The sequence below is a fragment of the Equus przewalskii genome, chromosome 10 (assembly GCF_037783145.1).
Source record: "Equus przewalskii isolate Varuska chromosome 10, EquPr2, whole genome shotgun sequence".
NCBI classification, from domain to species: Eukaryota; Metazoa; Chordata; class Mammalia; order Perissodactyla; family Equidae; genus Equus; species Equus przewalskii.
This window is the reverse complement of record NC_091840.1, coordinates 45,038,080-45,265,908: the sequence shown is the minus strand read 5'-3', so window position 1 is coordinate 45,265,908 and position 227,829 is coordinate 45,038,080. Positions and strand designations below refer to the sequence as shown.

The window sequence follows — 227,829 nt, the reverse complement described above, 5'->3', positions numbered from 1 at the left end:
TCCAACGTCCTTTCCTCTCCCCTACAACGGCCTCCCCATTCCGAGGGGAAAGAAGGGAGGCTGCAAAAGCCTGTGCAGGGAACCCACGATAGGAGCCCTATCCCCAACCCTTACATGCCCAGGATCCTGCCTGGCTGCCTTCAGCCTGGGTCCAGAAGGCAGGGGGTGGGAGAGGAGAGTTGCTGAGGGACACAGCCTCTCCCAGCATCGTCCTTACCCTCCCCAAGGGTGATGGTTCTGGACACTGGTCTGGGGCTGCATGAACCAGAAGCCCTGTACCCTGAAGAGCAATGATCAGGCTGCCTCCCCACCTCCTGCCTTATTCCGCGCTGCCCTGGAAGCTGTGGGCTCTCAACTTTTCCCCACTCTGACACCACCATCAAAACAAAGACCTCACTCAGTTCCACAGCTCTTCCAAAGGATTTATTGGTCATATTTACATCTATTGCAAATAGCGAGGAGGCAGCAGGAGCCCAGCCTCAGACCTCATCTCTGCTCCAGAATGTGAGGACCCGGGACACCTGGGTCTTCCTGTCCCCTGGGTGAGACCTGAGATGGAGATGTGATTCTTCTCGCCCCTTCTCTCAGGGTCTTAGAACCCCATCCACCAGGGGTTCTGGGCCCAGGATCTACCTCCTCAGCTCAAGGCACAAACACTGTAGTTAGGGGTGGGAGGCAAGGATGGGGTCATTCCTGGCAGGCACCAGCTGGTCCAGTCCATCTTCCTTCCCTCCCCTGGCCCCGCCCTCTTTCTTCCCCTACTGGTCCCACTGGGCAGGGTCTGACTGGGTGGACACTTAAGCCACAGGCCCTTAACTCTTAGACCACAGCCAGCCCTCCTTAGAGGCTTGAGTCCAAGCACCATCAGTGTCCTGGACTGGGGCAGCTTCCCTGTCCTTGTGGGACAGGGGCAGAGAGACCCTAGCAAGGGGGGCTTTGGCTGGAGACTGGCTGGGCAGGGCCAGTCTCCCTAACCCTTCCAAGAGCTTCCCTCTCCCCACATTGACCCAAGGGCAGAGCATGGAGAAGAGAGGGCAGCAATGCTTTCCCACGCTCTCCCTCTTCCTGCTGGCTTGGAGCAACATCTCCCCAAGCCACGAAGGAGATCCCTTCCAGCAGACTTGGGGGCTCTGGGGGTTTAGGAGCCTGGACCCTGGAGGATGTCTGCCCACCCCCGCCTGGCTAGCCCCCGTCTCAGCCTATGCAAGGAGGCGGATGACCCCATTGTCTGAGCCCAGCAGGAGGTGGCGTTTGGTGGGCAGCAAGGCCAGGCTGGTGAGCGTGCCACGGAAGTTCTCAGAGCTGAGCTTGGTGGTGGCCTGGGAGGGCGGCTCAAGCAGGGAGCAGACACCGATCTTGTTGGCCACAGTGCCAGTGACCACCTCGCTGCCATACAGGTCGAAGGTATGGATAGGGTCGGAGGCTGACTTGTAGTGGTGTGTGGGCTTCTGCTCCAGCTCCTTCCAGACAGTCAAGGAATGGTCGGAGGAAGAGCTGACCAGGACGCTGCCCTCCACCGCCTGCCCGGGGAGAGGAGAGCCTTAGCAGGGCCTGGGCCCTCCCGTGTGTCCACCAAACCCCATGGTCTTCCCATTTCCTCCCACAACACCTCCTGGGAAGACAGGGCATCGTGAGTGGAGGACAGGCTGCCACCTTCCCACATTATATCAACGTGAGTTACGGCAACTCTATCACAGTGTCATTAACCTAGTCATCACTGCAACGTGGGCACTTACTATGTCCCGGCATTGTGTCATGCATGCCGTATGACCACGTTTCATCTGCATAATAACCTATGAGGCAAGTGCTGCCATTGTTCTCCCTTTACGGAGAAAAAACTAAAGCTCAGAAAAGTTAAGTAATCATACCAAGGTCACCGAGCCAGTAACTGGCAGTGCCAGGATTAACACCCAGGCTGACCCCAGAGCCCTCCTGATGCTTTCTTGGAAAGTCAGAATTTAGAGGCACCTGGAGCCCAGGGTCCCCTGGGGGTGTCCTAGAGGGAGCCAAGGGTAGCTTGCCCCCAGCAGTGGCAGTGCATGTCCCCTGGCCTCCATTTACGATGGGGATGCCTGGAAAAAATCCTCCCACAAGTAGCCCGGTTCCTCCCCTCCTGTACCTCCCTGAGCAGTTTCCTGAGGTCCCTGACTGAGAGGGGGCGGGGGCAGAAGCCCCACGCCCAGTCTACCCCTGCCCCCACCCGGACAGCCCAGCAGGGGGCATGGACTCTGCTCAGTGGTCTGGGGGCAGTAAACAGCCTCCCCGCTGAGCTTTATTTAACCTGAACTGGGTCACGGACAGGGCCCGACCCCTGATCCTCCAAGCAAGACAAATATGGACAAGGGTTACTCATTAGAACATCTCCAGGGAGCAACAGGGTCAGCTCGGCCCCTGGGTCCCGCCCCTGTGCCTGCCTCCTACAGAGGCCCCCCGCAGTGCAGCTGGCTCCTGCCCCTCCCTGCCCCTCAGTCCCTGGGTAGGTATAAGGGAGATCAGCTTGAACCTGTCCGGGTGGGCCCTAAGCAGAGGTTAGGGCCTGGAGCAGTCAGGAGGGGAACGGGACCTGGTCTGTTACCTTGATCTGCAGGATGTCCCCCTCATGGGCAGGCCAGCCACGCAGAACCAGGCCTGTACGGGTGTCCAGGAGCACCATGAAGCCTGAGGAGAAGCCAGCTACGACACTACGGCCACTGGGGCTAACGGCCAGGGAGCGGACAAGCCCAGGGTTCAGCCCGCCACCCAGGCGGAACTCATGCTGCAGGAAGAGGAGACGAGATGAGGCACCACCACCCATTCCAACCAGCTTCTCCCTAAGGTCCTGCTCACTCCCCAAGCCCACACAGCTTGAAGGCCTGAGCCTCCGTCCCCCATCAGGGGGAGGGCTCCCCACATCACAGGCCAGAGTCCCATCCCCCAGGATTTGCTGCTGTGGGTGACCCGCCTCCAAAGAGAAACTACGCCCTGGCCTTCTCTCTTCAGGGTCTCTCCTCCCTGCCAGGCACCCAGACCAGGGCTCAGGAGACTGGACGCCCCTGACCTGCAGGCCCGGCTTCCTGCAGTCCACAAAGCGCAGGGTCGAGTCTGAGCTGGCCATGGTGATGCTGGTGTGGGGGGCAGGCATGACAGCCACAGCGGTCAGGGGCACCCGGCTGTCTGCCGGCTCCACGGTGCGAAGGGTCTTCCCTGGGAAGGAACGACACAGTGGGTCTGAGGTCCTAGCAGCTGATGGAAGAGCCCTCACTCCTCCTATCCCCCTAATCTACCCCACACCTGCCTCCCATATCCCAGGGGATCTCAGAAAATGCTATAGATGTTTCTTGACCCTCCTACCTTCCTGCTTCCATGGCCAGGCCAAGCTCCCATCCCCAAAGCAACCTCCTGTCTTCATATAGCACCCCCTGACCTAAAGCTACCTCCCTCTGTATCCCTCAATGCCCACTCCATCCCCTCCCCCTTTTTAACCTTATTTCTCTCTACAATGATGCCAGAAAATAATCGAGCGTCTATTTACCAAACGTACTACATGCCACACGTTAAGCCAAACCTCCCTGCGCATTATCTTCCAAATCAGTTGTTCTGATTCCCATTTTACAGATGGGAAAATGGATGCTTCTGGCCGCAAAGTGACTTACTCAAGGTCACTCAGCAAGTAAACTGGCAGAGCTGATTCAACTCAGATCTAATGGATTCCAAGTCCTTTGCTCCTCTGTATGGCTTCATTGGGTCACTCTATGCCACATACCATTACACCCCAACCCTCCCACCCTTGGGCCGCATTCCTAGAGGCCTGGCAGGGTACAGGATGGCAGCAACAGAACAGGCCTCACCTGGGCCCGCTCACCTGTGAAGGGGTCCCAGACGTGCACAGCCCCATCACAGCTCACCACACACTGTGGGGCCTCAAGCTGGCCCACGAAGAAGACACTCTTGCGGTGTTGGGCGTAGATGAGGCGTGGGGCTGTCTCGCTGGTGCCGTCCCCAGAGTTGTAGAGCGGCCAGAGGCGCACAGTGCGGTCCTTGCTGCCACTCAGGAAGAAGTCCTCACTGCTCAGGGGCGCCACGCACTTAACAGCCCCCGAGTGGCCCGGGAAGCTCTGCAGGCGGATCTGGTGGAAGTGAAAGTGGGCGTCCTGCTGGCTCACGCCAATCTCATACTGCCAGTACGCCAGCCAGTTCCCGCTCAGCCCGTGGGCACTCCGCGGCAGCTCCCGCTTCAGCGCGTTGTCCTCATTCTCGCTGCCGAGGCCCCCGCTGCCCACCCCCGAGATGGGGCCCAGAGGGCCAGGGCTGTCAGGGTGAGAGTCGTCAGGGATCTGGATGCGGTTCCCGACCAGGACACTCCCAAAGGTCCCTGAGTGGCCATCATCCTGGGGACAGCCCCCACCCTGGGAGTCCCACCCAGGGCCGGTACTGGGCACAGTGGGCTCCACACTGGCAGGGCTGCGACTGTTTGGGCTGATGCTCTTCAAATACAGCCCTGCCAGCTCCCCCACCAGCTCGTGGTTGGGGATGATTTTCCGGATGATGTCACCTGCATGGGAGCAGAAGAAGTCCCAAGATTAGGGAAGATGGCAGGCAGCTGCCACCACCCACCCAAGGGTTTAGGAACCACAGAACACAGGGCAGGTACTGGCTGTGCAACTCTGAGCAAGTAACTCTTCATCTCTGAGCCTCAGTTTCTCCCCAGTAAAATGTGCATTAATTCATTATGTACATGTGAGCATCTTCTCTATGTGCTGGGTGCCATGCTGGGCATCAGAAATAGAAGGGTGAACGAGACAGCTCATGCTCTCCCTCTCAGAGCTCACATCTCAGTGGAGGGATAACACCACATCTGACCACAGGCCATTCATCCTATTTAGGAGATGACACACATCAATGCTCAGCACAGTGCCTGGTGTGGACAAGAAGCTCCATAAACGTGGGCCACTCGCTCCTCTTGACAGCTCCTAGAGATTCAGTACATCAGCCCGACTATCCTGCCTTCCACACGGACACACTAGGCCACACCTGTGCCTCCTTGCTGGCCAGTGCTCAGTCCCTGTTTACACGCTGGGACTCAGAGTCTGAGGCTGAATCCCTTTGCTCTGACCCAGAAAACTGTGCTTAACACCCACTACTGACTCTGGGGGCAGGGAGAGAGTGGGGCCCTCCCACATGAAGAACCATGGTCACAGAGGCTGTGTGAGGGAATGTGATGGGGCAGTACCCAACAGGCAGGAGAAGGGCACGTAGATTGTGTACGCCATCTCCAAGGTGAACACCTTCTGTAGCTCATCCAGCAGGGTGGGGTCCACCGGCCGCTGCTGCCCGTCAGAGAAGGCCACCTCTGGCAGCTGGCCCTCACTGCGGCTCACGGAATCCAGCTTCAGATCCTGCGGGCAGGAAGCCCAGGGAGTCAGCCGAGTCCACAGCCCCTGCCTAGCCCACCCCAGCCAGGTAGGTCTGCCCACCAGGTGCTGAAGCTCATGCAGCTGAGAGAAGACTTGAAAGAAGGTGGCAACGGGCTCGCTCAGGTGCTGCTGGACCATCTCCTGTCCAATACGCAGGCAGATGAGGGCGATGAGGCTGATGGTTTTCATACACAAAACAGTCCGGGCCTGGGCTCCACTTGGGAACCTGGAAACAGAGCTCGTGAGCTCCAGCCCCCCACTCTGCAGAACTTGCCCAGAATCTACCAGAAGCTGTAAATGAAAGGAACTACAGGACCAACTGGTCCAAAGCAGATGAGGAAACTGAGGCACAGAAAGGTGTGGCTTGCTCGGGGTCACACAGCCTGGATCAGAACCAGGACTCCTGACACCCAGTCCAGGGTCATGGGACTCTCCCACAAACTTCCCAACCCGCCCCCGTCCCCCCAGCCCCGACCCTTGTAGTTCCCTCAGCTGTGCTGCTCCCCGCCAAAGGGTGGGGCAGGGGCCTACCCCGTGACGAGGGAAGTAAGGAAGCTGAGCACGGGCAGCAAGACCTCGTGGCTGATACGGGGCAGGATGTCCATGAGGGTGGTGTCTGAGAGGTACACGATGATCTTCTGGGTCAGAGTCACCGCTGCCAGGAGCCCCGCCTCCTTACGGCTGTTCAGTCGACTAGGGCCTGAGGTGCTCCCAGGGGCCACCTAGGGCCACAGAGTAGATGAGGGCTCGGCTGCCCCACAGACTCCCTGGAACCTCCAGAGATCCCAGGTTGGCCCTCAGGCTCCTCAGCCTCCCAGCCCCCAGGGCTGCCAAGTCCGTGACTGACCAGGTAGCTGATGTAGGGCAGGTACTGGTAGGTGAGGACGGGCTCCCCATACAGATAGGCGATGTGGAGGAGGCAGCTGAGCACGGGCCCCGACACTATATCGCCCAGCACTGGTCTCTTCTGGTAGATGTTGCCGGCACTCAGTGGGGGGCTCTCGCCACTACTCATCGTGAACTGCTGCCGAGTAGGCCCTGCCAAGGAAGGGCCAGCAGCCTTGAGTAGCTAGCAGAGGGCAGGAGGGAGGTTGGCCTTCCAGGGACTGTGGTAGCAGCTCCTGCTCACTCTAGCCCCGGATCTGCCCCATGCTCTACCCAAGGAAGGGAGGGAGGAGCTTACAGACAGAGACCCAGGACCCGGCCAGGAGGTGGTCTGGGGTGGGAGTGGGAAGGATCTTCTAGAGGGGGCTAGGGATGGGTGGAGGGCCTGGGGGAGGCCCCGTCTCCGGCACCTTACCAACATAACATGATGTCAGCAGGCGGAGCAGATTTCGGGCCACATGGCGAGAGGCCACTGTGGGGCCGAGCTTGGCAGCCAGCCAGCGGACCATCTTGCAGGCTGTATCTGCAGGGTGGGGGCAGAGCCTGAGCTCACCAGATAACAGTGGCTCGCCACTCCTCCCACCCCACCCCACGGCACCCCACCTACCCAACTCTGGCTACCACTCTGCCAAGGAGAGCAGCCTAAGCCTGGTTGCCCCACACCTCCACCCTCCATTTAGCAGCAGCAGAGGCAGCCGGGGGACTCTGGCCATGGGGCCGCTCCAGGCTCCTCTCCTCAGGCGCAACTTGCAGGAAGATGACCCTTTCAGTGAATCTTCCCCAGCTCCTAAATGAGACCCTGGCCAGACTCTGGCTACCTCCCCCTCTGGCCTCTGCTCCCTCCACTCTCTCAGTCTAAATATGCTGGCCTTTCACTGATACTTTACTGGAACCATGACAGCCTCAGAGCCTCACACATGCTGTTCCCTCTTCCTGGAATGCTCATCCCACTGCAGACCCTGCCATTTTTGCCTCACTACCTCCTACTCATTGAACCTCAACTGGTCCTCCTTCCAAGGAAGCCTTCACTGACCCCTGAAAACTAGATCTCAGCCCCATGTTCTCTATGGCACTAATGTAACTCGAGCTCACATAAGATTGTCTACAGCATGGCATCTCCTCTGCTAGGTGTGAGCTCCAGGAGGGCAGGCCCACATCTGCAGTGCCTGGCGCAGAGGAGGTGCTCAGCAAATGTCCAGGGGAACCAGATGACTGTGTGAGCACCACTCCAGGCCTGAGAACTCACCAAGAAGGATCTGCTGTTCTTTGCCCTCCGACTGCTCGGTCAGCGGCTCCTCCGCTTCCTCCCCATCTGCCCCTCCGCCACCAGCCACAACCGTATCCATGGACAGCACCGGGTCAGGGAGAGTGAGCTCAGAGGCCCCGGTGACCTCATCTTGTTCCCCCTCCCCCTCCTCCTCCTCCAACACCACACAGCCTTCCTCCTCCTCCTCTTCCTCCTCTGAGCCCTCGCTTTGCTTCAAGTCCTGGCTGCTGTCGCCTGACTTGAGGCTGCTCTTGTCCACAGGGGCACTCCCCTCGTCAGCCCGCTCCTCGCCCAGCGAGGCCTCGCTGGTGCTGCTCTTGTCACTCAGCCGGCCCAGGCTCACAGCCTCAGCCTCCTGGGGCTGTGGGGACTCAGCCACATAGAGCCCGGCTTGGAAGTCCTCTGTCTCGGGGAGGTCAGCCTGGTCGTGGAAGCTGACGCCAGACGTGTAGTCTGGGAGCCCTAGGCCTGAGGAGGCAGCAGGCTCCCCATCCATCTGAATCTCTTCCCCAAAGGCACAGGAGCTGGCCCTGGCCCCTGGGAGCCCGCTTTCCTCATCTTCAGCAGCCCCTGCCAGGCCCTTGCTTTCCTCCTGGGAAGCCTCGACACCAGCCAGCACCTGCAGGACATGGGGCAGCAGGTGGACGAGAAAGGCCTGCAGGCCCAGCCGTACCATCAGCTGGGCCACAAAGCAGTCAGTGTACAGGTAGAAGCGGCCATGTAGCCGGCAGGGGCTCTCATAGGCACCAATGAGAGGTTTCAGTAGGTACTTATTAGCATTTTTGGGGCCCAGTGCTTTGGCAACAGGTTCAAATAGGTACCAGGCTGTATACACGGCCGTGTGCTCTTCGGACATGAGTGACAGCACGAAGGGCAGCAGGATCTCCAGGCCCTCAGGGGTGATGTCACTCAGCACTGCACCCAGTTGCTGCCATAGAGCAAAGACCAGCTCCCGTCCCTGGGCCTCATCCTCCACACACCTCGCCTGGTACAAAAGGATGAACTTGTGCAATGCTGGGAAATATGGAGGGAAGGGAACCACGGAGCTGAAGGGGCTGAGGAGCTGGGCCGGGCAGGGCGGGGGCAATCCCTGGGAGACGGGCCTGTACTCAAACAGTGGGTCCAGATTGCCCCTCCTTGCTACCACGGGGCCTTCAGACCCACTCAGCTGCAGAAGCATGTCCAGCACAGGCTGCAGAGACACAGGGACCTCCTTGGGATGCCGCGTGCAGAGTCCCCGAACAGTCTCGAAGCGTAGCCACAAAGGTGCATCAGGCTGCAGTGTTCGGACCCTGGTGGCAAACACCATCTCAGCCAAAAGGACCCCCAGCGCCTGCATGTCCCGATGGAAGAGGTCCCGCAGCTGCACAGGGAGCTGGACCTGCGGCTGCTCAGGCACCTCCAACCGGCCCCCTAGACCTTTGGTCAGGAAGTTGCCTAGCTTCTCCAGCTCCTCCAGAGCCTGCACAGGATTGAAGGCCTCTGGAAGAAGGATCTTCCCCTCCTCGCCTTCCCCAAGGTCTGCCCCAGCAGCTTTGTTTCTGCGGCCTGGTCGAGAGGCTGAGGCCACTGAGAAAGACAGGAGGCCTGGGGGCACTTGATTGGAGGAGGAGGAACCCAGCTGGTCACCTGCTTTCCCAACAAGGGAGATGGAATCCAGAGCTTCTGTGGCCTGCTCCAAGTCATCTTCTCCCACCACGGACCTGTCTCTGGCCCAGCCAGCCTCACAGGGAGTGGCCTCCAAAACCAGCCTGCCCACCCCATTTGTAAGCTGGCCTGGGAAGTCTTCCTGGCCTGTGCTCTCCTGGATGGTCTGGAACAACAGCCTGGGGATGAATGGAGGCTCAGGGGCAAGGACAGGAGCTCCAGCCAGGCGCTGGGGGTGTGGCTGATCGAAGAGCTGCACCACGCCATAGCTGGTCAGGTGAGTGTGGCCATCCACCAGGTGCAGGCACACATTCTTCTCCTTCACAGCCTCCTTGCCCTGGAGTTTATAGCCGAAGGTGAGGTCGATCCAGTGATGCAGGTCCTGGGACACCTCGGGGCTCTCCAGCAGCGCCCAGTGGGCAGCCACAAACTCCTGGCTGGAGCCACACCAGGCCGGCACATCCAGGTCAGGCATGTCAGGGTGGATGGAGGAGAAGATGGAGGGATCAGTGTAGAACTCGGGGATGCACTCATCTGGCGTCCAGTTCTGCATGCGTTCCATGCTGGCGGGATACTCATGGGGCTCCCACTGTGCCCGCACGTGTCCACAGAGCACTGCCCGGGGTGTGCGCCGAGCCTTGTACACATAGTATGTGATGTCGGAGAGCACGTCCGAGATGTGGTGAGGAACATGAGGTGGCTCCCCGCCACCCAGGCCACCTGCCACAAATGCCTGCCGCGTCATCTCATACGTGAAGTCCAGCTGCTTATCCCCCTTGTTGAGGCGGAACTTGGATTTCCGCAGGTCTCGGAAGCGCCCGTGGGGTGTGGTGAAGTCCACCACCCAGGGCAGCACAGGGTGGTAGTTGGGATCCCCCTGCCGCCGACCTGCCAAACGATTCAGCTGCATGAGGTAGTGGAAGTTGCTGATGCGGCCATGGACCCAGTCTAGCACAAGGCCCCTAAGTTCCTCCTGGCAGGTGGGACACCTAGGTCCCCCTCCTCCCTCCTCTCCAGGCTTAATGCCTGCCTTGTCCCTTGTTACAGGGGTCTCCCCCTTCTCATCCTCCTTGGGCCTCTCGTAAGCACTCAGGTCCAGCCGGAGCTCACTGCAAAGCTTCTCATCCACAGCAATGTGGTGCAAAGACAGGGCCCCGCAGGCCAGTCCCTGGCGGTGACAGGCATCCATGGCCCTCAGTACACGAAACAGAATGAAGAGCACCTTGGCTTGGCTGTTGGTCAGCTTGGCAGGGCTGAAGGTGACCACATCATGCAGGGAGAACTGCACATAAGGGTGCACCACGTATAGCATCTCTGGCGACTCCAACAGGGCCTCAGCTCGCAAAAGACTAGGACAGGCCGGGCTGCCCCTAGGAGGGCAGGGGCCGTCTCTGGCATACGATGGGCATTGGGTAGCTTCACCCACCGGCAGGAAGGAGCAACCATAGACCCTCTGCAGAGCCTGCCGCACTGAGTCCAGGGCAGGGACAGCTGAAGGAGCAGGACTATGACTATAGGGCTGTCCGTAAGTATGATATGCGTGGCGCCACAGGTTGCGATAATTCTGAGTAGCCACATCCCGCATGAAGCGAGTGAGGGTCTCAGGGCTGCAAGACCCCTCCTCAAAGGGCAGACCGCCGCCCAGCGGGTAGGACAGCCTCCGTTTCCGCAGCCCATGCACCTCCACGCGCGTCCAGCCGGGGGGCAGCCTCTGCACGGAGCGCTGCAGGAGAGTCCTGACTTCCGCTTCGCTCAGGCCCTCTGCTCGGGGGCAGGGGCCCGGGGGCAGCCGGCGCTCGCGGAGGCTAGCCAGCCAGCGCGCGGACACTAGGGCCACCACGTGGGTGCCCCCCAGGGCAGGAGCCAGCTGCCGGGCATCGATGTTCAGGTCCCTCTCCACGCTCTGGAGCAGCTCCTCCATGTCGGGGCTTGGGGGCGGGGACCAGCCCTCGGTCCCGGTGGTAAGAGCGACTTCCCGCCCCCTGCTCCCCAGGGCCATTCCCTTCTGGCCGCCTGGGGGCAGCGCGGGGCTGAGCCCGGCCACAGCCCTTCCCACGACGGTTTCCGGGGAGCCAGGCCGGGCGGGCAGGGATGGGCGAAGGACAGGGGCTGGGGCGGAGGCGGCGGGAGCGGGCCGGGCACAGAGGAGGAGACGGCGGGGACGCTCTTACCCCTCCACAGGGTCCTGCACTCGGGGCGCGGCGGGGCGGGGGCCGCGGGGCGCCAGCGCCGGGCTCCACCGTGACGGGTCAGCTGACACGGCTCACGTGATCGCCCCGACACGGAAACAACCGCACGTGGCTCAAATAGGCCGGCCAGACCCCGCCTCCCGCCGGCGCCATCGCGCGGCCGCCCGGGCGCCCTCCCTCCCAGAGCTCTGCTCTGGCCTGGTGGCGGCTTCGCTTCCTCCAGGGCTGGAAGGAGCTCCAGCCGGCCCCGCCGGTGCTGGAGAGCGGGATGCTGAACTGCCCACGAGATTTCCCCTCCCATCCCTGCTTCCCCCTGCACGCGCCAGAACGCGCATCTAGGGATGCTCTTCCCAGAGATCCCAGCCTTTAGCGGGCGGATCCTTACCCCCCAACCATCCTCCCTCCCCCCCCCGCCCCCCCGTTTTTACAGATAAGAAACCCCGAGGCAGAGCTGGGACGTTTAACATCAAGTCTCTTCAGCGCCTCCATGCTGCCTTCCAAAAGAAGGAGCTTTTAATTTTCCAAAACACTTCATCAGTAACGTTCCATTTGGCTCTTACAACACTTGGAGAGATAGGGAGGATGGTTGTTATTGTTTATATTCTACAGGTGATAACCAAGAGCCGCCACAGAGGCTTGTTCAAGTGGCAGAATGGACATTTAGAAGCTGGTGCAGACTTTCTGCCCCAGAGTCTTCCACACTGACAGCCCCCTTACCGCTTTTTTTTTTTTTTTTCATTCTGGGCAATCTGAGGGAGAGAAGTGGCCCAGGCCCAGAGGCCTGAAGTTCTTGGGAGGAAATGGTCCCCAAGACTTCCTGTTGAAGACCTGCCTCTGCGTGCCACAGAGCCTGCCTGCTGTGGTCAGAGCCTTGCAGATGCCACCGTGGCTGGGGGGAGGGTGCAGCACGGAATAGGGAGCGGAAACCAGAGAGCTGGCACCAGAACTACGTGCCTCCTTCAAGGGGTCTCATTTCTGACTCATTTGCAGGACAGATAGGCCATTGTCTGCAGTGAAACCACTGGCTCTGCGTCTCACTCCTAGAAGGAGAGTTTCCCTCATATAGGAGTTTGGTGTTGAAGTGTGGGGGTTCCATAAAGGCACTTAAGAAAAACTAAAGTCCAAATTAAAGAGGAGACAGGAATGGCTCAGCTATGAGCCGATTCCATCCGCATCCTCTTTCTTAAAGGGGCAGCAGAGGCCGGCCCCACGGTGTGGTGGTTAATTTCCCACACTCTGCTTTGGTGGCCTGGGTTCCCATGTTTGGATCCTGGGTGCAGACCTACACATTGTTCATCAAGCCATGCTGTCGCAGTGTCCCACATACAAAATAGAGGAAGACTGCCATAGATGTGAGCTCAGCAACAATCTTCCTCAAGCAAAAAGAGGAAGGTTGACAACAAACGTTAGCCCTGTTAGCTCAGGGCCAATCTTCCTCACCAAAAAAAAACCTGGGGGGGAGGGGAGCCAGGCAGCAGGAGCCCCTAATGTACTCGGTCACATGACCTTGGGCAGTAAGAACTTATAACCACCATTTGGTGCCATAGGAGCCAGGCACCATGCTAAGCACTTTCCCTACTTTGTATTGCTTAATCCTCACCACAACACTTTCTAAGAAGCTATTTTTATACCCATTTTAAGATGAGAAGGCTGACTCTCCTAGGTAACTTGCCCAAGGTCACACAGCTAAGAAGTGGTAGAGCCAGGATTCAAAGCCAGGCCTATCTCATTCTAAAACCAATGTTCTCTGTACTCCTTGGCCATGCATTATTTTTTTCACCTGGGAAATGAGGCGTTCCTTGACCATATCACATCCGCAGCTTTGAGTATCTGAGACCAAAGGACGAGTTTTGCTGGTCAGGAGATAGTGCCTGCTTCTTGGTACCAATAAAATTAGGTCCACCTGGTCTTTGCTCTGGTCTCAGTTTACCTAGACTGAGCAGGCACTACTTTTTCTTTCTATAAGTTTGTGTGTGTCCTGCCCTCTAGTGGTTTTGACTTGCAATGCAACAATGACCTTGAATGTAACTAACCTTACCTCTTAGAATTCTTTCCTTCCCTTGAATAGGGATGTCCTTGCAATGCTGGGCACTGGTGCACTAAGATTTCTGGGACACTGACACTTTCCCCAATCTGAGCCCTAAAACAGTGGTTTTCAAACTTTATGATGTACTTCTGATTCAGTAGTCTGGGGTGAGCCCCAGAATTCTGAATTTTTAACAGGCACCCCTGGTAATTCTGACACAGGCAATCTGCAGGCCACATCTTGAGACATAATGCTCTGTAACAGCACTATTCTCAAACTCCCCCTGAATCCCAACTCAAGCACCCTTGGGCTTTGGGGAATCGGGGACCAAATTAGCCACTCCTCTTCACCAACCTCAATATTGAGTTTCCTGGAGGTGATGGCTCAGATAGTCAGGGAGGGAGGCTGCAGCTGCCCCGGCAGTCAGCCCATGCTGAGTGAGGTTAGCTCTTGCTGATCTGGCCAGGAGAAAAGTGAAGGCAGCTATGGTTTAGTGCACTAACTGTGGGCCAGTGGGCCAGGTACTGAGCTAGGTGTTTTCAAACATAATCCTGTTTTCATCCCTACAATAGATCATGAATTTATTATTCACTCTATTTTGTAGATGAGGAAATTGAGGTTCAGAGATGTTAAGGATCTTCATCAAGCTCGCAGCTGGTAAGAGCTGGAATTTGAATCCAAGTTTGTCTATCTCAGTAGTTCTCAACTGCGGGCAATTTTGGCCCCCAGGGAACATTTGCTAATGTTGGGAGACACTTTGGGTTGTCACAACTGGTTGGGGGGGGGGGGCGGGTGTTGCTAATGGCATCTAGTGGGCCAGAGATGCTGTTAAACATGCTAATATGTACAAGACAGCCCCCAAAAGAAGAAATTATTCAGCCCCAAATGTCAATAGTGCTGAGATTGAGGAACCCTGAACTCACAGCCTGAGCTTTTGCCCTATAGGGTGGGAGGGTGAGGAGACAGAGAGTTAGCTGAACAAAATAGAGAAGGGCCTTGGGTGGGAAGGGGATGGGATTTCTCTGCTAAGGATAATGGAGAATGGGGGCAGCTGGTGAGATTTCTCTTTCTTCCAAGCTTGGCCAAGCCCTTGCTCAGTTTCTCCCGACCTTGCCAAGTTAGTCCTGGGACTTCACACTAAGCTTGTCCTGGAGTGACCCTGGCTCCCAGCTCAGGGCTTGGGTGAAATATTTACCTGAGTCTTCTGGCAGGACTTCCTAGCCAAAGCCCGTGGTTCCTGGGCCAGTGCGTTCCACCTGCAGCCCCTGGGAAGCTCCACATTAGCACTCTTGCTGTGGAGGTTGAGACCATAAAAACTGGAGCAGCCAAGGCCAGGTGGTGTCTAACGGCAGTTAGAAGTGGAGTGAATGGGCAAACCTGGGAGGATCCCCTTAGCAGGCCCCTGTCTGGGGAGGAAGAGGGCAACCTGAGCAGGGAGTAGGGGGCAGCTGGCCTGGGGAGCAGACCCCAAGGAGGCTTGCTTTCCATAGCCATTCTTCTCCTCAAGGTTTGGTCCACAGCTTCACTGGACATTCCCCAGTACCCATTCCTGGAGCACCCACACACCCAGCCAGCCACCATTCTGGGCCTCCCCAGTATTGGCCTCACTACTAGGAGGGTGGGTCTAAGCTGACTGAGCTGACAGGAAATACCTCTCATTCCAAGCTTAGAACCTCTGAAGATCTAACCAGCAGATGGAGGGGTGGGGGAGAGTCTTGCAGTAAGAGGTAGAGGAAAGAATATACAAGCTGGTCCCCCATATTTGGGGTTCCATCTCCTTCCTTCCCTCACCACCCGTGGGGGGTGGCGGTGGGGGGGGGGGGTGGATAAGGAGATGGAGGAGGGCAGACCAGGAGGAGGATGTGGTAACAGCTGATTCGTCCCCTGAGGTCACACTTTCCAACAATCAGCTGTTACTGGGGTGGAAGGCAGGAAGTTTCCTTAAAGGCACAATGTTCTGAACACAGGCTCAGAATTCTGGAGCTCCTAAGAACTATAGCAATCACTTGGTGGAGTCCGTATTTAATACAGAAGGAACTATCTCACACTCCAGGCTCATCCTTTGGGATTCGGTTACTCTCATCCTACTTGAGAGCTTATGGAAAACTCATGGATCCCTGTCCCCACGATTCTCTTGGGTGGTGGTGGGAGCGGGGTGCCAGCGATGAGTTGGGGTGGGTCCCAGACTTGCCCCTTTAAATAAGAGGTTCAGCAGCTTTTGCCAAGTCATTGGGTTCCTTTCAGTTTTTGCCCATCTCCCACCCATTTAGGCTCTGATTGGCCCCTGGGGAAGAAGCAGCCTCCTCATTGGTCTCCACCTTTGAAATCTCTTCCCTAAGTAGGCCCGAGTCAGTAAAAAGCTTCTGGAGGGTGGGACTGAATTGGGGATATTAGACAGAGGATGGGGTTGCTCACCAGTTGCACTTTGGGACGGCCCATCCCCTAGTTTCCGACCACAAGTCTTCCTTCTACCTTCAGGTGAGGACTATGCTATCAATCTTTTGTTAGGAAGCTGCTGCTTGAGACGCTCTGTCTCCCTGCGACTAGGACGAGACATCTTCTACAAGAAGTCTCCTGGTTAGGAAGCGCCCCCCCGGCCCCCCCCCAGGAGGGGTGGACTAGATCTCTCCAGTGAAAGCTGGGGCTAGCGAAGTGGGCAGTCCTCCCTCCCCCAAAAGCCCTCAGGAGTCCTCATCCAATGGAACAGTGCTGCCCTGGGGGCTGATTTCCACCTTCGGTTCTGCCACTCCTGCTGCTTCGTCTGCTCCATCTTTCCTTAGAGAGCTATCGCCTCCTGCAGAGGTCAGCGAATCCGTTTCGGGGTTGTCTAAAAGAAGCACTCACGGCTCCAGAAAGGAGGTGCTGTAGCCCTTTAAGGACTTCGTCGGGATGGATTCAGAGATGAGTTTAAAAATGCCAACTCACAGAGCGCGCTGGATTCTGGGAACGAGGTGTCAGACGGAGAACTACATTGACCAGTATGCACTGCAAACATACACGCCTTTACTTCCTTCTGCTCTTTAGGAGCCCTGTTTGACGTAGCGCTCGTCAAAGCAAGTGGCCTAGGCGGAAGGCTGAGCCACGCCCTTTCGCCTATTGGCCAGCTCGTGAGTTGGTGGGCGTGGCTTAGCGCAACTCCAGTAGGCAACGGGGTGGCCTCCTTGTCAATCAAAGCTAAGACGGCTGGAGAGGCGGGACCAAGGCGAAGGGCTGGCGCCCCCGAGTGGGTGTGGTCACGCTGCCCAGCAGTGGGCGGTGATTGGCCCTGGGCGGTGCAATCGCAGCTTGTGCGTCACGACGCCGCCAGCTGATCGGAGACTGGAGCCGGTGTGCTGGGCGCTGGGAAGACAGCGCCGCCGGCCGTGGGGAACGGACGCACTGATTTGCTCCCCTACCCTCAGCACCCCCACCCCCCAGCACCAGGTGGGTGTGAGCTGGGGTCCCGGCCTCACAGGAGGGAACCGTGCTAACGGGGTAATGGGGGAAAGTGGGGTCCTGGCGGCCACACCCTGCCCTTCCGGAGGAGGGGAGAGGGGGCGGCGGGGGCAGGGGCGCTCCGGGGGATAGGGGCCTAGACTGGCTGGAGTAGTGTGTCAGGAGGTTTAAAGGTAGAGTCCTGGACGGGAGTCGTGGCGGAAGGTCTTGCGGAGTAGCTGGGAGGAAGACGAGGGGCCGAAGGCTGGGGGCGGCTAACCTCGGCGCCCTCTGGTCCGAGGATACGGGAGCCGGCCTCCCAGCTTGGGGAGGATTTGAGCGGGGCGGGTAGCAGGGAGGGGCTTTGCCTCTACCGGCACTCACTGAGGCAGGGCCAGCTGAGCGCCCTGGCAGAGAAGGGGTCTCTGGGCGGGCTGGCCCCTCCTCTCGTTCCCTCCAGGGGATGTTATGTAAGGGGGGAGGGGAGAGGAATAGGGGGCGGCGGTGCGGGGGCCTTATGCAACCCAAAGGTTAGAGTTTCACCGCGGTTGGTGGAGGGAGCGGGCAAGAGGAGGGCCTGGAAACTCTAATCCCCCCTCCCCAGCCTAACTGGCCGTCTTGGGCCGAGAGAAGGTCACCTCTGCACCTCCCCCCAGCCTGTCCGGTTGTGGGGCCCCTAGCCCAGGCCTGGCCCTGACCGCCTGGGAAGCCGGCTGGCTGGGTGGGGCGCCTGGGTTAGTCATCACTGGGCTCCCTCTCTCCCCACCTCTCGGCCAACTCTTGGCCCCTCCCAGTGGCCTCTGGCTAGGCTATCTCCCCCACCTCCCTCTGGCCCTAGTTGCAGGCTCCAACTCATTTGGCCTGTCATCCTGGCTGTTAAGACTGGACTAGGAGCTGTCAGCATGCCAAAGGGTTGATGGAGCAGCTGGTCAGAGGGTCAGTGCCCTGGGCCTACCCCACCCTGCAGCCAAGGGCACCTGCTTGGCACAAACTCTTAGCAGCCGCTGAGACCTATGGGCTGAATAGAGCCGGCTCAGACAGAGGGGAGTGAGAAGGAGTTGCACTGGTCACCTGGGGGAAGAAAGATACCACAAAGTTTATGCCTCCCAAGAGGGTTTTGTAATTTGAAAACCTCCCACTCCCACCCTAATCTTTCTAACCCTCTGAGTATAGAAATCTCAAGGCGAGACCACCTTGGCCCCTCACACTGGCATGGGCCATGCCCTTGGACTGAGTGTCAGCACAGACCCGCCCTCCCCAGCTCACAGCCCTCAAGCCTGCCACGCCCCCAGCCCCCTCCCTGGGCCATGCTGCTGGGCCCGGCTTTTCCTGCTGATTCATGCGTTGGAACTGTGGGGGCGGGGCTTGGAACTTGGAACAAAGTTCAGACATGGAGGGGCCGGCAGACAGCCTGGAATTCATACCAGATGTACCCGGAATGCGCAAGCGGAATGCCTGGCATTTGAGAGTCCTGGGGAAGCTGCCCAACCACCCTGCCCATACCTCCCTCCCCTCCAACCTTTGGTCCCCTGTCCTCTCCTCACAGTCCCTGGAGCCTCTGCTGACCTTCCAAACTCTAGACCTCCTCCCTTCCTCACTCTTCCCCAGATGTAGGCCCCCAAAACTCTTCTTCCAGCTGAACTCCCTGGAAACGAGTCAGCTGGGCTGATCACTGAACTCATATTTCTGGACCTGAGGTACAACTTCTCACTTGGGACCTAAGCGACTGGTGGGATGTGTTCCAGGGTCCCAGGTCCTGCGCTCTCTGAATGCTGAGGAAGCTGCCCCTCCCTGCCCCCTGTGGGTAGCTGGGGAAAGGGGGGGGAGCACAGGCTTGGGTTTCTACAGCCTTCAGTTCTTAAAGAGGAGCAAAGAAGTATGTTTAGAGCTGCCTCTTGCTTCTCACTGAAGTTAACAGCTCCTGCAGGCTCAGGTTAGAGCCAAGAACCCCTCATTAGAAGGTGGAGTATCTGCTGGGACTGGACTTTGACAGCCAGTGGGACAGTATCCCTGTGACATGGCCCTGCTCAGATCTTTCCCATCTTTCTTCCCTTTCCCTCAGGAGCCTGTACCTCCCACATCCTCACCTGGCTGAGCCGCAGTAGTTCTTCAGTGGCAAGCTTTATGTCCTGACCCAGCTAAAGCTGCCAGTTGAAGAACTGTTGCCCTCTGCCCCTGGCTTCGAGGAGGAGGAAGAGGAGAAGGAGCTGCTTTCCCCCTCGTCTGGAAGGTGACAGAGCTGGGGCTGGGAAGGTCTGGACAGCGGGAGTGATGATACCTTTTGGCAAAGGGAACCCTGTTCAGTTGGAGAGCCTTCACCTAGATTGGCCCAGCAAGAGAGAAGCATTTCAGGTTAGAGACCGTGGCTGAATTGGGGAATAGATGGCTCTGACTACGTGAGGCTAGTTGATCTTTGTGTAACAATGGGAAGAAGTGGAGCAAAGAAATATCTTTCTTGATCCTCCTTCCTTGTCCCCAGTTCTTTCCTACTGGCCGTTCCAGGTGAGGTCCTAAAGTCAGTTTCCTCTTGAGGGAAAAGGTCATACTGAGACTCCCATCTGAGTATCCGTCCCCTTGCTCTTACCTTTCCCTGTATTTCCTGGGACTGGCCCAGACTCTGGATTCGGGGATACTTTCCTATATGTAGGACCCTAGACCTCCTGTCTCAGCTTCTCCACCTGTGAGATGGGGAATCACACAGTAGAGTGTGCATGAGGGAATCAGAAGCCCGCTTGTGCAGACAGAGCCTGGGCTCTCCTCCCCCTGTGGGTGGGAACAAAACAGCTTTTCACATAAGCTGTTGCCCCTCCTCCATCCATGACTGTAACCACAGGAGCTGTTGTGGGGTGGGGTGGAGGGAGGGGTAGGGTTAGATGAATGCAAGGGGCTAGTAGGAGTCGGTCTCCACACGGAGTTTCCACCATGCACAGGTGGCCTCAGGCTTCCCCTGCCACCCACAGCAGGAGTGCAGCCCGTGATGGGCCTCTAGCTGCCGCTGCTGTTTCTTCCCTCACTTTGCTTTTCGGGATAGTGTGTGAGATCAGCTCAGGCTTGTACAGGCAGGAAATTCTACCCTCCAGCAACCAGGAGAGAGAGGTTGTGGGATGCACCCCCTCTGGGGCGTCAGGCAGTGTAAACCTGCCACCCCCAGCTCCTGATCCAGTCTCACTCTTGGGCTCAGGTTCTGACGTGATTCAGCTTTGGCCTTGTCTCCCGGCCTGAACGTGGCCACCTTCAGGGGCTACAGAAAGCTGTTTGTTCTGCTTTGGGGCAGCAGGTGTGCAGGGAGCTGGGTCCTGTTCTCCATTTATGACAAACAGAGATTTAGGGGACAGGAGATCATTGACCCCATTATTCTGCAGCCTAAGCTGGGTGTATGTGGGACTGCAGTAGAGGAGGGTGGGCAGACGGAATCCACTCACAGGCTACAATGAAGATCACTCTGTCCCTGGACGTTGCTTCTGTCCTTTCTTCCCCTCCTTGCTTCACTGGCCACAGTGTCCCTCCCACCCTGGGTATGTGACTCTGCCGTCCTCTTCCATCATGGAGCAGAGATGAGGAGGAGCAGCCTGGAAACACAGAGACAGGCAGAAGACCAGTGAAGGACCAGGCCCAGAGAGCACAGGGCCCTGTCTGGGCACCCCACAGAGTGGGCCATAAAGGCCAGAAGGACCCCTGGAGGAGGGAGGACAGCCAGCCTCCATCAAGGACAAGCTTCCAGCCGTCTACTTCATTCGCCATTTCTCTCCAGTCTTTCCACCTCCCTCAGAGATGTAAGACCATATTAAAGTGTCCTGTGGCTTCATCCTCCTATTTCCACCTCTTCTCTGTAATTCTATCCTGCAATTTTTTATCTAAGTAGCCTCAAGGAGCAAGAGCCAACTGTGAAAGGACTCACACAGGAAACTCATAAACAAAATTTAAAAGGATAAAACCATGAAAAAAAATGTGTTTCATTAGTAAAGAAAGGCAAATATAACTGGAAGTATTTTTCCCTTAGCAAACTATAACAGAAAAAAATAAGACCCAGTATTGGCAAAGGAGTATTAAAATAATAACACTCCCATGCGTTGCATATGGGGGTACAAATTGGTGCAGCCTTCTGGATGTTGGTTTGGTAATATGTATTAAACACCCTAAAAGTTTCTATAGCCTTTGACCTAATAATTCTACATTTGGCATTTTATCCTAAGAAAATAATTAAAGATTAAGGTATAAGATGTTCATCCCAGCATTGCAATAGAGAAAAATATAAAGCAACGCTGTGACTGGGAATTCATTTCTTTCCTGCTGTAATGAAAATTTGCAATAGGGAATTGCTTAAGTAAATTATTGTATATCCATCCAGATGGTGGAGTACTGTGCAGCCATTAAAAGTTATGTAGAAAAACATTTGCCTGGAAAGAAAAATGCTTTTTGAATATTAAAAAGGTTATAAAAATAGTGTTATGTGATCTCAATTTTCATTTTTAAGATATGGGTGTATACTTCTATACATAAACAGATAAAAAAGACTGAGGACAAACCCCGAAACGTTAATAATAGTGGTTATTTTTGGATGGTGGAATAAAGTAATTGTAATTTTCCTCTTTGGTTTTTCTGTAATTTCCAGATTTTCGACATTACTGCATTTCTACAGTAAATGTGTATGGCTTTCATATAATAAAATTTAAAAGAATCAGTGTAATTTTTTTTTAAAAAGCCCATTTGGAGAGGTGGGTGTGGAAGAATGAGGGGATGCCCCAGCCCCTTGGACTTCATGGGGTTCTGGTGGAGAAAGGAGGTTGTGAGAATGTTTAGGGGAGCACCTAATGGTTTATCAAGTTCATTCTTTGGGAGTAGCTGGAATCCACCCTCTCAGTGTACAGGAAGCAGCTCTCTGAATTGCTGGCTGTCAGCCAGCTAAAGAGGTGTGGAGTAGAGTAAGACGGAAGGAAAACAGTAAAAACCTGTCACTCTTCAGGCGATGGGGGCTGGGGGAAGATATTCCTCACCATGCTGAAAGGTTCTAGAATCTTAACAGTCCTACTGCCGAAAACAGGATGGGTCTTTTTCTCTTTGATTCTGCCTAACCTTGAGGTGGCCTTGTGTGACCTCTCCTTGCCTTCTAAGATTGGCAGAGAGATTCTTCCATCCACCCAACAGGTACCAAGCCCTGGGGGAGGGGTGCTTTTCAAGACCATAGTGCTGAGAGGTTTCCTTTTGCCTCCCCTTCCTAATAATAAGGCTTCTCTGGAGGGCCCCCAAAAAAGGTTGGAGGAGGAGTCCCCAGAGGGTCGCTTCTCCATACTGGAAGCTGTTCTTTCTGAGAGGTACTGTGTAAGGAGGCAGGACTCGTGGAACTATAGGGTTGCTGGGATGCCTTAAAGTTCTGGAAACCCCGGGAGGTAGAAGGAGTGGTTCCAAGAAAATGAGGTGTCCCCTTCCCCACCACTGAGACGGGGGAGGGGTGCGGGGCGTTGCGGCGAGGTTTAAACAAGTGGGAGTGGGTTAGCGCTGGCCTCTAACTTCAGGGCTGTGAGGGTGGGGTGGGAGGAATGACCAGCAGGTGAGAGGTTAGAGTAGGGAAAGGGTGAAAGTTAGGGGGGCGGGGCCTCCGGGAGTGTCAGGTGAGATTAGAGACCTATTTCCGGAGCTCCGAGAGGTGTGGGACACATGGAGTTGGCGAAGACCCCTAATGACATCAACAAAGTTCCCCTGAGCTTCGTTGCAAAGCTTGGTCCTCGGGAGCCCCCAACCCGCCATTCCCCGCGAGGGCGGAACGCGACCGGTTGCCGTGGCTCCAGGGGCGGTGGCCCCATGGCTGCTCCAATCACCGCCCAGCTCAAGGATGGGGGCGTGGACGAGCCCTGGAAAAGTTATAGCCAATTCCAAAGGCGGGGCAGGCGGGGGAGCCCAGGGACCCCGCCCTGCCAAGAAAGCCAGTCCACAGTCCCCGCAGGGGGCGTTGGATGCGTCCGGGCCCTCAGCGCAAGGGCCCGAAGGACTGATCCGGACCTAGTCAGCCCGCCAGGCCATGGCGCCCTCAGGGCTCCTTGTGGCCGGCGCCTCCTTCGCCGCCTTCCGGGGGCTGCACTGGGGACTACGGCTGCTGCCCACGCGGAGATCTGCTGCTCAGGACTGTTGTAAGCGGCGGAGCATCTGTGTCTCCCTGGTGCACAGCCTGCTCACTGGGACCAGGCTGCTGCTCGGGTGGGGTGCAGGGCTTAGAGGTTCGGGAGGCAGCGGCGTGAGGGTAAGAGTGTAGGAGGCTGAGATTAGAAGACCCGCGGGCACCTTTAAAATTGATGTGAGACCTTGAGAGTCTGAGATGGGTGAAGGTGTGGATGGATGGGCCGGTGTGCGCAGAGGGAGAATGGGACCTGAGTCTGCACACGCTGACAATGGCCCCCCATCTCCTCCAGGCTGTCGCGTACCTTCAGATGGCCATCCACCTGATTCATGGCCACCCGCCCTGGTGCTGTGGCTGTATCTGTGGGTAAGTCTGCAGGGAAGGCTGGGGGGCAGCCTTCCAGCGGTAATTCCAGGCCCCCACTCTCCTCCCCTGTAGGAGTTAAATGTTTCTGGCAGTTTTACTGTGGGAAACTAAAGATTTGGAAAAAGGAAGGGATGGAGATTCCTCTCCTGGCTGTACACCAGCTTGACGGAAGTCTAATACCTCCCCAACCCCCTTTCCCACAGATTATTTCCTGGCCTATGGAGCTGACATGCTGTGGAACCCGATCTTGGGGCAGGCCTGGGACCTTCTCTGTCACCATTTGGTGGTGAGACTTGAGGAGAGGCAAGACGGAAGGAAGGCATACCCAGCTCAGGGTCCCCAATCTCTCTCCAGCTTTCCATCTTAATGACTTCCCAGAGTCTCTGATCCCCACTGGCGCTTTATCCTCCCAACCTTGAGCTGAACGAGGGGCAGGAATTTGACTGTTGGTCCCAGCTGGGAGTCTGAGCACTGCCTAAGACACTTGGATTCCCGCAGGTGTCCAGTTGATCAGAGAAATGTTGAATATGGAGGTTTTCTGAGAAGGGGGAGCCCCTGTGCGGGGATTGGGATGGGGCATGGAAAGCCCAGGGATGGAAGTTGATGGGTACTGTGCAGATGCTGCAGCCCCAGGGGTGATAGCCTCTGTGCCAAGGCTGCTTCCATCCTGTGGAAAGGTTTTAAGGCCATTCAGGCCCCCAAAATAAGGGTAAGCATAAAGATCAGGTGTTTAGGAGGGGTGCCACAAAATCCTTGGGGGTCTCTCTCTTAAGGACTAGGATATGGGGATGTGATGGGTGGCAGGTCATAGAACGTCCTCTGATCTCTGACACTGGCTTCCCAGGTAGTGAGCTGCCTCAGCACCACCAATCTGTCTGGCTACTACGTGGGCTTCTCTGTGGTGTCTCTGCTTCTAAAGCTGAACTCTGCCTGCCGGCACCTACGGAAGTTGCTATTGCTTTCTCACCAGGTCCCATCCCTGGCCTTTATCTTGGCCAGCTGGGCCACCAAAGCCCTTTTCCACCTGGTGCCATTGGGGTGCATGAGTCTGTGACTTATCCAGCAGCATCACTGGGTGCCAACTGCTCTGGTTGTCTTTGGTGGAACTGGGCTGGTCACTGTGGGTGCCATGATCATCACAGTGGGTATTTGCATTTTGGTCAGTGATGTCCTGCAGTCTCGGCCCCACCCACCCATCCCTGGGCACAAGGAAACCAGGGGCACCAGGACATGTTGTGATGGTGAGCCTGTCACCAAGGATGATTGCACTCTCAGCCTAAAAGACTAGAGAGAAGCCTCAGCCTCCTCTTCAGCCGGCCCTGGGGGAGGTATGACCAGGAAAAGGAGATGGTGGTTTTCAATGCACAGTCCCCCAGGAGGGTAAGGACTGGGATGGATTTTCAGTATCTCACTTCCCCTTCCAGCTAACTCACACCCCTCCCCCATTCCGAGGATCTAAGAAGAAATGCTGACGTTCCTGGATGGATGGACTGGGCTTTTGTTCTCTGAATTCCATCATCAAATGACCACCTTTTCCAGCAAACTAACTCAGGAGGTACAGCCAGTGCTACCAATAAAAGGTGGCAGGAGGCAGGAAGCCAGACAAAACTGTCAATGGAAACAGAAACCCTTGCTTTAGCACAGGGACAGGTGAAGATAGGTGAGGTCCTACTAGGATCAGGGAGATGTAGTATGGAGGGGATAGAGTCAGAGGGAAGACAGACCTCACCTGTGACCAAATTCTGGCAGTGGGAAGAGGGCATATCAGGTGCCATCTGTAGCCAGTAGGGATAGACATAATAGTTGCAAAGGATAGAGCATGGGTCTAGGTCTGTGTCTTAGGGCAGTACTGAAGTCCTGAGCTGTAGCAGGAACTCAAACGTCTGTTCAGGTTGCCCAGTGTAGGGTCTTCCCACACCCAAGCTTTCGTGGAAGAACGAGGGCAGAGGCAGAGGCAGATGAGGGAAGGCTTCCATTTGGCTGCAGAAGAATTAAGGAATATTTGACCCTTTTCTGGGATTCATTTGCAATCTCTCCTTTCTCCCCATCACTTCTGCGACAGCTTTTCCTGTTGTACCAGACCCCTCCTTTCTTCAGACAGAACGTCCAGGTTATGAGAAGTGTAGAGCAGATTAAGATTACTATTCGACTAAACAATGGACAGAAAGAGATAACCCTTAATCATCCACAGAAAAGATACATGTGCAAAAGCAAGAGACAGGGATATTAAAACAAAAAGTCCTGCCAAAAAGCTGCGCTACAGGAAGACAAAGGGGGCGATGAGACAGACAGACATAGATTAAGGGACGGAAAGAAAGAGAAGGATTCGTTGCATAGAAGAGACAGAGGTGAAGAGAGATGGAGGTCAAGATAGAGAATCCTTGGCAGAAATCTCGAGAAAGACTGTCGTAGATGCTGAGAGGAACCAAAACCATAGAACTGGTAAAACGGTCATAAAGAGGATAAGAAAAATAGAAATAGAGGCTGACAGGAAGGGACCCCAAGGGTGGAAGTCACCGATAGTCTAGACAGTGAAATAGAGTGAGTGACAGAGAGGAACAACCAGACTCAGGAGAGATGGAAGTGATAGTGGCAGGTGGAGAGATTAGCAGAGCGAGAGAAGAGAGGTGGAAATAGAGAGAGGGGGAGATTAGTCAGGGGAGATGAGAAGCAGAAGGTGGAGGAAGCTGTCAATGGAAAGATTCACTGACAGAAAAAGAAAGCAGGAGATATGCTGAGTTGGAGACAGGCAGAAAGACAAAGGACAAACAGCTACAGTGCAAAACACAAGACAGAGACTGACAAGAACTGATAGGCAGAAACTGGCAGGAAGATGAGGAAAAGTCAGAATCAGGGGTGTAACTGAGATAGAAGAATAGGCAGAGGGACTGGGGAGAACCACAGAGAGAAAAAGGCGGGGCAGGGTAGAATGATTAAATAGGCATCCAAAGGAAAGAACAAGGAAAAGGAGGGGACACAGACTTGAAGAGAGAAAGAAAGAAGTAATAAAGATAGGGAGAAAAAGAGAGAGGCATTGTGAGAGATCCCCATCACCGAGTCATTAAAACCAAGGGGCAAAGGGGAAAAATAACAGACAGGAGAAACTGAGACAGTTGGAAGTAAACACAGGCAGAAAATAAGAGCATAGGATTTAAATGTAATCGGACTAAAGCTGGAGAGGCAAAGGTATAGAAGTTGAGATGGAGAAACTAAGTAGAATTGTGTCAGAATTTGTCCTTAACAGAAGTAGTATCTTCAAAACTCAATTTGTCATCTTTTTTTTTTTTTTTTTTTTAGGAAGATTAGCCCTGAGCTAACTGCTGCCAATCCTCTTTTTGCTGAGGAAGACTGGCCCTGAGCTAACATCCATGCCCATCTTCCTCTACTTTGTATGTGGGATGCCTACCACAGCAAGATTAGCCTGGAGCTAACTGCTGCCAGTCCTCTTTTTGCTGAGGAAGACTGGCCCTGAGCTAACATCCATGCCCATCTTCCTCTACTTTATATATGGGACGCCTACCACAGCATGGCTTGCCAAGCGGTGTTGTGTCCGCACCCAGGATCCAAACCGGCGAACCCCAGGCTGCTGAAGCAGAATGTGCACACTTAACTGCTGCACCACCGGGCCGGCCTCTCAATTTGTCATCTTAACTGAATGCCTTGATTAACAAAAACATTGTCTTGAGTTTTCAAAGAAAAAGAAATGTGACACACCCATGGGAGGAATCTGTTCCCTAAGTATGTGTTGAGGTCAATATTGATTCGTTTCGAGCCCTACACCTTTTCTTTTGCCACTGTCAGAAATTCATGGTCCAGGCGAGTACTCCTCTTGGTAATACTTGATAGTATCTATGAGAGGTGCCCAAGAACTTGATTAGGGAAATATGGCTGTGTCTGTGGGTTAACTAGTAAAACCCATACAGGAAGGGTGAGATTAGCTACTAGCGTAGGTAGGACGTAAGCGAACACCTGAAGAGTTTGGGATCACACACAAATTTCCACATGGTGACCCAGTGAAACTTCAGCAGGGCAGGACTGGACTGTGATTATAAGTGAGTAAGTGGAATCTCATCAACTGGACCAGTTATAGATGGTGTGGACCAGATATAGATGATGCGAATCAAGGAGACATGGTCAACTGGGACCCTAGAAAAGAGAAGCTCAAAAGTACAGAGTCTGGCAGATGCTACATTTGGTACAATGAGTTGGTCTGGTCACCATGGTGGTGCCATATCAACCTCAATGTGACCTGGTAAAGTGGTCCTCAAGACTAACTCTATGCCTACCCAGCTACTGGCTGACAAATTATTTGTCTTCTGGCACAGGGGAACGGCTCGCCTGAGTCAGGGATATTGATATTTTATGGTCTCGGAACACTCTCCAGATCATAAATTAATAAATTGCTATGTAAATAATTGCATCAGGCTTTTGTGAGTGTGGTTACTTTCAGTCACTTTTCTTGACTCCAGTGGTGTCCTGATTTATAACACAATGCTAGATTGTGGAAACTTTGCCTTGGGAAGGTCTCCTCTTGGCACTAACTTTTTTGTTTCAATTATTTTATTGAGGTCATAATGGTTTGTAACATTGTGTAATTTCAGGTAGATATTATTTATCAGTTTCTGTATAGACTGCTTTGTGCTCACTACCAAATAGACAATTTTTATCCGTCACCGTATATATGTGCCCCATTACCCCTTTTGCCCACCCCCTGACACCCTTCCCCTCTTGTAACCAATAATCTGCTCTCTTTATCCATGTATTTGTTTATCTTCCACATATGAGTGAAATCATTTGGTGCTTGTCTTTTTCTGCCTGGCTTGTTTAGCTTAACATAGTACTCTCAAGGTCCATCCATGTTGTTGCAAATGGAGTGATTTTGTCCTTTTTTTATGGCTGATTGTATTCCATTGTTTATATACACCACATCTTCTTGATCCAGTCATCAGTTGCTGGGCACTGGTTGCTTCCATGTCTTGGCTGTTGTGAATAATGCTACAGTGAACATAGGGGTGCATAAGTCTCTTTGAATTGTTGGTTTCAAATTCTTTGGTTAAATACCCAGTAATGGGATAGCTGGATCATTTTGTATTTCTATTTTTAATTTTTTGAGGAATCTCCATACTGTTTTCCATAGTGGCTGCACCAGTTTGCATCCCCACCAGCAGTGGATGAGGGTTCCCTTTTCTCCACATCCTCTGCAACATTCGTTATTTTTTGTCTTGGTAAGTATAGCCATTCTAACAGGTGTAAGGTGATATCTCATTGTAGTTTTGATTTGCATTTCTCTAGTAATTAGTGATGTTGAACATCTTCTCATGTGCCTATTGGCCATCTGTATATCTTCTTTGGAAAAATGTTTGTTCAGATCTTCTGCCTATTTTTTGATCAGGTTGTCTGGTTTTTTGTTGTTGAGTTGTATGAGTTCTTTATATATTTTGGAAATTAACCCCTTGTCAGATATATGCTTTGCAAATATTGTCTCCCAGTTGATGGGTTGTCTTTTCGTTTTGTTCATGGTTTCCGTTTTGGAACTGACTTTTTAACCTACAAAGCCCTAAAGTGTCTTAAGATCCTCTACTGTCAAAAAGCAAACCCAATTTATTCAGTAGAAGGGACTTAGAGCGAGAGAATGGATTCAGACAATTTGGAGTGATTCTCAATGCCAAAGGTTGAAACCAAAAGAATCCTTTAGCCAAATTGGTCTTGAGTTAACAAGAAAATTAATTAAACAGAAATCTCTATAACTGAGTTGTCAGGGCTTTATTACATGCAGAATCTGGATTTGTCGGGCTAAAAATTTGAAGCTTTCAGTCTGCAAGAGATTGTGCAAGGGAAGTTATTCTTTAACAAGAAGCTCTTGTATTGAAAGAAAATGTTGGTTTAGAATCATTATCTTAAAGTCATAGCATCCCAGGCTGACCATTTGTTGTGTTCCTACCATGGCATCACCTTTTATACCTGATAGCACTTAATCCCACACAACAGAGCCTCATCCCATTTTCTAGATGAGAAAACCAAGGTAATTTACTTAGGGTTACCTAGCTAGTTAGTGACAGGGCCTGGACTCAAACCTGCATAGGTTTTTTCTATTATACCACCTGTGGCCAACGTCTGCTGGTTTTGCCTGCCTAGCTGTGTAGGGATTTTCCTTTGAAAACCACTCCTCTCTCACTCCCCATTCAATGAGCATGTGACCCAGGTCTAACCAATCAGAACACCATATCCTTTTTCCCTGAAATGAGTTCATGATGTAAGCAGAACCGAGGAACCTCAGCACCTTGAACTCTGAGTTCTGCTAGAACTTCTGGCTAAGATGCACTCAAAAGATGGAGAGAGATTTCTAGCATCTTTCAAGTAGCCAGATCAAGCTCTGTGTGAAGCCAGAACTCCCCCTGGACCATTCAGTTACATGAGCCAAAAAACTCCAGGATTCACTTAAGTGAGCTGAGTTTTTTCACTTGTAACAATGAGTCTTTATTAATACATTACCTTCAAGATTATCCAGGCTTATCATTTCATTTTGCAGAAAATTGAAGCCTAGAAAACTTAAGTGACTCATCCAAGAACACCCAGCTAGTTTGTGGCATGGCTAGAATTAGAACTGAGGTCTTTGATTTGGTTCCAGTCTCCTTCTTATACATTATTTTGCCTCTTTCTTTATAGAAAGGCTGAGGAGTGGAGAAGCTTCATGGTGCAAAGATAGGAGCCAGTTGACAACTGAAGATCAATCAAATCAGATAAATTGCTTCTGAAGTATTTATAAGTCAGGATGCTTCCGTTTAAAAGCCAGACTTCTATTCACCAAGTATTGATTGCTGCACTTTTCAAGAATGCAGGAACTGTGCAGGGCAGAAGTCTGTTTTAGCTTTCTCTTGCAGACATGGACACCACTTAACTTGGTGTTGTGAGCACATTCTTTCCCTGCCTCTAACCTTGTCAGGGACAAGCCTTTACTTGCCACATCTTCTGCAAGAACTGGACACAGAAGTGATTCTCAGACTGAGTGAGCTCCTTCAACCGAGATAAAGATGCAAGCCACATGGGCTTTAGCAGTAAAAGAATGGGAGCTCATTTGCGTAGCTCAGTATGAGGGTCCCTGGAGAGGACTCCCTGCCTACCACCACCCAACCTCCAAAAACCAGACTCTGGGGTGGTATCTGACATTCCAGGGATCGTAAATTATTTCTTTGGGTTGAGCTTTGCCCTCTCATTCTGGCCTGCCTGCCTGTGCCTTTGAAAGGACTCCTTCACCTCTCGGAATTTCACTGGTCGGCATTGCTGATCCCTGGTGCTGAGAGACTGAAACAGCCCCAGATCCCAGGTCAGGGCACCTCTAGAGGAGGCCAGAGAACCCTGAAGAAGGGTGCCACAAATTCCTGCTTCTGCACTGATCCAAAGCAACACTGCTCCTCCACTCCGCACAGCAGCTTGTCCAAACATAATTTTCTTCAAGCTCCTGCCCTTCCTTCCCTAACCTCAGCTTTATCATAAAATCCAAATGTTTCCACCCTGGCAGCAAGCAGGGAGGGGGCAGGGGGAATGGAGGACAGAGGGGGAGAGAAACAGAGGGGTGCAGCCTAGAGCAGCTGCAGCAGCATTTCCTTGACATAGATTGAATTTTAAAAATTCATATGAACTTTGCATTCTGCTTCAAAATCCATTCCTATCTGTTTTAATAAAAAATACCATTTGAAATAACTTAAAACTTATCATACTTGTTTTTACAAAATGTCAAGTGAAACTGTCAGTTTTACAATCCAGGAAGATGTGCCATTTTATTCTGCAGTTCCAACTATCACCGGCACACTTTACTTCTCTTTATTTCTCCTTTCAACAAGTATTTATAAAGGACCTACTAGGTGTGAAGCACTTAGATAGAATAGTGAGTAAACAAGCCACAGCCCTGGCTTCAGGGAGCCTGCAGTCAGGATTTTGTTAAAGTGGGAAACTGGGAAAATAGGGGTCATCGAAAGGAGGGAAACCAGAGATAAGGGATGTAGAAACAGGTCATCCAATGGCCCACAGCCTGAGAGTGAACAGATGACTGCAGAGGATGAGACTGTTGCCTTCTGACATCCAAAGTGTTGTCCAGAACCTGACTCAGGGTCTTCCCTCCCAAACCTGCATGCTGTCCAGCATTCTCTCAGTCTGTGCATAGCATTGCCATCAACTCACTGTGAGTCAGCAGCTTAGCAATCACCCTCAAGCCATGCTACCGCACCTCCCACTCCATACACACACATCTAATTAATTACGGAGTTCAGAATGGCTTTCACATCCGTCCATTCCTTTTCCATCTCAGCTGTCTCACGCTGGTCAGAGTTACTGTCATCTCTAGCCTGGGTGACGTGATGACAACCTCATAACTCTCCTCCCCTTAGCAGCCAATCTGTGATTGTTAAAACTGGAACCTGCTGCCATTCCCCTGCTTGATACTATCAAGTGGCCCCTCCTCCTTTTTAAGATAAAGGCATGGGGGCAGGCTCAGTGGCACAGTGGTTAAGTTCACACGTTCTGCTTGGGTGGCCTGGGGTTTCACTGGTCTGGATCCCAGGCGTGGACCTACGTGCTGCTCATCAAGCCATGCTGTGGCAGGCATCCAACATATAATGTAGAGGAAGATGGGCATGAATGTTAGCTCAGGGCCAGTCTTCCTCAGCAAAAAGAGGAGGATTGGCAGCAGATGTTAGCTCAGGGCTAATCTTCCTCAAAAAAAAAAAAAAAGATAAAGGCATGACCCATGCTATGGCCTGTAAGATTCTGCATGATCTCCCCTGGTCTACTCTCCAGACTCATAGTACTTTCTGCTATATTCTTTGTGTTACCTTCTGCAGTTTATTACATATGCCATGCTCCTTCCTTTCTCCAGACCTTGCACAAACAAAGTCCAATGCCTAGTAGACTTTCCATTCTCCCCTCCTCCTACTCCACTTGTATTATCTTATATAGTCTCACTTTTCAGTGCTCATTTTCAACATTTCTTTTTCCAAAGAAATTTCCATGTCTCCCTCCCCTATGATTAGGTCTAATCTCTCTGTACTTCTCATTAGAGTAATTTATTACAAGTTTAATTGAAGAACCAATTATGGGCATTTGAGGAAAGCCTCTAACATGAAATATATAGAAAAAGAAAAAAAAAAACAGGGAAAAACACAGAGAAAGCAAAGACTATGCATGGAAAATAAAGCTTCAGAAAAGCTCTTATTATTTTCCTCAGAGAGACAAAGGAATATATTGTAACTATGAAACAAGAACATACTACCAAAAAAGCATTCAGAGGGGCTGGCCCTGTGGCCGAGTGGTTAAGTCCATGTGCTCCGCTGCAGGCGGCCCAGTGTTTCGTTGGTTCGACTCCTGGGCACGGACATGGCACTGCTCATTAGACCACACTGAGGCAGCGTCCCACATGCCACAACTAGAAGGACCCACAACAAAGAATATACAACTATGTACTGGGGGGGCTTTGGGGAGAAAAAGGAAAAAAAAAAGCATTCAGAGAGAACTAAAAAGAGTACTTGGAAATTAAAAGTGTGATATTAGAAATGAAAAATTCATGGAAGAATTAAAAGATAAAATTGAGTGGGCTGGCCCTGTGGCCGAGTGTTTAAGTTCACGCGCTCTGCTGCAGGCGACCCAGTGTTTCATTGGTTCGAATCCTGGGCGCGGACATGGCACTGCTCATCAAACCACACTGAGGCGGCATCCCACATACCACAACTAGAAGGACCGACAACGAAGAATATACAGCTGTGTACTGGGGGGGCTTTGGGGGGAAAAGGAAAAAAATAAAAAAAATTTAAAAAAAAATAACGTTTAAAGATAAAATTGAGAAAATCTTTCAGAAAGGAGGTAGAATGAGAAGAGAAAAGATGAGACAATCACGGGACCAATCCAGGAGACCCAACATCAAAATAATGGGAGCCCCAGAAAGAGAGAACTGAGAAAAGAAAGAAAAAGAAAATCATCAATGAAATAATGAAAGAAAAATTCTCAAAATTAAAGAACATAAGTTGCCACATTGATGGGTCCATAGAATTCCCAGAACAGTGAAAGAAAATAGATTCACTTCAAGTAATGTTATAGTTAAATTTAAGAACAGTGAGAATAATGTTCTAGAGGGGAAGGAAAAGTTATACACAAACATCAGGAATCAAAATGACTTTGGACGTCTAAGCACCACGCTGGAAATGAAAACGCAATGGAGCAATGTCACCACAATTTTGAAGGAAAATTATTTCAAACTGGAATTTGATACCCAGCCAAACTATCAATCAAGTGTGAAGGTTGAAAAAGGTGTTATCAGGGCCGGCCGGTGGCACAGTGGTTAACTTCTCACGTTCTACTTCTCAGCGGCTGGGGATTTGCTGGTTCAGATCCCAGGTACGGACATGGCACCACTTGGCAAAAGCCATGCTGTGGTAGGCGTCCCACGTGTAAAGTAGAAGAAGATGGGCATGGATGTTAGCTCAGGGCCAGTCTTCCTCAGCAAACAGAGGAAGATTGGCAGTAGTTAGCTCAGGGCTAATCTTCCTCACAAAAAAAAAAGAAAAGAAAAAGAAAAAGGTCTTATCTGACAAGAAAATCTCAAAAAATTTATCTTCCATGCATCCTTCTTAGAAAGCTACTAGAAGATACACTCTACCAAAATGAGGGAGTTAACCAAGAAGAAGGAAGACACAGATATAGAAAACAGGAGATTCAACATAGAAGAGAAGAAAGGACTTCCCAGGACAATGGTAAAGGGTGATCCTAGGAAGAGAGCTCTCCAACAAGGAGAGAGTGAAACTGGTACATACTACAGCAGGTCGTGATGCTCTGGGAAAGACTTTTTTGGGGGGAAGGTGAAACTGGTAGACTAACCTTATATGCCTGAACATTTGAAGAGATTCAAAAACTAATGAAGAGCTGGGAGAGTAGTTGGCAAAGAGTCCATAGAAAACTAAGCAAATGTGACTATTAACTACAAGTGAAACAAATAGTTGTTTAGGAAAGGAAATGTAATCATAGTTTATTACATGAATGAGCTGCAGATCTGTGGGTACCATTTGTATAGAGAAGCATAATAAAGTTTTTTTGGCTGGTTGGTTTTGTTTTTTGTTTTTTTACATTTTAATCTCATATGAATTGCTGATGATAGATACACACATGGCAGCTGGAGGTGAGTGCACTCAAGAGGGGGATAAGAGAGGTAATAACTTAGGGACGAGGCTGAAAGGAGATGCATGTGTACTCCCTGAAGCCTGGATCCTTAGCAAGGGGGAGATGTATGCCAGGAGCTGGGGCCCAGCACAGCCTGTTGTACCTGAGGTTTCAGGAAATGAATTAGCGTCTCAGAGGCTGGACACTCAGTCCAATATTGCCGTGTCCTCCCACAGAGAGCTGGGGAGGGGATCCTGGACCCTCACTTCTAGAGCCAGGCTACAGGCTACGTGGATTTAAATCCCAGATCTGCTACTTATTAGCTATGTGGTCTTGGGCAAGTTGACCTCTGTGTGCCCTGGTATCCTCATCTGTGAAATGGAATAACAATAATAGGATTCTCATGAGAATTAAATGAATCAATACATCTAATGTGCTTAGAAAAGTGCCTGACACAGAGTAAATGCTATATAAGGGCTAGCTCTTGTTATTGCATGCACAATAATGTAAACATTGCTTATTAATCTCATCAAAATTATAATATAACCATATTGGGAGGCCGAGGTAGTGGAAAGGACATACATGTATATGGGAAGCTAGGGGGAGAGTTGGAGCTCCATTTTCTATAGTGGAAGGTAAGTAGATAATGGCTAAAAGTAAAACCTCAAGAACTAGCAAGGCAAGCTTATTACTTGCAGATATGGAAATAAATGCCAAAATAATCAGCTAAAATGGTGAAAGTGGTTTCTTTTGGGGAGGAAGAAATGGTCAGATGGAACATAGGTAGCTGTTCTTTGTAACATATCTTTTTAACAAACTCTATGAGACTATATAACTTTCTAAAAACTAAAACTAAAACTATTAATTGTAAAACTAGTTATTTAATGCCCATCTCCCCATCTAGAAAGCAAGCTTCCGGCAGGCATAGCCTTGGTCTGGTCTGCTCTCCTCTGTATCCTGGCACCCTCGCAAGGCCAGCACCTGCAGGTGTGCATTAAGCCTTTGTAGAAGGAAATCTTTAAGGGCATGTGTGCTTTGGAAAGACTTCCTGCATTGAATAGGAGTTTCGACAAGATAATTTCTGATGCCCCTGCCAGTTCTGTAATTCTAATCTACCTTCCTTCTCATCTCAATTTCTCTTAACCCTCTTGCTCCAGTCCAAATTCTTGTCTTTCTTTAATGCCCAAATTTTCAAATGAATGGTCAATTCCCATTGCCTCCATTGTTTTATGAATTTCCTTGGCAACTGGGAACTTTCCTCTCCCATTATTTTTCTGAAACTGCTCTCCTAGGTCAGGGAATTCTTTCTCATCAAGCTCATGTCCTTTCTCTGTAGTCCTCTACCTCTTGCGTCATCTAACGTGAGAGAGGGCTTCCTTTCCTTGAAGTTCTTCTTTCCTGTGAGTCTCTCCCAACCTTTCCAGCTGTTCCTTCCCCGGCTTTTTCTGGCCTTCTCCTCTCCCAGCCTTCCTCATCTGCTTTTCTGTTATTCTTCCTTCCGTGAACTGACTCTTCCTCATGGCTCTAGTGTCAACTTTGGTCTGATGATTCAATCTCTCACCTTGGTTCCTAGACTGCCACTTGTGTATTTCTAGCCAGAGGACGCCTTCATTTGTATGACCCACAGTCACTTCCAAGTCCAACTTTAAACTCCCCAAAGAACAAGGAGACTGGTTTGTCTGCAATGAATGATCCATAATAATAGCAGTTAATATTTTCTGTTTGGATCTGTTCCTGGCTTGGTCACCTTCCTACTCAACTAAGCTTCATCAGATTAACTCAGACTGACTGTGTTTGACCTATAAAGAGACTTTAAATAAGAGAAGTTCTTAATTCTTTAAGTCTTAGTTTCTTCATTTGTAAATTATTTCATTTGCACAAGTGTTTTCCAGCTTTAAAAGAAAAAGCTTGGAATTCACTGTCAAATTGGTCAAATCATTGGCAAAAGTCTTGGTATTTAAGACCAGCTTTAATTTGGCCCAAATTTTCCCGTCCAACATCATCTATGCTTCTTAGCATGAACATAGAAGATGATGTAGCAGTATGATTAAGAACTTGAGCTCCAGAGCCATTATTTACTGTCTCCATTATTTACTGTCTGTGGGGACCTAAGCAAGTGGCCCAGCTTCTCTCAGCTTCAGTTTCCTCATCTATGAAACAAGGATAATAATAACACCTACCTCATTGGATTATTGTGACAATGAAATGAACTAATGTATGTAAGGTTGTTAGAGAGAACCTGACACATAGTTCATGTAATTAATCGTGTGACCCAAGGCGGGTTACTCAACCTTTCTGGGCCTGGGTTTCTCATCAGTAAAATGGGGATAATAATACCTATTTTGTAAAGGTGTTTTGAGGATTAAATTGGTTTATTTATTTATTAACTTTTTATTTTGAAATAATTTTAGGCTCACATGGAAGTTGCAAAACTGACAGAAAGCGTAAAGATAAACAAATAGATCAATGGGATAGAATTGAGAGTCCAGAAACAAACAAATGGTCAATTGATTTTGACAAAGGGGCCAAAATGATTCAAAGGGGAAAGAATAGTCTTTTAAACAAATGGTGCTGGGACAACTGGATATCCATATGCAAAAGAATTAATTTGGACCCCCATCTCAGGCCAAACACAAAAATTAACTCAATGTGAGTCATAGACCTACATGTAAAAGCTAAAACTATAAAACTCTTAGAAGAAAACATAGGAGCATATCTTTGTGACTTGGGTTAGGCAATGATTTCTAAGATTTGACACCAAATCATAAGCAATAGAAAAGAAGATTTGATAAGTTGGGCTTAATTAAAAACTTTTGTGCTTCAAACAACACCATCAAGAAAGTGAAAAGGGGGGCTGGCCCCATGGCCGAGTGGTTGGGTTCGAGAGCTCTGCTTCTGGCCCAGTGTTTCACCAGTTTGGATCCTGGGCTTGGACATGGCACCGCTCATCAAGCCATGCTGAGGCGGCATCCCACATGCCACAACTGGAAGGACCCACAATTAAAAATATACAACTGCGTGAGGCCGGCCCGGTGGCACAGCGGTTAAGTTTGCAAATTGTACTTCTCAGCAGCCCCTTGTTCGCTGGTGGATCCTGGGTGCGGACATGGCACTGCTTGGTAAAAGCCACGCTGTGGTAGGTGTCCCACAGATAAAGTAGAGGAAGATGGGCACAGATGTTAGCTCAGGGCCAGTCTTCCTCAGCAAAAAGAGGAGGATTTGGCAGTAGTTAGCTCAGGGCTAATCTTCCTAGAAAAAAACGCAACTGTGTACCGGGGGCTTTGGGAAGAAAAAGGAAAAATAAAATCTTTGGGGAAAAAAAAAAAAAGAAAGTGAAAGGGTAACTCAAAGAATAGGAGAAAAATTTTGGGTATCTTACATATGACAGGGAACTTGTATCTAGAATATGTAAAGAACTCCTACAACTCAATAATAAAAAGCCCGATGTTAAAATAGACAAAGGATCTGAAAAGATATTTCTCCAAAGAAGATATATATGTAGGTAGATAGATAATAAATATATGTAATATACATATATTACAATAAGGGTGAACCTCAAAAACATTATGCTAAGTAAAAGAAGTCAGTCACAAAAGACCACTATTCTATGATACTGTTTATATGAAATGTCCAGATCAGGCAAATCTATAGAGGCAGAAAGTAGATTAGTGGTTGCCTAGGGCTGAGTACTAAGAGGTGGGAGGAAATGGGGAGTGAGAACTAATGGGTACAAATTTTCTTTTGGGGATAATGAGAATGTTCTGCAACTAGATAGTGATGATAATTGCACAACTCTGTAAATATACTAAAAATCATTGGATTGTATTCTTTAAACAGGTGAACTTGATGAAATGCAAATTACATCTCAATGATGCTGTTTAGAAAATAGTACAGAGAGTTCCTGTGTACCCTTCACCCACTTCAAAATTTCTTAAATAACAATACCAGGAAAATAAAAACCAGAAAATTGACATCAGTACAATACTATTAACGAAACTATAGACAATATTAGGATTTTACCAGAGTTTAGAACAATGTCTGGCATGTAAGGAATCTTGCACGGGTAGTAAGGACTTCACTGCAATGACAGTGATGAACAAAATGATGTACATAATAATATGATGCTATACTTTCTACTGCAGCCAGGTTGATCTGCTGCTGTTTCAGAGCATGCCATGCTCTTCCTCTTTCTAAACTCTAACTTAGCAGTTTCCACCACCTGGGATTCTTTTTTCCTTCCTCTTTCTTTACTCCATCAAATCCTTCACATCCACCCATCTCCATCAAATCTTTAAAAGGCAAAAGATTTATTCCATCTCAAGAGAAACAGAGGCATCATCAAATCTTTAATAATGCTCCTCTCGGGCAAGCCCTGGTGGCCTAGTGGTTAAGTTCAGTGCCCTCTGCTTCAGGGTCCAGATTCGGTTCCCAGGCGCTGAACTACTCCACTCTGCTAGCTGCTATGCTGTGCTTGCAGCCCACATACTTAAAAAATAGAGGAAGATTCGCAAGCTTGTTAGCTCAGGGTGAATCTTCCTCAGGAAAAATAATAATAATAATAATAGTAATGCTCTTCACCCTTCCTTATTTTATTTTTGTGAGGTTTTTTTTTGCTTTTGAGGAAGATTAGCCCCGAGCTAACATCAGCCACGAATCCTCCTCTTTTTGCTAAGGAAGGCTGGCCCTGAGCTAACAATTCATGCCCATCCTCTGTTTTATATGTGAGATGCCTGCCACAGCATGGCTTGATGAGTGGCACATAGGTCCACACCTGGGATCCGGACCAGTGAGAGCCCAGGCCACCCAAGCAGAGCCAGCGAACCTGACCGCTATGCCAGCAGGCCAGCCCCATTACCCTTCTTTAAACTGTATGAACCTCCATACCAAGCCAGCACTTGCGTGCACTCTCCTTCACATTTTTCTCTAATTATTTCACCTTTGAGTCCTAAATTCCCAACTAAATTGAGAGGCTATATGTGTTACAATTCCTCTGCATCTTCCACAATAAACTTGGTGTGAATTCAAAAAAATTTATTGCTAAATCAGATTCAAAGTTATTACCAAAGGATGGAGCAAGAGGGATCGGAAGTGAAACAAGAACAGGAGATGGACAGCAATTTAGGTAGCAAGACAGGCAGAGCCTGAGGGAGTCAAAAAGCATTTCTAGGGTGTCCACTATACACTCCATAGTGTAATCACTGTCAGCTAGAGAAAAGAGGAATGGAGGGGGAGTGGGGAAAAGACACCCAACAATGTTGTTCCACAAGGCCTCTTTTATTTTTCTGGGTTCACTGACGAACTCTTCCTTGACTTCATAGGTAGGGTTAAATGCCCTGCCCCTGAACTCCGGTACAGGGAGTTCACACCGCATTGTAAGAACCTAGTTCTTGTCTGCCTTCCCGCTACCCTGTGGGCTCCGTAAGGCTGGCTTTTTCCCTGCTGTATTCCCAATCCCTGATACATAGCGGGCATACCTCATGCTCAACAAACGTTGGCTGAATGGATGAACGAATGTATGAACAAAGGACTAATTGACTCGGAGTTAGTATTGCACCTCAAGTATACCCTTATGAGACTAGACACAGAATAATATGCAAATTTTGACAAATTTATTAGAAATCTAGAAGCCTGGATATCTCGCCGTCCCCCGCCAGACGTGCTTAAGACTGGTAGTCCTGCTAGAAACCGCAGACACAGCCTCGGAAAGGCGGAAGGCGGGGCCTGCGCCTCCTCCGACCACACCCCCTCGCGTTCAAATCCTTCCGCCTATAGACCCGCCCTTTCGGCCCGACGTGCAACTCTAACTGGTCAGCTCTTCAATCCATCTGAGCGTTTCGACGTCTATTGGATCAACTGCTGAAGTAGGGTTGCGCACTTCCCGGCGCTGGGAACGCAGAGCGGACGTAGGCTTGCCGCCATTGCGTCGCGGAAAAGCGGCCGTCTGTGCGAGGGGCTGTAGGGGTGCGTGACGGGCTTTAAGGGCCGGGCTGCGGGAGGCGGGGTGGGGTCGAGCCGAGCGGCCGGAGGGATTGGGCAGGGTCGGGCTGGGCGAACTCTGAGCGAGGCGGGGCTGCGGGCCGGGTGTCTCGACGCGTTCCTGCTGCACCCCTTGTGGGCCCGGGCCCTGTGGCTCGTTAATTTTTTTCTTCCGCCGCCCCGCAGATTCTCCGGGCATGGCCGGAGTATTTCCGTACCGAGGGCCGGGTAACCCGGTTCCCGGCCCTCTAGCCCCGCTGCCGGACTACATGTCGGAGGAGAAGCTGCAGGAGAAAGGTGAAGAACGCGTGGGGGCCCTGGGCTTGTGGGGGCGGGTATGCGCGTGCGCGCGGCGGGTTTGAGGCCCTTCTCTCTGTTTTGGCAAGTGTCAAAACAATAGGTGTCAATTCTATTAGCCCTACTTATTTTTCCATCTAATCGAGTCTTGAAAAGCGTCTGTTATTTGCAGGCACTGATCCAAGCAGTAGGGATGCAATAGCGATGAAGACGAAACTCCTGCCCTTATAGGGTGTAAATTAACAAGGAGGGAGATAGACAATAAAAACTTTAAAAGAATTTGTAACAGAGACGTCAGCCGGTGATAAATGTGATGAAAGAAAAAATAAAGCAGAGTGAGATGACAAGAGAATTGGCAGGCAGCTCTCCAGCTGTATGCGCACGCCTCCCTCGTCCAGACAGGAGCTTACCTGAGGACACGAGGTGGGAGTGACTAGGCTAAGGGTGTGCAGTCCTTTAAACTGAGGTGTCTTTGTAGCCCGAAAATGGCAGCAATTGCAAGCCAAGCGCTATGCAGAAAAGCGGAAGTTTGGATTTGTGGATGCTCAGAAGGAAGACATGCCCCCGGAACATGTCAGGAAGATCATTCGAGACCACGGAGACATGACCAACAGGAAGTTTCGCCATGACAAAAGGGTCTACTTGGGGTAAGGAACATCGTGGAATTACTTCATTTGGAGCTTGGCCCCTTTCCCTTCTCCCTGTCCCATAGGTTGCAATCCTGGGTAGCTGCTTTGTCATTTTGGGACAGGAATCCTCTGTGACAGCCCATCTTGGTGGTTATAAAAGAAGGGAGAAAACCACAAGAGTTCTGTGACAATTTCCAGATCTTCCAGTTAGGCTTTTTAAAAAAAATTTTAATTAATTAATTAATTTATATTTTGGGTGAGGAAGAGTGGTCCTGAGGTAAGATCTGTGCCAGTCTTCCTGTATTTTGTATGTGGGATGCCACCACAGCATCGTTTGATGAGCGTTTTGTAGGTCCATGCCCGGGATCCGAACCTATGAACCCCGGGCCGCTGAAGCGAAGTGCACGAACATAACCACTACATCACTGGGCCAGCCCCCAGTTAGGCTCTTTATTGCCCTGATTTTTCTTCTTGGTCTGGGGACTGGAGGTCTAATTTGTCCCACTGATGCTGTGATAAGATGTTCCTATCTTTGAGTGAGGTGGAGCCCAGAGCAGGACACTTGATGCGTTCTTGTTGCCTGTAATCCTCAATCACCAGAATTCTGAGGTTCTGGATGTTTAACTCCCGAGGCTTCTCTACTCTTGCTTTCCTGTGGCCCCAAGCTGAGTGAGTACAGGTACAAATGCCTTACCAAATCCCTTTTCTATTTGGACACAAAAATGTTAGCCACTTAGTGAGCTGGTCTAAGACAGACATGGAAGTTTTGTTTATTTCCAAAAAAAAAGAAAATTATTTTTTCAAGAAATGTGCTAGGTGCTAGGGATATAGCAGTGAACAGGGAGTAATGGCTTTTGTGGAGCTTACAGTCTAGTGGCATGACAGACGTGAGACAAATGGTTACAATAAAGTATGGCGAACATTTTATTACTATTATTTATGGGAGGGTACAGAGAGAATAGAATGTGTGACAGCCTGAAAGCTGTCTTTGGAGGGACAGCTGTTGATTTAGAGGGACTGAAACCCAGTATTTTGGGACTGAAGTTTAAGAACAAGAGTGGCACAATTGGAGAGAGGGAGGCAGAGTTTCTGGTCCTGGAGAGCCTGTCTGTGTTTTGGAGTTTCGACTGGAGGCAGGGTTTTTTGTGGAAAGTGGTACTGTGATACCGTGTGGCTTCTCTGCACAGTACCAGTAGCAGAACATCTTGTCATTTCTAATCATCTCTCTTCCTAATGTTGCAGCGCCCTGAAGTACATGCCTCACGCAGTCCTCAAGCTCCTGGAGAACATGCCTATGCCTTGGGAACAGATTCGGGATGTGCCTGTGCTGTACCACATCACTGGAGCTATTTCCTTTGTCAATGAGATTCCCTGGGTCATTGAGCCTGTCTACATCTCCCAGTGGGGGTGAGATAGGGCTGGAATATGGTGTGTGGTGGTGGTGGTGGTTGTGGAGCATTGGGTGGAAACTGTTGTGTGACATTGTTCGCTTCCAGGTCAATGTGGATTATGATGCGTCGAGAAAAAAGAGACAGGAGGCATTTCAAGAGGATGCGTTTCCCCCCTTTTGATGATGAGGAGCCACCTTTGGACTATGCTGACAACATCCTAGATGTTGAGCCACTGGAGGCCATTCAGCTAGAACTGGACCCTGAGGAGGATGCGCCCGTGTTGGACTGGTTTTATGACCACCAGCCATTGAGGGACAGCCGGAAGTAAGTGATGGTTGGAGTTACCACTCCTGTGGGAAATCCACAAGGAGTCCTGGGAGAACAATAGGTAGTATGGCTTGGCTAGCTGATAGACCTATCTGATATGGGCACTTCTTTTTTTTCTAGGTATGTGAATGGTTCCACTTACCAGCGCTGGCAGTTCACACTGCCTATGATGTCCACTCTCTACCGCCTGGCCAATCAGCTCCTGACAGACTTGGTAGATGACAATTACTTCTATTTGTTTGATCTGAAGGCCTTTTTTACTTCTAAGGCGCTCAACATGGCCATTCCTGGAGGCCCCAAATTTGAACCTCTTGTTCGAGATATCAATCTTCAGTAAGTAGAAGGGAATAGAGATTTTAGGCATCTTGACTTGGATAAAATCTAATCTTGATCCTTAAGAGCTCATTGTATGGGGCTGGCCCCGTGGCCGAGTGGTTAAGTTCGTGCACGCCGCTGCAGGCGGCCCAGTGTTTCGTTGGTTCAAATCCTGTGCATGGACATGGCACTGCTCATAAAGCCACGCTGAGGCAACATCCCACATGCCACAACTAGAAGGACCCACAACGAAGAATGTACAACTATCTACTGGGGGGCTTTGGGGAGAAAAAGGAAAAAAATAAAATCTTTTTAAAAAAAAAGCTCATTGTAGCTTCTACAGTTTCCAACTAGTCTGCTTATCCTTGATTTTGTGCCCTAGGGATGAAGACTGGAATGAGTTCAATGATATTAACAAGATCATCATCCGGCAGCCTATCCGCACTGAATACAAGATTGCTTTTCCTTACTTGTACAACAACCTTCCACATCATGTCCACCTCACCTGGTGAGAAAACTAGAACACAGCTGGGGTAAAGGAGAAGGCTGGTGGCATTTAGATTGGGCCTGGGCAGGAGCGCCTTGGCTGACTCTTCTTTCCTTTTAGGTACCACACACCTAATGTTGTGTTTATCAAAACGGAGGATCCTGATTTGCCAGCTTTCTACTTTGATCCTTTGATCAACCCAATTTCCCATAGGCACTCCGTTAAGGTGAGAGGAAGGGACATTTGACCTCAGCTCTTCCAAGAAGAAATTTCCTCATCATGGCTGAAGTGTTATTAGATAAAAATGCAGCTAGAGGGAGATGTGTTTTCTGTCCAGTTAAGTGTTCCCCTTGAGCTACAAGCTAATTTGAGAGACACTTGGCTCAAACCGAGTTATTGGTGTAATCTTGGTTTCTGTGATAATCTGTCTGGGCTGTATCATTACTCCTCTGAGTCTCTCTGTATAGTCTATTCTGATTTGTTTCCATTGTGTTCTTTTTTTCTTTAATTCCTTTTATTGAGGTATAATTCACATATCATACAATTCAACCATTTAAAGTGTACAGTTTAGGGACCGGCCCCGTGACCAAGTGGTTAAGTTTGCACGCTCTGCTTCTCCAGCCCAGGGTTTCGCTGGTTCGGATCCTGGGTGTGGATATGGCACTACTCGTCAGGCCATGCTGAGGCAGCATCCCACATGCCACAACTAGAAGGACCCACAACTAAAATATACAACTATATACTGGAGGGATTGGGGGAGAAGAGGCAATTAAAAAAAAAAAAAAGATGGGCAACACTTGTTAGCTCAGGTGCCAATGTTTAAAAAAATAAATAAAATAAAATAAAAAAATTAAAGTGTACAGTTCAGTGCAACTGTCACCACATACAATTTTAGAACATTTTCATCACCCTGAAAAGAAATCCCATATCCATTAGCAGTCACTCTCCATTTCCCCTGAACCTCCCTTACCTAGGCAACTATTAATCTGTAGTCACAAGTCGCTTAATGATGGGGACACATTCTGAGAAGTGCATTGCTAGGCCATTTCGTTGTTGTATGACCATTCCAGAGTGTACTTACACAAAACTAGGTAGTATAGCCTAGTACACGCATAGGCTATGTGGTACTAATTTTATGGGACCACTGTTGTATATGCCATCCATTGCTGACTGAAATGTTATGTAGCATGTGACTGTACTTTCTATCTATAGATTTGCCTTTTCTGGACATTTCACATAAATGGAATCATATAGTATGTGGTCTTTTGTGACTGGCTTCTTAACACTTAGAATGTTTTTGATACTCACCCATGTTCCATAGTGTGCTTAACATGAATAGCTTTCCTTTCTCAAGCCCAGTTTTTGGAGCTTGGGCAGGAAGTGATTGCAGTGTTTACCTCTTATGGTATTGGAGCTCCTTTGGGAGGGCTTTGATGGAGAGCCAGTTGGGGTGTGAGGAACGATGCTTGCTTTCCTAGTTGGCCCTGGCTTGTTCTCTGCTCCCTTGGCCCCCTTTGCCCTGGCCCTTTAGGCCTTCTTTTGTCAGGCAGCCCAGTTTCCATGGCAGATGTAGCCACTGTGCTTGGCCCCAGAGAGTTTCCCTTTCATCCCAAGTGTGCTCAGTTCAGTGGGAGCTGAACCCTTGGGGGGTTCTCCTTTCAGAGCCAGGAACCATTGCCGGATGATGATGAGGAGTTTGAGCTTCCAGAATTTGTGGAGCCTTTCCTGAAGGACACACCCCTCTACACAGACAATACAGCCAATGGCATTGCCCTGCTGTGGGCCCCACGGCCCTTCAACCTCCGCTCTGGTCGCACCCGTCGGGCCCTGGACATCCCCCTTGTCAAGAACTGGTGAGGCTTCTATCTGGGGGGATGTGTAGTGGGTGTGTAGGAGAAAAGACTCCAACTGGGTGGGGATGCAGCCTTTACCAGCGTGGCTGGAAGGAGAGATGGGCCAAGATGGTGCACTCGTTTTCTCAGGTATCGGGAGCATTGTCCTGCTGGGCAGCCCGTGAAAGTGAGAGTCTCCTACCAGAAGCTGCTTAAGTACTATGTGCTGAATGCCCTGAAGCACCGGCCCCCTAAAGCCCAAAAGAAGAGGTAAGGTGCCTGAGTGCGCCTGCTCAGACTTCTGTTGCAAGCATAATCAGGAGGTTAACTCTCCCTCTCCTTCCCACCCCAGGTATCTGTTCCGCTCCTTCAAAGCCACCAAATTCTTTCAGTCCACGAAGCTGGACTGGGTGGAGGTGGGGTTGCAGGTTTGCCGCCAGGGCTACAACATGCTCAACCTTCTCATTCATCGTAAAAACCTCAACTATCTGCACCTGGATTACAACTTCAACCTCAAACCTGTCAAGACGCTCACCACCAAGGTGCCTGCATTGGACCTTGAGTCTCTTGGGCTTGAGGGATGGACTGGTTTTGCTCTGGCCCCTGAGGAGGGCATACATCCAGTTGGGACCATTGCTGATTAATGTTTTTTTCTATTCTTGGCATCTTTCCCAGGAAAGAAAGAAATCTCGTTTTGGGAATGCTTTCCACCTGTGTCGAGAAGTTTTGCGTTTAACTAAGCTGGTGGTGGACAGTCACGTGCAGTATCGATTGGGCAATGTGGATGCTTTCCAGGTGAGGCTAGATAGGCCCAATCCCTTTCCCAGGTCGGGAAGCCGGGGCTGATCACGGAGCTGGCCCTAGCTTAAAGCCTGATGGGGCAATTGTGTTGCAGCTGGCGGATGGGTTGCAGTACATCTTTGCCCATGTGGGGCAGCTGACGGGCATGTACCGGTACAAATACAAGCTGATGCGGCAGATTCGCATGTGCAAGGACCTGAAGCATCTCATCTATTACCGCTTCAACACGGTGGGACCCTGCCCTCATACACTAACTTTCTCAGATGCATTGTGATTTTTAGATTTGGTCAGGGCTCTTTCCAGGAACCTGTTTGGAGAGAGGCTCTGAGTGTGTCATTATTGCCCCGAGTTTGTGAATCTCAGCACTTGCCCCAAAAGCCCGCCTTTAGGTCTAAAAAGGGAATCTCAGTTACTGGTTTCTACCTAAAAATTTCTCACTCCATTTTAGTTGTTGAGGTCCCAGAGTTTTTCCATTTTTTCTGCTTCACTGCCGTACACGTGCTCCTCCTTTGCACAATTTTCTATTGTTGTCTAAATGAATTGCTAATTTGTATTTTTGACTTCTGCTTGGGATCATAGGGTCCTGTAGGGAAGGGTCCTGGCTGTGGCTTCTGGGCTGCTGGCTGGCGAGTCTGGCTCTTTTTCATGCGTGGTATCACCCCTTTGCTGGAACGATGGCTGGGCAACCTCCTGGCCCGGCAGTTTGAAGGTGAGTAGTTTTTTCTGTGTCCAGTTTCTCCCATTATCGCTTCAAGGATAGATCATGTGTGTTCTCATTCTGTCCCCTGCCCTTGGTGAGACTGTAAAGATCCCTTCCTGTTGGATTTTCTCTCCGTCCCATTCTCCAATGAGTCTGACCTGGTATTCTGTTTCTTGGGCTTCTCTCTGAGGCCTTGAGGCAATCATGCATTTGCAGGATGGAAATTTCTCAGAAGCATAGCTGTAAATATCTGTAGTAGCTTGTCTTTTTGCACCTGCTGGGCACATGGATGCTTTGTTTATACTTACTGAACTGATTTTGTTGTAACCATGGTTGGTGCGGAAGAAGGTAGAGACTTATTAAAAGCAACAAATGTTGCTTTTATCACTTTCACTTCTAGGCCGACATTCTAAGGGGGTGGCAAAGACTGTAACAAAGCAACGAGTGGAATCTCATTTTGACCTTGAGCTTCGGGCAGCTGTCATGCATGACATTCTGGACATGATGCCTGAGGGGATCAAACAGAACAAGGCCCGGACAATCCTGCAGCACCTCAGTGAAGCCTGGCGCTGCTGGAAGGCCAACATTCCCTGGAAGGTGGGTGTCTCCTCAACTCCGAGGAGACATGGACATCATCTTCCTTGGGTTAGGATTATCACCCCCAGACTCTCTTGGGGGAGCCGTGTGGCTCTCATCACCTTCTCATTGTGCCTTGTTCACATTCAGGTCCCTGGGCTGCCAACACCCATAGAGAATATGATCCTTCGATATGTGAAGGCCAAGGCTGACTGGTGGACCAATACTGCACATTACAACCGAGAACGGATCCGCCGTGGGGCCACTGTGGATAAGACTGTTTGCAAAAAGAACCTGGGCCGCCTCACCCGGCTTTACCTGAAGGCAGAACAAGAGCGGCAGCACAACTACTTGAAGGTTGGGCAGAGTAGGCTGGGCTGGGTGCTGGGGCGTGGGCAGGAGGGTGGACTGCAGAGTTGGAACCATACCTTGTCCTGGAGGGATTAGGCTACAGTAGGAAGCTAATTATCATGTCCACTTTGCAGGATGGGCCTTACATCACAGCAGAGGAAGCAGTGGCAGTGTATACTACCACTGTGCATTGGTTGGAAAGCCGTAGGTTCTCACCCATTCCATTCCCCCCGCTTTCATACAAGCATGACACCAAGTTGCTCATCTTGGCCTTGGAGCGGCTCAAGGAAGCTTACAGGTGAGGAGTGGAGTAGATACGTTCCTGTGGGAAGGTGATGGGTCAGAATGGCATCAAAGTCAGAGTCTAAAGAAAGTAGGTTTAGAGGCCGGCCCCAAGGCTGAGTGGTTAAATTTGTGCACACCGCTTCAGTGGCCTAGGGTTTCACCGGTTTGAATCCTGGGTGCAGACATGGCACCGCTCATCAAGCCCTGCTGAGGCGGCATCCCACATGCCACAACTAGAAGGACCCACAACTAAAAATATACAACTATGCACCGGGGGGCTTTGGGCAGAAAAAGGAAAAATAAAATAAAATTTTAAAAAGTAGGTTTGGCCTCAGTTCTTTCTGGGTTTGACTTCCTCTTGGTTTTCCCATTCACCTTTCCTGTCGTTTTGTCAGTGTGAAGTCTCGGTTAAACCAGTCTCAGAGGGAGGAGCTGGGTCTGATTGAGCAAGCCTACGACAATCCCCACGAGGCATTGTCCCGCATCAAGCGTCACCTTCTCACGCAGAGAGCCTTTAAAGAAGTGAGTGAGAATAGCATAAAGCAAAGTTTTTTTGGCCGTGCTATTTGTTCATGGCACCTAGGGTGGCAGGTTGCCTCAGGTGATTGCTGGATTGGTGTGAGCCATCTTCCCTGTCCCACAGGTGGGCATTGAGTTCATGGATCTCTATAGCCACTTGGTGCCAGTGTATGATGTGGAGCCACTGGAGAAGATAACTGACGCCTATCTGGACCAGTACCTGTGGTATGAAGCTGACAAACGCCGTCTTTTCCCACCCTGGATCAAGCCTGCTGACACAGAACCACCACCTCTTCTTGTTTACAAGTGGTGCCAAGGTAAAACTTTCCTGGGATTGCCCCTTGAGGAAGGGAGGTGAATTGAATTCAAGATTCTCATCCGCGCAGCATAATTAGTTTACTCTCTTACCACGTGGTGCCAGGGAAATAGTGTTGATGTTAAATTGAGCAAAGCTGACACCCCTAGCGATCCAGATGAGTGAACGGAGTGGTCGTGGGATATGATGGGGTAGTGGACTATGATAGCTACCATAGGCACTAGTCACAAGAGAGAATTTCTAACCTGCTGGAGACCTGTCTTACCTTCTCCTCAGGCATCAATAATCTGCAGGACGTGTGGGAGACAAGTGAGGGCGAGTGCAACGTCATGCTAGAATCACGCTTTGAGAAGATGTATGAAAAGATCGACTTGACCCTGCTTAATAGGCTGCTGCGACTCATTGTGGACCACAACATAGCTGACTACATGACAGCCAAGAACAACGTCGTCATCAACTATAAGGTGTGTCTTGGAGGCAGGGTAGCAAGGAATCAGGGGCAAACTGTCTGGCACACTAAGTTAAGATTTGTTGAGGGGAAGATAGAAGAGAAGGGGCCTTGGAGAAGCCCGGGACATGGCCATGGGTTAAGAGTTGTTAAGAGTTATGTTTTTCTTTCTAGGACATGAACCATACGAATTCATATGGGATCATCAGAGGCCTGCAGTTTGCCTCGTTCATTGTGCAGTACTATGGCCTGGTGATGGATTTGCTTGTGTTGGGATTGCATCGGGCCAGTGAGATGGCTGGACCCCCTCAGATGCCAAATGACTTTCTCAGTTTCCAGGACATAGCCACCGAGGCTGCCCACCCCATCCGTCTCTTCTGCAGATACATTGATCGCATTCATATTTTCTTCAGGTGAGGGCTTGCCAAGACTCTTACCCTGCAAGGCTTTGAGGCATACGCCTGCCTCTGGAAGTGGCTATTGTATCTTAGTGGACTTCGTGCTAGGTTGGGCTCTAAAATGGAATGAAGTCCCCTGAGTGGGTTGGGGGTTGGAGATTGGCTCCATCAGTGAGCTGTAGGTCTCATGAGGTTCCAGTGTATTTGGGCCTCAGCAATACACCTTGCCTGGTCTAGGTTCACAGCAGATGAGGCTCGGGACCTGATCCAGCGTTACCTGACAGAGCACCCTGACCCCAACAATGAAAACATCGTTGGCTATAATAACAAGAAGTGCTGGCCCCGGGATGCCCGCATGCGCCTCATGAAGCATGATGTCAACTTGTGAGTCTAATTTGGGGCTGTAGGAGCTGCAAGGAGCCTGAGGGACCCAGAGAGCAATTAGAGGGGATTTATGAGGTTGGACCTGGGTGGGAGGAATGAACTCTGTAGGGATATCATCGGTTGGGCCTTTGAAGGAAAGTTCCTTCCAGGAGACTGATGTGACCATATGTTCTTTGTGGGCAGGGGTCGGGCAGTGTTCTGGGACATCAAGAACCGTCTGCCACGGTCAGTGACTACCGTTCAGTGGGAGAACAGCTTCGTGTCAGTGTACAGTAAGGACAACCCCAACCTGCTGTTCAACATGTGTGGCTTTGAGTGTCGCATCCTACCTAAATGCCGCACCAGCTATGAGGAGTTCACCCACAAAGATGGGGTCTGGAACCTACAGAATGAGGTACATCTTGGGAAGGGGTTAGGAGTGGAATGGTCACCCCTGTACCTCCAGGGTAAATGGGGATGAGGAATATTGGCACATCTTTTCATTATCAGTCAGTTGAGCCTTGTTGGATGGGTAGGGCTTAGTGGTTGGCTTAGAGTTGGTCTTTGCTCTTGTGGCAGTTCCAAAGACAAGTTAACCTTGACCTTGTGGTTTAGGTTACCAAGGAGCGGACAGCTCAGTGTTTCCTGCGTGTGGATGATGAGTCAATGCAGCGCTTCCACAACCGTGTGCGTCAAATTCTGATGGCCTCTGGCTCCACCACCTTCACCAAGGTATATAAGGCAGGCAGCCCCAGCTTTCCTCATGTCCTCCGCCCATCTCACATCCCTTGTTACTCTTCCCTGCTTTGTTCTTTCTTCCCAACTTTGCCTCAGTTTACCAGTCTCTGTGATTTTTTTTTTTTAAAGATTTTATTTTTTTTTCTTTTTCTCCCCAAAGCCCCCCGCTACATAGTTGTATATTCTTCGTTGTGGGTCCTTCTAGTTGTGGCATGTGAGACGCTGCCTCAGTGTGGTCTGATGAGCAGTGCCATGTCCGCGCCCAGAATTCGAACCAACGAAACACTGGGCCGCCTGCAGCCGAGTGCGCGAACTTAACCACTCGGCCACGGGGCCAGCCCCCCAGTCTCTGTGATTTTTGATATAGCAGGCTATACCAAAAATTTGAGTCTCAAATCAACACACAATTATTTTCTGAGAATTCTCTATGGGAATTCTGCAGCCTACTTCTATGTAGTTGTCATGACTCTAAGGCAAGAGTAGAAGTTGGATTCTTTAATTTGAACAAAAATCACCATTTTTGCCTCTTCCCAGGGGCTTGTTATCCAAGTCATGTAGCTCATCTTTTTTTTAAAGATTTGCACCTGAGCTAACATCTGTCACCAGTCTTCTTTTTTTTCTCCTTCTGCCCAAAGCCCCCCAGTACATCGTTGTATATTCTAGTTGTAAGTCCTTCTGGTGTGCTATGTGGGACACCGCCTCAGCATGGCTTGATGAGTGGTGCTAGGTCTGTGCCCAGGATCCAAACCCTGGGCTACTGAAGCAGAACGTGAGAACTTAACCACTCGGCCACAGGGCCAGCCCCTGTAGCTCGTCTTTTAACCAGTTACGTAGTAGGCATCTTAAAAAGCAAGGAGCCCGGTGGTGTAGGGGTTGAGTTCACGTGCTCAGATCCTTCATGTGGACCTAGCACTGCTCATCAAGCCGTGCTGTGGCAGCGCCCCACATACAAAATAGAGGAAGTTTGGCACAGGGGTTAGCTCAAGGCTGATCTTTCTCACCAAAAAAAAACAAGTATAACTAGTTATCTCAGTGTTCGTTTTCCTTTCAGTTGCTTCCAAAGGCCCAGCTGAAGGCGACTAGAATTGAGGAAGTAGTCTGAGGATTAGTTAACTGTGTATACTTTAGTTTTTGCAAGGTTTAAGAAGTCACCTTGCTTTTTCTGTTGTCTTTCAGTGCCACCATATGGTGCACATGAACGTCCTGGCTGACGCTCTCAAGAGCATCAGTAATGCCTAAAAGAGAAGGAAACGTCAGATTCTTAATAGGCTGTGCTCCAAAGTCGTTGTCCAGTTGCTAACATCCAGTGATAGTGAGGCAAAGTTATACTGGTGAATTTGAAATCATTGATCATCAGAGTCGGGAAAACTGAATTTCACAGGCAGGTTAAACAATTGTGGTGTGATCAGCCCCAGATTTGATGTGCAACTCAGGTTTAGAATAATGGCAGAATAATCTCCTGCCCCTCAGTTTGGTTTCATTGTACTGACAACTTCAGTTGGTATCAGGGACCATGAAGAAGCAAGACAGAAAACAGAGGGAAAATCCCGGGATTTTTCTAGGAGTCTAATACATACCTAGAAATATAATGTGGAACTGGATTTAAAAAACAAGAAAAGGTCGTCTCATCTTGGTTCCCTTTAGAATAACTCATAGCTGTAGCATTTTTCTTTTATTCTGATCTTCACATCCCTTTAAATATACAGCATATAAAATGTGTTTTAAATTTTTTAGTAATGCTTCTGTTAAGAATGTATTTTCTTAATATTCCATATCTAAAATCTCTCATGATACATTCTTTTGGAGTATAGTGCAAGGAAGACTTTTTTTTTTGAAGATTTATTCCTTCCAAGGGTCTGATATTAAGAATTTTGTATCTCGTTCATTCCACTGATGTTTGTTGATAATTACTGTGTTCAAGGCATTATGCACACACTACATGTAAGATAGAGTCTGTCTTCATTGAGCTCACCTACTTAGTTGGAGAGACAGATGCATAGTCAAGAGAACTGTGATAGGACGTGGTGTTTATACAGCTGTTGTATTATTTGGGAAACTGAGAACACTCGAGTTAATGACTCTAGCCCAGTCTGGGAGAAGGAGAGGAAAGGCGTCTTGAAAGAAGTAACAAGTGATGAGGGAGGGCGTTCCTTCCGCCAGGGGTTAAGGAGAGGTGACTAGCGTGGTATATGTGGAGTATAGAAAGTTCAGTTTACTGGAGTAAAGTTGTGGAGGGGGACTCCTAGGAGATGGAGGCTGATAGATAAGCAAGAGCCAGATCACAGAGGGCTTTGCACGCCTCGCCTCAGTAAGAATCCTGTGAGGGTCATAAGCACGGGAATGACTTTCTCAGATTTCTGGGTTGGGTGGTTCACTCTTGCAGCTGTGGGGGACGATGGATTTAGAGGGGTAGGATGGGAGATGAGGTTTGGGGACTACTGAAGTGCAGATAAAAGTGAGGAGAGCAGGGGGCTGGCCCCGTGGCCGAGTGGTTAAGTCTGCGCGCTCCGCTGCAGGCAGCCCAGTGTTTCGTCAGTTCGAATCCTGGGCGCGGACATGGCGCTGCTCATCGGACCACGCTGAGGCAGCGTCCCACATGCCACAACTAGAAGGACCCACAATGAAGAATACACAACTATGTACTGGGGGGCTTTGGGGAGAAAAAGGAAAAAATAAAATCTTTAAAAAAAAAAAAAAAAAAAAAAAAGTGAGGAGAGCAGTGAAAGTAGAGATAAAGAGAGGAAGAGATAAGATAAGTAGTTAGCAGGTAAAATCATAGCTGCATTTTGGTGGGATGCCAGAGGGAAACGAAGTCATCAAAATATTCAGCTTTTGGCATGGGTGACTAAGTGGATGTTGGTCCCACCAACTGGAAGGCTGCAGGAAAAAGAGCAAGTTTAGGAAGGAACATAAACAAAATTAGTTTAGGATGTAGAAAGTTTGAGGTTCCTGAGAACATCCAGATGGAGGTGTCCAGCAGGCATTTATTAATGTCATATTTCTTCTAGTCCAAGATAAATATATACCTGTGTGTTTGTGTTTTTCCCTCTTCGTGGTGCCTCTTAAATTGGTGGCCTCTTAGATTTGATGAAAAATAGTATGAGATTGAAGATCCAGGGAGAGAAATGCCATGAGAAAGAAAGAGCAGTCAGGGGTAACTGAGGTTCCTATCGCATGTCCAGGTGGAGATACTTTACAGTCTGAAACTTGGAGATGTCTGGATTGAACATGTAGATTTAGGAATGTCTCAGCATAAAGGAGATGGTTGAAAGCTTGAGTGAGCAAGATTATCCAGGGAAAGTGTAAGGAGTGAGGAGAGCAGAGCCATAGGGAACACCGATTAGCAGTGTGGCCAGACTGGGAGGATACCGGGTCGTGGGTGCCAAGGCTGTCAGCAATTGGGGCGGGCACTTAACAGTGTCAGTTGCCTAAGAGCATTTCAGTTAGATAAGGCCTGAAAAGTATCCATTGGATTTGACAGCCAGGACGTCATTGGTGACCTTAGCAAGAGCTGTTTCAGAAATAGTGGGGATAGAAGCCAGATTGCGGTGGGTGAGGCTTTATGGGAAGTGAGGGAGTGGAGACAGCAAGGGCTGTTTATTTGCCAGAGCTGGAGTAAGAGGAGGAAGGACATTAGATGCCACCTAGAGGAAGATGTAAGTCAAGGCAGGTATTTTTTTAACGGGAGTGACTTGAGTATGTTTACATTAAGAAGGAGCCAGTCGAGGTTCAGAGTGCAACAGAGAAGTGTGATGAGTGATGGAGGAGTTGAGTAGGGGTAAAGGGCAAGCAGAGGGAAACATCCTCTGAACCTGATAGAAAAGAGGTCTGCATAGATGTGACTGAAGATAAGTTTAGTGGGGAGGTAGAACAAATCTTGAATTTTTCAGCTTTGCCTGGGCTAGGGTGAGGGGCATGGGGTGCTGGACTTGAGCACAGTGGTGAGGGTATGACAGGAGTGTTGAAGAAACTGTGCCGAGGGCCCGGAAGGGTTTCGAGAAAATGCAGATAACTGTGAGAAGATGTGAATTCCTCCTAAGTACTCAGCATGGAGAAAGTCAATAGAGTGTGGTGGTGATTTAGTTTTGGGGTTTTGCCACAGGGCTGTTGTGGCATGGATTGGATGCACCGGAAATGGGTGCTGGCCTCTATTGGACTCCTGGATTATGGGAGGGGAGAGAAGGAAGAGACCAGTGGCCTAGGGGAAGAAATGTTGGGATCAAGGGAATAGATATGTAAGAGGTAAGAGCCTGAGTGATGGAGGAATGTCAGAGGTTAGGGAGACGGTTGACAACAGTGGTTAGAATAACGGGTTCTGGAGTCAAATTGAGTTCAGATCATAGTTCTACCACATTACTAGTTGGACCTTGGGCAAGTCATCCACTCTGGGCCACAGTTCCCTCATCCACAAAATGGGAAGACTAATATATTACCTAGCTCAGAGGGCTTTAGTGAGAATTAAATAATGCATATAATAAGCTATATTATTTGATAAATTGCTAAGTAAATGTTTGCTCTCATTGATGAGAGGAATCAGAGATTATGTTCAGATAGTAGAATATTGTTTCCTGAGGTGCATTACGGTAAAGCAGTTCTTGTATTAAACGTTCCTGGTCTTCCGAGGTTGATAATAGACAGGAAATCTCCAGAAGGGCTAGAGGTGCCTGGGCCTTCTGGCCTTCTTCTTGTCCTCTCACGTTCTCCTTCCCCCTTGGGCTCTCTCGTAGTCATTGCTGCCACTGCCACTTGAGGTGCTGCCACTGTTCCTGCATTAGGTATATGCAGTACTAGCCCAAGCGTGGAGCCAGGACCCTTCTCTTCAGTCCTGGTAGCAGCTATGGAATAAGGCTAGAACGTTTAAACACGGCTAGATAAGGGCCAGGAATAACAGGAGGAAAACAGAGGTGCACATAGTTAGATAACCTGACTTAGAAGGTCCAGCCAACTTGCCTTGGCTTGTGAAGGACCATGAGGCTGCCTTTCTGCTTAGTTCCCTGCCTCCCCACAACCAGTCCTCTCACCAGAGACTGCTTCAAGCATGTCTAGATGACTTGAAGTCTAAAGCTGAGAAAGAGAGAGAGACCTCGAGAGAACATCTTTGCCTAGCAATAGATCTCTACTCTTTTCTGTTTTCGTTTTTATTTTACATTATTTATTTATTTTTAAAGATTTGATTTTTTTAGAGCAATTTAAGGTTTATAATAAAATTGAGAGAGGAAAACAAGAGATTTCCCATGTACTCCCTGCCCCCACACATGCATAACTTCCCCATTATCAACATCACTCACCTGAGTCGTAAATTTTTTTTTTACCAAGGATGAACATACATTGACACATCAGAATCATCCAAAGTCCATAATTTACCTTAGGGTTCACTCTTGGTGTATATTCTACGCATTTGGACAAATGTATTGTGACATATATTCATCATTATAATACCATACACAGTATTTTCGCTGTCCTAAAAATCCTGTTCTCTGCGTGTTCATCTCTCCCCTGCCACATACATTTACACTTTTCTTTTCTTTTTTTCTTTCTTTCTTTTTTTTTTTTTGGTGAGGAAGATTGGCCCTGAGCTAACATCTCTGCCAATCTTCATCTGTTTTATGTGGAATATGGCTTGATGAGCAGTGCTACGTCCATGCCTGGGATCCAAACCAGCAAACCCTGAGCTGCCGAAGCAGAGCTTGCAAACTTAACCACTATGCCACTGGGCTGGCCCCACATTTATTTTTAAATGGGAAAAAACTTTGTCTAATGTACCATAGTTCAAAATGATAAAGTAAAAGTTCCCATTAATTTTTCTACCAATTTCCTTTTCACAAAAAGAAATTAAATACTAACAAAACAAAGAAAATACTCTGAATTCCATCATCCTAACATCAGTTTTTATTTTTCCACATTCTCTTCCAAGTCGGTCATGTCATGTGATGGGCAAGTTATATAAATTGAATTTGTTTCTTTTATGAAGACTTAAAAGCATAACGTGTGTAAAGTTCTTACCATGGTACCTAGTACATGTAGACACTCATTAAATGTTATTTGCCTTCCTCCGTCCCCTCATCCCCAGGAACTTGTGCTATTCTTAAATATGGGACTCCTTGGGAATTCACATTACCCCCCTCTGGGAATAAAGCACTGGTAACTGCAGCAGAACTGGATGTTCTGTGACACAAAGGATACAGCTGGAGAGTCCAAGGACCAAATACAGTCAGAGAACTTAGCCTCAGAGTTGTCCTGCTGGAGTCTCTTTGCCTTTACCCCTAAATCTAGCCCATTCTGGCCCCTGGCCCTCATTTCTATAGTTCTTTTGGCTATGTTGTCTCATCCTGAGTGTAAGCTAGATGCTCACTCTAGCTTTTGTGATTTGATTAGGCCATTAACTCACGCCACAGTCCCTTCATCCTGCCTGTCTGAATACTACTATTTGCTCAAGACAAGTTTCTTTTCTTTTTTTTTTTTTCGCTGAGGAAGATTTGCCCTGAGCTAACATCTGTTGCCAATCTTTTAGCTGCTTTGGCCTCCCGAACTCTAGTCTCTTCAATTCACTGAGGCTATTGGGTGCTGTTTCTGTTACCCCTCAATGTATGCAGCTTGGAAACTGCCACCAGGCAGTCAGCTGGGGCAGTTGTACGGCTCACTTCATTTGTTTCCCTTTTCTCAAGAGTCATAATCTGTGCTGCCTGTTTGTCAGTTGTCTGAAAATACTGTTTGATATGTCTCATTTAGTTTTCTCGTGGTTTATAGTGGGAAGGCAATTTCTCTGGCCCCATTAGTTTTTATTCCCCCCCATTAGTTTTTCCTCCCAGTTAATTTTTAATAGTTTTTCTCATCTTCCTTTTCCACCCACCCCAGGATTACTTACTGAATTTGATACCGGCAACCACTAATCCACTTTCTGTCTCTGTGGATTTGCCTCTTCTGGACATTTCATATAAATGGAGTCACACTATGTGTACCCTTTTTTTGTCTGGCTTCTTTCACTTAGCATGTTTTCAAGGTTCATCCATGTTGTAGTATGTATTGGTATTTCAGCCGTTTTTGTGGCTGAATAATATTTCATTATATAGATACACCACATTTTGTTTATCCATTTGTCAGTTGATGGACATTTGAGTTTGTTCATTTTGCTGCTATTATTTGTATACTCATAATGCTATTATTTGGCTATTGTGAACATTTGTATACACGTTTCTGTGTGGACATGTGTTTTCATTTTCTTGGGTATATATCTTGGAGTAGAATTACTAGGTCATATGGTAACTCTGTTTAACCTTTTAAGGAACTACCAGACTGTTTTTTAAAAGGGCCATTCACATTCCCACCAGCAGTATATGAGAGTTCATTTTTTCCACATCCTCACCAACACTTGTCACTGTCTGTCTTTTAATTATATCCTGTGTAGTGGGTATGAAGTGGTATCCCGTTGTGGTTTTGATTTATACCTTCCTAATGATGTTGAGTTCAAATCTTTTTGAGAACTAGGGACAGGGTAACTAACTAGATCAAGTAGTCGCCAGCGTGTCCTCCACCCGCCAGTGGCTCCTCTGTAATTTACTTCTTTCCCACTGTATTCAGATTGTGAATAAGTGGAACACCGCTCTCATTGGTCTTATGACGTACTTTCGAGAGGCTGTGGTGAACACCCAGGAACTCCTGGACTTGCTGGTGAAGTGTGAGAACAAGATCCAGACACGTATCAAGATTGGCCTCAACTCCAAGATGCCGAGTCGGTTCCCTCCTGTTGTGTTCTACACTCCTAAGGAGTTGGGGGGACTCGGCATGCTCTCAATGGGCCATGTGCTCATCCCTCAGTCTGACCTCAGGTAGGACTTGCCTGAAAATGTTGCTAGACCCTGAGGGAAGGGAATGTTTCTTTACTTCTAAGTTTATTTGTTTTTTCCCCTAATCTTGGTTGTGCCCCAAAACAGGTGGTCCAAGCAGACAGATGTAGGTATTACACACTTTCGTTCTGGAATGAGCCATGAAGAAGACCAGCTGATTCCCAACTTGTACCGCTATATACAACCATGGGAGAGTGAGTTCATTGATTCTCAGCGGGTCTGGGCCGAGTATGCACTTAAGAGACAAGAGGCCATTGCTCAGAACAGGTAGGCATCAGTAGTCCTGTTGGGGGTGACCTTTGAGGCCTGCATGGAGGGCAGGGGAAGAGCGTGCCATATTGTTATGGAAACAAGGAAGGAGGTTCTACATCTGACCTGGTTATCCTTGACCAGGGAGGAATGCTGAGCTCTTCATATGAGCACATGTTTGACTTTGATCTTTTTATCTTTGGCAGACGATTGACCTTAGAAGATCTAGAAGATTCATGGGATCGTGGCATTCCTCGAATTAATACTCTCTTCCAGAAGGACCGACACACCCTGGCTTATGATAAGGGCTGGCGTGTTCGGACTGACTTTAAGCAGTACCAGGTACATGGAGGGGATAATGGAGAGATTTTCCCTGAATTAGGAGAATGGTCATGCTGGCACCTTGGGCAGTAGGCACTCAGAAGGTGACTGTACCTACCTCACCATCTAGGTTTTGAAGCAGAACCCTTTCTGGTGGACACACCAGCGGCATGATGGGAAGCTCTGGAACCTGAACAACTACCGTACAGACATGATCCAGGCCCTGGGTGGTGTAGAAGGCATCCTGGAGCACACGCTCTTCAAGGGCACTTACTTCCCTACCTGGGAGGGGCTTTTCTGGTGAGGATTCTCCTCTCCCCTATCTTAACCTTCCGAGCTCCTCTCTTTTGTGCCTTTATGGTCTATTATGTTTCCTAGACAGTCACCCCCAGAGGGTCACTAGTGCTCTGAGAGATGGCAGGACATCACTTTACGTGGTCTCTTCTGCTTCCCAGGGAGAAGGCCAGTGGTTTTGAGGAGTCTATGAAGTGGAAGAAGCTAACTAATGCTCAGCGATCAGGATTGAACCAGATTCCCAATCGTAGATTCACCCTCTGGTGGTCCCCAACCATCAACCGAGCCAACGTGAGTGTCACTGGTAGACATAGGAGATGGGGAAATGAAAACAGATCTTTCTCCTTCCTTAATTATGCCCTGAGAACCAAAGTCTCTTGATCTCTAATGTCACTGTCTTTTTCCTGTCAGGTATACGTAGGCTTTCAGGTGCAGCTGGACCTGACAGGTATCTTCATGCATGGCAAGATCCCCACCCTGAAGATCTCTCTCATCCAGATCTTCCGAGCTCACTTGTGGCAGAAGATCCACGAGAGCATCGTTATGGACTTGTGTCAGGTAGGCTAGAATTGAGGGGAGAGGATGCCACAAAAAGCCAAGTCGGCTTGCTCAGAAAGTCCACCCTGGAGGCTCTAGAGGATGAGACCACGTTACCTTAAGTTCTATAAGCCCTAAGTGGGCTTCCTTAACTACTCATAACCTTTCCACCTTTGCCTCCAGGTGTTTGATCAGGAACTGGATGCACTGGAAATTGAGACAGTGCAAAAGGAGACAATCCACCCCCGAAAGTCCTATAAGATGAACTCCTCCTGTGCAGATATCCTGCTCTTTGCCTCCTACAAGTGGAATGTTTCCCGGCCATCATTGCTGGCAGACTCCAAGTAAGTGCCTTAGGACCCAGCCCTAGTCATCCAGGAAGCTTAGTTTACTGCTTTTCTAGCAGTACTAATTTAGGAATCGTCTTGCCTGCCTTTCTTTCTAACTTGGAGCCCGTGCTACGCCTGGATCCTAGCTATACTGCCAGCGAGGTCTGCTGATTCTTTGGGGGTCTTACTGATCTGGAACAGGCAGAAGGGTTGGTTTTGAGATTTAGATGTAGTGATTGAGAATTCTTGTGGTTCTGGGGACATTGGTTGTGCTGGTGACTTCCTGGAGCCTGGACTGCTGACTCCTTTCCACCCTCAGGGATGTGATGGACAGCACCACCACTCAGAAGTATTGGATTGACATCCAGTTGCGCTGGGGGGACTATGATTCCCATGACATTGAGCGCTACGCCCGGGCCAAGTTCCTGGACTACACTACAGACAACATGAGTATCTACCCTTCACCCACAGGTGTGCTCATTGCCATTGACCTGGCCTATAACCTACACAGGTATGTTGGGGCTCAGAAGCATGTATTTTCCATCAGCCTCATAGTTGAATGTACATGTTTTTTAGTTTGCCCAGGTGAGATGAGGTTTGGACCTTTCCTCCTCTGGGTCAGTGACTCTTCTCTGCCTTCATGTACATGAGCAGCACTTGTCAGTCTGGCCAACAGTCTTTTCTTCCTCTCTAGTGTTGCACTTTGCCTCGTTCCTTTATTCCTGGGGCTGCCAGCCTGCCCTTAACTTTTCTTGCCTCTTCCCCCCTCACAGTGCCTATGGAAACTGGTTCCCAGGCAGCAAGCCTCTCATACAGCAGGCCATGGCCAAGATCATGAAGGCAAACCCTGCCTTGTATGTGTTACGTGAACGGATCCGCAAGGGCCTGCAGCTCTATTCATCTGAGCCCACTGAGCCCTATCTGTCCTCTCAGAACTATGGTGAGCTCTTCTCCAACCAGATTATCTGGTTCGTGGACGACACTAATGTCTACAGAGTGACTATCCACAAGGTGAGAGTTAGAGTTAGGGGCGGGGGACTCTGTTTCCCTACGGAAGGGTAATAGGGCAAGTGTGTACATACTGGGATGAAGGCAGGATGGTTGTGTCTAGGCCATGCTAACTGATGTAATTATTCTTTAGACTTTTGAAGGGAACTTGACAACCAAGCCCATCAATGGGGCCATCTTCATCTTCAACCCACGCACAGGACAGCTGTTCCTCAAGATAATCCACACATCTGTGTGGGCTGGACAGAAGCGTTTGGGGCAGGTGAGCAAGTTAAAGGATAGAGAAGCTGTAGAACTTTGCTGCCTCTTATTCTTTGGTATGTGGGAGAGTATGGCTGTGGGTGTGAGAGAGAGAATCTCCTGTTTCTCACTTTGAAAGATTGAGAACATCGTATTTGAACTTTTTGCCTGAATTACTTAAGAGGGAAGTATTTTCCTATAGGAAGTCCAAGAGTGTGTGAGGTCCTTCATTACCTACCAGCTGGTCTTTCTGCTTCCTGAGTCTTCCATCTCTATCCTATCTGGAAGAAGGCTAGCAAAAATCATTTTTCTAAAAGGAACAAGCATTCTTAAAATGTTGCTTGCACCAGTTCTGCTCTCTGCCTCAGAGCCTTGGTAGCCTCTCCCTTCTTGCTAAATGAGCTCTTCTTTGGTTTCCTGGATACTTGCTATTAGGCTGGGCTGTCACCTGCCCAGCCACAGTTTCTCTTCCTTTGTAGCGTGTTTCTTCTTGAATCAGTCCAGGATCCTAGTGTCCTAAAACCCGGATGCTCATCTCCATCTCTGTAGCTTTGCTTGTATATCTTTCTACAATGAACTCTCTTATTTCCTCTGTAAATCGCAGTCTTACTCATCTCTTAAGACCTGTTTCTTTGTACAGCTTTTTATGACCTTTAGCCTTAATTTCTTTTGTCCCTTACATGGTGTAGGATGTAATCAAATACTGGCTTGTGGTATTACCTTGTATGAGTTTTGTCCAGCCAGCTAGGTTGAAAACCCCTTTTGGGCAAGGCTATTTGGCACTTTTTCTGTCCTTCTGAAGTACCTAACATTCAATAGCAGTGCTCAATGGAAACATAGTTTATTTCCAGACTAGGATCTTCTGTTTTAGTTGACCTGGGAGAGTGGAAACTCAATGTCCATTTTTTTCTCTCTTGCTTTTTAGTTGGCTAAGTGGAAGACAGCTGAGGAGGTGGCTGCCCTGATCCGATCTCTGCCTGTGGAGGAGCAGCCCAAGCAGATTATTGTCACCAGGAAGGGCATGCTGGATCCATTGGAGGTGAGAGGTGGATGAGGTAGAAGAAAGGAGGGCTGAGATCGATGGGTTCTGTTTCTAATCTTGAACTTGATTTTCTGCCAGGTGCACTTGCTGGACTTCCCCAATATCGTGATCAAAGGATCAGAGCTCCAACTGCCTTTCCAGGCTTGCCTCAAGGTGGAAAAGTTTGGGGATCTCATCCTTAAAGCCACTGAGCCCCAGATGGTTCTCTTTAACCTCTATGATGACTGGCTCAAGACTATTTCATCTTACACGGTATGAAGCCACCTCATGAAGAGGGTTACTCTAAGAGGAGTGGGTTTGGGGCCACGAGAAGATCCTGTGCCTTAGCTTTTCCCACAGGCTCCTTATGGGGCCTTTTTACATGTTCAACCTGTGAATGGGACAGTGACTGTGCTCTGCATATCGAGTTGACTCATGGTGTGGGTATAGAGTTTGAAATCAATTCCTGGGTTCCCTGAAAGGGTAGGATCATGGGCGGGAAGAACATCAAGTGGCTGACTTCCCTCTCCACTGCCACATCTCTTCCCAGGCTTTCTCCCGCCTTATCCTGATTCTGCGTGCCCTGCATGTGAACAATGACCGGGCAAAGGTGATCCTGAAGCCAGACAAGACTACTATTACAGAACCACACCACATCTGGCCCACTCTGACTGACGAGGAGTGGATCAAGGTGGAGGTGCAGCTCAAGGATCTTATCTTGGCTGACTACGGCAAGAAAAACAAGTGAGCAGGGTTGGTGGGGAGACAGATGGAAGGTCCAGAAAAGGTGAAATGAGGGGCTCAGTGTATGGTTTCTGGATTTTTTGAAACATTTAGGCTCAGAAGTTTCTCAAGAAATTGTCCTGGAGATGCCTGTAGAAGAGAGGCGGGCAGTGTGTTCAGATAGTGTGGGAAGTGTCTGTGTTTTGGGGCTTCAGTCTGACTCTTGGTCATTGTTTCTCGGCGGAGCCACTGTTGCCATATTGAGCAGGGCATTTCTTTACTGTCCACACATTACAGGTCTGGTCATCCCAGGCCCCCAGGTACCACTGCTAATAGCACACACACAGCTTCTTTCCTTCTTTTCCCTGCTATTGTGGCAACAATGCCACATTCTGGCAATAATGCTACAAAAATGTCCATAGATTTCCAGATACCCCCTAGGGTGACTGACAGTACCAGTATTAGCTCTGGCTGAGAACGTGTTCTAGGGTTTCTGTTTTTGAGAATTGTCCTGTGCCAGGGCACTTTTTGTCAAGGAAAAGTGCAAGGTATGGATGTTGAGCAGGTTTGAGCATGGCTGAAAGTGCACAAGCACACAGACATCCTGGGATGTGACGAATCTTATTAGTATACCTCCAGTTCACACTTTTGCAAGCGTCACTTGAGATTATCTGGGTTAGGAGTATGGGCTCCCCTGTCCCACCAAGTTACACTCTTGCCATTGAGGCATGTGACCAAGGGGAAGGGATCCTTGTGTGACCCACACTGTCCCCACAGTGTGAATGTGGCATCACTGACACAATCAGAAATTCGAGACATCATCCTGGGTATGGAGATCTCAGCACCGTCACAGCAGCGGCAGCAGATAGCTGAGATTGAGAAGCAGACCAAGGAGCAGTCACAGCTGACTGCAACACAGACTCGCACTGTCAACAAGCATGGTGACGAAATCATCACCTCTACCACCAGCAACTATGAGACCCAGACTTTCTCATCTAAGACCGAATGGAGGGTCAGGTATTGTAAGGGGCGGGAGGGGTAGGAATGGAAAGGCCTACTGGTGCTACCTAAGATTCTTGGATGGAAAAGTGCTGACGTTCCCTACGTGTTCTTAGGGCCATCTCTGCCGCCAACCTGCACCTAAGGACCAATCACATCTATGTTTCATCTGATGACATCAAGGAGACTGGTTATACCTATATCCTTCCCAAGAATGTCCTTAAGAAATTCATCTGCATATCTGATCTTCGGGCCCAAGTGAGTGTGCTCAACTAGGCCACAGTGTGTCCCCAACATTTATGTGCCTAAAACTCACCTGAGAATTCCTGAAACTTGGGGTGCTTGTTTTTAAGATTCGTGGATGAGTAAATACACAAGGATAGCCAAAACAACAAGGAGGGGTTTGGCCCCCACCAGATATTAAAATATTACAAAGCTATGGCAGTCAAGAGAATGATGTCTCATTGGCCCAGAAGTTATTTGAAGAGAATAGCGTATAGTCAGAAACAGCTTCATGTGTGTATGGTGTTGTGTATCACATCTGTGCGGTTAAGGATGCTTTATGATACTGAAACAGGAAAAGGAAACTAGATCCTGCCTATCACACCACTTAACAAAAATAGACTCCAGGTGGAGTAAAGATCTGAATGTAAAGTACCAAACTGTACGGTATTGGAAGAATATTTATTACCTGAATATTGGGATAGCCTTCTAAACGAGACACAAAAGACCAAACCATTATCAAAGTTACTAACTCGTGTGTGACAATAAAAACAGGAAGAGTTGCATAACTGTTAAGACACAATGGATTAGGATCTAAAATAGGGAATTTTCAGAAGTTGATTTTAAAAAAGATACTGTAGAAGAATGGGCAAAGAATACAAAGATATTTCAGAAAGGAACTATAGATGACAAATAGAATATGAAAGATGCTCAACTTTAGTAGTAATCAGGGAAGTTCATAATTTATAAACCATCAATTTGGGGCCTCAGGTTGGTGAATTTGAAAGGATTGTTAATATGTGATGTGGGCAAGTTTGTAGGAACGTGGGTTGGTCCTCTTTGTTGATGGCGATGTAAAATTTAAAATACCACCTAGTGCTGGTTTTAAAAATGTGTTCGGCTTGTGAAAATTCACGAGTTGTGTGCTTGTGTGCTCATTTGTTTATGGACACTGTACTTAAATAATTTACTGGGGAATGTGTGAGCAGTGCAGACTGCTGGACCCCGCTCAAGAGATTCTGATGTAAGTCTGAGATGAGATTCACGTCTAACATTTTGAACAAGCCCTCTGGGTGATTCTGATGCAGATCTGAGCACACTTAGAGAAATTGTCCTTGTTCCTGGAGAAGGGAATGAAACGCAGGGCTGACAGCCCAGAGTGTGGGCTGGTACTAAGAATCTCTTTGGTTCTTGACTCTCTTTTCTCCAGATTGCAGGATACCTGTATGGAGTGAGCCCACCGGATAACCCCCAGGTGAAGGAGATCCGCTGCATTGTGATGGTGCCACAGTGGGGCACTCACCAGACCGTGCACCTGCCTGGCCAGCTGCCCCAGCATGAGTACCTCAAGGTCAGTGGGGGTGTGGGAGAATGGAGGCTTTCTGCTCTGCTGTCAGGGTGGTGGAGGGAAAGCTGGCATGTTACTCTCACGGGTGGGATTCCTATCTGCAGATGGGGCTGTAAATAGCTTTTCACTGCTCTTTGCCTATAGGAGATGGAACCCTTAGGTTGGATCCACACTCAGCCCAATGAGTCCCCCCAGCTATCACCCCAGGATGTGACCACCCATGCCAAGATCATGGCTGACAACCCATCTTGGGATGGCGAAAAGACCATTATCATCACCTGCAGGTGGGCTTGGGCCCTCTTAGGAGGAAGTATGGTGGGGAGGCATTGCAGGCCAGGGCCCAAAATGGTGGCCTGAGCTCCGACTCTGTCCTCATCTCTCTTCCAGCTTCACACCAGGCTCCTGCACACTGACAGCCTACAAGCTGACCCCCAGTGGCTATGAATGGGGCCGCCAGAACACAGACAAGGGCAACAACCCCAAGGGCTACCTACCCTCGCACTACGAGAGAGTCCAGATGCTGTTGTCAGATCGTTTCCTCGGCTTCTTTATGGTCCCTGCCCAGTCCTCGTGGAACTACAACTTTATGGGTAGGTGGGGGAGCACAGGGAAGTGGGGATGGGGTTAGGCCATCGCCCTTAGCACCTGAGGCCCGACTCTAGTTTGGAAGATGGCGCAGGGGCCTGGGCTGGGTGAGGCAGGTGGACTTTGTTAACACTGGACATTTCCTTCTACCCCAAGGTGTCCGGCATGACCCCAACATGAAGTACGAGCTGCAGCTGGCAAATCCCAAAGAGTTCTACCATGAGGTGCACAGACCCTCCCACTTCCTCAACTTTGCCCTCCTGCAGGAGGGTGAGGTCTACTCTGCCGACCGAGAGGACCTCTATGCCTAGTTGTTTCCTCACTTCCTCCTGCTTCAGACTCCGCAAAGGCTGGAGCCTTTTGCCCTCCCAAGAAAAGCTGGTGACATTCAGCAGCTTGGCCCCTTTTCCTTCTATTTTGTGTTTGTTGTGTTGTTGATCTCCTGATGGCTTGCAGTCCTGAACAAAGTGTAATAATAAATTTTGTACAAATGGGAGTGTTTGAGGGTTTTTTCCCCTTGTGCTCAGATTATGGTTGAAGGGATGGCAGGAGGCCGGACTTGTTTACAGCAAGGTACTGGGGTCAGCCTCAAAAGGACACAAGGCTTCCCAGGAGCTGTGAGGCTAAACACCCCCTAGACTCAGGCAACTGCTGGTGGGGTCATGGCGGTTGGGCATTCACACTCCTGCTTCCTTGGCCACATTGGCCATTTTCCCTCCAAAATACTTGGAAACCATCACCCTTCTTCAACATCCCTTGGAGCAGTCCTTGCCGTTTTCTGAGTCTGGAACCTCATGGCTTGTTTTCTGCAGCTGTGGTGCCCAGCCCAGCTCCTTAAGCTTTGTGTCACTCCTGGTTGGGGAAACAGGCACAGCGGGACAGTTGGCAGTCACTGGCCTCAGCCTCTTGCCTGGAGCTCTTGGCAGCCAAGTCGGGCCCCATGATTCCAGGCAGGGGTGGAGCCTGGATCGGGCTCTGAGGAGGGCTTGACCCAAGTGACCAGTGGGAGCCCTAGACCTCAGTTCTTGGACGCCTGGCTGGAAGTTGGCTGTCCTGCTTCCTGTGACCTTGGGGGCCTGAACAGGGCAGGGCCCAGGGTGCCCAGGCCACTGTCTCCTTCCCCACGCCTTTTCCCTTGATCGCTCCGCCCTGTCGCTTCTACCTCCGCCCTCTACGGCTCTAAACTGCTTCCTGGGCCGGAACTGTGGCTTTTTCCTGCCCCATTGGGGCTGGGGGCTGTCGCAGCTGTTGACAGTCAGAGGACATGGAGCCCAGGAGGGCGACGCCTGGGGCGCACGTCTGGGGGCCTCAAGTGACTGCGGGGTCGGGGACGACCGCGGAGCTCGTGTACCATCTAGCGGGGGCCCTGGGCACCGAGCTGCAGGAGCTGGCGCGCCGCTTCGGGCCGGAGGCGGCGGCCGGGCTCGTGCCGCTCGTGGTGCGGGCGCTGGAGCTCCTGGAAAAGGCGGCCGTGGGGCCCACCCCGGACTCGGTGAGTCACACTGCCCCCTCCCTCGCCACCGCGGGGTCGGCGGGGCGCAACCCTGAGAGCCCAGCCTCGCCAGCTGCAGGTGGCGGCGCAGCAGGCCGAAGTGGAGCTGCGGCGGCTGCGGGAGGAGAACGAGCGCCTCCGCAGAGAGCTGCGCTCGGGACCGCAGGGTGAGCGCGGGCCCGGCCAGAGGGGCGGGGCGGGCGCCGGCTCGGGGCCTCCCTCCCGCGGGCCGCCGCTAAGAACGCCCCTTCCTTAGAGAACCGAGCTCTGCTGCGGCAGCTCAAGGAGGTGACCGACCGACAGCGGGACGAACTCCGGGCGCACAACCGCGACCTCCAGCAGCGTAGCCAGGAGACCGAAGCGGTCCGGGCGGGGCGGGGCGATGGGCGCGGGGCGGGGCGGGGCTCTCTGCGCCGGGCGCCGCGCCCACCAGCCCCCTCTCTCTGCTCCGCCCCCAGTTGCAGGAGCAGCTGCAGCGCCTCCTGCTGGTGAACGCAGAGTTGCGGCAGAAGCTGGCAGCGGTGCAAACCCAGCTGCGCGCCGCGCGGGACCGCGAGAGCCAGCTCGAGCCGCGGCGCGAAGGGGCCGTGGAGCTGGCTCAGGGGCCGGCGCGGGACCAGGCCGAGCCGGCGACTGCTGGCGCAGGAGCCCCCGGGACCCCTGGGGACCCGGCAAGTGCCCGATGATGTCAGGAACCCATCCCAGGACTCACAGCTTGTAGCACTTGGTGGGCACTCGGGAAAGGTTTGCCGTGCCGCGTAGCAGGTCCACCGGGAAGTTGGAAGGTGGCGCACAGTGTGCACCCCGAGCCTGCCTCTGCCCCAACTCTTGGCCCCCACAGAGCACTGGTCTGTCATCTATTGTAGCGCCCTTGCCTCCCAAGTCTCCCTGCTGGTCGCTTCCTCTCGCGTTTCTGTGATGCCTGGGGATAGGGGAGGGCCCGCTGAGGCTCACCTCTGACCCAGCCTGTCCTTCCGCAGGCGGATGCCCCGCAGCAGCCAGGGCGCCCCTCCCAGGTGGGACAGTGCAACTTCAGTCGAGAGGAGCTTGAGCAGATCCTTCAGGAGCGTAATGAGCTCAAAGCCAACGTGTTCCTGCTAAAGGAGGAGCTGGCCTACTTCCAGCGGTGAGGGCGCCGGGCAGGGCCTGGGACGCTGAGGGGGCTCCACTTACACCTGTTCCAGGGCCTCAGGTCCCCCGCCTCATTCTTTGGTTCATTGATGTATCCACAGCGCCATGTGCTGGGCCCTGTCCTGGGCACTGGAAGGACGTGAATCACAGCCCCTGCCCTCTTGGAACTTCATCCAAATGGGGGAGGGGCAGTGCAAAGGGTCACAGCCGCTGCAACAGCAGTCAAGGAAGTGTCGCTAGGAGGGATGACACCTAAGCTAAGGGCTGAGGGATGATAGCAAGACAGAGTGTTTCAAAAACGGGGAACAACTTGCACAGGTGCTTGGGTGAGATCTACTGTCGGCATCCCCACCGCTTTTTCCTTGCCCCTCCCCTTCTTCTCTAGGGAGCTGCTTGCAGACCACCGGGTCCCTGGGCTTCTCCTAGAAGCCATGAAGGTGGCTGTCAAAAAGCAGCGGAAGAAGATCAAAGCCAAGATGTTAGGGACCCCAGAGGAAGCGGAAAGCAGGTAAGTCCCTTTCTCCATTCCCACTGAGCCAGCCCTCCCTCCTTTGTTCTGCTGAGCCTGATGACCCAACTTGCTTATGCTCTACCCAGCCTAGCCACCTCCTGAGCTGCTCACCCCGCCTCATCCTCTTCTCAGTCTGTCTCAGACTGATCCTGTCACCCCAGTCTAGTGACCCCTTGAGCCTGTCACCTAGCCTAGTCACTCTTGAACCTGCTAACCTGGCTGGGTTATCCCCTGAGCTTACTGTCTAGCCTATCCTACAGAGCCAGCCACTCCAGCCTGGTTACCTCCTGAGCGTGCTGCCCAGACTGTCCTGCTGAGCCTGCCACTCCAGCCTGGTGACCCCCTGAGCCTGCTGTCCAGCCTGCCCTGTTGAGCCTACCATTCTGGCTTGGTCACCCCTTGGGCCTGCTTCTCTAGTCTGGTCACTCCCTGAGCCTGATATCGAACCTGAAGTGAGTTCGCTCACCCATTGTGCAGCAAGCCAATCTCTGACACCAGGTGTGGTGGAAGAAAGTAGGAATTTTATTTTTGCACAGCGCTGAGCAAGGAGAGAGGGCAGCTGACGCTGAAATCCCAAACTCCCCGAAAAGCTAACAGGAAGGGTTTTTATATGGGGTTTTAGGTAGGGGAGGCAGAGCATATGGCCTTGCTGGTCTGAGCTTTCCCACCAGCCTGTGTTTGGCCTTGAGACTACTTGCAGAGAGGAGGGAGACCATGACCTTGCTGGTCAGCAGCTTTCCCACCAGACTGTATCTCCTTGGCAGGGAGGAGATAGTGAATGCAGGTGCTTGTCCTTGGTGGTGTCTGTCTCCATGGAGGATAGTGGATTCTGGAACCAGGAAGCCAGGGAGTAAGCAGGGAATGAGTGTTTTGGTTTTAACCCCATATATGCTGGATTTAATGTAGGGAAACTGATATCAGGGTCGGTATTAATTCCCTCCTATTTTATGTTCATCCCTCAATCTTGAGGGGTTTGGGGTGGTGACCAATCTAGCTACTTCCTGCCGAAATGGGGCATAGGTTGTTTCATCTCATTGAACCAGTCTTTTAATAAGGCGGTGATGCTGGTGGGCTCTCGAAGGCCTGTATCATGTAAGTAAGTAACCAGGTATTTAATAAGAAGTTTTTCTAGAGAAACAAAAAGAGAAAAACAAGGTTAATCGTTGGAGAAAATTATAAACCAGTTTCGGAGCCCAGGGGGCAGCCAATCAAGATTCCTAGAAGTCAGGGTCAAAGCATCTTTTGCAGTTTGAAATGTCTCTGATGGTGTCATTGGGCACTCAGGTAACTTCTTGAGTGGCTTATATAGCAGTAGACATGAATCTCTCTTAAGTTTATATTAGGTCCTCCAGCTTCAGTTTGCAAGGCTTCAAGAAAAAGGGCAGATTTAGTTTTCAATGACTCCAAATGACAATGATGGGGAAAAAAACCCTGAAAATGTTCGTTTAGAGGTTTTTAGCCAGATGTTTCAGGAGACTAAAAGGATTTAGGATACAGTCCAGTTAACAGATGTAACAAAAATCTGAAAGACAATTGACAGAACCAAAATCCAATATCCACAAATGTTATTATAGTTTCTTTTTTTTTTTTTTTTAAAGATTGGCACCTGAGCTAACAACTGTTGCCAATCTTTTTTTTTTTTTTTTTCTGCTTTATCTTCCCAACCCCCCTGTACATAGTTGTATATCTTAGTTGCAGGTCCTTCTAGTTGTGGGATGTGGGACGCCACCTCAACGTGGCCTGATGAGCGGTGCCATGTCCGCGCCCAGGATCCGAACCCTGGGCCGCTGCAGCGGAGCGCACAAACTTAACCACTCGGCCATGGAGCCAGCCCCTATAGTTTCTATTGAAACATATTCTTTCTTTCTAAAATCACCCTCAGTTTCACTAGACATAGCCAAATTAAGACTAACTGGTTTGCAAAATGTCTAGTTTTAATAAATTTGGCATAATTATTTATATAAGTACAGCAAGAGTAGTAATTGATCATATAGGCTCTTTTAAATCTGCTTTGCTGGAACCTTATAAGGAATCTTGGGTTGAACTTTAAAGGCCTCTCAAGGAAAGCCAAGCAAAGGACCTGTCATCAGATTCTGCCTGCAGTACCTACAGATTTGGGTGAACCCCTCTCTTCATGAGGTTCCCCAAAATATTGAGGTTCCTTGTGTCTGCCAGAGGGAGTGACATTCTTTGCTCAACCTTACTAGGTCACTGAACCCATAAGTAAGGTACCAGGCCAATATTTCCAAATGGCTTTATTCCAGGATGTCAACCTTCATTCCTCAAAAGCTGTCTTGTTATATTTAAGCCCGTATGTTTTTTCAAATATGATGTTCCAGTCAAAGCCTCAGTAATATAACCAGTGTTTCCAACTGTGTCCTGTTATAAGAAGAACAGATTCTTATTGGACTTATGCAAACAATCACATTGCCATGAGAATAAGAATACTTACTCATCAGGAGTTTTTACGTTTTGGAGGGCTCAGATAGGGAGAAAAAGATAAATGTTTCAATTTTGTTTACAAATTGCTATAAGTCATATTTCCTTAAGAGAATAGAGAAAAAGGTTTTCTTAAATCTGAAAAAAGCAAAACATCAAAAATCAGCAATATCTCAATCAAAAAGCTATAAAAATTATAATCCTCCCTATTGGTTTATTCAGTCCTGTGTAATTGGTTCTTGATCTTAATCTCATTGGCAGTTTGTGAGGTCATCAGTTTCTCTTTCAGTTCTGTAATTTTTACCCAGTTTAGCTTTATAATCTCAAAGTTTATTGGAAACCTGTATTCTAGAGTGTCAGAGTCCTTTCCATGACTTTCTCTGAAGATGAAACATATTTGCAAAAATATCAAAGTAAAACAGCAACTGTCTGCAAATAACGAAACATTCAAAAATGTAACTGACAAAGGCATTTGACCATCTCTGTGATATACAACATTTTGAGATAATAACCAGAATTATGGCTGACAATCAGAACAGATCAGATAATTTTTTAAATATTTATATCAATAACACTCATTTATATAATACCATTTAAGAAAGTTTATCATTACTTATTTGACAACGCTTCTTATGTAACAATATACAAAATATTAGTTTAGCATTTTTCTTATAGGAAGAGAGCAAATTTCTCTGAGAAGTCCCAGCAGCCCTCTGAAAATCCCCAGAGAAACTTTCCCTCTTCTTCCAGGCCAAAAGAAAGCGTTTACTCAGAACTTGAATATGTGTGTGTGGCGGGGGGAAGCTTGTCAAAAATATTAAAAGCTTTAAAACATTTGTTCAGATAGGAAACCAGGTTCACTGTGAAACCATGTTCAGATATCTATTTGAAGTGACAACAGAAACAGTCAAGGGGAAACAGAGTTAAAATAGTGGAAAAAACCACCTTTTTATAATCTTTTTATCAAAAGCAGATTAAAAGTTTAGGAAAATTATCTTTTAAGAAAGAGGAAACCAAGTTTTAATTTTGTACCAGTTTACTTTTGACATATAAGTTCATTTACTTAATTGGATTTACTTTAATCCTGGCCAACTTGACCATACATAAAACTCTTTAGGGCTTTACTTTTACAAACCTTTGGTTACTTTTTTTACATTTAGAATTTGTCCCAGTATTTTAGGACAAATTTATCTTTCTCAACTCAAGAAAGAAAAATATTTCTATTCTTTATTTTTTTTACTGAAAACATATATTTTACTTTCCTTGTATACAAACCTTTTAGAAATATATGTTTTCTCATAGAAAATTTCTCAGCATACATAAAACATGTTTATCAATAAAGCTAAGCACTTTTCAGTTTCTTTGATATAAGAAACCAAAGGCAGGGCTGGCCCAGTGGCACAGCGGTTAAGTTCGCACTTTCTGCTTCTTGGGGGCCCAGGGTTTGCCAGTTCGGATCCCGGGTGCGGACATGGCACCACTTGGCAAAAGCCATGCTGTGGTAGGCATCCCATATGTAAAGTAGAGGAAGATGGGCACAGACGTTAGCTCAGGGCGAGTCTTCCTCAGCAAAAAGAGGAGGATTGGCAGCAGTTAGCTCAGGGCTGGTCTTCCTCAAAAAAAAAAAAAGAAACCAAAGGCAGATAAATATATGCCTAGTAGTTAACCTTTAATATTGTATCTTATGTGGAAATGACCTAGATACCAAATAAACTGTTATTATTTAACTTAACTTAGTAAAGCTATAAAGTTTAAGTTTCCAAAAAAGATTTTGGAAGCTGTTTTTTAGGTATGCAGACTATAAAACATAATTATTGTACTTAAAACTCTTACCCAGTTTTAACAATTACTCTTTAAAACTTCATGTGACATTACAGCAATTTAACTATCATCCTCAGTTGTTTTAAGTACATACATCATAATACATATAATTATCATTAAAAAGTTTTTCCAAAAACTTTTATCCTTTTTACATTTATTTAGTTTACTTGTCTTTAGCAATTATATTTAGATCATCTACAAAAACCTTATGAAACATCAAACAAAATTAGCTATTATACTGAGTTATGAGTTTTGCTGATAAATTTTGTAGCAGAGATGACAGGAGCTCATTTGACCAGTAAACCCAGGCTGTGTGTCTGCATCATATCCAATGCTGATAACTTTGAGGACATGTTTATTTTATCAAACCAGCAAACTTAAACAGGGTTTCATTCATCAAAGATCATTTTATATCTTGTTAAATAACTTTGTCTCTTAGAAGTTTTTGCATATTCATTAAAGACTGCATTCCATTATGAGAGATTTTGAATCCTCTTCTGAAACAGGTTTTCAGAATGGCCATTACAATTCCAAATTATCTCAAAAGTTTGCTTATTTTTACTTGTTCCATTTTACATCAGGAATTTTGGGAGAGTTGAAGCTCAGCTCAGATTGATGGGAAGCTCAGCGAGAGAGGAGACAAAAGCAGCAGATTTGGGTTCAGCTGCTGGCATGTTGAATTATTTAATTATTTTTTCTTAAAGAGGCAGTAAAAGTATTTCTAATTTTATTTAGAAGCCTCAAAAGATTAAAACAGACTCCCCGTTGTTGCAGCTGGCTTTTCCAATTGCATATATCAGTTTGGGTGAACTCAAATTGGTCTGTTTAAGTATATCAATTTTTATAAAACTTTTATCTTAATTTTACTAACTGTTATACTTTAATTATAACCTACCCTAGAATTCCATTAACAAGTTTTGGTATTACAATATCGTGTAGGGGAGGCATTCCCAGTTAGACATAACATTTATTCCCAAAGAAAACATTCAGGCAAAGTTGACATAACCTCTTCATATAATATTAGCTTAAACACTTTAATCTTTATAGTCTTATTAACCTTAATAGCCTAACTGTTGCCCCAAACAATTGCTGGTCAGGTTTTTCACTTTGATTTTTGCCTCCTGACCTTTTAAGTTTTTCAAACGGGGGTAAATAGAACAGGTTTGTCTGATGTCCGTTAATGTTGGGGGGGTCCCTTCAGCCCATCCAACCTTAGGCAGTGTTTTATTAAAACCTTTGTTTTAACTTTATTCATGTCTGTTCCATTTATCCCATTTTTCTTTTTAATAACTAGCTAAAGATTTTTGTCCCATTGGGATGAGTCCTGTGACTCTTCCCTTTCTGATTTCTCTATGTTAACTTAATGCTTTTATTAGCATCTGTAAGACCATGAGAAGAAACTGAGACCCCAAGTTTGATTAAGTTCTTAAGACTAGTCATTATAGTTTCCTTTTAATTTGGTCTTTTCATAGGTACCAATAAAACAGCTGTTTATCATGAGAGCTCTCTAAAAAGTTTCCCAACTTAAGGATCCATTGTTTGGCCTTTCTTTTTTTCTCCAGAGTCTAAAGAATATTGTGGCCGCGTGGTGTTACAAAAGAAAATCATCCCTCTTCAGACATTGGCTTATAGCTATAGGCCGACTATCAGCCAAGGTTTTTCCCTAGGGGCTCTTAGGTGGAATAGAGGCAGCACCTCCCATGTTAACACTTTTAAAAGGACAGACAAACAGACAACAACAACAAATACCAAACAAGCACGCTTTCCCAAAACCACTCGGGCACAAAACCACTCGGAAGCCAAAATGAAGACCAAAACCAAAAACCAAAGTGCTTCCAGTCCCAGCTTAGTCCGTGTCCTGCACTCGGGGGCGCCCAACAAATGAAGATTCGCCATGCAGAGTCTTCCCAGATGAGCAAGGACAAGGGAACTTGGTTGTGCACACCCGGGGGACTTACCAAAATCTGGCGAGGGCTTGGAGACTTCAAGACAGACGGAGCCCAGAGGGCTGCCAAAGTACCCATTATTTCCGGCCGGTCCTGTTGGAAAAGGTTAACACAAAGACAAAGACAAAAACTACGAGCTACTTACAAGAGACGTCTTCCTAAGTCCTAAACCTAGTTTCTTCCACCACCAAAGCAAAAGTGCTGTGGGCCAACGATGTCGGGTCAGCAGCCAGTCGCTTGGGGCTGTCCCTGCGACAAGGGGCTCAGGCAGCTGCAGGACAGCTTCCAAGAGAGACCTTTATCCAGAGGCCAGTGTGCCACAGGCAAGACGTCCATCTGGGACATTGTCCCATCTGGGTCTCCAAATTGATACCGAACCTGAAGTGAGTTCGCTCACCCGTTGCACAGCAAGCCAATCTCTGACACCAGGGGTAGTGGAAGAAAGTAGGAACTTTATTATTGCACAGCACTGAGCAAGGAGAGAGGGCAGCTAACGCTGAAATCCCAAACTCCCCAAAAAGCTAAAAGGAAGGGTTTTTATTTGGAGTTTTAGGTAGGGGAGGCAGAGCATATGACCTTTCTGGTCGGACCTTTCCCACCAGCCTATATTTGGCCTTGAGACTATTTGCAGAGAGGAGGGAGCCCCTGGCCTTGCTGGTCAGCTAGTGGGAACCAGCCTGTATCTCTTTGCGAGGAGGAGATAATGAGTACAGATGCTTGTCCTTGGTGGTGTCTGTCTCCATGGAGGATAGTGGATTTTGGAGCCAGGAAGCCAGGGAGTAAGCAGGGAATGAGTGTTTTGGTTTTAACCCCATATGTGCTGGGTTTAATGTAGGGAAACTGATATCAGGGTCAGTATCAAGCCTGCCATCCAGACTGCCCTGCTGAGCCTGCCACCCTTCTCTCTGGATCACACTGCTCCCACTAGCCATGCTTGCTATACATACTACTGAAGAAACCTGCTAACGCTGTTCCTCCACGTTCGTTTTTTGCTTCCTTGCCTTGGCTAGATCTGTTTGTTTTCGGAGAGGTAAGACTGTACAGTAGTTCCTCCTCATCTGCAGTTTTGCTTTCTGAGTTTTCAGTTACCCACAGTCAACTACAGTTCAAACATATTAAATAGAAAATTCCAGAAATAAACAATTCATAAGTTTTAAATTGCACGCTGTTCTGAGTAGCATCATGACATCTTGCGCTGTCTTGCTCTCTCTCCCACAGGACGTGAATCATGCCTTTGTTCAGTGTATCCATGCTGTACACGCTACCTGCCCTTTAGTCACTTAAGAGCCCTCTCTATTATCAGATTGACTGAGAGGTATCGCAGTGCTTGTGTTCAAGTCACCCTTATTTTACTTAATAACGGCCCCAAAGCGCAGGAGTAGTGATGCTGGCAATTCAGACATGCCAAAGAGAGGATGTAAAGTGCTTCCTTTAAGTGAAAAATCAAAAGTTCTTGACTTAATAAGGAAATAAAAAATCATATGCTAGGGTTGCTAAGATCTATGATAACTTTTATTACAGTATATTGTTATACCACCATGCATCGCTTAACGAGGGGATATCCTCTGAGAAATGTGTTGTTAGGCGATTTTATCATTGTGCGAACATCATAGAGCATACTGAAGGGGAACAAAATTTGCCACCCCAAAATGTATCTCTTTGACATGAGAATTATTTTAGGCTGATTTTTTTTTTTTTTGAGAACTACTAGCCCTGAGCTAACTACTGCCAATCCTCCCCATTTTGCTGAGGAAGACTGGCCCTGAGCTAACATCCATGCCCATCTTCCTCTGCTTTACACGTGGAACCCCTACCACAGCATGGCTTTTTGCCAAGCGGTGCCATGTCTGCATCTGGGATCCGAACCAGCAAACCCCAGGCTGCCGAGAAGTGGAACATGTGAACTTAACCGATGCACCACCGGGCTGGCCCCTAGGCTGATTATTTTTAAGAAACAAAAGATTCAGAAAGTTTTTCTTGTTACCTCCCCCTTAACTGCCTAAAAGAATTTAGATTTAAAAACCTGTCCCAGGAAGCAGCTATCCCCTTAGCATAACATGAACGTGGTGGTAGACAGGGAGGAACCTAGAAAAGCCTGTTTGTTGGGCTCCCCTCCGTGTTCTTCTGTTTGTGTGTGGCCAAACACTTGTTTTCCAAGTATTTGCTCCTTTTCACCTACCTGTAAATTACCTCCTTCCCTTTGAAGTCCCGGACTCTCCCCACTCTCAGCATCTTCTTTTGTCTTTATCTAAGCATGGGATTAAGTGAGGGCTTCTGCCATTTTGTGGCGTTCCTCGGTTTTCCTGGGTTTCTCCCATGTATACATGTTTTAAACTTTTGTTTAATCTGTCTAACGTCAATTTAATTCTCAGATGAGCCAGAGGAACCTAGAAGAGTAGAGGAAAATTTCTTTCTCCCCTGCAGGACTTACACAAACCTAGATGGTATAGCCAACTGTGCAGCTAGGTTATATGGTACCAATCTTATGGGACCACTGTCATATATGCAGTCTGTCATTGACTGAAATGTCATTATGCAGCACATGACTGTAATTGTTCTATTTTATTGTTAGTTATTGTTGTTAATCTCTTAGTGTGCCTAATTTATAAATTAAACTTTATCATACATAGGTATGTATGTATAGGGAAAAACACTATCTATAGGATTCGGCCATATCTGCGGCTTCAGGCATCCACTGAGTCTTGGAACATATCCCCGCAGACAAGGGGGCCTAATGTAGCTGCAGCCTTGTCAGGGGACTGCTATCTGTCAGATTACAAAATCGAAGCCTCAAGATGGCCTTCATCTCCCCAGCGTCCCCTCTCCAGCCTTGGGGGCCTTGTAGTCACTCTGTCCTCCCCTGCCTGGTCCTGGGGGCTGTACAGAAGAATGAACACAGCTAGATTCCTGTGGTCCCTCAGGGCCTTGACAAATGACCCTTACATCTCCTTTCTCCTCTCCCCCTGCCTCAGTGACGACGAGGATGGCTCATGGCTCCTGCTCTCCAGCGATAAGGGAGACCACCCCCCACCCCCTGAATCCAGAATACAGAGTTTGTAAGTTGGGAGAGGAGGAAGGGCAAAAGTGGTGGGGTGAAGGAGGGGCCCCACCTTGGTTCTTTCCAGCATCCCCTTCCCGCTCCGCTGACACTCCCCCTGCTGTGCTGAGCTCTAGGCATGCCCTCTTCCTCCTGCTTCTCTGGCCCTGGCCCCTCATGCTGCCCTTTCTTCCTTTTGTATCCCCTTTTCCTCACCACCCCCGTCCTCAGCCCATATCCTTGACCTCTCTGGCATCCAGGCTCAAAGTACCTCTTGACTCTCCCCCCAGCTTTGGCCTGTGGTATCGGGGTGACACAGAGGCCCCTGAAGCCGAGACCAGCAGCAGCAGGGCTCCCAGTGAGCTTGGGGGAAAAGAGGAGGCCCCACAGCAACCCCACTTGGAGCCTGTGGACAGCCCTACAGCCCCCAACTCCTGACCGGGCCTGCTTTGCTCTCGAAGAACATCTTTGTCTGGAGATCTCAGCTGCCCCAGAGGCCTGACTTTGGTGTGGAGCTGTGGGAAGATGTGTGACCTCAAATGAAGATAGGGCTCCCTCCTTCCCAGACCTCCCCAGGCTCTTTTCCAATCATGGCCTGAGCTGGGGCATGATGGAGACTTCAGCCTACTTCCTTCCCTCTATCTCTGTGCCAAGCCTCCAGGGCCAGATCAAAGAACTTCCTCTCTGAGTCTCAGGTTCCCCATCCACGAAATGGAGAGCTGACTACCTACCTCCCAGGGGTTTGTGCGGATGGCCTACGCTAATGTAATAAAGCGACTGCCCATGATACCCAAAACTGCTCCCTGTCTGTCTGTCTGTCAGTGGTCAGCCCCTGCCCAGCTCTGCCAGGAGCGATGGCAGGCTGAGGTTTCCTCACAAGGTCTCCTTGGTTGTCACTGGGTGTGGAGGCTTCTCCCAGCTCAGGCCTCCCTTAGGGAGTGTGGCCTAATGGAAAGCCGTGGCTCCCCACCCCCCATCCCATCCCTTCGCCTGTCCCCAATACCTGGGAGATGCCAGGAGGCTTACAGCTTCAACTTCCTGCCCCCTCCAGACGGAGACCAGCCCCTTAAGCTCCCCCGCAGCCCTCACCACTGGTCTTCCTTTCCCTTTCGTTTTTTTCTGGAGTCTGGTCTTCCCAGCACCCGCCCGCCCTCTCAGGGAGGTGCCTCATGGCAGCCCGCCCCTCCGGCCTGGTTTCCTCAGGAAAAGCCTTGGGAGGAAGCAGGGAGGGGGTTGGGAGCTGTGGGGGCCAGACTAACATAGGCCCTCCCGCTGCACTGGCCGCCATGGGGCTGGGGCTGCTGCTCCCACTGCTGCTGCTCTGGACTCGGGGGACCCAGGGGTCTGAGCTGGACCCCAATGGGCAGCATGTCTGCATAGCCAGCAGGTGGGTCTTGTGGGAGTCTGATGGGGGAGTGGCTGAACTGGTGTTGAGGAAGTGGGGGGAAGGATGATGTGAGGGAAGAGGGCATGGGGCTGAGGAGAGGGGGGCTTGGGGACAGCCTGGAGGATGGTGGATAGTCAGGGAAGAGGCTGAGAAGGCCAGGAAAGGAGAGGGAAGGGATTGGGGACACTGGGGCTGTGACACTTGGCGAGGCCTGCCTGATGGGGCTGAGGCAGCCTCCCACATCTCAGCCAGAGACAGTGATCCACCCGCGGAGCCAGGCTGCCCACCGGCTGACCCCTCTCTGCCCCACAGCTCCTCTGCCAAGTTCCAGTGCTGCCCAGGCTGGAGGCAGAAAGATCAAGAATGCACCATCCGTGAGTAGACAGGATGGACCCCCACCCCCAGAGAAGGGAGGACATAGCCCAGTGACCCCTCCTTCCTACCCTGTTGGGGCCTGTTTCCCCTCCTGAACCCTAGAGCCGGAGTTCACCCTGTGACACTCCCTCAGCTCTGAGGGAGCTGGTTCTCGAGGGGCAGGGCAGCAGGAGCCAGTTAAAGGGGCAGAGTGTCCCCCGGTCGGGCCCCAGTCCTTCCGACCTGGGTGGGGTGTTTTTCAGCCATCTGCGAGGGGCAGGATGCCTGCCGGGAAGACGAGGTGTGCGTGAAACCAGGCCTTTGTCGATGCAAACCTGGATTCTTCGGGGCCCAGTGCAACTCTCGTGAGTGGTGGGTCTCGACTGGAGCATGAAGTTGCTGGGCAGAACTGGGGGAGCGGGGAGGCCAAGCAGGTAGAAAAGTAATCTTAGAACAGCAGGGCCAGAATCCTTCCAAGCTTCACTGAGGAAATTGAGGCCCAGAGACGGGAAATGACGCACTCCTGGGAGATGCCCTGAATCATCTGGGTTTTACTCACATCCACAAAGCCCTACCCATAGGTTGAGTTCTGGGCCCTCCACCTTCCTTTTCAACTTCTCAGAAAAGGTTCTGGTGATTCCCATTAATTGCAGAATGGATGCTTCTCATCTCCCCCACCTACACCTTGTCTGTGTGTGGAGGGTAGAGGCCCCTGGTTGGGCTGTCTGCCCTCTCTGGCAGAAAGAGGGCCATGGGAAACGAGCGGTGGGCAGGATAGGCAGAGGGCAGCCACCAGGCATCAGGGTTGAGAGGAGACACTGGGGACATGTGGCTTCTCCTGCACCTCGGATGGGGAGCGTCCAGGCCCATCTCCAGCCCAGTGGGGCAACCCAATGAGAGGGAGGAGGGGCCACGAATGAAGTCCCACCCAGTTCTGTGTAACGCTGGGCAAGCTCCTTTCCCACTCAGGATCTTTAAGTGTATTCTGGAATGTGAAGTGGGAGGCTGGGCCACTGCTAAGAGTTTTCGTAGTTCAGAGTCTGGGGCAGGAAGTGAGCTGTGCCCCAGGAGGATAGAGCCAAGTGTTGTAAGGGTCTGTCCCGGTTCTTGGAGGGCGGGCCTTCCTTGCGGAAGTGGGCGCGGGGCGGGGACCCGTGCCTAGCCCTGAGCATGCTGACGTCCTTTCGTCGCCCCCGCCCCCACCCCCTCAGGCTGCCCGGGCCAGTACTGGGGCCCCGACTGCCGTGAGAGCTGCGCCTGCCACCCGCACGGCCAGTGCGAGCCGGCCACGGGCGTGTGTCACTGCCAAGCCGACCGCTGGGGCGACCGCTGCGAGTTCGCGTGCACCTGCGGCCCACACGGGCGATGCGACCCCGTGACGGGCGCGTGCCGCTGCGAGCCCGGCTGGTGGTCACCCACGTGTCGCCGCCCGTGCCAGTGCAACCCGGCGGCGGCACGCTGCGATCAGGCCACCGGCTCCTGCCTGTGCGAGCCGGGCTGGTGGGGCCGCCGCTGCAGCTTCCGCTGCACCTGCCACGGCTCGCCGTGCGCGCAGGAGACGGGCCGCTGCGCCTGCCGGCCGGGCTGGTGGGGCCCCGACTGTCGGCACCGGTGCGAGTGCGCGCGCGGCCGCTGCAGCGCCGCCTCCGGCCAGTGCTCCTGCCCGCCCGGCTTCCGCGGCGCGCGCTGCGAGCTGCGCTGCCCGGCCGGCAGCTACGGGGCGCAGTGCCGCCACAGGTGAGCCGGGGCGCGGCCGGGCTGCGGGCCGAGGGGGCGCAGCGACGGGCGAGAGGGGGATGCAGGAGAGGGGCGGGGATGCGAAGGAGAAAAGGAGGAGGGGCGTACGAAGGAGGGGAAAGGAATGAGAGAGAAAGAGGATGAGCTGGGCAGGGGTGGGGGCCAGGGAGAAGGTTGCACGGTGCCCTCCACAAAAATATTCACGGATGAGATGAAAGGGGGAGGAAAACCCTCGATGCCCCTAGGTCCAGCCTCGCCCACCCCTTCCATCCGCTTACTGTTAACAAAAAATACTAGTACCTACTAGCAAGCCAGGCTTAGAAACACAGGAAGAATGAATCACGTGGCAGAATGACTGCAGGGTCCCTTCGAGACTCAGTGGCTTTCAAACTGTCCGGCTCCACCCACGTTAAGAAATATATCTCGCCTCACACACACACACACATACACATATATATGAAGTAAAAGCTTAACCAAACACTCCTTATCTTTACTACATATATATCTATATATTGTGTATATACTGTAATGTTTTTTTTCTTTTTCTTTTTTTTTGATGCTGGTCAGGATCTGATAAGTTGATTTCATGAACTCCCCTTCTCCCCCAACTAATAAGTCTCATCCAAGCATACGATCCCAGATAATTATCTGGAGGGAGAAACTTCAAGTAATTGTTAAGGATCAATGAGAAATTAAGATAAACCTTACTGGAAAAGTTAAGAGAGTAGATCCTAAGAGTTCTCATCACAGGGGAAGAAAAAACTTTTTTTTTCTTTATTGTATCTATGTGAGGTGATAGATGTTAACTTAACCTTTGTGGTAATCATTTCACAATATATGTAAATCAAGTCATTACGCTGCACACCTTAAACTTATACAGTGCTGTATGTCAATTATATTGCAACAAAACTGGAAAAAGATTTTAAAGATAAGCTTGAAATTATAGTGGTGACAACAGACATTATGTATGTATTTTTATTTGTATGCATTTTCCTGTACTGGGATAGAAGATAACCTCCTGAGGCCCATTCCTGCCAGACCTCAGGGAGGCATGGGCGGAAGGGAGGAAGGGGAGAGGGGGAGCAGGGGAGCGCTGGGCAGAAGGCAGGCTCAGGCTGGGCTGAGAGCTCCTGGTGACCCTAAGACCCAGGGAAGGATGGGTCTCAGAATGGGGGGAGTGGGGGTGGAAGGAGAGGGCTGGAATCCTACTAGAACCCCCAAAGATCATCTCTCCAACCTCTTCATGATACAACATGGGGAAACTGAGGCTCAAACCTGCCCAAGTGATCCAGCTGAGACCTGGATGCTCCCCATTGCCTCTGGAGGCTTGGGGGAGGGGCACTGTATCCATCCACCCCTCAGTGCTCCTGTGAACTCCTTCTCTTCCCAGCTGTGGCCACTGCAAGCAGAATGAGCCGTGCTCTGCGGACACAGGCAGCTGCGAGTCCTGCGAGCCGGGGTGGAACGGGACCCAGTGCCACCAGCCCTGCTCACCTGGCACCTTTGGTGAGAGCTGCAGGCAGCAATGCCCCCACTGCCGGCTTGGGGAGGCCTGTCAGCCAGACACTGGCCACTGTCAGCGCTGTGACCCTGGCTGGCTGGGGCCCAGGTGAGGGGACCAGCCTGCTCAGGGTGGTGTGCACCTTCCTTTGGGATCCTCACCCCAGCTGCTCCTTCCCCAACACACTCATGCACACAGCCCTCTGGGGCCTGCCTCCTGGTGAAGACAGAGGGGAGAGAGATGGGTGCTGATGAGGCCCTGGGCCGGTTCCCTTCCAGCTCCTTCACCACCCGGGCTTCCTGCTCTCTTCTCCCTCCAGGGATATGTAGTCTGTCACCTATGGGTTAGTTCCCAGGTTCAAGGCCCTGTTTGCACCCGAGCTTCACTGCTGAGGAGTGGACCGTTGGGTCCTTGAGTCCAGGAGCATGGGGGAAGACGGGTGGGACCCCTGTAGGGGCCAGGCCTGCCCTGTCCCTCCATGCCGAGTCTTGCCTCACCTCAGATGTGAAGACCCCTGCCCGAATGGCACTTTTGGGGAGGGCTGTGGCTCTACCTGCCCCACCTGTGATCAGGGGGCCTGCGATGCTGTGACTGGGGAATGTGTCTGCAACGCCGGCTACTGGGGGCCCAGGTGAGCACTGGGGCCCTGGCAGGGAGGCAGGGCCCTAGGTCAGGCCTCTGCAGTCTATTTCCTACACTTCCTTCTTGGGCTTCCCCACCTCCAGGATACCCACCCAGCATCCTCATAACTGTTGTGGGGTCTGTGTCTTCCAAAGGAAGGTCGGAGTGATGCGTAATCTAAAAGGCCTGGCTCCCTAACCAGGTGGGGGAGTTATTTAGGGGTCAGGTTCCAGACCCATTGTTGTTTCCCTAAGGTCTTCAGGTGGTAAAACATAATCAATGTCAATGACCCAATGCCAGGTTTTCCTCCTATATCACAGAATGTAGTATCAGATGGAAGAGATCTCATTTTATAGAGGAGACGACCGAGGCCCAGAGAGATAGGGCCAGGGCTGGGCCTCAGGCCTCCAGACCTGAGGATGTTTCTCTGGATGCCATTGGCATCTTGCTTATTTCACATTAGTGCTGGTAGGCAAGGGATGAGGAGCATGAGAGGTGGACTCTGCCCAAGGGTTACACCCTGGGGGGCTGTGGGCAAGGGGGCAGCTTGCGGGTGGTTTCTCTGGGAGACTGGCTTAGGGGCTGAGGGATTCTCCCAAATGCTGCCAGGGGTACGTAGAGTGTGGCTCCATAGGTCGGAGGAGGCTGCTTGGGCATCATCAGGGAAGTCTGTGTGGTGGGGGTGGGGAGCAGTGCCCAGAAATCTACCTTCCTCTGTCCCCTGCCCACCTCCGTCCCTCTCACCCAGCCTTCAGCCTGTCTCCTTACTGTCTCACAGCTGCAACACTTCGTGCCCATCTGGCTTTCATGGCAACAACTGCTCTATTCCCTGCGAATGCTCAGAGGGACCCTGCCACCCTGTCTCTGGGGCCTGCCAGCTGGGTAAGGTGGAAAGGAGGGTGCAGTGACCAGGGAAAGACTGGCCCTTTACATGGGCTCCAGGGGTTTGTCACTTACCAGGGAGCTGGGCCCGCTTCAGACATGCTCCGTACTCTTCAGATCTGTCTGGATGCCTTGGGGCCCCCTGAAGATGGGACAGAGCCCCTGCCCCATGAGAAACCAGGCTAGCACCCAGGAAATGAGCAGGCAGGGCTGGACACTGCAATGTACATCAGGCATGAGAATTGGCAAGAACTTCTGGAACAGGCCACAGACCATCAGGAGGGGACAGACCAGCATGGAGGCTGCCTGGAGGAGGGGACCTTCAGGTTTAGCAGAATCTACATCTCTCAGAAGAGGGGGAGGGACCCACAGGTGGAAGAGTCTGGAGAGGAAGCAACACAGAGCTAGAGATGAGGCATAATGGATGGAGACAGAAGACTCTGGATATTTGACCATCCCTTGCTTCCTGCAGGGTCTCGCAGTCAGGATGCTGCCCTCATCGCGGGCATCCTTGTGCCTCTGCTGCTGCTCCTCCTGGGCCTTGCCTGCTGCGCCTGCTGCTGCTGGGCCGCTCGGTTGGACCCCAAGGACAGGTGAACACTAGCCTGTCCCTCCCCCCGCCACAGCTCAGACCAGGGGGTGGAAGCAAGGTGGCATCTGGTTTCTTTACAGGGGTGGGGAAGGGCTGGCCTTATTACACACTTGGGTCAGAGGTAGTGAGGTAGGTGGCAGTGGCCGTAGCCTGCAGACACCAGGTCAGCCACCTGCCTTCTTCGGAAGCCTTCAGCGGGAGAGTTTCTGCGTCTCACGAGTGTGAGCAGGGGGCACCAGGCACCAGGCTGGTGAAACTCAAACCCACAGCAGCAGGCTGAGGGTTTCTTAAAGGGGAGCAGAGGAGGAGGGCAGGGAAGGCAGAAGCAGCCAGGTAGCTCTGGGCAGGGAGGGAAAGAGACCAGGCCTCGGATCCCCCAGAAGCAGAGTGACGTAAAAGTCTGAGAAGTAGTAGGACCGGCCTGGTGGTTTAGTGGTTAAGTTCATGCACTCTGCTTCAGCAGCCCAGGGTTCACTGGTTCAGATCTGGGTACAGACCTATGCACCACTCATTAAGCCATGCTGTGGTAGGCATCCCACATATAAAGTAGAGGAAGATGGGCACAGATGTTAGCTCAGGGCCACTCTTCCTCAGCGGAAAAAAAAAAAGTCTGAGCAGTGGTTTAGCAGAGAATGTGACTTTCCAAGAAAAGGAGAGAAGAGGAAGGATTTGGGTTTTGGGGGCCTGCTGCAGGGAACGGGGCTCACCCAGAGCTCTGTTCCTTCACAAAATCTCCTCACACTTCTTGGCTCCTTGGAGACCCACAGCAGCGTGGAGGTTTGGAGCAGGGAATGCGGGGACAGGAGGATCAGCATTCACAGAGGAGGACACTGAGGCCCGAGGTGACTCAGCTAGTCCCTGGCACGTGCAGAGCCCGTACCCTGTGTTCTGGACTCCTTGTCCGGTGCTCTCTTATTCGTGCACAATCCTTGTGCCATCCTCCTCCTCTGTGCTGTGGGGCAGCCACAGACCAGCAGACCCAGTGGCCCCTCCCCGGGGGCTTAGAGCCTGGGGGTGGGGAAGAAGCCCCTCACGTGAGGACCAGGACTGTGCAAAGGCTGTCAGATGAATGGTAATGAGTGAAGCCATCACTTCCAGCTTGAGAGGGGGGCCAAGGGCAGGCCTCCTGGAGGTGGTGCCACTTCCAGAGAGATATGTAAGCTGGGACGCAGCTAAGATGACCATAACACACAGCTGCATTCTGGGGAGCTTCACCCGGTGCCTGCACTGTGCTGGGTCCTGAAAAGAGCTCTGATGGAAGGGGGTGTTGTCCCCATTGTACTGATGAAGAGACTGAGGCCCAAGAGGTGAAGTCTGAGACAGAGTTGCTGCCCAAGTCTATTTGACTCTAGAGCCACCCTGCCTTCTCTGTCAGGCCCGAATCGCAGGCCTGAGATTTCAGTGCTTTGGAATTTACTCTGGAGTCATAGGGAACCATTGAACTAAACAAGGTCACCCTGGCACCCTGTCTCCCTCACACTAACCCCAGGACCAGGATGGTCCTGGCCCTCTTCTCCTGTGTCCACCCTGCCCCAACCAGGAGTCTCATGCACTGACCGCCCTCCTATGTCCTCAGGCCTGTGAGAGATGGAGCTGCTGTGTCCAGGATGAAGCTGCAGGTCTGGGGGGCACTGACCAGCCTGGGCTCTGCGCTGCCCTGTGGTTCCCTCAGCAGCCACAAGCTTCCCTGGGTAACAGGTGAGTGGGCGCTGAGGGTCAGGGCCTGGGATGGGACAAGGCTTTCCGTCGGGCTCTGTGCCTGACCTGGAGGCCCCTACAGTCTCGCACCACGACCCGGAGACGCCCTTCAACCACAGCTTCATTGAGCCGCCCTCTGCCGGCTGGGCCTCGGACGACTCCTTCTCTTCGGATCCCGAGTCTGGAGAGGAGGACGAGGGTCCTGCCTACTGTGTGCCACCCCAAGAAGGTAGCCCCCAAGAGCCCACTCGGCCCCTGAGCAGCCCTGCCCACCCAACCTCTTCTTTAGTCCTTTAGCAAACGTGTATCAAGCGCCCACTCTGTGCCAGTCACTGCTCCTGGCTGTGGGACACAGGAAAGAACAAGATAGATTCCTGCCCTCACCAGGCTTATGGTCTGGTGGGCAGTAGTCAGACACTTGCAGGACAGAGTGAGACATGCTTTGATGGGGGACATGCAAGTAGGGGCATCATCCAGCCATGTCAGGGGTGATGGGGTCAGGGAAGATGTCCCAGTGTTAGTGATATTGGGGTTGAGTCTGGCAAAATCAGTGGGAGTTAGCTGAGTGAGAGTTAGGGAGAGGCGGGAATGATGTTTCCAGAAGAGGGAACTGTGTACACAGAGGCCCAGAGGTGAGAGGGACATGGCTGTGGAGCATTGAAGGAGTTTTAGCTTGGTTAGTGTGACATTAGTTCATAGTAGGGGGAGTGGTGAGAAAAGAGTGGTGTCCACCAGAACAGCCCCTTCCCCAGCTTCTCTGCATCCTCCCCCTCTTCCTTGCCCATTTTTGAAGCCTCCCAGAAGATTCTGGGCTGGGTAAGTGGGGTGGAGTGGGGTGGCTAGCACAGCTCTGGCCAACCTCTTCTGTCTCCCCTGCCAGGGATGGTCCCTGTGGCCCAAGCAGAGCCGTCAGAGGTCAGCCTGGCTGGAGGTCCCTTCCCTCCCCCGGAGGATGCCTCCACGCCATTCGCCATCCCTCGCACTTCCAGCCTAGCACGGGCCAAGCGGCCGTCAGTCTCCTTTGCCGAAGGCACCAAGTTTGCACCGCAGAGTCGCAGAAGCTCAGGGGAGCTCTCCAGCCCACTCCGAAAGCCCAAGAGGCTCTCCCGGGGCGCCCAGCCAGGTCCTGAAGGCCAGGAGGCAGAGGAGCCCACAGGCCCAGAGCAAGCAGAAATGGACAAGGCCCTTCCTGGTGCTGCCAGCCCCAGGGATTCAACCACTGGCCGCCGCCGGCTCCCACTTGGTGGCCGGACAGTGGCTGAGCGTGTGGAAGCCATCGAGGGCAGTGTCCAGGAGAGCTCAGACTCTGTAACCACTATCTACATGCTGGCAGGGACACCCCGGGGATCTGAGGGCCCTGTCCGGTCTGTCCTCCGCCGTTTTGGTAGCTTCCAGAAAGGCCAGGCAGAGCCGAAGGTCAAGAGTGCCATCCCCAAGCCTCCACGGCGGGCCCTGAGTCGGAACAAGGGCAGCCCAGGGCCGGCCTCTAGCTCTGCCAATCAGAGCCCTGGCTCAGCCCCAAAGGAGGAGCTCAAGGGGACTTTGGAGTCTGTAGGAGCTGGGCCAGAGGAAGTGGGCAGGGACCTGGGGGATGGCATCAAGAACTCAGGGAGGGCCCAGGAGCCAGGCCCTGAGGGCGGCCCCCCAGAACAGGATCCCCAGAAGCTGGCTGAAGGGGAAGGGCAGGAGGAGCCCCAGTATGAGAATGTTGTAACCATCTCTGGGCCACCAGAGCCCTGAGGACCTTGAATTTGGGGACTGGGAAGAGTATGGTTGGGGGTGGGCATCAAACTGCCCCTGGATCAGACTGTGTTTTGTGCTGGACAAAGAGCCCAGGGCCAGGAAAGACATAGCAGAGCCTCTGCCCTTCCATGGGAAATGTGAGTTAGAGGCCAGCTGGCCCTGGGCCCTGGCAGTGCTCCGGGAGTGCTCTGGAAAGCCTGGGCAGAGACCCTGTGGGATGGGGTCAGGAAGGGGAAAGGATGGCTGCAGGGACTTTTTCTCTGTTGTCCTGGACTCTGTTTACCCCAGGAGGCTATTCTTTCCTTCATTTGCAAAACATTTTTCTGAAATGGGAAATAACCTAAATGTTTGATGATAAAAGATTGGTTAAAGAAATATTTCTTATGATAGCTTCCTAAACAACCACAAAAAATCATGTTGTGCAAGAATATTTAATATGGGAGATAGGGGAGAATGTTCACGCTATACTAGTAATTGTAAAAAGTAAGTTTTCTTATAAATTTCACTTCTTTTTGCCTCAGGATACATGTTGAGAATTTTTCCATTTTGTGTCTATTTTGTGATTGCTTTACAAACTGTTTTTTTAAAAAAGGATGTGTGTGCATTAAAAAGATTAAAAGAAAGGCATCATATGGCATTTTTCTTTGGGAGAGGAGATTGTGGCTGATATTTATTTTCTTAAACTTCTGTGTAATTTGCAAATTTTCTACAGTGAACATTCTTTTTACTTTTCTCCCTACATTGCATTTTTTAAAAAATTGTAAAAAGCAATGTTCTTTATTAAAAATAAAAAGTACTAAGATTGCAGACATGTTTAAAGTAAAAATGAGACTTTCCTTCTCTCCACAGGAGTCTGACAGACAAGGGAGGGGCTCGACTTACTTTTCACTGAATGCCTTTTGGTCTTGTTCTGATTTCTTTCCTCACATAGTTCTTGTATTACCTAGTCAGGAAATAAAGAGTGGCTTTCTCTTCTATCCCAGTGCTCAGAGAATTTCATGAACAGTATAGATGCTTCATTTCAGATGTTTTTCTGTGCATATGAAAACAAAAGAGCATACTATTCTACATTTTGCTTTTTCACTTAACAATATATCCTGGATCTCTTTCAATGTCAGTAACTATAAAGCTACCTCTTTTTGTTAAAAATGGCTGCATGGGATTCCATCATGAAGAAATACACAGGTTATTGAAACCATCCCCTACCTATGGGGATTGGGTTGTTTCTCGTTGTTTTGACACAATAAGTGATACAGAGTACAAACTTGTCCATATTTCTTTTTGCACTTGTGCAAGTTTTTCTGTAGAAGAGATTCCTACCAGTGGAATTGCTGGGTTATGGGGTAAGAACATTCAACACTTGTGTACTTACTCCAAACTGCCCTCCAAAAAAGGATTGTTTTCTATTCTCACAGATTATGGTGGCAACTATTTCTCCAATCGGAGAAGTTAAAAATGGCATCTCCTTATTTTAGCACAGGAAAAATAACTAAATAAAATAATAACGTGGTAAAGCTTCTTAAAAAGTTAAAATCTTTGTACAGATAAAAGTTTTTTGTTTTTGTTTTTTAACCATCCAAAATACTATCATTAAAAGTGAATTTCTATGATTATTCTAAGATTGAGCTTCTTTTCATATCTTTAATCATTATTTGTATTTTTCTTATAGATTATCTGGGTATACTCTTTCCAATTTTCAGTTGAGGTGTTCATCTTTTTCTCATTGATTTATAAGTGCCTTTATATATATCAAGGATATGAATTCTTTGCCCAGTTTGTGATGGGTCTTTAAATGCTGTTTATAGTTTCTTTCTTCTTTTTTTTTCTATATAGAAATTTAAAATTTTAATTTAGACAGTCTTTTTCTTTTTGACTTCTGGGTTCCTTCCATGTCATACTTGTGGAAAGGTCTTCTCTCCCCTAAAATCAGTGAAATAATCTTCTACATTTTCTTCTAGTACTTTAGTGGTTTTCTTTCTGTATGATTTGCCAACAGTGCTGGTGTTGGGGCTTTAACACTCCTGACAAAAGAAGCTGGAAAAAACAACAATAGAATTTCATTCAACTAGACTAGGATTCAAATCTCAGTTCTGACATTCTTGTTTTGTGACTTTGGAAATGTTACTTAAAGCCTCAGTTTTTTCCATCTGAAAAATGGGGATAATGGCCATCTCCCAGGGTTATTGTGGGGATTAAATGACACAAAGTATGTAAAACACCTAGTAGCTTTGTAGCTCTCAATAAGGGGTAATTATGACTGGCGTCCCATCATTCTTCCAGCTTTGACTCCTTTATCCGTAGAAGCCAATACCTTTCACTCCTTTTCATTTGTTCATGTTTTCATTCAACAGACTCATAGTGTGTCTGCTTTGTGTTCATTTCTGTATTAAGGAAGGGCTGGTTATACAAAGTTGAATAAGATATAGTTTGTGCCCCTAAAGAGTTCATAGTCAATGGGAAAAGGGAGAGACAAACAGATGAATAGATAATTATAAAAACAACGCAATCTGTGGACAAAGATAGTGGAGAGTATCGTGGGGAGTGGTAAGGGAAGGCTTCCTGGAGGAGGTGCTGTTCAAGAAGAGACTACGTTTCAGGGCCAGAGGTGAGAGAACAGCACGTGCAGTAACCACAAGCAATTCCAAGTAATTGGAGTGTCTAGGACCAGGCAGTTCAACTAGCCTCCAGGGAGAGGAAGACACTGGTGGGGAGAAGCCTGTGTGGGTCAGGTTGGAGAACTTGAACTTTTATCCTGCAGGACAAATGGAAGCGAGTTTCTGAAGGACTTTAGCAGATGTCAGATTTACCAAGGTCATATTTACATTTCCCGTAGCTCACTGGGATGGGGTGGGGTGGAGAGATGGATTCGTCGAGCTAAGATTGGAGGCTGGATGACCTGCAGTCCTAGGGACACAGATGGGCAAATTAGACAAATATTTAGGAGCTAGGGTTGCATTGGTGGGGTGGGGTGGGGTAAAAGAGAATAACAGCAGGTGCCCAACAAATATTTGTTGAAAGGATGGTTCACAGTATCTAACTTCTGTAGATAGTGGTGCTATTGTCTGAGACAGAATGGAAGGAACATTTTGAGGGGAGGAGAAAGTGAACTATTAAGAGATGTTTTCAAGGGGCCGGGCTTGTGGCACAGCAGTTAAGTTCTCACGTTCCACTTCGGCAGCCTGGGGTTGGCTGGTTGGGACCCCAGGTGCGGACCTAAGCAGCGCTTGTCAAGCCATGCTGTGGCAGCCGTCCCACATATAAAGTAGAGGAAGATGGGCACAGATGTTAGTTCACGGCCAGTCTTCCTCAGCAAGAAGAGGAGGATTGGCGGCAGATGTTAGCTCAGGGCTAATCTTCCTCAAAAAAAAAAAAGACGTTTTCAAAACAGTTTAGAGATGCATACAGAACAGCTGCCTAGAGGCAGCCCTCAGGCAGGTGGCTCTAGGAGGAAGAAGGGAAGGACTGAAGTTTGTCAAGTGGCAGTCACAACCTTGTGAGAGGGTGAGATTCTGCAAGGGCGTGGTAACTCGTTAGGTAACCAGCCAGGATCCCCCAAGCCTGCAGCGCCAGGAGCAGTCTGAGCGAGGTTGCCAGTGGCGGGTTCACGGCGGCAGGGGGCGCCCTCGCATTGGGGGACGTGGAGCATCCTCTGGCTCTGGGATGCTAAGCCAGCTCCCAGAGCGTGGCAGGGATACCAAGCTGAATCTGGGGGAGACCGAGGGTCTTCTGAGGTAGGGCTACTGCCTTTGTCGGGGAGACGCAGCTGGGCACTTGAACGTCTAGAGCCCGGCCTCCACTCCCTTGTCCTGGCGGTTCCTTGGGGCAGGTCCAGCTCGTTGATCAGACTGGGCGTCCGGAGCCCTCCTGATCCCACGCGCTCTCCCGGAGGCCTGACTTGTGCTCAGAGCTTGGCGCTGTCCCCAGCGCCACTCTGCAGAGAGGGCCCTTACCTAAAAAGAGACTTCCGGGGCGGCCCTTTCCTAAAGGAGGTGGAGGTGGCGCAGGACAGTGGGTACGGGTGGTCAACTAGGGCAGGGAGCATCAAGATGACCGGTCGCGGGGGGGGGGGGGGTGTCTCCGAGGGTACCAAAGAGAGCGGGAACGGGGAGAGGGCGTAAGAGTCTGGATGAAGCACCAGAAGAGACACTGTCCTAGGGGACAGAGAAGCCCCACACTCCCACCTGGGTATCCCCGAGGAACACCTTCCAGGGACCAGGCAGATGGCACCCAGGAGAGGGATGAGTGAATCAGGAGAGCAGGGAAGAGGCACACCACGCCTGGAGAGAGGTCCGGGGATCCAGGATGTGCAGACACCGCCTGGATGGGGGACAGTGAGGGGAGGAGAGCGAGGAATCAGAACACAAAGCCCGAAGCTGCCAGGCTGGCAGAACTGAGTGGGGAGGCGGCAGGAGCAGCAAGACCTACGCGGAGCCAGAACATCGGGGCGTGGTGCTCAGAGCAGAGGGGAAGCTGGGGACTATGTAGCGGGCCGTAGGAGAGCTGAGCGCGGAAGCCGAGCTGGGTGCGCAAGGAGGACAGGCATGCAACTGGGGAAGTCCGGGGGCGCCGAAACGCCAAGCCGGGTTCCAATCCAGGGGCAGGGCTTCGGGGTGAGGCTCCGGACAGGCGATGGAGCAATATACCCGGGGGTTCCCGCCCGGCCGCGACTCCAGTTTAAGGCGGCAGAGCAGAAGCACTGCCTGGCGGTGCCCCCGGCCCCCCCAGCTCCCTTGTTTGTCTCAAGTCCGGCCGGAACCGGCTTCGGCTCGCCGCCGGGCGGGCGGGTGGCTGCTGATTGGTCTACGCCTGTTTCCAGCCCCCACTCAGCCAATCAGTGCGCAGCAGTGTTTTCATCTTCGCGTCGGAATAAAAGGGCTGGAATAAAAAGGGGCAGAAAAGGCGCCGGCCGGGCCCGACACACATCAGTAGGAGCCAGGTGAGCCGGGTTCTGGGGGTCCGGGCTGTGGGCAAGGGTGCGGTGGGCAGAAGGCGCACGAGTAGGGACGTAGGGAGATGTGTGAATATGAGACTGGATGGATGAGGAGCCGCCAGAGAAGAGATGAGGAAGAGAGGAGGGAGGTAGAGGATGGAGGGAAGGGGGTCCACTTCCATGGAAACGGGCTAATTGCCGAGGAAACGGCCTGGGATGGGGGTCGCGCAAGCTGCTCGCGCCGCCGGTTTGAACCGGCTTCGCCTCTCCCATGCGGGGTTCGCGTGGCCGCAGCGCCTAGCGACCTAGACGGCGACCAATGGCGCCGCAGTTCCTGTGCCGCTGGGCCAATGAGCGAGCCGTGGGCGGGTCGTTCCGGAGCTCGGTGCGCTGATCTTGTGGTTGAAGGAACAGCTCCGGGAAAAGTCTCGAGAGCGGGTGGGAGGGTGCCTGTCAGGGTCCCCGAGAGTGGCAGCCCTCAGGTATGCCCATGCCTGGGTATCCGGACCTCAAGCCGCCTCCCCTGTCAGCCTCCAACCTATGTCAGTCTTGCTGGGAGCCAGGACTAATTCCACGTCCCTGAGTATGCGTTAGCTCCTTCTGCTTCTGTGCCTCAGTTTACCTCTGAGTGAGCTGAGGGAGAAGTCTCCCTGCCTGGCCGAGGCGGCTCTCCCGTAGCCGAGGGCAGACGTACGAGCCAGCCGCGGAGAGGTTGGCCCGGGGCCGGGGCCGGGCTGGGGCTTCCTTCTCTGCGCGCGCCTACAGTCCCGGCCGCGGAGGGGTGACGAGCTCCGCGCGCTGCGGCAGCGGCCGGGCTTGGCCGCACTGGCTGGGCAGGGCCGGGCGCTGACGCCGAGGTCTGTGCGCAGGTGGCTGCAGAGCCGAAGCCGGGCCGCCGCGCCGCGCCATGGCGCCCACCCTGGCCACTGCCCATCGGCGGCGCTGGTGGATGGCCTGCACGGCCGTGTTGGAAAACCTCCTCTTCTCGGCAGTCCTCCTGGGCTGGGGCTCGCTGCTCATCATGCTCAAGTCGGAAGGCTTTTACTCCCACCTGTGTACTGAGCCAGGTGAGACGGGCGCCTCGGGCTCGGGGTGGTTCCTGGAGTGGGGGCTTTGGGAGAGGGCAGGATGGCGGAGAAGACCTAGTCAGCAATGCCACCTCACGACCCGGCACCTCCCAGTTAGCAGAAGGCCCGTTTGATCGTCACCCGGCTCTGCTGGGTGCATATCCTTGTCCCGGTTTTGTGGATGAAGAAACTGAGGCTCAAACAGATCCTCTGATTTGTCCAAGGCCACCCAGCTGGGGACTGTGATAGATCTAGAAGCCCCGAGTCCAGGATGTTCTTTCCACCACCTGGGAACATTGCTGGGCTCCTCTCCTCCCGGTCCCTGGCACATCACTCGCCTCGCGGTAAACATGTTGCTGCCTGACTGTGAGAAAGAGGAACTCCTGACTTGGTGGCTGGGGTGCAGCAAGAGAGAGGAAGTGGTTTGGCCTCCACCCCATGCAAGGTTCATCTAGAATCGAGTTGTTTTTTTTAGTCAGGCCGTTATGGGGTCTCTTAAGGGCTTGTTGGATACAATTGCTTGTCTATTTTTGCTGCTTTATGATTTTCCAAAGGACATTTCCTCCCACAGGCTGTAAGAACATCTCGGTGGCCTTCTACCTCCCATGGCGGGGAGGAGAAGAGAGGCAAAGCAGGTATTTAGGGAAATGATACTAGGTCTGTCCTGTCCCTTTGCTGCACCATTGGTGTTGCTGAATACCAACTGAGGATGCTTGTCTACAAGAAATCTAACCCCCGCCCCTACCTTCACACACCCCCACTGCATTTGAGGATCCTAATTGCCGCAGGTCAGTGGGTGCAGCCTGACAGTGGGGTCCAAGTGGCTCACAACCTCTACTCTCCACCCACCCCCGCTTCCTGGGTAACCTTGATAGGAAACGTTTCCCTCTGCCCTCTCCCTGTGCCCAACAGTGGCTCCTAATAGTTGGACTCCGTAATGTCTCTCCCTGGTGCCTTTGTCAGCCAGCCCCTGCCCAGGTCCCCTTAGATGGAGCTAGCCCAAGTTTGACCCCTCAAATCGCACGACTGGCATGATTTTTCTTCCTAGAGTTCTAACTTTGGGGGAAGAGAAAGCTTTGGACCAGCTCATGCTGCCTGTAACCCCATGTAGAACCGTCCCTGTTTCCCTTCTCTGGTCATCTCAGGAGATTCCTGAGAGTTCCAGTCTCTAGGAGAGCTTTGCTGGAGAGGTTAAGGGCAGGAGAAAGGGAGGAGTTGCAGAGGCCGCCTGGGAGAGGGCAGAAAGTATATCATTTATAACCTTTAGCCTTTAGCCACTGAGAAATATTTCCTAATAGCTTAAGGGTTCTTGGCAGACCTTTCCTCACATCAGCAAGAAATCTTGGGAGATGGGAGAGTCGTTCAGACCTTGTTCCTTGAACAAGCTTTCTGCTTTGCCTAAGAGATGTTAGGAGATTAATGATTTTCTGGAAGGAACAGGTTAGAGGATTTGGCTCCTCCTCTCCCTCCCTCTCCCTTTTAGATCATGACCCTTTCTGCTTGCCTCCCTGATGGGCTCTCTCAGGCTGCACAGAGGGTTTAAAAAACGGGAAGAAACGTCATTATCCTCAGATGAAGCTTTTAGCATCTCATCCAGACTGGAGGACTGTCATATATCTATATCTATATCTATATATTTTTTTGGCCCCAGTGTGGTGTCAAAAGGCCAGATTCTAAGGCTTTTCCCCCGTTTGTCCACTGATTTATTTTATTTTATGACGTTGGCACCGTCACGCCTGGTCACTTCACTCCTGCCTCAGCCTTGCCTGCTTCCTTCATCTGAGTGGGCGGAGTCCCAGAGACTGTGCCGTCACAGTGCTGAGTTGGTGTTTAAACCTTTGAGAGGCTTGATGGTCCTTTCTATAAACCAAAGTGAAGGTGAAGGGTCAAGAGTGTGGGTTGAACATCAACTTCTTATCCCGTGTCTTTGCTCTTACCTCTAATTTTGGTTTTTCTGACTACCTAGGAAACCTGCTGACCCAGCATCCTCGCCAGGCAGGCCTGCTGGTTCCACGCAGCTTATCAGTCTGGCCTCCCCGTTCTTTGCTTCTTGGAGTCCGTGTAACCTGTTGCTTTTCAGGCCAGGAATCCCCCGGCCTTGTCTGACTGGGAGTGAGTGGAGGATTTAGGGTCAAGGCTTCTGCTTAGGCCTGCTATTTTCAAACTTGGTGGATGGCTGACTTGCAGAGAAGCAGTTGGGCCATTTATTGACTTTATTGAATTAGACTTGTAAAAAGCTGACCAGTCTATGTACGGCTGATTGAGATGCAAATTTGTCAGCTTTTTGTTGCTTTTCAGTCTCATGCTTTGGTTTGTTTGTTCCCTAAAGTAAATTTGCCTGAACCTGTTGAAAGGTTCTCAGAACTCTTTGTTGGGACTCCAGCCAGAATCCTGCCACAGACGTGGTGTTGGGTTCCAGCTTGGTGAGGTGGGAGAAGGAAAGAAAGCCCATGTCTCTCTTGCCCCTCAGCTCTTTTTGCCCTGCCCTCCAGACGGGCAGGACTTTGACAGGGCCAGGGCATTTGGGCTTTGCCTCTGCAGTCCCCCTGGTGTAGACAGAAGACCAGCTGGATTCCCGGCCTGGGAAGAACGGGGTTTTCCCAATACTGTGTCCTTTTGGCCTCTGGATGGCTGCTGTAACCACCCATGTCTGACCTCTTTCTTCATTTTCTCTGTCATTTGGTGGCCCACTTTGACAGGTCAGCTTACGGGGCTGGTGGTACCTGTGGATGTTTAATCTACTCTTTCATCTAACGTACGCCTTCAGTAAACGTTTATTTTTTATTTATTTTAAAGATTTTATTTTTCCTTTTTCTCCCCAAAGTCCCCCAGTACATAGTTGTATATTTTTTTAGTTGTGGGTTCTTCCAGTTGTGGCATGTGGGACGCCGACTCAGCATGGCGTGATGAGCGGTGCCGTGTCCGCGCCCAGGATCCGAACCGGCGAAACCCTAGGCCACCGAAGGGGAGCGTGTGAACTTAACCACTTGGCCACGGAGCCGGCCCAGTAAACGTTTATTGATGTGCTGTGCTGGGGGTATAGAGCAGTCTTGGCCCTCAGGGAGTCTGCAGTCTGCCAGCCTCAAACAAATCATCACACACAGACCTGTATAATTCCAAGTGGTGGTTGGGACTCCAACAGAGAGGCAGGTGCCAGAAGCAAGAGTGACAGTGGGGGTCTGGTTCATCTTGGGTGGGAGGGCTTCTTTGATGTTTAGGCAGAAGTGTCGAGGCTGAGGGGGGAGAGGAGAGGGCAAGAGGAGGAGAGACAGGACTGGCAAGGCAGGAGATGACTGGGGAGGTGGAAAGGGGCCGAGGCCTGCACGGCCTGGGAGGCCACTTGGGGAGACGGAGTTTTGTTCCAAAGGCAGGAAGAAGCAGTGGAGGCAGAGGGCGATGATCAGACTCACCTATTAAATTCTTAGGAATTGTTGAAAGCTTCCCACATGCTGGGCGTTAGGCAGGGTGGGGGCTATGAAGATGGGAGGTGTGGCCTCTGCCTGAGGAAGTCACAGTCCAGTCCGGCCATGGACACCAAGGCAGCCCCCAGTTCTGTGCTCTTGACCACTGCAGTCACTCTGTTTGTGGTGGCAGGGGAGCTGTACCCCTCACTGAAACAAAACAGGAGGCTGACCCCTGGGGCCCTGAGAGGGCAGAGGGGCTGCCATCACCCAGGGAAGCAGGGCCAGGGTTAGTCCCCACCAGGCTGGGCTGAGACTGCAGATGTGGACAGGAGACATTCCCAGCTGCTTGGAGGCCCTCCTTTTGTATGGTCTCCTCCCACACCTGAAGGCCAGTGATTGATAGCTTTTGAAACCCACCCTTTCACTTGATATTGCTTTTTATTGACTTTCATTGCTTTTTGACTTTTGCTTCATTTGACTTTTATTGCTTTTTATTGCTTTTTATATGACTTTTTACTTTTCCCCCTCAGTTTATTTTGCGTTAAGAGAAATAAAATTTTGTAACAACACGTAAGAAAGTCTAAAGGTTGGTGCCTACAGCCTCAGGATGTGTCACAGAGAGGAGCTGGCGCCCTCTGCCCTCCCCACCAACCCTGCCTTCCTCTTTCCCACTTCATGACCTAATTTCCCTTCCCAACATCCGCTGGCCCCATCTAGCTTCTTGGTGTTCCATTAAGGCCTTGTCCAGCTTGAGTTGGCTTTCAGGGACCTCATGAGAAGGTCTTAGGGGCAGTCCCATTCTCACTAGGTGACAGTAAGGACCACCTGGTGTTGCCCCCGACTCTGTGACAGCCTTGTAACATCTCCAGTCTCTCAGCATTTTCTTTATGACATGCCTCTAACCCAGGTGGTGCAGCGTCAGCACAGCCTGAAGCTTAGAAGTAGGAGCTTCAGGGTCCGACAGCCTGGATTCAAGTCCAGCTTCCCCATGTACCATCTATGAGACTCAGGCAGCGGCTTACCTGCTCTGAAACTCCTGGTATCCTGTGTGGAATATGGGGTGGGGTGGGAGGGCGCTAAGTGACACAGGGACAAATAGCATTGAACGCAGTGGCCATGCCACACAGGCACTCTGTGACCACAGCCAGGGGCTCGGTGCTGGCCTACCCAGGATGGCTGTCTGACTGCCTGTGTCCTGCCGCTTGTTTGCTCTGTGTCTGAGACTGACCTCTCCCTTACATCCCCCCTGCTGGACTGAGATGCTGCTTCCTGTTGCCGGATAGACTAAGGATTTGAGAGCGACAGGAGATCCTGGGGCAGGGACCATCAGCAGGGAGGTCCAGGGGCCTGGACCCGGGGAGGGGGGCTCAGTAAGCAGCTGGTCAGAGAAGGGGGCTGCTTAGGAATTTAGAGGGGCCTCCAGCCAAGGGCCCTCTGGCTCTCTCGAGCCAGTTATCACCGGACCGGTTACTCTGGAGGCTCCCCACTCCCTTTGTTTCCATGGGGTGGGGGGCCCCTCTTTGACCTAGGCATGTCAGGGGAGCCTGAGTGGGGTCACAGCACCCTCTTTTCTCCCCCGCTTTCTCTGTAAAGGTTTTGTGTGTGAGTCTTCTGTGAGTAGTGCCGAACAGTGCAGGCATTGTTTTGTTTTCCCTGCCCCTGGGTCTCCTCTGAAGCAGCCTGTTCTCGGCACACTCTGGCCACGCCAATTCCTTGCCTGTCTTCTTGGTTCACCTTCCCTGCCTGGGCTGGACTGGGCTGGGCCACTCTGGCAGCCCCCTGCGGAGGTGTCTGTTTAATAAACAGGTGCAGGGGAGGTGCAGAGCAAGCTGGGCTGGAGTGAGGGCTAGCTCCAGGCTGGGAGCAGAGGGGCACCCTGGGAGCTTGGCACTTCCTGGGTGCTTGTTTGTTTGTGTGTCTCTGGCTCACACTGGCCCAGGTGGGAGCAGAGGGAGAGGAACAGCCTGGGTGTGACTGTTTGGGCATCTGCTGGATCTGTGATTATTCGTGTGGGCTGTTTACTGCCAACAAAGCTGCTGGGCTCACTGAACGTTTAGTTCCCTCTGGGAGCTGGGGACACTCTTGTGTTGTTCCATGGACAGACAGGAGAGGCCACTGAGACTCCTCGCCCCCTGGCTCGTCTGTTGCTGGACATCACTGCCTGGAGGCAGGAGGGCACAGGGCCCTGTTGGCAGGGATTTGTTTAAGAAGAGAAGGCTGGTGGCCCAAAGTGTAAGGTCCCTGCTCCTGTGTGTAGTGGCTCTAGGATGAAAGACAGGAGGGAAAGATACCCTCCCCTCTACTCTGACCTCTCTTCTCGTGAGCCCCCCTGTCTAGTTCAGGGGTGACCAGATCTCTAAACAGTTCAAGATGTTTCTGCCCCCATCCCCACTTAGAGCAAATCAGGGAGACTGCCGTGGGTACATTGCCTTGGGATTTTATCTTCTCTCTCTCGGAGAGTAGAGTCGTGGATTTAGGGGTCCAGCTGTGGTTCCTCTCTGGGGAACCTGGGGGCAGGACACCCTGGTGCCTCTACTCGTAGTAGTGCTGCCTCAGCCCCTCCACTCTGTCCAGCTGGGGCTCCCTGCTTATAGCAGCAGACCCTGCAGCTCTCCAAGCCCTGAGTTGTTTTGTGTCCCCTAATGGCCCTATATGGCCACAGTCAGGTCTCAGAGGCCAGTGATCCTGGACCCCTGGGCTCCCTCTCTAACCCTCCTCTCTGTCGCACCTGTGCTGGTTGGCTCATATCTGCACACCACCCTGGAAATGGCTGTTGCTATGCAGAGACCCTGTCCTTCCACTTCACATCTAGTTCCTGTTGCTGCTGGTACAGCTGACACCTGAAACCAGTGCCAACCTGTGAAGCAACTCTGCCTTTCCAGAAACAGCCCCACAGCGGATGAGCAGTTCAGGCCTGCCGGCTCAGGCAGTCTGTGTGACATTCTGAGCTGGGTCCTGATGGGCTCAGATGACCCTGTTTGTCTTGCGTTTTCGCTGCCTGGGTGGTGGGGCTTCTTTTGGAAGACTGAGAGAAATCGCCGGGGTGGAGGTCGGGGTGGGAATCTGATTTGTTAGGTTTCGCTTCTGTGGCTTCAGGAGGTTAACATTGCTGGTATAATCTCCTTAAATCCTCTCTGTCTTCAGCTTGGTCCCGTATGTCCTATTTCCTTTCTTCTCTTTTGATCCTTTTGGCCATTGTGATTTGATTCTATTGTTTTTATTCATTCAGTAAACAACAAACATATGCCAGGATCTGGTTGAGGTGCTGGGGACACAGGTGACTAGAACATAGATGCTGCCCTTTAGGGCTCCCAGCCCCGACTAGACACGAATTCGTACCATCACACAGTGACGGACCTCTGCTCCCAGTTACTACATCTGGCTCTGCTGCCAGCCAGTTACAGCACTCACCCCATCCTGAGCCTCCAATACTAGTAATCATAATAATGGCAAAAACAATAACTCTCAGCTATTATTTATTAAGCACTTTTTATGCCTGTGTGAGTCCTAGAATGTTATCTACTTTTTCTTACTTATCTTCCCCAAAACTCTAGGAGGTAGATACTATTGTTATATTATCCCCATTTTACCAGTAAAGAAACTGAGATAGAGTGAGATTGTCACTTTTCCAAGGTTATATAAATAGGAAGTGGAGGAACCAAAATTGGAACCCAGAGGCTAGTTCCCACACCTCGCCCTCCGTCAACATGCCCCCAGCAGGGCTTCTTGGGCAGAAGTTGGCATATGACATGATTCACCCGAAGTGCATCCTTTTCTGTGACGTTGGGGGCAGCCCTGAGAGGCCCCGGCAGGCCTCTGCAGACCTCAGCTTTACAGCCCTGGCGCCAGAGGGCTGCAGTCCAGAGGCACGCGGTTATCTGAAGAGAGGTATTTCCTTGACTCTCCCGGTGTGACCTCGCATCTAATCAGAGGCCGCTCCTCTATCTGCAGGATTAGTCAGCATCTCTTAACTAGCAGTCCCAGAGAGGAGAGAGTTCCTCAGCCTCATTCCCAGCAGCCTGTCCCCCACCCTCCCGCCCTCAGCTGCTGCAGCCCTTTTTCCCATTGCTGTTGTCTTGGTGCCGGGTGGACTTTGGAGGGGCCGTTAAGGGCTGGGATTGCAGCACAGGCATGGCCACAGGTGACAGCCACATAATGACCCCAGCAAGAAAAATAAGAAAGGTGCATCTCAACAAGTGAAAGCAAAAAACTTTGGACTGTTAAGAAAAGAAACCCCTTTCCCAAGGGGTTCTGCAACACAGTATATGTGGTGGTTATGCTATGAAAATGTCAGGGGAGGAGGTGGCATGTGGAGGAGGTGTGTTTGAGAAGTCTGCTTGGCACTCATTCTTCTCCAAACTGGCCAAGGAGGACCAGGGCATTGCAGTGAGACCAGCGCCTTATCCTTCCCAGGTGGACTAGGGTTGGCCTCCTGTGTGCTGGCTGTAGCCTGTTTCTATGGACAGAGCTGCTGAGAAGGCTCTGGCCAGGCTGGGGCCCCACAGCCAAGGCTGGATTCTGAGGCCTACTGTTCTAGGGTACAGGGTACAGGTTACTCCAGAATGGGAATCCCAACCTGGGGCTCATGTGCTTTAAGGGATATGTGAAGCCCCTGAAATTGTGGGTAAGACTTTGTGCATTTTTTGGGACTCAGGAGCATAGCTTTCTTTATTGGGTTTGCCAAAGTGTCTGTAACTCCGAAAAATGTTAAGAACCTCTGCATTTTTGCTCCAGTTGGCTTGGGTCAGATAGACATCCAGGCCTGCTTTGGGGTAGCCTGAGTCCTCAAGGGGCCCAGAGCCAGGCCTACCATTCCCAGTGGGGCAACTCTGAATGTGCACCTACCTGTCTGATCTTTGGGAATCTCTGCTATGACCTTGTGATCAGAGTTCCCTCCCTCTACACACACAGAGAATGTCACCAACGGCACAGTCGGGGGCACAGCAGAGCTGGAGCACGAGGTGGTGAGCACGATGAATGGCTGGCTCAGCTGCAAGGCCCAGGACGAGATGCTCAACTTGGCCTTCACTGTGGGCTCCTTCCTGCTCAGTGCCATCACTCTGCCCCTGGGCATCGTCATGGACAAGTACGGCCCAAGGAAGCTCAGGCTGCTGGGCAGGTCAGTGTGGGGATAGGGGGCAGGCAGATGGACCCCTGGGCTGTATTCCCCACTCTAGGGAATCCTGGTACCTACTATCAGGTGCACTGTGGAGCTCCCTAAATGCCTGCCCAGACTTGAGATCCTACCCCATCTCCCACCAAATCAGTAGGTACTGTGATGCTTGCAGTGTGCCAATACTGCATAAAAAAAGGCACATGGGGGCCAGCCCTGTGGCAGAGTGGTTAAGTTTGCGCGCTCCGCTGCGGCGGCCCAGGGTTTCGCCAGTTCGGATCCTGGGTGCGGACATGGCACTGCTCATCAGGCCATGTTGAGGTGGCATCCCACATGCCACAACTAGAAGGACCTGCAACTAAGATATACAACTATATACGGGGAGGGGGTTGGGAACATAAAGCAGGGAAAAAAGAAAAAAAGACTGGCAATAGTTGTTAGCTCAGGTGCCAATCTTTAAAAAAAAATTTAAAAATTTAAAAAAGGGGCCAGCCCTGTGGCACAGCGGTTAAGTTTGCACGTTCTGCTTCTCAGCGGCACGGAGTTTGCCGGTTTGGATCCCAGGTGTGGACATTGCACTGCTTGGCAAAAGCCATGCTGTGATAGGCGTCCCACGTATAAAGTAGAGGAAGATGGGCATGGATGTTAGCTCAGGGCCAGTCTTCCTCAGCCAAAAGAGGAGGATTGGCAGTAGTTAGCTCAGGATTAATCTTCTTCAACAACAACAACAAAAAGGCACATGGCCCCAAGCCTGCCTGGGAGAGCCTGGAGTTGCTTATCATTAAATACATTGGTTTCCCCCACAGTCTTTGACCTTCCACCTCCATCAGAAAAAAATAATTTTGAACACATACTTCCAGTATAAGCACATGGAATTATCAATGATATATACATATGCCATTCTTAATGTTTTATATGCTTTATGATACATATACAAAAAATATAAATTAAAGTGACTGGGGCTAAAAATTATAAAATAGAAGTCCTAGTATTTCCCCTACCCCTGACCCCTTAGTGTATCATTTTGTGCAACCCTTGGGGTGTATGTCCCTAGTCTATAAAGCTCCAGTCTGCCAGACTTAGGGTCAGTCCATCAAGCAGCTGGCCCTCTCAGGCCAGTGTCCTCCCCAGGTCAGTCCCATTGGGCATGATCGTCTTGCAGGACAGTGGTTCGCAAAGAGTGAGACCTGTGACTTTGAGGGGAATGGGTGGGGGATCAGTTTCATTCATTCTTTGGAGCTTAAAAGCTGTGGTTCCCCAGGGCAGAGCCAAGTGGAGGGGATTTGGAGCTGCCACTTGTCTCCCCCATGCCCAGTGGGGTTCTGTCCATCCCCTGGCTGAGTGGGCACAGGAAATGGATTGTGCCTTCTCTCGCCTCAGCACCTTGGCCCTCTCCAGCCTGGGGATGGGAGGGGGCCGTGTGGTGTGGTGTTTCCATCTGGCTTCCGGGCTTGAGTTCCAGCTTAGCCACTTACTAGCTAGGACACCTTGGAGAAATTAGTTCTTTGTTTTTGTTTTGTTTTATTTTCCTTATCAGTAAAATGGGGTCAATTATACTCCTTAGAGTTATTGTTAAATTAATTGAAATAGTGTATGTAAATTTTCTGAAAGTATCTGCCACATAGTAAATATTCCCAAATAATAACAGCAGTATTAATAACAGCAATAATAATAAGTAAGGTACTACTTCTGCTTGTTTTTAGTGCCTGCTTTGCTGTCTCCTGCTTGCTGATTGCATATGGAGCAAGTAACCCAAAATGTGAGTATGCTTTTCCTCCACCCCTTTTTCAGGGACTGGGGAGAGAGTGCTCCCTAGAGGTGCTCGCAGGCCCGCCTGCTCAGAAAGCTGTGCCAGGCCTGGTGCTCACTGCTCGAGTTAGGCTTTTACCCAGTTCCTTATCTCAAATGGGTGGCTGAGGAAGACAGCAATTGCACCAGACAGACATCTGAGAGAAGCTCCCAGGGTATGCGAAAATCCCATCTCATCGCCAGCCAAGCCAGTCCCCAGTGGCCTCATTGATGCCAACTTGAGAGACGAGTTCTAAGAACCAGGCCAGCTGCAGGGGTGTGTGCGGAAGTTACGTCCCCTCAAGACAGCCCCGGCCAACACTTTATAGATGGCTTAGGAGCCACCTGGTCCCCATCCCCATTGAGGCGGAGCTGTTGCTTCACAAGGAGTCTCAGAACAAACACCGAAATAGGACTTGAGTTTCACCAAAATCTCAGCCAGCTCACCTACTGATTTGGGTTACCTGTATTTCTGGTTTTAGTGAAGCATCTCCTTTGGCCGCTTGCTTGCTGCTAAGGTTAGTGGAGAAAGGAGGATGGGGATGCACCTTTTGCAAGAGCCCAAGCTCTGTAAAATAGGCCAGAGAAGGGCGGTGAGGAGGAGGCTGTTCCAGCTCTGAGGGGTCCGGCACCAACCCCTGAGGGCTGGTCGTTCATTCAGCCTGCATTCGCTTCCTTGCCAGGCGCCGGGCCAGGCCCTGGCCTCCCTGAAGCTCAGCTGTGGTTGCTGCTTATGAGCTTATGTTTCCTTCCAGCTCTCTCTGTGCTCATCTTCATCTCCCTGGCTCTGAATGGCTTTGGTGGGATGTGCATGACTTTCACCTCATTAACTGTAAGTATCGATTTTTTTTTTTTTTAAGATTTTATTTTTCCTTTTTCTCCCCAAAGCCACCCGGTACATAGTTGTGTATTTTTAGTTGTGGGTCCTTCTAGTTGTTGCATGTGGGATGCCGCCTCAGCGTGGCTTGATGAGTGGTGCCATGTCCTCGCCCAGGATCCGAACTGGCGAAACCCTGGGCCACTGAAGCAGAGCACGTGAACTTAACCACTCAGCCCCGGGGCCAGCCCCAAAGTATGGATTTTTTTTAAGGAGCTCTCTAGTTCAGGAATCTATGTGTGAATTTGAAGCAGCTTTTATTGGCCTCCATTTCCTTGCCTTCCATCCACCTACATGTGTCTGGACATTCAAGCACTAGTGTGTTGCTGGTGGTGAAGTGGCAGCAAAGCCAATCGCAGCCTCCCAAGCTGGGGAGGTGCTGAAGGCAGCAGAGCACAGTTCTCGGAGCGGGCCCGGCCCCTGCCTGCTGACCTGGGTGCTGAGGAGGCCAGCTCTCCAGCTCTGTGTCCAGGGAGCACAGGAGCAGGGAGGAAGAAGCTGCCTCCCACTTTCTTTGCTCTTATTTTCCATGGCATCTCTGCCTAACATGCAACCTAAAAACAAGCCTCCGTTGGAATCGCCGCGGCCGCTAACTGTTGCCTTTGTCCAGAACTGAACTTGAAACCCAGGGGAGCACGTACGCTGCTCTCTTCTTGATTTTCTAAGTGCCAGGACACAGAGCCCTTCTGGGGAGGGAGATGCTTTCTCGAGAGGCTGAGCACCCCCTTGTCGGTAGCACCAGGAGCACCACAGGATGTGCTTCTGTTGAGGTGGGAGAGGCTGCGGGAAGGTCCAGGTAGAAAGAAAGAAAGTCGAAGAATGCCGTAAACGTCTCCCCCAGGGAAGAGGGGAGCTCTCTGCAGGCTGGCCCCTTAGGCAGGGGTGCCTTTCAGAGCTGGGAAAGAAGTGAGAATATTGGGCTCTTCAGAGAGATTTCTGTCCAACAAGCAAGTCTGGCCTGCCTCAGTTTCCCCATGAAAAAGCTTCTATGACAGAATACCTACCATCGCTGTTCACAGCGCACTCTGGTTTCTGGTTTTCCTTTCCACAAATGCATCAGGGGCCATGCTGTTGAGGGGCCCTTGTTTAGTCTGAGGCCCCTTGTTTAGTCTGAGGGAGCCCTGGGGCTGGCTGGTCTTGTAAGGAGCTTGAAGAGGTGCTGGCATCTCCTTGACCCCTTGCCTGCAGGCCGTGAGCCAGAGGCGAGGCCAGGCCTGGGGTCTCTTCTGTTCACCCCTCCTACACTTCACCTTGTTACCTTCGTCCTGGTGGGAAGGAGTAACTGTCTGGGTCTAGGTCCTTGGAGGTGGAGTTCAGTGGAGTCTGTGTTGGGTGAGAAAGTACAGCGTGGAGCTGTGCGTGCTTTGCTCGGTGGGTAGGCAACATGTACAAATCTGGGGACTCTGGTTGCCCTGCCCCTGGTGGTGTGAGAGAGATTTACTTTGTCTTTTGTGCGTTTTTATTTTTATTTTTTTAACCAGGTACATTTTTTAAGAAACGGGTATATCCCCCTCCCTCTCAAATTCCCAGAGGAAAACAAATGTCAAAACTGTAAGAAGTTCAAACTGTCGAAAGTACACAGATTCCTCTCAGTTGTGTCACTTGTGAGACAGACAGTAGTCATGATTCTGTCTGCTCTTTGATGGCATTAAAATGACCAACTCTTTCGTCAAAATGAAAAATAAAAACTTGGCATCACCTCCAGTATTTTAGTCTTTCTATGCCTGTGTAATGGCAGTTACGGATTTTGGGATGAAAGAAAGAGATGGTCCTTGAGCTTGAGAAATTTATGCTCTGAAATACAAAAAGATGCTTTATTATAATAAAGCATAAGACAAATGGGTGAAAACCACCATACTGTAAATCCCTTTTAGGAAAACCTTTAAAATGAACTCATCCAAGAAACCTTTAGACAAGGTTAGTAAACCCATAAGGATTCTTTTTCTTTTCTTTTTTTTTTTTAATGATTCTGCAACAAAAATGTTTTTATTTTAAGAAGTCAGTACTTTAGAAATATAAAGTATAGACTGTAAAGTCCTGTGTGTACCTTCGCCAGTTTAGAATATGTCTCTTCAGTATTTCTAAAAATCTGCATATACCAATGTTAATTCTTTTTTAAAGAAATACAGTTACAATTTGCATTTTTCACTTAACAATGTGTCTTTTACATCTTTTCCTACCAGTCCTTAGAAATCTACCTTATTTTAAACTCTAGAGATCCATCTCATTCTTAAACAGTTCCATGTTATTCAATAATATAGAAGTACCATAATCCATTTACCCAGTTTCCTACTAATGGACATTTGGGTTGGTTTCCAATTTTTCTGATTTACTGATGCTGCTGAGGTAAACATCCCTGTACATACATTTCTGTAAAATAAATTCCTGGAAGTGGAGTTGCTGGGCCACAGGATCCGCATGTTTTAAATTTTAATATAGGGGCCGGCCCGGTGGCACAGCGGTTAAGTTCGCACGTTCTGCTTCTCGGCAGCCCGGGATTCGCTGGTTCGGATCCCGGGTGTGGACATGGCACTGCTTAGCACACCATGCTATGGTAGGCGTCCCACGTATAGAAAGTAGAGGAAGATGGGCACGATGTTAGCTCAGGGCCAGGCTTCCTCCACCAAAAAAAAAAAAAAAAAAAAAAAGGAGGGCAGTAGTTAGCTCAGCGCTAATCTTCCTCAAAAAAAAAAAAAAATTTTTAATATAAACCATCAAATACTCTTCCCAAAATACTATCCTACCAGCATGTGTTAGAGTGCCTCCTTCTCCACACCCCCTCCACACCCTGTCATTAATCTTTTAAACATTAGTCAGTTAATCTGGTGGAAAATGATATACCACGATTTAAAAAACTTTTTCTTTAATTATTAATGAGACGGAGCATCTTTTCACCTCTTTTTTGTGGTCATTTGAGTTTTCTTTTGTGAACTGCTTCTTTGTGTCATTTGTCTATTTTTCTACACGCTTGTTTATCCTTTTTTTAGTGTTTTATAAGAGCTCTTTCATATGCAGAGAAAGCTTAGCTCTCTTTCTGAGTGAGCAAGCCATCATCTTACTGCAGGGTTTCCAGGCCTCTAGGTGGCCCGTGAATACGCTTCAGGAGAGCTGTGGGCCGCCTGCAGATCAGAGGCAAGCCAATTCGTGTGTGTGCTGCACAGGCACATTTTTCATGGGAGGGTCCTTTGCTTTCCTCAACCTCTAATAGGCCTGTGTGGAGGCCCCAGCGTTCCTGTTACAGCTTCTCACTCTCCCGGGGCGGGGGGGGGGGGGGGGGGTAAACGACTCTGTGGGCCAAATAGTGACCAGACAAGAAAACCATCTGATCGAGCACCTAAAGTGTTTGGTTAGCAGGGACCTGTTTAGTGGAGGCCAGTGGCTTGTCCTCTAAGGTCCCCAATCTTGGGTCTAGAGCAGGAGTTCACAAACTGCCGCCCCCAGTCCAAATCCAGACCACGCGGCTTTGTAAACAGGGTTTTATTGGAACACAGGCATGCCCACTTGTTTACCTGTTGCCCATGGCTGTCTTGTGCTGTAGGGCGGAATGAAGTAGTTGTGGCAGAGACCACATGGCCTGCAAAACCTAAAATATTTACTATCTGGCCCTTCACAGAGTTTGACAACCTTTGGTGTAGAGGCGCCAAGAGGCTGCTCAGTCACTGTTCCCCATGGAAAGGTAGAGGATGACCACCCTCTCGCCCCTACGCCCTGCTGACACCCCTTCTAGTTACCCAGGCCAGCTCTCTAAGCGCTGTTTTTTTTTTTAAGGTGTACTTTTTGGTGAGAAAGATTGGCCCTGAGCTAACATCTGTTGCCAGTCTTCCTCTTTTTTCTTTTTTTTCTCCCCAAAGCCCCAGCACATCGTTGTGTATCCTAGTAGTAAGTCATTCTAGTTCTTCTATGTGGGACACCGCCTCTGCATAGTTTTTTGAGTGGTGTTAGGTCCGCACTTAGGATCAGAACTGGCGAAACCCTGGGCCGCCAAAGAGGAGCATGTGAACTTAACCATTTGGCCACAGGGCCGGCCCCCTCCAACCACTTTTTTTTTTTTTTTTTTGAGGAAAATTAGCCCTGAGCTAACTACTGCCAATCCTCCTCTTTTTGCTGAGGAAGACTGGCCCTGAGCTAACATCCATGCCCATCTTCCTCTACTTTTATACGTGGGAAGCTTACCACAGCATGCCAAGCCGTGTCACGTCCACACCCGGGATCCAAACCGGCGAACCCTGGGCTGCCGAGAAGCGGAACGTGCGCACTTAACCGCTGCGCCACTGGGTGGGCCCCACCAACCACTTTTTAAGTCATCTTTCCTCCTCTACCCCGACCGTGGCCTGATGGATCCCTCGGACATTCCCCTGTCCCATGAGGCCTCTGATGAGGCTCCTATGGCTGCTCCTCTCCAGAGCCGCCCCTGAAAGGAGAGTGAGAAGCAGGTCAGCGAGGACAGGGCTGGAGCTCTTGGGCAATGTGCTGGGGCTGGCCGAGGCTTCTGCTGAGCAGAGCTGAATCTCATTCTGACGTAGCCCAGGCCGTTAAAAAGCAGAACTGTCAGGATCGGCTCCCAGAGACGCCGAGCTAGCAGCACAATGGCACTTTCTGTTCATGTCTCCCACCCGTGTTCTAATTTTGGGGACAAAGGAGTCTTCAGGGTCACCTTTTGGAGCTTCCTAAATCAAAGCTCCTGTACCCACTTTGGGGCCATGGATAATCACTCCATGATAGCCTGGGAATCTGGGGAGAATGTGTTGCCATGGAAACCTTAATTTGGGGCCTTTCTGAGTCCCAAGGGGTTTTATGTTGCATGGGCTGTGGTATAAATAAAGATGACCAGGGGCTGTGAGCTGTTACCCCCATTGGTGGAGAGGGGTCCCCACGTTGGCAAAATGCCTTTTCCCCTCAGGTCAGGACGAGACAGCCAATGGGGCTCCCTACAGAGCCTGAGAGGTCTGTCCTCATGGGGGATCCTTTCCTCCAGAGTGGAGGCTCAGAGGGGCTGGGGGACATCCCATGCCAGGTGGGCTGCCAGACACCCAGAACTGGCTTTCTCAGGCCTCTGCCACAGACAGTCTGGGCTGGGCGATGTGACATCCTCAGAGGAGGGTGCCAGGTGCCTCCACAGGTTTAGAGCACTCCTCGATGGGCTGAGCCTCAGCCTCCCCACTGGACATCTGGACAGCACACTTTGGTCTGTTTGCTCAATGCCTTGAGTTTGTACAACCCTTTAACTCGCTTCATCGGCTGGAGCGCAAACACCAGCCGGCGGCTGACACCGCATCTTTGGGCCGCCACCCTGCGCAATCCAGGACCGGGGTTGCTTAGAGATGGGGGCAGATGCCGCCAACATTGTGAACGTATCTTTTCCACTCCATTGCTCTGAGCCCTGTCAGTGTGGGCGGGATGGGGAGTTCTGAGCTGAAAAGTGATTACAAAATGTTGCCAGGCTCCTTAGTGAAAAATTTCTCTGTGGGCTGTTCCTATTTGATTCACCGCAGTCTGACTTTGAACCTGAGCAAGAGACAATCCCATGGGAGCTGGGATCTGAGTTTGAAGAGAACAGAATGGATATCCCTCTCGAGATACCTGAGTGAAGGGGGATTTGGGATTTAGCAGTGAAGCAGATTCCCCCAGTGGTGGGTGGGAGTTTGGCATTCCTGCCCAGCTTCTACAGCCAGGAGAGGGTCCCCACCTCCAGCAGCCCGACCAGCTCTCCGGGAGCCCAGGTGCCGGGTGAGCAGGACTCTTCCAAGTGCCCTGAGCCGCTTCTGCCTCTTGGGTTCTGTCCTTGGGTTTGGTGCCTCGAGAACCCAGAGCGGTCAGCTGATCGCCATTGGCCTTGGAAAAATCCACCCATCAGAGGGTTCCGCCTCATGAACTGCTCCAGCCTGTGACACGCTCAGTACGTTTGGGGTGGATGGAAAGTGTAGCGGGGCCATCGACAGGGCTGGACCTGTTGGGGGGTGGAGTCCCTCCTCCCCACCCCTTCCGCAGTGAAGCAGAAAGGTGACCACAAGGACCTTCTCCTGGCAATGAGTGCTTCAAGCCACCTGGTTGTTTGGGGTTAGGAAATAGCCCAGCTTTGCTGAGTCCGCATGTCCAGACTGGTACCTGGATCCTGGCCTGTACAGGTTGTACAGAGCTCTAGGTGTGTACTCCAGCTGCCTGAGGACAAGGCTTACCTCTGGGAAGGGGCTTTGGGGCATCTCCCCCAGGGCCAGGGATGTGCCCCCAGCTAGTGGGCCCGGGAGACGACGGATGTGGAAAGTCAGCGCCAGGGGGCTAAGCGGTGGCCCTTCTGTCCCTGTCTGCCAGCAACCCCAAGGCCTGTCTTGGGGTCCCCTGGTAGGGAGGCACCTTAGAGAGAGTCCTCCAAGGATCACAGCCCACCCTCACTGCCCCGGAGCCTCGGCCTCTGGGGATCTTGTCCAGTAGCCGGGCTCTGTGGCCAGAACTCTGGGGAGGGGCCGCCTGCAGCTGCTGTTTTCTCCTCTGGGAAGGTCACACGGCCGGGGCCTGTTTACAGTGCAGCCAAGGGGCCAAGAGAGTGAGTCACCACGGCATCCCCATGTGAGCCAGCCGGCATGGAGGCAGGTCTGCCCTGCGAGCCCACTCCAGCCCTAACCCTGCAGAGACAGCAAGGGTGGCCAGGAAGCACCGAGAGCCAGAGGAGGGGGCCTGCGCTCCCCACCAGGGAGTGCACTTGTGCATCCAGAGTCAGGAAGCTGCCTCTGCTGAGTGTGTTCCCTGGCATCTGTCATTGCAGTGCGGCTCCAGCTTCCTACTTGGCAGCGGAGCTGGTTCTTCCCCCTCGAGCCAGCCCTCGAGGCTGCACTAGGGCACTCTGCTCAGTACTCAGCCTCACTCCATCACCAGGGCTTCTGAGGAGCCATTATGTGCAGTTGAGGTCAGGCGGAGGCAGAGTGAGGGAGGGAGGGAGGAGGGAGGAGGGACGAGGGATGTGGAGAGCAGTGGGGAAGGAGACTCAGACCTGAAGATGAAACGGGAGAGTCTGCAGGCAAATGTAAGTCCACTCGATGGTGTGGCCCTCGACCCCGGGGAGGTGGGCCAAGGAAGGTCAAGGGGAGGGAAGGGGGCAAATAGGTGTAAGAGGAGCATCCGAGGGGATGTAAGAGATCTCTAGTGGGGAGAGCAGACGGAATGCTTGATAAGGAACACACAGAGGCATGAGAGGTGGGGGTAATTGCCTTGGGGCCCAAACTGAAGTGTGTACCCAACAGCCACACAATCTTTCCAAGAGCAGAGGAGCCCAGTGGCTGTGCACATAACCTTGACCTGCTTTGAATCCCAAATTTGACCCTTGCCAGCTTGGGGGAGACCCTTGAGTTTTCTCATCCTTAAAGATTTATACCCATTAAATGAGGGTAATAAATGACACGTGCCTTGTAAGGTTGTTTTGAGGGTTTTTAAGATAATACATAGAGTAGGTATTAAAAATAGTTGCTGTTATTATAATAATACTATTATGTAATACTATATTACATAATGGTATTATTATATTAATATAATTATGCTATATTATTATATATTATTACTTAATAATAAGGGAAAGCCTGTGATCAAGCTGTTCCTGGGCACAGCAAGTAGGGGAAATCTCTGGCAGGCATGACAGCTTTGAGAGGAAGGGAAGGAAGCAGCCTAAAGGATAAAACACAATTAGTATTAACATTTAAGAAATAATTAATGTCCACAGGGAAACCTCCTGTGCTAGCTATTCATTTGTGACCACACATTGACTTACTGCCAGGATGTTTATGCTTTGAGTTTCATTGGTCAAGGTCATCCTTGATGTTCTTTTCAGAGAAATTTCATCTAACACAAATGCTAGGTAGTTCCTGAAAGCTGAAACACACTTTGACTACCTATTTAAATACTACTATTGGTCAAAAAACGCCATGAACTAAGAAGGATAAAGTAGGAAAATGTACTTGTAGTATATGGACAAACCTTGACTATCTTTAATATATAAAGAGCCTATACAAAATCAATATCAAAAGATTAACATCCTCATAAGGGAAAAGGAGAAATGAAGAATATAAATGACTGATTTTAAAAATTGTAGAAAAATGTTCAAAGTCATTAGTAATCAAATAAATCTAAGTTTTTTTCAATTTATTTTTTTAATCATGGAAAGATTTAAATATGGTATTAGGGAAAATAGTCTAATGAACCCTATGTACCCATCTTGCAACTTCAACAATTATGAACTCATGACCAGTCTTGCTTCATTTCTACCTTCACCCACCAACCAGATTATTTTGAAGCAAATATCAGTGCTTGATTCATTTCATCCATATACACAAAGAAATGGATTTTAAAATAACAAGAATATTGGTGAAGTGGCAGATTTTTAAAATAATGATAGCACACAACGTTGAATTGGCTGCAGTGAACGAGACACTCTACTATGCTGCTGGGGGGAGTAGCAATTGGTGTGAATTTTCTGGAAGGCAGTTTGGCACAGAGTATCACAAAAACTTAAAAATGTGTATTCTCTTTTTCCTAATGATTCAACTTTTGGGAATTTACCTTAAGGAAATAATAGCTATGTGCACGTATGTTTATCTTTAAGAATGTTCATTGAGGGGCCGGCCCAGTGGCGCAGCAGTTAAGTTCGCACTTCTGCTTCAGCAGCCCGGGGTTTGCTGGTTCAGATCCCGGGTGCGGACATGGCACTGCTTGGCAAGCCATGCTGCGGTAGGCATCCCACATGTAAAGTAGAGGAAGATGGGCATGGAGGTTAGCTCAGGGCCAGTCTTCCTCAGCAAAAAAAGAGGAGGATTGGCAGTAGTTAGCTCAGGGCTAATCTTCCTCAAAAAAAAAAAAAAAAGAATGTTCATTGAAATGTTATTTAAGATAAAAATTAAAAGGACCTGAGGTCCAACATCAGAGAAATGGTTGTGTAAGTTATAGACCATCCAGATAAAGAAATAACAGGCAGTGGTTACAAATTATGTTAAAGATGAATACAAAATTAGAAAACATTTATAATATATCAAGTAAAAAAGAAAAGTTTATAAACAACATGTAGCATATGATCCCAGTTTTGTTAAAAAGTTACAGGTATTCATAGGAAAAAGATTAAAGGGAAATACATCAAAAGGGTAACATGACTGTATTGCAGTGATTTTTATTTTATTCTTTCTTCACGTGTTCTTTGTACCAAATTTGTGTGTGTGTAAGGAAGATTGGCCCAGAGCTAACATCTGTTGCCAATCTTCCTCTTTTTTTTTTTTGCTTGAGGAAGATTGTTGCTGAGCTAATCTTCCTCTGTACTAATGTTCTGTACCCATCTTCCTCTATTTTTTATGAGGGACACCACCACAGTATGGCTTGATGAGCGGTGTGCAGGTCTATGCCTGGGATCTGAACCCATGAACCTCAGGCTGCTGAAGTGGAAAGCGTGAACTTAACCCTTATGGCACCAGCCCAGCCCCCCCAATTTTTTCAATGGATATGCTTTGCTTTTCTAATCAGGAAAAATAATCATAATTTAAAATACAGGATGTAGGTGTTGGTGGGAGGGCTGGTTGGATGGTTTGCCTAGGAATGGGCCTGATGTGACCAAAATAACATGTTGGGATTGCTAAGAATGTTCCAGGCAGGGCAGCAGAGAGGGCAGTTGGAAGGCCACTGCCCTTGTCCAGGCATGAGGGCAAGGGCCTCCTCCATGGCAGATGGAAGGTCAGTCTCCTCTTCCAGCTCCCTCTTGCTTCCTGTCCTGGATCTAGTTCTGGGGAGAAGCCTCCGGAAGATCAGGTCAGGGTTGTGTGCGAACTCCAAAGGCCTGTTGTGTTGGCCTCTAGCCTGGGTTTAGTTAAAGCAAACTTGACCTTAAGGTAGGACAAGGGCTAGCTAGCAAGCTGGAGTATCCCCTAGCTCTGTCGGGAAGTTTGAGCCACTCTGTGCCCCGAGGTGACTGCAGCGACAGAAGTGTTCCCTAGTTTGGCTCTGTACCGAGTGACCTTCTCTCCACCAGGCTCTGGGCCTCCATCTGCTCTTCTCTTTGGGTTCTGAACCCTCTTTGACCCCTTTCTTCCTTTACCTGCCCTGGTTAGATGGCATCCCAGGCAGGAAGAGTTCTCTCCTTCCATACAAGCAGAGCTAATCTTTAGATTCTCCCTGGGGCGGATATGGCCCCAGAGATGCCTCCCCTGTGAGGCTGCCTTGCCCGGGCAGCCAGCGTGGAGCAGCCCGAATATGTGAGCTTGGGAACTGAGGCATGTGCTTTGAACCACAGCATTCCTGGGAGGCAGGTGTGCAAAGAGTAAGACTGGGCTCCTTTAGAGCTCACCTTGGTGTGCCTGGCACACATGAGCACATCACATTTCCTCTGGCTCCTGCTAGGGGGAATTTCCGTGTGCCCCTTGTGCCCTTCTGACCCTCCCTGAGAAGCCTGAGTGGACAGAGGGTCCCCTCTACGTAGAGGCTGAAAGAAGCGCCCTTTGTGTGCTGGGAATTCTTTGGGAAGCCTGGATGGCCACCCTGGCGCCATGCCATAAGATGGCTTAGCTGGCCATGCACTACAGGTTTATTCGTCTTCCTTTTTAATCCTGGGATCTCAAAACATCTTAAGTAACTTATTCATGGTTTTCAACAGTGATATTGAGACATAATTCACATACCATATAATACACCTAAAGTATACAATTCACTGGTTTTTGGTATATTCACAGTGTTGTGCAGTCATCACCATAATCAATTATATCACCCCAAATAGAAGCGCCATACCCATTAGCATTTCCTCCCTGTTTACTCCCAGCTTCCTCTTCCTCAGCCCTAGGCAACCACTAATCTATTCTCTGTCTCTACGGATTTGCCTATTCTGGACATTTCATGTAAATGGAATCATGCACTTTGTGGTTTTTTGCGACTGGTTTCCTTCACCTAACATGTTTTCAAGGTTCATCCATTTGTAGCATATATCAGTATTTCATTTCTTTCTATGGCTGAATGTTCCATTGCCACATTTTGTTTATCCATTCATTTATTAATAGACATTGAGGTTGTTTGCACCTTTTGGATATTATGAAGAATGCTGCTATAAACGTTGACTTACAAGTTTTTGTGTGGACATTGTTTTCATTTCTCTTGGGTGTACACCCAGGAGTGAAATTTCTGGGTCATATGGTACCTCTGTGTTTAACTGTTTGAGGAACTGCTCGACTGTTTCCCACGGTGGCCGCACCATTGTACGTCCCCACCAGCAGTGTGTGAGGGTTCCAATTCCTCTGCATCCTCACAACGTTTGTTATTATCTGATTTTATTTTTTATTATAGCCACCCTAGGGGGTATGAAGCAGTATCTCATTGTGGTTTTGATTTGCATTTCCCTATGATCAGTGATACTGAGTATCATTATTGAGTATTCTCATGTGCTTATTATTGAGTTATAGGAGTTCTTTCTGTGTTCTACATACATGTCCCTTATTAGATATATGATTTGCAAATATTTTCTCTCTTCTGTCTTTTCATTGTCTTTTCACTTTCTTGATGGTGTCCTTTAAAGCACAAACGTTTTTAATTTTTATCATGTCCCTTACTCGTTTTTAATTGTGGGGAACACAGGGAGAGCTGGTAAGGGGCAGGTGTGTAACCAAGTTCAGACTGCCTCCATTCAGCAACAGTGGATTGGTTGCAGGTAGCCATCACGTGTTTCATGTTTGATAAAACGCGAGAATGATTCCAGAGAAATCGGGGAGGGGAGCGTAGATTAGGTCTGTGTAAATGGTCTGAATGCAGTGAGACAGGTTAGCTGTCACAGAGTAATCCTCAACACCAGGGACACTGTGGGTGTGGATGGGAAAGCTTTACAACATGTGGTGCAATGTGGAGGTTAGTGGGAGAAGCTGTGGTTGGCTGCTTGGGAGGGTGTACTTTGCCCCGCTTCTGTGGATCCATGACTGTGTTACCGTATTTTATCGTGCCTGGATTTGGGTGGAATCGCTGAGGGATTTAGCTTCAAAGTCGTATTGGATGGGCCCAGAATGAGCTGCTGTGAAATGCCAAGAGTGGTCTCACTGGGAGGAGACCCTGAAGACTTTCTTGCCGTTTGCCTTCTCAGGTGCCCATCGCTGGGGCAAAACATCAGGTGGAAAGGGAAAGCCTTCCTTGCACTTAGAAATGCACAAGCAGGAATCCCCAAAAATGGGCAAAAGATCTGAACAGAGATTTCTCCAAAGAAGATATACGGATGGCCAACAGGCACATGAAAACATGTTCAACATCATTAGCTATCAGGGAAATGCAGATCAAAACTACAATGAGGTGTCACCTTACTCTGGTCAGAATGGCTATAATTAACAAGACAGGAAACAACAAGTGCTGGAGAGGATGTGGGGAGAAGGGAACGCTCGTACACTGCTGGTGGGAGTGCAAACTGTGCAGCCACTATGGAAAGCAGTATAGAGTATCCTCAGAAAATTAAGAATAGATCTACCATATGATCCAGCTATCCCACTGCTGGGTATTTACCCAAAGAACTTGAAAACATTAATGCATAAAAATACATGCACCCCTATGTTCATTGCAGCATTGTTCACAATAGCCAAGACTTGGAAGCAACCTAGGTGCCCATCAAGGGACGAATGGATAAAGAATATGTGGTATATACACAATGGAATACTACTCAGCCATCAGAAATGATGAAATCCGGCCATATGTGACAACATGGATGGACCTTGAGGGTATTATGCTAAGCGAAATAAGTCAGAGGGAAAAAGTCAAATACCATATGATCTCACTCACAAGTAGAAGATGAAAACAATGACAATCAAACACATAGCAACGGAGATTGGATTGGTGGTTACCAGAGGGGAAGCAGGGAGGAGGGAGGGTGAAAGGGATGATTAGGCATCTTTGGGTGGTGAATATGATGTAATCTACACAGAATTAGAAATATATTACCATGTACACCTGGAAGTTATATAATGTTATAATCCAATGTTACTGCAATAAAAAAATTAAATTGAAAAAGCAAAAAAGGGGCCAGCCCAGTGGCACAGTGGTTAAGTTCGCACGTTCCACTTTGGCGGCCCGGAGTTTACCCATTCGGATCTCGGCTGTGGACATGGCACCGCTTGGCAAGCCATGCTGTGGTAGGCGTCCCATGTGTAAAGTAGAGGAAGATGGGCATGGATGTTAGCTCAGGGCCAGTCTTCCTCAGCAAAAAGAAGAGGATTGGCAGCAGATGTTAGGGCTGATCTTCCTCAAACAAAACAAAACGTGGAAAAAAAAAAGGAAGAAAGAAATGCACAAGCAGGAATCCCAAGCTGGCTCCCCGTCAGCCCTAAAGGACTGTAGAATTCTGATTGGCACCTTCCAAAACCCTGCTCTCGCAGAACTGAAAGCAGCTTTTGATGACGTCTGGTCCTTCTGGGATGCTGATAGTTTTATTTATAAAATGACATTCTCATCCCCAAATAGAGTCTTATTTTTAACAGGCTTTCTCCCTTTGAGGGATGCCTGAGGCCCACAACTTTGCTCACTGGCATCTCGGTGTAACCCTGCAAAGACAGGAAGGCCCCTGGCCTGTGCTGGAGCAGAGAGCAGAGGGGACCCTTGCCATCCAGGAAGCCCGGCTGCTCCTTCTTTACATTAGTAGAGTCTGAGTTCTGTGTTACTCTCCTCCCCTCCCCTTGTCAACCTCAGTCCGGGAAGGAAAAACTTTCAATTAGCAGTGATCACCCCAGACCACACCCACTGTGAATTACACAGGGAGAAGAGCAGATAAGAAAGGGTACCTGAGGATGCCTTGATTCTCTCTTCCCCTCCTCCTTCCCCATCCTGCAATCTCTCAGCTGCAGTCTCCCTGGCTTCTTGTCTTTCAGCTGCCCAACATGTTTGGTGACCTTCGGTCCACGTTTATTGCCTTGATGATTGGATCCTACGCCTCTTCTGCAGTCACCTTCCCGGGAATGAAGGTGAGGGTGTGGCCAGCAGGTTTCCAGCACAGTAATTTTGACTAGTGTCTGGGCAGAGGCCTCTCCGAAGGCTCCTTCACCCCTCTCTGAAGAAGGAAGTAATTTGGCGCTGGGGCTGTCCCTTCCCCACCACCCACACCTGGGAGGATGCACCAGGGCACCACAGGAGTCAGAAAAGAAACCCACTGGGCCATGGGGGAGGGAAAAATTCAAGCATATCACTACAGGGTGTTACCGCAGGCTGTCTTTGCATTTCGGGGCTGAGGTAGAGAAAGGGGGTAGGTGAGTGGTTCCCGGTCCTGAGTCCACTCTGGTCTCCCGAGCTCCTGTTGTTGGGTTGTTACTCCCATTAGCCAAAGCACTGCTCTCGGCCAAGTTGGTTCAGCTGTTCCCTCCCTGGCAGGATTCTGAGCCCATGGAAGTCGCCCAGGGTCAGAATGAAGCCAACACTTCACAGTCTCTCAGCCCGTTCCTACTCCAAACCCTGTTGCTCCTGAAGCCAGGGCTTCTGAAGGGGCTTCTTCCTCCTCTGACACCAGCACCAAGTAAAATCCCATTTCCTGAGGTACACGGGAGGTAGGCCACAGATGAGGAAAAGGGGTCACAGATGTGGGCTGGCCACCTGGGAATCGAGGGGCTTGGAGGGTCTAGGGCCAGCCCTCCTGGAGTCTTTAGGGCTTCTCCCTCCTGGAGTGCAGAGAAGCCTGTGAGTTCCTCCTCCTCCTCTTCTCAGTGTCTAACTGCTGGTCCCCTCCCTGGGGAGCTGGGCAGCTGTCTGCCAGTACTCTGGGGACTCTTGTGTTGGAAATGTAGTAATGACAATAGCATGCTCAGCAGGCTTCCCACCTTGCCAGGCCCTGTACTGAGCACTCTACCAGGATCCCACCTGCCTAATGCTCACCACTACACCATGAGCATACATGCCACGGTTATGCCCATTTCACAGAGCAGCAAAGTGAGACATCCATCTGTTCATTCCTCGAGGGGCTTTTTTGGCAGCTACCATGTATATTCTTCAAGATGCTGGAGAAACATCAGTGGGCCAGGCTAGCAGGTTTCTATTTTCAGGGAGCTAGACTAATGATGGACAAGTAGATGAATCAGGAAGTCAATAATCTCAGCTAGGACTGTTCACTGTGAGCCAGTGATGGGAGTGGTCAGCAAAGGCCTCTTTAAGGAGGTGACATTTGGTCCAAGCTGGAGGCATGGGGGTGACATGCCAGGGTGAGCTGGGATTATTGGGGTGTCTGATGATCAAACACCCGGGCTGACAGGGCTATTTCTCCTCATGCAGCTCAGTGCAGGGAGAGCGGGGCTGCCGGACACCCCCTGCCTCCTTGCCCACTCCAGCTTCCCTCTGCTAACTCTGCCCACGCCCCGCCTTGCCCCTCCCCCACTGTTCCTATCAGGTCATCTACGACTTCGGTGTTTCCTTCATCATCATCCTCGTGGTCTGGGCCGGCTGCTCTGGGCTGGTTTTCCTCAACTGCTTCTTTAATTGGCCTCTGGAGCCCTTCCCGGGGCCAGAGGACATGGACTACTCGTAAGTGGATATACTGTCTGCCCCACTCCTCTGTCTCAGCCAAAACCCTGGGCAGCACTGACAGACACTCTCCTGTGGCTTCCAGGGTAAAGATCAAGTTCAGCTGGCTGGGCTTTGACCACAAGATCACCGGGAAGCAGTTCTACAAGCAGGTGACCACAGTGGGGCGCCGCCTCAGCGTGGGCAGCTCCATGAGGAACGCGAAGGAGCAAGCAGCGCTGCAGGAGGGCCACAAGCTGTGCCTGTCCACTGTCGACCTGGAGGTGAAGTGCCAGCCAGACACGACAGGTACTCACTGCTCGGCCTCACCTTCCAGTCCTGCCTGAGACGTCGGCAGGGCTATCTGCACCCACATCCACACTCACACCCTGGCGATGGGGTGGGGATGGCCAGTCCAGATCTGGAAGCCACAGCCACAGCCCCTGCTCACTGGGGACAGCACCAGCTAAGGGCTTTGTGGGTATCATTTCACTTAACTCCCGCTTCATCCCAAAAGGGCAGGTGGCACCATCTCCCCTGGTTTACAGATGAGCACACTAAGCCTCAAAGAGGGTAAGGGATTCACCCAACTCATTTCACAACGGGGTGACCCAACTCCAACCCACACCCTTAACCTCCCACGTGCCCGTCCTTGCATCCATCATGGAGTGATTGGTCAGCAAATCAGACCTCTCCTCCCCGTGCACCCGGCCCCTGGATGGTGGGTGGGCTGCGGGCCACGGTGGTACTGGCCCCGGTTCTCCCTGAGTGCCCACGGCCTTCTTCCTACAGCAGCCCCCTCGTTCATGCAAAGCGTGTTCAGCCCCATCTTGCTGCTCAGCCTAGTCACCATGTGCGTCACGCAGCTGCGGCTCATCTTCTACATGGGTGCCATGAACAACATCCTCAAGTTCCTGGTCAGCGGCGACCAGGACATAGGTAGGTGGCCCCTGGACTTTGTACACAGCCCCCCAGGAGGATACTCTGCAAGCGGTGGTCACTCCTGCCTGACGTCACGCCCACTGCCCAGCTGGCTGGAAGGGGTTAGGCTGGGCTGGACCAGCAGGGCCGTGAAATGGTGAAATCTAAGAGACTGATTGCTTGTTGGAGCTGTTTCAGCACAGCCAGCCCCAACTGTTGTTTCATGTCCCCGTCAGAGTTTCCCGGTTTAGGAGGGAGGGGAAGGCCTAAAATAACTGCATGTATTTGAGCTGTCGGGTGTATGGATTTCATTGCCTGAGGGGAGCGGTTGTGTGTGTTTGTAAATGACAACATTGACTAGAACAGAGTACACCTGAGAGCTTGTTGAAAGATGCCAATCAAACCCAACGCCAAGAATCCTCCCACCCTTGAAACCACAGCTGGTGAGTGGAAAGGCTGGGTGCCCAGGTTGGGGGGGGAGGGGCATCACGGCTGGAGACTTTGGAGCAATTAGGCCTGCACTGGGGTCTGTGCCCTGAACCGGGAAGCAAGGCCAGGCAGAGGTTTCCTGTGTGTGATCCAGCCGAGGCTTGTTCAGTCTGGTAAACAGAACTGATAACCCACATACCGCTTTTCCAAAACAGCACAGAAGGTCTTCAGCTGATTAGAGGTTTTGATTCTACAAAGAAAGTCAGTACTTCCTCAGGGCCTGTGCTGAGTCAGCTTTAGTCATCCCCAAGCGGGACAAACACATTCAGTAAATCCTTATTGCAATCTCATTGGTGTGCAACTTTTTTATGGGTTTAACTGTTTTTCCCTAGGGGAAGATATCCTAGGAATCAAACACAGTTTTTAAAAGGGACAAGATCTCCAGCCTCAGCAAGAGGGAAAGATGACAAAGGGACCCAGACAACACTGGCTCCACTGTGAAATGGGAGTCCGTGGCGAAGCAGAGTGGAGGGACGCTGGCGTAGTAAAGGCCCGAGGGGCTCTACAGGGAAAGTTACCTGTTTAGCTTTGTTTTAGCCCAGTGATGTTCCCCTAGATTTCTACCACAGGAACGCTTTTATCATGTAACACTCATTAAAATCTGCAGACCACATTTTACAGAAAGCTGATATATCATGTCTAAATACCCTGTATCATAAACTGTCAGGCCCAGAGAGGTGGAGGCCTGGAGTATGAGGAGAAAGGCCCTCACGGGCCCTTGGGAGGCAGCTGTCCCTGCTGCTAAGTCATGGCCTTTTCCTCGAGTTCTCTGAGGAATCTTTTGCTGCCCAAGAGGAATTTTTTCCAAGTGTTTCCCACATTCAGAAAGTCAATTTCAAGAAGTAGAGGAAGTTGGGCCAGGAAATTCAGTCTGTGGCTGACCGGGCATTGGTTTTCCCCATCCTGCTCCTCTGAGCTGTTGGCTGGATACCTATAGCCTGGCTTTGCCCGGAGGGGCTGCCTCAGGGTCAGGGAGCCGGTGGGGTGGAAGCAGGCCCAGCTCTGGCCGTGTGAGGGAGACTCATGGTGTCAGATGCGTGGCTGGGGGTCGGGGTGGATTCTTTGACCCCTCGCGTTGGAGGGCAGCAGGAGGTAACCATAACAGAGCGTGTTCCCAAGGGCGCGTGACCGTGAGGGGCCCTGGTTCTGCTGGCTGTTCCACACCCATGCCACTTCCCCATCACAGTCCCCGGCAAGTGCCACAGGCCTGATTCACCAGCCTGCCTGTGACGAGGCACCAGCTGCACATGACTGAGGCCCCAGCAGACAGGAAAACATCAGCAGGCACTCATGCTGGGCCCTCTCCCGCCTCCGCTCCCATAAGCCTGGCTTAAGCTCTGCCTCCCCCCGGGTGCTCTGAGAGTCAGGTGTCAGGTCTCAGTGGGGAACAGCATGTGTGCTGGGCCCAGAGCGAGCCTGCCTCCATGCCCTGTTCGCCTATAACTACCTGAGGTTTCTGCTGCTAACTTGGCTCCTTTCTGCTTTTTCACCTTCGCTTTCTTGATGCAGTTATGGCCACTGGTAAGCAGGGGGAATTTTGGAGAACACTGCAACATCCTCTCCCAGCCAGTCTCTGTTTAACCGAGAAACACCTTGCCTTGAACTCCAAATAGCCCTCTTGGCCAGAACTAGGGGCGGGGCTGGGGGGGGCAGGGGGGGCGGGGCGAGGAGTCAACTTTCAGCTTCTATTTGGCTGAAAAATTGCATTATAATTTTAAGGCTTTTTGAAGAGTGAAGCCCTTACGTCAGAGCCCCTGTGAGTGGTGCCTTCCTGGTATATTTCTAGAGGCAGAAAGCCGATGGTCAGTTGCAGACAAAGCGTCAGTCCTAGGCATTGGTAATTTTGTGGTTCCTAAGTCATAGAGACTTCCTGGAGCTTCTGGGGAAGCTCATTGTGACATACTGGATTTCATTAGCAGTTTCTTGTAAACTAGCAGGGGATTCGGAGAATAGGGTGGCCTGCCTCTTGCTCCAGCTTTGGTTTCAGAAGTTAAAGTCTCTGGGCTCCCCTCACGAGCCACAGTGACAAGAGGGGGTCTGAGGGAGACCCCAGAAGGGCCTCTGGGGTCTCAGGCTTTGCCCAGTGCCTGCCCTGGGTCTCTGCCAGCAGCCCCTGTGACACAGCCCGTCTTCCTCCCCAGTTGGCCTCTACACCTCCATCTTCGGTGTGCTCCAGCTGCTCTGCCTGCTGACAGCCCCTGTCATCGGCTACGTCATGGACTGGAGGCTAAAGGAGTGTGAAGATGCCTCTGAGGAGCCTGAGGAGAAAGATGCCAACCAGTGCGTAGGCAGGGCCTGTGCCCCAGCCCCCAGGCCCTGGAGAAAGAAGCCCAGGGAGTCAGGTGTCAGGCAGGGACAGGCTGGGTGGGTGAGGTTTTAAAGTCAGCAGGAGTGGCAGCAGAGGGGTCTGCTCACAGCTACTTTTGCAAGAGTTTTCCAACACTTGCTCACTCAGTTCAGCACACATTTAGGTCTCTTGCTTCTTTATGGAAGTTCTTTAGTCTGCTAAAGTCTGGGGAACACTGAGCTCAATGAAAGAGGAGGAGAAACCAGAGGAAGGTCGACGACTGGATTCACACCATCCTGCCTTCGGGCCTGCGCTCAGAGCTGCAGCACGGGTAGCACAGTGGGTAGACAGACATCTTCACACAGTCCTGTTGCCTGCACGGTGTACTCCACTCGGTATGAGGAGTATGTGGCTGTAACTGTAATGTGTGTTAATAGATTTGTTCATGATTGTGAGGATTAAACAAGGTACTGGAGCCCTACTTTATATAAGGGCTGGGCTCTAAGATCAGAGGATGAGTTAAATGCTGTCTGCTGTGACTCCACCGTAATATAATAAGCTGCTGTTTATTGTATCAGGCGCTTTGCCAAGCACTTGATGCACACTATGTCACTTAAGCCTCACAACACCTCCATGAGGTGTATGCTAGTCTTAGATCCACTTTATAGATGAGGGAACTGAAGCTAGGAGTTAGGGAACTGAAGCTAGGAGTTTGAGAACTTGCCTGATGCCACCTAGTGAGGAAGTGGGTGACCTGGGACTCCCTGCACCTCTCTGAGCACTTGGCATTCACTCTTAGATGTCCTACAGTTGTCCATGGGGTAGCTGTGTGGGTGGTGAGACAGAATCAGTAATAGTGAATTCACAAGGAAATAATTATAGAGAATGCTCTGTTATCTAGGTCAGGTCCTACAGCCAAGAGGTTGTTTGTGCCCATTCCAGTTCCATCTGCTGCATATTTGTTTCTCTTTCACTCCCTCCTGCCCCGCAAGGGGAAATCCACTCACTCCCTTATTTGGCTTATCATGTGGCTTATCATCAGCTCCCTGCAGGATTCGGGTGAATTTGGAGCCAGTGGTGAAGTGAGGCTTTGCCACATCCTAACTTGGGCACACTCTGCTCCTTCCTTCCCTGTCCTTGGCGCTCAGCCTTCACTGAAGCAGTGCAGCGTGTTGATGACCGTCTTCTCATATCTGACCTCTCCACTCAAGTTCACACTCAGACTCGGTCAAGAGGGTGCAGTAGGGAGTGTCCATAGTGCTGGCCCAGCCCCGGCAGTCCCTAACACGTGCTTGGGTGGTCTCTGAGTCTTGCGTTGTCCACAAGTTGTCTCCCCCTGGGCCTGACTTCTTGGGAGAGCCCATCCTCCTCCGGGGAGCCCTCAGCTCCTACGTGTGCTCTGTATTTCCACAGAGGCGAGAAGAAGAAGAAGCGGGACCGGCAGATCCAGAAGATCACCAATGCCGTGCGCGCCTTCGCCTTCACAAACCTGCTGCTCGTGGGCTTTGGGGTGACCTGCCTCATTCCCAACCTGCCTCTCCAGGTGGGTGTGGGGAGAGGGAGAGGCTAGGTGGGGAATGGGATAACGAAACTAAAAGGTGCATATGTGTCATGGCACCTGTCAACAAAAAGAATGGTGAGTCTTCATTCATTTAATTCAACCAACCAACCAACCGGCCCACCGTTATTTACCAAGGGCCTTTACCTGCCAGGCTCTGTGCTCGATGCTGGGAGTGAACCTTAAATGAAACTAGGACTGCTTTTCACAGAACACTCTTCTCTTTGAACCTTGTCATTTTTCTTGGTCTTTTGAGCCTCTTGCATACCGTGAATACCACCATCATACCATTTCCCGGAACTATGTGGGGTAGTTTTGTGGCCACTTAGTTTGCATTTGCTCAAACAGCTGAAATCTGATGTCCAAAGAGGTCTGGCCAATCTGTGGTGTTGGTGGGAACATCTGCTCCTCTGGTCCAAGAATACCCACAGGGTCTCTATGTTGTAGAGAGTAAAAAAAAAAGACTGTGATGATTGCTTGGCATCTGGGTTCAAAAGCCTGATTCCTTTGCACAAGATTTTTGATGCTGTTGAAACCTGACTTTTGGCAGAGATTTTGAGCAAGGTAGACTTTGTCACCTGCCTGGTTCCATCCTTGGGTCCATGAAAGTGTTCTAGCCCCAACCCCCCATTTATGAACTTTGAAGGGACGTGAGTGATGGCATTGCTTTCACATGGGTGTAGCCCAAGTCCAGATAGTATCTTGGGCCAGGTCCAAGAGGAAAGCAAGAGTCCCTTTTTACAAGTGGTCACGTGTTGAGGTACGTCAGACACCCAGGTGTGCACTACCCACAGGTCCTGTCACATTTATGTGCTCATACTGTGTGTACAGACCAGAGTAAACCCTTGGTGACTTGTAGCAGTTATAAGTGGGGGTCTTGTTGCATTCCTAGTGCCCGCCCCGGCCTCCTGGTAGCTGCCATTTCTGCAAGACTGGCACACTCTCCAGTTAAGAGGCAAAGCTCAGTGGGGACAGTCATCTCTTTTTGTTTTATTTAGTTCTCATTGAAAGAAAAGTTATGAAAAGGCCACAAGGCCTTGGAAATGGAAAGGGGGGGCCCGCCCGAGTGTGTGTGTGTACATTCGGGCACAGCTCTCTTTCAACACCACAGAGAGCAGCCCCTGCCGCCACCACTGCCCACATTCCTGGGAACAGGTCCTGGCTGCCTAGCAGGATGGCAGGGCTGTGTGCAAAAGGCAAAGGGTCCTGGTGGCAAAGTGGGCAGCTCTCGTGCCTCTCAGAAATCATTAACAAGTGCTTCTCAGAGCTTGCTGAGACTGCCAGCGGCAGCGGCCTTCTTGAGAAGCAGAACTTTCCTAGGGAGGGGAGAAGGACAGCCACCTGCCAGTTAGGGCTGGGTGACCAGGCAGGGAGACCCCTGGGCACAGTCCTCAGGTCGGCAGAGGCAGGGGATCGAGTCATGTTTAGCGACCTCCTCCTTCACGTTGTGCCAATCCATATTCAACAACAGGCTCTAGGTGGGGGCGGGGGGAGCCCTGGTTTTTAGCATTTGCCAATTTCCATAGTGTAAATGCTCTCACCGTGGCTGATTTCAACCAACATAATGTCACTGATTATGAAGTTGGAAAGAGATTCACAGTAATACACCATCATATGGTATTTCCACCATACATATACAATAGACCTAAAAAACCTTAAGAGGACAGATAACAGATAATAGTAAAACATAGTAAAATAATTAGGACATGATGAGTTTTAAGTATTCGTAACCTTTGCTTTTAATATAATTTGCTTAATTGCAAGTTTATAAAATTTAAGTTTTAGTAATGACCGTGTTTAACAACTGGCTTGCAAAATTCCTGAAAATTCAGGAATTGGCCTGGGAGAGCTGGTATGAGCCAACTGCAGGCTGCCAGTGCTCCTGTTGCTCAGGAGCCCAGGAACTGTGGGGTGGTGGACAGGTGAGGGCCTTCACAGTCTTCTGCTCATGCTCGGCTTCCCTCCCTCAGATCCTCTCCTTCATCTTACACACGATTGTACGAGGATTCATCCACTCTGCCGTCGGGGGCCTGTACGCTGCCGTGTAAGTCCTGGGACCTGTGGGTGGCCTGGTGGCCAAGAGTGAAGGAATGACCTGAGGGACGTTCATGGCAGGACTAAGGTCCTGAGAGGGAGCCAGCTTGTCCTCTCGGGTTCATCTTCTTGCATCAGGGGACAGGTACCAGGCCTTCTCTTGGGGGTACTGGGAAGGCCATACCTGGCAGGAGGTGGGTGAGTGGCCAGACAGTTGGGTGCCCACAAGCTTTGGCATTTAACACGAAGTCAGTTCCCCCAGCCAGGGTCAGTGCCCGTGTGCAGCTCATTATTGCCTCAGGGGGCTGCTGCTCAGCCGAGTCCTGGGGCTGCCGCTTGCTGCTCATGGTAAGGGCAGGGGTGGGTTCTGGCTGCCCAAAGCTAAAAGGGGACATTCAAATGGCCCTCAGCAGGGGCAGTGACATGGACAACTGAGCCCAGAACATATCAGACAGTTTTCACCCAGAGTCTCAAAGGGTCTGATTCTGCCCACAGCCTCCTCAGGCCTTGGCTGAGATGAAAGCTGCCTCCTTTTTCCTAGAGGCCAGACGTGCATACGGAACCACAGTCATCCCTCCTCCTTGGGCTCGAGCTTGGCTCAAAAACTGGAACCCAGACACCACCCGCTGTCTGTCTCTGACTGAAGCTTGTTCCTCTCTGGGAATCTCTTCCCACCTCTGGGGCTACAAAGCCTGACGTTTGCTGAGATTTTGCCAGAATCTCAGAATCTCTCTTCCCCTCCCAACAGCATCCCACAGGGGTCATTCCAGGTCTGCGTGTCCCCCACCCCCGCGGGCCTGGAGGAAGTTGCGGCTGCCCTGGCAGGGTCTGAGGGAGGACTGAGAGCCGTGATGCTGAGTTTCCGTGATTACACAATGCTCCTCTGGATGAGGGTGCAGCAGAGCCGGGCCCAGCCTCCAACCTGCTCCCTGGCCTGTTTCCCAAGCTGCAGACTCCCGCTGGCACCACACTTTCCACTCAGCTTGGCCAGACACCCATGGGCTCAGGGTACATTTGGGTGGGGTGGAGTCCACCCCAAAGTCTGAGGCCTCAGGCTGGGCCGAAAGAGAAATTCACTTTGTAGAACTACTCAGCAAAAAATAATCCAAAGGTGGATACCACCCAATTCTCTGAGGCTGTTCCTGCTTCTTCTCTGACACCGAGGGTGCAGCCTGGGGGCACTTGGAGCCAGGCTGAGGCCGAGGAGCATCTGGAAGGCTGGAGAGTGGCACCTGTGGTGACAGGTTCTGTGTTGCCCGGCAGGTACCCCTCCACCCAGTTTGGCAGCCTCACAGGACTGCAGTCTCTGATCAGTGCACTCTTCGCTCTGCTGCAGCAGCCTCTGTTTCTGGCCATGATGGGTCCCCTCCAAGGAGACCCTCTATGGGTAAGAAGGGTCAGGGGGCAGTGGCTTATGGGCATCTGCCCCACTCTGCTGACTGGGAGCTGGGAGGCATCGCTCAGGGGCTTCCTGAGCCCTGAGGACAGGCAGTTTGGAACTTTGGTTAGGACCGATTTGGGGTCTCCTTGTGAATGGTGGCCGGGCAGGAGGAGAAAAGTGTCCTTTCTGGACCTTATTTTGGGGTCAATAGAACCGAGTTGCTGTTCCCGCCCCTCCTGCAGGCTGGGATTCTTCACCAGGTGCTGTGAGCTTGTCCCAATCTCTGCCCTGCCCCGGGAGATTCAGATCAGCGGGTCAGAGGTGGGGGGGCCAAGGCCCTGCGGGCTGCTGAGTGGCCCGTGGACAACTGGGAATTCTGATGCTGGAATGTGGAACGACAGGCCCTTGGATCTCTTGAACCTTCCAGTTTCAGTCTTTTCTCTCCTTTCCTGTGACCTTCCCTTTCCCAAACCTGAGTGTGAGGAAAGGTCTTTGAGCCAAGCTCTGCAAAGACCTCAGCGCCTGCCTGGTCTCTGCCCCACGTGATGGCAGCTCTCCTCCCTGCCTCCCCAGGTGAATGTGGGGCTGCTGGGCCTGAGCTTGCTGGGGTTCTGTCTGCCCCTCTACCTCATCTGCTACCGGCGCCAGCTGGAGAGGCAGCTGCAACAGAAGAGGGACGATGACAAGCTTTTCCTCAAGCTCAACGGCTCATCCAACCGCGAGGCTTTCGTGTAGCGCCCACCACCTCAGAACTGTGGCCTCCTGCCCTCGCTTCAGTGACTCACCGATGTCCTCCTCCCCACCCCAGAGGACCCCCATGCACCCTCAGGATCCTCTCCCTCACCATGTTGGAGTCCATGCTCCCTGCCAGGGCCGTAGTCCTGCCTCGGAGCTCTGCAGTAGAAGGATGGGAGAGGGCCCAGACCAGATGGGCAGTTTTCCTACTACTGGAAGCAGGGGCTGCCCTGGGCTTTGCTCTGCCACCCTTGGGGGCCCTGGGGCCTTGAGGCTCCATGGTGCCTGCAGGAGGAATCAGGAGGACCCCCAGCAGGCAGGCTCTCTTCCTCAAGTGTCTGGATTCTGCCTCTTGCCAAAGCAGAGGGGTCTGTCATCCACTGCCCGCCGCCTGCCCCTCGGCTGCATGCCCACTGACCACGCCTGCCTGAGGACAAAGGCTTGCACTGTCTGCACCCCCCTCGCCTGGCCCCTCACCTCCTCCCCTGGCTAGTCTGAGGCTGCCTGAGGAAGGAAGGACCCGCTTCCTGTTGTTGGTGCTAACTCCTTTGTAATTCCAGCCCCCCGTCGCCTGTCCATGGCCTGTCCTCCCGTTACAGGCCTGCGGAGAAGCCCCCCTGGCTTAAAGCTTGGGGAGGGGATAGAGGGCTGGATGGTCACACAGGGAGCCATGGACAAGGCTGATCAGCAGTCCCCTCATCTCCTCTCTCAGGGCCTAAGTGGGGAGCAGGTTTCCACTGCCACCCTCCGTCCAGTCAGTGACCTGAAGGGAATTAAAGGGGCACCAATAGGGCAGCCCCCCCACAGCTGTTTTTGTCAGGGTGTAAGTGAGGCTGTGGCTGACAGACATCGAGGTCCAGGCCTGGGTAGGGAGGTGGATTTGTGAGGGGCTTAGGGGTGTGTGTACATGTGATACGTGTGAGGCGTGTGTGGGGTGGTGGTAGGTATGGGCTCCAGGTGTCTGACCTTGTGCTCCTGGAGCTGCTCAGGAGCCAGCCAGGCCTGCAGCAGGCCCAGCGCCCGGCGCCAGACCCGCTCAGCCTGGAGCTTGTCTGAGGCTGTGGAGTCACAGTGCCCCCTGCTGGCAGACTCCTCTGCAGCCCTCGAGCTGTTTAAGTGGGAGAGGCCACCGTTTCTCTGCCAGGCCGGCCTGGCTTACCAACCTACCCACCTTCACTGTCCCCAGAAATGTGTTTGAGACTTCCTGGGAGCGCTGAGAGGGGTGGGTTGATTTTTAGGTTTATAGTTTTGTTTTTTTCCTTTTAAGTTTTATCAGACTCCTTTTTATAAAGCAATAAATCCTTTTTCCTCCTGGTAAGGGATCCCCTGCTAGCATATCAGTTAATGGCTACAGTTAATTTGAGCTTGAGAAGAAAAGGCAAGACAAGACTTCCTGCCGCTGTCCATCCCCCATTGTACCCAGCCGCTCACTGTCTCTCTGAGTGATTGCCCTCCTCGGAGGGGCAGTGGGCCAGGAAAAGACCTCCCCCAGCTCACCTCCAAACAGACTGGACTTGTGCAGACATGCTAAAAGCGTGGGCCACCCCCTCCTCTGCTACTTATCCCAGCAAACAGGCTAGTCTTGACCCCTGTCATCCCCTACTCAGATTTCCCGTCACAGGGCAACTACCCTGAGGGTTGCTCCTGAGCGGGGACACTGGCTGACCTCAGGAGAGTCTCGGCCTCAAAGAGACCGAGGCAGAATGTGGTGGGGGGACGCACGGAGAACAGGGAGGGGCAGACCCAGGCTCAAATTCAAGCTCTGCAGTAGCAGTTGAGCACCTTGCACACATCTCACCATCCCAGGCTTCGGTCCACTCAAACATTAAAAACAAAAAACACTTAAGACAAACTTTAAAAGGAGAGAGAACTAGATCAGTTCCTAAGCCATTCCTCAGAACACTAGTCCTGTGAGATGTTAACGGTTATTCTAACTTATGAAAAAAGTTTTATAGTCAAGTTTGGGAAATGCTGAGTTAAAGTCAAGCAGGTTTCTTTACAGCAAGTGCTTTTGGCATGCTTGCGGGCTTTGTGGCTCTCCAGGAGGAAGTGTGGCATGCTCTGCAGGATGGTTTTAACCATCAGAGCCATCCTCCCCGTGTGGCCCGGGGAGCACCTGCAGCAGGAGCTCCTGGGCTGCTTGTTAAAAATGTAGACTTTGGGTCTTGCCTTGGACCCAGAGGGAAATAAATGTCTACATTTTGCTAAGCGTTCCCCTGGTGACTCTGGTGCCCCTCCCCGCAAAGTCTGAGACCTAATGATGAAGAGGAGTGTGGTTTGGGGAAATGCTGATTAGCAAGGAGAGCCCTTCCATCTGGGAAAACATTGGGGTTGTACAGGCACAGCCTGTGCTATCTCCAGCTGCGCTCAGGCCCAGCCAGAGTGGGAGTTGCTGCCTCCCTCCCACCCACTGGCAGGGTGTGGACACTTGGTGGGAAGAAGAAGGCCTTGAGAAACCAGAGTGCAGGGTGGAAAACAGTCTAGGGCCAACTGTGCGTGGGGATTAGAGGCACGAAAATGGGAGCAGGGAACCAGATGCATCAGGTACCACCTGCACTCCCTCCCCTTGACAAGGGCCAGTCATTCTCATCTGACTGTACAGAGTTGACGGGTTACGTATTTTCCTATTATCTTTATTGAGTCATGATAACAATCCAGGAGTTAAATAGATACTATCATCCTTATTTTACAGCTGGAAAAACAGAGGCCTAGAGAGGTGGAATGACTTGCTTAAGGTTAGAGCCAGGACTCATAGATGGTTCTTAAGTCATTGGAGCAGCCAGCAGGGCCTCTTGACCAGGACATTCCACTAGGAGCGGCAGCCCCGGGGGCCACCAGGCCTTGGAAGCAGGGCGGCAACGGCCTGGGAAGGGCAGCAAACCCAGGCATGGTCTGCATTTCTTGGAGCCAAGAGCTTCCTCGGAGAGTGGGGTGAGCTCTACTCAGAGTCATCTTGGCCCCGGAGGCTGGTGAAGTCTGGCGACCCCACCCCTTGAGGAGGAGTGCCCTGGGGTAGAGAAGGGACCACGGGCTGATCAAAGGCAGTGGGCATCAGGAGGCCAGGGCCCTCCATCTTCCCCCTTGTCCTCCAGGCTCCTGGTGGGAAGGAACAGGAAGTGGTGAGGCCCCAAGGTTCCTATCAGAGTGACGAAGGGGGCGGGCCAGCCTCAGGAGCGATGCCAGAAGCCTGGAGCGATGCCAGGAGCCTGTCTTGATCCCCCTGGACTCAGGTCTAGGCCTGCCTTTGTGGTTGGCTTCCTCCAAAGCCCCCTGGCTCCTGCCTGCAGCTCCCACACCTGGGAAGCTTCCGACCCTCCTGCAGGCCACAGGGATGGTTGCAGGCCCTTGTGGCTTCCTTTCTGTTTTGTTCCATCTCCTTTCTCATCTTGTACCCAGTATCAGCCTGGTCAAAAGGACTTCTGCTCCAGCCCTCCTGTCATGGCCCTCAGCTGTGCGGTCTGAGGAGGGCATCACACTGCCCTGCACCCCAAGGACACTGAAAATGGGGGGACACTCAGTACCGGGGGTACGTGTGCAGGACTGTCCCAGACAGCAGCACCAACACATTCATCCCAGTGGAGCTTTGGATGCACTTCGAGGTCAATTTGTGGCTCTTGGGGCAGTGAGGTACATGATCTGTTCCAGTTACCAGAGGCCCAACTCAAGGGTGGTAGCCCATTTCCCCCAAATAGAGATCATGGGAGTAGGAGGATAAGGAGCCCAGGACCCCCAAAGTGAGGGGGTTGGTTTTCCACAGGCTGCAGCCCTCCTGTGGGGTGGCAGTCAGGGCGAGCAGGCGGGCTCTGTGGGCCTGTCCCCTCCACATCCTGATTCACCCCACACCCTGGGCTGAGTATGGAGCTCCCTGAGTGTCATGAAGGAGGTGCACCATCCTCCACGTGGGTGGCCTGCCAGCGTGGAGCCACCCTTTGTGCCCCTTGGTTTCTGCAGCGAGTGTGTCCAGCTCTGAAGTTAGTCATTCTCAGCCTCCTGGGCAGATTTGAGACTGAACTGGGGCCCCTGGCAGCTCCTGGCTCCCCAACCCTTCCCAGAGTGAGGCTCCATCTCCTTGTGCCGAGGAAGCAATGACGGGAAGAGCAGAGGTGAGAGGCCCCATCACATACCATCTTGGTGACCTTGGACAGGTCGTGAGCCTCAGTTTCCTCATCTGTAAAATGGAGGTAATACCCTTACTGTGGAGCTAGGTGACCATGGACCTAAAGCACTCGAACAGTAGTAGACCTGGCACCTCATAGGCACTTAACACATGATAGCATCATTCTGACCCTGGCGGAGAGCAGATAACACAGGGAACAGGACCACGCCCCCCCACCCCATATCATAGGACACGTACTTTAGGCAGCTCTGACTGGGACAGACTCATGGCTAAGTAAGGAAGTGAGGCCTGTTTCTGCTGACTCCTACCCCTCTCAGAACCCCTCTCTAAGCCATGCCTTAAGAAGTTGCCCCCTTGTTCACTTTTCTTTTGTCTTTCACATTTTGCTAAGAGACTTGGCCAAAAAGCTTCTCAAGATAATCTTTAAGCAGTGGGTGTTCAGGCACTCTGGCCAGTCCTGCTGTGTGGGATGACCCAGATTATGGCATGCAGGCACCTCCGCACCACCTCATAAAACCGCTTGGCTGTGCCTCTGTGTGTTTGTGTGTGCGCGCGCGTGTGTTGAAGTCTGAGATGTGTCCCTGGCATGTCAGGTGTGAACACATTTAGAGGAGTGTGTAGGAGCTCGTCTGTGTGCCTCTACCCGGACGGAGGAGACACAGAGGGGCTTGCCTCGCTGCATCCCTTTCCATTGCTGGAAAGGCCTAGGCAGGCCCTGTCCTAGGACCCAGCCCAGATCCTCACAGTGGGGGCCTGAAGGGTCCATCTGTTCCCTGTGTTAACCAGGGTCAATGCAGTGTCACTGACAACTCAGTAGCTGACCCTGACTCTTCCTGCCCCTTTGCTGTATGTAGCACCTGGCTTACTTCCTGGCACACAGTAAGCACTCAATAAATGTATGCTGAGAATGACTAAGAACTGCTTCCTGCTTGGCTCCTGGGTCTCTCTCTCCCTAAGTCACACATCCCTTTACCCCTTGTCTCTTGCCCAGATTCCCTGTCACTTGTCTGACACCTGTTCCCTGGCCCCACCCTTCCCCGATGTTGCCTTCGCCCTGGCCCAGCTTTGCTGGTTTGGCCTTCTTTCTGTACCTCGGCTTGAAGAGATGGGGGGCGGGGGACAGAGTGAGGGGCCCCTTGGGTGGGAAGACCAAGCCAGTGAATTCTGGTTCTAAGGGAGGGAGCTCATCCTTGCCTCTCTTCTTCTATCCTAAGGCAGTGGTCCTGGGCGTAACTGCTCCTCCTACAGATTTCCCACCAGGCTGGCCACCCTCCTGCCAGGGCCCTGGGCAGTGGCAGCAGGATGAAGAGAGCCACTGGGCCTCCTCAGAAAAGCACCAGGGAGGGGAGGGGGCGTCCTGATTGTCTGAGGCCTGGCCCCTGACAGGGGTGGAGGGGGCTTGAGGTCCAGGAGAGGGATATGGATGGCCTTGGGGCCAGTGGGGGGAAAAAATGAGCAGCAGCCCCACCACCCGTGCACACAGAGATGCTAGATGGACATGCTTGGAGGCTGCTACTTGTCAGGATTGCAAACGCAAAAGCTGGGGCTCTGCCACCTCCCTTTGTTGTTAGCTTTCATTTTCCTGCATCTGATGGAGACAGCGCAGGGAACTCTCTCTCATATAAGTAAAGCCACAGCATCAGCTCTGTGGTGATTCAGGGGCAGCTAGACCTTGACCTCCGTGCCAGGGACATAAGAGGACTCGGTGGGGACTCTGAAAACCTGAAGGCCACAGCCCCCATCTAAGGGGACAGCCTTCACACAGCTCCAACCAATTATGCCCATGTGGGAATGAGCCCAGTGTTGCCAGATCTTCCGATTTTTTTAAAGAGAAGCTGGAAATCATGAGTTTATATAAAATATCCCCGTTTTCAAATGTTGGCTCAAAAAAATTTTTTTTTAAATATCACAGATGCTCAAATAGTTTTTAACACTATGCAGGCCGAGGGCCAGCCTGGTGGCACAGCAGTTAAGTTCGCATGTTCCATTTCGGTGGCCCGGGGTTCGCCGGTTCAGATCCCAGGTGCGGACATGGCACTGCTTGGCACACCATGCTGTGGTAGGCATCCCACATATAAAGTAGAGGAAGATGGGCACAGATGTTAGCTCAGGGCCAGGCTTCCTCGGCAAAAAGAGGGGGATCGGCAACAGTTAGGGCTAATCTTCCTAAAGAAAAATAAAATAAAAAATAACAACACTATGCAGGCCAAACACTGCCAGAGGTAGGAGAGAGAAGAGAAGGAGGTAAACGGCTTCCTTGCCTCGTTTGGGCACCCAAAGTGACTGCTATTTCCTCAACTCTAGCAGAGGCCACACTCGTCTTGCATTAGACTGCGGTCCTCCACGGGCTGGGACCTTTTTCTTGTACCTCAGTCTCCCCCAGCCTGACACATGGTGAATGCTGTTGAGGGAGCAAATGGGTCACACACTCGAGTGTGGCTTCCAGAGTTGCCCATAGTCCCCATTTAGGGACAGGGAATTGTCAGGCAAAGCGCAGGGCAGAGTCAGCTCACCCTCACGGGCCTGAGTCCCTGTCCGCAGCCTGGCCTGGCCGACACACTCCTCCACCCAGTGGGACGAGCCGGGTGGCCAGGGACATGTGTTGGTGTGTTCTTTTTGTCTGGCGTCTGTCTCCCCACTAGAATGAATGCTCCTTGAAAGCCGGCACGTGCTCTGCCTTGGTCACTGCGATACCTCCAGGGCCTCAAATAGTACCTGGTAGAGAACTGCTGTTCAATAAATATTTGGAGGGTGAAATTTAAAAAAAGACAGAGATGGGGGCCGGCCCCTTGGCCGAGTGGTTGACTTCACACGCTCCGCTTTGCCAGCCCAGGGTTTCGCCAGTTCGAGTCCTGGGCACGGACATGGCACCACTCATCAAGCCATGCTGAGGCGGTGTCCACATGCCACAGTTAGAAGGACCCACAACTAAAGGTGCACAGCTGTGTGCCGGGGCGGGGGCGGGGCTTTGGGGAGAAAAAGAAAAAAATAAAATCTTTGACCAAAAAAAAAAAAGAGAGACAGAAATAAACCAAAAGAGGCTGTAAAAGACTGAGACAGAGGCTGGGAGAAGAGCATGCTGTCACCAGCCAGGAAAGGACAGAGCGGAAGATGGAAACAGTGAAACACAGTCTCCCCAAGATACCCAGAGATGGGTTACAGGTGTGGCTGTGGCCGAGGCGGTGACAAGGGCCAGCCAGCCAGGATTAACTGTGAGGGCTAGAACTGTGAGATGCACAGACATGAAGATGAAGGCACGAGAGAGACGAAGAGAGAACAGAGAGAGCAGACAGGAGAAAGGGAGAGAGCTGCCAAGAGAAGATGAAAGAAACAGGCTGAAGGGGCATTACGAGAGTAGAGTGACAAAGGGCTGGGAAGAGGAAAGAGATCCCCAAAGAGGAGAGACAGGAAGAAAGGTAAAGAGAGACAGAGAAATGCAGGGAGACAGAGACAGCAGAGATAACAAGAAAGATTGAAGAGAGACAGAGGAAAGACTGAGAGGGACAGAGAAGCAAAAGGAGAGAGAGACAGAGAGAACAAAAAGAGAGAGGGAGATAAGAGGTACAGAGGAGGAGAGAGAGAAAGAGAGATAGAGAGACAGAGATAGAAAGAGACATAGAGGAGAGACAGAAAGGGACAGCCAGAGAGAGGGAGAAGATAGAAAGGTACAGATAGAGATCGAGAGAGGGAGAGAGACAAGGAAAGAGATGTGAGAGACAGAAAGATCGTTGTGACACTGGAGATTCACTTTTCTCTCTCCTTTTAAGCCTGGACTACATAGAAGTAGCTGTGAGGGGCAGGAGTGTCCGTCCCTCCTTCTTCACAACACGACTTCCCCCAGTAATAATACCATGGAAATGTGCCATGCACTGCATATGATTGCTTTATGCACACGGCCTCATCTACTGATTCCCAGCAATCCCACAAGGCAGGCACTGTCATCATCCCTTTTTCACAAATGGAGAAGCTGAGGCACAGAGAAGTTAAGTAACTTACACAATGTCACACAGGCAGGAAGTAGTAGGGCTGGGACTCCAAGGTACCAGCACCAGGGGGTCTGTTCCCACAGTGGGGCTGTTGGCTCACAGTGGGGCACAGCTGGAGAAAGCTGTGGCCCCTGCATGTACCGGCTACTCCTATGCACACCTGAAGCAAAGCTTGCCAGAGTAAAAGAGATGTAAGAAACAGAACTAAAAATAAAATGTGAAAAAAAACCCATGCAGGCCTTGTTCAGATGCCAAACTTACCTAAAGGAAACTACAAAATAATATTCTTTAGATAATTTGGGAAATCTGAATATGAACTGGGTATGAGATGATATCAGGAAATTATTAATTTTGTTAAGTATGATAATGGCATTGTGGACTTGTAAGAAAATACCCATATTTCTAGAATGCACACTGAAACACAGAAGGGTGAGGTGACATGATGTCTTTAACATGTTTCAGACAGAGGTGGCCCCGTTGCCTAGTGGTTAGGTCCAGCGTGCTCTGCTTCAGCAGCCCGGGTTCAAATCTCAGGTGTGGACTTACACCACCCGTTGGCAGCTATGCTGTGGCAGCAACCCACATACAAAATAGAGGAAGGCTGGCACAGATGTTAGCTCAGGGAGAATCTTCCTCAGCAAAAAAATAAAATGTTTTAGAAAAGAAAAGAGAGGAAGCAAGAGTGGCACAAGGCCACCAACAGTTGAATCTGGGCGATGAGGACTGGGGGGTCCTTAAGGCCCTCAAATGACCCCACGGAACAGGGCACAGTTTTCTAGCTTGGCACCCAAGCCTCACGCTCAGTCTCACCTGTGTGCCCACCACATGAACCACTCATGCTCTAACCAGAGGCTTTACTCTGGCCTCCCCACCCCCCAAATCCACCCACCTAGAATCATGCCTCTGCACCTCTGCAAATGCTAGTTTCCCCGTGGAGATGCCGTTCCCTTTTCCTAGCCAAATCTGGCTCAAGTCCCCCTCTTTCCAGGATTCTTCCTACCCCTCTCCAGCCCAGTAGGCCACTCCTCAGACCTTCCCCAGCACTGATCCTTGTGTCACACACGTTCACCTTTATCACAAGCTACCCCCAGTCACTAGGTACAGTTTCCTACAAGTGCGAGGGCCCGTCTCCAGGAGCTCCTGCAGAGCAGAGGCTGTTTCTCAGATATTTTATGGTTGTTTGACTTTTTATTGCCCCCAGTGCCCAGCACAGCCCTCCCAGCTCCCTTATCTCAACTCATTAACTAAGAGCCAGCTTAGCAACAACGCCTCTCATCGTTCAGGTCTCAGTCTAAGCATCGCCTCCTCTAAGAGCCTTCACTGACCACCCAACTAATGTGGCCTGCTGCCGCCCACAGTCACCCCCTGCAGCCGCCTCATGATCTTTACCGCTACTTGTAGTCATTTCTGTATTTGTTTATATTCCACTTCCCCCCACTGAGGAAGGGGAGGACTTTGTTTTTCTTGGTCACCCCTGTATCTTGAGTGCCTAGAAAAAGGCTGAGGACAGGACCAGGAGCTCAATCAATATTTACCAAGTAAATATAGTTTTCCCAACTAAATTACAAGCTCCCAGAGAGGAGGAGAGAGCCAGCACACAGCAATTGTTAAATAACTATTCATTGATATTATGTAGGAAAAAAATCTCTATGCTGGGGGGTCAGGGGACCAGGGTCCAGGCCACTCACTTAATCTTGGACTTTGGGTCATATGTCTTCTCTCTTGGTCTTCCTTCAAGGGGGTTGGGATTGGATTTCTGGGGCAATCCACTCTCCCACTCTAGGATTTGATGAATGAGTGGCCAACCCATGCAATACTCAGGGCTGTCCTAGGGCACCAGTCACAGCTTGACAGCAAAATGGCCACCTGCTCCACCCTCCCTAGTCCTTATCTTGAGCAGTCCACTCACCATCACCTGGGCGCCCCTCAAGTCCAACACTGGAGTCATTCATTATCTACCCCCGAGCAAATCTGTCTTACCTGTCTTCTCCTGGAGGCAGTACTGTTGGCCCAGAAACCTGGGTGGTTTTGTCCCCTCCTTCCTCACTCTCACTCTCTCAATTAGTCAACAAGTCTTGATGATTTTTACCTCCTGAGTTGCTCCTGAATCCATCTCTCCTTTCCGCCCCCTTCCCACCACTGCCGCAGTCCATCTTTGCCTGGACTCCTGCAGAGGCCTCCTAACTGGTTTCCCTGCCTCTGCTCTGGTCCCCTCCATCCCCTCTCCACCCAGCCATCAGAGCGAGCCTTCAAACTCTAAACCAGCTTAAACCCCTTCAATGCCAGCCCGTGCCCTGAGGATGGACTCCAAATACCTTATTATCGCCCGCAAGGAACTGCCTTATCTGGCCCCAACCCTCTTCCCACCTCCACCTCCTACAGCTCATCAGCCCCCAAACTTTATGTCCCAGTCACTTCTTTCAGTTCTCCAAATGCACACGCTCTCCCTCTTGCCTCCAGCTTTCACATTCACTCTGCCTGGGACGCTCTTCTCCTCCCAGTCCCCCCAGATCTCAGTTTAGAACCTCTTCCTCTGGGATGCCTTTGCTGACCACACCTCCTGGGTGTAATAGCACCAAACCTATGTTTTACCTCTCACAGCCCTCCGCATTCTGCCTGGCTCTCTCTCGTCTCCACCCACCCACCTACCACCTCCACTTGACCCTGAGTTCCCTAAGGGCTAGACGGTATCTGCCTTGTTCACTCTTTCAACAGGTTTTGGTACACAGCAGGCAATTAGCAAATACTTATTGGATGAATGTCAAGCACTTAGAGGAGCACGTGCACGTAAATTTGGTATTATCAATATTTTTTGACACAACCTTTTCCTGGATCTCAACCCATCCCACCGGGGAGGTCCAAGCGTACAGGTGCGCCTGTTCCGGCTGCAGAAGAACACTCACACTTGGGACTCCATCTGACACCACGGCGTCTGCTCCGCCTACTGCGCGGGCGTTGCGCCGGCCGGGGATCCACCCGCGACGCCGAGGCCGACGCCACGGCCCATTTAAGGATGGAAGGGGGCGGGCCCGAGAAGGCTCCGCCTCCGCGCTGAGGTCAGCGCGCACCGCTGCGTGTGACGCTCTGGTTGCCGCAGAGACGCCCCGCCCCCGCGCGGCGCTGCGGAACCGGAGCTCCGGGCGGCGTCGGCAGCGGCGCGGGAGGCGGCGAGGCCGGGGCGGCAGGAGCCGGCGCGGCGACTGCAGCGCGAGCGGCGGGGACGGAGCAGACCACGACGAAGGCGCACAGGCAGCCGGGCCGGGCCGGGCCACGGGGAGAGCGGCCGCCGGGAAGCGGGCGGGAGGCCGGGCGGGCAGCGGGCAGCCGCCGAGCCGCGAAGCGACATGGTGCTGCTCAAGGAGTAGTGAGTGTCCGGCCGGCCGTGCGGAAGCGAGGAGGAAGGGAGAGTCGGGCATGACGACCGGGGAGGCTGATGGCCTGGCGGAGGGGATGCAGCGGCCAGACGGGGCCCGAGGGGATGGAGGGCGCTGGATGGGCTGCCGGGCGGCCCAGCAGGGGCTCAGGGGACGGTGAGGGCCGGACAGGGCCTGAGATGAGGCCAACGGGGATCGAGAGCGACGGGCAGCACCTGAGGTGGGGCCCAAGGGGCAGTGAGGGCCGAATAGGCCTGAGGACAGACCGAGGGGACAGTGAGAGCCGGACAGGGCCTGAGATGGGGTCAAGGGGACAGTGAGAGCTGAACAGGGCGTGAGGAGGGGCTGAGGGGATCGAGAGCACTGGAGGAGATGTGGGTGGTCCTACCGTGGGGACTGAGGGACGAAGGGACCAGCCAGAACTGCAGGAGTGGCTGAGAGGACCGGCGGGAGAGGGAGGAGTTGTCAGAGGGGCTGATTGAACAGTTAGACAAGGACAGGCAGGGCTTGAGAGCTGGCCAGTGGTGGGGAGGGGTTTGGGAGCTGAACACTAGTAAGGGGCCTCGGAATATCAGATAAGACAGCTTCAGGAATGGACTTGAGATGGTGGAGAGGAGTGCTGAGGGTAACCTGGAGTCTGAGGAGTGGCTGCCTTAGGCATCAGTAGAAGGGTTGTAATAAGTGGACACAGGAAGAGGACTAGGGAGTCAGGGTCAGCCTTGGGTGACAGGGGAAGAGTCTAAGGAAATAGCAGAGGGGACTGGTGGTGTGATGTGGTGCCCAAGTGGTAGTTGCAGAGGAGGAGGTATTTGGAAAAAAGCTTAGGATGATTGCTTGGGACTTGGGGACACTTGAGTGAGGAGTCCAGAAAATATTGGGCAGGGGCTGAAGTGATATGAGGGAGTTACGGTAATGGAGAGGGATAGGGTGTGACCAGGGTAGAGGACAGCTTGGAAAGAGAGTAGATTTGTGAATAAATATACGTATTATTGGAGTGGAGGTGGGGGGCAGGGGTAGTCTATCTCCAGAGACTCTCAGTCTTGGTGCAAAGAGATGAGGAAATGGCTTTGAGGAATTGAGGACTGTCCATAAAGCCGTTAACTGAGGAAAGGCAGTGAAGGATGAGGGAGTTCTTCAGTAGTGACTGGGGGGGTGGGAAACTGGTGACTTCTGTTAGGAGTTCCAAGGAGATGGGCTTGCTCCTGAAATCCAGGGGATTGGATGACAGGTATGGATGTTTGGATGGCTAAATCTTTCAAATGCGAGGTGATCCATCCGTGAAGCTCATGCTTCCAAGTGAACATCTCAGGAGTGAGTTTGTTTGTTTTTTTCCCAAAGAGGAGATTGAATGTGTGACTACAGAATTTACAATGAAACTCTGCATTCCTGGAGGGGAGGGAAAGTGGGCAGCATTGGGCCAAAAGCCCAGGGATTCCATAAGCAGGAGATGTCCAGGCACAGAGCAATTGTTGGAACTCACTTGGTGGCCAGGCAGATGTGCAGAGGGCTGGTTCCATTTTGTCAGCAAAGGCCCTTCGCCCTATCCCATCTGGCCTACTCCTTGGAGGTGTTTAGGACATTTAGGACGTAATGTGGAGCTTTGGATAACAAAGGGAGCGGTGACCCACGTGTCCTCCCAGCTTGACACCTCATCTGAAGAGCATTATTTTGAAGGCCCTCCCCCTCTGTTTCTTGACATCCAGTCTGATGTTGATCCAGCGAGAGCTCCGAGCTTTATGTGATGAGGAGGAAGAACCTTGGGGTGCCAACAGGAGGAGAGCGTGGTGCGCTTTGGATTTCGATCTTGACTGTCCGGACAGCAGGCTTCTCCTATTCTCCTGATCCTTTATCCTATTCCCAGATGAATCCTAAAATCCGTAGAAACCTAGTTTTATAAAGAAAGTCAGGCAGGGAAAGGAGGGGACCTTCAGAAGAGATCTGAGTGAGTTTTGAAGAGAAGTCCTCCCTTCCCGTTCTTTATTCTCCTTCCCTTGAAGCCTGCCAGGGAAAGGTCCAAGGTGCCGGGGATGAAGAGCCTGCTTGGCATCTGCGTTTCCTTCCTGCCCAACTTGTGCCCTGTGTGTGCTAGGTGCATGTGTACATCCCTGGGCAGGGGATCAGGCTGGGGGCATCCGAGAGCCGCTTGGCTGTGGCTGCCGCGCTGCAGCTCTGGGAAGGGTGTGAGTGAAGGTCACACTGAAGTGAGCACAGCCCTGGTCTCGGCCCAGCACTGCCTCTGTGGCCCTGTCCTTTGGAATTGCACTCTATTGCTGCTGAAGTGGTTTTACTCCCAAGGAGCCGAGGAGAAAAGTCCAGGTGTGCAGCTGTCCTGTCATCAGCCTCAGAGCATCCTGTCAGGAACTGGCTGATGCCGGTCTCTTTGGGAGAGACTTGGTGCCCACCCGGGCTCTGAAGGTTGTCCCTGTTGATTTTTCTGATACTTCCTCTAAACAGGATTCTCCTTGATTTGATTTCTGCGAATTCTTGGATGTGATTTTTACTGCTGTTCTTGAAGATAAAAGGCTTATTGTTTTCTAGGAAGTTTCTTCTGAGGGTGCGGAAATTGTGGCCTTCAAGTTGGAAGTATTTTTCTGCACCCTTGGCTTTCTCTAATGGGAGGAGAGCATTAGTGGCAGCATCCAATAACCTGCAAGATTTACGTTATTTGAGTCATTCTGGGGGAGGGGAGTTAGCAGGCAGTAAAGACTTGGAGCCCATTTTGTTTTACCTGCTGTTTTTCTGCTTGGTGTCTTGTCTTTAGTGTGATGTTTTCCTCAGACCCCTCTGTATGCTCCTTACTACCTGGGGGACCTTTGTGGAACTAGAAAATAGTGAGCAGACTATTTACCAGCCTGGAGCAAGGATCCCGATTGGCGGAACCACTGCATAGGAAGGAGAGCGTGACAGTTCATGCTTCACCAAGCACGCAAGAGCAGGAGGCGCCATTGGGTTCCAGCTAAGATCTGGGGACTGAGAATCTAAGCTTGGGAGCTGGCTTGACTTGTGTGAATACAACCAAGTGTTTTTGTCTTGGCTCTCTGACCTCACAGCTTTGAACTAGGAGTTGGCTGTTGCTCTGTGTTACAAACGCAAGCCACCCAGAAGAGTCCCACTAGCCCTCACACCTCTGTGGCGTTCTGACCAGTATGGGGACTTTGCTGGCCATGCCTTCTCCATCGTGTTACTGATGGTACCCCTAACAATTGGTGATCATTGAAGTGGAGGAGAAGGAAAAGAAAGTGATCAGTTGAAGTGGCTTTGGACAGCTTCTGGAGGTCAGGACACAGTCGGGTGTCCTCTCTTGGTGGCTTTGTGATAGTAGCTTGTATTGTAATATCCTGCTCCAGAGCAGAGATGGTTAGTGCATGCTCTTGGGGTAATTCAGCCTCCAAGGAGCTTGGCCCCTTCCTAGCCTTTCACCTTGAGGGCTTTTGTTGGGAGGTTGGGTCTACAGAGGTGTAAATCTCCAGGGTCTGATTCTTCGGGTCTGAATCTTCCTCTTGGCTTCAGAGTTTGCAGGGATTGCATCCTCCTGCGTAACCTCTCTGTTTTACTAGACTCGTTGGCAAGTTTTGCTGGGGAAGATAGAGGGGAGAGGGAGAAGAAGACAGCTCCAAATGCGAGTCAGAGGCCTGGGAAGTAGCTGGTGGGGGGACAGGTTTGCACTGAATCACAGGGTTCTAAATGAGATGCCAGAGGGGCACGGAGGGTCCCAACCTCGAAGCACTCAGAAGCCATTCTCTGCTGGGTTTTTGTCAGTGAGTATAGTGTTATGTGCAATAAAATGATTAGTACTATTCCAAGATGATGTTTTAAGAGCCTTGGGCAGGTTTCAGAGCCTAAAGTTGACACTGTTTTCCCTCTCTTGTAGTCGAGTCATCCTGCCTGTGTCTGTAGATGAGGTAAGTAAGTCCTTTTTCACCATTTTTATTCGTAGTTGTATATAATTGCTTGTGACCATCAGCTAAGTTGGACTCTTTGCATGGTTTTCGTGTTTGTTCTAACGTAGAGATAATCAGTACTCAATGTGAATTTTCCTGGTGTCACTTTCCGCTGAAGGAAGGTACTTTTTTTGTATATCGAGGCAACTGTGTGCAGCCTGCCTCCAGCTGTTGGCATTCTGGATGACTTTGAATAGAGATTAGACCAGCCCCTCTTACCTGCTGAGACTGTGCCTTTTTGGGGACATGCTATTGAAGGGATTGAGTGTGTGCATTTCTGAGACCTCTGTGACTCGACTGGGAAGTGTGCATGGCTCTCTCTAGTTGTGCAAGAAACCAGCAGGGCAGGAAGTCTCTGAGGCCCTCCCTAGCCACACTCTAGGTGACTGCTGCGAAGGCCAAGGCCCGGAACTCTCCTTTTATGAGGGCAGAGAATAACAAAGGGGCATGACTTGCCCTCTGTCCTTTTATGGTTCTTGGGCCTGACGTCCCTGTGAATGGGGATCTGGTAGGATTTGCCACAAGAAGGTTCATAGGCCTTACTGACTCGGAGATGATCTCTTGGACAGCAGAAAACTGTCACAGAGCCTCTCTTGTCCCATCCTTTCTCTGAGCTTCCTCCACTCTCCTCTCCTGGCACAGCCTTGCTCTTTGCTTCTTTCTGAATCCACAGGCCTCCCAGCTTCCAGTTAAGCTCAAGTTTGAGTGAAGTTTGTCAGCCAATATAGTGCCCTCAGTCACTCTTTCCTGCAGTGTCAGCATGAAGCTCCTCTGATAACTTCCACTCTGTTCCAAATATGAAATGGACCTTTGAAAAATGAAATCAGGCCAACAGAGCCCACAGCACACTTTAGATGAGACAAATATTCAAACTTCTTGGCCCCAAAAAGGGGTAGGCAGGCACTGGCTCCCTAGAGGATTGTCTCTAGTGGTGGGCTGCATGTCTGATAAGAGCTGTGGAGACCTGGGGAATGGGGCCAGAGGTAGGCCTCTAACATGATCTGGGAGTTCTGGGAAAGGAGGATGAAAGAAATGAGACTGGGGAAGCTGGGGAAAGGGAATGGCTGGATAGATGCCGTGATCCCCAGAGGCACCTGAGATGTATGTGGGGCCTGGGAACCACGTGTGTGGGCTGACAGCTGTTGGCTTGGAGGGACCCTCCTAATCCACCTCCTTTGGGGGCCTTGCTATCTTTATGAAAAATAGCAAGTGATGATTTTCCAAATCAGGAGGCTAAGCAGGAAGCCCCAACATGTCCCTTGCCCTGTAACTCAGCTGTCGGGGGTCTGATGACTTGCTCTCTGCTGTACAGGATGGTCCCAGCCATCAGGAAGCTGGCCATCAGGAAGCTGTCCCCCAGGAACCTGGGACTACTTCAGTGTGGTATTTAGGGGCGAAATGGTCTTTTTACAGGGAGTTTCTTGATTGAATGAAGGGTGGGAATGTCTCTGAGAAATGCAGCGGACTCACGAGGGCCACCACTATCCAGGAACACTTCTTGGATGCTCTGTAGTAAGGCTGATGGGGCCAAGAGCGGAGGGAAAGGGGAATTCACCTTGAGAGTATCCACAATTGGCAGGTTTTAGCTTGTGATGGTTTTTTTTTTTGCAGCATTGAGGAAGTTGTGGGGTACGATCAACAGAACCTAAAGTCTAAGCAGAAGCTTGGGAAGTAAGTGCTGGTTAGGATTCATCTGTCTGCCTGGTGATGGTCAATCTGTTCTTAGCTAGAAACCACTGATGAGAAAGCAGTGCATGGCCTGGGTAGGGTTGAAGCAGGAGCTGCTGTTTTGATGGCTTGAACCTTAATTCCAGAAGATCAGAAAATCTTGAATGGGAGGCTGAAGAAGAAACAAGTAATGATCAGCCTTCTCAGAGTCTTTGTTGATAATCCCATCCTGACTCAAGGTTCCCATGGGAACAGCCCAGCATCATGTTGGATTCACTTCCTAATTGGAGGCCATGATTTGGGCCCCTTGGAGTTTTCTGATTTGGGGGGAAAAGAGAAGAAAAAGAGAAGGCCATCTCTTTATAACCATCCAGATGACCTGAATCAGTATTTTGGGGTGGAATTAGCTTTGGCTGACCAGAGCCTTTGGCCTAACACTGTGTAGGGTTTCTAAGCATTCTGCAGCAGAGCAAGAAAGCCATGGCTGTTTGACATGGGTGTGTCCACCGGGGGTTCCAGGCTCAGGTCGGCTGCCCCCCGGCTGTGGGCAGGGCTGATTTACTTCTCATTCCCAGAGGTGCTTGCCACCATCCCCCTATGATACCTAGCCTCACAGGGCCAGGTGGATGGGACCAACAACTGTGCTGTTTTTCTTGATATGTTTCTTGTCGGTGTTTCAGGCCCACCCACCGCATCTTCCTGGGCTCCCACTCCCAGATTGCTGAAGTGATGGAGTCTCTGTTTTTCTTACCCGAATGTCTTAGTTCTTTGGAACAAAGGAACAAATCTCAAGTGCAGGGACCATTGTCCTAGACCTGGGGAGGCTGGAATCCCGGTCTCTTCTGGGCTCTTTATCTGATTTAATGGTCTCACCCCGACCCCTGCCTCCACCCCATCTGACTCTGGCTGCTTTTTGCCTTCCCAGGGTGAGGAAACACTATGCCAGAGGGAACCCTCTGACATGAAAAGCATCCCTCACGTGTAGCTTGTGGAGGCGAGTCTTACTTACCCCTTTGGATTAACAAAACTGCCTTCACTTGTCTCATTGGGATTAAAGGATCAGAATATCAAGAGAGATTAAAGGGGGAAGATGCCAGCCCAATAGGCTGATCCTCTTAGAGCCTGCCCTCTGATTCCTGCAGCTGAAGAGGAACCAAATGAAAGGGATTAGTCTCTGCCTGGGGCCCCTCCCCAAGCAGCACCACCAGCCGGCAACCCAGGCCCCTCCACCAGGCCCTGTCTCCAGCCAGCCTTTAGGATTGCTGAGTCAGTGGTTAGATGTCCTTATGACTCTTCTCTGAAACAGAATTACTGCTCCTTCTTAGGAACCTCCAGCTCAGCCAAACCCTGACCCACTTGATAGTGGTTTTCATGTCTGCCTGAGCCAGGAGTGAACTTGGAAAGGCACAGAGACAGCTTGGGGTTCCCTGGGGGCATTGAGGCAGCACTGGTGTTGCTCAGGATTAGCAAGGTCAAGGTGACTGGCTCTCACCCAGATGTTCCTCTTTATGGGATTAACTGAGTCTTGATCACTTGCTTGGGCCTTTCTTTGGTATTTTGTACTTTATTTTTGCTTTGGAAATTAGGGCTCTTTCAGCATTGTGGTGAACAGTGAATTGTCCCAGTCTGTTGCTTCGCCTTCCAGACTTTGCCCAAAAATTTCCTTGTGGTGCTTACGAAACTGCCTGGTAAAGCAGGCTTCCAAGTTTGAGATGAAGCAGTCTGGGAAGCTGCCTCTGCTCCTTGCTATTGCAGGCACTGGTTTAAGTAGCAGCTGCCCAGAGATGCTGCCTCTCTGTTTTAATCTTAAAGGGAGAAAAACTCTTGTCTGTCGCTCCTGGAAGTACTGGGAGGTGTAGAGGGTGAGGAAAACCTTTATCCCCTGCTCCCCCGACATGTAATCAAGTACCTTTTTTCTTCATACTCCCTAACTGTTGTGCCTGGTGGCACTGGCAGTGATAGGGAAAATGCATACTTTGGTATAGACGTAACTTCTTGCATTGACTGTTACTGTTTGCTCTCTTTTCACCTTATTTTTCCCTTCAGACAGTTTCTCTCGGAAGGAGGCAGAAGGGCCAGGCCTAGGCACTGCCAGGGTCATTGGCTCTAACACTGAGGTGTCCTCAGAGGGTCAGAGGATGCCAGTGATCTTGACTGGTGACTTAATAGGGTGGCATGCGACCCAAATAAAGGAAAACTAGGCTTTTACCATCTAGTAAGTGCAACATGGAGGGTGCACCCAGCCAGCACAGCCTGGGTGGTAGGAATCTGTGCTGTCTAATATGGGAAGCTTCAGCCCCGCCAGGAATCTGGAAAGCATCAGGGCTGGTTGCCTACAAGACTGTTCTCTGAGCTGTTGGCAGGGTGAGGAGGGGCCCAACACTGAAGAAAAAGCAAGTAGATGAGCCAGTTTTACAGCAGAGGTTGTGGGTTTTACAGACGACTGGGTAACTTTCTTTGACAAGAAGTTATGTCTTAGGATTTGTTTAAATGAATGAGATAAAGAGACTTCCAGCAACGAACCCAGATCTTATTTTGGGGTCTTAATACCAGAGGCAGGTCCAGGGAAAAAGCTACGTTGGACTTGATAATCTGTTTTCTGGATAGTGCTATGAGATTAAGTATTTTTCACCTGCCTCCTTAAGCCTTAGGGGAGGAAGTGAAAATGGGAAGAATGAAATGAAGCACACGTGATGGCCGTGGGGCAGCGTTCACGGTTGCTTTGGGTGGATTTAGGCAAGTTTCCGTGTGAAACTGCAGAATGAGCTCCCAGATGCGGGGATCCCAGAGTGATCTAATTGGACTTTGGCAACTGGACTTTGTACACCCATCGAGAAGATTCTGCATTGACAATAACTCCTGTCTCTCTGTTCCTTTAGTATCAAGTAGGGCAGCTGTATTCTGTGGCTGAGGCCAGCAAAAATGAAACGGGTGGTGGTGAAGGCGTGGAGGTCCTGGTGAACGAGCCCTACGAGAAGGATGGTGAGAGGGGCCAGTACACACACAAGATCTACCACTTGCAGAGGTATGTGGCTGCGCAGCACAGCCCAAAGGCAGCCTGGTATTGAAGTGGAGAGGATGGATAACGGGTAATGGTTGCTCAAGGTGCTTCACCTGTGAGAGGGGGTGTAGGTGGTACTGCTTTGCTCATTTAAAGGGATTTTTTTGTTTTTTGTTTTTAACAGAAGTAATACCCCACTAGGCTCTTAGTCCCCAGAGCTGACAGTTTTTAGTTTCTCATGGGCCTTTCCATTGTCTGTGAGTATAGAAGTAGATGTGTGTGTGCGTGTGTAAATGGGCGTTCATTTCCTGTATTGTTCTCTTACATAGATGAGATCATACTATACGTACCGGTCTTGACTTGGCTCTTTTGTTGCTTATCCTCTCATAGCTGTCTTTTCCCGTCAGCATCTTCTGCCTCGTTCTTGTGAAGTCCGCGCAGTGCTGTGTTGCACAGCTCTGCTGCGCGCGGTTTCACCAGTCCTCTCCTGATTGATATTTGCAGTCATTTCCAGTACAGTGCTCCAGTAAAGCTCCTTCTGCACAAATCTTTTGATGTGCTTATGCATGTAAACCTATAGTAAATATTCCTAAAAGTGGAATTGCGGGGTCAGGTAGTATTTTAAATTCTGATATTTGTGAAATCAGCTACCAGAGAAATTTTGGTGCCTCTCTTTGGATCAAAGATGTAAATATTTAAAAATGAAGCTTGAATTGATTTGTGTACCAAAGTCCCTGACAAACCACACAAATCTGCTGTAACCAAAGCAGTAATATTTTGGTAAACTATAAGCTGACCCAAAGTGGGTTGAAAGCCATGATAAACATACACTAGTTTGAATGGCAGATGAACCAAACTAGTTTTAGGAACTATCCAGTACTGGAAAAAATAAACCTGGTATATTTTTTCAATTGGGCTAAAATATACATAACACAAAATTCACCATTTTTACCATTCTTAAGTTTAGTGGCATTAAGTACATTCACATTGCCGTGCGACTCAAACCTGTGCCTTAATTTCTAGTCATTAAACTGAACTGAAACGAGTTTCGTTTTCGTTTGGTAAAATCACCCCTGATGTACTGTGGCTGCTGCCCTGGAGATGTGAAAGTGCTAGCCCTGAGGGGGCCGGGACTCTGCGCGCGAGGAGCCACAGGGAGAGCCGAGCCGTGAGCGGGGAGAATCTCACCACGATCCCGTTTCCTTGCCAGTGTGCTCTTTCCTCCATGCTTCCCCTTCATCCTCCTCCACCCCTACTCTGACTTGACCGCCTACCAGTCTTACTGAGCCCTCAAGAGCTGGTTAGAATAAGGCTCCAGATATGCCTTCCCCGTAGTGCGTTTGTACTTTGTAAAGAGGACTTTGAAAAGAGGTAGTGAGGTTGATAGAAGGAGCCATTTGGTTCCTCAAGGCTCAGTGGGTCCCACCAAAGTGGCAGAGAGGATGTCTGTGCATGTGGAGAGTGGGACCTTTCTTACCCTCTTCCTTACAAGAGAGGTGTAAACTTTGAGCTGCTACCAGTACTCTTTCCTTAACCCCAGAAAACCCAACTGCAAAAAAACCCAAACCAGCAGTGCTGGCTGCCAAGACCACCTCTCGCCAGGAGGACCGCCACCTCCCCGCCACCATCTGGTTGCCCCAGTCAGATCCTTGGGTTCACCACCACCTCTTCCTCGTCCCTCATATCGACTCAAGTTTTTTTGACTCTGTCTCCTTAGTATCTCCAGTGTTTCTGTTTCCCTTCACCATCTCTCGCCTGGATTACTGCAGCAGCTCCTAACTGGTCTCTCTACTTTCCAGTTCTCTGCACAACTTCAGGTGTTCTCTCTGGAAGACAGATCTCTTGCTCCCCAGCTTGAAAGCTGTAGATGGCTTTCCTTTGCCCCTAGGATCAAGTCTATACTCCCTGATGTAACCTACAAGATCTTTTGTGATCCAGCCTCTGTGTGTCCTCTTGTATTCCCTGCCTCACACCTTATACCAGCTGTTCTGACTTTTCTCTCTTTCTCCCAGCTTTTCCCACCCAACTCCCATCCTTTTGTTTAGCTCAGTCCTGCTCACTGTCTATACTGTGTTTTCCTTTCATGCTCGCTTTCCCTGAGGAACCTGCCGATGCACTGTGCCTCCTGCGCCATGTTCTCACAGTGCTCTGCGCCCCGGAGCCCTGTGCACACCCATCATGGCATTGCCTGGTTGGTTGCACTCCCCACCAGAACATGAGCTCCCGGAGGGCAGGAGCCACATCTGTATGATTTCTGTGTGTGTTCTGGTGCCTGGCACATAGAGGTCCCTCCCTGAATGAATGTGGCAGTGAGTGAGTGAACCTCCGAGGGTTGCTCCAAGTGCTCCAAGTTAGCCTCTGCTGGTTAGCTCTTTTTTCTTAGGCCTCAGGCACTAAAGCTGATGAGATTATTGGAGCCTGCTAAAGACTGCACAGATTACCAGTTAAAAACGAGGGAAGAGGAATATATGCACCTTTTCTAAAAGACAAAATGGGAAAAAGGTGACGGGTCAATTATATTGTGACTAGACTTATTGTGGTGATCACTTTGTAGTGTATACAAATATCAAATTATTATGTTGTACACCTGAAACTAATATAATGTTATAGACCAGTTTTACCTCAATAAAAAAAAAGGCTCATACTGTACATGCTGTTCTGTAACCTGAGATAAGAAGAAATGAATAGAAGAAAATATTTCACCCTGGGAGGCTGGTGGCCCTGAGGTCCTCCTGGCCTCCCAGGACTGACGATAACAGATCAGATCATCTTGGATCCCATATTCCAAGTTAGTCAACCAGTCCTCTGGCCCATAAACCTAGCCTGATACATTCTTGGAGATAGCTCATCCTTGCAGTGTGTAGTAAAATTCCCCAGGCCCGGTGAGCTCTGGAAAAATGCATAATGATAATGTAATAACTGACCAGCTGTGGCAGGTAGCCTGGGGTCTCGCCTGCTGTCCTGTTCCTGGTAGGCAGTGGAGGAAGTTGCAAGTGGATGATAGTAGCCAGACGAGCTGAGGTGTCAGGCTCTGACAGGTGGCTTCTCACACACAAGAGTAACTTGCTCATCTCACGGAAACTTGCTTGTCAACTCCCCATTGAAGAAGCTGGAGCTGAAGAATGTGATGTAAACACTTATTGTCTTCTAACTCTCTCCTCCATTTCTCTTCATAACCCCTTTTTCTCACTATAGCAAAGTGCCCACGTTTGTTCGAATGCTGGCCCCAGAGGGAGCCCTGAATATACATGAAAAGGCATGGAATGCCTACCCTTATTGCAGAACTGGTGAGTGCAGACCTGGCTAGAAGCTGGAGTTTAGGCCCCAAGGTGGACGAAGGGTGTGGTCAAGTAGACCCAGAGATGGGGAGGAATTGGGGTGTTGGGTCCCACCTTCATTTTCCAGATTAAGCCAGTGAAAGGATGAGCTTAAGGACTCCCTCAGGCTGGTGGTGAGTGTCAATACTGTCAGTATAATTTGGCAGCCAGCTGGGTGGGAACCACCAAGTACTCATGGTCCGAGATGCATAGAACCAACCCCTCTTATTTGGGGATGGTATGATAATTTTGATTGTTTTTACTGATTACAAAAGTAACGTTCTCTGTTTAAATTTTAGAAAATACATACAAACAAAATAATTCACCCGTGATTCTCCCATCCCTGGATAGTCAGTGTTAACATTTTAGTGTCATTTTTTTTTTCTGCTTTTTTTCTCCCCAAATCCCCCCAGTACATAGTTGCATATCCTAGTTATGGGTCCTTCTAGTTGTGACACGTGGGACGACGCCTCAGCATGGCCTGAGTGCTGCCATGTCCGCGCCCAGGATTCGAACTGGTGAAACCCTGGGTCGCTGAAGCGGAGTGCACAAAGTTAACCACTTGGCCACGGGGCCGGCCCCTAGTGTCCTTTTTTCTAGTGTTTTCCTTTTTTTTTTTTAGAGAGATTTTATTTTTCCTTTTCCTCCCCAAAGCCCTCCAGTACATAGTTGTATATTTTAGTTGTGGGTCCTTCTAGTTCTGGCATGTGCGACGCCGCCTCAGCATGGCATGCCAATTGGTGCCATGTCCGCAGCTGGAATCCAAACTGGCAAACCCTGGGCCGCCGAAGTGGAACGTGTGCACTTAACCGCTGTGCCACCAGGCCGGCCCCCCTAGTAATTATTAAATTGCTCATTTTTACTCAGTAAATGGAGAACCTTTTCTCTGTCACTATGTAGTCTAGTATTTTTAAAAATTTGTAATGGCTGCATAGTATTCCATTGTATGAATGTACTGTGATCTTTTTAAACTACTCCGTTATTGTTAGGTACCGAAATTTCTAGTTTAATTATATATATAATAAATATAATGTGATATATTTGTGTTTGGCTTGAAAAGCAACATTGAGGCCCGGGGACTCTTGAGGCAGTCATAGGAAAGGACCTGTCGGGTGGCCTTCCTACCCTGGGGAAAGGTCAGGTCTAGACACCAAGAAAACATAGCAAAGGAAACACTGGTGTTGTTGGGGAAAAGCGGAATAAGCTCAATTTCTGATGACAAAGGATTTAGAAACAGCTTTCCCCCAAATGTGTTACATAACACAGGGAGTGTGCATGCCAGATTTTGGTGGGAGAGGGACAAAGAGGAAGGAGGCCACTGCTGAGAGCCCTGAATCAGTAGCTTATGCTAAACCGGCACATTCTGTAGTTGAAGGTGGGAGTGGGGGTGGAATTATTCACTTAATCTTGGTCAGTCTCCTGTCTGGAGTTTCTGGAAAGGAAAGATTTGAACCACCACAGAGAACTGTCTATTCTAGACATTCTGGGATTCCCTTTGAGTAGTTCAGACTCTTAGCTTTCTACGATTCCTAGGTCTCAAGGGCCATCTAGGAGTGGACCTCTTCGAGGGCACAAGCTGGTACTGATCCGTATCCTAAGGGGGATAGAGTCCGTAGAGTTCCCCTAGAACTTGTCTATGAGGTGTGTGGCCTTTCCCCCAGCCAACCAGTAGTTGTTTGCACAGACAGTCTGCCTGTTGGGTCCTCCTGCCAGCCTCTGCTTACGTGTACTGCTTCCCTTGCCTTATTTGTTGAAACCCGGCACTCCCTAGATTGTATCTGATGAGTATGTTCCACCCCATGTGGTCCTTATCCTGTGGACTTTGGGAGTGACTAAGTCTAGAGCACAGGAGTCATTGCTCTCTCCGATCCTCAGTGGCCCTATACAGGTTCAAGAACCTTGTATCAGGAGATGAACAATCATTGGTGGGACCTGGGATATATAACACTTAAGAGTTTTATTGCCATGCCTGAAAATGCAGACATCACTACTCCATAAGCATCAGACAGGAAGCTGTTAAATTCTTGGAAAAGAGACATGCTCACACTTTGTTAAAAGACAGTGTGTGCTGTGGCTGGGTGTGTCTGGTCTAGGGCCAAAGGTGAATTTTCTTGATGTCTAAGAGAGTTGTACTCAGCATGTGTCGTAAGAACCGGAGCCAACTTGGCATAAAGGAGGCAAATGGATAGCATGGACTCCTCCATGTCTGGGGCAGGGTTCTGGATACACAGCTTGTGCCAACTGAGAGATGCCACTGTCCTCTGTGTGATTCTGAGGAGGGTGTACTGCAGCTGACGTGGGCACTTCTCTAGATGCCAAATGTTTGTTCACATATTGTCCTGATCCTTGGCCAAAAAGAAAAAAAAAACATAAAAGTAATTTCTAAATACTCCTTGAAGAAGAGAAACAGGGAGTCTATACAGAAACTGAAATATAATAATAATGCACACCTGAAATTTACACGATGGTATAAGCCAATATGACCACAATAAAACAGTTTTTTTAAAAAAAGGAAGAGAGGCAGAGAGCCGGGTAGGGGGGGTGCTGTCTCATAGGCAGAATCCACCATCGTGCTGAATGAATATGTCAATTCTTGGATCTGTTCAGTTAGTTACTTGCTCTTTTAAAACAAGAGATGTAAACAAGGAAGGCTCCTTTCCAACCCTTTGGGAGTTGATGAGAGAAAGATTGTTGGTTTAAACCTCTAAGCCTGGGCTAAGTTGATCGAAGTTTGAGATGAGATGGATACCGGAGCATGGTGTAAAATTCTGCATGCCTTTTGGAAGGCTCTAACCCTATTCTGAGTGGAATGAAGATGGATTTGGAATACTCTACCCATAATCAGCTCTCTCTGTCCTCTTACTTTATTTCTCTCTGTCTCTTTTCCCATGAAGCTGATGGGTTGGGACATGAGGAGGGAGTAAGATGGGGGCTGGCCTGTGAATGAAAGTAGGAAGAGGAAAATAAATGTTTCTCTTTCTGCCTCTCCCTCTAACCTCAACCCGAGGCTGAATATAGTCTTGCTAAGCCATGGTTTTAAAGTACCTTATTCATCTTATTTGGAGAGCTCTAATTTCCAACTGCAAAGGGTTTCCTGGGACTTTTCCAGTGTGCTCAGGATTGCAGTTAGAAGAAAAGGGAGTGCTGTGAATGCACAGTGTTTGCGGGGGCCAGGGAGGCCTACAGGTTGGTCACCCTAGTTGGCATTAAAGGCCAGGGAGGGTCGTCACCTTCATAACCTAATTTGTCAGAACTGAGTGGATCTGTTTCTCAGGCTCTCAGAAAGACTAGTGTATAAACACCCCATATGCCAATATATTAAGTTATACTAAAATACAAAATTACTAATGAAAGCAGATATTCGTTTTTGCTGATTAGGGCACTCGTTCCTTGTGGACTCTTCTACATGGGAAACCAAAGTATAATCAGAACGCCAACGTGTAGTGAAAAATGTCCACTTGCTTAAGTGATCAAACTCTTATGTCTGTTGATTAGCACATTCTGTTCCTACAGAGGCCAAACGGGAAGCAGGTTGCTTAGAGAAGAGGCATTTAAAATCGGTGGTTAGCTGGAGAACCTTAGTGGCTGGCGTCATCAAACCAGGCAGGCCTGACACTGCTGTCTCCGCTCTGGGGAGGGGGCTGCCACATATGCAGCCCAGGACTCCTGCTCTCGGGAATTTCAGTTTTAGAGTTATGAAGTTTGACTGTTAGTCCCATGTACTGTCCAAACATGGTGGTGTGGCATCCACCAGAAATTAGGTAACTCCTAAATTCAGAGGGTACGGTATGAGCTGGGCTGATGTCGGGAGAAGAGCTAGTCCGTCCTCCAGTAACATTAGAGCTGCAGTCATTTTCTCTGATAAATAATTGAACTGTGCTTTCCGAGGGGGTCTCATTACAATGAGCAGGAGTGTAGAAGGTGAGAGGTTTGGTTACAGTGAGAGGAAGGATGCAGAAGGCAGGTAGACAGCGCCTGGCCTAAAGTGCCCTGCTCTGTGCCCCAGGAAGTAGGGGGGCACCAGCAGATGCTCTGATGGCAGGGTGGTGTGTCTCAGTGCATCAGCTCGTCAGAGCCATTCCCCGTCCTTGCCCAGCTGGAAAGAATCCCGAGGAGCTGATAGTGGCATCACTTTAATTAAATTCCAGATTTGGTGTTTTGGAACTTTTGTATGAGTGAAACTTGAGGGTTGGTGCATTTGGGGTACCAGGTGCACTCACTGGGGCTTGGAGAGTGCCTGTGGGATAATCCCCAGGGAGTGGAGACCACCATCGTCTCTGGGGGTGATGGGCAGATATTTATTCATCCTTGTTAACCTTTTTCTCTCTTCTTTCCATGTCCTTGCCTTGGAGCAGTTATTACAGTAAGTATTCCCAGGGCGGCTGGAGTTGTAGATGATTTATAAGAAAAGAAGAAATGAAAATATACCTGCGTGGAGGTTCCTGGGTAGTTCTGTCTCTTGGGTGACTTTTAGAGCTTTTGAAGCTTAATCCTTTCAGTCCTGATGAGGAACCTGTTCATTGGCAAAGTGACAGTCAGGACTGTGGCATCCTGGGTCTCCCATGTGCAGAGTGACTCGAGGCTGTCCCCTATCTCCCCAGGCCATGCTTTCTCCGGGTTGTACAGAAACTTCGGTTCAGCTGGCCTGGTTGTGGCTTTCCTATTTGGGCATCTGTTGACCCCAGTAAGCACTGACCCTTGGTGAAATTGTGAAGTCGGAAAAGTTTCTTTTGCGTGACCATCCCCTCTGTCATTGCCCTTTTTGTCCACCCTTCAGCATTCTCATCCAGGTGCCTTGCCCTACCGGTAAATGTAGGCGGTTTCTGGGAACCTAATTCCTGCTGGGGGCTTAGTGGGTTAATGTGTTCCTCCTTGGAGTAGTTCCAATTTTTAAAAAGTACTGAGGGAGGAAGACAGTAATTAACGGGAAAGGTTAAATTGCTGAGAAGAGAACTTCAGGCCTCAGCAGAAGGCTGGCTGCGGGGAATGGGGCAGTGGTGAACATTTTTGGTTGGTTAGAAAGTCTTCCTGTGTCCTTCCCACAGTATTAATTAACCAGTAGCACCCTATGCATAAGCTAGTATGGCAGAGTGGTCAAATACCTGGATTTTTGAAGTCAGACAAACCTTTTTTTGAGGCCTACCTTTGTCATCATCTCTGTGGCCTTGGACAAGTCACTTCACCCTTTTGAACTTCACTTTCCTTATCTGTAAAATGAGAGTGATATTACTACAGACCTCACAGGCAGGGTGAAGATTGAGTGAGATAATGCATAGCTGGCATACTGTGGGCTCCCAGTAAAGCTGGCTGTTATTATAAGGCAGAGGCTGGTGTCTCAACGGCCCGTGATCCAGTAACGGGAGATGGTTACTCTCCAACTTTGAGCCTGGTGACTCTATGGTATTTTTTCCCTCTTCCAGAATGAGTACATGAAAGAAGACTTTCTGATTAAAATTGAAACCTGGCACAAACCAGATCTTGGCACTCAGGAGAATGTAAGTAGCCCCAAGGACTTCCACGACCCATGGTGGGATATTGTGGCTCTGCCCTGTTCTCCATCCTTGCTGTGGGGTCTTCTCTGTGGTTCCCTTTTCCCAGGCCAGGAAGACAACAGCCTGTGGCTAAACTTGTCCTACCAGCATGGGATTGCTCTGTCTCTAATTTGCAAAATATGATCTCCAAGACTCCTTATAGGCCTTCTTGTAGTGCTGGGGTTAATTCAAAATGCAACTCCTGGCACAGAAGTGCTGTATTTTTAAAACATCAAATTACGGCCTCTTTAGAGCACAATTTGCCAATAACTCCTCAAATTTAAAATATGCCTATCCTTTACCCCAGCTATTCTACACCTAGGAATTTATACTACAGTTATGTTTTCACATGTGTGAAATAACTTATATAGAAGGAAATTCATTGCAGCATTTTTTGTGTAGCCAAAGATTAAAAACAACATAACAGCTCATCAGTTGGACATCATTAAATCGTGGTGCAGCCATATAGTGGTATATTATGCAGCCATTAAAAAAACCCAGTAGGGAACAATCTTCAAGATATATTGTTCAGTGGAAAAAGCACGATGCAAAACCATGTGTATATGTGCTACCGTTTGTATTAAAAGAAAAATCTCTGCATATGGTTGTTTGTATGTGAATAGAAGCTGGTAGCATGGTGTTACTGGGGAGGGGACTGGGAGACAAGCAAGAGAAAGACTTACTCTTTATCATATCCTTTTGTAGATTTTGAATTTGGTATCATGTAGAGGTCCAACCTGTTTGAATTAATTAATTTTTAAAAGCATCAAGATAAGCAATATGTGCCAAGCAGGCAACTTCTGTGTGGGCATTTATACTCTTTACAAAGGAGGAGCATATGGAAATAACGTAGGTGCTTAGGTAGCCCTGAGAGTGTTTTGGCCTGATGCAGTAGTGCTTAGCCTGAAAAATCAGAGCCTTCGTTCTCAAATGTATGTCCACTTAAAATCCAACCTCCCATTCCTTTGGATAATTTTGCATGTAGTTCTTTACCAGTAGGAATCTCACATCAGTGACTATGGGGATAGCTGTCCCTAGGTATCCATTCTGGGTAAAGGATGCTTTATAACTGACAAAAACTACACAGTGGTCCTCCTTGTTCTTGCAGGTGCATAAACTGGAGCCTGAGGCATGGAAACATGTGGAAGCCATATATATAGACATTGCAGATCGAAGCCAAGTTCTTAGCAAGGTAGGAGCTGTTTAGAGATATGGGTGGCCTTTGAGATGCAGGAATGACTTCTAAGTGTCAGAGAAACCAAGGAACCATACCCAGCTTCTCTCAAAGGGAAGTTTTCTCTTGGGTGTTGTTTGTTTTATTTGTTTATTTATTATTTAATTCTTTTAAAGATTGGCACCAGAGCTAGCATCTGTTCTCAATCTTCTTTTTTTTCTTCTTATTCTTCTCCCTAAAGCCCCCCAGTACATAGTTGTCTATTCTAGTTGGAGGTCCTTCTGGCTCTGCTATGTGGGACGCCGTCTCTGCATGGCTTGATGCTGAGCGGCGCTAGGTCCACACCCAGGATCCGAACGGGTGAAACCGTGGGCTGCCAAAGTGGAGCATGCGAACTTAACCACTCGGCCACGGGGTCAGCCCCTGTTTGTTTTATTTTTAAAATTAGTATTAAGAGTTCTCTTGTCACGGGGCCGGCCCGGTGGTGCAGTGGTTAAGTGCACACGTTCTGCTTCGGCGGCCTGGGGTTCGCTGGTTCAGATCCCGGGTGCGGACATGGCACCACTTGGCAAGCCATGCTGTGGCAGGTGTTCCACATATAAAGTAGAGGAAGATGGGCAAGGATGTTAGCTCAGGGCCAGTCTTCCTCAGCAAAAAGAGGAGGATTGGCAGCAGATGTTAGCTCAGGGCTAATCTTCCTCAAAAAAAAAAAAGGGTTCCCTTGTCTTGACTTGGGAATATCACCAGGAAAATAGTGGCCCAGATGTATGTGTCCTGTTTGGCCTCCGGAAATTATTGCTGGACAATGCAGGTGCTGTCGATAATCCTGGGGGTGATTTGCTGAGATGCTGAGCTGAGATGGCTGAGATGGCACTTAACCTGAAACTAGTTCTCAAAGTTATTTTTCCAACCCAGTCATTAAAAAGCATTTATTGCCTGCCTGGTGGTGTTTGGAATACTCTACTCTGTAGGTTCCAGTAAGGAGTGCAAAATATATGAAAGGACAAGTCCCCTGCCCTCGAGAAGTTGGTGGCGCCTTCTCAGAGTAACAAACATGGCAACAGGTGCCTGGAAAGGACAGTCCACTGCTAGACCATAAACTAGGAGAGACCAGGGGCCGGGTCCATCCTGCTCAGTGCTGTGCTCCCAGGAAGTATTTATTTAGGGAAGAAGAGGGTCAGGTCCCCCTCATTCAGCGTTCTTCCTCTTTGACAGAGGACTGTTGGGATCAGGGCACGGGAATGTGGCTGTCTGCCCCATGGTGGGGAATAAGTATTTGCTCTCTGATGCCTCTTTCCTGGAGTCACTCTGTGTGCCTAAGATATTTTGATTTGTGCATTTCCAAAAAGATATGAAAACCATCTTGTGCTTCCTTATGTAATATCCCCCCCCAAAAGGTTAGGGGATTTTTCAAAAAACTTTTTATTGAAGTATAGAATATATAGGAAAGGGAATATATCATAAGTGTGCAGCTTGATGAATTTCCTCAAACTGAACATTCCCAGATATTTGTCAAACAGAAATACTAGCAAAGGAGGCCGGCCCTGTGGCGGAGTGGTTAAGTTCGCGCTCTCCGCTTCAGTGGCCCAGGGTTTCACTGGTTCAGATCCTGGGTGCAGAGAAGGCACCGCTCATCAGGCCACGCTGAGCCAGCATCCCACATGCCACAACTAGAAGGACCCACAACTAAAAATACACAACTATGTACCGGGGGGCTTTGGGAGAAAAAGGAAAAATAAAATCTTTAAAAAAAAAAAGAAGAAAGAAAGAAATACTAGCAAAGAGTGTGGCTCTCTGAGTATTTTGTCAACTCTGGTTGTTTCATGTGAGTGGGAAGCAGCAGAGGTGAGGAAGATTTATTTTTTTAAAGTACACATAAATAATCTCCTTAGCTTTGGGGAATACCTTATGACTGTGTGTGTATGTGTGTGATTTGTTATCTGTGTTATTTTTGTTAAGCAGATGGTATAATGAGTTGGCTTTTCCTGAGCCCACATTAGTCCATGCAGAGGAACAGCCAGAGATTGACTTTTGTTAATTAGCCCACAGCATTGACTGCGCTGTGAATCAGTGAGGTGAGACTGATGGTGGTACACAAGAGGATAGAGTCTATACCTCGAACAGTTCCAGTAAGGATTTTATTAAAACAAGCCAGTTGAAAAACAAAAGACAAGCCAGAGGGAGATGGGATTAGATTTCAGGAACGATGGCAGCCAGTTGTTCTCAGCTCTGTCTGCATTTTAGAATCACATACAGAGTTTTAGAAAAAAAATCCATGCTACCCTCACCTACAGATATTCGGATTCACTGGATTTTAGGTGGAGTGGCCCAGAAATCGTATTTTGAAAAAGCCTTCCCTGGGGGCCGGCCCCGTGGCCGAGTGGTTAAGTTCACATGCTCCGCTTCCACGGCCCAGGGTTTCACCAGTTCGGATCCTGGGCGTGGACATGGCACCGCTCGTCAGGCCACACTGAGGTGGCGTCCCACATGCACAACCAGAAGGACCTACAACTAGAATATACAACTATGTACTGGGGGGCTTTGGGCAGAAGAAGAAGAGAGAAAAAGAAGATTGGCAACAGATGTTAGCTCGGGTGCCAATCTTTAAAAAAAAGCCTTCCTTAGTGATCTGGATGCTCAGCCCGGGTTGAAAATCCCTGTCTTCATCGGTGGGAATACGTGCCTGCTCAGGCAGTGTGGTAGAACTTTCATACTTGTGAAATGAAAACAAACCCTGGCAGAGAAGATCACACAGAGCTCTCCTCTGAGGCAAATGTAAACAGTTCTATATCTTGCTTGTAACATTTTCCCATATTTTCTGTGCACATCAAGAATGGAATGAACTGTACTCTGATGGAAAATCTGATCTCTTTCTCTCTCTCTCTCTCTCTGCCTCCCTCTCCCCTCACCCCGTCCTCCCCCCCCCCACCCTCCCTCCCTCCTCCAACTCCAATTCTACAACTTCTTTCAGGATTACAAGGCTGAGGAAGACCCAGCAAAATTTAAATCTATCAAAACAGGGCGAGGACCCCTGGGCCCCAATTGGAAGGTGCAGTTCACACCCTCACCACCAGGGGGCCGGGCACTGTGGGTGGGCGTGCATCCGGCGCAGGAGGGCAATGCCTGGGGCTGGGCTAAGGGAGAGTCAGAGGCCGCCCTCTTGGTCACCTGCCTGCCTGTGGGTGTGTTTCTAATACAGCAAGAACTCGTAAATCAGAAAGACTGCCCATACATGTGTGCATACAAACTGGTTACTGTGAAGTTCAAGTGGTGGGGCCTACAGAACAAAGTGGAAAACTTTATACATAAGGTAAGAGACCAGGGTGAGGCCTTCCCAGTGTGTGTGTTGGTGGAGGGTGTTTTGCCCAACGAGAGAAGATCATACAACCCATGTGACTTGTATCCTAGGGTAGCCAATGTCACGATATTTCAGTTTGATTTCCCAGTCCCCGACTTCCCCTTGCACTTAACTGTCTTTGCAGTTTAATGCTGTCCATCCAAGGGCACCGCATGTGACAGGGAAGGAAACTGAGGCAAAAGGCGGAAACAGGAAGAGGCTTGCTATGATTGAATGACAAAAGCCAAAAGGCAAGAGGCACTGTGAGCCACATTCTCCAGTGCCGTGAATTGCTGAACTAGGCAGATCTCAGGAGTGTTAATAGCCTTTTCTCTGATGTGCTAGAGCCTCACTCTTGGGCCACGTTTCACAGCTGCTAGCAAGTTTTAACCTGGCATTAGGCTCCAGAGACAAGGAGGAAACTTGAGACAGTTGTTCTGGGGCCTTGGCTTAGCTGTGAACTCACAGACTGCCTGTCTTGGTAGCATTTCGGGCACAGGGCCTAGCTGTGAGGTAGGCACACATCCTCTCTTGGGGGCTCCCTCCTCAATTAACGCCATACTTGTTAGACATGTGACGGCAAAGATCTCTGACCCGTGGGACTGGAGGGCTGGTCCAGATAAGCCAGCCAGGTATCATTCCTCCCCAGCAAAGGGTGGGTATTGGTGTGAAGATCACGGGGAGGAGAGCTGCAACAGTGGCTTTCACCTTCTGAGTTCTAACTTGAGTCCCTCCTTTTTATAGCAAGAGAAGCGTCTGTTTACAAACTTCCACAGGCAGCTGTTCTGTTGGCTCGATAAGTGGGTTGACCTGACTATGGACGACATTCGAAGGATGGAAGAAGAGACAAAGAGACAGCTGGATGAGGTAAGTGGGAGCCCAGAGGAGACTCTGGGGCTCTCAACTAGATAAATCGGTGAACACTGAGGAGGCTGTCGTGCTGGGGCAGTTCTCTGAGGGCACTGTCCTGTGGGTCTGGGAATGTGTCAGTGTCTACTATGGGGTAAGGTCTAATGCCAGGCAATATGGGAACTATAAGGAAGAAAACAGCCTGTGCTCTTGAGTGCAGTCTAGTTGAGGTCTTGCATATCCAGAGAGACAAGTCTGGCGGTCAGTGCTGAATGCCAAGTGAGTAAAACGGTTGCGGCAGTGGTTCTTCAGAGCTGGGGGGGGTCGTGCTGGGCTACAGAGTTGGAGGTGACCTGCAAGCAGGCAGGCTGGGCCCGTCCCTGCGTACTACACACATTGCCACGGAGGCCAGCAACAGCACACACACAGCTAACTGCTCTGTAAGGTGGTTTTGAGCTATTTTTAGAGTTTGGAGCCTTTACTCTTTTTTTGGCCTTGGCACGGATCCCAGAAGGAGGGCTACCTGCCTCCTGGGAGCCTGAAGACCTAGCACCCCGCCGCCTCATTTGGGTGTGCTTCCCTGTGAGGCTCACCCTGGGGAGGTTACGTTCAAGTGCTCACTGGGTACGAGCCTGCATTCTAAGGGCTCTTACATACGCCACCGCCTGTGGTCCTCGCCGCACCTGCGAGGAGGCATGGTCTTATCTCCACATTCAGATGAGGAGGTAGAGGTTCAGAGAGTCAGCGCTGTGCCCAGGGTCACACAGCCTACAGGTGGCATGGTCAGGATAGGAGCCATAGCTCTTAATCACTTGGCCTCTTCTCCCCCCTCTAAATGCCATTTGGGGCCCTCCTACCCTCTCAGGCTAAAATTAAGGCCAGAAGCTCTGTTTCATAAGAACTGCCATCCATTTCTCCCTCATTGCCTTGGATGAGTATCCGGTAGGTGTGGCTTTGCGCAGCCTTGCCCGGCTCTCCAGCAGGGTCTGAGGTGAGACCCAGGCCTAGGTGACATGGCGCCCCGTGCTACAGGGATGCTCCCGCTTCACTGTGCTGGTCTCAAGTGGGAACTGGGCCCAGGAGCTCTTCCTTCCTTGGGAGCCCCGTGGGGAATTGATTTTACTTTGCATGATGGCACTTCCTAGGCTGACTCACTGGTTAAGTGGTGTGCTGAGTTAGTTCCTGTTGAAGGCAGATGTTTTCGCTGTTCTTTCAGCTACATTTGGCAGGGAAGTGGTAGGATTTTGGACACAGTTCCTGATTCTTCTGCTAAGGATCTTCAGGAAGTGGTAGATTTTGTTTTTGAGGAAGATTAGCCCTGAGCTAACATCTGCCACCAATCCTCCTCTTTTTGCTGGGGAAGACTGGCTCTGAGCTAACATTCATGCCCATCTTCCTCTACTTTATATGGGGGACACTTGCCACAGCATGGCTTGCCAAGTGGTGCATAAGTCCACACCCGGGATCCGAACCAGCGAACCCTGGGCCACTGAAGCAGAGCGCAGGAACTTAACTGCTACGCCACCAGGCTGGCCCCAAGGAAGTGGTAGATTTTTAGTGTCCAGGGCTCTGGTGATTCTGACTATGTAAGAGTGAAGCCTGAGTCTTTTGGTTACCCTGGTCCTGAAAAAAAAAGAAGGAAAAAAATTACCCAACAGAGCAACACAGAACCTTCAGGGTTTAGCCTGGAGCTTCAGCCACTCACTGCCTGACAAAAGCCAGCCTACAGTACACTGGGGTTCCTGGAAGTGTTTGCTAACTGCCTTTCACCCTTTGGGTGGAATTCCAATTCTTGGAGCTGGGAGAAGTCTCCAGAGGATCTACTGGATCTGCCTCCCTCAGATCTGAAGTTTGAGAGCCCTCATTGTTAGGGAGTTTTGTGGGGTTTTTTGAGGAAGATCAGCCCTGAGCTAACTGCTGCCAATCCTCCTCTTTTTGCTGAGGAAGACTGGCCCTGAGCTAACATCCATGCCCATCTTCCTCTACTTTACATATGGGATGACTGCCACAGCATGGCTTGGCAAGCGGTGCCATGTCTGCATCTGTGATCCAAACCGGCAAACCCCGGGCCTCGGAAGCAGAATGTTCGAGCTTAACGGCTTCGCCACCGGGCCAGCCCTTGGGAAGTTTTTGAATTATCTATTTCATAATTTTCTCCCCTCTGTTTTCTTTGTTCTCTTTCTGGAATTTTTATTAGTCAGAAGTTGGACCTCGGGGCTGGCCTGGTGGCACAGCAGTTAGGTTCCACATTCTGTTTTGGCGGCCTGGGGCTCGCTGGTTCGGATCCCGGGTGCGGACATGGTACCGCTCAGCAAGCCATGCTGTGGCAGGCATCCCACATATAAAAAGTAGACGAAGATGGGCGCAGATGATAGCTCAGGGCCAGCCTTCCTAGGCAAAAAGAGGAGGATTGGCAGCAGTTAGCTCAGGGCTAATCTTCCTAAGAAAAAAAGTTGGACCTCATGAATTGACCTTCTAATTTTCTTATTTTTTCTCTCCTTTTTTGTCTGTTTTCTGGGAGGTAACTTTCCAATGTTAACTTCTCTCTCTCCCCTATTGAATTTAAAACATTTTCAAGTATTTCTTTTTCTGGGTTCTTTTTTTAAGTGCTTTTTCTTTTCTGTCTACGTGTGTTACCTTCTTTTTCCCAAGCTGCCGTTTTTTGTTTTTGTGTTTGGTCTTCAAGATATCCCTGTGCCCTGAATGTTTCTTGTTTCCTCTGAACTCCTTTTTCTTGTCAGACTCTCTGTTGCGTGTTAGGGGCTTTCCTCAAATGACTGGTGGTCCTTGGCCATCCACTCACACTTAAGACTAAAGCTCTAAAAAGTGGAGGGGAAGCTCTTTGAATCAGTGGGTGGGCTTCATTGAAGGGCAGTTGTAGTCGGGTGGTTCCATTGGGGTCCTCTACTTCAGGATTCTGAGTCTATTTTTCCTGGGCTGCTCATTTTGCCTCAGGAGGACTCCTCAGTTTCTTGCTTGTGGGAGATGGTCAGCATTCTGGAAACTGAGCTGGAGAAGGGTCCTGGTGGGCTCACCATGACATGAGTTGGCTTTAATTTAATCTCTTCCCTATTCTGCATCATGCTCACTTTGCCCCTAGCTGAACCTGGGGTCCCAAGTTCAGGCTTCCCTCGGCACCTCCAGAAAGTAAACCCCCCGGCTTTGCTGTGGCAGGAAGGGGCTGGTTGCTTGACCGTGAGAACTGGGGCAGGGAACACCAGGGCACACCAAGGCCCAATCGTTCTTTATTTGCACTTTCAAGCAAGTCACCTGTTTCCAGTCCCACCTGCACCCCCACTTTTAGAGGTCCCTGGTGCTGCCAGTTACTGAGCCTTTGGAGAACCTATAGCATAAATTGGTCTTCTCTTTCTTGGCCCCCCTCCTCACAGGTACTTAGGAGTCAGCTCCTGCTGCTCTGGTCACTACTCATCCGTCCTTTTTTCATCTTCCAGAATGTTGTTACCATCTTTTGTCTGCTGTTGTCTCCTCTGTTCTTGTTGTCTTCTTAGTTTTATATCTTTTTTTATTCCTTTACTGTCATCATGGTAGGATTTTGGGAAGGAATAGCAATATATGCATGTATTCAATCTGCCATGATCAACTGCAAGTTTGCAATAGGAATTATGACTGTTATTCTTTAAACCAATGCATAGTAGTTGAGTGTGGGTGGAATTTTTTTTGAGTTATGAGGGGTCACTATAAGGCCACAGTCACCACTGGTATGATTCTAGTCCCTGCGGGGGGTGGACCTACCATTCTTGGATGAGGCTCAAGGATTTGAGAAACAAGGGATCAAGAGATTAGTCCTTTGCCCTAAAAAGAAAAATAGCAGGAAATGTGTGCCTGTAGAAGAGCAGGTCTCTCTCTCCCTCTCTCCCTTTTTTCTCCCTCTCCCTTGGTCCTGCTCTCTTAAGAGGCTTATAATCTCAAAAGTGGAAGAAGAGGGCCAGCCTGGTGGTGCAGCAGTTAAGTGCACACGTTCCACTTCGGCAGCCCCGGATTCACTGGTTCAGATCCCAGGTGTAGACATGGCATCGCTTGGCACGCCATGCTGTGGTAGGCGTCCCACGTATAAAAAAGTGGAGGAAGATAGGCATGGATGTTAGCTCAGGGCCAGTCTTCCTCAGCAAAAAGAGTAGGATTGGCAGCAGTTAGCTCAAAGCTAATCTTCCTCAAAAAAAAAAAAGAAAGAAGATACCTTAAGGGTCATTTAGTCCAACTATATGTCCAGTGCTTGAGTCTCCTCTGCAGCTTCCCCACTAGCCTGTGCTTGATCACCTCCTGTAAAGGGAAACTCACTATCTCCTGAACATAGTGGCAATAAAATTATTTGTATTGTTAATAGACACTAACATTTATTGGTCTTACTGTATGCCTGTCATGTATGGTAAGCATTTTACATGTATTGTGTCATGAAATCCTCATGGTTACCTACGCCTTAGGTATTTTCATTTTATAGAGAGGGAAACTGAGGCTCAGAGAAGTTAAGGTTACCTTCTGGTTCAGCGCACAGGTACTGGACTGGGAGATTCCCATTGCGTCTGCAGAACGCAGACCTAAGTTTTTTGCGGCTGAGAGATCCCTGTATGTGGAGGCTGATGGTGTCCGGTGGAGTCTTAAATCCCTCTGACCTGCCCGGCAGTGACTGACCCCAGAGCAGACCACCTGGAATGTTGGCCAACATCTTGAAATATGGGAGTAGCTTTATTTTCTTTTAAAATACAGTTTCATTTTTCAATATTAAGCATTAAACATTTTTTGGAAAATAGTGAAAAGTGGAAAGAAAAAGAATCACTTGTACTCTCACTATTTAAACATTTAACATTAAACTATTAAACAGCCACTACAAACATTTTAAGTCTTTCTGCACACTTTTACTCAGTTATGTTTGTTTTGCATGTGCCGGTGGTTATCTTACATTTTTCTCTGAACATTATAACAAAGCATTTCCCACTAAAAAAAATTTCTTCACATACATGATTCTGACTACAAGATACATGTCAGGTTGTCTCACTATTCTAAATAATGCTGTGGTGAAAATGTTTGTGCACTCAGGTTTTTGGGTAGTTAGGATTATTTCCTAAGAATAAATTCCTACAAATGGAATTAGAGAATTTAAGACTCTTGTTACTTATTGCTTAAATTCTTTCCCAAAGGACTGAACCTATTTATAGAGTGGCTTTCTAAAGTGGTTCTAAAAACCATTCCACATGTGCCTCATATCTGTCTTCCTTCAGAATTGCTAATTGGTTTGTGGTTGCTGTTCAGTGTCATTTTTTTTTTAAAGATTGTCCCTGAGCTAACATCTGTTGCCAATCTTTTTTTTTCTTCTTCTTCTTCTCCCCAAAGCCCCCCAGTACCTAGCTGTATATTCTAGTTGTAGGTCCTTCTAGTTCTGCTGTGTGGGACGCCACCTCAGCATGGCTTAATGAGCAGTGCTAGGTCCATGCCCAGGATCCAAACCAGTGAAACTCTGGGCCACTGAAGTGGAGCACCCGAACTTAACCACTCAGCCATGGGACCGGCCCCACTTTTCAGTGTCTTTTTTATGAATTATTTTTTTATTGAACTTATTTTGAGATGATTGTATGATTCACATGCAGCTATAAGAAATAATACAGAGATCCTTTTCTCCCAATGACAGCATCTTGAAAACTACAGTACAGTATCACAACCAGGATATTGACATTGATACTTTCACTAGTTTTTTTAAATCAAAGGAGTATTTCGTACTTAAAAGTAAAGTAATTTTCAAAAGATATAGAAAAATGTTAAAAAAATACAAGTCCAAATAAATAAATAAAATACACAGATGAATAAAAGTCCTTTCCTTCAACCCCTGGCTTCATTCCCTGGAGGAAACCACTGTTAACAACAAACAAACCAGGACTGGAGTTTATGTTTTCATGTTCCTCGACTGCCTGTGTATATATAGCCTGCAGTGATTTGATCCAAGAAACACTGCAAACGTCAGATAAAATCTCTCATGTCATTTAGGCCCCAGGAAACAGGAAATAAGCATTCTTAGAGCATTTCATTATAAGAATGAAATAATGCATTTTTATTTCAGTGGCACCCTCTTGGGGGACCTTGTCTCTGAGAGTAGGGGAAGCTTTCATGCTCCCTGACAGGAAGTTGCATCTTATTTCAAGGAGCAGGAAAACGGGACCTGGCTTTGCATTAGTTAATTACAGTGAGGCCGTGAACTCTCAGGTTATAACAAGAATCTGGTTGAGGCCCAAGGAGCTTTGCTCCCATGATATTAAAATCTTAGCCTCTCTGATTATTGAAAATTTATGTGAATAGTCATCAGTGAGCAGACATTTAATGAACATGTTTTTGTCTTTAAAAAAAAATTTATTTGGGGGCCGGCCTGTTGGCTTAGTGGTTAAGTTTGCATGCTCCACTTCAGTGTCCTGGGGTTCACGGGTTCGGATCCTGGGCACAGATCTACACCAATCATCAAACCATGCTGTGGTGGCATCCCACATACAAAATGGAGGAAGACTGGCACAGATGTTAGCTCAGTGACAGTCTTCCTCGAGGGAAAAAGAGGAAGATTGACAACAGATCTTAGCTTAGGGCCAATCTTCCTCACCAAAAATATACATATATATGTATTTTTTTTTTTAGATTTTTTTATTTTTTTCCTTTTTCTCCCCAAAGCCCCCCAGTACATAGTTGTATATTCTTCGTTGTGGGTCCTTCTAGTTGTGGCATGTGGCACACTGCCTCAGCGTGGTTTGATGAGCAGTGCCATGTCCACGCCCAGGATTCGAACCAACGAAACACTGGGCCGCCTGCAGCGGAGCACGCAAACTTAACCACTCGGACACGGGGCCAGCCCCTATATATTTTTATATATATATTTTGAGGGGCCGGCCCTGTGGTTAAGTTCACACACTCCGCTTCGGTGGCCCAGGGTTTCACTGGTTTGGATCCTGGGCATGGACCTAGCACTGCTCGTCATGCCATGCTGAGGTGGCGTCCCACATAGCAGAGCCAGAAGGACCTACAATTAGAATATACAACTATGTAATGGGGGGCTTTGCAGAGAAGAAGAAGAAGAAAAATAAAAGATTGGCAACAGAACATCTGTTGCCATCTTAAAAAAGAAAAAATTTATATATATTTCGAAAGAGTTTCCAACTTATAGAAAATAGCAAGAAGAGTACAAAGAGCTCCTGTATACCCCTTCACCCAGAGACCTCATCTCTTTAAAGCAAAGGATACAACCCAGGATTGCACACTCTACCCTTCTAGTCTCTCAACTGGTGCAATTCCTCAGTTTTCCTGGACTCCATGATCTTGACATTTTTGAAGGTTATGGGCCGGTCGTTTTGTAGAATGTCTTTTACTTTGGGTCTGTCCAGTGATTCTGCATGAGTAGATCTCGTTTCTGTATTTTAGGCTAGAACGTCACAGATTGGGTATTCTTTGCATTGTATCCTGTCTGTCTTTCTGTACAGTTACTCCGTTCACCTGAAATACAAGGAAGTGTTCTGGGCTTGTCTTGTCCTTCCCATGACTCAGCCCTAGAATCGGCCATATCTCCAAAGAGCCCTGGTTTCTTTCAGTGGAGGAGGGTGTCCAGGTGCTAGGTGTGCTCGTTACTGTTGGGTGTCGCTGCTCCCAGCCTTCTCATAGGACAGAGCTAGGGAAATGTCATGTCTCGTTCTCTATCTATCTTACATATTCTGTTCACACAAATACTTCCAATTCATGCCTAACACCACAGGTTAACTTACTGTCTTTTTTAAAATATGACAGTGCCATTATCTTTACCATCTCTCTGTCATGTTGAAAAATCTTAAATTTGTTGAACCCTTATAAAGTAATATATTAACAGATTATTAATACGGATAACTGAAGTTACAGGAGCACTAAAAATTTAAAGACATCATTCAGGACAGTGAGTTTTGAGCAAAATCTGTAGGGGACAGGCATTCCAGGTAGAGCTAGGAATAAGTACATACTGGCTTGGTGTCGGAAAATAGACTTTGTTGTGTGGAGCAGAGGATCTTTCCTGAATGAAAAGTGAGGCTTGTAAGACTGATTGATTTTATGACTCACCTATGGTCCATCTCCTACAGGTTCTGATTCATCAGGTCTGGGGCATAGGAGTCTACAACAAGTGCCCTGGGCAATTATTTTGATCAAGTTTGAGGAAACTCTGGCCTAAAAGACCTAGCTAAGATATTTGGTGTAATTATGGTAATACTGTCAATAGGGAGTGAATATTGGAACCTCTGGGGAGGATGGGGAGAATTTTCTCCACCATGCCCAGGTTGCACAGGGACTTACTGATTCTAATACTTAGGGGTGGGGGTGTGACCAATAGACAGGTTTGAAATGTGGCAGGAAGCGCATTTTGAAAATGTTTCGCAGTGGAGAACTACTGCCACTGAGATAGAATCTCTGCAAAATGTGGCAGTATTAAAGTTTTAGTGAATAAAACCTTACTCTAAGGAGGGCTGTAGCTTAAAAGTCCAAGTTCTTTAGAGCTTGTGTGCACATACATCCCTTTTGCTACAGGATGCTGTTTGGAACAAAGAAATAATATAGATAACGTGTACAGAGTGCATGCTCCATCCCAGGCGTCCTGCTGTGCTAAGTACTCCACACGAATACCTTTATTTAATCTTCACCACAACCCCATGATGGATGTACTATTATTACCTCTGTTTTCTTATTACATAAATTGAGGCTTAGAGAGCAGTGAAGTAACTTGCTCAAGGTCACACAATTAGTGATGGAGCCAGAATACAGTTCAGGCAGTTAGATCCCAAGGGTCATGCTCTTATGTGCTCAAAATCTGTTGAATGAATAGAGTGAAAGTTGAGCAGAAAACTCACAGATAGTGAAGAAATATCTCATGGGAAGTTAAAATGCACATATGTTACAGACATTCTGCGAATAGAATAGAATTTTCAAGTTGGAAAGAATTTGAGAGAGATCACAGTGTCCCCAACGAGAAGTTGTGTCCACTTCTGCTTGGAAGGTGCCAGTGGCAGGGACCAGTCAGAGCTCCCAGAGAAGACCCCATCCTGTTTTCCAGCAGCCCCGCACTTCTGTTAAGCTCAGCTCTCCCCTCCTGCACTTCAACCCCTGCGTTTCTGTGCTGAACTCTGGTGTCACACTGTGCCCACCTGATTGCTGGGCGAAGCCTCTCAGCAGAGCTCCCGAAGAGGGAATTGCTGTTCCCTCTGCCTGGAACACTCCCCCCCAACACCTCCTCCAGGGAGCTCCAGGATTTTCCCCCTCACATCCGTCAGGTGACTACTCAAATGTCACTTATCAGAGAGGCCTTCCATAGCCAGCTTATAAAATAGCGCTTCCCCACAGTCACTCTAAGCCCAGCAGCCGTCAGCCGCACCTGACTAATACATATTAGTTTATTTCTTCTCTCCCACCTTGCCCCAGAATGTAAGCTCCTTGAGGAGAGACTTTGTTTTGGTTCACTGCTAAATCCTCAGGCCTGGAGTAGTTCCTAGCACAAAATAAGTGCTTCATAAATATTTGTTGAACAAATGATTGAAAGAAAGAGAGCAACTGAAGAACTGTACCCCAAACTGGGATGCAGTGGAGAGAAACAGAAATCATGGATGGTGGGACCAGTGACATAGGCTATAAAAGGTGTGGCTTTGGCTGTAGGTAGGCAGAATTCTATTCTTCTGATTTGCTTTGTGCACAAAAAAGCGGTCTACGCTATCCATTGGGAGGATTGAGGAGAAGGCAGAATAAAATTGTGGTGGAGTTCCATCAGCAGCAAGACCCTTCAGTATTTCCTGCTTTTTCTGTTCCAGATGAGACAAAAGGACCCAGTGAAAGGAATGACAGCGGATGACTAAAGCCACTCCTCCCCCTTCTGCACTGTACGTACCGAATTTGTCCCTGAGCATGTCACAGAGGCTAAAATCAGTTTGGGTCCTCAGGGCCTCAGCAGCTTACTATGGAGTCAGAAAACCTGCTTCATTCCTTGTCCTGCCCTCTAGGAATAATGACAACTGCCATGCTAAACAGCTCTCAGGCTCCCATTGAAAGAGGTTATGAATATTAGGACATTTCAGGGCCTTGTGATTTTATAAAGAACTGCCCGGAGAGACATGGACAGGGTGGTGAGAAGTCGGGCTGGGGTGGGCGCAGTTGATGTAGAATTGATGCTTATCTGCAACTGATTACTATTCTCGGAACTCGAACCCTTTCAAGTTGAAGGTGGCATTCTGGGGTGCTCCCTATACCCCCATGCTGGCCAGACAGCTTTTCCTAGTGTTCATTGTCATGTCTGGTGCTTCATTTCCTTCCTCTTTATATCCCCTGACCCCATACTAAGTAGCTGTCCCCATCAGAGGCAGCATCTTTCAGATGCTTGGAGAGTATTTCTGCCCAGGTCATAGGACCAGGATGGGATGTCCTGTGTTTCAGATTGTTATTCTTCCCTAAGCCCCTTCTTTCTTTTAGCTCCCAGTGCCCTGAACACCTGCAGACTTGCTGTTCTTCCTGCAGCTCAGTGGGGGCTTGGTCAATGAAAAACCTGGCCCTGCTCCCTATCAGGCTCCGAGAGAAAATTATTTTATCAAATAAAAACTGGCTGTCCTCCAGCGCTGAGAGGCTAAGGAGGGCTGAGGTCTCACCCTCAGCGGTGCAAACCTCTCCTCGCTCTCCCTGCCCCTGGTGCTTGAGGGAACTTCTGGGGGATAAAACGGTAGGATTAGTGGATTGTTGCAATGCCAGCTTCTCAGTCACTGCTTGGACCTTAGCTTCCTCTCTTCCCCTCTGCCCCCGCCACTCTGACTGGCATCCTTCCTCCTTTTGAAATTCCTCTATCAATAGTCATGATTTATAGTGTTTCTATTTTCCTCTGTTCCTTCCTTAATAATTGTATTTCTCTTCCAGTTTTGCAAGACAGTGGTCAACAGGAAGGCCCAGCAGCTCCACCCTCCCGAGTGACAGGCCATCTTCAGACGCAGCCTTTCTGTGCCCATTCTTCAGGCAACTTTCGATCCCTTACTGTAGCTAATTCTAGATACCCTTTAATATTGTGAACAAATAGACCGTCTGGTATTACGAAGCCCATGTGTGCAGGAGCCTGCTCCTCTGAGATATGTGGCGTGTAGGTTGCTGTATTTACAGCTCCTCCCTCTCCAACCATTGTGTCCTCAACCCATTTCTGTGTGCCCCCACCCCTTTATTTCCAAGTGACATTTTTAGTCTTTCAAAATAGCTGCCTTTTGTGATGTGGTGATTTAAATGATTTAAGTTTGTTTGTTTTCAACCTTGGGATAAACTGAGGTATTTTGCTTCCTGGGCAGATCTTTGCAATTTTGAGTGCTCACCTGGGGAGAGGGGATGAGTTAGAAATACAGAATTTTTTCCCCCAGTTCCACAGAATAGCAACATGGCTTCATAACTCTGACCTCTGCTCCCAGTAACTCATTGTTAGAGTGCCCTGGGCACCAAGGATGTACCTACCACCCACATTTGAAAATTTAACAAATACGAATAACCCCTGCCCCAGCCATTGCATCTCTGGTCACTATTCTTAGAAACACCTATGGCTTCTCGGCCCTCCTGTTGCCCATTCTGTCTCAATCTCTGCAAAGTCCATAATATGCCCGGGTCAACTTTCCACCTGGAGAGACCTGTCCAGTGTGGCCCTTAGAATTGATTCTGCCCGATATAATTAGTCTGCCCCCCCAAGGAGCTCTGTATGTCCATGCTCCTCTTCCCTTTTGGGCTGGTGCTGCCACTCAGCAATAATCCTCTCTTCTCTGTGCTTTCTGAGATTCCTGTCCTCTGTCTTTGAGGCTGGTCAGGACACAAGAGTCCTGATCTTTTCATGCTGCACAAAATGAGCATGCAAAAAGCTTCTTCCCAGCAGAACATGTTCCCTCTTGTCTCCAGTTGCTAAAGGAATGTGGGGATCAAGAAATCAGCTTGTCCTGCCCCCATGCTGGGTTCTGTCCTGGACAATCAAAAGCAATTAGTGATCGTAGTGCAGAACTGTACCAGATTGGGCCAGTGAGGGTCCAGGCTCCGGGGGAATAGAAGCAGCTGAGTACTTCATAGTTTCCTATGACCTGGCAGAACCCGAGTATGCCTTCATGGTGGGAAAATATGAGATAGCTGTGGTGTCATCTGACATTTCCCAAACCTTGTGAAGTGTACTGGCTGAGTGTGCAGTGATCCAAGCCCACGCCAGCCTGGGTGCAACTGCTAATGAAGAGACCAAATCTCTGTTAGGGGAGTGAGAAATAGGATGGGAGAATTTTTCCTTATGTTTTTGTCAGTTTGTTTTGCCTTACTCATTTCTAAGTGCAATAAGGGAGTGTCTCACAGTGTGACATCCTAATGGATGCTTCCCTGTGGCCCTCCTGGGGCAAGAGTGGACAGACTCAGACCCCTCAGGTGGTTAGCTCCGACCTTCACTGAGGCCCCTTTGGGACCAGGAGATGTCCTGTTACGCTCCTTTCAGTCTCCTCACCTTGTGAGGTCCATAGTAATGGATCTGGGGCAGTTCAGATGGTTATTAGCATCCCAACTGCTAGTAGCCTTTATTTGACTGAGAAAGTTGAGGAGGCATTCCTACTGGAGAAAAATGTAAATGTTTTCCTACAAGCTCTGTATTAGCTATAATTATATTTGTGCTTAAAGCTTTCCCTTCTTCATTCATCAACTGAAGTCCAGTTGTGGGTTATCCTGGGAGGAACAAATGGTGATATTCTAAGCAGACAGTTGTTTATGTGGTTTGGGGGTCAATAGATGTTAGTCTCCTTCCTTCAGCTCTTCTCTGAGATCCACACATATCACTGCAGCTCTAGTGGGGGCTCGTTCTTTATCTGCCTTTTCTGCGGCTCCTCCCACCTCCACCTGTTGCCTCAGTTTGAAAGCATCCACATAAGCTGAGCTAGAATTGCCTTAGGTCAGCTGGATCTGGGGCTCGAGCTCACATAAACATAAGGAGGGATGTCCCTGGTCTATTCCATACCCATGGATAGTGTTGCTGCTGGGCAACGGTGTTGGCTTCTTTTAAGTACTCACCTACCCTCCTCACCCACCCCCCAAACTGACTAGCACTCGGAGAGGCTTATGATGAAAGGCTCAGCTCCAGGGGTAGTACCTGAGGGTGTGCCACACCCCTTCAGACCAGCTGCTTCCGTTAGATTTCCAGGGTCATGGTCCCAGTTGGAAGCAGCAGTGCCTCTGCAGGAGGGGTGCTGGGCTCTGGCCTTCTCAAGGAGAGGGGTCAGGGACAGGGTCAGTATTGGGGGCACGTGTATATCTTCCCAAGTTCTCTTACAGTCCCTGCTGGGACTCCCTGACTTATTTTGGTTGGTTCCTAGTGCTACTTCTTTTACAAAATACACTTTGTAGAATTGATTAGATTACCTTGTTTATTTAATGTGAGTTTGTGCCTTTTTGTCTCAATCTTCCAATACAGGTATATTGGGGAAAAAAGCAGTCTAATAAAATCCTAGACAGAGCTTTCTGGAGTCCAGCTTATTGGTGATGTCCTTATATCCATTTTACAACTTAGATATCCTCAAACTCTTGCTGATGTCCCCCATTTTACCAGGGAAGGATTAGGGGAATGTGTAAAATATCTCTGAAAAATTTTGCAGGTGGATTTCCGTAAATTAGAACATCACCTTGTCATTTTACTTAGGCAAACATCATGTATCTGAAAGTAATTTGGCCATTTTGTACTGGCAGTATTTCCTTTTCGCCTTCGTCTCCCCTCCCCTTCACATCTCCACAAAACCTTCAAAATAGGCATTCTTACCGGCTTCTGGGTCTGAGACCCTCGTGAAGCTTGTTTGTAGAATTGTGTGTGCATTTTTCTGGGGAGAGTCATGGCTCTCATCAAATCCTCAAAGGAATCCCATGCATCCTCCCAACCCTCGCCAAAAAAAGATTAAGAACCAGTGATTTGAAAGAAGTAGTTAATCTTTGGCAAAGTAAATAATCTTCATTTCATGTTTGGTAGTAAAATAGAGGCAGTGACTTATTTTTCATTCATTGACGGCTAATTTTCTAAGAGTCCGGGAACCTCCAAACGTCCAATATGAAATAGTCTGAATGAGTCTGAATAGCGAAAAACACTTGAAAGTGGGCGAGGGGAAGAACTAAGAATGGAGGCGCGCAATGGCCAACACGAGAGAGATCACCTGCAGTTGAGGGAAAAGAAACTGGATTAGAGGCAGGACAACGGCCTGGACTGCCACAGCCACCCCCAAGCCCCCGCTTTGGGCCGCTGGGTGTTGGGGCGCTGGAGGGAGACAGCGCAGAGGGCAGAAACCTCGGGCCCGGCAGGCGTGAGACGACAGTGCTGAGGCGGACCGCGTATGCCCGCGAGGGCGTGGCGGCGGCTTCCGCCGGAAGTCGGCCCCTCCCGGCCGGCCTCGCGCCGGGCAGCCTGGGAGCCGCGGGGGAGGCCGAGGCGCCGGGTGGGGCGGCTGTTGCGTCGGGGTTCTGGTGACGCGAAGACACGCCTCCCTGACGTCCCGGGTTCCCTGAGCCCCTTTCCTCTCAGCCTTTCGCCGCTTCGCGCTCGTGGGAGAGTCCCGCCTCTTCCCCGGGCGCACCACCCAGGGCACTCCGTGTGCTCAGCCCCGCCTCTGACGGAGGCCGAGGCGGAGGGTCAGAATCCGGAAGAAAAACAAGCCGGCGAGCGTGAGCTGACCGGGACCTGCTGCCTGACCGGGATTCATCGGGCCGGACTGGCTGGGGCGGGGAGCCGGCCGGGTCACCGCGTGGGGATGATGGAGGCCGTGAGCCCACGGAAGCCGACCGAGCCGAGAGTCAGCCAGCTCAGGTGAGGAGGGCAGCTGCGGGCGGGCCAGCCCGCCCCAGGCGGGACCACTGCCTCTGACCCAGTTGGGGCTGCGGATCGGGGGCAGAACCAGATTGGGAGAGAAGGGACCGGGCCTCCAGGGCTGCTGCTAGTTCGGAGGCCCTCCTAAGTGCTCCCAGGCCAGTGTCGAGCGGCTGTGTTGGGCCCGAGCCCCGCGCCCCCTCTAAACTCAGGCCACCGAGCTCATTCCCACTTGGGCGCCCCAAGCAGGTGTCTCAGATGGCTTCTGGAGGAGGCAACAGTGTTGGGCTGTTTGAAGTCAAAGACGTAACAGAGCATTCTGTCCTCAGCTTTAGAGTAGAAATCTTGTTCTTTTGATCAGCACATACATCATGAGATCTGCCTGATCCCGTTGTAACCTCCTGAAATCCGAAATCAGATTTAGATAAGATCCTTTAGTGAAGTGATATAGCCTGGTCCCATGCTTGCTCTTTAATGAGGAACAATGCTAATCGCAAACTTAGTGCAGGTCACGATGCGAGGATTTGCTGCTAATCGTCGGACCTGAGAGTGAGGGCAAGACATCCCGACTTTTGCTCTCCATCCGCTTAGAGCAATTCTCTGGGAAAACAAGGAGCTTTGGAGTAAAAGGGCTGCCTTCCTTAATCCTCTGTTGGACAGCAGGGGGAGATCGTAAACAAACGAAGCACAGAATCTCTGGCTGAGTGCCTGGGAAGGTGGTTTTTGTATTTTGTTGATGTTCATAGGGAGAGGCAGGAAGTTGCTTTAAGCTGGCCAAGAATTTCTTCAAATTGTGCTTTTTAGAGCAGGGACCTCTAAGAACAGGGTCTGGCAGAGAAGAGATGTTTTGGGACATCCTGCCCTTTTCTCTTACCTCTCCAGCCCCCTATACACTTTCCCATTCTAGATCTTCCGCTGCTTCAAGTCCTCCACCTCATGGTGAACCCAGGACTCACTGGAGGCTTGGTGGCTGTTCTTGGTCTTTGCAGTGTTTGTAGCCCCTGCCTGCTCTGTATGCAGCACAGTCTGGGGCTTCCTTGGAGTCTTGCTGTAACTATTCAATTGAATAGATGTGCAAGTCTCTCCTTCCCCTGAGCCTCTGACGGGATCCAGTGTTATTGAGAGCTGCGGTCTAGTTCTCTTGCTTCCCTAGGGGCTTATGTGAGGCCAAGGTGGAGGATGTTATCCAACTGATGCCTTTTCCCAAAAGGCGATAGACTCTTGAGAGAGCTGTTAAGAAACCTGTGGTTTAGAATCTTCTCTTTAGGCTCTCTGAAATGCTTGACAGAATTTGTTGTGCTCCAGGGATCTGCTAGGCAGGAGTGAGGAAGGGAATGTGGTGGTGCTATCTCTGTTATTTTTTAAATTCTCCTGTCTTGTAGTGCTGAGGCCTCTCACAAGGTGAAAACTGAACCTCTAGAATCTTTCTGGTGGTCTTAGGAACCCGTGAGTTGAGGGGTTGGGGGTGGGAAATTGCTGACAGAGCCATAGATGATAGCTGAGATGTGAATGGCTGGTAGAATTAAGAAATTCCTGACTATCCATCCCATCCCCACCCTTTCCCTTGCCTGATCCTGAAACCTTTGGGCCCACTTTGGCAGCTGTCCTAGTGTCAGCTGCACCAGTGCTGCCAGCTATGGGCAGCTGTGGGCTTGCGTAGAGGAGCCAATCCAGGGTGGGAATGTCCTGCTTCAGAGGACACAGGTAAAGATGAAGGGCTTGTAGTTCAGTGTTCCTATTCCCACCACCAGATGCAGAAACTCGCATTTCCCATTAGGATCGCAGTGGATTGTGGTGCAGCCATTAGCAGACCTAGACCGCTGTCCATTACCTGGACAAGGTCTTATCCCTCTTCCTCCACGACCTACCTTTGCATCCCTTCCACAGCATGCATGTTGTGACATGGAACGTGGCCTCTGCAGCACCCCCTCTAGACCTCAGTGATCTGCTGCAGCTGAACAACCAGAGCGTGAATCTGGACATGTATATCATTGGGTAGGTGTCTGCAGGGCCTTCACCCATCCCTATATCTGAGATCAGGTAAGCCTGACCAGTCCCAAGTTGTCCCCCTGGGGAACCCCTGTAACCTGTACTCCCTCACTCTGGAGTCTGAAGGCTAGGAGCTTTCAGCCTGCATCAGGGCCAGTTGGTGTCTCTTGTCCTGGGTCAGCAATGACAAGGGGTTGGCACTCAACAGCTAGGGGAGGGAGAGCTTGTGATCATGAAAACCCAAGAAGTGAAAGTCTGCTGAGGGCGGTGCTAAATGTGTGTGGTGGGGGCAGTACCCTCCAGGCCAGGGGGAGAGCCTCTGACCTGGGATGGGCAGTTTGCAGGAAATGAACTCTGGGATCATGAGCTTCCTTTCTGACACTGCCTTTGAAGACCCATGGAGCAGTTTCTTCATGGATGTGCTTTCCCCTCTGAGCTTCATCAAGGTAACTTACAAGTTCGTGGGCGATTGGGAAATGTGTCTCACCTCTTGTCGCCATTCCTTAGTCTTTGGTCTCCCACTCAGGCTTTCATGCTGCTTGCTGTTCATTTAAAAGCCTAAACCTCAGTTGCATCTGGCTCCCTGGAGCTCCTGCCCGCCTTGTGTCTTTCCAAGGTAGCTGGAGCTGAGCTGGGACCAGAGGGGTTAGTTTAACGCCTTGATATTGTTCAGGTTGGGACAATTCCTGAGGAGGTGCCGCAGGGCATATTGAAACCTCGGTGCCTACCCCACCCTCGGCCTCTAATCTCTACTCACACACCCAACCTGAAATCTCTGAGTGTAATAATAATTGCTACCATTTATCGAGTGCCTACTTGGTGTTAATCATTATACATTAGCTCTTTACATACATTATTTAAAAATCTTAACTCTCTTGAAATATGGGTATTTTACAGATAAAATCAACACTCAGAGGTTACACAGGCTATCTGGGATTTGAATTCAGATCTTTCAAACTTTATAACCCATGTTCTTAACTACTATCCTTTATTGCTATACTGGTGAGCTGTAAGGCTGACAGGTATCCCATTGCTAGCCCGCTGGTATCAGGGAGTATCCTCTGATCATAGGGGACATGCACCTCAAATTTTCAGGTACCTGGAAGTTAGGAGAAGGGAGATAAGTGTGGAGGAAAAGGGTTCTCAGTCTGAAGGGCCAGTATTCTTTGGGGAATCTTTAGACTATAGGAGAATCCACAAGAAGGCTCTAGATTGCTGGATCTTGCCTTTCTGCCCTACAGAGCTGAGGGATGAAACACTCCCATTTAAAGCACCTAGTACAGTGCTTCCAGGAAATAGCAGAATTCCTCTGTTCCCTTCCCTGGGTGACTGAATTTCTTCAGAATTAATTCTGTTACCCTAGTTTGTCTAAGGGTGCTGAGGCAAGAACTGTGACTACTCCTGAGGAGGGCAGAGCCAGGGAGGAGGGAGTACAAGATTTGGTCCTGCTGCTGAGGCTAGAAAATGCCAGCCACCAAGCCGTTGGCTCCCACCAGATCATACTTGGGCATCTTCCTGTACACTTGGAGCTAGCTCTTCTTGGAGGGCAGAACCACTTCTCTCTCACCACCCACTCCCTTCCCAAGACTGGAGGCCTCCTTGTACCTCGGCTAACTGGCAAGGGATTGCTAGAGTGGAGTTGAGCCAAGGAAATTAGCTCAGCTTGTGGCATGGACACAACGCATTCTGCCCATGCAGCCTCCCAAGGTTGGGAGGCCAACCTGAGGGCCCAGCACCCAAAGCAGGTGACCCTCTTCCCCAAGCCAAAAATTGAGGTGGAGGAGTGAGCCCTGCTTGCAGCCTGTGCCTTGCGTGGGAATTTGCCAGCCATAGATTGAGAGGCCTGGGGCTGACCCGCTGTGCCAGCTCCAAGGCTCCCCAGCTGCCTCCCCCTAGTCCATTCCTTAGCTCCTCCCACTTCATTTCCTCCAACCAGAACTTCCCCTGCAAGTCTCCTGCCTTTCCCCACAGCCCCACCCATTCTCCCAATCTCAGGCTTTCCTGCCCTACCCCCACCCCCATCCTCCCTGCCCCTCTACTTCCCTACTCCTTCACAAAGTAGACTATTGGTGGAGCCCAGTGGCCCAAACCTGCTCTGTGGGTTAGGATTAAGCTTGAAACTCTTCCTAAATCTTTATCAGTTCCCTGAGAGTCAGTCCCTCATAGTCCAGCCCTTCCCCAACTTCTCTTGTCATATGCATATGAAGGGGCGTGGCCAAGACTGAGGGTGGAGAGTGGGGCTGGAGACACATTTGTAGCAACCTCTGCCCAACCCCAGGTTCTCACGCCTCCCTCTCTCAGTCCTGGGCTTGGGGTTCCCCCTGCTTTGACTCCTCCACTGTGCCAGAGCTCCTGGCCTGCGGGATCAAGTTTCATAATTCCTGGAAGGCCCCAGTACATGCTCCCCACCCGGGGATTTCCTCCTTGGCCTCTGCACCTCATGCTCCGGAAACAGCTACTCTGGTGGTGTGTGTAGACAGCCTGAAGCTGATTCCCACCCTACCTCTGTGGCCGCGGAGAGCAGGGCTTTTGGCAGTCCTGGTCCTTTGACGTTATCCAGGTAGTTTTACTGGTTCCTTAGTCTCCTTGAGCCTCAGTCCATCTGCAAAACAGGGACAGTGCTTCCTTAGAGGATTGGTGTGAAGATTAAATGCAATCTGAAGCACTTCAGTAGATGGTAGGTAGCTATTCTCCCCAACCTGGGAACACATGTCCTCTGAACTCACTCTCATCCCCAGTGTGTTGCCTTCAGGGACATCCAACTGCCTGCAGTCTATAATTATTTTACAGGAGCATTTTCATAATTTTTTTTCACTAAAGTATAACGTATGCAGAAATTAAGTGTATAGTTTGAGGGATTTTTATATGTATATACACCCACGTTACCACCAGTCAAATCAAGATACAGACTATTTCCAGCACCCTAGAAGCCTCTCTCATGTTCCTTTCCTGCATTTACTTTTAAAAATCCTTAAACCAAAAAATAATAGCTGACAGTTAATCCTTCCAGCATCTATGAGATAGAGTCCTACTTTATCAATGAGAAAATAGACGGAGAGACTTGCCCAATATCAAATACTAAGAACCAGAGCCAGAATTTGAACTCAGGTCTGGCTAACTTGAAAACCAGTGCCTTTAGCCACTATCCTGTATAGCAGCATTCCTCTTTGAGGCCCTGGCCCGTGGGGATGGCAGCCTAGAGTAACCATAGAACCTCAAGAGGGCATTGGTGAGAGGAGCACCTGGCATGCATGGGGCTGGGACTGAAGAGTTGATGCCCTCCTGGTGGCAGGGTGCCCTGGCGTTCTTGATTCACTGCCCTCCATCCCCACGCCCAGGAACAGAAACAAACTTGCACAGCTCCCAGAATGCATCACTTGGCAGCTAAAGGGAATAAAACTCTGACACTTGAACTGAGATAACATACACCCTTGGGTAGGGCATCTCTGTGGCTCAGGGCTCTCTAGAACCCCTAGCACAGGGCCTGGCAGGGACACACACGGCCTGTGCAGGGAAATGAATGACCATTGCCCCCCTGTCCTGCAGGTCTCCAGTGTCCGCATGCAGGGGCTCCTCTTACTGGTCTTTGCCAAGCTTCAGCATTTGCCCTTTATCCAGATTCTCTCTACTAAATCCACCCCTACTGGCCTTTTTGGTTACTGGGTAAGGACTGAGCTGTTGTCTGGGTCATGAGCTGGGAGGCCTCCTGTCACTGGGCTGGAAAGGAATGGGGGCTTTAGAGCTGGAGAAATGAAAAAGGGGGTGAAATGAATCTAGGCACTCTGTCTAGGCCAGTGTCCTGCATACCCACTCTCCTGCCTCAGGAGGGCTTAGCATCCCTGAGACCTCAAGCTGGGTGAGCTCAGCTGTAGATGGAGAGGTCACTCTGGGGAGCTGAGTGTCTGGCCCTGGGAGATTCTGCGCGAGGTGAGGCCATCTCCCCTCAGGCCTAGGAGGGGAAAAGAGAGTTGTGTCCCACCCTTCTGCCCATCTATCCTACCAGGGGAACAAAGGGGGTGTCGACATCTGCCTGAAGCTTTACGGCTACTATGTCAGCATCATCAACTGCCACCTGCCACCCCACATGGACAACAATGACCAGCGCCTGGAGCACTTTGACCGGATCCTAGAGATGCAGAATTTTGAGGGACATGATATCCCCAATATCCTGGACCATGAGTGAGCGTGCAGTTGTGGACTGCTGCCCCTGCCCTCTCCCCAGCACCAGCCCAGGCTAGCGTCCCCTGCCCGTTCTGTGTTCCCCAGACAGAGGCAGTTTGTGCTCCATGTCCCACCCTTCCCAGCCTCTTTCCTGATGCCCCAGCTGCTTGCCTAGTCAGCTTTGCCTGCCTGAGGTCTGGGACCCTTTCCCCAGTCCCTCTGTCCTGCCTAGAAACCCTGGACACTTCGGAACATCCCAGGTCAAGAACCCTGTGGTTCCTGAGGTCCGAAAGGCTAGTTCTCAGCCTTGCCTGGTGATCAGTTGAGAGAGAGGGAGGAAGGGAGGGCTAGAGCCTGTTCTGTATTTGCCACTTGCCCCTCGGGGCTGGTCTCTTTGGCTTAAACGGTCAAGGAGAGGCCATGAGAACAGTCCCATTGGACCCATGCCCTTGTCTTCACCTGATCCTGTCCCAGTATCTGGCTTCTTACCTGCCCCCTCGAGCTTCTGTTCCAGCAGCCCCTGGAATGAGCAGGCCTGAGCCACCTGTTGCTCCTCCCATCTCTGACCTCATCCCAAACCCTCAGGCTCCCTTCCTTTCTTTCTAAAGCCTCATTCTCTGGTTTGGAGACATGAACTTTCGGATCGAGGACTTTGGGTTGCACTTTGTTCGGGAATCCATAAAATATCGATACTACAGTGACCTGTGGGAGAAGGATCAGGTATCAAGTGAGGGGAGGGTCCAGAGGGGTGATCTGAGCCTGTTGGTGGAGGTCCAACGTGAAATGTGGGGAGTGTTGCTCCGGTTCCCTAGCACCTGTTCTCCTCTCCCAGGCCTCCAAAGTCCCTGTTCCCAGGCAGGGAGGAAGCTAACAGGGCTTTGCAGCTGGGGGTGGGGCAACCAGTTCTGTTGGCATGGTCTTCACCTGGAGGAGCTAGGGTACGGCTGCTGGGTATGCGCTAGAACAGGGAACAGGAAGGGCTTTGGCCTGCCGTGGCCCTGCACTGCACACCAAACCTCTTGTATCCCTGTTGTCTTTCCCATCCCCAGGCATGCTTGCCTCCTGGAGGATGAGCTACAACCCCTTTGGGGGACCCTGGCTACCCCAGCTTCCCCTGTGATACATGTCTGCTAGGGGCTCCCAGAGAAATGGAATTCGAAGCCTAGTCCCTATAGTCCAAGGACTGGGAAATGGCAGGCAGTTACCCCCTGCCCCGACCCTGTCCCCAAACTATGGGTTAATGTTTGCAAAAGGATTCAGCTGCTCTCCTGAGGGGGCGGGGGGCGACGGGGAGGGGCTGAGGTTGCCAGTGAGGCAGTGAAGAAGTGAGGTGGTGTTGCTTGACTCTTACCCTGCCGTGATGGCATGTGCTGATCCCTTGAATGGAGTGTGGTGCTGGGCCATTGGGTCATGACTATTGGGAGATGGGACTGTGCCTTTCTCTACAGCTCAGCATTGCCAAGAGACACGACCCGCTGCTCCGGCAGTTCCAGGAGGGCCCCCTGCTCTTCCCGCCCACTTACAAGTTTGATAAGAACTCCGACAACTATGACACCAGGTGAGGGGGCTCCACCAGAAGAGGATCAGCCTGCTGCGGATCTGGAATTACCTTGTGAGGAGGAAGTGGGCGCCAAGAGGAAGTCAAATTGTGCTGGCCCCAGTAGCAGTGGGAGCTGCCTCAGAATAGAAGTGTTAGGGAAGCAGGAATAAATCCAGCCATCTCAGGAGTGGCGCCTCCGCCCCCGTCATGAGGCACTGACTATGGGAGCTGTCCCAGATTATCCTTGGAGCAGGAGCGGGAGGCGACACTGGCAAGGATGGGCAGTGGGGAATGGGGCAGGTAGGGCCAGAGGAGAGAAGGGAGGCAGCTGATTCCTGACTTGGGAGGGACTGCACTTCAGCATTCTGGGAACCCCTGCCCCCACTCCCCAGGGCCTCTGGTCCTTCCTAGACCGGGGCAGAAAGCTTGGCTCAGCCAGTTACTCGTACCCCCTGCCCCAGCTGTGAGTGGGTCAGGTACTATTTAGGAAGATGAAGTAGTTAGTTGTCAACGGAGAATTTCATGGGGAACAGTAGAGAGACAGTGCATGTAGTAGTTAGAAGCACAGCTCTGCCCCTCATCAGCTGCATGACCTTGGACAAGGTATTTAAAACTCAATTTTGTCATCTGTAAAATGGGAGTGATAACAGTACCCACTTCATGGGGTTAAGGATTGCAGGAGAGCTTGCATGTGCTTAGCCCAGTGCCTGGCCCCAGGAAGCACTGGGATAACTGCTGTTGTTAGTTTTAGTCTTCAGGTGGTAGTTTTACTGAAAACCTTTCTAAGAAGCTGAGAAGGGGCCAGGTAACCACCAAAACCTTAGGCTTAGGCAGAGGAGCAAAAACAGGTCTGGCAGAAGCTCCCTAGCCCAATTTAGAGCAAGGATCCTTATCCCTTTAAAGAAAAAAAGAACGCCTTACATGTAACAGGGCTTTTTGTTTCACCTGGAGCAGCTCCTTCATTTATTCCTCCTAGCGGGACTGTCTTAGGAGGATGTAGGAGGTGCCTCGAGGGCAGCCCCAGCCCCTGGGATTTAGAGGGGGAACAGACATCTCCAGAGCCAGGCCAGGATGAGAGGTAGAACTGCTAGCCCAGTGGAAGTGGTATGGCAGAGCCCCAGTGTGCCTGCCAAGGAAGGGGGAGAGGGTAAGCCATCTCAGGAGTATGGAGCAAGACGGAGTGGGGTCATGGTCAGGGCAGTGCACACAAGAAGAGGCCATGAACACTGGAAACAGGGTCCAGCCTGGGCAGCAAAACAAGCCAAAAAGGAGGTAAGAGGGCAGCCTCCAGCTGACCAGCTGGCTTGGGTCCATGGCTGCAGGGAGACATGCCATCTCCCCAGCCATCCATTGGAAATGAGAGTCATCAGGGAAATTATAAGGCCTCAGTGGGACAGGCTGGGGCCTTGGGGGCTGGGACCCTCTACCAATTGACTTCAAAACCTCACTTGCCAACAGGAAGAGAGCCGCTTTCAGGCCGTGTGGCCAGGTGTCCCTTTGTCCCCAACCCCAGGTACCGTACAGAAACTACCAGGAGACTGGAAGTCATTGCAAACAGCTGAGTCCAGGCTGGAGTTTGCAGGGACTGAGATTGGGTAGAAAGAGGCTCAGAGATGTTAAAGCACTTCCCCGCATGGCTCAGCTGCAGATAGCTGAGCTGGCGCTCAGACCTGACCTTCTGGACCCTGTGGCCCACGACGCTTTCCCCTCACCCACAGTGCCTCCGAATTCACAGCCAGTCTTGTCAGCAGCAGCAAAAACGAAGGCAGGATTGGAATAGCAAAAGCTTGATGAGGAGGCAGGGCTGGCCTGGTGGCGCAGCGGTTAAGTGCACATGGTCCACTTCTCGGCGGCCTGGGGTTCACCGGTTCGGATCCCGGGTGCAGGCATGGCACCACTTAGCAAAAGCCATGCTGTGGTAGGCGTCCCACGTATAAAGTAGAGGAAGATGGGCATGGATGTTAGCTCAGGGCCAGTCTTCCTCAGCAAAGAGAGGAGGATTGGCAGTAGTTAGCTCAGGGCTAATCTTCCTCAAAAAAAAAAGGAGGCAGATACTTATTTACACATGATAGGTATCCACATTGTGATTGACCTTACTGAGCACTTAGCATGTGCCAGGCATTGTGCAGAGGGCTTTGCCTGCATCACTTAATTCATATCATACCTGTATTAGGTAGACACTGTTGTTATTGACTTTTTAGCAAAAAAGGAAACTGAGTCTTGGAACATCTAAGTAAGGTTGTAACAGAGTAAGTGATAGAGCAAGAACTTGAACTCAAGCCTGTGTGACTCCAGACCCATGCGCTTCCCCTTGCCTGGAGCCCAGGAAACGAAGGAATCTCTGGACAGGAGCAGGGGACGTTACAGGGGGACATCGTAACTGAAATATTCCCTCTGGGGCCATGGTCCTGAGGTAGCTGGGAGTGCCTGCAGTGGGCAGGGCCTGAGCCACACGTAGGGAGCAGAAACATTCCTGCCTAATCAGACTGTTATTCATCCTTGAAGACCCAGTTCAGACATCTCTACTAGAAAGCCTTCCCTGACCCTCCTCCGCCTCTCTGAGAGTTCTCTCCTACCCTTATGCTGCCTGTAAGCCTTGCACACACCATGCTTTCAGTGTTGCATTTAAGACACAGGGTGCCTTTCTTGCTATACTCTGAATGCCCGAAGCACAGAGAGTGGATCTGATTGATGACCATCCCTGCTATGTAGCATTGTGCCTGGCATGTGTTTGAATTGAGAGCCTGAGAGGACAAAAGGAAAAGACATGGTATTTAAGGAACAGCCAATGTAGTAGAGGCACCCACCCATAGCAAGAGATCTACACACTATCAAGTTCAGGAGTTGGCTAATAGAAGATCCCAGAAGGCTGTGTGGAAGTACCAAAGGAGGTTAAAGCAAATGGTAAGGAGGTGGGCCGCTGAGGCCTGGAGGAGTCAGTGAGAGTTGTCAAGGAGGCAGCAGAGTTTGGCAGAAAGGACAGGCATTCCGATAGTCAGCAGCACTGACAAGAGGCACCTTGAGTGGAGCCTGACCCAGCTCTACAAAGTGACTGTGAGTGAGTTGTTGCAGGGCACGGTACGCGGCTTTGCCAGGCTGCAGCAGCATCCCTGAGCCAAGAGGTAATAAGAAACGAGGTCAGCTCCATTACAGGGGCGAGTGAAAGGGCTGAGGGCGGGAAATCCTGTTAAAGTCAGGATTGCAATAGGGTTTTGTTACAGTCCACATGAACCCAGTCAACCTCTCTGCTAGGCAGTGAGCAGAGGATACTATGATCAATCCAGTCAAGACCTGTGTCCAGAGTTCAATGAGACACTTAGAAGCCATCTACAGGGAGCAAAGGGGAAAAGTGCTTTCAGACCCAGGAATAGAACACATCACTACTTGTGGGTCAGTAATGCCTCCGTTTTCTAGGCTCTTAAGCCAAGAGAATCTTGCAGTGCTACTTGGTTTTAATTTTTTGAAAGTAGAGACATACTAATCTCCAGAAGCAATTCTTCTACTGTCACAATTATTCAGCCAGAAAGCATTAGTGAGGCTCCATTGTGGTAACACACACTGTAAGACAGTTCTCGCTGCTGGGAGTTAGCCACAGGGAAAGCTGGAGGAGACAGTGGAGTGCAGTGGTTGGAATGTGGACCTCCTAGTCGGCAGACCTGGCGAAGCATCCAGCTTCCACCTGCACTGGGTGACCTCTCTATATCCTGTAGAAGGAGAAAAATGTGACCTGTAACATCCTTGCAGTGTTGGAAGGATTAGAACAATCTATGAAACACCTGTCGCAGTGCCTAATGCACAGAAGGACCCCATGTTTATCTGTTGTTATTATCAGAAATGGAGAACTAGGGAAATATATGTAATATTTAATTTGTACACATTTATTTTGCTTATTTCTTGTCTTTGTCAAACAGGCTCCTCGAGGACCTTGTCAATCCCTTTTATCAGATCCCCAACTGCCAAGCATATAAGGGCTTAGTAAATCTTGTTGAAAGAATGAACAGTACAGGTGCCCAGTGATGAGCCTGGACCAGGCCAGGGAAAAGGAGGAAAGGGAGACAGGCTGAGAGGTACTGAGGAGGAAGGAGAGACAGGCTGTGGCCAGGACTTGGGGAAGATCCTGACGCCACAGCAAGTATGGGCTCTTAACCATAATAGGGAAGTTGGGGAGGGGGGATGCTTTGCAATGGAGAGTGGTACTTTCATGTGGTTCTTCACCAAGTTTTAAGCAATGCTAGGCTCTAGTTGGTTCAGAGATTCAGTGTCTGTTTTCTCTGGGTTGGAAATACCACGTTCTGATGTGCTCAGAACTCTCCTCAGAAAAGTGAAAGGTTGAAACAACCCAAGGAGCCCCAAGCAGATATGGTTTAGCCAGTTACCTCTTCTTGACCACTCCCATGAAGCACCTTAATTTCTTTAATCCTCACACAATGGCTCTTTGAAGTACTGTTATCACCTCATCTTAGAATTGAAGAAACTGAGACTTGCAGTGTGAAGTCACTTGCCCAAGGACACATGGCTTTTTTTCTTTTTAAACTAGATTACTGGTTTATTTTAAAAGGATATAACTCAGGAACAGGCAAATGGAAGAGATTCATAGGGCAAGGTATGGGGAAATGGGGAGGAACTTCCGTGTCCTGCCCAGGTGTGACACTCCCCAAATCTCCACATGGTCACCAACCCGGAATCACATAGCTCTTAATTAACAAGGCAGAACCTTCCCCACAGGTGTCTGACTCTAGAGTCAGAGTTCACCACTGAGACACCATTCTGCCTCAATTGCTGTTGAAGTGACAACAGTATGTCAGAAATGTTTATTTAAAATAGTAATTGAATAAAGCAAAAGACAAAAATAGCATTTCAAACTGATCATAAACATATGAAACTGTATACATTAAGATTAGACGCACATTTTTGAGGAGAAAGATTGAGCTTGAGGTTTTCTGGTTGGTTTGGGTTTCACAAGCAGTTGTTGAATGCCTACTATGTGCCAGGTTCTGTCTTCATGCTGAGGATACACAGGAGACTCCAGGAGCCAGGCCTTGCCTTCCGAGTTTCCACACCAACTGCTATGCCGACTGAGAAACAGGACACTACAGTATAACGTAATTGCAGATGTACTGGTGTGGAATGCTTTGGAAGCAGAAAGGAGAGGACAGGGATGACTTTATGACAAAGACAGCATTGGAATTGGGCCTCTCCCCGTGAAGAAGGGTGTTCCAGGCAGCAAAAACTGCAAGAGAGAAGGTCCAGAGGCTTGAGAGAGTGGCCAAGGTGGAGCAGGTCTGGGGCAGTGGTGGGGAGAGAAGGTAGAACAGGGGCATCAGACTCCTGAGCAGCTTGAAAGCCACACCTGGGGGACTTGAGCTTTATTCGGGAGGCAATGAAGACTCCTTGAAGGTTTTAAAGTAGGGAATCATGTGACCAGCCTTTACTACTCTTTGAGTCAATTCAAAAGTAAGGGGGAGCAACGGAGAAACAGCAGCTGTCCTCCTCGTTCCAGGACTGGGAGGGGTCTCCGTTTGGAGAGTGGGGCCTGAGTGCCCCGGTAGCTTGGGTGGGGCTGGGTGGGGAGTCAGGGACTTGCCTATCTCGGGGCACCTACTGTTACCTAGGGGAGGAAAGCGCTCCTGTCTCCGGGGGCTGCACAGCCTCTCAGGCTCCTCAGAGAAGTGGGCAAGTGAAGAACAGGTGGGAGGTCTCAGCTGACTCTTGAGAACAAAGAATAATAGCCAGTGTCTGCAGAGAGCTTTTTTTATACCAAGCACTGTGCTAAACGTGTTTTGTGCTTTATCTCATTTAATCATCTCAGCAACCGTGTGAGGTAACTACTATAATTATCTCCATTTTACAGATGAGAAAGCTGAAGCCCAAGAGGGATTGGCCTGTTGTGGCCATGCTGACTGGCCTTGAATCCTAGCTCCTCCTCTCAGTAGCTGTGTGACTTAGGAAAAGTTACTTCCCCTCTAGGACTCAATTTCTCCACCTGTAAAGTGTGAAATAAACTGTACCGACTGGAAGGGTGCTGTGGGCATTCCCTAAATGCTTCCCTTTCCTAGGGTGGCACCTTTAGTTGGCGGGAGCCAAATTCAAGCTCCAATCTACCTCCAAAATCCAAATCCCAGCTTCTTTGATCTATTGCTGCTCTTGTTCAAGAAAGAGGAAAAACTTTGAAACGGGATGTTTCTGAGTCACATTCGATTCATAAGAATATAGACGAGGGCTGGCCCGGTGGCGCAGCGGTTAAGTTCGCACGTTCCACTTTGGCGGCCCGGGGTTCACTGGTTCGGATCCCGGGTGCGGACATGGCACCGCTTGGCAAGCCATGCTGTGGCAGGCGTCCCACATATAAAGTAGAGGAAGATGGGCATGGATGTTAGCTCAGGGCCAGTCTTCCTCAGCAAAAAGAGGAGGATTGGCAGCAGATGTTAGCTCAGGGCTAATCTTCCTCAAAAAAAAAAAAAATTAAAAAAAAGAATACAGACGAGACTGAGAGTCTGTGGCTGAGTCCGACAAAGGCCAAAGTACCTTTGGTTCTGTCAGGCCCCTTCCTGCCTGCGCCGTGCCATGATCCAGCTCGGCCAGGGGTCTTACAGTCACTGACAAACCCTGGTGGTAGGGGCTCCACCAAGCTCGTGGGGTTACCTTCCTGCTCTCCTACCAACCCTTCTCTTCCCATTCTTCCTCTTCCCCTACCCCTAGTGAGAAAAAACGCAAGCCTGCATGGACTGACCGCATCCTGTGGAGGTTGAAGCAGCAGCCTCAGGCCAGTTCCCACACCCCCAGGCTGCCAGCCCCCCACTTCGCCCTGTCTCTGAGGAGCTACGTCAGCCACATGATGTACAGCATCAGTGACCATAAGCCTGTCACCAGCACCTTTGACTTGGAGGTGAACTTCCAGGCTGCGTGGTGCTTGGCAGAGGAGCAGCCATGCTGGGCCACATCCCCAAACCCTGTAGCCCTGGATTCTAATGTCAGCAGATCCTCCAGGGGAGACCTGGAGGAGGACATGATTGCCTTTCCTCCCAGGTCAGGTATCCCAGCTCTTCTTAGGAGCTGTTGATGGTTCTGTCTGTCAAAAATGTGTTCAGATCCTTTGTGAATAGGTTTCCATTTCCTCTTGGTACTGTCCCTTGGGGCTAATGAGTTCCATTATGCTTATTACCTACTAAGTGAAGTACAACTTCCTTTTATTTGTCCTAAACCTATCTGGATTAGGTTGCAAAAGGGAGCTCCCTCCATCCTTGTATCTTGCCATCTAATAACCAAGGGAGTGTTGACCTTTGAGCTGCTGGTTACCCTTAGCCGTCACCTTTTCATGCTGGTTTGTCTGTCTTTACACCATTGTATTCCTCCACACGCCTATAGCTGTTCTCATCAGAGCCACACCCCCACCCCACCCCCACCCCCCTGCAAAATTGGATTTGGGCCTTTGGGTCAGGAACCCTGGTGGCCTGAGAGCAGCTACCTGGCTTCTTTCTTAAACCTGTCAGCAACTCCCCCATTCCTCCACCTTCACCCCTCCGCACCTGGCTCTCTGCTTGGTCACTCACTTGGCTGTCAGCCCCATCTTCCGTGGCAGGACCAGCCACCCCCGACAAGCCTCTGGTCCTTTCTCTTTCCAGCTGACCAACCAAGGTCTGATTCTTTCTCAGGGCAGCCTAGTGGAGTTCTGCGCCCACCCCCCTGGGGGCCCCTCCTCCCACCACTGACCCTAACCTGTTGGAAGGGTACAGTAAGGACATTCATCTCAGAGAAGGGAATGAGGCTATAGAATTTCAGCCCCTTTCCCACCCTTGTTTATAGCTGAAGCCATTGGTATCTGCCCCACTGATCACCCTGATGCCTGAGGGCCTGTGGACCATGGAGAACAACATGTTAATCAGCTACTCCTTGACCCCAGAGTTCCTCAGGAGCGCCTGGGACTGGATCGGACTGTATAAGGTGATGTGGCCGGTGAGGCAGGGAGTCCATCAGCCATACCCCTCTGGTTTATCCATCCTGAGGGCTCACGGGAGCTAGGCACAGAGACTGAAGAACTCACCCTCGTTCACCCCAGGGGTCCTTGCCCACCTGGAAGCTGGCAGTCAAGGGGAGGGGGCATCCAGTATGATGGCCAGCCCTAGGAATGAGACCATCTTCTCCTTCAGATTTGCTGTAGGTCCTGTATCCTCCAAGACCATTAACCGCCCAATCCCCCCTCCCACAGGTGGGGCTGCGCCACATTAATGACTACGTGTCCTATGTCTGGGTCAGGGACAACCAGGTCTCCTTCAGTGACCAGCTGAACCAGGTACCTGCCTCCCTTTCTGAGATAGATATTCCACATCTCCAGCAGGTGGGCTTGCCTGAGCACTCCTCTGTCTTCTGGAAGGAACAGAGGGCTGGATAACTTGTTACTGAGAGCTGAGTGGGGCCCAGAGCAATGGAGCTCACTGCATTCCTGTCCATCCCCCCCTCCAGGTGTACATCGATATCAGTGATATGCCTGAGACTGAGGATCAGTTTCTTCTCTGTTATTATAGCAACAATCTACATTCTGTGGTGGGGATAAGCAAACCCTTCAAGGTAGGAGATGCTGGTGGGGTCAGGGGAAGGGTGTCACAGAAGACTGGAGCCCATCATTGGTTCCCTGAGGCCAGAGGCCTAGGAGCCAACCCGCATGGCGGAACCGCATCAGTTGGGGAATGGGAATGATGGCACGGAGGAAAACCTGCTCTTCTCCCTTCCACTCACTGCTTGTTTTATTCCTGCAGATCCAGCCTCGCTCCTTCTTGGGGGAGGATCTACTGGATGAAGCCCAACCACAGTTCTGAGCCGGGATAAGTGAATCCAGGGCGGAGGCCAGAGCTGGCAGCCAGCTCTGCCTACCACTGCCAGGAGCGCTGGGGACCCAGCCCAGCTCTCTGAGGACGGAGCAAGTATCCTCCACCTCCCAGAGGGAGCTCTAGCACACTCCTTTGCTCTCTCCAGTCCAGATCTTTGGAATCGGCCACTTAAATACAGGTTTTTGTTACTGAGATGTGAGTGAAACCAGGTAGTTTGTCAACAGTGAAGACCTGGGGATAGTCCACCAGATGTGGGAAGGACCCTCTAGCCTGCATCTCATTTCTTGATTTTTTCCCCCACGCACTTCAAGTCCCGCCCAAGCAGGCCTGCCAGGCACATGCCCCATCTGGCACAGGCCTGCATTCTTGTCACGCCATCCTGGGCCTCAGGCTGCCTAGGAGGGGGAGATACATTTGTACAGGCTCCATAGACTGGTTGGCACAAGCAGCACTGGGTTGCAGGAGTCTTGGCATCTCGTTGCCTGTCCCCCTAGGGGTGATGGGCAGAGAGTCTGGGCCCCTTGCTTTCAGCAGAAGCAATATGACTAAGTGGGCAGGATGAGCATCCCTCCACCCAGGCTCTTAGGTAGGGTTGTGGACAGGTTGATGAGCGTCCTTCTGCCATCACCCCCTTGCCTCCATGGAGTCTGACCCAGGGAGTCCAGGGCCTGAGCAAAGAATTGGACCCAGGTTCACTTCTGCTGGTGGGTCAGGCTCCATGCCCCTAACCTGCCTTCTTCTGAAGGGTCGGCCAGGTGGTAGAGGAGCTCTGGCCACAGACTTTTCCAGGGTGGTTCTTGCCCAGTTGAGCTCATCTACCCCTCTGCTTGCCTGCAGTCATTGGCCAGAAACCTACCCTCTGTGTAGACTGCTCTGGGACCGAGAGGTGGGGGCAGGCAGAGAGCAGAGCCAGAATCAAGACATTTTGGAGAATCTGGCCCGGGGGGGTCTTCACAGAACATTCTCCAGGTGCTGTGTGGACTCTGTCTGTCCCCACTCCCACCACTCGCCTCCAGTTACCGGTGACTCAACAGCCGTTCTCCCAGGAGAAGACACCTCAGGGAGCCTGCTCTGTGACTCTCACATTCATACTACGACCTGAGACTGAGGGACACTCTAGTTGCTCTACATTCTGTACTCCACCCAGGGAGCCATGTTTACCATCAAGAACTGCCCTGGGCCAGCCCCTGTGGCCTAGTGGTTAAGTTTGGCATGTTCTACTTCAGCAGCTCAGGTTAGCTTCCCAGGTGTGGACCTAGACCACTCATCTGTCAGTGGGTGGCCATGCTGTGGTGGTGGCTCACATACAAAAAGAGGAAGATTGGCAGTGGATGGTTAGCTCAGGGCGAATCTTCCTCAGCAAAACAAAAAACAAAAACAAAAAACTGTCCCCCTAGCTTTAGAGGGCCATGGCTGTCTGTGTTCTTTGTCTGTTGCACTGGGGCATAATTAGAATCATGGCTTTTACACTTGCGTGTGACTCCTTCATGATGGTGGGGAGAGGGGGCACATGGTGATGGGTGCTTGCTAGACTCTAGGACAAGGGCCCTGTAGATCCAGACTAGAGTTTCTCTGTCTGAGAGAGGCAGATATTGTCTGGGTAGGAATGGGATGAGGTTCTGGGATGGTGGCCCTCTGGGTCCCTGGCCCAATGGGGCATGCCACCTATGCTTTTGGTCACTTAGTTTATTCTGCTGCTAAGTAGAATGAGTTTCTTGGAACTGACAACTCAGAAAAGGTGCTTACTCTGCTCTCACTGGTCCATCCCTCCTCACCTGCCACTCCCTCACACCTTAGCTTTGAGCATTGGTCCTGGGTTAAGTTATCCAAATATGTCACCATCTTTTCTCTCTGTCCCACCTCTCCCCAGATACCCCTCCCCCGAGGTCCCCATTGTAACCTCTATCCCTGTCCCCCCCCACACACACACAGCTGAGGAACCCTGAGCCCTCGAACTTGCCCACCTCATTCCTTCTCACATGCACAACCATCATGGGTGCTGCCACACGGCACCCTTCACTTGGCAGATGGGGAAACCAAAGCTCAGAGAAGTGGGATGAACCCTCCAAAGTTAGGCACCTGTGGTGGTATGCAGTACCAGAAGCAGGAATGGGGTCAAGACCTGGGTTTGCATCAGTTCCATTTCTACCCACATAGCAGTCTCAGTTGTCTGTAAAATACAAATAATGTACCTATTCACAAGATTATTGTGAGAGGACAACTGCAAAAATCCACAAAGCAACCCTAGGCCTACCTCCTCATTCTGGTGAGTGTAGCCCTGGGGCTGGCTCTCAGGACTCCCGACTCCAGGGCTCCCCCATTTCTCCTGCTCTGGAGCATTCTTGTCCTCCACGTGCCCACCTCTCCCCTTCCTCCTTAAGTCTTCACACACCCCTACCCCTGCCTCCTGTTGCAGGGCCTTCCTTGCCTGGGAGGGGTGAGTCCAGCAGTGTTTGAGAGGCGGAAGGGGAAGGGGGAGTGCTCTCTCTCCTCTTGGCCCCAGTCAGGATATGGCCGCTCTGGGCCCAGCCCTGACCCACTGGGTGGAAACAGGAAATATGTGAGACTCAGTGTGAGCTGGGTCTCTGCGCCTGGCTCCGAGGCTGATAAGGGCCATTGTGTGGCTGCCGGGGATGAGCCTGCCCTGGATAGATGTGCTTCCCGGAGGAAGGAAGGAAGCTTTGCTGGCCTTTCCTGGGCGGGGGAAGCCGTGGGGAGGGAAGGAAAGGGTGCCTGGGGGAAGGTGCCTGCCCTGCCAGGGGGCTGTCAAGGCCAGCGTAAGCCCACTGGCCTCTGCCCCTCCCATGCCAGTGTCTCCCTCTGGAAAGATCGCTTTCCCTCATTCACTTCCCCCTTCTCACTTCCTATAAGGAATGGCTGGAGACTCAAGGGCTCAGTCCCAGGCCAGGAAAGTGTCAGCTGTGATTTAGCAACAATTAAAACAGAAAAACAGGAACATTTGGGGTGGAGGGCACGTGAGGGTACTATGGAAAAGCAAGAAGCAAACAGGGCTAAGGCTGTCCACAGCCAAGGAAGAAACCAGGGACCAACCTCCCAAGCGTCTGAGGCTCCAGAGGAGGGTGGGACAGGGGCCTCCACACAGAGTCCTCCTGCCTCTCCAGCCAAACCCCTCTGCCTAACATGGCCAGCCCCCAACAGCCCTGGCCTCTCAAACTCAAGGGGCTCACCTGCTGCTGTGGGAGGCAGGCAGGCTCGGGGGACATGAAGGGGGGGCAGTGCCTGTTGATGGTTCCTTTTGGCTTAGGGCAGGATGTGCGTTCTGGTTTGGGGAGTGGTCACTGTGCTCTCCAGTTGTCACCAGTGAGTGGGCAGCGAGAGAGGCAGGCCATGGAGCTGCTGGGGGGAAAGGCCTCCTATCCTTTGACCTGGAGCTCAGGGTCCCCCATAGTAGCTGCACTGCATCAGCTCCTCTGGTTACCTGGGACAACAGGCATTTCCTCCATCCCTCAGCCCCTCCTCTTCCTGCCCCAACCCACTGGGCCAAGAGGCCTCCCAATCAGACCTGGGCTGCTCCAGCTGTGTCCTGAGGAGCTGGACCAGACACATCCCCTGGGGCTGGAGTTGAAGCTGAACCAAGTGGCCATCCCAGCGTGAGACCAGATTCCTGGCTCCAGGAGCAGCAGGAGCCAGTGGGCAGACAGGCAGGCTTTTGCTCAGAGGCCCCAGTGCTCAGCACGCTGGCTATCCACAGGCGGAATGGCGCTGCAAGTGGAGCTGATACCCACCGGGGAGATCATCCGCGTGGTTCATCCCCACAGGCCCTGCAAACTTGTAAGCTGGGATGCTCTGGGCTGGGAGGAAGGGTGGCAGTGTCTCCATAGGGCCCAGCAGCCCCTTCTCAAGCAAACCCCTTGGGAAAGTGGTGAGCAGTGGGGGAGGGGAGGGAGAGTTCTGATCTTTGGCAGGACAGGAACAGACTGGATAGGAAGGGGTAAGGGTTTAAGTACCACTAGGAGAAGGTTTCTCAGGGCAGGAATCTGAGTTTAAATCCCTTCTTCTCCGGTTCCCTGATCCTCAGTGGGCTCTGAACTGTGCAAAACAACACCCAGGTGACAGGGCTGCTCTGAGGTCAAAGGACTAGTGCTTGTAAAGCTCCAGGAGCATACTACAGGCTAAGTTAATGCCTCGCCTTTCCACGTCTGGCCCAAAGAACAGGGACTGACCAACTCAGAGTAGGAGCGTGCAGGGGCTGGGGAGCTGGGGCTCGGGGTGGGGGACAAACGGAGAGAGGTAGTCACAAATGGGCGAGAACTGACCTGGCCCGGCATGCAGGGAGGGTCAGGTTTGCTCTGAGGATGCAAAAGGGCCCTAGGATAAGGAGCGAGAGAAACCCATCAGTTGCGCCCACCCACCCAGCACTGCAGTGAGTGGGCCGGGTCTTCGGCAGGAGGAGGGTGCGCGCGCGCGTGTGTATGTGTGTGACAGTGACGTGCCTCGTCTAGGAACTGGTTGCGGAGTGTGCGGCACCAAGTCTCCGCGGACGCGGGCCGGGGCCAGGGCCAGGGCCAGGGCCGCCGGGGCGGGGCGGGGCCGGAGGGTGCGCGCGCGCGCGCGCCGGGGCCTGGGCCCTGCCCGGGATGACGACAGGCAGCGGCCCGGCCCCGGGCGGGCCCTGGGCGGGGAGAGCGTGCCAGGGCCGCGGACTGAGGAGCCGGCCACGCCGCCCAGCCTGGCCCCCGCCCGCGCACCCGGAGAACCGAGCCGGTGGGTACTCGGGGCCAGGGTGCCGGGCGGGCAGCAGCCGCGTGGCCCCAGGAGGCCTCCGCTGGAGGGCGGGATGAGGGGAAAGGGCAGGGGGCCCGCCGCCGAGCCAGGCCCCGAGCTACCGGGGGTCGCTGGGGCCGAGGGTCAGCTCGCCCTGGCCGGTACGGGGTCCCAGGACCCGGTGGCCCCAGGACTCGGCGTGGTGGAGACTGAAGATTACTTGCGGGTAACGTGAGCGCGGGAAGGAGCGGCTGAGGTCCCAGTACCCAGGCACCCTGCGCTCCCTCTGGGCCCCTGTACCAGCCTGGCTGTGTCTCTGGGTTCCGGAGAAGCCGCCCGGGCCCCGCCCCTTCCCGTTCTCCGCCCCTCGGGCCCCGCAGCACTGGGGGCCTCTGCGCACCAAGGCGCATGTGAGTGTGGCAGATGGGGGGCTACGAGCTGAATGAGAGAATGAATGGCTGGCCTACGGCTTTATGCAGCTCCCGGCGTGCTCCGGCCTCCTGCTCACACTCCCGGGGCTCTGTGATTCATTCATTCGTACAAGGCATCCACGAGGGGTTTTTGAGCCCCCGTTGTGTGCCGGGCTGGGTGTCCGCCCCAGGCGGGAGCAGGTTCCTGGTAGAGACTGACAAGGAAACGGGCGATTGGAGCCTAATGTGATAAGGAGGTTGGGGGTAGTCAGGAAGGGGTTCTGGAGGAGGTGATACCTGAGCTGAGTCTTTAAGGATGACTAAGAGTCAGTCAGGTGGGGAGGGGGCAGGGTGTGCCAGGCCAAGGAAGCTGCAGGTGCAAAGGCAAGAAGCTTAAAGAGCCACGTGTGCCTGGTGGCAGGGGCAGGAGCAGCTTCTCCTGGCTGTGTGTGGTGGTGAGGGAGGCATGAGGAGAGAAGGGACAGGAGAGGGCCACTCCCGTGGTCACACAGGAAGGCTGGAGCAGTGGGGTAAACTGAGGACAGAGGACTATATGCAGGGGCCTGGCAAGAAGCAGTGGGTGTCAAGTACAGGCTTGGCACATGGACTGGTGCCCTATAAACCTTCACTCTATTAACGTGAGACGTTAATTGATCAGATTTGCGTTTGTAAATACCACAGGCTGCTGTGGGAAAATGGGAAGGAGGAAGGCAGGGCCGGGAGGCTGCTGCCTGGTCCAGGAGCAGAGCGGTGATGGAGGAGCAGAGGGGAGGTTTTGGCAGGTGGTGCCTCCTCGGTGTGAGGAGTGGAGGGAAGAGGGCAGGCCTTTGCATGCCAGGTGATGACTGGCTGGAGGTGCCTCCCTTCTCTCTACCTACAGAATATTGAACAAGAAGGTTAGGTTAGGGGGCAAGGTGCTCTGTTTACTTTTGCTGGACCCCCAGGCAGAAGTGTCTAGCAGGCCAAAGGCCCATGGCTCTGGAGCTAGAGTGTACAGCCCCTGACTAGGGCCCTGTGAGCAATTAGGTCGAGCCCCTAAGGCTCCACCTTTCCTCCTCATTCCCCCCGCCAACAGTTCCCTTGAGTCTGGAACAGTCTTTGGTGGGGCAGCCTGGGCCTAGACCTAAGATACGTTCGATAAATATAAATTGAGCACCTCCTCTATGCCCAGCACTGCACTGCGGGTGAGAGAGGCTAGGGTTCTTTCTGCTGCCCCAACAAGCCAGGAGGCTGCCTCCGTGGAAGTCAGCTCACAGCAGCCATCTGGGGGTCTTCAGAACACCTCTCCAGACCTGCGTGGCTCTAGGCTGGGGGAAAGTCTGAGGCTCCCCACTGCCCTCCCCTCTCCTCCAGACATCAGGCTTGGGGTCACCTGGCCCACACTAGGTGAAGGGCCCTGGATGAGCCAGGGCTGCTGGACCTGCTCCATCCCTGCCTTTACTGCAGACACCTCCCTATGTGGGAGGAGACCCAGAGGCAGCCTTAGGAACTTAAGTCCTGGGTCACTCAGGGGCCTTGGCGCCACCCCAGTCTGCAGCTTGCCCCTAGGTCCAGGGACATGCTGGGGCCCAAAGGCCGTGGCCCACTCCCAACTGCTACTCCTAAGGCCTAGTTGTCAGCAGTCACACAACATGGACAGGGTTGTGTACAGGGCACTGCAGTCACGGGGCCACTCAGGAAGGTCACAGCCTGGCAGGGTAGTGTGTCAACCCTCATGGAAATCGGAAATCCGCCAGGTCTAGGCTGGCCTCCCTCCCTCAGGGCAGCCCTGCAGGAGGAGTGAGTGCTAGAGTGCCCGGTTCCAATCCCACCCCTCCTTTTACTAGTCCTGCGATCTTAAGTCATTCCCCTGCTCAGTCTCAGTTTCTCCGTCTGCAGAAGGGGAATAATAATACAGACCTCGTGGGCTTGGCTGGGGGCATTGAAGGGAGCACTGTAAGAGCGCTCAGAATACAGGAAGCGCCTGGGGCTGCCGCCTTCGTCGCAGCGTCGCTCACCCTCGGGTCCCCGCCTCCCTACCCCCTCTCCCCGGCTCGCGCTTCCGTCCAGGGAGGAGGGGCGGGCCGCTGGGGGTGGCCCGGGGCTGTGGCCCGGGCGGTGGCTAGCCCTCGGGCCCGCCCAGCAGCGGAGACTCCCCCTCCTTCCGCTGCCGGGCGGCGGCCGCGGGGGCGCCAGCGGGCATCCCGGGAATGCGGCGCCGCGGCTCGGGGCGGCGGACTGGCCGGCCGGACCCCTCCGCACGCGGATTCCCCTCATTCCAGCCGCTTGACTCGGCGGCGGGCGGCTCCGCCCCGCCCTCCAGCTCCTCCCCTCCCGGCCGCCTTCCCGCAGGGAGCCGCGCTGCTGGGGGGCTCCCTCCCCGGGTCTTCTAAGGCACCCCCGACGCGGGTGCGTGCGCTGCAGACCGAGTCCCTCCCCATTCCCTCCTCCTGCAGACTTTTAAACCTGGGGGCACCGCGGAGGGCGCCCCCTTACGCCCTGAGCCTGCCTCTGCCGGTGGCGTCCAATAGCCACTCTCCGCTCCCAGCCATCTCCCAGCTGCGCGCGGCGGCACCCATGCCCTCGCCCCCTCCGGAGGGCCCCGTCTCCCAGCTGGCGCCCCCCCGCGGGTCCCCCGGGCCGTGGCTCCGGCCAGGCTGTTGTTCTCGAGGTAATGAGCCTTCCCCACGAGGCTGCAGCCCGCACCTGCCGCAGCCTCGCCCCCTCCCCGGGGAGCCCGGGTCCGAGAGCGGGGCGCGCTGGGGCTTTGGATCCCGGCTCTGCCTTTTCCCTCCTAGGACAAGTCGGTGTCGGCCGCACTGCGCCTCAGGTTCCTTATCTGTCTGCTGGGGACAGGTAAAGCTCTTGAGAGCGCTTTGCAACTGACAGACACACCTGAGGGGCTTTCCCCGCTAGATAAGAAGTGTGACCCTTCTGCCCCGGCATGTGTAGAATGAATGTCTGGCCTAGAGAGGGAAGTGATGTTTATTGACAGCCTGGAGGTGATTTAGTGCTTTATCTTAGCCTTCTCAACAACCCTTTTAGGCGGGTATTAGCCTCATTTTAATAAAGGATGAAGAGGCTCCGAGACGTTAAGCGACTTGCTAGCAGTCACACAGCTTGTAAGAAACAGCCCAACCTTTTGTAAGCACTAGCCGTCACCGCCCCCACCAGCGGTGGGATCTGAGCTAGTTTGCCCCCGAAGCTGGTGCCTCCCAATAGCCCAGCGAGGGTGAGGCTGCTGAGAGGAAGGGTGTCCTGGGCAGAGTACGGAGGGATCCTGAGGGACAGGAGAGGGAGACACCCTCCAGAGAAGAGAGAGCAGTGAGGCGCCCCTAGGGCACAGAGGCCCTAGTTGAGGTGTCCGGGATAGGCAAGAGAAGTATTGGCCCTGAATGCTGGAAGTCGGAAGTGGATTTCCCAGAGGGGAAACTGAGACCTCCGTAGGCAAAGGCGCCCTGTGGCTGTCCTTGTCGCTGGGGCGCGCGCTCTGTGGTGACGCGGGAACCTAAAATTAAGGACGCGGGCCCACCCCCCAGAGAGTGTTTGGGAGTAGACAGTGTCCCACACAGAGGCTCCTCCCGCTCGGGCGCGCAGGCCGTATTTGGACATTTCGTTCTATTTTTAACTTTCCCGGGACTCGAGGTTGGATGAGGGGGGAGGGAAATCCTGCTTCCTCGGAGACCCACGGGCTTCGGCCCTCGTCCCGCGCCTAGCCTGGTGCGTAGTGTAGACACAAGCCCGGAAGTGAGTTCTAGGTCCGTGTAGACGCGGCGGCCGAGCGGGTTCCGGGCTCCACCCTGGAACCAACAACGTCCCTCCTGGAAAACCTGACTCAGGAGGAGCCCCTGCCCGGCGGGGAGCCCTGCCCCTACCCCGCCCCCCATCCCTGTCTCCAACCCCGCCCCGAGATCCCCCCCTAGATCCTACCCCACCCCCACCGGCTGCAGAGGGACCCCGGAGCGCCAGCCCGGAGGGGGCGGAGGCGGCTGGGGAGTCCCGCGCGTCTGCGGCCCGCGGAGGGGGCGGTACGGGGGGCGGGCCGGCCCCTCCCTCGCTGACGCCGCCGCCGCCGCCGCCGCCGCCGCCGCCGAGCCCGGGGCCGAGAGCGCGGGCAGCGGAGCAGGGCGCCAGGCCAGCCGGGCAGGATGCGCTACCGGGCGTCGGTGAGCGGGGGTGGCGGGCAGGGCGAGGGGTCCTGGGCGTCCCTCCCTGCCTCGCGGCGCCGCCTCGGCCCCTCCAGGAAGCGGGTGCGGCCCAGGAATTTCGGGTGGAAAAACGTCCCGGAAAGTTGCAGGGGGAGGAGGCAGAGGCAGGGAGGGCCGCGGGGCTCTCGGACCCGGGGCCGGGCGAGTAGCCCCCGCGGAGGGCTGAGAGCACAGAGGCTCGTCACCCAGAGGGCAAGGCGGCGGGGGCTTCGGCCAGATTTGGCAGCAGCTGCGGGCAGGATTGCGGGGGCGGGTCGGGGGGAGGCAGGTGAGAGACAGGCCTGGGAGAGGCAGGCCCCTGGCCAGAGCCGGAGGGGTGCCCAGCGCTAGCGTTCTGGGTGGTCTGTGGTTGGAGGAGACCTAGTGGCCTCTTTGGGGTCTACACCCCCTCTGACCACCACCACCTTGCTGTTTGACCCTTCACATTCTTGGTGTGGGTTTCTTGGAGCCCCCAGACTCCCTCCCAGGAGTGTGGTGTGGGGTGAGGGCCTTGTTGAGCCCGTTCCTCTCCTCACCCTCTGATGGGCTCAGAGGCAGCTGGGCTTTCCGCGGTAAACCCCCACTCCCTGGAGGCTTCTCAGGGCTCTGGGTGGAGGAGGGCTCTGGGGAGCCCAGCAGCTGGAGGGCAGGGCGTGGTCCAGTTATGGGCGAGAGGCCCCCCCTTCTGGGGTGGGTGTTGAGCCCAGCTGGGAGAAGAGGCCCTCTAGGGGAATCCCTCTCCTAGGGCCTGGGGGTGGCCTCTTGCTTGGTCCCTGACACTCTCTCCCTGGAGATGTTGGTGGTTGAAGTGGGAGAGATGGTCCCACCCTGCACGCAGAATTCACTTTGAGCCATTTGTCCTCTAAAGTACCTGTCACACATGGTCCAGAGCTAAGGGACCTGAGGTCACCTAGTCTAACTCAACTCCTCCTCCTTGAGGAGGAAGCAACCCAGAGAGAAGAGGGGATTTGTCCAAGGTCAACAGAGCTTTCTTTCTATTATTCCAGGGAGTTCCTTCTCATAACCGCCCCCCCCTTCTCTACACAAAACCAACACCTCCCTGGATTCAGTGGCCTTGCCCCCATGTCCTCTGGGTCTCAGTGTCCTATGTCCAGGTCCCATGTGCCCCACGTGGTCTTTTTCTGTGTGACCCGTGTCCTCAGTGTTCCAGGCGCGGGCTTCCTGTGACCCAGGCCTGCTGTACCCAGCATGGTCTGTCTCCTGGGTGTTCTCTGCGTCCTGTGTCCAGGCCTCTGTCCATGTGCCCCCGGTTGCCCTCTCAGTCCTGCAGGCTGTGGTGGAGGGGGAGAAGTGGCCTTACCCTACCCTGCTGGCTCTGACCCTCTCCTGTGGCCCCTTCCCCGCAGGCCCTGGGCAGTGACGGGGTGCGAGTGACCATGGAGAGTGCCCTAACCGCCCGTGACCGGGTAGGGGTACAGGATTTCGTGCTGCTGGAGAACTTCACCAGCGAGGCTGCCTTCATCGAGAACCTGCGGCGTCGGTTCCGGGAGAACCTCATTTACGTGAGGCCCAAGTGGGAAGACAGAGGGGGTGCTGGGGAGCACAGATGCAAGGCTGAGTGGGAAAGAGGCATCAGGGGCCTCTGGGAGAAAATTCTGACCTTTCTCCCTCGACCCCCAGACCTACATTGGCCCTGTCCTAGTCTCTGTCAACCCCTACCGGGACCTCCAGATCTACAGCCGCCAGCACATGGAGCGTTACCGTGGCGTCAGCTTCTATGAGGTGCCACCCCACCTGTGAGTGACCCCCATCTCTATCTGAGATGACCCTGCCTGACCCTCACTCTGAAATGATCCCCGACCTCCCACTTGGGATGAATCATTCTTCATATCTGTGAAGAATCCAACAGTCCCCACCTGAGATGAGTGTCTCAACTCCCTGTGGGCAGGACCTCCCCAGCCCCACCCCCACTCACACCCATGACTTAGTCCCCCAACTCTCCCGACCTTAGTGACCCTCTGATCCCACCTCTGAGGGACCCCACCTTGCACCTGAATGACCTATAATACCCCCACCTGTGAGTGATGCCCTCAGTCCTCCCTCTGAAAGTGACCCCCATCCTCAACTGCGAAGGGTCTCCCTTGACCCGCAGCCTTGAAGGCCCCCCAATTCCCATCCTCAAGGGTACACCCAACTCCCACCCACAAGGGAACTCCAACCAGATGTGAGAGAGGCCCCCCAAGTCCTCCCTGTGGGACTCCCACCACCTGCAGTCGCCTGGCCCCTGGCCTCCTGCGCTCCTGACGAGCCTCTGCCCCAGGTTTGCAGTGGCCGACACTGTGTACCGGGCACTGCGCACGGAGCGCCGGGACCAGGCAGTGATGATCTCTGGGGAGAGCGGGGCAGGCAAGACAGAGGCCACCAAGCGGCTGCTACAGTTCTATGCAGAGACCTGCCCAGCCCCCGAGCGGGGGGGTGCTGTGCGTGACCGGCTGCTGCAGAGCAACCCTGTGCTGGAGGTGAGGGGCCGCAACATCTGAGGGGTGGGGGGAGCAGGGAGAGAGTGTCCCTCATGCCTCCGTCCATTCCTAGGCCTTCGGGAATGCCAAGACCCTCCGGAACGATAACTCCAGCAGGTTTGGGAAATACATGGACGTGCAGTTTGACTTCAAGGTACGGTGGGTGTGTCAGGGCCAGGGGGTGGGATTCCCGTTCAGCTGGTGCCCACTGGCCAGGGCCTTGGCACCAGCAAATATTTATTGAGCGCCTACAGTGTGCCAGGCACTGTTCCAGGTGCTGGTGGTACAGCAGTGAAACAAAAATCCTACCTCCAGGGAGATAAGCAGACAAAGGTAATTTAGGTGACACAAGTATCATGGCAAAAAATAAAATGAGTTAAGGGGTGGGGACAGTTGCTGTTTTGAATAAGGCAGATAGGGTAGGCCTCACTGAGAGGGTGGCATTTTGGTAAAGGCTTGATGGAGATAGGGAGCAAGCTGTACAGATACCATGGGAGAGAGTTCAGCCAGAGGGAATGGTCAGTGCAAAGGCCCTGAGGTGGGAGGGTGCTTGGGGTGTTCAAGGACAGCAGGGAAGCCAGAGTGGCTGGAGAAGAGAGCAAGGGTCAAGGAATAGGAGAGGAGGCCGGATGGTTTAGACCCTTTTGGGTCTTTATAACTTTTTTTTTAAAACTCTGAGTGAAAGGGGGGCCATTGGAGGGTTCAGAACAGGATCATGTCATGATCTGACTTTCCTCTTAAAAATGTCACTCTGGCTGCTTTGTTGAGACTAGATGGTAGGAGAACCAGGCCGAGCAGGGAAACTAGTTAGGAAGCTGATGATGATTAAATCTAGGTGACAGATGACAGTGGCTGGGAAGGTTGGCAGCAGTGGAGGTGCTGAGCAGTGCTTGGATTCTCCATGTTTTGAAGGTTAAGGCAGCAGGACTGGCTATCTGATTGGACGAGAGGTGTGGGGAAATGGGCTTCCAGGAGGACTGCAAACTTCTTGGCCTGCGTACCTAGAAGGGTGGGGTAACCATTGACCAAGCCGGGAAGAGAGGAGCTCGTCCGGGGAGGGGGCGAGCAGGAGGTCCGTTTCAGGCCTGTTGAGTCCAAGATGCCTGTCGGACAGCCAAGTGGAGCTATGGAGTAGGCAGGGCTGAATGTCCTCATTTCTTAGAGGAAGAAACTGAGGCCAGGGTGGGTGACTGGCCTGAGCCCTTGTAGCTAGTGGCAGAGCTGGAATTGAGCCCAGGAGTGCAGGGGAGGGAGGGGAAGAGGGGCTCCATTCCCCAGTCCCCCTGGGCAGTCACCACGTCCTGCCCTGCCCACAGGGTGCCCCCGTGGGTGGCCACATTCTCAGTTACCTCCTGGAGAAGTCCCGCGTGGTGCACCAGAATCATGGGGAGAGGAACTTCCACATCTTTTACCAGCTGCTGGAGGGGGGCGAGGAGGAGATGCTGCGCAGGCTGGGCTTGGAACGCAACCCCCAGAGCTACCTGTACCTGGTGAAGGTGAGTGGCTGGCGGGCAGGGCAGGTACCACCCAGGGAGCACAGCACCAGGGCGGGTAACCCAGCTCTGCCCTTCCTCCAGGGCCAGTGTGCCAAAGTCTCCTCCATCAATGACAAGAATGACTGGAAGGTCGTCAGGAAGGCTCTGACGGTCATCGACTTCACTGAGGATGAAGTGGAGGTGAGTCCTCTGCTGGGCACCCTCCCTTTCTTCCCGTTACCCCTCAAATTCTCGGTTCACTTTTCCAGCCTATTTCCACTTCTAGCCCCCTTCTCCTCTCAAACGCGTTACCACCTATTCTCTGCTCCATCTGACCATCCACTGGTTGTCCTCATGGGGCTCTCAGCCCCTCCTGTGACTCCCACCTGCCCCTTGCCTGTTCCCCCAGGACCTGCTGAGCATTGTGGCCAGTGTCCTGCATTTGGGCAATATCCACTTTGCTGCCGACGAGGAGAGCAATGCTCAGGTCACCACCGAGAACCAGCTCAAGTATCTGACCAGGGTGAGCAGGGCGAGCAGCGGTGGGGGGCAGAGCGGCTGATGCGAGTGGGGTGCACCTTCACCATGCCCACCCCCTCCCTTGGCAGCTCCTTGGTGTGGAAGGCTCAACATTGCGGGAAGCCCTGACACACAGGAAGATCATCGCCAAGGGAGAAGAGGTGAGGCCAAGCCTTTGCCTCTGGAGGTGGGGTGAGGGGTACAGGTGTTCCAAGGCAGCCCCTGCTCCCACCATTCCTCCTTCCCCTGGTCTGCTCAGCTGGTCCTCTCAGCAATGCAGGAAGGACATACGGCAGGTGGCTCAGAGAGGCACAGGGAGCTGGCCAAAGGTCACACAGGAAGAGGGTGATGGAGTCAGGCTGGAACCAAGACTTCCACCTCTAGGAATGAGGCTTCTTCCTCTACCACCTTCCCTCTGCTGTGGCCACTGTGTCCTCCTCTGATGCCCCTCTCCCCCCAGCAGGGAGGGCAGAGTGGTCATAGTTTCCTGGGGTTTGGCCTGAGCCGGAAAGGGGGATGATGGGGAGGTGTCTGCAGCATTCGTCTCCCTGTCTCACCCTGCGCCTGCAGCTCCTGAGCCCACTGAACCTGGAACAGGCTGCATATGCGCGAGACGCCCTGGCCAAGGCCGTGTACAGTCGCACTTTTACCTGGCTGGTCGAGAAGATCAACAGGTCGCTGGCCTCCAAGGTGAGGGCTGGGCCCGGGCTGCTTCCAAGGCAGCAGGAAGGGCAGTCCAGGGGGGCTTGGGGCCGGGAGCTGGCAGACACGGGGGCCCATGCTCTCGGTTGAATGCCCCTAGGATGCTGACAGCCCCAGCTGGCGGAGCACCACGGTCCTTGGGCTCCTGGACATTTATGGCTTCGAAGTGTTTCAGCACAACAGGTCAGTGCCCCCGTTGCCCTCCTGTCTCTCTTCCTGTCTGCTCTGTTCTAGTCCCTCTCTCTGTGCTCCTGCCTCTCCTTCATACCAGTGACTCCCCCAGCCACCCTGGGTGCTGCTCTGTGTTTCTTGCCTCAGCTGGTCTGGGGCCTCGTGTCACCTCTCACCTACTCCTGGTCCCGTGTCGCCCTTGAGAACTGGGGCCTCTTCTGTCCCCCTCACAGCTTCGAGCAGTTCTGCATCAATTACTGCAACGAGAAGCTGCAGCAGCTCTTCATCGAGCTCACCCTCAAGTCGGAACAGGAGGAATATGAGGCCGAGGGCATCGCGGTAAGTGCAAGCCCGCGGGTGTCCCCCGGACCACAGGTCCCCCAGGACCGCACGACCCCAGGGTGATGCCTTCCTTCCCTTTACCCCTCAGTGGGAGCCTGTCCAGTATTTCAACAACAAGATCATCTGTGACCTGGTGGAGGAGAAGTTCAAGGGCATCATCTCCATTTTGGTGAGTCCTCTGCTCCTCCAAGGCCTTGTGTTGTGAAGGACGTCACCCACTTCCCCTTCTCTCCGGGCCTGTCCATAGAGGGCCAGAGTTTGAGGCTGAGCAGGGGCAGGGCCGTGCATGGCACGCGGGGTGAGGTGCTGGCTGGGTCTAGAAGCTGTCTCTAGGAGGATTCCTATGATCTGCCCCTTTCCCCTGTGTCTGTGCCTCCCGGCACGGTGCCCCTCAATCTCCTGTGCTCTCCAGCCCCTCCCCCGATACATGCTTCACCCTCTGCCACCTCCCCCAGGATGAGGAGTGTCTGCGCCCTGGGGAGGCCACGGATCTGACCTTCCTGGAGAAGTTGGAGGACACCGTCAAGCATCATCCGCACTTGCTCACGTGAGTGGGGTGCAGGGCTCACTTAGGGGCGGGGGCTCTCTTGAGGCAGAGCATCCCCTGCGAACGTAAAACAGCAGCCACGAGGAGATGACCAGGGGAGGTGCTCAGTTAAGGACAGGAGCACAAAGCCCAGCTCGTGGTGCATCCACAAAGGCAGAAGCTAGGAGCGTGGCTTCCTCTTTATTCTTTTTTGAGAATGAAACTTGCTAAGATTTTTTTTTAGCTTCCTTATTTGGAAATTGCTTTTTATTTGAGGAATCCCCCCAACATGGGGAGCGGGAGAAAAGAAGCAAACCGCCCTCCCGCCCCCCACCCCGGCCCAGCTCTGCCTTGCGTATTTTCTGCACATCTTCTTTAACCTGAGCCCACGCCTTAAGGAGGCGTTCGGGGTGCTTTCTCCATTTTACTGAGGCTCAAAGAGGCGAAGTCATTTGCCCAAGGTGGTCACACATCTAGTCAGCTGCAGAGCTGAGACTCAGTCCTGGGGCTGCGAATGCCAAGGTCCTGAGCATTTTTTGCTTAATAGCATATTAAAAACCTTTTTCTGGGGCTGGCCCCGTGGCTGAGTGGCTAAGTTCACGCGCTCTGCTGCGGTGGCCCAGGGTTTCACCGGTTCAAATCCTGGGCGCGGACATGGCACCGCTCATCAGGCCACGATGAGGCGGCGTCCCACATGCCACAACTAGCGGGACCCACAACAAAAAATACACAACTATGTACCAGGGAGCTTTGGGAGAAAAAGGAAAAATAAAATGTTTAAAAAAAAAAACCCTTTTTCTGATTGTAAAAATAACGTTGCTCATTAGGGAAAACTTGGAATGTATGCAAAAGCCACTTGTAATCCTGTCACCCAGGGGTCATCACTGTTAACAATTCAAGGCATTTCCTTCCTGCCTTTTTCTATACATTTTTTTTAATAGTTGAGAATTTATTGTGCATAAGGCTCAGGATAATGTTACATCCTGAGTACTTTCCTGTATCATCAAACAGAAAAATTTCCTCAAAACACTTCCTCTGATGACTCTAACGCAGATACTCCGCTGCCTCCAGGGGTCCCTGGGAGCCTCCAGGTTTCTGCTGGGATGACAGGGCTGCCACAGATATCTTTGTGTCTTAAATCGCTGCCTGCATCTCTGGTTAGTTGCTTGGAATAGTTCTTAAAAGTAGAAAATAGGCTAAAGGGTATAAAACATGCTTAAGACTTGAGTGATCTCTCGGGGCAGATTCCATTCTTAAAATGCAGTGGGCAGCCCTCAACCCACTGAGCAGTCGTGCAGCAGCCACAGGCAATGAATGTCACCCTCCATTCAGCGTGCCCTGGCTGTGCACAGGCCCAGATCCCGGGCCTGGCACCGTGTGACCCTGGGCAAGGCTGTTGGCCTCCCTAAGCCTCAGTAGCCGCCTCTGTGCAGGGAGGCTGATGGCCTGGCCCTGTCACCACCCGGCACAGGGGCTGTGGGGGCCCTGAGGACGCTGCTCCTTACTGGATGCTTGGCTTCTTTCTGAGTCTCTTCAACAGGCAGGGGGCACAGCTCGGGCCAGCAATCTGTACTTTCCTCTCCCTGTCACTCCCAGGCACAAGCTGGCCGATCAGCGGACCAGGAAATCCCTGGGCCGAGGGGAGTTCCGCCTTCTGCACTACGCGGGGGAGGTGACCTACAGCGTGACCGGTGAGGATGCTGGGGCTGGGTCCCCACCGTGGTGAGGAGAGGGACTTTCCCTCACCTCGCATCCGCTCTCCCTCCCAGGGTTTCTGGATAAAAACAATGACCTTCTCTTCCGGAACCTGAAGGAGGTGAGGAGGACTGGGGGGAGGGCTCCAGGTTTGGGCCCTGAATGACCTCTGCTCCAGGAACCTGTCCTGCCTGCCCTGTGCTCCCACCTTGACCCCCTGCTCTGCCCTCACAGACCATGTGCAGCTCGGAGAATCCCATTATGAGCCAGTGCTTCGACCGGAGCGAGCTCAGTGACAAGAAGCGGCCAGAGACGGTGTGGAGGCGTGGGACCTGAGGGGGCGTGTGTGTGCACGAGGGCGTGGACGAGTGCCTGCGTGAGCCTGGGAGTTGGAAGTGTGCGTGTGAGTTCCTGTGTTTGTTGGTGCCTGTGTGCACATCTGTGTGGGTCTAGGAGGCTGCCTGTGGGCGCGTCTGTGCCTACTTCTGTGTGTGTGCCTGTGTGTGCACCTGTCTCTAAGTGTGGACCCGTGTGTGTGCACCTGTGTCTGTGCGCACGTCCATATGTGTGTGTGTTTGTGTGGGCACTTACAGGCATTCACCCCCTCGGCAGACATTTGTAGCAGACATTGCTAGGCACTCAGGATCGAAAAACAAATGGGTGCTCTCATAGAAATGTGCACAGAGTGCTTTGGAAACAGAATAGGGAGCAGCAAATTGCCTGAGGGAGGAGAAAGGGTGAGGGGGTCCGGGAAGGCTTCCTGGAGGAGGAACCATCTGAGATAACTTGGGAATGAGTAGGTGCTTGTCAGATAGACCTGTGGGAGAGCACTGCAGGCAGTGAGAGGGCCCAACACAGACACACAGTCCACAAAAGACCAGAGGTCAACAGGAATGTGACATTATGGAGGAGAGAGGCTGGGAAAGGCAGATGTGCCCAGTGGCGTGAAATGCGGGGAGAGCTCCAGGGAACTGGGCAGGGGTGTGGCCAGGAAGGGACAGGGCCGGGGCAGTCCCAGGAGGAGCGAGGGCAGTGGGGAGGGAGAAGCCAGAGTGCTGCCTGTCTCAGTGGCTGAGCCGTGTTGGAAGGGAGGGCCTGGAGGCAGCATGTGGCCCAGGGCCTGACTCCCTGGGACCCTTCCGTCTGCTCCCCACCCCACCCCGCTCCCTGAGGACTCTCATCCTCCCAGCCTCAGTATCGCCCACATCCTCCCGTGAGGACACATCCACTCCTGTCCAGGCCTCTCCAGCAGGCCGCAGAATCATGTACCCATTGATCTCCAAGTGGCCTCCGGGCACCGGACTCCACTGGTCTATAATGAGTCCTCGGTTGCCAGGTCCCCCAGGCCTGCTTCTGTGTCCCTAACTCAGGACAGGGATCACCCTCCACCCAGTCCTGCAGGTCAGAAACCTGGGCAGCATCCCTGACTCTTCAGTCTCCCCCGTCTCCTCATCCACACAACCACTGGGTCTCACCCATTTCTGCTGCCTGAATACTTCTCAGCTCCTTCCCCTCGGCCCTTCCCCCAGCCACTGCTCCACTTCAGTCCTCTGAGTCAGCCAGCCTCCCCCCTGGGCTCCTGGCTTCCCATGTGTCCTTGCCAACTGTCCTCCACACATCTGCTGTAGAGATAGTCCAAGATGAAGATCTGTCCCTGTCATTCCCTCACCCCACATCCTCTTTGGCTCCCTATTTCCCTCAGGATAAAATTCAGTCTCCCTAATGTGACTCTCGAGTCCTGCCGTGATACTGCCTCTGCCTGCTTCTGTCATTCTCTCTTTACTCCCCGCCTGGATCCTTGCACTGCTTGCAGCTCCCTCTGCACATCAGGCCTCTGCTCAGGCTGCCCCTCTGCCTGAATGCCCTCCTCTCCTCTCTGCCTTCTGGCCATCTCCTACTTATCCTTTAAATCTCAGCTAAAGGGTCATTTCCAGGCCTTTCCTGATGTCCCCTACCCCACAGACTGGATTAGTTGCCCCTTTTTGGTGTTCCCAGAACCCCCAGACATATGCCGCGTCGTTAATGGGGTCGCACTGGATTGCAAGTCTTTGCCGAGGAGTCTGCTTCTCCCGCTGGCCTGAGATCCTTGCAGGTCCTGCAGAGCCGTGTACAGGGATAATGGTTGAACCCGTAGGTGGAGGACGCATCGTTTAGGAACGTGGCCCTGAGATTCTAGACAGAAAGAGTGGTTGTCAAAGGGAGATGTAGGACTGAGGTTGCAAGGAGACCCGAGCAGGATGTTTAGACGGGAGTGAGATTCCTCAGCTGCCGTCTCTAGCCCAGCCAGGGGGATGTGGGTGGACATAGTCTGGCCCCTTCCTCTATTGTGAGGGAGGAAGTAAGGGCCCAAGCAGGGTAGGGGGTAGCAGTGGGAACTGGCACTCCTTTGCCCCAGAAAGGGGCGGCTGCAAGGATCAGCAGCCTCAGCCCAGCTCCGGCCAAACTTCCATTCTCCTCGGCTGCCCAGGTCGCCACCCAGTTCAAGATGAGCCTCCTGCAGCTGGTGGAGATCCTGAAGTCTAAGGAGCCGGCCTACGTCCGCTGCATCAAGCCCAATGACGCCAAACAGCCCGGTAGGCGCCTCCTGCCCCATGGCCTGTGGGGGCCAGGCCTCCCCTACAGAGGCGCCAGGCCATCTATCCGTGAAAGCTCGCTGACCACCCTGTTATCCGTCCTCCAGGCCGCTTTGATGAAGTGCTGATCCGGCACCAGGTGAAGTACCTGGGGCTGATGGAGAACCTGCGCGTGCGCAGAGCCGGCTTCGCCTATCGCCGCAAATACGAGGTTTTCCTGCAGAGGTGGGGGCGGGGCCTGGCTCAGCTCCAGGGAAAGGGGGCAGCAGGGTAGGAGCCTCCTAGATCCTGGGAGGGAGGGTGGCGATTCCCGGCCAGTTTCTGAGCTGTTGGGAGACCCAGGTCAGGGACCCCTCCATGCTACAGCCCTAATGTCAACCTCCCAGGGCCCTGCCCTCAGAGAGCACCTGGTCAGGGTGCATGAGGCATGCATCCACATGCCTGTCACCAGAGGAGATGGTACAAGCCTATGAGGAGGACAGAGTTTCCCATCAGCTCAGAAAGGGCAGAGCAGCTTTGTGGTTATCCTGACTTAGGGGCCTGGGGTGTCAATCAGGTGTGAATTCCAACTCTGCCACTTTCTAGCCCCATGGTCTTAGGCACATGAGAATGCCTCAGTTTCCTTATCTTTAAAACGGGGTAGTGACAGCGTGACCTCCCAGGCTTTCTGAGGGCCGCGAGTCAGTGGGAGCACCCAGCAGGTGCCCAGGAAAGCTGGTTTGGGCCCCCAGAGAAGGGTTAGGGTGGGGGCTGGGTGCATTTCTGCTCCTCCTATCCCCAGGTACAAGTCGCTGTGCCCAGAGACATGGCCTTCATGGGCAGGACGGCCCCAGGATGGGGTGGCCGTGCTGGTCAGGCACCTCGGCTACAAGCCAGAAGAGTACAAGATGGGCAGGTGAGTGGTGCCCATGCCTGGTGTTTCGGGAGCATGCAGGCGGCCAGCAGGGGCTGATCACTCCTGTCCCCCCAGGACCAAGATCTTCATCCGCTTCCCCAAGACCCTGTTTGCCACAGAGGACGCCCTGGAGGTCCGGCGGCAGAGCCTGGGTGAGAGACGCCCCACCCTTCCTGTCCCACTGGGTCCGTTCTGGGGAGCAGGAAAGAAATCGCTGCACTGGGCTCCCTCTCCAGGAAGTCCACCTCGCCCACATTCAGCCGCCGTCCTCCTACCAGCTCTGACGACCGCCATCTGTCCTGCCCCTGGGGACAAACTCCGAACATGTTCCCGCGTTCCTTTGCCCTCTCCTACTCGCTTTCATTTACTCTCCCTTCACTTATTTGTCCTCTCGCCGATGGCTCATTCAACTGCCCCCTTGTTCATGCCCACTCAGTGAGCTCTGAGAGTGCCAGGCCCCCTGAGCTCTGGCCAATTTTCTTTCTTTCCCGACTACAGCCACGAAGATCCAAGCTGCCTGGAGGGGCTATCACTGGCGGCAGAAATTCCTCCGGGTGAAGCAGTCAGGTTCGGGGGCCCAAGGGTCTTCAGGAGGGGCAGGGTCTGGGGCTAGGGTGGGCCACCACGGTGAGGAGATAGAGATCAGCCGTCCGTGGTGTTCGCAGCCATCTGCATCCAGTCGTGGTGGCGTGGAACGCTGGGCCGGAGGAAGGCAGCCAAGAGGAAGTGGGCAGCACAGACCATCCGGCGGTGAGCACGGGAACGCCATGAGGGGTGTGTAGGGGGGTCCTTTGCCAGGCTTCTCACCCCATCCCTGTCGGGCCCCCCAACCCCAGGTTCATCCGCGGCTTCATCCTGCGCCACGCACCCCGTTGCCCCGAGAACGCCTTCTTCCTGGACCACGTGCGCACCTCTTTTTTGCTCAACCTACGGCGACAGCTGCCCCGGAATGTCCTGGATACTTCCTGGCCCACACCCCCACCTGCCCTGCGTGAGGTCTGTGGGCCCTTCCAGCTGACTTAGGGACCCAGAAGTGCTCATTGGAGGGGCTTAATAATCATATGGCCAGAGGAGCAGTCAGGAGGGCTTCCCTGGGGAAGGGAACTGGAGCTGGGCCATGGAGGATGAATTTTGTTGAGACAAATGGCTCAGGAATGGAAGGGTTGTCCAGGTTGAGGTGTTGTCGCTTAGGCAAAGACCTGGTGGCGGGTACGTGCCTGTTGTCTTCAGAGAGAAGGGAGCCAGCTGTCTAGGTTCCTGACCTCCTTGCCTCGTGCCCACAGGCGTCGGAGCTCCTCCGGGAGTTGTGCATGAAGAACATGGTGTGGAAGTACTGCCGGGGCATCAGCCCAGAGTGGAAGCAGCAGGTATGGTGGCGAGGAGGCGGGCGTGGACTAGCCATGGGCACCACACCAAGAGTGCTGGCCCGGGGCAGCACTTTAGCCTTGGCTTATAATGTTACTTCAAATGGATCCCAGCCCCCATTTGGCTTCACGTACGAAGCAGAGGCTGGAGTAGATTTTGGGTGGCAAATAGAGTTTATCTCCTGGGCTGTCTCCACTGGACAGAGGCTGTCCAGAGCCCTGTGCCGCAAAGCCTGCAGCTTTACTCCGATCCATTGGTAATGTCTGCCATGGTTCCAGACACAGACCTTGGGGGCCCATGTGCCTTGCATTTGTCAACTCAGTATTGCATGATGCTAAAGGACCCACCCAGCTCAGATAGTCTGTAGAAGTTTTGAGAATTAGCACTCAGCCAGCTTCTTGGGGGCTCCAGGGCCTGATATGGTGGGGAATTATTTCCACAGTTGGGCCTGGATCTTGACAATGCTGTCATGATGCTTCTGGGGAACTCTCTGCCTTAGTTGGTGGGGACAGGGGGTAAGGAAGAGGAGGGGCTAATGGAAGTGAGAGTGGCCAGACTCAGCCTCCCGGTGCTGGGGCCAGAGAGAGGGTGAGAGAGGCTGTCTCAGTTCCTGAGGCCAGCTGCGCCCTCACTTGGTCCGCACCCCAACCCCCGTCCTTGTCTCCTCAGCTGCAGCAAAAAGCCGTGGCTAGTGAGATCTTCAAGGGCAAGAAGGACAATTACCCACAGAGTGTCCCCAGGCTCTTCATCAGCACACGGCTTGGTGAGCCCCTGACTTTCCAGAGCTCAAACCTTCCATCTCCATCCTAGTCTCCTCCTCTGACTTCCCTGTCCCCATCTGGGTTGCAGGTACAGACGAGATCAGCCCCAAAGTGCTGCAGGCCCTTGGCTCTGAGCCCATCCAGGTGAGACCCTGCCTGCAGCCCTTAGTCCAGCACAGTTCTGCTGCCGAGGGCTGGATGGGACTCAGGGCCTGGGCAGAGGGAGAGGGGCTTACCCCTGGAGCCCCCTCAGCCCCTCCTCTGCCCCTCACTGCCCGCTCTGTCCCCAGTATGCAGTGCCTGTAGTCAAATATGACCGAAAGGGCTACAAGCCCCGCTCCCGGCAGCTGCTGCTGACGCCCAACGCTGTGGTCATCGTGGAGGATGCCAAAGTCAAGCAGAGGATTGATTACGCCAACCTGACTGGTGAGCTGGGCTCCAGGGCTGCAGAGGGAGAGCCCTACTCTGACTCTTGATCCCTGACCTCAGCCTTTCCCCCTCAGGAATCTCCGTCAGCAGCCTGAGCGACAGCCTCTTTGTGCTGCATGTGCAGCGTGAGGACAATAAGCAGAAGGTGCCCATGTGGGGCCTGGCGGGTGGGTGGGGCTCACGGGAGTTCTCTACCTCTGGGCAGGGCCTGACCCCTCCCTGTGTCTGGGCCCCCAGGGGGATGTGGTGCTGCAGAGTGACCACGTGATTGAGACACTGACCAAGGTGGCCCTCAGCGCCGACCGTGTGAACAACATCAACATCAACCAGGGCAGGTGAGGTGGTTAGGGGTGGGGAGCGGGCCGCGCGTGCACACGCGGGCAGTCCTCACGCACCCCCTTCCCTCCAGCATCACATTTGCAGGGGGCCCCGGCAGGGATGGCACTATTGACTTCACACCTGGCTCGGAGCTGCTTATCACCAAGGCCAAGAACGGGCACCTGGCTGTGGTGAGTGGGGCTTGGCAGGCAGCACCCCGCTTCCCTGCTGACAGCCCGAGGGCTAGGGCGGAGCCGCTGGTGGCCAAGGCTTCCTCGGCAGAGCCTGGGCACCTCACCCATGGGTCTCAGTCCAGAGGGTATCATACCACCCCCTTCATCCCATTGCCCACTGAGGGCCGGAGAGAGGGGCCATTTGAGCCCCTGCAGGACAGAGTCATAAAGCTGGCAGCATGGGGAGGTGGGGAAGACCTAGGGACTTGGGGGAGTGCTGGTAGGAGGTGAGGCCCTCTCCGGCCAGAACAGGGACTCTTATGGGAGTAGGGTCACAGTGTCCTGATCGAGGCCCCTAGACCCCCAACTGCTGCTATGTGTATCTAACCCATGAACACAGTGCCCGAAGCGCCTCCGTCCGCTTCCCCCTCACCCACTGGGCTCCTCCCCACAGGTGGCCCCACGGCTGAACTCTCGGTGATGAAGGCGCCCACTGGACCCTCTCCCACCTCCCAATGCTTTGCTTGTCCCCTCCTCCCCTTCCCAGTTACCAAAGACTCGAGCTTCCAGACAGGGACCCAGGGACACCTTGAAGCCCACCGACAAACTCCTGTCCCCTGCTCACTCCTCTCTTGAGGGGCAGCGGGGCCAGGGAGCTGCCCCAGGAGTGGGCCAGGCCGGGCCACAGCAATAGGAAAGCCGGGGCCAGAGGCAGCCATGCCAGCCCCACTGCCAACGCCAAATATCTGAAAGAAGGGAACTTTTGCTGAGGTTTTCTCTGAGATTTTTTGACGCTTTATAGGAAACTGTTTTTTAAAAAAGCCATTTTCCCAACCCAAGACACACTGGATGTCTTTTCCCTGACTCCAGCAGGGCAGGGAATGTAGCTGAGAGGTTGGGCGGTCTGGGCCCTGGTGCCCTCTTCCCTGCCCAGGCACCCCTCCTCCTTGTTCCCTTGGCACCTTGTCTGTCTGTCTGCCTGCCAGCCCACCTGTACCCTTTGCAGCCCACTCCGACATCTCCTTGGGGGCTGAGACCACCTTTGCCTGCCCCCTTCTTGCTGCCTTAAAAATGCCCTTTCAATATCATCATCCAGCCTGAGGGCACCCTGGAGTGGGAGACGGAGTCTTAGACCATAGAATCTGGAAGACTCTGAGCGATCATCTGGTCCAGCCTCCTGGTGTGACATAATGGGAGACAGGGGCCCAAAGACGGGTAGGGACTTTCCCTGCCTTCAGCAGGTTGGGGCTGCAGCCCTGTCCTCAGCACACCTCACTGCCTCTCCCAGGGACAGGGGGCCCCATGAAGCAGGCTCATGTCTTAAGGGTGCATGTGGTTCCCTGACCAGCAATCACCCCTGGGGGCCACCAGGTGGGAGGAGCACTCCTGCCTGAGTCCATGCCTTAGAATGACAGACACCCTGCCCACTTACTTTGGCCCCAATTCAAAAATGTAGGGCCTTTCCTAGCCCTTGACCCCCTCCCTGTCCTGGGAGCCTGGGGAAGGGGCTGGCGTTGGGAGGAGCTGCAGGGGCATCACCTCTATCTGCTGCTTCCCCCCACACCTCCCCAGAGGGCCTGGGGGCTGCCCAGCTGCCTCTGCCCTCTTGTGGGTCTCAGCCCCCTGCTGACACTTCTGCGATCCAGAGGAACACTAAATAAAGCAATATGTGTTTGCCAACATTGGTCCCCTTGTGAATGTTAGCAAAGGGAGGAGATCCCTAGAAGGTAACCAGGGGTCTTGTATTACGGTTTTTGCCTCGTCCCCAGAAGAGGCTGGGCTCCCTCCATGGGGGAAGTGACCAGTATCTGCAACGTGGCCTTGCTCTTTCATTGACTGTCTACCGAAGGGCTGCTCAGCCTGGCCCAGTGCTGTGGGCCGGGGGGAAGCAGCGTCACACTCAGTGCCTACCCGTGTGGTCCTCAGCCCAGCAGGCAGGGCTGCCAGGCAGAAATGCGGCCCAGTGCAGGAAGTGCAGGCCCGAAGGGGCACACTGACGGGAGACTGACTCAGGTCGGGGTGAGGGGTTGCAAACACTTCACAGAGAAGATGCCATTTGAGGTGGGTCTCAAAGGCTAGTCTCCAAATTCTGTTGCAAGTGACAAACCCAATCCAATCTGGCTTGGGCAGAAAAGGGCATTGATTAGCATTAGCAACCCAACCGTCCCAGGGTAGGGCTGCTTCCAGGCGCTCCAACAACATTGTTAGGAATGTATCTGGAACCATCTCGTGGCTCAGCCTTCCTCTGTGGTGGCTTTGTTCTCGGGCGAGTTCTCTCCTCGTGGTGTGGTGGCAGCAACAGCCACCAGCAGCTCCAGGCTTTCATTCTATGAGTTTAGCATCAGAGGCAGAAAGAAAGTGTCCTTTTCCCAGTAATTCGGAAGTCTCTGAGCCAATCCTCAGTGGGCCAGCTGGAATGAGGTGTTCTTCCCTGACCGGATCATTGTAGTTAAGGAGAAGAGCGTGTGCTGATATGTGCCTGCCAAGCCTGGGCCATGTGTCTCCCATCCCCCGCACCCCAGACAAGAGGCATGAACCACACCTGACCACAAGGACCAAGACTTGGGGCAGACGACTTCCCAAAAGAAAATCAGAGTGTTGCCTCCAGAAGAAAGGGAATGAGTGTTGCAAGCTGCAACCACAGAACTCAGCAGCAGAGGAGTAAAAGTTTTCCCAAGCAGCAAGAGCCCTGTGGGCAGAAGCAACAGCACATGGAGGGCTTAAAGGCAAGAAAAGGTTTAGTTTGGGGTCAGGCTATGCTATGTATGACCTTCTTGGGCTTGACACAATCTTGTGAGCACACCTAGATTTTGACACCTCTCTACAAATAAATTTACAGAAAAATTAAAGCACCACAGTAATTTGTCCACTCTAGCAGTAGTAAGAGTGGTTCCAAGAAGCCGACAGATAAGACAAGCATTGTGTTAGGTGCAATTACCAGCTTTATAACTCTAACAACACTCCTTTCTCTAGCAAACTGGACAGCATGCAAGAGTGTTGTTACAGTCATAATCCAGATGCAGCTGAGGACCCTGTCCTTTTGAGAAGTAACCAAGAATGGTTCCTTCCAGCTGCCATCCTGTGGGAAGTCCAGTGCCCGCCAGGAGCTATTTGCCAATTGTAGGAAGCTAATTTTGGCTCTGGACAAGAGCCTCCTGACCCCCATTTTTTCATTCCTTCATTCAAACAATATTTACTTACCACCTACTATGTGCTAAGCCCTCTGCCAGGCACTTGGGATATAGCAGGAACAAAAAAGACAAAATCCTTGCTTTTAAGGAGCTTACACTCTAGAGGGGAAGAGAGGACAATATATAAAACAAATATGTAAAATATGTAATAGATTAGGAGCTATGTGCTAGGAAAATAAATAAAGCAGAGAAGGGGGAGAGAGAGATGGATGTGCAGCTGGCAGTTTCAAATGGGCTGGTGAGGGAGGGCCTCCCTGAGGGGCAGCATCGGGGCAGAGAGCTGAAGGAGGGGAGCGAGTGACTGGATATCCAGCAGAGGGAACAGCAAGTACAGAGCTTGGGGGCTTGTTGGAGAAAGGAAGGTCAGTGGGCCGGGGAGGAGTAAGCAGAAGGGGAAGAGGAGAGAAGAGATGCATATTTGCATCTCACCTTCAGATGTTCTTGATTTTCTCAACTCCATGAGGATGGAGACAAGGAAGTCGGCCCGTTCTGTATTCCTCCCCACAAAAGGCATCTGTGTGAGCAGCTTTCCTAAAGGATGGGGGCGGTAAGGGGGGTTGACATTGCTGCAAGGCAGATAGCTTGTTCTCAACAGTCCTACAGCGTGTCATCCCTGGGAGCCTCTCGCTGCCCTTTCTGGGAAGGTCTGGTTCCTAAAGACCCTCCTTGGAGTCCCTTCATATTCCTCCCCGGACCTTTCCCCTGGTGTCTGCCTCCAGATCTTATCTTTGCACATTTTAAGACTGGTCCTTGTCTCTGCAAACCAAGGGCTATCCACTGGCAGGTAAGGCATCGCTCCTTTTCATAGCCCAGCAAATCCAGCAGACTTGGAATTTCTGTCTCCTTCCTCTCCCCTCATCCCTGTACGTGGATGAGAACAGGGCAGAAGTATATTTTCCCACTAATACAAATTGCGCCTACCTGTTCTCTCTTTCTTTCTTACGCACACTTTGGAAAGCGATACTGTCAGTATTCTCTCTAAATAGCACTTTTTGTCATTTTGATACAAAAAATCTTTCTTTCTGCTTTTTTTTTTTAAAGGAAAAGTGGGTGTGAGTAGCCCGACTCCACAGGGTTCCATTTACACAGTACCTGGCGTTGTGCAGTGCACAACCTGCCTGCAGAGCTGTATGAGGCAGCTCCAGTCACTTTAGGCAACACAGAGCAGGCAGGCAAGTAGGTTGTCGACCCCAGCTCCTCCTCCATTGCTAAAGTAAGGAACGCCTTTATTTGGTTAGCAGGGTAGGGAGTGGAGGACCTCGGTGCGTTTTCCTCTGGCACAGGGCAGCCTTCCCTTTCTTTTCCCCTTTCACCTCTGCTTGTCCTTCAGGTGTCTTCCCCCGACCCCCCTCAACACCAGGATTCCTTCCTAAGCAAGAACGTCACATTCTTTGTAGGGCACTTAGGCTTATCAGGGGGCAAAGGCCACCATTATAGCTGCAAATCCTGGTGCATGAAGAGGAGAGGAGGAGAAGAGAAAAGAGGGAGGGGCAGGGCGGGCTTGCCTCCTGTTTGTGCCAGGCTGCTCCTGTTCCCACCTTGCTTGCCTCTGAGTTTGTAGGCTCCAAGGAAGAACATACTTGAGTGGCTGCCTGGGGTTGAGTCTCCTCTCCTTGCCGATCTCCCTGCTTATTTTCCGGTTATGATGTGTTCTCTCCTTCCTCCCTTCCTATCTCCCTCCCTTCCTCTTTCTTTCTTTCCTCTTTCTTCCTTCCTTCCTTCCTTTCTTTCACTCTCTCTCTTTCTTTCTTTTTCTTCTTTTAAAATATCGTTTTCTGTCATGTTCATGTGCCCTAGGGCAGGGACTTAGGGGCCCGGCTTCAGAACCCCACAGGCAGTCTCTGGGCAAGGTCCTGCCTGGGGAAATGAAGAACAGGCACTTCTCCTTCCCAAAGGGTGGGAATTCACACCGGGGGAGCTTCTGCTGCTGTTTTGTGGTGACAGGCTGTGACTAAGCCAGGGTCACGATGAGTCACCCACAGCAGGGAAGTTGCCCTTGCTCCCCTCCCCTTCCCAGAGCAGGCTCAGAGGTGTGTGAAGTGGGTCGAGAAGAGGTGTGTTATTCATGTAAGACCAGAACCCAGGGCTGACTGATTTTTTTTTTAAATGTCTATTCCTGCCATCCTCCCGCCACCTCTTACCCTCAGCCATTCCTATCCCAGAAGTCTGAGGATATAGCAGAGTGATCATAGCTCTCTTCTCCTTCCAGCTCCCCACTTAGCAGTTGTGTATCTCCAGACAAGTTACTTAACCTCTCTGAGCTCCATCTGTAAAGTGGCGATAGTTGTAAAATGCCAACCCATAACGTTGAGAGGATTAAATGAGATGATCCATATGAAGGCAGTTAGCACTGTGTCTGGCAGGTAGACTCCTTGAATAAATGTTAGCCATTATTATGAAACATTTATGGGGTGTCTCCTACACTAGACGCTTGGCCTTTCAGGAGCTCTAGCATGGGACACAGACAGACCTGTAAATGAACCATTACAGCACAACGGGTAAGAACTGTAATGGAGAGAATATGGATGTATGGCTATTGATGCAAGGTGGGAGCGATGTGGTGGTCAGGAAAGGGGAGGCATTTGAGTTTGAGATCCCAAAAGGCGTGGAAGGGCATTCTAGGAAGAAGAGACACAAGGTTCATGTAGGAGAAGTGAAGATGAGACTGTGGGCCAGTTTTATGCTGTGAGCTAAACTGGGAGTTTTAACACCTGGAGACTGTTAAAAGTTTTACACAGGGTAGCAGCAGAGTCAGAGTTGTAACTTACAAAGTGACAACTGGCAGATGCTTGCAATGCAGTTAGGGGCAGCAAGACTACAGAGGACTAGGGGCCCAGCCCGAGGTTTGCTGGTTCAGATCCTGGGTGCAGACCTACACACCACTTATCAAGCCATGTTGTGGCAGGTGTCCCACATATAAAATAGGGGAAGATGGACATAGATGTTAGCTCAGGGCCAATCTTCCTCAAAAAAAGAAAAAAGAAGACTATAGAGGACTTGTGAGCAGGCTGTTCACAGGAATACAGATATAGGTATGGAATAGAGAGAGAGAGATGATCATAAGGGCAGGGAGTGTAGAGCACACCCAGGGCCATCACTGCGGTTTAGAAGAATCTGGGCAGATGACTTGAAAGCCTCAATAGAGAGGAGAACTCCATACTTCTACCTGGCTTGGCACACTCTGTTCTCGTTGTCTTGAATGCACTTCCCCACTTGCCATTCAACATTCAGTTCTAGCCACCTCCTCTTGGAAGCCCTCTTGGATCCCTCTACAGACCCGATTATGGGGCCCTGCTCTATGTTCCTGGAGCCCCTAGTCGGTTGTCTGTCATAGCCCTGTCATTCCTTTGTCATTGACTGTTTCCTGGTTCCTCCCACTGGTCTGGGAATTCGGTGAGGGGAAAGCCCAGCCTTGATCGCCTTTGCACCCGCAGGGCAATTGT

At 51.2% G+C, this 227,829-nt stretch overlaps 9 protein-coding genes, 2 long non-coding RNA genes and 1 pseudogene across 56 annotated transcripts; 10 read left to right on the top strand and 2 right to left on the bottom strand.

Moving 5' to 3' along the window:
• Positions 1-401: 401 nt before the first annotated feature.
• Positions 402-16,355, bottom strand: WDR81 (WD repeat domain 81). Of its 11 annotated transcripts, none has more exons than XM_070562864.1 (12): positions 16,140-16,355; positions 14,603-14,813; positions 13,762-13,865; positions 6,694-6,801; positions 6,241-6,431; positions 5,925-6,115; positions 5,454-5,619; positions 5,210-5,375; positions 3,842-4,531; positions 3,038-3,183; positions 2,576-2,755; positions 402-1,520 (listed from the first exon to the last, which is right to left on the bottom strand). In XM_070562864.1, exons 4-12 carry the CDS (start codon positions 6,785-6,787, stop codon positions 1,200-1,202), a joined length of 2,145 nt encoding a protein of 714 aa, XP_070418965.1. In that variant the 5' UTR covers positions 6,788-6,801; positions 13,762-13,865; positions 14,603-14,813; positions 16,140-16,355; the 3' UTR covers positions 402-1,199. The 11 variants fall into 11 exon arrangements, 10 of the variants coding, with proteins under 10 accessions (XP_070418965.1, XP_070418964.1, XP_070418967.1 ...); XM_070562863.1 differs by lacking the exon at positions 16,140-16,355 and adding an exon at positions 15,823-16,040; XM_070562866.1 differs by lacking the exon at positions 16,140-16,355 and adding an exon at positions 15,060-15,315 and having other exon boundaries at positions 14,603-14,749.
• Positions 16,342-21,499, top strand: LOC139074119 (uncharacterized). The gene is made up of 3 exons (XR_011523575.1): positions 16,342-16,830; positions 18,884-19,173; positions 20,320-21,499. It is a non-coding gene; the product is annotated as an uncharacterized lncRNA (long non-coding RNA).
• Positions 21,500-22,438: 939 nt separating this feature from the next.
• Positions 22,439-29,046, top strand: TLCD2 (TLC domain containing 2). 3 transcript variants are annotated; one of them, XM_070562903.1, is made up of 6 exons: positions 22,439-22,946; positions 23,226-23,299; positions 23,503-23,585; positions 24,464-24,627; positions 24,724-24,854; positions 26,597-29,046. In XM_070562903.1, the coding sequence occupies exons 1-4, from the start codon at positions 22,838-22,840 to the stop codon at positions 24,585-24,587; spliced, it is 390 nt and encodes a 129-aa protein (XP_070419004.1). In that variant the 5' UTR covers positions 22,439-22,837; the 3' UTR covers positions 24,588-24,627; positions 24,724-24,854; positions 26,597-29,046. The 3 variants fall into 3 exon arrangements, with proteins under 3 accessions (XP_070419004.1, XP_070419006.1, XP_070419005.1); XM_070562905.1 differs by lacking the exon at positions 24,464-24,627 and having other exon boundaries at positions 26,597-27,719; XM_070562904.1 differs by lacking the exons at positions 24,464-24,627; positions 24,724-24,854 and having other exon boundaries at positions 26,597-27,719.
• An 11,011-nt stretch (positions 29,047-40,057) lies between these two features.
• On the top strand, positions 40,058-67,406 carry PRPF8 (pre-mRNA processing factor 8). The gene is made up of 43 exons (XM_008537719.2): positions 40,058-40,402; positions 40,604-40,714; positions 41,193-41,361; positions 42,586-42,750; positions 42,840-43,058; positions 43,182-43,394; positions 43,759-43,884; positions 43,984-44,089; positions 45,526-45,716; positions 45,846-45,965; positions 46,048-46,237; positions 46,371-46,490; positions 46,591-46,725; positions 47,076-47,205; positions 47,597-47,793; positions 47,923-48,129; positions 48,258-48,421; positions 48,804-48,930; positions 49,052-49,244; positions 49,520-49,707; positions 49,866-50,104; positions 50,327-50,473; positions 50,657-50,867; positions 51,068-51,184; positions 58,769-59,016; positions 59,122-59,301; positions 59,490-59,625; positions 59,735-59,904; positions 60,060-60,189; positions 60,310-60,456; positions 60,619-60,779; positions 61,084-61,275; positions 61,538-61,775; positions 61,906-62,034; positions 62,938-63,051; positions 63,133-63,306; positions 63,584-63,777; positions 64,534-64,773; positions 64,872-65,013; positions 66,188-66,328; positions 66,470-66,609; positions 66,713-66,915; positions 67,067-67,406. Exons 2-43 carry the CDS (start codon positions 40,615-40,617, stop codon positions 67,219-67,221), a joined length of 7,008 nt encoding a protein of 2,335 aa, XP_008535941.1. The 5' UTR covers positions 40,058-40,402; positions 40,604-40,614; the 3' UTR covers positions 67,222-67,406.
• On the top strand, positions 52,243-52,905 carry LOC139074118 (small ribosomal subunit protein uS8-like; annotated as a pseudogene).
• A 497-nt stretch (positions 67,407-67,903) lies between the features above and the next one.
• Positions 67,904-80,083, top strand: RILP (Rab interacting lysosomal protein). 6 transcript variants are annotated; one of them, XM_008537723.2, is made up of 9 exons: positions 67,915-68,402; positions 68,476-68,569; positions 68,659-68,765; positions 68,861-69,073; positions 69,383-69,528; positions 69,919-70,041; positions 79,223-79,306; positions 79,578-79,676; positions 79,708-79,935. In XM_008537723.2, exons 1-9 carry the CDS (start codon positions 68,175-68,177, stop codon positions 79,787-79,789), a joined length of 1,176 nt encoding a protein of 391 aa, XP_008535945.2. In that variant the 5' UTR covers positions 67,915-68,174; the 3' UTR covers positions 79,790-79,935. The 6 variants fall into 6 exon arrangements, with proteins under 6 accessions (XP_008535942.2, XP_008535943.2, XP_008535945.2 ...); XM_008537720.2 differs by having other exon boundaries at positions 67,904-68,402; positions 79,578-80,083; XM_008537721.2 differs by having other exon boundaries at positions 67,912-68,402; positions 68,482-68,569; positions 79,578-80,083.
• Positions 72,792-76,388, bottom strand: LOC139074120 (uncharacterized). Its single transcript, XR_011523576.1, has 2 exons — positions 76,263-76,388; positions 72,792-74,092 (listed from the first exon to the last, which is right to left on the bottom strand). It is a non-coding gene; the product is annotated as an uncharacterized lncRNA (long non-coding RNA).
• Positions 80,084-80,446: 363 nt separating the features above from the next.
• Positions 80,447-90,779, top strand: SCARF1 (scavenger receptor class F member 1). 4 transcript variants are annotated; one of them, XR_011523572.1, is made up of 12 exons: positions 80,475-80,674; positions 80,987-81,048; positions 81,292-81,393; positions 82,240-82,765; positions 84,156-84,374; positions 84,769-84,897; positions 85,666-85,769; positions 86,242-86,362; positions 87,938-88,059; positions 88,142-88,288; positions 88,940-89,875; positions 89,956-90,779. XR_011523572.1 is itself a non-coding variant. In XM_070562880.1 (11 exons), exons 1-11 carry the CDS (start codon positions 80,457-80,459, stop codon positions 89,051-89,053), a joined length of 1,827 nt encoding a protein of 608 aa, XP_070418981.1. In that variant the 5' UTR covers positions 80,447-80,456; the 3' UTR covers positions 89,054-90,779. The 4 variants fall into 4 exon arrangements, 3 of the variants coding, with proteins under 3 accessions (XP_070418981.1, XP_070418980.1, XP_070418979.1); XM_070562880.1 differs by having other exon boundaries at positions 80,447-80,674; positions 88,179-88,288; positions 88,940-90,779; XM_070562878.1 differs by having other exon boundaries at positions 80,476-80,674; positions 88,940-90,779.
• A 3,296-nt stretch (positions 90,780-94,075) lies between these two features.
• On the top strand, positions 94,076-136,880 carry SLC43A2 (solute carrier family 43 member 2). 16 transcript variants are annotated; one of them, XM_070562888.1, is made up of 14 exons: positions 94,076-94,738; positions 95,602-95,799; positions 104,115-104,322; positions 106,020-106,075; positions 106,860-106,936; positions 120,826-120,918; positions 122,328-122,461; positions 122,547-122,749; positions 123,236-123,379; positions 125,992-126,130; positions 127,551-127,680; positions 129,666-129,739; positions 130,993-131,116; positions 131,684-136,880. In XM_070562888.1, exons 2-14 carry the CDS (start codon positions 95,640-95,642, stop codon positions 131,843-131,845), a joined length of 1,704 nt encoding a protein of 567 aa, XP_070418989.1. In that variant the 5' UTR covers positions 94,076-94,738; positions 95,602-95,639; the 3' UTR covers positions 131,846-136,880. The 16 variants fall into 16 exon arrangements, with proteins under 16 accessions (XP_070418989.1, XP_070418986.1, XP_070418998.1 ...); XM_070562885.1 differs by having other exon boundaries at positions 123,233-123,379; XM_070562886.1 differs by lacking the exon at positions 94,076-94,738 and adding an exon at positions 95,100-95,214 and having other exon boundaries at positions 123,233-123,379.
• A 6,271-nt stretch (positions 136,881-143,151) lies between these two features.
• Positions 143,152-179,624, top strand: PITPNA (phosphatidylinositol transfer protein alpha). The gene is made up of 12 exons (XM_070562906.1): positions 143,152-143,312; positions 147,194-147,224; positions 151,811-151,956; positions 155,128-155,219; positions 159,605-159,612; positions 160,670-160,744; positions 161,889-161,972; positions 164,926-165,003; positions 165,154-165,264; positions 166,036-166,158; positions 175,947-176,015; positions 177,037-179,624. Exons 1-11 carry the CDS (start codon positions 143,293-143,295, stop codon positions 175,989-175,991), a joined length of 813 nt encoding a protein of 270 aa, XP_070419007.1. The 5' UTR covers positions 143,152-143,292; the 3' UTR covers positions 175,992-176,015; positions 177,037-179,624.
• An 808-nt stretch (positions 179,625-180,432) lies between these two features.
• On the top strand, positions 180,433-198,937 carry INPP5K (inositol polyphosphate-5-phosphatase K). 4 transcript variants are annotated; one of them, XR_011523573.1, is made up of 13 exons: positions 180,433-180,955; positions 182,843-182,950; positions 183,282-183,390; positions 186,491-186,607; positions 186,948-187,123; positions 187,714-187,825; positions 188,554-188,663; positions 195,345-195,531; positions 196,449-196,586; positions 196,852-196,935; positions 197,106-197,210; positions 197,399-198,104; positions 198,184-198,937. XR_011523573.1 is itself a non-coding variant. In XM_008514765.2 (12 exons), exons 1-12 carry the CDS (start codon positions 180,486-180,488, stop codon positions 197,456-197,458), a joined length of 1,776 nt encoding a protein of 591 aa, XP_008512987.2. In that variant the 5' UTR covers positions 180,433-180,485; the 3' UTR covers positions 197,459-198,937. The 4 variants fall into 4 exon arrangements, 2 of the variants coding, with proteins under 2 accessions (XP_008512987.2, XP_008512989.1); XR_011523574.1 differs by having other exon boundaries at positions 180,547-180,955; positions 183,289-183,390; XM_008514765.2 differs by having other exon boundaries at positions 197,399-198,937.
• A 1,454-nt stretch (positions 198,938-200,391) lies between these two features.
• Positions 200,392-222,875, top strand: MYO1C (myosin IC). Of its 8 annotated transcripts, none has more exons than XM_008514768.2 (32): positions 200,392-201,262; positions 208,139-208,294; positions 208,413-208,528; positions 209,053-209,251; positions 209,325-209,405; positions 210,568-210,747; positions 210,829-210,927; positions 211,136-211,249; positions 211,335-211,406; positions 211,816-211,935; positions 212,048-212,130; positions 212,352-212,457; positions 212,549-212,629; positions 212,916-213,007; positions 214,583-214,677; positions 214,756-214,802; positions 214,916-214,996; positions 217,149-217,254; positions 217,362-217,479; positions 218,036-218,149; positions 218,225-218,301; positions 218,648-218,716; positions 218,815-218,899; positions 218,986-219,145; positions 219,433-219,516; positions 220,184-220,277; positions 220,364-220,419; positions 220,566-220,701; positions 220,779-220,849; positions 220,942-221,039; positions 221,114-221,213; positions 221,650-222,875. In XM_008514768.2, the coding sequence occupies exons 1-32, from the start codon at positions 201,188-201,190 to the stop codon at positions 221,674-221,676; spliced, it is 3,192 nt and encodes a 1,063-aa protein (XP_008512990.1). In that variant the 5' UTR covers positions 200,392-201,187; the 3' UTR covers positions 221,677-222,875. The 8 variants fall into 8 exon arrangements, with proteins under 8 accessions (XP_008512990.1, XP_070418975.1, XP_070418971.1 ...); XM_070562870.1 differs by lacking the exon at positions 200,392-201,262 and adding an exon at positions 202,043-202,195; XM_070562873.1 differs by lacking the exon at positions 200,392-201,262 and adding an exon at positions 204,746-205,255.
• Positions 222,876-227,829: the final 4,954 nt, after the last annotated feature.

Coding starts and splice junctions, on each gene's coding strand:
- WDR81 (XM_070562859.1), bottom strand. CDS start 11,191: ATGGCCCTGGGGAGCAGGGGGCGGGAAGTCGCTCTTACCACCGGGACC. Junction 6,432..6,693: donor GCTGACATCATGTTATGTTG/GTAAGGTGCCGG, acceptor CTTCCTTGGCAG/GGCCTACTCGGCAGCAGTTC. Junction 5,620..5,924: donor CTTACTTCCCTCGTCACGGG/GTAGGCCCCTGC, acceptor CTCTGTTTCCAG/GTTCCCAAGTGGAGCCCAGG.
- TLCD2 (XM_070562903.1), top strand. CDS start 22,838: ATGGCGCCCTCAGGGCTCCTTGTGGCCGGCGCCTCCTTCGCCGCCTTC. Junction 22,947..23,225: donor ATCTGCTGCTCAGGACTGTT/GTAAGCGGCGGA, acceptor CATCTCCTCCAG/GCTGTCGCGTACCTTCAGAT. Junction 23,300..23,502: donor TGCTGTGGCTGTATCTGTGG/GTAAGTCTGCAG, acceptor CCTTTCCCACAG/ATTATTTCCTGGCCTATGGA.
- PRPF8 (XM_008537719.2), top strand. CDS start 40,615: ATGGCCGGAGTATTTCCGTACCGAGGGCCGGGTAACCCGGTTCCCGGC. Junction 43,395..43,758: donor GTTCGAGATATCAATCTTCA/GTAAGTAGAAGG, acceptor TTTGTGCCCTAG/GGATGAAGACTGGAATGAGT. Junction 51,185..58,768: donor GCTCCACCACCTTCACCAAG/GTATATAAGGCA, acceptor CACTGTATTCAG/ATTGTGAATAAGTGGAACAC.
- RILP (XM_008537723.2), top strand. CDS start 68,175: ATGGAGCCCAGGAGGGCGACGCCTGGGGCGCACGTCTGGGGGCCTCAA. Junction 69,529..69,918: donor GAGCTGGCCTACTTCCAGCG/GTGAGGGCGCCG, acceptor CTTCTTCTCTAG/GGAGCTGCTTGCAGACCACC. Junction 79,677..79,707: donor GGAAAAGAGGAGGCCCCACA/GCAACCCCACTT, acceptor GTGGACAGCCCT/ACAGCCCCCAACTCCTGACC.
- SCARF1 (XM_070562878.1), top strand. CDS start 80,574: ATGGGGCTGGGGCTGCTGCTCCCACTGCTGCTGCTCTGGACTCGGGGG. Junction 80,675..80,986: donor CATGTCTGCATAGCCAGCAG/GTGGGTCTTGTG, acceptor TCTGCCCCACAG/CTCCTCTGCCAAGTTCCAGT. Junction 82,766..84,155: donor GGGGCGCAGTGCCGCCACAG/GTGAGCCGGGGC, acceptor TTCTCTTCCCAG/CTGTGGCCACTGCAAGCAGA.
- SLC43A2 (XM_070562881.1), top strand. CDS start 95,273: ATGTCAGTCTTGCTGGGAGCCAGGACTAATTCCACGTCCCTGA. Junction 120,919..122,327: donor TCACCTTCCCGGGAATGAAG/GTGAGGGTGTGG, acceptor TGTTCCTATCAG/GTCATCTACGACTTCGGTGT. Junction 126,131..127,550: donor GAGGAGAAAGATGCCAACCA/GTGCGTAGGCAG, acceptor GTATTTCCACAG/AGGCGAGAAGAAGAAGAAGC.
- PITPNA (XM_070562906.1), top strand. CDS start 143,293: ATGGTGCTGCTCAAGGAGTA. Junction 143,313..147,193: donor ATGGTGCTGCTCAAGGAGTA/GTGAGTGTCCGG, acceptor CCTCTCTTGTAG/TCGAGTCATCCTGCCTGTGT. Junction 161,973..164,925: donor GAAGCCAAGTTCTTAGCAAG/GTAGGAGCTGTT, acceptor AACTTCTTTCAG/GATTACAAGGCTGAGGAAGA.
- INPP5K (XM_008514765.2), top strand. CDS start 180,486: ATGCCCGCGAGGGCGTGGCGGCGGCTTCCGCCGGAAGTCGGCCCCTCC. Junction 180,956..182,842: donor CCGAGAGTCAGCCAGCTCAG/GTGAGGAGGGCA, acceptor TCCCTTCCACAG/CATGCATGTTGTGACATGGA. Junction 195,532..196,448: donor CCAGCACCTTTGACTTGGAG/GTGAACTTCCAG, acceptor CCTTGTTTATAG/CTGAAGCCATTGGTATCTGC.
- MYO1C (XM_008514768.2), top strand. CDS start 201,188: ATGGCGCTGCAAGTGGAGCTGATACCCACCGGGGAGATCATCCGCGTG. Junction 211,936..212,047: donor ACAGGTCGCTGGCCTCCAAG/GTGAGGGCTGGG, acceptor GAATGCCCCTAG/GATGCTGACAGCCCCAGCTG. Junction 212,131..212,351: donor GAAGTGTTTCAGCACAACAG/GTCAGTGCCCCC, acceptor TCCCCCTCACAG/CTTCGAGCAGTTCTGCATCA.